Source organism: Condylostylus longicornis, unplaced genomic scaffold, assembly GCF_029603195.1.
Source record: "Condylostylus longicornis isolate FDR11 unplaced genomic scaffold, ASM2960319v2 ptg000004l, whole genome shotgun sequence".
Lineage (NCBI taxonomy): Eukaryota > Metazoa > Arthropoda > Insecta > Diptera > Dolichopodidae > Condylostylus > Condylostylus longicornis.
In genome coordinates this window covers 2,984,576-3,272,692 of record NW_026577973.1, presented here as the reverse complement: position 1 = coordinate 3,272,692, position 288,117 = coordinate 2,984,576, and the positions used below count along the sequence as shown (strand labels likewise).

Sequence of the window (288,117 nt, the reverse complement as noted above, 5' to 3'; positions counted from 1 at the left end):
TTCTATCCTCCACATAAATTTCTTTGTTTCTTTTTATTAAAAATTTTTCTTTTATTTTTTTTTCATTTTTGTGTATATACATACATATATATAAACATACAATTTATATCTATTTTCATTTTTGTTGTTTTTATTTCTCTTTCATTATAATATTATTATTATTACTATATTTTTTTGTTGTTGTTTATTGTTGCTATTTTATTCATTATTTTAAATATTTAGGCCCAGAAAGAAGGCTAAATAAAATAACACATACATTCATATAAATACATATAAATACATATATACTTTCTTATATACCCAATATGTATGTATGAATCTATAAACGTAACTTTTTCCAATAAAAGGAAAAAAAAAATTATATTTTTTCTTTACTTTTTCCACTATAAAGAAGAAGAAAACGAAAATTTCATTTTCTTTCACAAAATTTTCGCTATACATTATAATTGTTATTATTATTTCCATGTGTACATTTTGTATATAAGTTTAAAAATTTGTTAATATTATAATAGTGTGTAGAATGTATATATAACAATATAAAGTATATAACACAAATTATATGTGTACGTGTACATTTGAACTTTAATATTATATACATTTGAATTTATGTATTATGTATGTACATATGTACAAAATATTTATATATAATTTAGTTTTTCATTCTTACAGACTATAAAACATGAAATAGGCAGAGACAAGACAAACATAATATAAAAGAAAAACTAAAAATTTAATATTTTTACATACATAAACATATATGTTATATATTTACAATCATATAAAACACATATAAAACTTAAATACGTATAACGTATTCTTATGTATGCTTATAATATAAATTTATTTTAAAAATATCAACAGAAAAAAAAAATTAAAATAAAATATAAGAGCAAAAATAATAAAAACCATATTAGAACTAAAAAAAGCCAACGATTTTTCTTTTCTGCATTGCAGGCTGAGCGCATGCCAAGTTTAAGCGACCTTGACAGTGAACTTGAAAAATTTTTCTATAAGGATTTATTTTCTCTATATGATGACACTTACATTACAAAACAACAACAAGAAAAATAATTTTTTTTTTTATTTCTTTATAAATTTTTTTATGTTTTTGTACTCTTTTATTTTGATTTGTTCTCTCTTTCTCTTTAGTTTTATTGAGATTTTTTTTTTCTGATTGTATATGGATTTTTATTATAAGAGTAAGAGTGTATAATACAATACAATACAATATAAAAATGCCCAGCTATATTGGGATTTTTCCTAATACATGAGACATTATTTTGCTGTTCACTCAATATTATAAATTATAATGCATGAATTTTTTATATACATTTATATACTCTTGATGTATATTTATGGTATGTCAGTGTATGGCCGTGTATTCTACCTATATGTTTTTGTTTTAAATAATATTTTCATATTTGCAATGTTATTTTAGTTTATTGTAAAATATTTTTATTAAAAATTAAATTTAATAATAACAGAAACTTTACCCAAAAATTATTTCATATAATATTTATATACAAGTTTTGTACATGTATGTACATATATTATTTTATTGTTAAGAAAAAAATTAGATACATATATTTAGGTTATCTAAAATTTCCATAGACATACTATTACTATGTATAATGCACATAAATTGCTTATGCAGACTTATATATGTATATAGCATTAAAATTTGAAACAAAATATTTCTCGGTAGGTATCCATAAACTTTGCGTATTTAGGGAAGTAAGTACCTACCTTATAAGTACATATCTAACACAAAATATAACAAACGTATGAAAGCATGTTCAATGTGTGTAGCAGTATTTACCAATAAAATATAAAAAACCTCGAAGAGTATGCTCCTTTTCAATTGGCATTTATTAGGCGTTACATAATTACAGAAACTTAAAAAAACATCTTATATTTCTCCTCAAGATGCAAAAAAATGTAAACTGTGCCTTTGCTAATTCCATATTTTTAAAATCGTGCGATCTCACAGATTCTTCGTCAGTAGATAAAAGTTAAGACTATTATAAAATGAAGTATTGCTTTGAGTCCTTGTCATATTGCGTCCATATTTTGTTCTTGCAACGTTCACTCACTTTTTTTCATTTAAACATTTTTTCATTGGAAATGAATTGCACAATCAATATCGGTATAAAATTATTAAATATTTATGACGGTGGTTTGCTGCGAATGCAGAATATTTTTAAAATAATTGAAAATTGAATAAACGGTTACGTTTTTTCGTGTCCAACGCATTATAGAATTGAATTCATCATCATAATTATGTTGAGTATTTCTTTAAATATACTTTTTTGAATTTCAAAAAATTTTGAACAATTAAGAAGTAAATTATTAAATAATAAATTTTTGGTATACAGTACAGTTTAAAGTTTTTTTTTTTTTTTTTTTTTTTTTTTTTTTTTTTTTTTTTTTTTCCTTTGTTCACTCCTAGAAGGAGCTAGGGCTAGTGCATGATTTCTCATACACTAGTTTCATAGCGTCATAGGGTTTAACTAGGTAGGTGACTAGCCTGCCGTAGTTTTTATTTATATTAATTATTTGAGGTTATTAATATTAACTGTTTATTTTTCTTAGTTTTTTTTTTTAATATCGAATATTAGGAATATTTGAAAATTACTTATATAATATTTTTATTAGTATTGTATATTAAGTTATAATAATATTGAATATAATTTTTATAGTGACCTGACCGGGGTTTGAACCCGAGACCCTTCGGTTAAAGGACCGGTGCCATAACCACTGCACCAATGGTCAGATGTACAGTTTAAAGTATATAGTAATAAATTTTTATATATAGAATCAAAAGTAAGCCAGCAGTAATTGTATGTTTATATAATATTTGATTTGGGCAAAAATTGATACTTAAACATAGAATGCCAAACAAAGAAAATTATAATAAAGAAAGAAATTCATGTTAACTTTTATAATTTAAATTAAATATTTTTTAATATTGTACATGTATGATATTAAGCCTACATAGTAAATAAATAAGTACATAAACATTATTTAAATTCATAAGACTAATGAAATTCTTTTAGTTATATATTGATTATTTTTCTATATATTCCAAAAATACACATTTGCAAACACATTCTTTATACCTTACTAATACCATAATGCCAACCATATAATATTATAAACATAAAATATAAAACGTTTGATGATACCACGTTTGTAAAGCTTGTTTTTTCATTACTTTATTGCTTAAGTGAAATAGTTTAGATCAACATACATAATATAATATAAAATTATAAGTATACATAAGAAAATGCACATATAATATTATATTATATTCATAAGATATTGATAATAATCTTTGTATAGATGGATATATATGCAACCTGTATTTGTACATTTAATTTTAACTTTAAAATATATAATTAAAATTTTATTTTATGTACAATTTTATTCTATGTAGGTATATAAAACACATTAAATGTTAAAAATTATGTTAATGTATTGTTTCTATGTGATTATGTGAGTGTCGAACATAGAGCGCAGTGTATACTTTTAGTAACTTTATGAGCGGAACAAAAACTTTTTATAACTTTTTTGGGATTCTACCTTAACAACACACTGCATGGTTATAATGTTTGTATTTTATATTATAAATATCTTACTTAATATCTACAAAACTTAATATTTACATCGTAAACTATATAGACTTAAATTGCTATAAAGGGAAATGCTTTATTTTATTATAATCCCGCACAGTTTTGCAAAATTCAATTTTTTTCTGTTGCTTTTACCTACAGAATAATTTTCTACAGTTGTTTTTAATAAAAAATTTAGTGAATAAGCTTTTACTAATTTTAAAAAAATTTTTCAAGAATATTAAAGCTCAGAAACATTTTCACTAAAGGTCGATTTTACACCTTTCATTATATCTAAACCTAACCGAATTTAAGTTAAATTAACTAGGAAATATAAAGGGAAGTTGGATAACGGATAAATGAACCTCTATTGAGAACAAAATTTACAATTTTTTTTGACTAACTATTTAAAGATTACTCAAATTTCTTTCTAGAATTTGAAATAAGTGTTCAAACATTTTGATTATGTGCTGATGAACCATGCTTATGTGCTGTTCATGTTAGAATTTTTTTTCTCATTATCTGCATTTAGCACAATAATAACTGTACTTCAATTTCGTATACATCCTGTATAAAAACACAAATGCAAGTACATAACGTATAAAATTCACTTATTCCATATTCAAAATAAAATATTTGTTTATATGTATTTGTAATTACCTCTATTTTTTAAGTGCAAATTCTTATAGGTACCTAAAAACGTGTCCAAGGGATATGGGAAGTAAATGGTATAGAGAAAAATTTTATATATTTATGTATATATAGGGTTTGCGTATACTATATTTGTGTATAACGTATAATGGTGAAATAAACTGTAATGTTATAGGTATATCTACTTATGTAAGCATCGGCTAAAGTAATTGAGTAGAAATTGCAAATGTATACACATTTTATAATGCATTTCTTTTCATGTATTTGTGAATGTAAAATAAGCTCAAATGCAAGCCCATATTTTTGTATGTGTATTTTATCTTTAACTTTATGTATAGTGAACTTGGATTTTTTTATTAATTTGTTTAGATATACCTATAAATATATATTTATATTCGTGATGTATAGAAATATGGATGTTGTAAAAGATATTTTTATTATGTAACATTGACAAATCGATTTAAAACCTAAAATATAGAATTTTTTTTTGTATTTCATACATTGTATTTAAATAAGAAGGAAATCTAAATGCTCTTATGTATTATGTACATATATGCTGTGTAAATACAGATGTAAGTGTGTACAGAAACCCAATATGTTATATTATGATATAGACTACATAAAATAGAACGAGAATTGCTATATGTTGTTCTCGTTTTTTATTCGTTTATGCAAAATTCCCACTCTGTAATTTCAATAATTTCCACAATATACGGCCAAATGTCTTTCGAAGTTGTATGACAGCTACTGCTACAAGTCAAGAAATTTCAACTGATTTATATAAAACTGTATGAACTCTAATACAGTGTTTGCTTGTGCGAAATTTCAATAGAGTATATTCTATAATTTCTGAGATTTAGTCAAATAACTTTTGAAGTTGTGTAGAAACCGACATAAGCGCATGGTATCTCAACAACTTCTATTGAAAATAGTGGCCATGTAACCATATTTGTTTTTACAAAACTTCAGTCCTCCACCTTAAATAGTATCTAAGATATGACCTAACAATTATTGAACTTGTATGGCAGCTGTCGTAAGAATTCAAGAAATTTAAACGAATTTTATTACATAACCATCTCAATAACATATGCGAAATTTCGATAATGTAGCTTCAATTATTTCTAAAATATGTAGCCAAATAATTTTTGAAGTTTTAGAGCACTGCCTCCATCACATCCATTTATAATAGAGTACCAGCATTTAGTATTATAAATGATTTTTGAAAATTAAATGAACTTACCTTAGTTAGTTTTTGAATTATCGTTGAGATGGTAGCACGGACTAACCGACAGACGGACAGACATGGTTGAATCGACTCTGAATTCGACGCTGATTAGAAACATGCGCTTATGTCTATATATCAGACCATTATCTGTTAGCGTTACAAATGGTAGAGTAAATTTATAATATCTTTCGAACATATACGATCGTGTAAGTATAAAAAGAAGGTATTCGTGTATAGTGCAAAAAAGAAAATAGAAAGTCAAGTAATTTTAAATATTTAAAGTGTGACATTATAATAATGTCATCAATTTGTTTTAGAAATGGAAAACAACATATAGAAATGTATGTTTGCCTATAATCTAGTGTAAGTAATACTTTGGTATGCGTATATATATTTCAGCATCACATGTTTTTGTGTTTATATCGTAAATTTTTGAAAACAGTATGTTATTTATGTAGTATGAAGTAAAATAATATTAATTTACATAATATAAATAAAATATAAAATTGTATATACATATATATATATAAAATTGAAATTAAATTATGATAGTAAAATTTTCTATAATTCAAACTGCATTTACGATATTCAAATGTTTCAATCACTGCATTGTAATATTTTGATTACCTGATTCCTTAAATTTGGTTCCAATTAAACACATATAAAATACGTAATATGTTATGTATAACGATGAAACTTTTATGTACGTTTGAATGGTACAGTTTAATTCTAATTGTAGTAGACTTACTCCAATTAACGCTAAAATAAATTTAATATTAAATGTTATGCTATAAACTTCGCGAATATTTTATAAATTTCATTGATTGCTTTATTAATTACACTGCATATTTATTACAAAACGTGTTAAATATGAAAGTGTTTTAGTTAAAGTAATATAAAGAACAAGAGTGTAGACACCCAGTATTGCACATATGTGGGTTTTGGAAAATAAAAATTTCTACGTCCATATACGAATTTGCACATATCATATATGTATACTCAATTTATATACATATATATGTGTATACCCACATACATTAGGAATATATAGGATTAAATAGTACGATTCTGGATATACAAATGAAGACTATATTGCTGTTATGCAATTATATTGCATTTAAAGTCTTTATTATTACACTTTTTATTTTTATTACCGTAATTTGTATTTTATTTTTATACTTTATAATTTAATTTAGCGTTGTTTGTTTTTAAATTGGTTTTAAAAGAATAATCTTTAAAATAATATTAAAAATAATTATAGAAAGATTATTACAATGTCTTAATAAGAATACAATATTAATGTGGAATTAAAAATAGGTAATTTATAGTAAAATTAAGTTTAATCATGTTATATAAGTTTTTATTGCAGAAACATATATTTTCTGTCATTATACCTTTAACCTGATTTTCATTATAATAAATTATTTACTTTATTTTTGAATAGTTTTAATAGATCTAAATAAATTTTAACTGAACAATAATTTTTTTATTAAATTATTACAAAATCGTTATATAATAACTTAATTTTATTTTAGGAACCCGATTCTATATTTAAGTTGAGTAAGTTTCTAAAATCATTCAGTTTATTAGAATTGTAAGGTTTAATAATGACATTCTATTTAATACTCACATATGTATAGTTCCAACATATGTATAGTTAAACAACATTATATCTATTGCATATACAACTTATACATACACAATGCTTTATATAACTGGGATGCATCCAATACCATTCTTTGTAAGAATTAAAGTAATTTATTTTATTACCTAAAAATTTAAAATTAATTTAAATTATTGAATGTGATTTGCCATATAATACAACACACGTTAATTGTACACATGCGTCATATACATATGTAAATATGTATTAAAAAATAATAATATAAGGTACATTATATTTAAATATTCTAAAATTATATACAAAAATAATCATACATTAAAATCATACGATAAAATCAAGATGATTTCATATTTATATTGCAAGGTCAAATTATACGGGAATAAATTGAAAAATTTTTGTGGAAAAAAATAATTTAAAAATAAAATTAATGTTTTAATAAACAATTGGCACATTTCTGATGAATATAAAAAAATTAATAAAATTATTGGAATATCGAGATTGTGACACAAAATGTGCCAATAAATTATTCTTTTGCATATTTTAGAAAAATATTTCGCTAAAATTTACTGAAATTTTTATTATTTAATAAAAACTATATGATACTTTCCGAAGGTAAATAAATAATTTTCAGAATCTAGTTCTGGCTTTAAACATCAATAATAGCAACTTGTATAGAATAAATAGCATAAAATTTTGAATATATTACATAACATTTGTGAATTTATAAATAATTTGCAATATTATATGAAAATTTCATTTTTTGAAAATTTTCGAACTTTACCGAAAATTTCATTTCGATATCTAGGAAATAACTAATTTTTCATTAAGCTTATCGCTTGAATTTTGTCACATTGTTAAATTTATTGACAATATACTATGTAGTTTACCATTTTTAATATACTTCCAAATTTTTAGCGAAATAAATTAACAAACTTAGGAAATGGGCCTGAAGTTTTCATTATTTTTCGAAAATTTTTTAGTCATCCTTCGTACATATGTTTTTCACTTTCAGATATTTTACGAAAAGAAAATTTTTAGAAAATATTAGGAAATTTTTATTTGGAAAAAATAAAATATTTTTATTATTTATTTTACATTGATTGATTGAAATATGAAAATAAACAAGAAATCAATAAAAGATTTTTTTTTTAAAGAAATCAACATTAAATATGACGCTTGAAAGAAAGAATGCAATTTTTAAATGCATTTCGAAAATAAAATATGTATTTGAAATTCGTTGTAAAATTTGAAATGCACCGACTGAGTGTTATTGTATAAGATTTTATGCACATGTGTTTGAAAGAATAATTTATGAAATTTTGTAAAGGCAAGGTCTTACAAAATGAAAGCGAGATAAAAATTAGTATAATTTAATAATGTATTCAAATTGCAAATGCATTTTCATACGACAATATTGGACCAGAATTAAATTGCTATTTATTTATGTTTTAAATTATTTACAATTGATTTATTTAAAATTTTGGGTCTTAGTTCTATTGTTGGTATCTTATTTGCACAAAAAATTACGAATTTCAGATTCAGTCTCCTAGAGCTGATGTAAACAAAAAGTTGATAGATATGCATAAATACATATGCAAAAAATAGATTTAGGTATAAATTTTCTTGAAAATTGGATCAGCTAAACTTAAATTAAAGGAGTGCACCGACTGATGCTGCTTTTGTCCACTAGAGAAATACATTTCCGTCGAACAATTCGGTATGACATGAAATTTGGTGCTATGACATCAATAGAATAAATCACTGTCGAGCATCTAATTCACATAAACAATTCACATTTTAGGAAAATTTTAAGTTGTTTAATTTTTGCAAAAGTTTTTTTTTGTTTAAAAAGATTTTATTTACTTTACTATTGGCTATGATCACAGTTTAAATAATTAAACAAAGAAAATACGTCGCTGAAGTAATAAAAATATCATCAGGCGTACTAAATGGAAGCGCAAACCGTTAATAATGAAATTTTTATTACTTCTTAGGGCTTTCGCAGACATGCAATTTTTAATTTTGCAACTGTTTGATTGCTTATTTATATTTTATAGGTTTATACTCAAACTCGGATACATGCGTGATATGATGCAATTAAGCAATCAAACAGTTTTTGATTTTTTATTTTACAAACTGATTGCAATTTTTATTTTACGCATTCAATTTGATTTGACGCAATATTTTAGTTGATTAGATTTGACAATCAAAAAGTAATTGCAAAACTAAAAATTGCATGTCTTCCTGAGCCCTTAAATTATTGATTTGAATTTTTTATGTTTTTAACATGTGGTATTGTGTATCGAATTGTTCTAAATACATTTTTATAAATTTTATGTTCTATTAATTATTGCGAGAAACATAGTATTTTTGTATCAAAATATAATTTTGAAATTTTTTCAAAAAAATCTCATCTGAAGACAAGCAGTTACTACGCTAGAATATACACTTCTTTCCGGTAAATCTTTTTAAAAAGCATGTTATATTTCCACCAGTCAAATTTACAAAGAAATATTTTAAATTTTTTAAAGGTTAATATTTTATATTAGATTATTAAGAGTTAGATTTATAAAGAATTAACTTTTATTAAGGAAAAGCGTTCAACTGCAAAGTTTCAGTTTTAAGCAAAATTTGGTAAAATTTTTGTGCGAACTTTTTGTAAGTTGTATTTGAAAAGAATTTATGGTAAAACTGCATTTTTTGTTAAGCCTCAGAATTTTTGCTTTGTTAGCAAATACCTAATCAAAGAAAAAATATACATACATAAAAGTACAAGTGTATATGTTCAAAGCATATGTTTAGGGAAAAAATCGATTTTCTTATTCGTTTTATTTTTAACTTTTCAAAATTTTTATAATAAAATGAAAATAAATTGAGAAGAAAAATCAATTCATTGATTTTAATTTTTTCACGGTCATCAAAAAAAAAACATAAGCATGTTAAAATACATACAAAATATTTGATTTTCGTATAAGTTTTTCCAATATTGAGCAAGACTAAAAGAAAAAATTTTAAATTATTTTTGAAGAAAAACTTATCTCACTTTATTTAAATAATAATAAACAGCTATTGTGATTATAATGCATATATAGATTGAAAATAAATAGATTGTGAGAAAAACGTGTGCTTTTACGTATAAAATAAAATTTTAATCAAACTAAAACATAATGTAGAAATATTAAGAGTCTAATTGTCTACTTAATATTGTTTATATGCACATATATGTATATATTCAAAAATACACATATTAAAGAAATGAGAATCGGATGAAAAAAATCATTAAAGAATCGATAAATGCAATCGTGCATAATATTGCAATTGAATGAAGAAATTCAACATCGTTTCAATTTATTTTGTTTCTCTTTTCTCACTTTTAAGTTCAATGTGAAGGTTTTTTCAAATAAAATGGAAAGAAAAAAGGAGAAGAAAATAATAATTTTGTATAAAATCAATATCTTTGAAATAAAAATTCAAAGAACTCAGAGTTTTAATGAAAAATTTTGTATTTTTAGAATGAAAATATGTTTTTAATAGAAAATTTAATAGATTTGCATTTTAGAACAAAATTATTGAAACTTTGAATATTATACTGATTATTCAAATTGTATTTCAAGTTTTCAAATGAAAATTTTCATATGATTAAAACTCATAAATAAAAACTCAATCGTATTAAACTAAGCTATCTACCAGACTAAGTTGTATAGTAGCAAGCCATGCATCCTAAGTTATTTTTAAAGAAAATAAATAATTTAATTTAAAAATTTCCGGTCTAAGTATTAGTTTATCGATAACACATCAAATTCATTTAATTTCAAAAACCTTTCAAACATGTTGTCTTCACAATATACGGCAATAAAACTTTTTTTTTTTTATTTTTTGTGCCAAAAGAAATATATTTTGAAATTTGAGGTAAATAAAACAATTCTTCTATATAAATATACGTACACATTGTCTACTTGCAAAAATTCTCATGCAGTCTCAAAAATGCATTCTATGATTATATTATGATGTTAGTGTCTAAAAAAAATCTAAAGCAATACTTTTCGTTATTCCTTCCAAATATTATCCATTTTGGTAGTTGTTCAACTTCTTCAAAAAATTATTTCAATCTTGTTCGTTATCATACTTAGGTTCATTTTATATTTACATATTTTTCTTTTCAGGGCCGTAATATTGTCGGCGAACATTCCATTTTTCTTACCATAGTTTTAAGACTCGAAATGTATTAACCATATCTTATTAGAGTCCTGGGAGAAATATTTCACGTGTTCACTTTTACGTCGATCTTTGATAGCCAGAATGCTAAAATAAAAATTCGTCAATATTGTTAAATTATTCAAATTTATTTAATATAAACTAATTTAAATATAAATCTTTAAATTTGTATTGTATATTTTAAAACTTTTTAAATATTCAAAACAAAAAAAAAAAGTCAAATTAATGCATGCAATACATGTGCATGAAAACATTATAAAATTACTGGATGACGTAAAAGCATTATTCTCTGGGCAATAAAATAACTAATTAACCCAGTATATATATATATATATATATAAATTACAATGTAGTTATTTACATACTCATACTTTTTTTGTACATACATAAGTGTATTAAGCACTGTTAAAGAATTATTGTCCACGTAAGTACTTATATATATATATATATATATGTATGTATGTTTTAAATCAAACAATTCATTTAAAGTACTGCCATTATATCTGGACATTGATATTTAATTTATTTTTTTATAATATGACAAAGGTGCAAAAAAAATCCACGTTTACTTTTTATTACGTAAGTTTTTGTACGTATATATGTTCGTATATATGTATTTATTTATATGCAATTACTTTTATTTTATAGATTCTCGTTGCATGTTGCTATACGCATTTGAATAAACAAAACATTAAAATTATGTATGCATATATGTATATATGTATGGTATGGCTTTACATTAAAAATTTATTATTTTGCTTTTAATAATGCATTTTTAATAGTGTACAATTATTATGCATGTTATATTGAATTTTTATATTCAATATACACGTGTCTATATTGATTTAAAGAATAAAAATTGTTATATAACATTTTCTTATAAATATAAAAAAATACGTTGTTTTTTTTAATTCATATTAATTTCAGTAAATAAACAATAATAAATAAAATTGCACCTTTTTCATTATGCATTTCTGTATATACATATGTATGTCTATGTGTATGATTATTACGTATAAATGTGTGCGCGCGAAACACATTCATATTATTGCTCGTAATTTTTATGTATGCATTTTATTCCCATTTAAACTTATAAAGTATCTCTTTATCTCTTTCCATTATTTATTCTATTTTCTTCCATAGATCTATGGAATTTCCGCACACATTTACATAAATGTATGTATTTTAATTCTGTATTTTTCATATATGCATGTATTTTTATTTACCACTACATTTTTAAATATAATTAAATATAAAATGTTTAATGCAAGTTTTTTGTACCTATGTACTTACATAAAATATTTTAATGCATAATATTTAAATTGAATGGAGCAAGAATGAATCCATCTATGTATGTATTAAATAAAATCGCTATGTATTTAATTAGAAATAGTTGCTGAGCTGTACTTTTCTCGTTCGCTATTTTTTTCTTTTCTTTTTTAAATGAAAGTTACTGTGCCGCCAACAATACAATTTAGGAAAATTTTATATATTTTTTTTTTCATGTTTTCTTCTATTTATTTTTACAGCTTAGAGGCCAAGGTCACAACTACATTCATATATATGAAAAATTGAAAAATATTATGGGTGAAATTATATTGCATGTAGATACATACATATATGCACACACATGTATATATAATATATAATTGTACATTTTGGAAGAGTGCATAGAGATGAATGTTACTTCAATATTTTGTTATATTTACGTACATATGTATATATATGTAAATATATATATACATACCTTGATTTAATAGAAGATTTAATGAATTTGAGAAAAAAAAGGTTTTTGAAGAAATGAAAAGTAAATAAAAAAGGTTTTTTATATTAAGAGCAGAAAAAAAAAATTGTCATTGGTGAAATTAAAAATCTTCAAGTTAATTCTAGTTACTTTTGGTTTTCTGTTTAAGATTAAAATAATTATTTTTTAATATGGAACAGAAAAAGAAGGAAAAAATTTAATTCAGGCGTATATATGTATACACATGTGTGCGTAATGTAGAACAGAAAACAGGTATTTAAATTATGTATAAGGTTACCAAATGATATCGATTGACATCGATTTCAAATATTACGCGGTTTTTAATTTTTGGAGGTCAAATGTTAAAGAATTACTATTATTATTATCATTCCATTCTATATGAAGGATTATTAATAAAGGTATATAAGTTCTCATATACACAATTCAAAAACAAAAAATTGTTAAGGTTATGGCATAAGAGCGATTTATTTTGATCACAACTTTTAGAAATTCATTCGATTCTTTATTATTCCAGGCTCATATTGTACTTATAAATATTTGCTAAAAAGTTTTGTTAAAAATTCATTAAGAATTTTTAAAATGTTTGGTTGTTTTAAGAATTTTTAATTAAATTTGCATATAAAAATTATTCAAAAAATTTTGTGTTATTTCCAACAAACGGTTGAATTGGCGTTTACAATTCCGAAAAAGATTTGCAATGGCAGCAGGTTTTGTGATTTAATAAAAGCGATGCGTTGTTGTTGGTAGAACTGCTAAAGATCTTCTATCAAATCAACAGCATAAATTTTTATTCTGCTTTTATATCCATAACCTTAAGTAATTTAAAGATTATAGAATAAGATCTTTCCCAGTCAGAACTGCAAATGAGAATTTAACCAACTTTTTAAGTACGAGTATAATTAATTTTATGGCGGAAGAAAATTCAATTCCAATTGCCTACGATCTTAACTTTTGACAATCTGGTAATTTTTGGTACATTTAAATGGACGTTCAGATGATTGTTGTGAATTCATGACCGCTCCAGGCCTCTTTGCATATAATTTTATAATTTTTTCTGATAAATTCAAAGAGAGAATTAAGGAATTTATAAAAGAGAGTAGGAAATTCCCTGAAAGATTTTTTTTAAATTGAATGAACAAAATGAATTAGAAAAGCGTTATTGCCACACGATCTTTAATGATTTGCTTTTTCGTTTTTTTGTTTTTATTCACAATAATATAATATAGAACAAAAATTTTATGTTTGCATTTGTATGAGTTAGTCCAGATAGAAAATATTGTGTATAACAAGTTATTACTGCTTTTATTAAACTTGTGATTTTTATTTTGTTGTTTTTATTTTTATTTTGAAATTTTGAATTTTTGTAGCCTTGAAATTTATTTTGCAAGTATCTACCTACACATCTATATGCATCAATATACGTATATGGAATAGAAGATGCTTTTTTTGTAATAAATTGCATTAATTTTGTTTTATATATGTTTAGTATATTATACTCGTACATGCATGTACACATACGTATACACCTATATTACATATGTATATTTCATACTTATATTATGCATGTGAATGATGTATAAATTTATATATTAATTAGCAGTATGCTTATTGAATGCATATATATATGTATACATGGATATTATACAGAATGTGTTGTAAGATTTCTGGTTGCACATGTTGTTTTATTTGAAATATTTTATTAAATGAATTTTATTTTTATTATAAAATGTGTTGAAATTTAACATGACATTTTAATTGAAATTTTATTAAATATTAAATATGGAAATTAATTATTTTCATTAAATTACAAGTTAATTGTTGTTTCTGATTGCGATACTTTTCACATAAGTACGCACATAGTTGTTATGTATATATTTATGTACGAAAGTATGTGTATGGTACACAATGATATTATAAATTAAAGGTAAATTAAAAATTTTTAATAAATTACAGTTTCAATTATAAACGAAGTTGCATCATCTCTAAGACCTACGCTATCGCTTATGCATGTATACATACATATTAAAAGGTAATCTAGTATAAATTTGTGATCTTTAAAAGGTACTCAAATTAATGCGGTTTTGGGACACATTTTGGAAAAACTCAATATAATCTGAGGAAGAAAACAAAATGCATATTTCAATTTTAAACCGGTTACAAATTCACATCAATTCAAATCTTATGCTTAAATTTGTTACTACTACTACAATTGATACTGCTTAGTTTAAAATTTTGGAGTCATGAATTTTGTATGAGTTTTGTGATTTGATTTTCTATATATGACCACGTACTACTAGACTAAATTGGAATATATGTTATCGTCTTTCTAGAATTCATGAAAGTTGAAATAGAAAATTTCAAGGAAATTCATTAATAATTTTCTTAGATATTTTCAATAATTGTGTAGTTTTCTTTGCCAAAATTTCTCTAAATAGTTTGTTAGTTAATTTCAGTTAAAAATTTTAAACAGTTACCATCACAAACGTAAATAAACTAGTAGAAATCTGCTCTAGTGAACGCCCGACTTTATGAACTTCCCAGTCGAGTGAACACAAAAATTTTAGCATTGACTGCCTTACACTGTGAACAAAAATTTTTATAAGTGCCCAGTATAGTGAACAAATTTTACAAAACTGTTTTTTTTTTTATATTATTTTTTTTATTTTTCTCATTGTAACGGGATTTTTCAAATTGAATTACAAAAGAGAGCATTATTTTGTTTATTTAACATATAAGTCATACATTGTGTTAGGTAATGGCATTCAATTAAAGTGTAATTTCGATAAAATAAAAGTGTTCAAGTTTTTTCTAAAATGCCGAAAACAAATATTAAAAGAAAACATTTGAATTTAAATGAAAAAATTAAAATTATAAAATCTTTAGAGTCAAGAGTAAGTGTTACAACATTATCTAAGAAATTTGGTATAGCTAAATCAACCGTGTGCGCGATTAATAGCAGAAAACTGAAGTTAAAGAGCCAAATTCGGTTACTAATTTAACTGAAAATGTGATAGAAACAGTTGAAGCAAAAATTTCTGATTATGAAGCCCTTGAAGCGCTAAATAAGACTATACAATGGGCTGCAGGCAACGATATCTTGTTAACCGACCAAGTCACACTTAGAAATATAAGAGAAAATATTGTTTAAAAAATTTCAAATAAAAAAAAAATTCAAAAAAAAGTAACTGAATACTTTTCGAAACAATAAAGCTTTAAAAACTACTTTTTAGTTTAATTTATTTGACATTTAATACAGTGAACAGGTTCAATAGAACGAACAGCCTGTGTTTTTATTATGTTCACTCGAGCAGATTTCTACTGTATTTTTAATAATAGCTTAGTCTGTCTCTCAATTAATTGATTTAAATATCTATGTATACATATGTGTGCAATCGTGTATCTTAATTTCGACTGATCCCATTTTGAGAAAAATCTATATCTGCGAGTCTACTTTAGTCATATTGATTAACTTTTGAAATACATTATAAATGTATAATGAATAAATTGACTTTTTAATTTCGCTCGAAAAACTTTTTGATTTCGCTTTCATTATAGACGCTGATATCATATATGAAGAGCAGGTTAACGGAATTTCTTAAGCTAAATATTTAGAGTTTCTTCGTCAATGGAAGTAACTGATTATAGCTTATCATAGAAATCGGAAGGTATACATCCATCCTCTATTAAGAACCAAATTTACATTTTTCTATTTTCCTTAATATTTAAGAGATGTAGTTTAATATCTTGCGCAAAACTTGTCAAAATAACATATAATTATATTATTTCATTTCATATGCCATAAAAAAAATTGCTATAGTTCGCAATAATTTTTAAATTTGAAAATTTTAAATATATTAATATTAATATTAAAAACGAATCTTTAATGTTATAAATTTTAATTGAAAATTAATTTCCATGATCATTATTCTAAGAATATGTAAAAATAATTTAAAATTAAGAGTAAAATCATTTCAAAAGAGTTTTATTAAATTTTGATATAAAAGAAAAAATATATTTTATATATGTATGTATTTGATGAAAAGATTTCTAAGAAAACAACAGGAAAATCTAATAAAAAAAATATAATACTCTATAGTGTTACTAATTTTTGCTTTTTTTTTTTTATTTTGCAATAAATTAATGTCCTTCCATTCAATTTTCATTTAAAATAAAATTAAAAAAAAAAAGCAAAAATTTGAAAAAAAATTCTTGTTTACTTTTCTCTATATAAATATCATTGTATATGTAAATTGTTTATTTTAACATCCCTTGTCCTATTATGTACAGTAATTTTATTTATATTTGTATTTGTAATTTAATTTATTTAGCATTCAATAAAAAAAAAGCGTCCATTACAAAATTACATAACACCATTTTATATATAAATTTTATTCATACTTACATACCTACCTATATATATCCATAAATATATTTTAGGTGTAATTAATTCTCCTGTATAGTAATAGGAGATTATTAAATTGGTACCTTAACATAATCAATTCTATAGAAATGATGATTGTATAAAGTTATTCAATGCATTATAATGTCAACATATTTTCGTTATTCAAAAATAACCTTAATTCAAAATATTACTTGTTTACAATATTTATATAGTTGAGTATCCTTGATATCGAGAATATTTACAAAATATCGAAAAATATACGAGAAAATTTATCTTTCGATTTGATGTCCTTTCAGAAGGAACGATGCTATTTCTTTGCGCATTTTTATTTTTGTTTTTTTTTTCCTTTAAAATTAAATTAGTTGTAAATGGCATTCGAGGTTATGTCCTGTTTATTTCTTTATTCTACCTTGAATAAAGAATCGAGTTTAATTATTTTGCTTTTTAATTTTTTTTTCGTTTTATTTACCATTTTTTATTTTTTGTTGCAGTTGATGTTGGGATTTTATAGTTTTTATTTTTTTTATGCCTTAGAAACTTCAAAAGTAAATAAAGTGAAAAAATAAATGCATTACATGAAATATTTTTTATTTTTATATTGTATCTTCATATCATCAGTATGCTAGAAATGTGATCACATCATGTATATATATTTGAGTTCATATTTACGGAAATGCAAGAATTTTTTTTATAGAAATGGGAGATCTTGTATACATCTAGTGAATTTTTGCAATTATGGTAGTACATTTTGTTTTTTACATTATGGTAGTAGAATGTATAAATTCTTCAAAATAAATCGCAATATATATTTTATATTAAAAGGGTAGAAAGAAGGTCTAAACAAATAAAATAAATATTTTTCAAAACTAGGAACAATTTCATTTTTTTTTTATCTTTTAGACTTTATTAGAAATATCTACAATTTTGAGAAATTTTTATATTTAGAAATAGGTGAGATTATATATATTTACCAATAAATCACCTCGAAATGTTCCCAAATACACATGAATTTACTGTCAGTCAGGATATCCTGTAATAATATTTAAATATAGCTACCGATATAAATATTGTATATAACTATATGTGATGCATATAAAGGATTATCACTTACAATATTATTTTTTTTACATAATGTAACAATAATCTTATATACTAAAATGTGTACATAAAATAAGAAAAAAAAAGAAGGTTTGATGCAGAATTAAATAAAAGCAAATATATACGAAGGTTAAATTTTCTTTATATATAAAGTCAAACAATTATCTTATATATAATACTGTTGTATATAATATAATATGAATGTATATAAAAAAACTATATAAAAACACAATATAAAATATAGTGCAATATTTAAGTGGTTTTTTTGTATTTATAGTTTATAGGTGTATTTTTATACCCTGCACTTCGTGAAGGGTATATTAACTTTGGTATGGAGTTTGTAACTACTTGAAGGAGTCATCTGCGGTATGGACATATATATATATTCTTGCTCAGCGTAAAATTCTGCGTTGATTTAGACATGTCCGTCCGTCCGTCCGTCCGTCCGTCCGTCCGTCCGTCCGTCCGTCCGTCCGTCCGTCCGTCCGTCCGTCCGTCCGTCCGTCCGTCCGTCCGTCCGTCCGATCGCACGATAACTCAAAAACGAATAATGCAATCGACACCAAACTTTCACAAGTTGCTTCTTTTGTGCCAAGGACGAACCCTATTGTTATTGGACCAATTCGGACAACGGGTTCGGGTAGCTGCCATACAACTCAAAGAGTTTATTTTAATTATTTCAAAAACTAATAAAGGTACAAATATAAAATTTTGTATACATGTGTCCAATCATATTCTACATATGCTCTAAAAATTTTAATGAGATAGCTGCACCGGTTCGGGTGGCTGCCATACAACTCCAAAAGCAAATTTTTTATATTCGGCAAAATAATAAAGTCAGATTCATGAAACTTGGCAGTCGTGTGTCCAATTATAGGGCAAAGATATTTCTGAAGTTTTGGTGGAATTGCTTGACAGGTTCGAGTGGCTCCCATACAACTCCAAAAGCTTATTTTAAGTATTTGGAAAAATAATAAAGTTAGATTCATGAAACTTGGCAGTTGTGTGTCCAATTATAGATCAGATATACCTGCGAAGTTTTAGTGGAATTGCTTGACAGGTTCGGGTACCTGCCATACAACTCCAAAAGCTAATTTTAAATATTTGGAAAAATAATAAAGTCAAATTCATGAAACTTGGCAGTTGTTTGTCCAATTATAGATCAGATATATTTGCGAAGTTTTAGTGGAATTGCTTGACAGGTTCGGGTAGCTGCCATACAACTCCAAAAGCTAATTTTAAATATTTGGAAAAATAATAAAGACAGATTCATTAAACTTGGCAGTTGTGTGTCCAATTATAGGTCAAAGATATTTCTGAAGTTTTTGTGGAATTGCTTGACAGGTTCGAGTGGCTCCCATACAAGTCCAAAAGCTTATTTTAAATATTTGGAAAAGTAAAAAAGTTAGATCCATGAAACTTGGCAGTTGTCTGTCCAATTATAGATCAGATATATTAGCGAAGTTTTAGTGAAATTGCTTGGCAGGTTCAGGTACCTGCCATACAACTCCAAAAGCTAATTTTAAATATTTGGAAAAATAATAAAGTCAAATTCACGAAACTTGGTAGTTGTGTGTTCAGTTATAGATCAGACATATCCGCGAAGTTTCTATAAAATGGTTTCACAGGTTTGAGTAATTGCTATACAACAATGAAAGGTGCAGGGTATAATTCAATCGGTTCATACCGACTGAAACGTTTTTACTTGTTAATTAATTAGGACGGCTTAGAAATCAATCAGTGTAAGTCACATTCCCAATAAAAATTAGTTATTGAACGCAAATGATGCTTTATTTCAAGGCATTTCGGTTTACAAAACTGTTACGTTCAAATTTCTTTTATTATCGCTAGAATTATGACCAATTGAACGTTATTCATGTTCATATAATTTTTTTTTGTCTGTTTAATTTCATTTATTTCAAAACTAATATTTAGTGACTTACACTAGTTGAATTCTGAATCTTTTCAATAATATTATATGTGATAACAAACCGTTACTTAAATTAAATTTTAGTTATTATATATTGGAGAATTTTATATTTATATATTTTTGTTTTTTGAAAATCGATATTGTAAAAATTTTAACCTCAGGTGATTTTTATTATATTAATTTAGTGTAATTACAATTATATACACATACTATATACAACTACACCGGTATACATATTATGTACAATTTGGAATGTATATATGTATATCTAAATCATATCTAAAATTTACTTTAAATATCAAATTAGTTTTTGTATATTGTGTTACAATTTGAAGGATATACATGAAGTAAGGTATGTGTGTGTGTACTTGAAATAATTTTATATATTGTGTACATAATATACTGATGCTGAATTGTATTTTGTACCAAAACAAAAACCTTGTTATAAATATAATATTTGATGTTATGTTGTGTATCTGCAGTTACTAGGTACATGCACAACATGTAAAAATTTTAAAAATATATTTAACTTCAAAGTAAATTTTTGTTTATGTGTTTTGAAATATATTAAGTTTTTATTTTTCAGTTGAAAAATGATAATATTAAAATTTATTTGGTATTTTATTTATAGTTATTCAAGGTTAATAGGCTTCGAATCTGAATTGATTTTGGAAAAAATGGTCACAAAAGTATATTAAAAATGAAATAAATTTTAATAAAAGAGGTGTAGCTTTATCTATCATTACGCTACATTATTCGAAGGTTATATAGCCTTCAATACTAAAATTGTTAAACGCATTTAAAATTGGATTGCATTCTGAATCTATACTTGCAAATAAGGTTTCTGATTGTAGGCGAATATTGTTCTGAGTAAACGGCAATTCATAACTAATATATTGATTCTGAAAGATATATAACAACATTATATCATTAGTCAGAGGATTGAAAATGGATCAAACTTTTATTCTGGACTGAGTGTCAAATTTCAAGGGTTTCCGAGTTCCAAGGACTTTAACGAATTTTCATGAAATTTTTACTTATCCAATTTTTTTTTATTATAATTTTCGTTCCGAAAAAGATAGGAACTTTAAGCAAACAGTTTTTAAAAGACCTAGTAAAGGGCTTAAAATGGTCATGCTGTTTGATTTGGTATTTTATGAACCTTCGGAATACCAAGCATTCAAACTTTATGAAAAATCAAATTTTTCATTTGTTTTATGTTTCAGTTTTTTAACCAGATAAATTCGTAAAAAATTGGTACCATTAACCAATGGTATATGTTGTTCTATACCTTTTTGAATCACCCTGTATATGGCAATATAGTATATAATAGTCAAAATAGCATCGAATATTTACTAAATATAATTAAAGCCTATGTGAAAATACACGTTTATCAATGTTATAACTTGATTCTAATAGGTTTTTAATTTCTTTTATAAGCATTACAGGTAACTATAATATTTTTATGAACATTTTCGATGTCCATTACGAATGAAAATAGCAATCCATATGGAAATAGCTATTCTTAAAATATTTCAATCGAATTTTGAAAAGACTGAACTAGTCCACAGACGAAAAATTCGAGATATTTATTTTACGAAAATGTATGAATTTGCGAAAACCAAATCGAAAAGAAAGGAAATGTCAAGCATATGGTCCATTTTGTGAAGCAAAATTATTATATAAAAACTTGGTTCTCATATTATAATTATTTTAACGTCGAACATGATATAACTAGAGTTAATGTCATAATTGGATGAACAAGTTTTTTGTAAATAGCTGTAATAGATTTGGTACCTTCAAAGAAATTCATATTGTACTTTATTCCCTTTCAATTAACGTTTTTTTTTTTTTTCAAAAAACAATATTTTAAAAACGGTTAATTACACTAACAACTTTAACTGCTTTATTTTATAAACTTTTTTACTTTATAAGCTTTAAACGCAAACTTTAAGTATTTTTCAATTTATAGACATGATTATATGAAAAAGTTTTATTGGTTGCTGACATTGCTTAAAATTTTTTTCCATAAAATTAAATTTTAGTTAAGAAACACACCATTAATCATGTGGTTACAATAAAATGTTTTGTATACGATGAATCAAATAATGTTTATAAACTTTGTTGATACAAAACATGAGACAAGACAAGAGCAATATCGAACATGAGATGATTATTTCGTAAATTTTAAATACGTGTTTGGTTTGTGGAGAATAACGGTAACAAATTAATTTATTTCAATATTAATACTGTAGATGTTCTTTTCTGTCTAAAGTTATACCCACCAAAAAATTATTTAATTTGAAGAGAATATATGTGACAACGAGAAATTTTTACAACATTTAATTTCAATTGCTATGTACACAGGCCTTATGGAACAGCTTAATCAAAATATAGGTTCCAACATTTTCGTATTCTTGTGACTTAAAAACAATTTATGCACCTTTTATGCAAATTAATTTCATATTTCTTATTAAAATGAATAAAATTTAATAAGTTGTTATACACAGTTATTTTATCAATTAAAAGACCTATGACAAAAGGTCAAACATGTTAATCCTCAAATTAATTATTTTCAGTTGACAAAATTAATTATTTTCAGCTGACAAAATAAATTATTTTCATAATATTACAAATAAAATTTTCTCGCATATTACAGTTGTTACATAAGTATTTTTTTTATTAGAAGAAACACAAAATCCTTTAGATTTTAGCTTTTAATTAAAATTAATTGAACTTCCTTTGTGTAGCACTTTTTGGATCTGTTTGGATCGTTTATGTACTCGTATATGCAATAATCCTAATGGTACAAAATAAATTCGTTTACATAAAAAATTCTATTTGAAAGTTCATTCGATATTAAACTATGTTAAAATATAAAATTAAATGACTCAATTTCCTCCCACATCATTAGAAATTCATTTTAATTATAATTTGCCTGTAGATTTAAAATTGTTGTGATTGTAATATAGAAAAACATTGTAGAAAATTTCACAATATTATTTTCGAATTATGTTAATAAAATATATAAAAAAATCTGATATGGTCAGCACATAACCGACCGCAAAGTGTATTGTCTAGTTTAGCGAAAGTGTCGCAAAAGATTATGGTAATACCTTTTAAACACTTGCTTTACAATTTTAACGGCGTTGATAAGTTTTTTAGTTAATATACCTAGAAAAATGTTAATTTGGCTTTAGCAGAGTTTCGCTTGTGCAATCCGGGTTTCCCGAAAAGTTTAGCAGTTATTTTCGATAACAACCAAAACTCAAATATCAAATTTTAATAAATTCCGTCAATTAGTTATGTAGATATGGTAAAAAACGTTAAATCGGCTCTTCTTCAGTTTCCGAACTCCGATCTTTCCAAAGTGTTAATAGATTCATTGTTTTCAGACCTAAATTAAATATTAAATTTCAAGAAAATTGGTTGATTATTTCTCTCTATATGCGCAAAAGTGTAAAATCGGCCGGTGAAAACGTGCAGTTCCCGATGCCTGTTCAAATCTTCTTACTCTCAAAGTAAACTCATATATATAAAATTTCATCGAAATCGATCAGTCGGATTTGAGATACTGATCTGCACAGACAGACTGCTTCACATGTGAAATTTTATGCCATCACATAAACCCACTCATTGTATGCAATAGGTCAGTAAAAATCTAAAGTACATTATTACTCGTATGATAGCGAAAGACGCTAGATAATTTGTTTAAAAAAAATTATTTCTTAATTAATGGATATAAAACCGCAATTTAAAAATGTTGGAGAAACAAAATGTTTTAGCGCGTTTGTAATATATTATGTATAAACTAAATCTTATAATACAATTATTATTCGATTAAATATTACTGTGCTTTGGAATTAAGGGTATTTATAAAATGCTCAATTCCAAATTTAAAAAATGCTTCAGAATTTGTTTGACAAGTAACATTAGTGTGTTTATGGCACTAAGAATATTGTAAATACAATTTTCTATTGTAATCGAACTGATTCGGACAACGGGTTCGGGTAGCTCTCATACAACTTAAAGAGCATTTTTTCAATATTTCAAAAACTAATAAAGACATTAATAACAAATTTTGTAATCGTGCCATACCACTCTAAAATGCCGCCATATGTCCTATAGTATAGGTCAGACATAGCCTTGAAGTTTTCATGGAATGGTTTGACAGATTCGGGTAACTACCACACAACCATGAAAGTTAATTCTGAATATTTCAAAAATGGGGCTTTATGTCTAAATTGTCAAGGTGCAGAGTATAATTCAGTGCGTTTAGGTTGACTAAAACGTGTTTACTTGCTCTTATTATTAATAGGTAGGATCGTTTAAATATTTTAGACTCAGAAAGAAAACTATGTTGTAAATGCACAACTAGACTTTAATTTTTTAATAAAAAGTGCTCTTTTATAAAACAGACCTATGGTTATTGACAATATTTTTTGTAATATACATAAAAAAAATATACAATTTTTTATTTGTCTATTATTACATTTTTACCACGACGGTGTAAATTTATGTGTGTATTTATGTACCTTTATATAAAAATGTAACCAATAATTGTTTCGTTTTTAGTGAATAATTAATAGAATAAAAGTGCGTAGTTTTTTTTTGCAAGGATCTCTACTTGTTCACATTTTATATTTATTAGTTATAGTAATTAATAACTTCTAATACCACTGCATATGTACGTACATGCATACTGAACTTTATGAAATTGAGATATTTATTTCTAATTTCTTTATATGTATAAAACATACAATTAGTGTAATTACAGTTTTATTATTTATTAAAAATTTATAATGCTTTAACGTCATCATTTTAGCGCAATATTTCAATCAAAATAAACAGTAAAACAGAATAAATAATTATGTGTGTATGTATAGAAAAATAAAAGGAGTGAAATTTAAAAATTTCAGTTTAGAAAACAAACGCACAATTTGTAAAATTTCACATACGAATTCCAAAATAAAACAAAAATCTGATGTGGTCAGCAAATACCCGACCGCAATGGTTATTGTTTCGTTAAGTACTTTACAGAACATTATGAAAACTCATTTTAAACACTTCTTTACAATTTTAAAGGCGTTAGTAAAATTCTAGTTAAAATTTCTCGAAAAATGTAAATTTGACTCTTTGTAGAGTTTTATTTTGTGTATTCGAAATCCTTAAAAACTTTGCCAGCTAATTTCGGTAACAATTAGAACTTAAATATTAAATTTCAAGAACTTCCATCTATTAGTTACGTAGAAATGATAAAAAAATAGGTCCCTAATTTGGTTTCCAGAAATTAATTTCTCTTTATATGAACAAAAATGTAAAGTTGCCCCGCAAAAAGATCCAGTTCCCGAAGACTGATAAGACACACAAACAGACAGGTCGACATCTTTCTAAAAATGGTAATTTGATGCCCCTTTATTGTATGTTATGCGTTCGGTAAAAAGGTGAAAAAAAATATAAAATTTAAATATCAATGTGTATAGATAATGTTATAATATAAAAAGTTTTTGAAATCAATATCCTGTCAGCAGTAATAATTCTATTTGTAGTTATTTCAAAGCAAAATTTTCACAAAACCGAGTATCTACCTTTAGCATAAAAGTTTCAACAAGTGTCATAGATTATTTCTTTGTACCTTGTAACTATAAAATTTTTAGTTTTAATGAATTATTGACATTATGAACTTTTTTATGCATTGTTTTAAATTTATATTATAAAACAAAATTGTAAGATTCAAAGGTAATCAAATTGCCATTTCAAATGAAAATACAAACATAATTTTGTAAAATTACTTGAAAAGGTGCTAAATTTGTGTAACTGAATGTTTCTTCAACTATACATACCAAATGTGTATTTCGTAAATCGAAAAAAAACTAGAGCTATAGGATGAACCCAGATTTATCCTAATATTGTTAGAATAAATCTTCAAGTATCTTAATATTTTTACAGCTAGCTAATTAAAACTAAAGATAAAAATATTAAATACTGTTAAAATATTTTTAACAGTAAATTTTGAAAAACCACACTTAATTTATAAGGCGATCTTTTGCGTACCGTAAATTTTAATACAAAATTTCCATACATTATCATAAACGTTAAGGAAATTCTAGACTTCGTTTAGAAATCTTTAATCGCGTATTAAAACGAAAAACATTTTTGTTTTAAATTCCAATTAATTTTTATTTTTTGCATAGTTTTTTTTTTAGACAATCATAAATTTTTGATTTCCGGTCAATTTGAATTTGTAAAATAGGAAAGAATTTGACAACTAATATTGTTATTGGAATGGTATGTAACTTGTTTTAACATTGACTACGTCCTTGGATCCTTAATGATATTGTTTTAATTTTTTTATGATTTTAAAAGTTAAGCTGGATGTCATATACAGGTTAAAAGTTAAATTGTCCTCGTCAATCGTTTTGTTTGCAAAAGTGCGAGTACTTGTGATTATGTATATATTGTATGTATATGTGCAGGAGAAATATTTTTAATGTTTGTTTTATGGCGTATGACCAACGGAAATGAAAAAATAAAAAAAGTTGGGCATTAGATGTTCTAAAAATACATTTTGTAAGGAATATTTAAATACATTATGTAAGGAATATTTAGTTAGCTGGGCAAATTGAAATTCGTCATAGTTTTTTATTAAGAAATAAAAGAGAAGAAAATTTTAAATTTTAATCAAGAGCAAATTTTTAGTAACTCAAGTATCTAATTGAAAGTGGCTAGAATTATGTGGGAAAATAAAGAAAGTATTCCCTAATGTAGAAGTTGCAAAAGCTTCTTTCTGAATGCTTCTTGTTATATAATATAAATTACATGTATTATTGTCATTCTTATTATTACACAAACACACGACTTATATGTATATTAAACAAGGAGTCTCTCATAAAATGAAAAATAAGGTATCACATTTTTCCTGCGTATAAATAAATGTTTATAACTGCGGAACCATGCCACATGGAGTAATCATTGACTTGTTTTACAGATAATTGATTCCATCTTCCTCCTCCTTTTTAAAATCTATGTGGTATAATTACAAGGTACTGAACCAGATTTCTTTTTTAACTATAGGACGCAATTTTAGAGTCGTTTTGAAAGATATACTTAAGAATGCAAAAAAAAATATTCGAAATTTATTTTATGCGAATTTTTTACAGTCTATAAAGAGAGCGCTGCTATAAAGATTTTCTCTATATCAAAATGTTATAAGGATATACGCAATCTCGAATATATTGTTGATCTCGAAAATATAGTTCTCGAATTCGTTGTTGAGTAATGTATAAGTGATAAACGTAATTTTATGACATATTATTGGTTTCTTGAAATATTTGTAAATATGGTTCTTTAAGTAATTATTAAGATGCTGGTTATGAGTATATGTTGGAATTGTGAAAATTAAAATATGATTACACAGTAAAAAATATTTAGTTCAATATTTTAATTTTTAGTCTGAAACTTGAAACTGTAACCCCAGTTTAACTATAGAAAAACTTCGGTTTTGAGTTCAAATAAAAAGAAATTATTTTAGTTCCAGATTTAATTTTTTCTTAAATTTAAATTATTATAAATTTTTCAATTAAGCAGGCGTTGATCGTTTCTTAATTAAAAAATTTAAAATTTTTACGTTTCAGTGTGAAATTTTTAAAATGAAAAATTGTTTTATACATGATGGGCTCGATTAGAATGAAAAGTACTAATAGGCTTTTATGGTACGCGTATGTGCATTTATAAAAATAATTCAGAGCCTTGGTTTTCTTTTATTTTAGGACAGGTTTAGATCTTTCGTTGGACGTGATTTATTTAGCAACGGCGAAGTCTTCTTCAAAGAAAATTTAAGACTTGAATATAAATCTTATGAAAAACTGAGCTCAAAAAATACAGGTTTAAAAAAAGAAGAATCGCATCTTAGAAAAACGATTCCATTGATAAACGGGTTGCGAGAGCATTATGTGCTCTCATTTCTTCGGCACAGTATAAAACCATAGCCAACATTTTCGGCATGTGTCAACAGTTCGCAGATTGGTCCCAGATTTTGTTTTGAAGTTAGGGAGAAGTTGAAACTCAAGTACCTTAACTCATACCCATTGATCGATTAAAAAGCAAACATTTCAGGATTTAAATAGCTATGTATGTTTTCAACAGTGGCTGTATTGGCGCTGTTGGTAAATTGGAGTATTTAGATTTTTTTCTTCGTTCCATATTTCTATAAACATTTTTATTTTGTCGTTATGGCAAATACATTATCAATTTTTTAATTAATATATTCCGGTCAACTGTTTCAAATCCTTCCTCAAATCAACAAAGACTGCAAGTATTACCTTTTTGTCATCTGCATCAAATTTCCTATTATCCCGTTTTCTTTTTTTCAACCATGGGTGTTGTAACAATAATTAATATGGAAATAATTTTATAATTTATTGAAGTTATGAATATTATGTATATTTAAATAAATAAACGTCAATTTGAGTATTCTCAAGTTTCTTTAAAAATTTCCTTTGTTTTGGTTTTGAGCAAAAAGTCCTTAAAACAAATAATTTATAATAGGAAAATAAATTTTTTATATATGAAATTTTTTAAATGTTTATTTAAATATTAAGCTTGGGAAGGGAAGCCTTTAGCATTCGCAATGACATCGAACACAAAGTATGCGACAGAACAAATTCAAAATGTTTTGTACGAAAAAGATGTATTCTTATTATACCCTGCACTTCGTGAAGGGTATATTAACTTTGGTATGGAGTTTGTAACTACTTGAAGGAGTCATCTGCGGTATGGACATATATATATATTCTTGCTCAGCGTAAAATTCTGCGTTGATTTAGACATGTCCGTCCGTCCGTCCGTCCGTCCGTCCGTCCGTCCGTCCGTCCGTCCGTCCGTCCGTCCGTCCGTCCGATCGCACGATAACTCAAAAACGAATAATGCAATCGACACCAAACTTTCACAAGTTGCTTCTTTTGTGCCAAGGACGAACCCTATTGTTATTGGACCAATTCGGACAACGGGTTCGGGTAGCTGCCATACAACTCAAAGAGTTTATTTTAATTATTTCAAAAACTAATAAAGGTACAAATATAAAATTTTGTATACATGTGTCCAATCATATTCTACATATGCTCTAAAAATTTTAATGAGATAGCTGCACCGGTTCGGGTGGCTGCCATACAACTCCAAAAGCAAATTTTTTATATTCGGCAAAATAATAAAGTCAGATTCATGAAACTTGGCAGTCGTGTGTCCAATTATAGGGCAAAGATATTTCTGAAGTTTTGGTGGAATTGCTTGACAGGTTCGAGTGGCTCCCATACAACTCCAAAAGCTTATTTTAAGTATTTGGAAAAATAATAAAGTTAGATTCATGAAACTTGGCAGTTGTGTGTCCAATTATAGATCAGATATACCTGCGAAGTTTTAGTGGAATTGCTTGACAGGTTCGGGTACCTGCCATACAACTCCAAAAGCTAATTTTAAATATTTGGAAAAATAATAAAGTCAAATTCATGAAACTTGGCAGTTGTTTGTCCAATTATAGATCAGATATATTTGCGAAGTTTTAGTGGAATTGCTTGACAGGTTCGGGTAGCTGCCATACAACTCCAAAAGCTAATTTTAAATATTTGGAAAAATAATAAAGACAGGTTCATTAAACTTGGCAGTTGTGTGTCCAATTATAGGTCAAAGATATTTCTGAAGTTTTTGTGGAATTGCTTGACAGGTTCGAGTGGCTCCCATACAAGTCCAAAAGCTTATTTTAAATATTTGGAAAAGTAAAAAAGTTAGATCCATGAAACTTGGCAGTTGTCTGTCCAATTATAGATCAGATATATTAGCGAAGTTTTAGTGAAATTGCTTGGCAGGTTCAGGTACCTGCCATACAACTCCAAAAGCTAATTTTAAATATTTGGAAAAATAATAAAGTCAAATTCACGAAACTTGGTAGTTGTGTGTTCAGTTATAGATCAGACATATCCGCGAAGTTTCTATAAAATGGTTTCACAGGTTTGAGTAATTGCTATACAACAATGAAAGGTGCAGGGTATAATTCAATCGGTTCATACCGACTGAAACGTTTTTACTTGTTTTTTTCATAATTTATTATTATCTTTATTTAACAAACAAATGTGATTAATAATACATGCAATTTAATTAAATAATTTTAAATATATAACATAATTTTTCTATAAATTAAAAAATTTTGATAACTCATGGCACGCATCTCATTTTTAAAAGACAATATTATATTGATATAATTTTATCTATACTTTACCAATTTTCTGTTACGTTTATAGGAGTCGAAGAAGCATCACTAATTGCTGAAGCAATATTCACTATTGGAGGAATAGCTTGTGTTGTTGTTGTTGTTGTACATGCAGATGTATTTGAGTTAAAGGCAATTCTAGGGACAGGTCGTATAATTTTTTGTCATTTAACTGTAGTCATTTGAGCCGGATGCGTTAAAGGTAATAAATTATTTGATTGGTGACTTCTGAAACCATGTTGTTGAACATATTGAAAAGCTGATCTGTCTAAATGTTGTTGTAGGTAAAAATCATTAAATGGTTGTAAACATCTTTGATCAAAGTTTTGAAATAATGGAGGAAAACGTAATGTAGAAGCTGCAGGATTATTTATGTAGAAACGGTTGTGATTTGAAGTATTTAAAACATTTCCAGTTCCAGTGGCTGGCGGATGATTATGTAGATTTGTGTTCTGCTGATAAAATGGAAAATTATTGATTTGAGTTGTAACAGATTGTAATCGAAATCTTTCTAAAGATTTAAGATCTTCCAGCATTTTATGTGAAGTTAAGTGTTTTTTTAGATAAGCTTGACTGAAAAGAGAAGAAATTTTGAATATAAGTTTTTGACAAAAAAAAATAGGGAATTTTAAATGTCTTACCGTCTGAAGCTTTTTCCACACTCAGTACAAGCAAATACCCCATCCCCACTACTTGATTCATCAGGTTCTGTCTTTTCATTAGTCAAATCTGTTACTGATAATATTTTTGTTTGCTTTTCAGAATTTGATGATTGCTTTTTATTTTGAGAAGCTAAGACCTCCGATTTTGGTTTATGCCAACGACGATGTGAAGCCAAATTTGCAGGACAATTAAACACCTGAAAGTAGAAATAAAAATTTTCTTGAAATTTAAAACTTTGACAATAAAATTAACACAATTTTAACAGCGTAAACAAGTAAAAATTTAAGCAATTAGATTAACTGTAGCTTTTTAGAACATTTTAATCAATGGCTGTTTAATACATCACCAGTAATAGCTAATATTAGTATTATTTTTACTATTTTGAAACTCGAAAATGACAAAAACAAAAATCATAAAAATTAATGTAAGCATACCTTATCACATTCTGAACATCGGTATTCTATATGAACTATTCTTGAACATCGATGTTGAGCTAGCTGGAATGCGTCATCGTATAAAGTTCGACATAATTGACAAATATATGAACCAATTTTGTTATCAATACTAGCCAGTATAGCCTTAGCTTCATCTGTTATTTCTACAACATTAAAAGCAGGATCAATGTCACCTTTACGTACAACAAGTTCTTCGTCTTCTCTCAATTTTCTTATAATAGTTCCAGATACCGGACTGCTATTATCCTCATCAATATGTTGCTTTCTCATTTTTAAACGCCTCTTTTCAAATTTACTTTTAATTATTTGTCTGAACATTTTATTATCATTGGAATTTAATTCTTGGGGTGATTGATAGAAAGGAATATTACTTTTTATTTCTTGGGGATTATTTATGTTTTTATCAACATCATTTTCGTTGTTGTTATTCATTGGTGATGGCATGAAAGTTTTCTCGAAAAGTTTTGCAAATCCTTCAATAGCTTTATTATGTAATTCGACATCTTCATAAACAACTTTATTGCCAGTCAATGCTCTATCATAGTTGTGGTTTTGTTCATTTTCATTTTTATATTGGTCTACATCAAATAATTTATTTGCGGAAATATTTGGGGAAATATAATTTGTTGAAATTACATCATCATCATTTCCTATAATATCTACGAATTCCTCTTCATCGTCATCATCATCATCAACATTATCATCTTCATCATCATCAATAATATGTTCAAGAATCTCTTGAACATTATGATGTTTATCGCAATCACCCTCATCTTCAGTCAAAATAATTGATTCATCTGGATCTTCAATCACTATCTTTGCATTCGAAGTTAAATCATTTGGAATTTCTTTCGGCATTATTGTTGTTGTTGTTTTTGGAATTACCGATGTTATTTTTGAGGGGGAACTACTTTCACTGTCTTCAACGATAATCGTTTTATTTTCATTTTCACTTTTTTCTAAAAATTTCTTTTGCTGATTTAGTGGTAATGTTGTAACTATTGAATTTACAGGTTGTGTAGAATTGTTATTAACTGTTGCTGTCAACGATGCTGTTGATATTGTTGTTGATATGGTTTTATTCCAGGGAATTAAAAGTGAATTGTCAAAATAACCGAAAGAATGTGGACGCCATAAATTGTTAATGTCCTCATTAGGATTTCGTAACCGTTTACGTGGTGGCGAAGGAGTTGATGGTGGTGTTATTGGAATTGATGTTTGCCTCAATGATAAGTCTAATGGCGATAAAATTGAAATTGGACGATTGAATTGTGTGAATGTTGTTATTGCAGGTAAGCGATTATATTCCATGATTCCTTCCATTTGAATAACTTCTTTTATATATTAAAGATGTCCAAACGAATCTGTAAAATTTTGCAATAAAAAGAAGAAAAATGTTTTTGGAACTTTAAATTTTTTTATAATAGAATCAGATCATGATACTTGAATGAAAAATAAGAGAATTGAAATTAAGAATTATAATTTACGCAGGTATTTAAAAATTTAGATCTAATAATCTAATCTAAATTATCGAATCGCAAGTTTAATTTCCAAAATATATTTAATATATATTATTGTCTTTATTCCGATTATAGGTGCAGTGATTATATTTCATAATACGGGACTTTATTTTATTTATTTTTTTGTCTAAAATAACTTTTTGTACTACAGTTTTGTTTAAAATTCCTTTGTTTTTCAAAGCTGATATATAATAGAATAATTAAAAAAATTATAATAGAATGATAATAACTCACAGTGCCTGCAAAAATAAAAAATTTGATATGGTAAGCACATAACCGACCGCAACGTATATATATTGCTTAGCTTAGTGAAAGTGTTACAGAAGATTGTGAAAATGCATTTTGAACAATTCCTTTCAGTTTTAAAGGAGTTAGCTAACATACCTAAAAAATCTGATGCGGTCAGCAAATAACCGACCGCAATGTGTATTGTCTAGTTAAGTCAAATTGTTACAGAATATTATAAAAATGTCTGTTAAATACTCCTTTCCAATTCTTAGGACATTAGTAAGCTTATAGTTAACATACGTACAAAAATGTAAATTTTGCTCTTAGTAGAGTTTCGCTTTGTGCTACCCGAATTCCCTGAAATGCTCGCTAATTAGTTTTTGTAACAACCAGAACACAAATATCAAATTTCAAGAAATTCCATCAATTCGTTTCGTGGATATGGTTAAAAATGTAAAATCGGCCCGCAGATCAGTTTTCGAGCCCTGATCTTTCCAAAAAATTTGTATGTTCATTGCTTTAATACGAGGAATTTAAATATTAAATTTCAATGAAATCGGTTGATTATTTCTCTTTATATACGCAAAAATGTATATTTGACCCGTCATCAGCAAAGAGACGGTTGCTGATGACGGGTCAAATATACATTTTCTTCCAGAAGTTAGGAGCTTTCGCGGACGGCTTATATATGAAATTTCAAGCAAATCGGTTGAATATTTTCTTCAAAATTGTCAAAAATGTAAAACAGGCCCGCTTAAAAGTTCAGTTCCCGAGGCCTGATATATCCCAAAAGTTGATCAAACCGTGCCATGGTGGAAATAAACTTATATATAAGATTTCATCAAAATCGGTTCAGCCGAACTTGAGATACACGCGTGCACACACCGACCAACAGACCGACGGACCGACAGACCGGCAGGTTGCTAAAAATAGTTTATTTACATTTCCCTACTATGGAAAAGTGTATTCCCTCGAAAACTCGAGATGCGAAATTTGTTGCCTTCACATAACCTACGTATTGTATACTTTAGATATGTTACTGAATTACGATTGATTAACTTCTGGGATATGTGAACCTACGAGAACTGAAGTTTTTTACGGGCCGAGTTTATATTTTTAATGATTTTAAAGAAAATGTTCCAATAGGTTCACTTCAAATTTTTTAAATAAGTTTTCTCTGGCAGTACGGGAAACCATGTAACTTTTGGAAGAAATTTTGTGTTAGTAGTTGGGCTTTTGCTACGGCTAAAATTCACATTTTTTAAAATAAAACAATAATCTTATAAATTTTTTGACAGTATCGGAGCTCGGAGACATAGTTAGGGGTGAATTTTACATTTTTTATCATATTTAAGAAATAATTGACGGAACTTCATTAAATTTAATATTTTAGCTCCGTTTGCTATCGGAACTAATTGCTGAACTTTTATGGAATTCGGATAGCATAAAGTTAACCTCTACTGATTTTTCTAGGTATGATAATTAAAATGTAGCTAGCGTCCTACAATTTGTAAGAAATATTTAAAATAAGTGTTTGTAATCTTCTCCAAGAGCTTCCTTAAAATGTACAAAACACGTTGCATTCGGTCATATGCTAACAATTTTTTATTTGTTTTTGTTACTGCAAATGTAACATAATTATTAATTTTTGAAAAATATACTTCATTATAGAAGACTTATGTTAAGTTGAAATTATTCATGCTAAGTTGAAACTATTTATGTTAAGTTGAATTCATTATTTAGTTAGTGTTAAGCGGAAAATCATGTCGACTAAGTTTTGAAGGTTGTTAGGTTCGTGTGAAATAAACTGAGAGATTTTCAGATTAATATTTTATTAAAGTTATCTTTTTGAAAGACATAAAAATTACATTTCTTGATTTAATTATTAATTAATTGATAAAAATAAAGCGAATGTTATTCAAATTTTTTATAAAGAGCACATCAACTCGTTTCGAAGCGGAGGAACCAATGAATTTAACTTTAAAGTTTAAAAAATGTGAGTTCAAAAATCATTTTTACGTTCATAAAGTTTTTTTTTTGAAATTTTAGGTTTTAAATTAAATTCTTTTAGGGCTGGGACTAGCTATATGAAATTTTTCTTGTACTTTGCTAACTGAATATTACTGTACTTATATAAGCTATAAATGAAGTAAATGTTTGAAATAATGCTTGGAAACTTGCATACTCTAAACCAAAATGGATAACTGACTTTAGCACTGATTTGTAATACATTATCAATTTGTACGTTATAATTTTATCAACTATGCATAAATGTTTGAAGTATATTTATTTCAGATTAATCGAAAAATTGTTTGTTTAGCAGCCATAAAAAAGGTACAATCTGCACTGCTGTAACTTGGTGCAAACCAATTTGGCAATAGGATCGAAAACTTCATCGAAATTGTGCAGTTTTATATTCCGCAATTTTTATATCACAAAATTTAATTTAATCATATCGTTATAATTATTTAGATGGTACGAACTGTTTGAATTATTTTAAAAAGTTGAGACGGTATGAATTTTTATGATAGTTTTTTCAGCAATTCCTTCACAGTCATACATTTCTATTAATATCACAGGATCGTGTTGTCATTAAACATTTTATTTATATTATTGCTAGAAAAGTAAAATATTGTAATCATAATATTGTTTAACTACCTAAACTTTCAAAGTTGTTTATATACATAAGGTCACAACCCCATTTACTTTTGAGCTGATCTCAAAAATTAAACTATTTCAAATTTAACGAGAACGACAAATTATTTGAAAAACAAAGTGTGACGTGAGCACCATACAACAAAATGTTTTGTTTATTACTGCAATTATATTTAGGTTTTATCAAAACTTTAAATGCACTTGTATTAGTAAGGAACTTGAACGGAAGGGTTAAATTATTTTCGAAAGCTTATTATAAATAATAAGGATAAGTAGATTGTTGTTAAACTATATCGGAATTGGAATCCAGAAATTTTAGATAGGTAAACCGATAAACCGACAGACCCCCATCTCCTGAAAAATAGTTTTTTTTTGGTTTTTATAATATAGATAAACGACAAATTGTTTCAATGACCAATGCTTTATGTGCAATGTTGTCGATATAACCTAAGCCGAAATGATGTGAATGTAAATCTAACCTTACGCATCTTTGTTTCAATTTAAAAAATTTGAAAATTTAAAAACATTGCAATTATTATAAGGAGTTAATTATTATAAGGATTATTTTTCTCAGATATTATTTATGAGAAAAAGTACAAAATCTCATTTTGTAATTTTTACATTCGAAAATGCCTGAATTGTGTAATTATTCATATTAAAATATGAGCAATGTTTCCTACAAAAAAATTATTTGAAAAAAAAAACGTGGTTCTAAATAAGTCATAGGTATTTCAAATAAAAGTTGATCTTTCAAATTGGTTTGTAGTTCTATTGCTTAATGGTGTGAATCATTCAAACTTTGAATCCAAGAAACATTTGGTTTCAGTTTGAAACTTTCCCTATTTTCGCATATTTGTTTTCGTTCATATTAAATTTTGAATTTTATAGAAGCGCTGAATATTTTTCAAATATTTCTTTTTTTAATATTTTAAGATACTCACTTTTATTTGGCCATTTAGATTAATTTTATTTTGATTTTTTATTTTAAATTTTAATCTTTATTCATTTTTAATTTTAATTTTCTTCACTATATTTGAAATTTATTTATTTTTTAAATCTAATATTTTTTTCTCATTAATTTAATAAATCACATTTTATGCTAATTTTTTTTTTATTGATTGGCATTTCAATAATTCAATTTGCATTCCCGTATATAATTTAAATTTTAATTTTTAATATTACTAGAAATATAACGGTATTGATAAAATTCCGTTATTTCTAATATTTGTTCAGATCACCTGCCGTAAACATACTGATACAACCTGTCGGATTTTCTTTTTATTTCAAGTTATTCCCCTTTTTTTTTTACTTTTTTTTTCCTTAAAGCAGAACTATGTACATAATTCCGTTATGGTCTATGTCTAAACTAAAACTTGGAAAATTTTTCCGATAGGTTTTTGTCAGGTAAAAATATTTACTTGTATTCACCCTTACATATATGAATATAAAACTTTTCCATTTTCTATATTGAAAGTACAAAAAAAATGAATATAACAATTTTAAAGAAATAAAAAAAATGAATGAAAAAACTAGAAATTTTAACAAAGAAAGGACTTCACGAAAGGATATAAAAAGCAAAAAACAGAAAGGATAAAAAAAAATTAAAATAAAATTTTCTAAAAGAATTTTTCACATAGTATATTGGCACTCAATAATCCCTCAAATATATATTTTTATAAACACAAATACATTTATACATAAATAAAAACACACATAAATTTATACGACCGTGCGCAAGTAAATAGTCATGTATGTATGTATTTCACATAATAACGGTATATAATAAAATTAAAAATGTATAAAAGTTCTGAAAGAGTCATCTAATACAATTATGTAATAGTTGACGTAGGTTGATATCGCACATTTTAACAGTAAATAGTAGGAGAGCAACTAAAAAATAACACAAAGTAACGGTAAAATATTATAGAATATAGAAATTATGAAAAACTTTACAGTTATTAATGCAATGTACGTATATGTGTGTATATAACAAGTTTTTCAATATGCATAACTTCATAACCATTAATTTTCTTGTTTTATTTTTTTTTTGTTTTATATTTTGTAGGTACTTATAAAATTCTTGGTAGGTACCTAAAAATATTTTTGCATATGGTTGTAAAAGTATTTTGACAGTGGAATTGATTATCCTCCTTTTTTTTATTATTATATTTTTAGTTGATTTTATTTGTAAATAAAATACAAATAAAAGAAAATTTATTATCAGAGTAATGCGCAGTATCGTTACCGCCTACAAAGATTTCCTATTGGAATTTCATTTTATATTTTTTCTTCTCTTATTTCTAAGGAAATTTCTATGTGTTTATTTGGGCATTAACCGAAAATTTTCTTATATTATTTATATAAGATTTTTTCAAATTTTAAGTTGCATATGCGTATACAAATTACATTTTGTATGCATAATGAATATGATTGTGTAATAAATAAATGTCACTGGCAAGCTTGTTGGGTTATATAAATTTATGAGCATTTATATGATATTCCTTTCAAAGTAATTTCTATATTTTGATATTTAAGTTTTTAATTCCGAAAATGTTTTCAATGAATGTGTATGCAAGTGCAATCATTAAAGCTACAAGTTTTTCAGTTTCTCTATTATAAAAGTTTTTCCAAATTACTTTGTCATTAAGATTTCTACGAACTATCGTAAAAACTAACCTTCTTTAAACGAATAAGTTTTTAGTAAAGTTCGATGTGCAAAAAACATTTCACCTTTCATATATTAAAGAGTGTAAAAGTTTTATAAACAGACATACGGGAAAACCTAACGGACAAACGGACAGATAGAGTGAAATTATAATAATAAATTTTTTTTGAAAAGTACGAAAAAATCAAATAGAATTTATTTAATTGAAAATGGAAATCTTGTAAAATATTTTAAATTCAGAGATTGAAATTTTATTTTCTCAAAAAAATTGACTCATATTCTAAAATTTATTTACCTTTCCGTTACGTTTAGCCACTTTTTTTAATGTATTATTACTATTATTATTGTAGTGGAAACATTATTTGCTAGTTGAATCAAATTAAAGTTAAAAATATTCTGTTCCAATCCAAGGTGTGTCACTTTCACAATGATCAATTCACTTTCGAATGATCCAAATCGTACCAAATTTCTTAAAAAATGCGTTGTTTTTTCTGTTAGATTTTTCAAAGGAATCCTATATACCATTTAGAATACAATAAACCAGATTCGATAGCACGACAGCATTTTCAGAAATACCTATAAGTATTTCTGAAAATGCTATCGTGCTACATAATGGCAAAAACGCAATTCAATCATGTATCCTTTGAAAAATTCATTGAAAAATGTGCAACAAGTGAATTTCGTTCTTTTCCGATATAATTTTTCTTCATGTATACGTATATATTTATGTAAAGACTTTATTATAAATACATAATGTACCTATATTTTATACATACATAATGTTAAAGGATATATTTATGCATGTATAACACAATTGCGATGACAAATGAAAATACCCTTAGAAACGCCTTTTTTCTACATTTTTTTTGTATTAAAATTTTTTTATTTCAAGTTAGGTGGAAAATTTTAAGGAAAAAGTTTGTTTAGATAAAATAAAAGGTGAACCAAAAAAAAAGGAATGAATGAATGTACCTGTATAATTCGAAATAGTTTTGCTGGGAAAAATAATTTCTATATAAAAAATGTATATACATACATATGTGCATATATTCGTACATACATAGTTATGTAAAAATTTTAGCAGGAGTAAAAGCAAAGACTATATTGGGTGGAACTCAAAAGCAATAAAATGTACATAAAAATGAAAATAACTCCATGTTTGATTTAGGTTCTTTTATACATATTTTTGGAATATTAAATACATTTCTACATATGTTTTATTAAAATATATTCAGGTTCAAATTAAATTATATACTCAAGTTATATAATTTTTGTAACAATCGTATACATTGAAATTTTTTATGGAAAAATTATAATAAATAAAATATCTTTTCTTTTGTAATTTATTATGTAACTTTTCCTATTAGATTCAAAAGAAAATGTTAATGCAATTTTTAGATTAAAATCTAATTTTATTTCTGTTTTATAATTTTATTAGATTACCAGTTGAGGGTTACTGCGGCTACTTCTAGCTTCTAGTGGTTTATCAAATTTCTCGAACGCATTAAAATTTGTATTTCTTTGGAGCGAACTGGATTTTCAAATTTTTTTTAGAAACTATCACGGGGTTTTTCACAACTGTCCAAAGTTTCATGGTGATGGGATCGATAAAGTATTATTTTATAAAAATCATACACACAAATTCATTTAATATGTACAGGCATACCCCGTTTTGAACAAGCCCTATGTAACATTTTTCGAATTAAACAATTATGTTTTTGTATGGTTTGCCGCAGTTTAAAGTAATATTTTGTCCAAAATTAAACCAGCTGGCGTTAGGAATTTGAACCGATTTTTAAAGGGCTCGAACAGGTTCAGATGAGGAGCGGGAAGGAAGAGATCCGGCGGTACTAGAACGGGCCTAGTTGGCCTACGTGTACCCTTCGGGGAGCCGCGACAACCTAACCTAACCTAACCTAAATTAGCTGTACTTTTTTTTACTAGTTTTTTTTAGTAAAGTTAACAGACGAATTAAAAAATTGTTGTTCTTAAAAATAACAAAATTTCTTTTTGCTTCAGTTTTATTGTTAACGACATTTTTTTTGTTCATGAACACAATACTGAAAATTCATAATAGCAAAAGTTTTTATACAACTGTTAAAAATATATTGCGTATGTATCACATTATTGTTTTGCAGTATTGTGTTTATGAAAATGCCTAATACTTTCTAATGCATAACGAAATATTTTATTAAAACAGAATATTATCTAGAATTCTAGACAGTTCACTTTAGGTTCTTAATACGTGTATGGCCAATTATATATCATTATTAGACAGTTTTGGTAAATATGTTCCAATAAGTTGATATGTAAATTTTTAATTTGAATCTCCTTATAAGCAATTCCGATTTTCAGTTTTTCGCAAAAACTTATAACGGGGAATTCCCATTTTTAATAAGATTCCGGGGAAACTTATAACGGAAAGTTATCGCAGTCATCAGGATAGGTCAAAGTATTAAAACGCCGGTTACGTTGACAAGTGGAACTAAAATATTAACTTTCCGTTAATTAAGTCTAAGGATGTAGTAAAGAACCAAAAAAAGGTTTTTAGCGAAAATTTTCAAATACTAATTTCCAACATTTTCAAAGTAAACGCAACATAAATTTCTTATTATATAAATTTTTAGTCTCATAAAAAATTCTTTAATATCAATATTTTTTAAACGAGCTGGGGAATCATATTTTTATATCTATTGTGTAGCATAAATTTGTAGTTTCTTTATAAAATTATAGGAATATAATATACTGAAGTATCACATGTGTCTTCATATAAACAAATACTATATGTGTTATGCATTCTACCATTTTTTCAGACGGTAATATTTTTGGTTTTCTTACATGTAAACATACACTCGTATTACATATAAAATTTTAGTCCTCTTATACTCCATGGGACAAATAAATGCGGCATACATGTAGATAAAATTTTCAATTTTTCATAGTTCATCAAAGTTCATACTGATAATCCGATAGAGTAATCCGTATTAGAATTTTTTTTCGATAATAAATATTATTTTCCTTTTAACATCTAAATTTATAAAAGAAAAATGAAAAATTTTTATTTTTTTCAATGGAAAAATTTAATCTGAAAATAAAGGAAAAAATTTCCTTTGTGTTTAAAAGTGATTATAAATGACAAAAGTAAATATTTTTACAAAATAACTTAAAAGAAAAAAATTAAATATTTTGTATACTTATATGTATGTATTTGATATAATGCGGTTGGGGGTCTTTAAATGCGTTTATTTGAACTATAGTTAACTACTGTAATCAGCTGTAATGTAAAATGTATTCCTTCTAGAAGCGTTCTTCTTCCTATCTGAAGTTTTTTTATAATTTATTAAAATTATCGAAATATGACATACTCAAAATTATTTGGCTTGTCATAGTTGGATCTTGTAATTAGAACACTGTTTAGTAAGAAAATTTTGTTCAAATATAAGAACAAAAACCTACATTAAAATATGTTAATGTACCGTAGGTTAGCTTTGTGATACCCGTAAGAATGTTTTTTCAAAAGCTATTTTACACTTTACAAAGAAATTCAATACCAACATTTCAAAATGATTCTATACTGATCTTGGTAGTTCTTGATTTGCATACATTATTGTAATTTATATAGGTTATATGGACACTGTTTTTGAATTTGTATCACAGCTATTATAAGAATTTACACAACAAAATACAAAACAAATTTTAATGCAATAGGCCCAGTTACACTATTCATTTATTTGCAATTTTGATATTTTTAAAATACATAGTGGTTTTTATAATTTCAATTTAAATTGTGATTTGCGTTATTAGTTTAGAATTCCTTTAATCTTTTTTTAAACTGAATTAAATATTTTTGTGACAAAATTAAAAATTGCAGACACTTGCAAGTATATCTTTGTTGTACTTAATTTTCATAAGTAGTTAAAGACAACTAAAAACGTTTCAATCGGTATAAGCCCATTGAATTATATCCTGCACCTTTCACTGTTGTATAGCAATTACACGAACCTGTGAAACCATACTATAGAAATTTCACGGATATGTCTGACCTATAATTGGACGCATGACAACTTTTGGAGTTGTAACGCGAACCGGTGCAGCCATCGCATTAAAATTTTTAGAGCATATGCAGAAGGTAAAATAAACTCTTTGAGTTGTATGGCAGCTACCCGAACCCGTTGTTCGAATTGATCCAATTACAATAGGGTTCGTCCTTGGCACAAAAGAAGCAACTTGTGAAAGTTTGGTGTCAATTACATTATTCGCTTTCGAGTTATCGGACAAAAGGACATGTCTAAATCAATTCAGAATTTTACGCTGAGCAAGAATATATATATGTATATGTACGTTCATACCGCAGATGACTCTTTCAAGTGGCTATAAACTCCATACCAAAGTTAATACTTCACGAAAGTGCTTATAACAACATGAAATTTTTTTGAAAATCTTGCAAAAAATGTGGAACGCTTCACGATTTTGCGTGTCATCCTTGCGCAGGGGCCATGCTAATCTTCTCTGTATCGTTCCAATTTTAGTATATGTTCTGCCGAAGCAAGAACAAAAGTAATATAAAAAAAATTTCTTATATAGTTATTCGCACGAAAAATTTATATCTGTGAGTTATAAATTTAAACAAAAAATATTTAACCTGAAAAATTAAAAATTTATTTCAGGTTACTTAAAAAGATTTCAACTTTTGTGTTGTTCTAAGTATGCAAAGGTAAAATCGAAAACAAATTGTAAAATCTTTGATAAAACATTAAATATGGTACCTATACCGACTTATTCCTCAAATGCAATACTTATATTCACGTACCTAGTTCATATTAATGATTGTAATTTAAATTGGCATATTGTATTTTTTCAGGTAGCCAACTTAAAAACTAGATTCTGCATACAAACAATTTCATATTATGTGCATTCAACTGCTTTTCAACTTCTTATAAAGAATTATTGTTAAATGGGAATTTTTGAGTTTGTAAATAAATTTTTTTAACATAAATTTTAAACAAAATTTTCAGAACGCGACTGTAATTATTTTCAAAAAATTTGGTATTTAATTTACTATGTATTAGAAAGATTTTAAGAATATAAAACAAAATTAATTTGGCAATATAATTGAAATTAATTTTTTTAAATACATATATACATATATATGTACATACATATATTTAAATTATATTAGTGAGCTCGGTAATAATGAAGAAGCACATAAAATTTTTCTTAGTATCTATAGGCGATGTGAATTCTTGGAAATATGTACATATGTACTACATCAAAATGCATATTGAATAGAATCACAAAACATTCAGGAAAATTTTAATCCAAAGTGAGAGATTCGATCAAATTCTACTTAAGCTGCTAGGAATTAAAACATTATTTGTCATGTGTTTGAATCTAACTCAACTAAATTTTTACATTATAGAAATTTCCACTTAGATAAGTTGATTTGAATTTTGTAATATAAATTTTATTAATTTGTTTATTAGTAATTACCTAGATTTACTGACCACATTGCATACAAAAGAGGTTATTTGATGGCACCAAATATCGCATGTCGAGTTTTCGGTGGGACCGCGCTTTTCCGTAGTAGGGAATCGTAAATAAATAATTTTTGGAGAGACTTCAGTTTATCGGTCTGGTCTGTCGGTCTGTGTGTGCAGGAGTGTATCTCAAGTTCGGCGGAGCCGATTTTGATGAGATTTTATTTGTGGGTTTATTTTGGATATAGAAAGAATTGATTAACTTTTGGGATATATCAGACCTCGGGAACTAGACTTTTTTGAGGGAGCCAATTTCCTTGAAATTTAACCTTTAAATTTGGGGTTTTATATCAATGAAGCTATAAGTTTTTGGAAAAACCAGGGCTCAAAAACCGATCTGTGGACGATTTTACATTTTTTACCATATCCACGGAATGAATTGATCGAATTTCTTGAAATTTGATATTTGAGTTCTGATTGTTACCTAAACTGACTGGTGAACTTTTAGAGAATTCGAACGACACAAAGCGAAACTCTAGTATTAGATTTTTTAAGGCATTGAAAAAAGATATTTCAAAGAACATTTGCAAAGCGTGCTTTTTGTCTTTTTTTTTTAAGTTATGTGAATACATTTAAGAATAGGAATAAATATTGTTGGATTAGTTTTAACGCTTTAGTTCAAAAAGCAAATGCTAGCTCTAGCAACTTTCAAATATAAAATTAGTACAATAAGATTATTATGCCACCAATTCACAAACATACAAGGCATACTCATATGTATAATGTAATAATTTATAAACATAATACTCGTATATATGTAAATATATTTTTTCGTCAAAGTATTAAATATTCTCCCAAGACTCTTTACCCATTTCGTAAAATTCTTGTTCTTTTCTAAAAACTTTTATGCTCATAAAATTATAAAAAATTTTCAATGTTTCAAGTTCGAAAACCGTGTAAATAATATTATTGACACAGAAAATTAGTTCATCATATATCTAAGAATCTATACATATACATAAATGCTCATATTATGTATTTACATGTAACAAAATATCTATGTTAAATTCAAGTTTTATGATTTTCCCCTTCAAAATCTTTAAATCTTATGCTCAAAAACTACAATATCATATGGTTACATTACGGATTTTGATGTATTTCCATTAGGTATTATAAGTGTATGTGAGTGTTCGTTCAATATACTATGAAATATGTGTATTTGAAGTGTAAAATATCGTAAGAAATTTGAAGGGTTGTGAAAAAATTATTTTAAAATAGCGTATATTATTTTTACACGATTTTAAATAGCTATTATTTTCCGGTGTTTGCATGTTATAAGGACTTGTGTATATATTGATGAATTCCATTCTATTATAGGGCTAATTTATATGCATAGCCAATCTGTTGAAGTTTTATAAAATTTTATATAGTACTTGACTTTTTTTTTTAAGTTAAATTGTTTTATGAGAATTTTTTAAGTGAGAAAAAAAAAATTTTTTTTATTATAAATATTTTTCTTTTTTTGTTTTTAAAAGTATCCTTTGTATTGAAATTTATGTTGTTTAGACAATATATCCGGTATATAGATAAAATTTAAGGTAAGTGTGTATATATGCATATATTAAGCTTTAATATTAATTTTTGAATAAAACAAAGTCATTATTACTGGGTGATTGTAAAAATTATACGAGAAAGGAATACGAATTTAATCTACAACACATGAAAAATAAAAAATTAAATTTTAGCAAACTTGTGCAGGTTTTTCTATTAAGAGAACTTCTTTTAAGACGTCTATGCAGTTTTTATGAAATGAGAGTGTTAAAAATTTTGTTTTTAAAACTATTTTGTACAAGATATTGAGTGCCGTCGGTATATCGTAACAGCAATGCTGGAGCAAACAAAAAATAAAATTTTGGGCTGTGATCTAAATAAATCATATTTTTTTTACTTTTTTAAAATATTTGAAGTCTGGTTACAATATGATCATGATAATACTGAATATAATTCACTATGATTAAAAATTAATTCGAAAAAATTGGGAAATATTGATATCTGAATTCAGCGTACCTGTTTCAATATTATTCAAGGTTAAATTATCCATATATGTGAATAATAGGATTTTTATAAAATTACATAACCCCTAATTGTTGAAAATTTTTATTCGTAAATGCTCTCAGCGTAATGACATCAAAAATTTTTGTACTCATTTTTGTTTGAAAATTAAACAAATAAAAAACATTCTCTCCAATGTTTTTCCCATAATTGCAGTTTTTAAATCATTCAGTGAATGCAATTTAACAATGCATTTTTAATGTGCTATCAACATTTCGTGGCATCGTAGAAAATTTGATTCAATACGGATTTTAAGTGTATATATTATTTAAACTTTGACATTTATTTTAGAATTATATATTAATTTTTAAATAATTCAGCACTTTATTCTAACTAATTTCAATTACTCAAGTGAATCAACAATTAAAACTAAAATGAGTCTTGCCCTATTCAATTCTTGAAATTTTAATATCATAAAAAATACAGATTTTCTTGAAACCACACTGTAAAATTTTCATGAAATCTTTTATTTATATTTTTAGAATAAATTTCAATTTATTTACAAAATAAAGTGAAATTTTCGAGTGCTAAGTGATTTCTAATAATAATTTATTTTTGTAATATTTTTTGTTAAATCGTCTTGTACACAGAGACTTCAATATGAAACATAATTTTTATATTACTTTATATGTAAATTAGCTTTACAATTATTCACTTGATTTTATTCAAGTGGAGATTTTCCTTTTTTTTTTTTTAAAAATATACCCCTAATAAAGATATTATGATCCCTTGCAACGATAGAATTTTAAAACAAATTTTTGTTCAATTACTTGTAAGCAATTATCATAATAAATTAAATAATAATAGTAGTTATTCAATTTAAATTTACATAATATTATATAAATAAATAACATTTTTTTTTTCAAATTCAAGGGTAACAATAATTTTATTGGAATGAAAGTATAAAGTGTGTAGACTCAAAAATTTTCTATATTCAAAAATATAGGTTGATCCTTGAAATGTACTTATGCAAATTTAAAGAGCTCAAAACATAAGAATATCTTGTTTATTGAATTTTAAATTTTGTTTAACTTTTATAGGTATGAGATAATTTAAGTGATTTAGAAGATATATGTACATATAAACAAATAATTTTGAAGATGTTGTAAAATTACTTTCTTAGAAATACCAGTCAGCTAGTTTGCAAAAAATGTGGAACGCTTCACGATTTTGCGTGTCATCCTTGCGCAGGGGCCATGCTAATCTTCTCTGTATCGTTCCAATTTTAGTATATGTTCTGCCGAAGCAAGAACAAGAGTATAATGAAAAAATTTCGTTATATACTCAGTGACACAAAATTTTTTATCTGTGAGTTATAAAATGAAATAAAAATATTCAAATAATGTGAAACAAAAATTACATGCATACATACATACATTTATTAGGGTTGGTGAGAACATAATGGGCATAAAAACGAATAATTTGTTTTATTTTTTCTACCTCTCATAAAATTTTAAAATTTTTAAATTGATATTCGAAGGTTGGGTTGTAATACTCATATAAAATAGATTTTACTGGTTTGACTGGTTACATTTTGCGTATATGTAGGAGATCTGAGATGGTATAATAGCTTTTCGAGACGGCAAAAGACGTGGAAACATTTTTTTATAATATTGTATGGATTGTAAATAAACAATTTTTCGAAACAAATTCTTTTGTTTGTATGCTGCTTAACATTATTTTCATTATTAGAGTAATATTGCAATATAAAATTATTAATAAGAAAATTTTAAATTTTAAAATAGTCTTAACAATAATGTGAATACTTTGTTTACACTACCATACTATATGTGAAAATGGAAATAAGTATTTTAGGTTCCAAAAACAAGACATGATTTATTTAAACGATAAAATTTTTTTAGTGTCTAAATTCGACCGCTTTGATTCAGAAACATTCTTAAAAGTTATGTTACCAGGACTTACAAAAAAAAAATTTTCGAACAATCATAAAAAGAAATTCTCTTTCAATTCTGTGCCTATTTGTAAATATTAATAAGATTTAAACAGCAAAAAAGAATCAGAAATCAAAAAGAAGAGAAAAAGAAAGGTTTTTCTCAACAAGTTAAGAAAATTACTTTCATCCCCATAGATAATTCTGTAATACCTTTAGTGTTAAATGGACATTTAAACAAATTTTCTATATAATTTTATTTCTGTTGTGATGACTTCTTGAAATTGTCCTTGAGAGTTTAACACATTATTATATAACCGCACTTGATCCTCAGATTTTTATGTTGAATGACCTCTATTATCCTCTTATAAAATGAAATAATAATAATAAAAAAAAAATATATCAAAATATAAAAATGAAATCTAATTTTCTTAAAGTAACTTTAGATTTTTTTCTCAATTTTTCTACAAGAGAAAATTAGATTTTCCGAATACTTTGGTATTTTTATTTTTTTTTAATTTTTTTTTCGAATTTTTCAAACAATAAAAAGAAAAATATAAAATTTTCTTAAGTGTATGTATGTATGTAATTTATAACACAAATCTTTTTTCGTGTAGTGTTAGATTTATTAAATTTATATACATGTAAAAATGTGTAATAAGATAACTGTGAAAAATCTTTGAATCTTGGGCATATTTCATGTGAATGACATTTTTCTAAGATTAGAAGTGTGAAACTACCAGTAGCAATTTTATTTTTATAAACTTTGGTTTTCCTTAATATAAGAAACTGACAAAGTTTTAGTGCGCATTAATAGTTGAATTTCAGGAATATTTAATAGTGAACTTATTAAAAATAGGATTAAGTAAGAGAATTTTAATAATAATTAAAGAATGATAAACAAGTTTATTTCTTCTAAGATCAGAGGTACGAACTTTGGAAAATGAAATGTAAGTTTTAGTGCGGTTTCATGAATCCGCAAAGTATTTAGATAATGTTTTTGATGGACTAATATAGATTCTATATAGATTCTTTACAATTAAAATACCTTACAATATTATCACACTCCACCTTACAATATCCTTCTTAATATAGTGGTTTTGATTTTTTAAATTGGTGCCTTCTATGACTAATATTGTATTAGTATTACCGTATAACGTATAAAAATACTATATTAGTTTGCGAAAAGTTTCAGTCTTGCAGTTTCATTGTTTTTATAAAATGTGGCCAAATAGCTTTTGAAGTTGTATGATGACTATCCAAAGCTTCGGTAATACCCAATTTAAGTTGAACTCTAAGATTTTCTATAATAAAACTAATGTAAAAATTTGGTGAACCCTGTATAGTTCGAACTGAACGGATGGGCGAGCAGAAACAAAGGTTAAAATATCCACTCAGAATACGAAACTGAGTAAAATTATATTTATATGCCAATATTTCAGAAGGTTTTTTCCTAGCATTGCAAACAAAATGACAACTTGATAATACTAAAAATACCCCTGGAACATACGTTTACGGGAGTGTAAATACATGCGTTTTACTAAACGCACCTACAACAGCTAAATGGCATTTTACATTTTTATTTGCATATTTTATTTTATATTATTTTTGTTTACGTTTAAATTTTCATTTCCTCCCTTTTTTGTTCTTATAACAATTTTATATCTCATATCAAAAAAGTATAATAAGTATTGTTATGCATGTGTGAGTTTTCTTTAACCGAGTATTAGTGAGCTACTTTGAAATTTGAGTTGAAATTGAATCAAATCAAAATAGATTTTTAACTTTCATATCAGTAAATTGGATTTTGATTCCATTTTTTTCAAATATTTTTTTCCTTGCAATAGAATAGACATAAAATTTTTATGTACATACAAACATACATTATGTTTATTCAAATATTTCATTGATAAGATTATTATACCATAAAAGTGCGAAAATGTAAAAGAAATTAAATTTAAAATATTTTTAAAAAAATTTATCGCCTATATTTATGCACTTTTAGTATAGACAAGGTTATGTATAGTAATGAAGAAAAAGGATAAATTTATTTCATTTTCAATTTATCACAATTTCTTTGAAATTCAAAGAAAAAATTCAAGGAGTTGAATATTTTAAAAAATCTCTAGTACATATTGAATTTTGTACTTAAGTCTAAAACTTCTGTACCCATAACAATAGATTAAGAGCCTATGTCTTTTTTATATAGAATTTCATGAAGTCAGTGCTTTTTTTTAATAAACTGCAGCCACATTAAAGTAAAAGTACCAATAAGAAAGCATTAACTGAATTCATATTTATCGATTGCATTGCATACAATGAAGGAGGTAATGTGATGACACCAAATTTCGGATATTGAGTTTTCGGTGGGAACGAACTTTGCCATTGTAGGGAAGCGTAAATAAACTTTTTTTTTTTAGAGAAATGTCGGTCTGTCTGGTTTAACTGGTGAACTTTTTAGGAATCTCGGGTAACACAAAGTGAAATTTATCCTTTTCTAAGTACGTTACCTAAAAGCTTGCTTACATTCTTAAAATTGAAAGGAAGTATTCCAAAGGCATTTTCATCGTCTTTTGTAACGCTTTCACTAAACTAGATGTCGTTTAGAATTTTTTTTAAATTTCAAACTTGTTTCCGAGATGATTCTTACTCCCCTATTATTTCGACCATTATTTATATCGATTTTAATTTTTCCATTACCATTTATTAAGTGCATATATGCATATATTAATTATTCATATAGAAATAATGATCAGCACTACCAGACGTTAAAATATTCATTAACATAGAATTATGAATTTTCCAAGTGCTTACACTTAATTACAAATTTTTTTAATTTTGTATCTGTATTTGTTGCTGAAAATAATTATAATCACTTCATTAAAATGCAAAAATACTTTCTAGTTCCCTTTATAATTTACGAGTAATGTCTTAGATCATCTTCCTAATTCGCATTTTCTTTATAGAGAAACTTTTTAAATACAGTCTTTTAATTGGACTTTTCTGTCATGTTCACGCAATGTTAATGCTTTATACTTTTATAAAGAAAATTAAAAAAAAATATTTATAAATATTGAATTATTTTTGTTTATTTTTTGTTTATGCTTAAAAATAATTTTTTTTGCATATTTTTTTGGTTTTCTATTAAATTTTAACTTTTGTTCCCTTTTTAAATACTTTTCACCTTTTTTGCTTTACGTTCCATTTACAAGGATAACAAAAAAAAATAAGAAAATATAAATAAAGGTGGGTGTATACGTTTTGTTCGCTAAGGTATACAAAAGTGTATAGCATTTTTCACAGCATGACCGCAACTAATAATTACTAATTAGGAGTTTGTTACTTGATACGAAAATAATAGTTAGCGATTGATTTTTGCTCTGTTTGTTTTTTTAATTTTTTTAAAGTCAGAAAGTTTTAATAAAGTTTATAAGAATTTTTAGATAAGCGAAGGTGCCTATTAATTTTTTACTGAAATTTTGATTGAAATTTTGATTAATTTTTATTGATAGAATAAAGTTATTAAGATTATTTAAAATGCAGTTTGTTCAGAAAGCTCGAGAATTTTATGGTCGCCACTGTGAATCCAAATTTCACTTGTTTCAAATCACAATTAATAAATTGCACCAAAAAATGAACTAAAAATCGATATTAATTCAAAATTTCAAAAAAAATTTTTTTTTATAAATAAGGTCGGCAATTGCAATAGAAAATAAAATATTTTCAAATTTTTGACCTAAAAAATTGAATTGGTAGTTTCTTCCTTTAGCTTCGTCTAGTGATTCGTTAATCAACGAATTTGCTAAATAATTCATTTATATAGAGAAGAGCTATATTTGTGTAATCTTATGTTTGTAAGACTTTGTGCAAAGGTGTGTAATTTTTTATGCAGAAATTTATATTTTATCTTTAAAATCTATATGTGTAGTTATGATATAGGGTATACATGACATGTTTATGTCTTTCATATTTCTTAAGAAGTTTATTGTTTCGCATAATTTAGCCTAAAATATCTAAATCTTCCTCAATAGCACAAATTACTTTTCAAAATAACTTAATTAAATGATGCGGAAAATTATTTAATAGTTTCGTTTTATATTTTCATACAGGGTAATTCATATTTTTTATTTGCATAGAGAGTAATTCGTCAACTAAAAAAGTTAATAAATAAAGTTTTGAAGAAAAAATTTATTAAACTTTATAAAATAAATTTAAATTAAAATTAATAAAATAATAAAAATTAATAAAATATAAAATTCATTTGCTGGGAAAAAAAAAAATTGTGAAAGGGCTGAATTATTTATTGAATATTATAATTCAAATAATGAGCTAAAAGAATGGACAATTGTGATAAAAGTTTCATCTTAATTTAATCTTTAAAAAGTTTTATGTTAATAAGAATCTCAAAATTTAGAAATCCAAATTTTTTTTTTTATCCAACTTCCTGAAACATAAAAGATATTGTTATATTTAATAAATACACTTGAATTTAAATAAACAAAGAAAAAATTCATAAATCAAAATTTTAAACTTTTGAACAAAATTCTCATAAAATTGTAGGGATAAAAAATATTCATTATATTAAAACGTATGCAAAAAAAAAATTAATAAATTTTTTGAAATTTGTAGCGTTAGCCATTTTGAAAATTTAGTAAAAAGGCAGAACATATAGTAATGTCTCGGTTTTGAGACCAAAATATCTTTTATTTTAAACTCCAATTTTCCTTGGAATAAGGGTTATAGTTATACAAGTGTGAACAAAATCCTTATATTCTATTACGCACACCTGGTTCAAAACAAAAATTTTACATATTTTCAATGCCCAAATTGTAGATATTGCAAAATTCTGATTAATGAATTACCCTGTATAAAATGTTTATATACTGAGAATAGGTAAATAATAATAAATTATAAAATCAACTAATATTTTCTTAATTTGTTTAATTCTTTATAAAATTTACTCTGTCATAAATGAAAATATTGTTCTTAAATTCTTTGTGTATTCACATAAAGTTGCTTATTCCTGTTAATGTTTTATCATATTGTAAAGCAAATATAATAATAGTTTTAAATATCTATATATACCAGTTATGTAACTCTTACCATGCATACTAAGAATGTTTGTAATTATTTATAAATGTATGTATACGTACGTAGAAAACGTGTAATGTACACTAATAGTACGCAATACAATTCTATATAATAAATATAATAAATGTTTTGAAGATGCATAAATTCATTTACTTATACAATCTTATAGCAAGGAGGCAAGCATATTTCTAACAAATTTTTTCTGCAAATCTTGAATAATCCAAAAAAATAAATACCATATTATTAGAAGTAAATCCCGTTTGTTTATGGGGACTAAAAACAACATTTTATTATAGGAAGTTGTTTAATATTGAAAAAATAATGTGATTTTTTGATTGTATAATTAACTTTTAGAGTAAAAGTATACATATTATTACAGTGAAACCTATACCTTTATTTGAACCGTATTTTAATTATCTTTATTAATTACCCTTATTTGATGTATTTTAATTAATTTAAAGATTTCAATTAAAAATCGCGTTGAATTTAATTTTTTAATAAATTTGTAATAAATTTAAAAAATTAAGTAATAAATAACTTAATTTCTTTTCAAAGAAGAACCTAATTGTTTGACAAAAAAAATATACATTTTTAATAACATTATAAGGACAATATTTTAAATAAATTAATTTAATTGTTAATATTCAAGTTTCGGTTAAATAAAAAAAACTGATGTGATCAGCACATAACTGACCAGTTCTGTTATCGAGACCTGATATATTCCAGAAGGTGAACAAATCGTCTCATAGCCAAAGTAAACGCACTTATAAAATTTCACCAAAATCTCTTCAGCGAACTTTTGATCCACGCGTACAGACAAACAACAAATTCGACATACCTCTAAAAATAGTTTATTTACGCTGCCCTACCATGGAGAAGTGCGTTCCCAACGAAAACTCGAAATCTGAAATTTGGTGCCATCATATAACCTCCCTTATTGTATTCAATAGGGTTTCTGATAATAGAATCGTTTACTATAAAATTTGTTAGCACTTTTCCAAAAATTTTTTGAAAAAAAGTGCTTATTAGTTTCACTCTGTCCGTCCGTCCATCCGTCCGTCCGTCCGTCCGTCCGTCCGTCCGTCCGTCCGTCCGTCCGTCCGTCCGTCCGTCTGTCCGTCCGTTCGTCCGTCTGTCCGTGTGTCTGTTTACAAAACTTCTACACCCTTGAAGATAGAAAGCTGAAATTTTGTATGTACATAGATCTTTACTAGAAACTTATTTTCGTAGAACAAAATTTTTATCTATCTCCTCTAGAAGTTATACCCCCCCGAAACCCTAAAAATGCCATTTTTTAACTATTTAGTGCAATGAAACCATAAGCATTTTTCAAATTTTGCAAACGCAGAAAGGCAGTGGCTTGCTTCCCCTAGCGGGGTATACTAAAGGTTAACTTTAGAAAAACAAAATGGCCGCTCAAATTTACCGTTATCTAAAGTCCGTTTTTTCCAAATCTTTGATGTCGTTTATTTTCTAGATCCCAGCCTCTAGAAGCCTGAAATTTTAAGGGCTTTTAGACACTAATAAATGCTTCATTTCGTTACAAGAAATTTTTTTTCCCATCTCCATCCCCTTTCAAGTTATCGCCTCTTGAAATTTGTAAAATTTGAATTTTTGACACCTTATATTTCCGAAACCGCAAGCTTTTTCAAATTCATAAACACAAAAAGCTAACGGTAAATTCCATGACATTAAAAAATATAATTTTTCTTAACTCACACAATTAACCCTTAAAATCGAGCATTATGTTAAACCCACTTTTTATTAATTTTTGCTTTATTTCAAAGACTGCATAAATCGTTCATCCTAAATATATGCAATCCTAGAAATAGTTTTGTATATGAATGAAAATAATTTTTATAGTTTGATAGGTATACATAGACTGTATTTTAAAAGCAGAATTTTCACTTGTTGAAGGAAAAAGTGCTACAATACAAACCATTGGATTGACCCAACTATATTTTGATTCAAACTTTTATACCCGTACGAATGTATGTTCGAAGGGTATACTAAATTTGTCTTACCGTTTGTAACGCTAAGAAATGATGGTCAGAGATATAGACTCAAGTGTATGTTTTTGATCAGCGTCGAATTCTGAGTCGATTTAGCTCTGTCTGTTCGTCCCTCCGTACGTACGTCCCAGCGATAACATGATCTTCACCAAATTTTACAAATTATTTATTGTTGTAAGTGGCAGAACCCTATTTAAATTGGACATGATCTGGGTATTGGTTCGGGTAGCTGCCATACAACTTCAAAATTTATTTGGGTATATCTCAGAAACTATAAAAGCTGTGGTATTAAAATTTCGCATAAAAGAATATATTAGTAGGGTCAATAATAATTTATAATTTATATTAATGTTTGATAAATGTCGTTGAAATTGCTTATCTCTTTCTGGTAGCTGCCATATAATTCCCAAAGTTATTTGCCATTATCTCAGAAATTGGAATTATAATATAGAAATCTCGTGAAAACAAGGGTATTACTAGGTTGTTATGTGTGCTAAAAATCATTGAAATTTCTTGACTCGTTTCACATAGAAAATATTGAAAACACAGTACTGAAATTTTGTATAAATTAATATGATAATATGGTATAGTCTCTCCCATAGTCAGGTATGGCATATTTATTTGCACATGGGATAACAAATTCGTACGGGTATCACAGAGTTGACACGGTCAACTCTATTTTTTCTCGTTAACAAATAAATTTAGTATCTTCAATTTGATAATTTCAATACTACACACACACATGTTTATATGTGGTACACAGTTCTGAGGCACGTCTGCGAAGCCGAATAATGTATACTAATAAATTCAGGGCCGAGACTAATTCTTTTGCAGGTCCAAGAACCAAGCCATGAAAGCGAGTTTCAAACCTTATACACCACATTTTAAAGTGCAACTCTAAAAAATATATGATTTTCTTTATTGTGAAAACTTTTGTATCCAAGGTCAATTACTCTCACCTGGAAAAAAATTTGGCTTTAAAGGTGCTTAAATATAAAAGTATATTAAAAGTAAATTATTGTCACAATTTTCAAATTCGAATGTTTTAAATTTTTTACTTAAATTTTTAGTTTAAACAAACTTGGCACGTATGTACGTCCAAACACATTCGAGCAAAAAAACACATATATGTATATAATTTTTTTTAATATTGTTAGTTTTTGCAAACTTACAGGTCAATTTATTTACAAAAATTCATAGTTATTGTTAAAATATAAAACAATTCAATATTCAACGGACCGCAACATTTTTGTTAACCATATTGTCCTTCGAAATTGTATTAAAAAAATACATATAATGATAATTATATATGTTACTTATAACTACTCGTCTTCATGAAAAATATTAAAAATAAAAAGAACTAAAAACCCTACATATTTACAGAAAAAAAGAAAATCTTAAAAGAAAAACCGCATTATTAAAAAATTACAGTTGAATGAAAAACACCTGCATTTTGAAGGGTTATTGTGTGTATTATTGTGTATGTGATACATATACATATGTACGGTTATATGTCCATTTTTTATAGTGATTATTTTGTCCGTTTATGAGTAATATTGAACTTCTTAAAGTTGCATTAAAATTTGTAAGAAATTTATAACTTAGTTTGTTGTTTGTCCATTCAATGGAAGGTACGTATTTAATTCAACTGCTTTTCAAGAAGGAGTTTCTGTATTTCACTAACTTCAATTTTTATTTCAGTTCGACACCTGAACCCTGTTCGAATCTTTGGAATTTAAGCGATATAATTTATTTCTTGTTCCAAAAATATTGTACAAATAAGATTAAAGAACCAAAATAAATCAAGAAAATGGAGATAGCACGAATGACTTCAGCTGGAACAAGCTGTTAGTGTTAGCGTGATAATGTTTTGATAAGGAAAAATTTATAATATAATTTTCAAAAAAATGTCGTTTCTACCTTTCAACTTTACGCAGTTTTTGGTTTTCATGTGCGTCTATTGTATTTTATTTTTAAAATTTTTCCAATATAATTATTTTTATCGACATTAATCATAAAGGTTACATCAATTATATTTGAAAGTTTCAAAATAAAAATCCATAATTTTTAGTAATTAATTTTAATTCGAACATTTTCATGGTTGCGCATGTAAATTTTAATTATAATTAACGCATAACATGTAAATTTTAATTTGTAGTGTATGCAGGTCAGTGTTAAAGTATTTAAATTCAAATATAAATATTGAATGCCGTCATTTAAAAGGAAAACAATCTTGAAATCCCAGTGAAATCAAGAGTAACAATATTTTTTACCATCATTTAATTTTGTGCGTTCAAAATATAATTAATTTTTTTTTTATGAAGAATTGGATTAATGCATGCGTTTTAAGATTTAGAAACACGTCATATTATAAAGTTCACGATAAATTTATTTTACAAACAAATTGGAAGTAATGTTATTTTAGCTTAGTACTGGCTATAAATCTGTCAAAGGAAAAGTATGTTGAATCAAAGAAAACAATTATGCAAAGTTAAAATTTTGTAAATTTCAGTAACGTTAAGAGCTTTGGATAAAATGAGCTTTCAAGTAGTCTCGCTTGTTGCGATTAGCCGAAGATTTTATCGCTGAGAAATGTTTAGAGGAAAAAAACATAAAATTTGTTATGTCCAAGAATACATACCGTTAATGTCCAATAATTTCAACTTTCGAAACTTGAATTGCCTAATAAACGTTATAATGATTTTGATAATATTCTTAGACGGATATGGCTAAATCAAAAACCTAAAATGAAAAATTCGTTTTATTTCAAATTTTTATTTATTTTATAAAATTTCACAATAATGAATTCCACTATTTATTTATTTACTAAACCCGAAAGGGAAACTGTAAATTTGAAGCTGTATATCGTACTATTTTGTACTATTTTATTCAAAAATATGTTTCGGAAAAGTCATATTTAATAAATTAAAAATATTTTAATTCCTTTATAAGGTAAAAAATTCGAAAATGTGTAAGTAATTCCTACTAATTCATTTACATATAAACAGAAATAATTGCTCGGTTGTTTTACACTTAATCCAATAATTATAACGACATGGATTATAACGCTTAAGGCTAACAAATCTAAAATGGTATTCAACAATATTATGTGCTGCTATTCTAAGAGAAAAAACAACACTAATTGATATTGTTTAAGAATAATAATGAATTTCGGACTGTATGAATAAAACATGACTTATGCGATTTCAATTATTTTATGTACATTTGAATTAATAACAAGTTGCTTATACTGAGACTAATTATTTAATATGAAAATGTTAATATCCTTTATTAAATATATTATATGTAGGTAAAAAAATGGGAATATTTTAATTTCAATAGAAACAATGAATAATGTAAGAAATTTATAAAGAAATCGCTTTACTGTGTATAGATTTCGTGCAGTGAAAATTTGTCAAAGTGTAATTTAAAATTTTATTTTAAATTGTATAAGGTTTATGGGCACATATAAATTAATTATATGGTGCATTATATGAATGAATGCCAGAGGTCATTTTAAGTTATAGAATGTAAAGTTCATGGGAATATAAATTGTAGCGTTGTCATAATTTACCTGCCATATACTTTTTATAAATCAATGCTGAATTATCATTGTTCGTTGTTTTCAAGAACTTTAATATGCAGAATAAGAGACCGAAGAAATTCTTCAATATTTTTATATAAGCAGGTTATCATTTTAAAATTTTATTGAAATTTAGAAAATTCAAAAACGATACATACGTTTTACAACATTAACAAAACTATTGCAACACTTTTTTCTTTAACCTAATTATATTAATGGACTCGAAAGTTCATGTCCTCATGTACTTGAAAATTTTTATGAAGATAAAAAAAAATTTAATTTAAAATATATTTTTTTTTGAATTTAATATGAAAAAAAAATTAATTTTCTCTCTGTTTCTCATTATACGAGTAGAAAAGCATAGGAAAAAATTTATTTTATACTGAAGGATGGACAAATTTTGAATAAAATGAGAAAATTCTTTGTTGAAGAAAATATTTTTTCATTATTAAACAAAAATAGCTTAATTGACGTTTAAAATTGCATTCTTTGGGCATCCTTTATTCCTTTATTTATAACAAAATTTTTCCTTTTGCAAAAAATGCTTCCGTGTTAGAAATGAGGAAATATTATTAAAAATGCTTATAAAATTTTTCATTTGGAAATTGAGTCCAAATAATTTTAAATAAGAGATTAAATTCAAATTACGATTAGTATGTTTAATTCTACATTCCAATTGTGGTTTTCGTTGACTTGGAAACTGTTCTTTAATATTAGAAATTCAAATAGCTATTTCGAATGGTTTGATATAAAAGTTTGTTTTAAACAGAAACTGTATAATTTTAACTATAATTTTTAAAGAAATTAATAAAAATTTGGTTTAAACGAAGTTAGTAATTTGATTACAAAATCTTATGTAGGAACTCATTAAGTTATCAAGTTAATAGACCACTATTTAAGTGAAGTAGAGGTTAAATTATGTGAAAGCTGAAAATATTTAGTGTTGGATGAGATTTTATAAAATTTTACAAGTTTCGGAGACACACAATTCTTTTCAATTGCATATCAGAAAAGTTTCTATTTAATATTAAAAATCTCTCAGTTACAAAAGGCTCAATCGCACATTGCAAAATATAATTTTTTTACGATTTTAATTGGCTAAGAAGGTTGTAATTTTTTATAGAACTTTTAATCTTAGCGAAATTTAATATTAGTTAATTTGACAAAAATATCTTTCCCTTTTTAAAACTTTAATAACTACCAATTTAAAAAGCATGTTATGGATTATGCTATGGTCTGCTTTTGAGCTCCTCATAATTTTGTTTGTTTGAAATCAAGTTACATTTAAAAAGTTAAATTTGTCGTACTTTTATTTTGTACTTGTTGAATATTTCACCAGACCATATTATAATTTTTATATTTTATACATACATATATATTAACGTTTGTGTATGTATAAGTTATTCATTAATAAATTTAATGTTTTACATTCATGTATTGCACAACATATTCATTATAATTTATACATGTACATCTATATTTGTAATATTATAGGTATATGCCAATTAGTATATAGTATATTTATAAACAAATTTTACTTTTACGCATCTATATGTTTTGTTTTCTATATAAAAAATATTTATCAACAGTTTGTTATTGATAAACTGTAGAGTTATTAAGTTTCTTTACTGTATTTTTAATTTAATTAGTCACATAACTGAATGCCAGTCAGTCAAGATTTAATTAACATGAATGCCATTTGGTATATGGTTGGCTTTATAAGGATATTTTATTTTTATCTCTATACATCTTTAAAATCGTTTTTTATCTACCATATTGCATACAATAAGAAGAGTATTGTTCTTATACCGGATTTCATGCACAGAATTTTTAGTAAAAATGTTTCGGTGCAGTTGGAAAAATATTTTTTGCGAGATATCTGTTTTTCTGTGGGTCTGATCGTTTGATGTATCTTTGGGCTTTAGCGAATCGAAAAGCTTCAATAAGAAATCAGGTTCTGGCAACTGAACCTTAATTATAGACTAATTTTTTTCCATTTTTGATAATTAGAATTATAAACATTTCTTGAAATTTTATCTTTGTTAAATTTTTTAGTTAAAAAACTGACATTGTTTTTAGGGAAATTGGAGTCCAAAATGTGAACCTTTACTGGGTATGAAATTTATATTTTATAGAGCATAATTATGTATGGGGTTACTATTATTCTTAATACTTCAAATAATAGTGAAAAAATATACAATAGTTTCATATTAAAATATTTGTAAATATAATACAGAAATTAGATGATGCGACCGATTGTATGCTGTTCACATCACGCAAACTTTATACTTGATTTTACAGTTGCGTAATTGGAAAATATTAAGAGTAAAAATGAGAAATGGAAAAATTTTTAATTTACCAGTAAAATATGTAGATGTAAAATAAAATTGTATGCTACAATGAGAGGGAGTTTAAATATTTGCTTTTTATATACAAAACAAAGAAAAATACAAAATATTAAATTTGTATAACGTTTAATCAGAGTCCATTCAATATTCATTACGACATAAATAATTGAGGGCACGTGGTTAACCTATTTTGAAAAGGAAAAAGAAGCTAGAATTTTTGCCTTTTTTTTTACAATTAAATTTTCAAATAAATTTTTATGTTTAAAATTTATTTTACTTTTAATTATGATGCTACATTTTAAATTTAAAAAGTTCTAATTTAAAGTTATTGAAAATAATTGTCTACTTCGTAATTTTGCATGAGATATCAGTTACAGTGCTTTATGTTTTAAATTTCAAAGGAATTTTCCAGCTAGATTGGGTTTTCATTTGTTTTCATTTAAAAATAATTTATTATAAAAAAATTAATCGGAATGGATTTGATTTGATGGATCTGTTGAAAGAAAAACAATAATTAAGACAATCCTTTGGTGATTAATTTAATATTATTGTAATTATTATAAAATTTTTAGGACAAATAACTATATTGATTTGCCAACGCAAAGAAGCTTTCAAAATTAAATCCTTATGGATCCATGTTTTTGTCTAAATGAACACATAAAAATTTTGTATGAAATCTCATCACTTTGAGGGTGTTAATTTTTTGGGTTTTGCAAAAAAAATATGCTTTCTTGTTATAAATTAAATAACATATATATTTTTGGACCTGTTAAAATACCAAATTTTCATTCTTATAAACGTACGAACGTATGTTCGAATGGTTTTATAAATTTGTCTTACCGTTTGTAATACTAAGAAATATTGACCTGAAATATAAACTCAAGTATATGTTTTTAATCAGGGTCGAATTTTGAGTCGATTTAAGCATGTCTGCCCTTCCATCCCAACAATAATATAAAAACCAATTAAACTAAGTTTTCTAAATTTTCACAAATGATTTATTATAGTAAATGTCAGATTTCTATTTAAATTGAATATGATCACAGTACTGGTTCGGGTAGCTGACATACAACTTCAAAATTTATTTACCTATGTATATCTCAGAAATTATAGAAGCTATGGTATTTTAATTTCGCAGAAGTCGTTATTAAATTTCTCGAATGCTATAATTTGCCATACAATTTCATAAGCTGTTTGTTCATAGCCCAGAAACTATTAGGGCTACAAAGATGAAGTGTTGAAAAAAGGAATTTGATGACGTGGCCATTATTTTCAGTAAAACTCTTTTATGATCATTAAAATTATTTTTTTCGTACGAGCATTACAAAGTTGACAAGGTCAACTATATCTATTCTCGCTTTTTACTAAATCACAACTAATTTTTAATTTAATATTTTTGCAACGTTTTTACAATATAAGTCTTTTATTATGCATATACAAATGAATTTTCACTTTTATGTTTAATAGAAAAAAATTATAATGCGAAGATTTGTTTTGTCATTAGAAAACTAAATGTACAATTTCTTATGAGTTCCATTATGTTTTTGAATATGGTACCTTTCGATAAAAGTATGATAAAAAAAAGAAGAGAAAAAAGAAAAAAAAAACATTCTCATACGCGAAAAAAAAACTAAAAACCTCACAGCTTAGAATATGGCCTGATCCTTTTTGGTGAGTTGAAGGAAAAAGAAACCAATACTAAAAATGGAAAAATAAAAAAATCTTTTAAAAATCTCTTAAGATTTTTGCAACAAAAAAAATCTTAAATTTTTTTTTGCTGGAATGAGTAATTTGTTCAATTTTTTTGCAATCTTCCCTTTGATGATTCATTCACATTTTCTAAATCCTTGGATGTCACATTGAGTGAAAAAAGATTACAAAAAAATTCCATTTAGATTTTTCCTATACGTATAAGTTTTTTTTTTCTCTTTTATAAATAAATTTTTAATATGTACATATACATATGTAGGTTTGAATACGTGTGCACAGGTGAGTACATCCATACTTTCATATAAAATAATTCGTGTAGTTTATACATACATATGTATATATGAATGTCTTTATGTGTAAGTAATACGTAAATAGCAATGTTCTAAATAGAATACATAAAATTTAATTTTTTTTACCTCACAAAAGAACTTATTGGGAAATTTAATATTTTCGGTTTTTGTTCGGTTATTTTTTACGCTAAGAATAGAAATTTTTAAAGAGCAAAAATCGTTCTGCATATAAAATTGTTTACTATGTTATACATACACCTAATAAGATGGATCAGTTGTATCCTAACACGTTTACTTGTTACTTTTACAATAACAAATAAATTAACTTACATTGTGAATTACCTAGTAAAGGATAATAAATTTCTTTTAAATGTAAAATAATTATGTGTATATAGTCAATTTACAATATTACTTTGAAAATACTGTTTTCTCAAATTAGCTACATATTCAGCCTTATTGTAATAGATGTGTCAGATTTTTTTTGTTACAATTTAAAATTGCTGCCGATTGTTTACTTTTGCACTGGACTCAATAAAATCGCTCAATATTGCTGTTAAAATGTTTAATTATACTTATCTCTTCTTCATTTTCCTTGAGTACTATTTTTCAGCAAATTTCTATAACTCTGATGACAAAATATACGCTACTAAATGTGATAAAAAATTGTGACAATTTTCAAAAATGCGTCTAGTTGAATAAAATTTTGAATGGTTTTTGTGACGAATAGTGAGATGCGTGTCTAGTAGAATAGCAAATCTGTCACCTCACACAATTTTATATGCAACGGTTCTAGCATAATAAGGATGATTACTCGTATATTATTTTTCTTTATAATTTTATATGTATAGTAATTTTCCAAACCTATATTTTAAAAATCGGAATAAAAAGGTACATGTAGCTTTGATTATATTTGTAAAACGTCCATTAATAATGCAGAAGTTTATAAACACAATAATTGCAATGCTTATATATACGAAATTATGCACGCTTTAATTAAAAATTTTGCAATATTTTAATTTAATTTACTGCAAAACAGAATTATGTGTATAGTTTTTCTGACAATAAGAATTTAGCATATTTTTAATCTACAATATTATAAATGCTTCTTAACGTGTTTGTTTAATGAAATTTTTAATAACTTTGAATAAAGAATGATGTTATTGTTTTTCCCAATAAAAAAACAATTGTAAACGAATAAAAAGTTTTTGAATAACAGAATTTAGTTTTAGATTTCCTTTATAATAAAATATTTTGAAAGTATTTTCTTTTTTTTTTTTGTGTCCTTGCTTTTAAATAATTTATATCTTGTACAAGTTTAAATCTAAATTTTTGAGTATTGATTTTGATTTATAATATTACAGACTACAGTCATTGTTATTTCTTCATTCTTACTTTGTATTTATATAATATACAAGTATGTATGTATTTTTTATTGGAAATTTTTATTTCAATGAAAAATGGAATCAAAGATAGTATTGTGTTGTCTTATATACTCGCATCATGTAATGTAGAATAACATAAACCAATGTGTTATGCAAAGTATTAATACTTTTTCGAATGTTTGTATTGATGTTGAAATTCATGTACTTAGTTGAAAATTTTTATATGAATTTATTCACCTTTCTTCCTTTTCTTATTATGCGGTTAATTGAAAAAAATCTTTACCAATTTGTCATAGGATATTTTTTCAGGATTCATTTAAATCAATTTGGTTACTGTATTTTTACTTCTATACATACATTAATTTAATACAAATGTAAATTTACGAGTATGTAAAGAGTGTATTGAAATAATATATGAATATTACTTTAACAGAATTTATTGTCAAAATGTGTGAATGTGTTTGTTATATTAATATTATATTGTAAAATTAAAATCCTATTAAATTTTCTTCTTTTCATTTCTCATATACGTATATCGTATTCTTATTTTCTTTTAAAAAAATATTTCAGTATAAAAATCTTAAATTTATTTTTGATAAAAATAATATTTTATATATGGAGAGAATATAACAATAACAGGCTGACTGATATTTTTATTATTTTCTCACCCCTCAACTAATATAAATTTTATGCTTTAAAGATACTGAAAGATGTTGTACAAAAGAAAATTAACGTGAAAACGGAAAAACTGTTGAATGCTTATACACATACAGTTACCACATTAATGTGTACATTTTACATTACATGCATACCTAAGTGTTTCAAGTGTTTTATTTTTACAATAGAGTTATGTTAAAAAAATATTTTTTTACCAATTTGCACAATTCCATAAACCGTTTGTTCATAGTCCAGAAACTACTAAGGTTAATAGTTTCTGAGCTATGACCAAAATATTAATGCTAAACCCACAAGGGTTAAGATGTAATTAAGAATTGGCGTTATTACAAATTTTGAACATTATTAAAAACACATTAGAATTTTTTTTACATTAAATATTCTGAACAGTCTAAATCACACAACTAGCCAAATTCAGAATTACTGAAAAACAAACAATTTTCTTTTATACTTATTATTAGTAAAGGCCCGTGGAGGTGGTGTCACAAGAAAGTCACTCAAAAAATCATTTAAAAAAGGAACTCAAAAAAATTGCTCAAAAAAAATTACTCAAAAAAATCACACAAACCTTCCCAACGAAGAGTTGTGTTTTAAGGTGCAGACTTCAGCTTTTTAAAAATGTCATCGACCGACAAACTAACTAACATACAACATTGGGCTATTATTAAAATAGATGTACACAAGAGATTTGGTTTTTTTTAGAATTCAAATTATTTGAATTATTAGACGATTGCAGAGATCAAGTATTTATTTTCATGCCATATCATTTATTGGTAGTAAGTAAACTATCATTGGAAAAATAATGTGCGATTAATACTCAGAATGAGATCATATTTCGTTTAAATTTTCTTTCTCCTTTTTTCATTCCCAATGGGGAAACAGGGTTTCAACAAATCCTCTGAATCACAATCTTTTTTGATATAAGCACTTTATTTCTGACTAGCATTTTCCCTTTGATCCGCTCTCTTTAAGTGTGGTTCGTCACCACGTGTTACGGGTTCTTCTCTTTCCTTGTGGCTTCCAATCAAGTATCTGTCTGGCTATCGTATTATTCTCTAGCATAAATCGAATTCGAGTAGCATAAAACGATATTGTACTAAGAGCCAAATTTACGTTTTTCAAGGTAGGTTAACTATAAGCTTACCAATGCCCTAAAAATTGGAAAGGAGTATTCTGTAACACTTTCACTTAATTAGACAATACACATTGCGGTGGGTTATGAGTTGATCACATCAGATTTTTACCGACCGTATTGTGTAAACAATAGGTAGGTTAGGTGATGGCAACAAATTTTGCATATCGAGTTTTCGGTGGGGACGTACTTCTCCATAGTAGCGAAGTGTAAATAAACTATTTTTAGCAACCTGTCGGTCTGTCGGTCTGTGTGTGCACGCGTGTATCATAAGTTCGGCGGAACCGATTTTGATGAAATTTTATATGTAAGTTTATTTCCACCATGGCATGGATTGATCAACTTTTGGTATCTATCACGCCTCGGGAACTGCACTTTGAAGCGGGCCTGTTTTACATTTTTGAACATTTTGAAGTAAATATTCAACCGATTTTTTTGAAATTCCACATATATGCTTTGCTTAACCGTCCGCAAAAATTCCTAACTTTTTGAAGAAATCAGGCATCGGCAACTGGACGTTTACTACGGGCCAAATATACATTCTTGTGTATATAAAGAGAAATAATCAACCGATTTCATTGAAATTTAATATATGAATTCCCCGTATTAAAACAATGAACATGTAAATTTTTTGGAAAGATCAGGCATCGGCAACTAGACGTTTACTACGGGCCCAACATACACTTTTGTGTATATAAAGAGAAATAATCAACCGATTCCATTGAAATTTAATACACTTTTGTGTATATAAAGAGAAATAATCAACCGATTTCATTGAAATTTAATATATGAATTCCTCATATTGAAGCAATGAACATATAAATTTTTTGGAAAGATCAGGGCTCGAAAACTCATTTGCGGACCGATTTTACATTTTTCACCATATCTACGGAACGAATTGATGGAATTTCTCGAAATTTGATATTTGAGTTCTGGTTGTTACCGAAATTAACTGGCGAGCATTTCAGGGAATTCGGGTAGCACAAAGCGAAACTTTACTAAGAGCCAAATTTACATTTTTCTAGGTATGTTAATTATAAGCTTACTAATGTCCTAAAAATTGGAAAGAAGTATTTAACAGACATTTTTATAATATTCTGTAACACTTTCATTTAACTAGACAATACACAATGCGGTCGGTTATGTGCTGACCACATTAGATTTTTTTTCTTTCTAATCACATATAAAAATAAAAAAATGTTTGTAGATGGCTTTTGAAAATATGCTTAATAAAATGAGAATAATGAGAAGTTGTACTAAAATACACATATCGAAATTTTTCGGAACATAAAACATTAAGCATTGTTATTACATTTACATTTACATATAACTTCGGAACTCTTCGGAAAATAATTTTAGCTTGATTACTTTTCCTGATTAGATATACGTGTGTACATGTGAATATGGTAATAAATTTTTTATTTGAAATAAAATGACGAAATTTATTAAATCTTTTGAGTACACATATGTACATACATATTTTTAATAGGGTTCTAAAAATATCATTACCATGTCTATAGTTAAAAATGTAAGTAAATAGGATTGGTATTTGTTTTAATACTAAAAATAAAATTCATAGTCGCAATTTATTACCTAGGATTCGCGTTTATCCTCGACTCATGTAAAGTTGTTTTCGAAATATTTAATTGTTTGGAAAACTGCCGGATGGACAGTTTCGTGTCATATTCTTCATTCTTAAATAATGAAAGGTAAAGGTAATGATTGACCATTGGTGCAGTGGTTATGGCACCGGCCCTTTAAACGAAGGGTTTCGGGTTCAAACCCCGGTCAGGTCACTATAAAAAAAAATTATATTCAATATTATATAACTTAATATGCAATACTAATAAATATTATACAAGTAATTTTCAAATATTCATACTATTCGATACTAAAGACTAAGAAAAAATAAACAGTAAAATATTAATAAAACTGAAATATTTAATATATAAATAAAAACTACGGTAGGCTAGTCACCTATCTAGCTAACTCTCTATGACTATAGAAACTAGGGCATGATAGATATCATGCACTAGCCCTATACTCCTCCTAATGAAAAAAAAAGGTAATGATATTATTTAAACATAATTAAAGTTTACGTTCATTAAATTTAAATTAATTATAGATTTTCTTTTACCAAATTAGTAAATGAGCTTCTTTTATCTATTATATACGTTAGGTATTTCATTAGAATAAATTAGGAAAATCGTTTTAAAAAAATTAATTAAATTAATTCAATTTTGAAATTTGTGTGCAATTGGCAATATCTAATATATTTTATGGTTTCTTAAAGCGTATGTGTTTATTCAACGTCGCAGAAAGAAGTCCCATGAGTGTTTAAAATTGATTAGAAGAGATTACCTTGGGCAGACAAGCAAAAAAACAACCAAAATGATAAAAGAAAATGGTAATTGTTTTTCTTTTTTACCGCATTTAAGGTATTTGTCTTTAAGTATAAGAAAGCAAACAATATTTTAGACTAGAGTTATCAAGTCGAACTATGAGTATTCTTCTGAATAATACTCACGAATATGTTTTACTGAATATGAAAAGACAAATAAATATCGATATATGCAATATTTTTCCTCAAACGTAAGAATAATTTACATTCTTCATATTATAGAAATATTTGATAGAATATTGAATGTGTTAAGAATTATTGCACATTTTCTCATAGAAAAAATAAATTTTTATTAGCAATTGGTTATTACTTTAAAAGATCAATGATATAAATTGTTGAACGATTAATTGTTTAACTTAAAATATTGAAAATTACAAAATCATATTATTAGTGTTTTATTAGAAAAATTAAATTTAATTGTGACTTGCGAATTCAAATTTACTTGCGCGAAAATTCATGTAATTTATTGCACATAATAGATGGAATGCAATTTCGTTATACGTGATTGGGTGAACGTAAATTTTGTAATAATATGTTCAGATACAAAATAAACTCAGTAAGTTTTATTGTTATTATAGATAATCGTTCGATGACCATAACATATTATGACAAACTAAATCTATTATTTGTTCTTACCGAAATCTATCGGGAATCGCTTATATACCAGATAATTTCTTTTCTCTTCCATATTTTTCATATTTAATTTTTATTGTAGATTATATTTTCATAGTCAATTATTACGAATTATTTTTATTTTTTACATGTTTTACCCAAATTATTTATATGTGGTGAATCTAATCATTTTAAGGATTCCCATATGTTATTTAAGAAAATCAAACAAAGTAGAGGAATAACAATAATGATGTATATACATATTTTATATTTGTACAATGTAAACTAAATTAAATGCTATACAATGAAAGTTAAGCACACGGAAATTTTATATCAAAGCTCATTAGGTTTGTCGCAAGAATTGAGATTCCATTAGTATATTTCATATTATGACATTGTCGTATAACTTTGAAATTATTAAATTATATTTTAGAAAATTAGTTATAGTTTAAAAACGAACTACGTTAACGATCATTTACCATTTTTTGGAAACAATAGATGATATAAATCAGTTTAAAAGCAACTCCTAGAGTCATTCATTCGGGCATCGTTAATACGCTCGCATATACTATACGTAATATTTTTATATTTATTTTATTTTTAAATTTATTAAATATCCTTGATTATTTTGTAAAAAAAATTTTTAATGTTATGCAAGTACAAGTGTGCATATATTGTGTCAGTACATAATACTCACACTCCGTACATGAATATTGAATTTATTAAAAATTGAATGAATTTCAAAGTATGTGCGTAAAAATTGTGCATGTATTTATGATTTTATAGGTAAAACGTCAAGATATTTATTTATTATTATTTTTTTTTTTCTTTAATTTTTAATACTATGCTTATGTCCTTTAAGTCTTTTTAATTCCCAAAACCTTTTTTAATATTTAATGAGAAAATAAAAGCATATTTTTAAAAGTTTTGTTAAAGTATTTTTATATTTTCATATATGTATTTTAAATATTTGAATTATTTTGAAAAATGCATGAATATTTTGAATATATGGGAAATGCTTTTAACAGATAGGAAATTTGTTTGTAGTTTTTTTTAGATTGAATTTAAGAAGGAAGTGAGAACTTAAATTAAATTATTTTCTAGTTCAAAATATTGAACAATATTTATAATTTCATTGTAACCATAACATACCATAACAAATTTGAATTTTTTTTGAATTGCAAATAAAAATTATGAGTAAATTCTAAAACACATCAAGTTATTTATATGCCAAATAGAGCATCATAGTAGCATAGTTGTAAATGTATGTATCTAATAAACCTTTAATAAAACCATTAGAAACTTTGTTTACAAGTATATTTTTTTAAAAATTTGATACCTCATTTGATCTGTTATACTTGGAATATATTATGATATTAATATAATGTTGCAACCTAATTTAAGTTATTTTATAAATTTAGTACAACTTGTATTTCTATGTTTAAATTTTTTATAATTTACAATTAAATTATGTTTGTGCTTTCAATATAAAATAGCATAAAGTAAGGCAAAATATAATCTTAATCTCTAAGAAATATACATACATATACTGGGTGTCTCGTAACAAAGTGCATTGCTATATACCATTGTATAGGAATTCATGAGTAGTTAAAATTTTTCTGAGAAATCTGAAAGGATTATAACTAATGTAAATACTCATAAGAAAGCCCTTACTCTGAGATTTCCAAATCATATTTTATTAATGTGCCTGTCTTACACATTCGATTATTTATACCTGAAATTTCAATAATCAAAAAAAATCAGTCGAAATTGACTTTAAGCCCCTAAGGTGTAAACAGTATCTCCATACAAAAGTGTTGTCTACTCATGAGGGCCTATACAATGGTATATAGCAGTGCACTTTGTCACGATGCACCCTGTATACTAACATAGATAATATATGTATGTATTTATGTATTTTTAAGCCCAATTAGACAATACTGTTATTTCCGGAAGAAAATTAAATAAAATACAAATTTTTTCTTATCAAATTCGAGAGTTTTATCTCGAATTTTCGAAATAAAGTACTTGGTTTTAAAAAATAGTAAATTATTTTATTGCAAAAATTTTAAATAATATACACTTGAGATATAATTTATAAAAATTTGCTTTCCATTTCAAAATTAAATTTTATTGTGTTATAGACCGAAGACAAATATCGGCACATACATATATTTATCAGGCCATAATCTAAAATTAATTTGGGAAGTATTCCAAAGTAAGAAAATTTATAGCAACAATGCTTAATATTCCGAAGCATTTCGATTGAAATATTTTTGCTCAATTTTTGAACATTCTCATTTTTTTTTGATTATTTTCAAAAACTCCTAAATTATTAAAAAAAAAATTATTGAAGTTGCTTGGCTTTGTATCTTTTTTTTAAATTTTGAAATTAAAAATTTTTATCTTTAAACAGTAATCGTTATATTGGATCAGTAACAGTTCACTTGGAAGATTTCAAAACTTGGAAATTTTTGATTTACTCTCTGAGCATCAGAGATACAACATGTACATAATGTCTAATAGAATTTTGAATGCTGAAAAAAGTAGATTTGTTTGTACTTCGGTGCAAGATAGTCTGTAAATGACATGAGTGACAAAAATCTCATTTTTGTCGATCTTATAATCTCACTATGTGTCCTTGGCATAATTCCGTAAGTATAGAAAATTATTGTTACAAATGTTATAAATCAATAGTTTTATTATAAAATTAAATAAGTTTAAATTAATTAAATTAAACGTTAATTCATTTTTGGCAATTCTGCTACTCGATCTATTTTAAATTTAGAATACACATTTATTTTAAAATTTGAAAATGAATTGTACAAAGGAAAAATACCGACAGACCTAGGTAATTATTTTGATAATAGATTGATAAACGATAGAAACCATTTCGATTTTTTATGATTAATGCCTTATTAACCGGTTCATTTGATAACACTTCTATTGAAATTAAATAGGTATAATGTACAAATAAATTTCCTAAATATTTTCGTTGATCTTTTGTACTTTAACTGATAAGAGTAAATTTTTGCCTTTGAAATTTGTTGTTTGAATGCTACAAAGTATGTTTGCATAAATACTTTGCATAAAAATGAATTTCAAAGTTTAAATTTATCTAGACAGTTATAGAAACAGAAGATATCTGTACAATATTGTTCTATGTGATTAAAGGTTATTAGCTTTTGTATTACCGATTATGACATTATTATTACAGTCTGTATATTTACATATACATGTAATAAAATATTTTATGGTGATAATATAAAAATTCCAAGTAGAATTTTGTTAGTACTTAGGCTGTTTCGGGACTTCACATTTAAATCTAGTTTATTGCATAATTTTCTTTCCGAAAACTTCGAATAATATTTAGTGTGTCCAAACCTCATCGCACTTCATACTAGATTATCAGTCAAAAAATTAGTGTTGTTTAGTGTTGTTAATCCGTTAAAATTTAGTTATTGGTAATCCGTCAATAGTGTTGGTTTTGTTATTAGTATGGGACTAGAAGATCGCATTTCGAACTAAATTTCAACTAAATAAGCAATTTGAATTAAATAAAGAAGTTAAAGAAATGTTTTTAGAAAAAGGTTAAGCGAGGAAATGACCTATAATATTAAGTTCTAATTAAAACGAACACGTCAGGACGTAAGCACCAATTGCAAAAAAGTAGACAATAGTTAAAAGAGTAGCTCTTTAAGTTTTGAATTGTCATTTTGCCTACATTTATATGCATGCTGATTTCTTGTAGTTTGAGATTGAATTATTTAAGAAACAAGATGCACTATTTCGATTTCATTCATTGTGAAAAGTATTTTACGACACCAAACGTATAATATAATATAATGTAATGTGATTGTAATACCTGACAATAAAGTTTCCTTAATTTGATAAAAAAAAAATGTTGACAATTTTAATTAATATAATTATTTTGTAGGGAAAATTTGCGAAAACTTAATAATTCTTCTGCACAGATTTTAACACACAAAACTTGCAACCTAGAAGCTATTCCTAAATTACCCCAAACAGTATACACACTTCAACATTCTGGTAACTTTTAAAAAAGGAAATGCATTTGATATTACAACTTACTTTTTCGATAAGTTTGTACGAGTTATTTCATTTTTTTAGATATAAGGGAACAAAAATATGAAGCAATCATATAATTTAATAAAAATGTAATTTGGTAATTATTTTAATCACGGTTCCTAAATCTTATTAGGTAATTTATTTTTTTATATCGCATTTATTTGTTTCGGTATTTAAAAATAAATAATGCCGTAACGACATTGTTTTTTCCGGCAAAATTTTTTGTATAAGTAGCTATCTATTTCATATGATTTTTTTGGTTTTAAATTATTGTGCAAACCTTGTACAGCTGACAAAATAATGCAGAAGTTATGATTTGGCTATAAAGGCTAAGAAGAAAATAACCTCATAGTTTCGAATAATTATTTTATTTATGCGAACAATATATAGAACCAAATCTTTATAAATAATATGTGTTAAAATTTTGGAGGTAGTTGAGAAGAGATTTCATAGTAGTGTTTTTACTGTACAGTTTTACACAACCTGCATTAGTGTACAACCTCCTTTACTTTCAATTTTACTAGGATCGCAACATTAATTCGTAATTGTTAAAGTAAAAACAAAATTTAATTCCAATTCATAATTTTATTATTCTTATTTAAATCATAATTTAAAAAATCACATTGTTTTGTCCTATTACATTATTATTAAACTATTAAATTTTTAAGAGCTTTTTACTTTAATATCAGCAATAAAGCAAGAAACGGATTGATCATTTTGATTTTTGATATCAACTTCAACGGCAACACCAATTTCTGGATATTTACCAATTGGTAAACTGAATAAATAAGTTGCACCTTCACCGGCATCAAGCGGACATTCTTGATCATTATCTAAATGTAAACAAACATTTCCGATATCACCTGGTAATTTGTATGGGACGGTTACACCGAATGCAGTTGCTCTAACTTTAGTTTGGAGTTTGCTTGCATCGTTATCTATTAATTAAAATTTGAAATTTATGTAAGTTAATTTTCGAAATTTTATTTTATAAGGAAAATTCGAAATTTTATTTTCCACCTACCACCAACGGTAAAATCTATTTCCATGCTGACTGTTGTTCCACTAACGACATTGCAGGGTAAACTATCACATCCTTCAACACGAACTGCAATTGGTGATGGTCCTGATTTACAAGCTTTAAATTCAGTGGCAACAGCGGCACCGATTAAGAAAGCAAATAAAACTAAACGAATCATTTTCTTTAAATTTTAGTTTTATTTTAATTAAATTTAATTTCAAAAAAGTTCGAAATTGTATCGAAGCTGATAAATTATGAATTGTGATTTTCTAACTCGTTATTAGTCTTTATATACACTAGAGGTGTTTAATGAATTTTCTCTAAATCTTCTTAATCAAGTGGCAAAAATATACACAGATAAGATTTATATGGTTACCAGGTGTGTGATAAGAGAGCAAGAAATTGATTTTTTATTCGATTTGATAAGACAGGCCAATATTGAGCTTTTGTTTTTTTTACTCTATTGGATTAAGCGATAAACGCTCAAACGTAAAGAATGACTTAGAGAAACATAAATGGAAACAGATTTATTATTATAAAATTCTATTAATAATTTAGTTCTATTAATGTATATATGTATATGTATATAAAAATAATAAATCAATGAAATTGCTATACAATGTTGATAAGTGCATTTAAGGGGCTTTTGAATAATTTGAATTGCACTTATGTATTAGAGAGAGTGTTATTATTTAACTGAATTAATTTTTCAGAAAAGCGTTTAATTAAGAGAACTCTAAATTAAAATTTTTTCCTGTTTTTGAATAGTTAATATTGTGGTAGAATAAAGTATAAAAGCTAAAATTTTTAACGAAAAGTTCGTCTCTAACATTTGTAGAAGTTTGTCTGTGAACCAGCTTTAATTACAATAATATCGGATTATTTAAACAATTTCTAAAATATCTTAGGTTTGAGAAAATTAATTTTTACTGCGAACTGATTTTACATTTTTGATCAATTTCATATAAGGAAATATTTAACGAAATTTTAAACTAGAAATTACATCTTTAATAAGAACCATCTTTAATTAAACTAAGTAGAAATTTACTAGTTTTCTTAAAACTTGGAATGAGAGTTAAAAAGATACTTTCAGAAAATAAAATTCACATACAGTTGCCGGATTGTGTTCCCCCGGCAAACATACTATTTATGACATATAACATATTATTTATGAAAATTAAATAAAAAGAAAATAATATCGTAAAATTTTTATAAATTAATAAAATATTGCAATTTTTTTTGTTTCTTTTTTTTTATTTTAGGTGACTAAAGTGTTATAATAAACAATATAACTGTCTCAATATCAAAGATTACAATAAATGTGCAGCTGCGTACATTGTTGACCGGTCTTACTGGTTTTCTGAACACCTGAAGTTATAATATAAGTATTTGAATATTTCTTATCGAAAAAGTAATTCTTATATTTGAAGCAGCTGGTTTTACAGGTGCTAAAAGATAAGAAAATGGCTAGAAGAGTCTTTGATTATTGATATTGTACGATAAAAATTTATTTATTTATTTTTTTAATGAACTTCCGAATACAATAAAAAAATTATTTTTTGATTTTTCCAAGGTAATAAATAATGTTTTCTTAAAAAAATATATGTATGTAAATTTTATTTTTTATTTGATATTAAAAAGAAAATAATGGAGCAATGAACTTAGTGTTCGTTGTTGACATTTATAAAACTGATATCTGAATAATTCAAATATGAATGAGGTGTTATATATGTATGTATATCCATCATGCCACTAGGATAAAATTATTCCGAAGTATACCGAAGTAAGAAAACTTACAATAACAATGTTTAATTTTTTATATTTCAAAGTGTGACATTATGTGAATTAATTATACATGATAATACACAATTAGAAACATTTGGACAGAAAAAAAACAGGAATTGCCTAGTATTATTGAATTGCTAATCAAAATTGTTGATGTTCTTGTAAATAAATTAGGAACAGTTCATTAATATACTGTGGTGAAGAGTAAGAACAAAAATGTTTCAAAACATTTGCATTTCATGTTCATATATACTTGAAAAGAAGATAATATGAATTTTCAATCTTGGAATATCGGGATGTTTTCAACATATTTAACAATATATATGTATGCCATTAAAACAAATAACGTCTTGGATAAACATTTAGTAGTTTAATAAACCTTTCTCTAAAGATAATTTTGTTGAGTACTAATTCAATTAACGGGTCTTAGTTTGTATTACATACCCTCTAAATTACGAAGTTAAATTCACAAAATTCTTAAGCAACTTTTAAGTTTTTCTGTTTCTGCATTTAATTTTATTTAAGTAAAGCACATTAGATCATTATTCATCAACCTTGAATTATTAACAATATTATTTTTAAAATAAGGTATTAGTACAGAACTTTAAGTCTAAATTAAGTTATTACAAAAATATAGAAAGATTTCAGTAGTCACATATAACAGGAATTATTAATCAAAAAATAATTTTCTTATACAATAAAACTTACAAATCAATGAAAATTTAAACTCGCGTGCTTAGCAATCATTAAAAGAAAATAATATGTAATTGAAGCCGCAAAGTGTAACCTTTTGAAATCAATAATCTTAAATTAAAAGTTTGAACAGCTGTCTAAATATGTCATAAATAAAATAATAATGTTTAAAATTTAAAGACAAAAATTGCTTTATTATTGAAAGAATTGCTTACCTTGATAAAAAAGTATGACAACATTATGAATAGTATGGTATTTATTATTAAAATTAATTAATAAAATTAAGAAGATTTTTAAGAAAATTTTAAGTCTTATATATAGAAAATGCTTAACAATAATGTCCCATTATATATGGTACGGTTTGCGACGTACCTTGCATCGTAAAAGTCTTCATATCTTGAACTATATTTGAATATTTTTTTTTCTTGCAAGAGTAAGAATTTTCTAAAAAGAAAATCTCATAAAATTTTATTTATAATTCATAAAGCCATAAATAAAATCAAGTTAATTTAATGGATAATATAGAAAAATTACTATTTCGTGACAGAAAAACCTCTATATGAATGATGAAAATTATTTTTATGATTATTTGTTACTTTATATAAAGTAGAGTATGTACATTTGTCTAGACCTAAGAAAAAATATTTTGTTTTATTGAATAAACATCTTAGAAATATCCAATTTTATGATACGATATAATTATATCCAGAACTACAATCTGATCTTCTATTTGTGGCATTTAATATTTCAAATTGGTAATTAAACATTGTACAGTGTTGGACAAATTATCAATTCCGCATTCAATACATATGTTTGTTTTGACACACATTTATTTCTTATATATATATATACATGTGTAGCATTATTTCTTACTCATGTATATTAAACCACCAACATTAATAGTTAATAGAATTCATAAAAATTTGTATAATAATTTTAAATGTAATGAAATATTGTAAATTTTGCAGGTAAAAAAATATCATTTTCTGTAACTATTTTCAACCCTAATAATTTTCATTACAAAATATTTTAAACTTTTGTTTTTTTAACAAACCACAACACATCAAATATTTTAAGGATTTTATCAGAAGAAAAAGCAATACAAAATAAGTAAACATTTTTTTAGGAAAATTACATATAAATTTTTTTTCTGTTTTCGTTCTTCTTATCCTATAGAAAAGCGAATCCATTATCGTATTAAATTTCACTGCGTAAATACGCTTTTAATTAAAAGAAAAAAATTATTAAAAATTTCATTTATTAATTGGCATATATTTGGTAAATTTAATGAAAAATCATAAAATTAAGAAGATTTTAAAGGTAAAAATATTAAAGGATAATTATTATTATTATTTTTTTTTTTTGAATTTAATATTAAGTTTAAATTCTATAGAGAAGTTTTGGAAATGTAACTTAAAAAGTTATAAATATAATAGAAGAGAAATAGAAAGGACGTTTGCATAACAATACTCAATGGTATGTATTATATACTAACGGTATGTCTTAGACCGTATATCTAATCAAAGAAGCAAAACAAAAATTTATAGAATAAATAAAAGGGGAAAACGTCAAAATTATGCAACTATATATATATATGAATAGAAATTCATCAAAAGATTTTATAATTCACGTTATGAATTTCAAACATATTGTAAATTTTCAATTATAAACCCTATAATAATGTACTCAGTTTATGCGAGAATTCCACGCGTTCTCATAAAATTTTTATTCTTAATAAATTTTTGACTAAAGTTCGTTTCAGCAAAGAATTTCTGTATCAAAGTATGTTTACATTTGAATTTATTAACAAAGTATATTTAAGTGTTAATATTTTTATTAATAGGATTGTCCCAATAAAAATATGTCATGCCGAATTTCATGTAAATATTCGTGTGTGCATTCTTCTTGTCTCTCTGTATGTCATGTATCCTTTTTCTCTCTGTAGCTTTTTGATATTACATCCTTCCAATGCTAATATGAATAGCAAGCTTTCATGTTTATTGAATGAAATAATAGGAAAAGTTTTCAGTAAAGACACAAACCTGTGAAAATAGCAAAATTTTCAGATGATAGGTAATGATTAAAAATTTAGGAATAAGTCTTAGTTGTTAAGAAGTTAATTTATAAAAATTTTAACTTGAAATGATTTATTAGTAATATTTTAAAGTACTATAAATTGTAAGTCTTCATAATTCTGTTTAATTAAAATAATTATGTTGTTTTAAATTGATTTTGTTTTTTTTTAAAGCGTATCTATTACACTCTAAATGAATAACATCGCAAGTGAATAACACTCAAAACTTCGCCAGCTAATTGCAATTCTAATTTTATTAGAATTTATTTCGGTTTTTATTTATTAATAAATTGTTAACCTTTATTTTTACTTGAAAAAAAAAAACAAAGATATCGTTAGATTAGATTGGATTATATGAGGTGACAATTCACCCCAACTCAATAAGTGGACCTCTTCATGTGACCCTTACCTAAGTCGACCGTATCTCGTCTGAAGGCCAGTGTGAATTCTCACCTTTTCCATTATTTTAATATACCGATATTTTACTACCAATAGACTTCTGATCATAATCGCCCATATGCTCCTACTGCAGCCTGAAATTATTGATAGCATTTGAATCCAAGAAGGAACCTACTCTATTAAGTTTTCATAATTAATACTTAATTATAAATAATGGGTATATTTTGTGAAATTCAAATTGAATTAGTAAAAATTTAACATTGAAAAGTTTTAAAATCCAAATATTGTAAACTGTAAAAATTTTTACAACGTCAATATTGATCTAAAATGTTTAATAAAGGGTAATTAAAATCAAGAAAATCAAAGCAAGAAAAGCAAAGCGTGTATCTAAAAATTAAAGTAATATAATATACTGTCAAAACTTTAGTATGAATTTATTGACAATTTCAATCGAACAGCCAATAATTTTCAAATGTAATTTTTTTAATGAAAATATTTTTTTGAATTTCCGAATTTATATAGAACCCTTTCGTATTAATAACTGTACTTTTCCATTTTTGCATAATAGAACTTTATAATTTTTGGCAAGCGTATGTATTTCCGTAATATATTTAAATTTAAAAAATTTTACTATTTCTTTTACCGAAAAACATTTAAGTTATTTAACACATTTTCTTAAGAGTACAACTTCTTCTGTACCATTGATTAAAATTAATTTATTTTTTATAAATTATTGTACGAGTATATGTTTCCAACCGGATCAAATTAAATTTTTTTTTTAATATACATTTTTGTTTACTTCACCCCGGAAAGGAGTATAGGACTGGTTTATGATATTAAGATAACCATGTCCCAGTTTCTTGCGTTATTGGGTTTTTAACTAAGTTGGTGACGAGTCCGTAGGTAATTATAGAAAATTATGAATATAGAAAACCGTATAAAACTCCTCCTTGTATTAAATGAGGGCGGTAAATACTTTTACAATTATTGCTGGGATCTAGATATAAAAAAATAAGTTCTTTTTAAAGATTTTTTAAATGAATATTGTCCTTTCTCTCCTCTTAATAAAACGCATTGTTATTTTTTTTTTTTGTTTTATTACCATGTTTTTTTTTATCACAAAGGAATAAGAAGCTTTTTTTATTTAATATTTATATATTTATATATATATATACATATACATATATTTTTTCTTTTTTTCTTATTTGATTTTTTAATTACTTTTTTTAATTTTTTTTAATTTATTTTACATTAAAACATTTTTGTTTTTTTTTTTTTTTGTTTTTATACCTAATTTTATAGCGTCCTTTTTTTGGTTTTTTTTATTTAATTATTTATAACTTATTTTTGAATTTCGTCTTTTATTTTCCTTATATATTGTATACGTATATAATATGTTATTTGATATCTATATATATTTCTTAAAATTAATATAATTTCTTTAATATGTATATATATATATGTGTATATCTACATGTAAATTTAATTTATAACGATTATTCTATTATTTATTTTTAATAATTATTATTTCTTTGTTTTTTTTTCACCTTATCGAATAATATTTACAAAGTTTGAATGGTCTAAATAAACATGCAGAAATTAAAATGAAGGAATAAAAGTATTACATACATATTTATTTAATTAAATAAATTGATTTTAAATGAAGACATCAGTCGTTAATTAATTGCTTTGATTAAAATATATTTAATAGCATTACAAAATTAATTTAAAAATATTTTTAAAAATATATTAAATTTTTAATATCAAGGTTTTTAATAAATTATTTCTAATGAATTTTAAATTAATTTGATACATTTTGTGTTTACTTAATACGAAGTCGAAAAATGCACATTATTCGACTGATAGAGAGTTGGAATTGTCGGGACATTAAAGATGATATGTTTGAATAAAAATTTTTATTGATATTTAATTCATAATTAACAAAATTTTTAAAATTGATATGTATAAGTATGTGATAAGCAAGTTTTGTTCAAAAAAAAAAAAATTATAATAAATCTGTTAATTTCAATAATGTTATTTTAAAATATTATTAAAAATATGAGTCAATGCTACTTATTTTATGATTTCTTGTAGTTAGTTCGGCTATAGTTTGACGTATGACAATAAAACGTAAAAATATTCATGCTTTGTATAGAAAAACAATGTTTCGAATTATATTTTGAATTATGTTTTGGACTAAGATTCACTTTATTTAATATTACTAATATTTTTTAAAAGAATTATGATTTTCCTTGCAATCAATCAATAAAGTGTAAATTTATTATTATAAAAATATAAAATAATATATTAATTAGGTTTAACAGGCTAAATTCATTTTATTAATTCATTATTAAGTACAATCGAACCAAGTTTCATATTATATAGTCAGGACAACCAAGTTTTTATTAAATAGAAAATTATCAATTTAAAATTTTAAAATTTCGAATATTGAAAGCAATAAGAAAATGGTTTAAAAACGCATATAATCCCATTAGTATCTTCATACTTTGTAAATTTTTTAAATATACTAATATAAATGATGCATAATAATTTAAATGAGTACCGACTCACAGTAAATAATAAAATAGTTTATAAAAAAAATTTATTTCTTCTTTTAAAAAGGAAATTTTTTTATAAAAATTTTATGATATTGAGTGGATTTTAATTTTGGATTTTTAAAAATGTAAAATTCAAAGTATGTAGTTGGCAGTCTTTGAAGGCAGTTTTGATTTTATTTTTAATAATTTTTAAATTAAATTGCAAGTATAAAAATTATTTACAATTGATTGATTGCTTCGATGTAATATTAATACATATATAATTATTAGTAGTTGCAATTAATATTAGAAAGATAGTTAGCATTGTGATATGTAATTCAATTAGTTCTTTATATGTAAATCGATATAAATAAATAATTTTGTGGTTTAAATAGAATATAGAGTGACTTTTCTTCCCGTTTTTAAACAGCTCACCATTTCTTATGAAAAGCTTTTCTTCCTCATTTTCAAGAAAATAAAGATTAATGATTTCTTCGTAATACAGAGAATACCAAACGATTTTAAATGGATATAATTTTGTAAGGATCACTCCTAAAATATTATTTTCCCTTGGTTTTACTCCTCTAATGATTATTAACGCCTCTAGAGAAAATTGTTTTAAGTTGTTTGTTTGTTGGCGAATTTATTTTTATGATAAAATTGTAAACTTATAATGATTAATCAACTTGTTAATACTCATGTGACCTTACCATATTTAACTAATATTTTTCCATTTCCTTTAAATTCATAGGACACCTTTTTTTTTTTGAACAAAACTATAAAATTATTTGTAAACGCTACTTCACTATTACAACTTAATTAGTTCTTTCTTTTTTGTATTTTGCTTGCTTTTTATACACGTATTTATTGTCATATTATGATAATTGTAATTAAATTGAATAAAAATACTGCAATTAATTTTGAATAAAAATTTTTAAAAATTCTGAAAATATGAAATAGTTATACAAATTAATTCCATTCTGTTATACAATTTATGATATTTTTTTTTCAATAAAAACAAAAATGTGATATCGGGGTTTTTTAATTTTCTTATTTTGTATATATATATATACGATATTTACATTTTTATATATATAAAATTTTTAATTACACAATAATAATATTTAGAGTTAATTAAATAACAATATTGGAAAATATTTAGGATATGTTTCAAGATTTATATCTATTATTTTAAAATTTTTTGTTATATAACATTATTTTCAATTATATATGTAAGTAAATCATTTATATGAACGCAAAGAACCAAAAAATATGTTTACAAAATTTTAATTTAAAATTTGTTTCTCTTCAAATTTTCTATTTTAACATTTTTTTTATAACAGAAAACAGCAATATACACATGCATAAATTATATTCAATTTATTTGATTCGTTATACAAGTAATTTGTAATGTTTATAATTATTTTTCGAAAATTAAAATATGTTTTTATTGTAGGCCTTTGAAAATTCTTTATGAACCAGAACGTTGAATTTAATTATACCAGAAATTTTTTATATCTATTATTACTGTTATAATATAAATTACGAGTAGTAAAGATTTACCATTAAAAATACAAACTGAAATTTTTGATTAAAAATAATAATGTTCTCATATTAGAATAATATTTGTTTTACTGCAAGTAGCTAGAATGAAATGAATTATTTTATACAAAAATTGTTAATAGTAATAGGTTTGTGTTTTGAGTAAACATTTACTCAAATGAAAAATTAATTTTCAAAAATGAAATTTTTGAATGGAATAAATATATTAAATACACAAACCTTACAGGGTATCTTTTCAAATACATGAACCAATAGAAATTTTTTATTAAAAATAAATCAGAACAATATAAATATTTATTTAACTCAAAAAAATTAAGTCATTTATGTGAGTAAATAATATTTTATTATAATTTTGTTGTTTTTTCAATATTCAGAGTGTTATTTTAACATAACTTATTATAAAAAGGATATTTCGGTTTGGGAACAGGATTAAAAAGATATTTATAAATTTTCTCTTTATGTAATTTTTGTTTTTCTATCAATAAATTTGTTTTATTTTTGCTCTGTCTTATATGTACTAAAACTAAAAATATTCTGTTTTCCTAAAATTATTTAAATTTTTTTGTAATTACTTTTGGTTTTTTTTTTCAATTTCATATTTCTTATATAATGAAGAATATTTTATAGCTAAAATTAGTTAAATTAATTTTAATATTTATCTAAATATTTTCACGTATATTTTTTTAATTTGCATTTTTGTGGTTTTGCAATTAATAATAATAAATTTAATAATATGGTTTCGTAGTTTAATGTTTTGTGTTTTTTTTAGACATGTTTTCAGTAGGTTCATTTAATTTCCTATAATTAATTTTTTATTTTATTTATATTAAATAACAGATTCCATTTACATTATTATTAATTTTATTATTTTTTCTTTTATATATTGTTTTCGTTTTATTGAAGTGGACCAGTCTTTAGTTACAACTTTTTCTCTTTTCTATTTCGAAGTACGATAATAGTTTTTTATGTTTTAAAACAAAAATTACAAATTTCATACTAATTTTTTGCTTCTTATATATTTTAATTTATCAAATGATTGTTAAAGTTTTTAAAATATTAAAATTATATGTAATTCTAATTTTTTTTTTTCATTTAACAAATTTCATTATTAAATATATGCAATTTTTATATTGTTCCAAAATAACATTTTTTCTTTTGGAATTTATAAAAAAATGTTTGGAGGTTTTAAATTTTTTTATTTAAAAATTTCTTTTTTATGAATTGAAATTTAAATTTTCATGCTACATCGAAATTTGTTTAAAATATGACCCTACTTCCTTGTTCTTTGTAATTTACATAGCTATGATGTATGCATAGAGGAAATTCTTGTTAAAGCGTGAACTATGTTAGGTACTCTGACATTACAATTGTAATAATATAGTAATATAGAGAAATCGATGATAGAAACATTCTGAATTTTTCTGTATGAAATTCCGCTGATCTATACATTGTTGTTAAGACTTATTATCATAATAATATGAATGCATGTACATATTATTATTATTATTATATTATTGTAAAAATCTGTTTTTGAGACTCAAACTTGAAAATGTTTTAAAATTATTGCATTTAATTAAGATATTTGTTAAAATTTTTTTTATTATTGTTATTATTAAGAACAAAATTTTGATTTAATTAGAATATAGTACAATAAGAAGGTCTTATAATATCATTTTCCTGGAATTCTACTTTAAAAATAAAATATTTTATAGAAAAAACTTTAACAACCATTATTAATATTAAATGTTTTATAGTAATTGAAAATAAAGAATAAAAATAATTTATTTTTACATTATTGTTTTTCTTTTTATATTATTAATCCTTGTTTTTTTTCATAGAGATCTGTAAAATCACCTTCAAATCTTCCTTTAATTTTTATATGATATGAGCTCACCAATAACCGTTATCAAAACGATTATAATAGGCTTTACAGTTTTTCTCATAATTAAAAACAAAAAAAAACAAAGAAGTGAAAATATCTACATTATTCCAGATATTATGTAATACTACCACATATTAATACAATATATATGTACAAGGATATAAAATAAAAATAAATTCTCTTTATGGGTTACAATACATTATATATGAAAAATTAATATTAAAAAATCGTTTTATATGTACATTTTATTGTGTACTTATATATATAAAAAATTTAAATTAAAATAAATGTATATGTATATATATATTATTTTATAAAGTTACTATAAATTAAACACAACTCTCTGGTCCAGGTAAAGTATCTGTTATTATATGATTTCTACTACTAGTTGTGGAATTATTTGTTGTATTTTGTATTGTTGTTGTCGTTTGTCCACTCGATATATTTTTACTAGTTATTGAATTCATTGATGAATTATTTATTCTTGGCAATGTTGTTATATTATTTGCATGTAAATGAGTTTGTTGCTGTTGATGTCCAACAATTGAATTATTACCTAAACTAAAATCAATACTAGATGCTAAATAATCATTTATTGATGATGATAATTCACTACCACTACCACTATTATTCATACCATTAATAATATTCATTCCATCAACAATAATACCAGGATTAATATTATTACCAATATTACCATTAGTATTACTATTAGCACTAGTAATATTATTACTACTATTATATAATTGTTGCTGTTGCTGATGTAATAATTGTTTATGTTGTGCTAAATTGATATTATTTTGTTGTAAATCATTTACATTTTGATTATTACAACTATTACTATTAAAATTTCCTATCGGTAATGTGTCATATCTATTATTTGTAATTGCTGTTGTTGTAGTTGTTGATCCAGTTGGTACTATTGAAGAATTTGAATTTATATTACAATTACTACTGTTAATATCATGACGTGATCCTCTTAATGGAATCATTGAAGTTGGTATCATCATATCAGATGATATTTGTGAATGATGATGTGGTTGTTGGTGCGGTTGTATTGAAGTTGATGTTGTACCAATTGTTGGCAAAATAGGTTGTTTTATACCAAATTGAGGTAATGCGTCATAGAGCATATTTTGTGGATTATGATAAGCATTTCGATTATCTAAAGAATTTGTTTGTTGATGTTGTAATAATATTTGTTGTTGTTGTTGCTGCTGTGGTTGCTGCTGTTGAGGTTGTTGTAAGGTCGATGATGGTGAAGTGCAATTTGCTTGAATTTCGTTTTCATTACTGTATTGTAACGATGGAGGTGAGTCCTAAAAATTAAATAATAATAATTTTTAATGCAAAAACTTTTATTTTTTTAAATGTTAAAAATATTTATTATTTTTTATTGTAAGTCATTTCCAAGAAACAGAATTTCATATTCATTCAAATTTTAAATTAAATAAAAATTTTTTTTTTTTTAAATTTTATGAAAAGCATATTGTGCATAGCTATTTTCAAGGTTTGTTTGTTTTGATATTAAATGTAACCGGGTGGGGTAAAATATTTTTAAAGAATTTATATTTTGGTGATGTTGTCAATCATCGAAAAAAAGATGCATGTAAAAGCATTTTTATTTAAAGTATTTATAAAAAAATATTTTTATGAAAAACAAGAATTCGAAGTTTGAAATTTGGAAAAGGGAGAATGGTTTGAAAGGTAGAAAATTATTGGATTACAGTTTAATTAAAAATTTTTTTAACTTTTAAATTAAACATTTTTGAGAAAATTCCTATTCGTTGCGAAAATGTTAATATATTTTTAAAAAAATGAACCAGTAACAATATACCGTTAGTTTTGAGCAGCGCTCCCATTAGAATATAAAAACATTCTGAAAGTTATTAAGTTTGTTAAAGGATTAATTTTGGCTTTCTGTTTCTAAGAGTATACATGTGATAATTTACGATTTAAGTAACCAAATTAAATACTAAATAATGTTTTCAAATCTGACACGTTTATTTAGCAATATATTCATTAAAATTATTTATATTTACATTAAATTGAGCGGAACTTCGCTGCCGGAAATTCAATTACACCGGTTTTAAAAAATTTATTTTTCATAGAAATTTTATAAGAAATTAAGTTATCATGTAACAGTTATACAGAATACCGTTTAAAATTATGAGCTTCCTTTTATACTTGTACCAACGTAATGTTAATGGAGTACTTCGGTTAGCTGCATTACAACTTCAGAAGTTATCTGGCTATGTGTCAGAAATTATTGAAGTTGTTTTAGTGAAATTTTTCAAAAGTCAATATTTTATTAGAGCTCTTATATTTGATAAAGCTAATTGAGATTTCTTGGGCCACAAACCAACTTGATAGCTGTCATACAACTTCGAAAGCCATTTATTAATTATTGAAATTATAGTTTTGGAATATATTATGTACTTTTATTAAAAAATAAAGAATAATAATTTTAAATATAGCATATATACATATAAAATCTCTTTGAAGCTTTTCAAAAGGTAATAAATTCAAAAATAGATAATTAATTTTTCAAAATTCATAAATTTTAAGTAATGTTGTAGAAGTGCACTACAAATCTATTTATTTAAATATTTACATACAATATTAAATTCCTTTTGATAGTCCATGTGATGAATTTTTTACTATGACTACACCCAATAGGTGTATGAAAATTTTTCATTAGCTTTTTTCAATCATTTAATTTCACATAAATTTTCGGAATTATTTGAAAATTTTGAATTTAATAATGAATATTCTAGATATATGATTTTCCCTCTTGATACTACTCTATATAAATTTAGAATATTTTTGAGAGCTCATATAATTATAATAAAATTTCGTTTGTAATTTATATGGGAAACTGTCGTTTTATACAATATTCAATTATACATATTAGTTTTTAACACAAATGAAGCTCGCTAAGTAAAATGTCAGGTAAAATGTTTGTTGTTCATTCAAAAATTCATTTAAATTGGTTTTGTGATTTTTTGTAATTTTTTTACTCAACCTGTTTAACCTATTATTTGAATATATAGGGACATCAGCAAAACTATAATTTAACTTATATTCCAATGAATTGTGTGTCTTGGAGTAGTTTAAAATACAGAATTTAATAATTATATACATAATTAAGGGATCTAATGTTTTTTTACGTATACAAATAGAAATTAAGGAGATGTAGTTTTCTAGATTTGTAAAATAACTACTCATTTTTCAAAATTTTAATGGCACCTTTACATGTTGAAATCGTTGATCAGCCAAAACATTCTATTTTACCTAATTTTCATTTTAATATGTTTTTAAAGAAAATCATTGATAATTTATTGAAATTTTTATTAATATTTATTTATTCCTATGTATACACAATGTAGATTATGTAAGTGTGTATATTCTTCAAAGCTGATTTAATATAGAAATTTTGATTTAGGATAATTTAGAGAGTGTATAATATTAAAAAAAATATCCTTTAATATTAATATTAGTATTGTTGTTGTTATATACTTACATAATTATTTGATGTTGTAAAATTTTTATTTCCAATAAAAAGAGCATTAGGCCGACTATTTAATGGTGAAGATGAATTATGGCGTCCAAGTGAAGTATCTGAACCTAAAAAATAAATAAAATTTATAATATTTTTATAAATAAAATTATATTTTAATATTCTTTATGTATGTATGCGTATGTTTGTGTAACCATAATAATATATTATGTGTATGATGTTTCTAAACGATAGAGTCTATGTTTATAGAGTAGGTTATAAAATGACTTTGTAAGTATTAATATGGGTTCATAATTTTGAATTTATTTTACATTGTTTAAATATCACGCATATTATGAATTTATAGATAATTAATTACCTTTCTGTGCATTTAATATATCAGGTTGTTTTTCAATTCCTTGTTTTAGTGTATAGGCAACAACTAATCTTTGATGGCCAGCTCCAGTTTCAAGTGGTGCTGTTAATGTTACATCCATTCCTAAAATTATAATACGAATTTAATATATTCAATTATAATTTTAAATTTCATGTTATTAATAATTTTATTACGAAATTAAGAGAAAAATACAATAAAATTTTGTGTAGTTAAAATTTGTAATAAAATTTTATAAAGTATTTTAATTTTGTTATGACTAACTGTGTATGTATGTAAGCATGTACATATATCTATGAACAGGATAAATGCCAATTGAAAATTTAATATATGAATATGTATGTAAGTACATAAAATTTTTGAAATATAATTTTGTAATTATTTAAATGTTAATTATTATTTAAATAAATGAAATAGGAAAAAATAAATTAACAAAAATCGGATTAAAAATTATAAAATTGAATTTTTTTTTGTGTTATTTAAATTATTACAATTATTATGTAAATTATTTCAATTTTTTTACAGTTGTGTTATAACACAATAATTGAAACAATGTGAACTTTAGCTTGTTGCTATGTAGTATTTTATTTACATTGATTATTGTTGTGATGAGATTTATTTATTACTTGAATTTTTAATTTACGTGCTAATATGAAAGAAATTTATTTATCAAATATGGAGATATAACCCATGACTTTTTAAGGAAATTTTTGGAGTTAAACAATTTTACTGTTTAAAATTTATTGCTGACTTAAAAAAATTTCAGTAAAATTAGTTGGTTTATATGGTTATAGCTTGTGATTATCAAACCTGTTTAATTTATAAAATAAATTTAACGTTCCTCACGCAGACTACGTATTATAATTGTTCTACCACAATTTTCTACCCACGACTAAATTTAGTTCTAGAAAATATTCTCTAATCTAAATATTTCAAGACAAATTAATTAAAACGTGTACTTCTAGTTTCGCATATGCTAAACCTACTTGTAATTTAAAAAATTTTGATTTTTCTTTAAAAAAAATAAAGATATTCTAATTTTTTAGCACTTTTCCAAAAAATTTTTGAAAGAAAGTGCTTATTAGTTTCCCTCTGTTCGTCCGTGTGTCTGTTTACAAAACTTCTACACCCTTGAAGATGGAAAGCTGAAATTTTGTACGTACACAGATCTTTACTAGAAACTTATTTTTGTAAAACAAAATTTTTACCTATCTCCCCCCTCTAGAAGTTATACCCTCCAAAACCCTAAAAATGGCCTTTTTTAACTATTTGTTGCAATGAAACTATAAGCATTTTTGACATTTTTTTAACGCAGAAAGGCAGTGCGTTACTTCCTCTAGCGCGGTATACTATAGCTAAACTTTAGAAAATCAAAATGGCCGTTCAAATTTACCGTTACTCGTATCTAAAGTCTTTTTTTTCCACATTTTTGATTTCGTTTTTCTTCTAAACCCCAGCTTGCAGAAGTTTGAAATTTTAGGGGCTTTTAGACATTAACAAATAGTTAATTTCGTTAGAAAAAAATTTTTTTCCATCTCTACCCCTTCTCAAGTTATCGCCTCTTGAAATTTGTAAAATTTGAATTTTTGACACCTTATATTTCCGAAACCGTAAGCTTTTTCAAATTTCTATAAACGCAAAAAGCTAACGGTAAATTCCATGACATTAAAAAATATAATTATTTTTTTTAACTCATACAATTAACCCTTAAAATTGAGCATTATGTTAACTCCACTTTACATTAATTTTTGCTTTATTTCAAAGACTGCATATACACATCATCCTAAATATATGCAATCCTAGAAATAGTTGTGTATATGAATGAAAATAATTTGAATAGTGTGATAGGTATACATAGACTGTATTTAAAAGCAGAATTTTAACTTGTTGAAGGGAAAAGTGCTACAATACAAACCATAGGTTTGACCCAACTTTATTTATAAATCCAATGCTGTTAAAATTATGCTAGAAATAGCTAATATTATGTAGTATTACTAATTGTACTATATTTATGTATATGATATGGTAAATGTGTAATTGTAATAGGACTGGGTTAATAATTGTTTCTAATTCAAAAGAAATTTGTGAAAGATGTGCAGTGTATAATTCAGGATAATCGTGCAAAAACCGATTTTTGACATCAAAACTTTACTGAACTCCTTCATTTATTAACTCTTTTAATAATAAATCACAGAATTTTTGTATTTTGTTGAGAAAGATAAATTAATTTAAAATATTTTATTATAATTTACACTATTCGTTTTTAATTGCTTATGATAGAATTTTAAGTTGAAGAAGTGTGTACATACTGTAAATATGTATATACATAATATAGATACTTATGTATATATATTATAAATTTTCTGAAATTGTTTATTTCATTTTTATTACCGATGTTTTTTAAAAATGAAGATATTGTAAAAATACACATGCTTTTGTCATATACACAGACCCAGTTATGAACATTTACCATTATATACCATTAATAATTTTAGATGCTCATTCTACATGAATAATTTTAGAAATATTTTTTTTCATATGGCCATTGGCTATTTTATTGTATAGAAAATTGTAAATAATAAATTTGTTTTCGATGGTCTATGAATAATCAGTTGAAAGATCAAAAAAAAAAATTAATTAAGCAGCTTTATAATGAAAAATTAAGGTATATCAAAGTATGTTGCAAGTGATTTAAAAGATATTAATTTTTATGACTATAAATAAGTCAATAATAATTTGAAATTGACGTAGGACTAAAATTTGGAAAAAATAAACAAGTTATACAAGGTGATTCAATATAGAATACAATATTGTTGTATCATTGTTTAAAGTATCAAAAATGGGTAAAATTTTTGTTTGGAACTAATTGGCAAATATCAACGGTTCCCGAAATATAAGGGTTTTAACGAATTTTCACGAAATTCTTCTTGTCTAAGCTTTTTTGTTTATAACTTCCCTTCCGAAAAATATAAGAGGTACGTACAAACAATTCTTGAAAGAGTTAGAAAAGTGCTTGAAAGTAAGACTGAAAGCAATACCAAACATTCGAACTTTAGAAAAGGTAAATTTTTTTCCTTTTTTTATTTTTTTTACTTTTCTCTAAGGCGATAACTTCGTACGAATTTTTTTTTACAAAAATTTAGCTAGCTGCTTAAGTTTAGGTCATTAACTTTTAAAAGTCCATTAAATAAAAACAAAAACCATTCTGAAATTCAGAACCCTGACATAGATTTTAAAAGCTCTAGTAAAATGTAGAAAAATTGTCACAATTTGTAAGGTTTATTAATTTAAACTGGTGTTATAAAAGTCATTTTCGACATTTTAAGAACTTGGTCAAGTAGAAATTTTGCAACAATTCGTTAAAATCGGCAATCGTTGAGATTTCATAGCTATTTCCAAGCAAAAATTTTACTCATTTTTGATGCCCTAAATATGATATGTAATATTGTACTCTTTACTCAATCATCCTGTATATATATTTGAAATAATGGTCTTCTTGTTATATTAACTGAACTATGATAATTGCATAGTATCCATATTTTTGAATTGATTAATTTTTATTTTTTTTTATAAAAGATATCAGAATTCTTGAATTCAATTAAAATAATATAAAAATTTTGTGCTGGTGTAAGCTATTGCAAATTTGGTCGTTTAGGTATTCTTTTGACCTATAAATGGACCATAAAGGATTAATTAAGCAATATTTGTTACTTAAGCCAAATTTAAAATTTTGAAATTTTTTTATATACATGTAAGCAGATGTTATAAGTAAAAATTATGCAATTATTACAAAACATTTAACATTTATTACATTTTTGAAAATTGCAAATCTTATGTATTTAATAAATAAATAAAATTAATAATATTTCAATCATAGTTGCTGGTCATTGAATATTTTTATATTTCTAATATCAAAAGTGAAGATTAGGTTTTGAAATTATTGATTGTAGCCATTTCATACATATATTAAGTTTGTATTTAAATTTTTAGAAGTTTTCAACTATTAAAAATATTTGAGAAAAATTTTTTGTAATAATATTGGTACGTATAAATTTTCCAAAGTTGATTTTCCTATATACTTATAAATAAATAAATAAATAAAATAATAATGATACGTGATTCGCATTGTAATTTAATAATCATTTCACATATACATAAAATATTCATAAAAAATTCATGGAAAAATTGTGAATTAAATCAAGTAGATCATATCGTAGTTTTTTGTTTGTGAAAAATTTAAAAGTGTTTTTTCAGTAGGTTTGTGTATATGATTTATATATATGTATGTATACAAATATTAATTCCATAATTTAAATATGATTATAATTATTATTGAATCTATTGAAAGTTGAAACTAACAAAAATATTAAACAGTTGTGTTCAAATTAAAGACTTTCTATTTGCTAAGTCGAAGGAATATTATGCTTTGAGAAAATCAAGTTGTGGAATATCATTAATAAAGACGAAATTGTGTATATTCGCAAAAATCAATCCTCCTCATTTCGCTAAATGAAGGGTACTGATAAAATTTTGAGGGCCAATGATAAAATTTAAAAAAGTTTTAAAAATTTTAAATTTAATTGTAATTCAAAAAAAACTTCAGTTTATAAAATAATTTTTTTAAAATTCGTGTTAAACAATAAAATTTGTAATATTTTATATTTTTGTCCGTTTTTTAAATTCGGAAAAAAATGCAAGTGTGGTCCTAGCAAAATTTCCAAAATGGAATTATTGAATATTTTGGGAAATTCTCACTTTTGTTTCTTTAAACAAAATAATTTTAATTTTTTATTTTATTTTAATATTTACAATTTACAGTAGAAAAATAACATTTAGCATAAATATTTGAACTTATTTGAACGGAATGCGATAATTGTGAAGCTAGCGCTGTTAAAATATTTTGGGTCTGATAAAAATAAGGTTTGTGTAGAGAATAATATTAGATATCTGCTTAGTTTTCGGTAAAACAAAAAAATACATACATACGAAATTTTACATAAATGTAGAAAGAATTATAACTTAATTATATAACACACATGTATACAAAAATAATGTAAAAATACATATTATACGTTATATATAAACAAGAGTAAATTCTTGAATTTATTTGTTTTTTGAACTTTATTTTAATCCAAAAGATATAAATTAATATCGAACATGATGTCGACTACAATTTTTTTACTTAATTCATTTTAAAAGTATTTATTTAAATACATTTATGTATGGCTACATATTTATGTTATATACGTATAATTATAATCACCTTTTACTACATAAAAATGCTTAATTCTTTTATTTTTTTATAATATTATGTATGATTTATGTGTAGGTATAAATATATTACAAGACCATATAGTGTACATTCGGAAATACTTAAAAAAAAATTTATAAAAAATTACAAGAAACAAACAACAAAAAATAGTAATGTATCATAATTTTCCATTTTTATTTTCCACATAATGCACAAATATATATGTATGTATGTGTAGATATGATTTTTGTTCATTGTGTTTTAAATTTTTTTTTTTTATTTTATAACTTACCAAGATGTTTATCCTTATCATCACACATATTTCTACCATTCTGTTCACGTCGTTTCCGTATTGCAATAACAACAACTAAAAGTATTCCAATTCCAACAGTAAAAAGTGTTCCAGTTAATAGAGCTGCAAGTGGTAGTATTGAAATACCAATTGCACCATCTGCTGATTTTAAATTGGAGCAATGATATTTTTATAAATAATAAAAGAGGAAGAATGAAAATAAGAGAAGAAAAAAAATTGGATAAAATTTTTAATAAAATTATTTTATTATATACATATATATATAAATTTATATAAGTAAATAAATATATAGAAATAAATGGAATGATTTTATACGCGATCAAAAGCATAGTACGATTTTTTTTGTAAATATATGTATAATATTATTTATAAGAGCGTATATATTGAAAACTATTTTATATACCTGAATACACACATTATGTTACGTAAATATGTACGTGTGAATATCATGTACAAGTATGTATATTATAATGTATAAATTTTTGTATTGCAAGTGTAGGTGTATGAAAATGCATTTATAAACAGTGACGAGTAAAAATTTTGTAATACCTTCAATTTCAGATACGAGCTGTATTTTTTGTAATATCTCGAGATTCGGAATTTAATTTTTAAAATGAAAATGAAAACAAAATTTCTGCTGACACTATTTAATTTCAGTTGAAAAGTAGCTTTTACTCTACAATATTTGTCTGTATGTCGGAATTAATAATTGTCTATTATAATACATACAATTAGTTTAGTTTTACCATTGTCCTATAATTAGTATAATATTGGAATTTAAATGTAGTATTTGAATTTAATGCAAATTTAAAATTCGAAATTTTTTGACTATCTTTAAATAGATTCTGCGATTTTTTTTGCATAGTATGTGTAATACTGTGTCTTCCAATTTTACCACTGTTGGATCAGCTTTAAAAGCTATTTCAAGTAAATTTTAACATTCATAGCAATTTGGTTTTTAAAGAAAAACAAAAATAATATACGAAGTGTAGTAAAAATATATTGATTTTTATTTCAAGACGGTAATTTTTATTGATTAGTTAAATAACGCAATTATTCTATTAGAAATACACTATTATTTATTCCACTGTAAGCTAACATATTAAAAGTAATTTATTCGACTCTATATATTGTGTTGTAATTTTTTTTGCCGATGATTTAACCTGTTTTTTGTGTAAGGTATTAGTTTGATTTACATATCAAAAAAATATTGCTTTGTTCAATTTAGTTGAAGGTCTAAAATTGTTCACCTATTTTCACCCTAATAAATATTAAGTGTTATCATTAAATAATAGTTTTTGTTGAAGTTTCTATAGAACCTTCAAGATACAGAATGGAAACGGTAAAAAAACAGAATTATATTTTTAATAGAAAAACATTTCTTTTTTTAACAGTGTAACGACTGAGAATAGTTCTACTGAAAATTGTATACATTGTTGAAAAAGCTCGTCACTGTGTGTGCGAAAAATAAATACGAAAAATTAATGCGTTTATGTGCATATATATATGTACAAGTTGATGCATTAATAATTTAATTTTTTGCTAAATATGGAAATAGCAATAAACTTTATAAATGAAATGAAACAAAAAAAAAAAAACAAAAAATTATTATATTTTTTATTTTTAAATAAAAAATTGTTTTCAACTATGCTGTTTTTTTGAGTACTTCAAAATAACAAAAAAAAAAAATGATAATCTAAATTTATTTTAAAAATTTTCCCTGGTAAAATGGAAATTCATTCGATGAGATATTAATAAAGAGATTAATAATAACCGAGAAATGAATTAAACGCGCTTAAATTGGGACGCATTATGAAAAATTTTTAATTTTTTGTGTAGTCCCAGGTAAAATAAATCGATTTAAGTGAAAAATAATTGATATTTCAATTAATGGAAATTCAAAAAAAATCCAAAGAGATTAATTTTTTTTATTTTAAGAAAATATGTATAGTTTGTATTCGAATTAACTTTAATTTAAAATATAAATTTCCGTTTTGTTTAACAACGCTAACAAGTTTCCTGAATCTAAAGATCAAACTCTATGCTCTTGCTTACCTAAGCTATAAGTTTAAATATATAAGGATTTGTAACGATTTAGTTATGTAAAATATATCATAAACTCTTAAAGCAACTCTAACTTTTATAGTTTTAGAGTTTTTATAGAAGAGTTTGTATATGGAGAGATTTTATTTATGATTTGAAACAAAATATTATTTCAAATTAGGTCACCAATTTTATATAATAATATTATAAAGTAATTAAGCTAAATGTATTTTCATTAGACAAATAATTGTGAATATTAAAATGATTTTCCATTTATTTTAATATTCACGAATATTATATCCTCTTGAGTATTGAATTAAGGGTACATAAATATGAGGTAAAAAAATAAATTAAGTAAAATGTTTTTAGAAAATTATAAATTCATTTTCCGGTTTGTTTTAAAATTTTGAACACTTTGAATAGTATGAGGCAAATTTTGTAAGGTAACTGCTTTTATTAAAAGTTTATTAAGCTTAAAAAAATATTTTTAACTATTTATATTGTTAAGCATTAAAGTAACATTTTAAAAAATATGTTCGATACAGAAAACTGATAGAATCAATAGAAACGAAATTTAAAAATTACAAAAAAATTCTACTTAAATAATTTTCAATTTGGTGTTTCAATGCACAGGCGTTTAAAAAATAAAAGCATTGTTTTAACTGGAATTCAATTTTTTTCCACTACATAAAATTTTAACCGTTTTCTTAGTATTTATTTTGATTTTTTTACCGTATTTTAATAAATATAGTACAATAAATCTTAAATCCTCATAATAAATCTTGAACTCTTAAAAATAACAATTCTTAAGTCTTAAATAATCAATCTTAAGTAAAAACAAAATAAGGGTTCTTAATATACAATCAATATTTTAGATTTTAAATTCCTATACAATAAAAAAAATTAGAGAAGACGGGCACGAAAATTTTACATCTACCCGTATATACAGGATATTTGAATTATTGATTGGCTAAAAATATTTGTACAAAATTCAGAGGAAATTATTATTAAAGTTTAAAAATGTAAATTTATCTTTAAAAAAAAAAAAAGAAAATCGATTTAATTCTCAGCTCATCTTTTTATCTTGGAAAAATTTTAATATTTTATGCAAACATTTTGTTGGATAGCGGTAATTCTCAATCCTCATTTTTTTCTTGTTACAATAAAAATCAATTGTGAACTGAAAATATTAATTCAGAAGAAAATTTTATTAACCTTTATTTCCTTTTACAGTGAAATTTAGGCAAATTTTCTTGTTGAATTCGCATCACTTGAAATATGATAATTTTCAAAATTAATTTGTTTAAAATATAAAAAATTGCATACCGTAAGGGGTTGCGCATGAATTCAATTCATTTGTAATTAGCTATTCTGTTTTTTTTGTAAATTATTATATTTGGGAAAGTTCAATTTCCGTAAAATAATTTTGTAGTACGGTATTTGCGAAATATACATGCATTTTGTATGACCATAATTGGAACTTAGAATTATAAAAGAATTGTGTAGGATAATTATGAACATCAACTTGATTAAATCATTTAAATATAGAATTCAAGCTATTTTACAAATTTTCATATTTATGTAGGTAGTACTTATTAGTATGTAGTGTACTCAACTGGTTTATATAAAATATAATATCTACATTATTCCAATTTGAAAAAACCTCAGGTACGAATTTAAAAATTTCTAAAATAAGTCTCCAAAAATTTCCGATTCAGTTAATCTCAAATATATTCGGAATCCATTTCTATATTATTTAACTATTCTTTACAGTGTTATCAAAATAAATATAATAAATTAAAAAGATAAATAAAATCCAACAAGCAAACATTTTTCAGTATGTATGTTGCAATATAACAAATACAACTACGTGAATATAGTCGCAGAATTTTATAAGTTTAAGTGGTTTAAATTTAAATTTTTTTTTCTCTTTAAAAACGATTTTTTTTTTTTGTTTATTAATTTTTTCTTCAATAACTTGTGAAGATAGGTGAACCGCATTTACTGAGGTTACAGGAATTTCATCAGAATTTTTTAGATTGATTATAGATTCAAGAGGTGTTCTCTTTTTTTATTATTAAAATTTTTCTCAGCCAATATTTGGAAATTTTGAATATTTTACAGATGGTAGAATAATATTTACGGTAAAAATTAATGTTTTTATTACCGTAAATATCAAATTTCAAAATATTTTTTTTAAAAGTACACAGCGTGTTCGAGATTTAGGCTGTTTCTGAGCTTGTCGCAAAAATCTAATTTATCACACTATTTTTTTCCGAAAATCCCGAAGAGACACAGAATTTTTTTCATAACACTTCCCACTAGATTATATGTCAAAAATTTAGTGTTGTTAAACCCTCACTAGATGATCGCATTTCTCACTTCTCAAGAAAACCAATAAGTTGAAAAAAAATAAAAGTATGAAATATGGCGCTATTAACTCAATATTGCCAAAAACTTCACAAATTTAACCGAATAATGCTAAAATGGAAGGTTTTTTTTCGACACTGTCACAATGATTTTAAAATAAAAAGAATGTCAAAATAATTCTATATTCTGAAAGATTTATTGACTGCTCCAAGTTCTTAGTCAGGGAAATACTAAAATGCGATTAATTGTGCACGGAAATGTTTATTGAGAAATAATACGGAATATTTTTCGCCTTTTCTCCTTCTAATCCATTTTAAGTTTCTGGATTTTAAATATTGAACTATTTTATATTCAGGATTATAAATATTCCTGAAAAGTGCATCTTGCAGGTAAAAAATAATTAAGAAAACAAATAATGATGAAATAAAATGAAATAATAATGAAAAAAAGAGAAAAATGGCTAGTAAAAGTCAAGTTTTTGAGATTTTCGATCAAATAGGTTTGTCTTTGTAAGAGTTGTTTATTTACGTTTCCGAAGAAAGGAGGAATGTATTTAAGTTAAAAATTCGATATGAGAAATTTTGTGTTATCACAATACTGTTTACATGGCAGTCGATAGTAGATTTATATACAAGGTTACGTAGACATCCTTCTTTGTTGTTCGTAACTAAAGCCATTGTTGAAATGAATGACATTTTTTTCAATTTTCTATAGAAGATATTAAAAATTTTTTAATATAAACTTTCAATGCGAAAATATAGACAACAATTTCAAAAATTTTAATTTTTTAAGAATCTCAATACGACAAAATTGGATCTCAGCATGATGTGTAAAACAAAAAAAAAGAAACTTAAATGGAGTTTTTATGTAAAGTAGATTTTGTCATTTTCGAAAAATTGATAATTACATTATTATGGAGTAATGAATTTGTTATTATGTTTTTTTTCTATTTTTTGTGTTTTATTGAATTCCGATCCAAATATTTGTAAATTTGATAAGTTTTTCCATTTTCAGTTTTTGTATTTTTTTTTCTGTCTATTGTGAACTCAATTTGTTTTAAAAACAGAAATTATTCAGTTGTAAATGAATTTTCAGTGTTTTCAATAAAATGAATTCAATGCTCGGATGCTATTTCGTTAATATAACTATATTTTGTGGTATATTGGTGATAAAAATTTCACTATATTGAAATGCAAACGATATTGAAAAATAACATTTCAATAAAATGAATTTTTGTGATTTACTTTCGAATTTAATAAACATGTACAATTTTCTATTTCCATTTTCAATTTTTTTATAATATATTACTTAAAAAATTAGGTAGGTAGAAATGAACATAAAATTATGCTCAGAATAATATTAAAAGTTTTCTTCTCTACCAACAGTTTACAATTTTTCTTAATTTTCCTTGTAGAGAAAGAGAAATTGAATTGGAAAAAAAAAAGTTAAAGTCAGAACTTGAGAAAAAGGCAATTGAATATTAATTTTAAGAAATGTGAAATTTTCGAATGGAAATCAATTTAAAATTCTTGAAAACAATTTTAATTTCATAGCGTCATAGGGTTTAACTAGTAGGTGACTAGCCTGCCGTAGTTTTTATTTATATATTAATTATTTGAGGTTATTAATATTTACTATTTATTTTTCTTAGTTTTTTTTTTTTTTTTTTTAATATCGAATATTAGGAATACGAGTATTTGAAAATTACTTGTATAATATTTTTATTAGTATTGTATATTAAGTTATAATAATATTGAATATAATTTTTATAGTGACCTGACCGGGGTTTGAACCCGAGACCCTTCGGTTAAAGGACCGGTGCCATAACCACTGCACCAATGGTCAGATGAAATATAAATTTTAAAAAATATAGATATGAGAATTAAATTTAAGAACTTTTTTAAATTAATAAAAAATTCCTACATAAATGTGATACTCGTATTTCTGAAATCATTAGTTTGCTAATAGGGCCTCCAAATGCAAGAGGAATGTAGTTTTAGAGAGCAGAAAAATTTTTCTCACTTAATTAGTTATTGAATTTTGGAAACTTTTAATAAATCATATTCAATATTTGGTAATTCTAACCCGTTGTGGTAATCAAAACAGATTTAATTTAAAAATGAACTTGATTTCATTAAACACATTTCTATTTTGTGTGTGATTTGTTTGCGTTATATGTACTGAGAATCCGTTATAATTAAAATATAAAAGTCCCAATGTGAATTATTTTTGTCAAAATTTAGATATGTACATATTTTCGAAATACGTCACTATTAAATTTTATACAATTATGTTTTCGGACAGTGATAATTGATTATTGGATTTTCCATATGTAGGTACTTTGCAATCGTAATTCTTTTAATGCACGAGTAATCACAAGTTTTTCCTCATTCTAATTCTATATTTTGTGGTAATAATAAATGACTTGATTAAAACTTTCTTTAATAATACACTAATTCCTATTATAGTAGAAATCTAGAAATTTTTAGAAAAATACACAAATTATTCTAAAAGTCCTAGAATGAATCTTCACTTATAGTGCGTGCATCATGTTTCATGAATGAGTATAATATTATAAGTACGTAGAATACAAGAAATGGTGATGACAATTCGTAATAAAACATGTCTTTTTTTTTGCTAAAATATTAGAGAAAAAAATTTTTTTCGAAATTTATTTCAGAGAAATAGAAAGTTTTTCTTAATAAATGGACAAAAATATTTTAAAAATTATTGGATTTGAATATCTTTAAATATCTACGTGTATTTTGTGCTTTCTGTGAGTTTTAAAGGTCATATAGAAGTAGATTTAAAAGCGTTTCCATGTTTTAGCAGTCATATATAAGAGTAACTTTGATTTTTCTGCTTTTAATTTTATATAACAGTAGTATTTTTTATCAAATTGAATATGAGTGCTGCTATTATATAATGTGTATAATATTTCAGAAAACAAATTACATATCCTAGTAGTCAGAAAAGTATTTTTATTTTTTCAATTACTCACGTAAGAACTAAACCCACTGCTTTGCATTATCAACCAATTTATCATGATAGAAATTTAGTTTCCTCAATACACATATTGTAAAACTACAATTTCCTATTTAATATTAGAAGATAATAGTGGTAGGAAATAATGAATGAATTGACAATATTTTTAAGAAATATGAGATTTATACCACTTCGAATAGATTTCTTTTAACTAAAATGCCTATATATCTGCTTGACAATCATTAAGGTTTCTTTTAATTTAGTTGCAAATTTAAATTTTTTTTTATTCTACTTTCAAAAATTTTAGTTTTGAAAATTGGAAGTTTTTTGATTGCATACTAAAAAATAATATTTTTCATGAAATTTTTCTATTATAACTTTTAATTAAACATTTTAAAAAGAACACGGAAGTTATTGTGATCAACCAAATTAAATTGACTTATCGAATTTTCAACGCAAACACTTTTATTCATATAAAAAGCTTTTCGAAAAAATTTAATTTCGAAAAATAGTACTTCTTCCGTTTTACAAAATTTCTAGTAAATATCTGGACAAGTTGAATTACAGCAACATTTGCATTTCTTCGACAAATTTTTAACAGGCTAGTAAAGCTCGTTGCAAAAGTAAATTTGAGAAATTTATAATACGCGATCCCCTGTTGTGCACTGTGCTGCTTCCGCTTTTTTTTTTAATTTTTCGAAATTATAACAAAATATTCAAAATCCATTTTCAATTCATAAAATTATGAAACTATCTTTTGTTTTATTTTTGTATATTTGTTTTTATATGTTGTTTTATATAATGCGTTATGTACTCAAGTATGTTTATAAGAATTATTATTATGTTTATACCCGTACGAACGTATGTTCGAAGGGTATACTAAATTTGCCTTACCGTTTGTAACGCTAAGAAATAAAGGTGTTAGATATAGACTCAAGTGTATGTTTTTGATCAGCGTCAAATTCTGAGTTGATTTAGCTTTGTCTGTCCGTCCGTCCGTCCGTCCGTCCGCCCGTCCGAACGATAACTCAAAAACTAATTGAGCTAAGTTCACCAAATTTTCACAAATGATTTATTGTAGTAAGAGCCAGAACCCTATTTAAATTGGACATGATCGGGGTACCGGTTCGGGTAGCTGCCATACAACTTCAAAATTTATTTGGCTATATTTCAGAAACTATTAAAGCTGTGATATTGAGATTTCACACAAGTGAATATATTAGTAGGGCCAATGTGTCTGATAAAAATCGTTGAAATTACTTGGCTCCTTCTGGTACCTGCCATACAACTTCAAAAGTTATTTGACTATATCTCAGAAACTATAAAAGCTGTGATATTGAGATTTCACACAAGTGAATATATCAGTAGGGCCAATGTGTCTGATAAAAATCGTTGAAATTACTTGGCTCCTTCTGGTACCTGCCATACAACTTCAAAAGTTATTTGACTATATCTCAGAAACTATAAAAGCTGTGATATTGAGATTTCACACAAGTGAATATATTAGTAGGGCCGATGTGCTTGATAAAATTCGCTAAAATTTCTTGGCTCTTTCTGGTAGCTGCCATACAACATCAATAGTAGTTTGGCACAACCAGTATTTTGAATAACACATAGTACTGAAATTTTGCATAAATTAATATGGTAATACGGCAACTTAAAGTCATAGTCTGCCCCATAGTTAGTTATGGCACATTAGTTATTCGCACATAGGATAACAAATTCGTACGGGTATCACAGAGTTGATAAGGTCAACTCTATTTTTTTTCTCGTTTCATTATAAAATTGAACAAAATGTTAAAATATTTTAATAGAAAATTGAGGACGAACAAAGAAAATTCAATTTTAGATTTAAGTATACCAAGAAGAATTTTATCTTTAATGATGACATGATTTTATAACATTCCATCCTTTTTCTTTCATCTTAAGTTCGAACATATTTTTATAGGAACACATTTTTTATTATAATAATTTTTTCCACATACAAGAAATAGTTGATCTAAGTATTGAACTTCACATATCTATCTATAAAGTTATAACAATTTAGATACACAAGAGTGTAGGAAGATGAACATATTCATAGTGTGGAACAATGCATTAAAAGCGGCATCCTTAATTCTTCAATTTATATTTTTTATTTTGCCTTATAAGTATATTAAAAATACCTATACATTCATTCTAAATCTATATTATATAATATGTACAATATTTTTTTTATATTTTTCATAATATATTATGAAAAGTAAGTGTCCTTTAGAAAATGAAAGTGTGAATAAAATATTAAGGACGTGATTTATACATTAAAAAAGAAAAAAATAAAAACTGACAAAATAAAACTAAAGAGAAAATAAAATAATATTTTCTTTTTTTTGTTTTTGAAGTGCAAAGCTTTCAATGTCATGGAGTTTTTTAAGAGTTATTTTTTTATGAGAGCAATAAATTCCATGTAACCATATATAACAGAATAAAATATAAGGAGTTGGTTACAGTGTTCTTCAAAGCTTTCAAGGCTTATGCTTTATATTCAGCTATTATGAAATTGTATAAATTTTTAAAGTGAAAGATGTGAAAAAATGCAAAAATTGATAAGAATTTTTGAAGAGTTTGATGCAATCTGCTACTGCTTTCAAAGAAAATGTTCTTTCTTATCTATTACTTATGATTTTTATTTTTTCCTTTTTTTTTGCAATATTTCTATTCCAGAGCATTGACTTTGAAATATCTTTTTAGAAAAGAAGCATGAAGAAAATTACACATAAAAATTGTAGTATTAAATAATAATTTTCAAGAGAAAATTACGATAAAAGAAAAAATATAGATATGAAAAATATGTTTTTCTTCAGAAAATATTTTAATCATTTTATTGAAAATATTGGAAATTCCTTTTTATAGATTTAATAGAATTTTTATAAATAACAGTTTGCAGTTTTTGTTGAAATTGAATTTTTTATACCCTTATCCTTTCAGAAAATTGCTTTCTTGAATTCTTGATTTACTTGTTTCTTTACTCAAATAATTGATTTATACTGTTCAAAAATTTATAAAATTTTATTTTTTTTTTAAATTTCTTGAATTAGAATCCCTTTAAATTTTCTTTGCATTTATCATATTATACAATTATTTTAATTAAAATTATTGAATATTTTTCTTGAAGTAGAGACGATTTGCCAACCAATTTTTTAATGGAAATCTGCAATATACCAATATAATCTAATTTTTTTTTAGCCCATGTAGTACATATTTACTTTCTTCTGTTAAAAGAAAATATTTCACTGACTTGCTGCAGTCGTCGTAAAATGTTCAAATAATTCTTCTAATTCAAAATAAAGCATTGAGCTATTTTTCAAGTAAATAAGAATTTAAATAAAAAATTTACACACTCTGTCACGTCAATAGCAAACTATTATTGCTAATTCAAAAATTAAACATCAAATACAAACAGGCTAAACGAAGATAGTTGTTGCAACAAGGCTTAAGGAACATGTAAAGGAGGAGGAACATAAAAGTAGGTAATGGTAGTAGGAATTAACAGTAATTCGATTCAATGATTGCGAAACATATTTACGAAACAGATCAAAAAATTACGGAATACAACTCGAATGTAATAAAAGAAGTAAAAAGAAAAGACAGGAAAGTGAAGTTTATGAGAGCATGCAAATAGAAAAATCCTGCAAGAGATTCTGAACACGGTCGACGGTAACGCGGCTACATGGCCCTTTAAATTAATAATATTTCTGATTTAAATAGAATTTATTTTTATTGTCTTAGAAGAAAATTAGCGTTGATAAAGTGCGTATTATTTATTTTTTGTTCGTATTGGAAATGCTTTTTAATTCGAACCCAATTGATTTGCAAGCAACAGAGATTGCAATTAAATGTTTAAAACTAATTTGTTTTAATGAAAGTTGAAAAGACACTTGTGGTACAAATTTTGATGTAGTCACAGTTTTATAAAGTAAAAATTGCTCACCTTTAAACTTATTAGAAAAACAAAATTTTGGAATTCGAAAAGGCTTCATCAAAATAAAATTTAATATCTGGTCAAAGTCAAAACACGTCTGATATCTTTAAGAATGATAACAAGTTTAACAAAATTTCATGAAAATTTGGTAATGTCTTAACCTACGAAACGAAAAAAAATATTGAACAATAAATGAAATCAAAAGCTGTTCAATTAATGTTGAAATAAAAATGAAAACCTTTATTTAATCCCCTAACAAATTTACAAAATAATGACGAAAAAGCAAAACGACAGAAAGAAAACACAAAATAGATTCTATTGTTTTCTTACAATTCCTTAAATTAGGTTTCCTGTTAATAAGGGTGACCATACCATTAAACGAACAATTTTCTTCAATTAATTCGTTTTTTTTTTTATTTTTTGTTTTCTTTTGGTTGATAGAAATGAATAGGAAACAATTAGAGCACACGCCTTACACAATTTCATTACGATTTGATTTGATTTTGTTTTTTTTTTGTGTTTTTTAAACTATTTTTATTCAAGGACATTTTGTAGGTCTGAGTACAATTATGAGCGATGTATGAATAAAAGTTAATTTTTTTTTTTGCTTTTCTATTGATTTGTTGTTGGTGAGTACAATAAAATGTTGATTCTTGCCAACTTTTTTTTGTAGATAATCTCTTTTTGTTAAATTTTTTTTGCTTTTTTGTTTAATTTCAAAAGATTTTTAACCTGAGGCTTTTTTTCAGTTTTGTGTATTACAAAAACCATTCATCAATATAGTTGATGGTGGTTATTTTTGTGTCAATATTTTGTTTTACAGATGAAATGATGATGAAAACATACTTTGATGAAAATGTTGAATTAGATCTTTTTAGTCAAATTTGTTGTGGTTGCTTTTAGGAATTTCGTTCATCTTTTCGATTAAATTGAAAAATTTTCTGTGTTAAACGCGAAAATTGAATTTTATATGGGTAGAGGTTAGTTTATGTACAAGTTAATATTGTTCTCTAAACGTTAAACTGGGCTTTTGTAGACATAAATTTTTGTTTGTGTACTCAAATACATAAGTGTAACTATATGGAAATGTTTAACATAAATGTTTGCTTATCATAGAAAACAAATTTTGGATTTAAAGTAATTAAAAATTTTATTGAGTAATGAGTTGAAAACAAGGTTATTAAACATTCTAAACGTAAGTGTTCCCATTTTTTTCGATACGGTAAGCAATGAAAATTTCTTTTGTAATTATTATTGGTAAATTTCAATGTACCTAATTTAATATTTTATAAAATTCGGACAAAATATTTAAAAATAAGAAAAAATATAGTTGATCACGTGGTGCTTTTAAAGCTCTTGTAGTTCTAGCCTTAAGAACTGCATTTTCAGAAATACTCTTTATTGCAATATTTTGTGAACATTGTCTCTTATTCCGTACTAGAAACTTAATACAGTTTTAAGAACAATTTATAATTATATGATATTTCTTAGTTTTTTTTTAATTGTTTCCCAAATAAATAAATTGAATATTATATTTTTAAATCATTATGTATTTGTGAGATTTATAGAAAGTTGCACACATATTTAGTAAAAGCTTAAAATATTTTTCTACATATTACGCACATATTTTGCTTTCTTGGAATATAAATTCCCATACATACACATTATCTGTATTAGATTTGTATTGGTTTAAGTTATCACATTATAAATTAAATAAAATGGTTTGGAAGAATTGTTTTGTTTACCCCTGATAAATAAGATATCATTATAGCTTAATAAACGAGCAGTTTTGTAAGTACCATAAGTGGTTCTTCTGGATCATGTAAGATTTTTTTCAAGTCACACCTAAATATAATAATAAAATAAGGCCAATTCTGGTTTCCTTTTATGCTTTATAGCATGATAGCATAATCTACACAATCCGTTAATATAAAAACTATTGCAATGTAAAGCTTTGCAATAGTTTACGATATCTAACGGCATATAGACGTCTTATTAGTGTTGTTACTCGTTATGAATAATTTCGGTTAAATGATTTCTCTTGAAAACCAAATTCTGCAAATATAAATTCTCCCCGATGTTTTTGCTTTTATTTTCTCAAGGTTTCGCATTTATAGGAATACTAAATTTTTAAGGTATTTCTGTACTATTCAAAACTACTTAATCCAAGAGGTTGTTGTATTTTTTTAAAACTATAAAAAATATGTACAGTTTATTAAAGTTTTTATTTAGGAAATAATTTTTTTGATTTTAGACTTTTGAATATCCATGTTGGAAAATATGAAACTGAATATTAATAAAACAGGCGAATTTAATTTATGAAATGGCAAGAACATAGATCTATTAAGGTATATAGATCTTTTATGTAATAAATAATGTTGCTTTAGAAAAATTAATTTTTTCGATCAAAGCGAATTAAGTCAAAGGAATGGAAAGGAAAAAGTTATTGGTCTTTATGTATGAATTCGGATTCAATCCATAATTTTCCTTTTGTCCTGACAACATCGAAGGATTTAAAAATTATATATATACGTATTTATTTATTTTTGTTTTTATTTTGGTTTCTTTATAAATTTTGTTACTTATATTTTGTATTTACAATTTTTTTTTTACAATAAATTTCTATTGTTGGAAAACATGCGAGAAAAATCCAATTTCTCCGCATATTTTTTATTTTCATTTTTCCTTTGCCAGAATATTTTTTTTTTTCATCTTTTAATATTATTTTTGTTTCTTATATTTTTTCGTTTATTTGCTGCTTTGTTCAACCTCAATTGCCTTGTCTTGGCGTTAATCTAAAGCTGTTGAAAAAATTTATTGGATCTTGATAAGGTTCTTATGTTGAGGTTTATTTTCTATTTTTTACATTTTTGTTTGTTTTTGTTCGATTTCCTTAATTTTTTTTTTGGATCCTTGTTGTTTAAATATTTCTTTACTATTATTTAGTTGTTTTGTTGTTAAAAAGTGTATCAAAAGCTTTAGATTATTTTTGTGTGCAAGCAAGGACCTGACTGTATATATGTGAACATGTGAGAATGTAAATCAGTGGCCTCAAGCACAAACGACTTAAGTCTGTTTTAGTGATTTCGAGATAAATGCATTTTAAACTTTAAATTAAATTTTGAAAAAAGTTATGAAGTTTTTTGAACCAATTTTTTTTTTGATTGAAAGATAATTAAAAAAGGAAGCAATTAACTCATAATCTGAAGTAAAACAACTAATAGTATTCTCATAATTATGAAAAAAGTGAGATAGGCGGTTATACAAAATTTATAAAAAGCACTTTGCAAAGCATAACTCGACTTAGGCGATTTGTGAAAAATTACTTTTGTATTTTCGTCAAACTTAAGTCGACTTAAGCTGTTGTTGCAAAACTGAAGATATGGTTTTAGGTGACTTAAGTTATACTAAAAAGGGAAGAAATATATATATTATTTTTACGTTATTTGATTTTTCACTCTTTTTTCAAATCATTGTCATTAAAAACATAAATTGAGGTAAAAAATGAATAAACTTCAAGTAAAAATTATTTCTAAAAGTTTAAAAATAATTTTTTCATTAAACTTAAGAAAGGTGACAGTATCTTTTATTCTCTCTCGGATTCTCCAACTAAATATGGATGAGTATCTGCTAAATCTCCACTCTTAGTCTTTTTGTAAGATTTGTGAACCAAAGGATCAATAAATTGCATCAAGTACTCTAAGTTTTTCTTTTTTTGCGACTAATTTTCTCTTCTTCTTCAATTTGGAGCATGTCTTGAAAATCTAACTAGTTAACACCTCGTCTTAAAATATAAAAAATCTTTGTATAAACTGTTCTTGTAAAATATTTTTGGAAGTCAATTTTTTGAAATTTGTGGTGCGACTCTTTCCACTTAAGAGAATTTTAAAAAGTAATTCAATTACAAAAAGGCTTCATTGTGCAACGGATCTGACAAAGTTGTTACATTATTGTAAAAATGAGCACATAAAGTAATCTCTAAAATGAGTTTATGAGTTTGGTGTTTGTTATTTTATTCATGTACTATAGTCCATATGACTTTCTTACTTGTTCATAATGATACTAAATGCGAATTAATTAACATTTTTAAATCAAAAACAAAATGAAATCGAGTGTGAGTCATTACAACTACTGTAATGAAAAGTCAAATTTGATAGTGAACTCGAACTCGTATAGAAAATAATAATTCGATACTTGTGAAAATTAAATCTTGGAGACGTATTATTAATTACATATAGAGAATGGTTTGTTCGTCAGTTTTTCTCTAAGTTCTGCCGTAAAAAGTATATAGATCTCCGTAAAAAGTTGTGGCAAAGTAAATTGGTTCGGAATTTGCTCTGCTATCGTAGAGTATATAAGTATTTTATTTTCAAATAAACAAAGAATATTGTAAGTTTGCTCGACATTTTTATTTTAGCTGTCAGCATTTACTTCTCAATTAAGACTCCATACAAATTGACCACGAGTCAGTTTCGAGCGTTCATGTACTTGAGTGCATTCAGGAAGCCCGGTCGCGAAAGATTAAGCGAATTTTTCTAACCGTTCGGCAAATTGTAAAAGGATTTTTCTTAAAAGAATAAAATTAGAAAGCCTTTCATATTTTTTTATCTCTACAGATATGTTCACATGCCCAATAGGACCCGAAAACTTGCTTTTGAATGTTGTCAATTTTAAAATCAGGATCATTAATACAGTCACCACGACCAAAGTCAATTTCGGTTTTCAAAACTATATTAACTTCGGTTTTCAAAGTAAGATCTGTTGATACTTGTTTATTTACTATAGAACCAGTTTCGCTAATTTCTATGCTTTAAAACACTTTGAATCCGTTATGTTAGTTTCAAATATATTGCAATACCTCTAACATCCGCCACAATCATCTCAGCTCTCCTGGCACATTCCAAAATTTTTAACGTACATTTATTAAGCGTGAATAAAGTTTATATTGGATAATTTTTGCAATATTTAACAATTTCCAACATCAGCACATTTAAAAACAATAATAAATTACTGTCTTTGTAAAAAATACTTTCTTCGAAATAACAAAAATATCATAAATATTTGAAAATCGAAGAAATTTAATCTCACGGAAATGAGTAATAAAAAGTATAACAAAATATTGTTATTCCCAGATGCATCAATTTTATTTATTGAAAACCCTTGCAAATTATAAAAATTTGAATTTCCTAACAAAATGTGTTTTAGTAGTTTATAATAAAAATATTGCTTTGTAATACAATAATTAGAATAAGAATTCTTGTTAAACACAAAAATTTCATCTTCCTAATAACATGTGTTTTACAAGGGCGTAATAAAACAACACTTTGTTTAATAATACAATTAGACCACAAAGGCAAAACAATCTACCATCAGGTAGCTAGCCACGTGTCATTTTAACATGAGAACTCCGTCAATTGAAAAAACCATTTGTCGCAGGTAAATCACGAAATGACCTACAAGATTATTTGTAAAATAAAAAAATTCAAATCTTAAACATGGGATATTTGGGTAATTAGAGCACTAATAATGCAGGTAACTTCTGCAGATGTTTTATATTTTGTGTTAAAAAATACAATTATTTTCTTGTGGCTGAATGTAAGATTTAATTTTAACTATAGTGAATAAGTTTTAAACCATGGACATAAAGTACCTACACTATATATCACATTAAATTATATTTTAAGCGTTATAAAATATTTTTTATTATAAAAAACTAAAAAATATTCTATACTGATCATGTATTATTTCGAACACTAAACGCTTAACTTCGATGTATTGTTCTTATTTGCACGCGTTATAAAAACCTAACTCGACATAAGAAGCCTTTTGGAATATAATTGCATTTGCAATAATCGCCTAACTCGAGATGAGTTTAAACAACCAACAATTATTATTTTACACAAATCGCTTATGTCGAGTTAGTATTTAAAAAAATTCAAAATTAATTTTGCAACAAAAGCTTAACTCGAGATAAGCGGTTGTAAAAATTCATACAAATAAAAAAAAATGTCACTAATTTCGATTTGCAACAATAGCCTATCTCGAAATAAGTGGTTTGTCAAAAACATAAAAAAGATGTTTTCTGCTCTTAACTCGATTTAGGCGATTAGTGCAAGTGCACATAGTTGCCATTTCGAGTTAGGTCATGTGTGAATTCGACAATAACTCCGGCTGCAACAGTCGTAGAACCACCAAATTTTGTGAGCATATGAAACTCAAAACGGAGAATTCGCTGGTAAACATATCTCATTTTTGTCTTAACTCGAGTTAGGCGGTTTGTGTTTGAGGCCACTGAAATATGTTAGTTTCTTTTAAATATATTTATATTTATTTTCCTAAACTCAAACATGTAAGAATATATAAGAAAAAATGTTTGTATAAGTATATCGGTTAGATAAAGGAAGAAAAACGAAATTAAATAATGGAAGGACAACTTAAGGTATTCGTATTAATACTTCAGGGCAAATAAAAAAAGAAGAAAAAATTTTAGTTTTTGATTATTTTATTTTTTTGAATTTGAGTTGCCAAACTTGATAAAATTAAAATTTACACAATTTCAATAGTATGATGGTAATTGTAAAAATTTTTGTTTCAATAATTAATTTATAATAATTTAGAATTTTTGTTATATTTTAATAAAAGTTTCGAAAAAATTGGTTTTGTTTCCTTGTTTTGGTTGAAATTTATTGTCAAAACGAGTGTCTTCAAATGGATTCTGAGATGGAATTAGAATGATTCTTCTGCAAAACTTTCTAAAAGTGGATTCAAGATCATATTTTTCAATTTTCAAATAATTAAGAACTTCGAAATTTCGTCGAAAATGGGATTTTTATGGATTGTAACCGAGAAGTAAACTTATTTTTTATTGAGATGCAATTTTTGTTTTATCATATTTGACATTGTAAAAAGTTTGATGCTCTTCTTACGATTTTATTCAATGAAATTTTGTAAACTTAATAATAAGTTTTCCATAAGTATTTTGCAAAATTAATAAAGTTGGAAACTCTAAATTATTTTACTGCTATACTAACATTTTATGATACTCTTTTATTCAATCTTATGAACAAACAAAAAAAAAATTTTATATAAAAATAGGGTTTAGGAAAAAAATAAGAAAGAATAAGAATAATTTGGGACGGTGTACTATATAGATTTTGTATTTTGTTTAGTAATTTTTTTTTTTTATTCAAGAACAGGACAAACCAATCAAGAAGAAAAATTAAACAATATTGTTCGAATTTTAAGGCTATTAAGGATTGTGTATATTTTCTTTTCCCATTATTTTATTGAATATATACTTGTATGAGGAAAAATTTGGTTTTTTTTTTTTGGGGCGATCAATTCAGTAGATTATTCTATATTTACAAGTTTGTCTGTGTTTTTTTTTTCGTCATATTTATATAATCAAATTTTTTGGAACTGAAATTAATTGAATATTTAATATCTACGAAGATTGATCTTGTTCGATTTTAAATTTTATTATTCCAATTAGTTTTTGGAGTTAATTAGGGTTGACAAGACTAACTAGAACATGAATTGGAAACATTTGCAATTTAAATAAATTGAAGTGAACTTTTTATGTAAATGGGTTTGAATTTCAAAACTACTATAACAATTACACAGGTCTTAAATCTAGGGTTAGATTTAAATTATTTAAATAGTAAGAAATTTGAACAGCTCATTTTTGATTTTTTTTAAGCTTTTATTTTTATAATATTTCGATTTAAAATTGGTTCAGAAATAAAGTAGTTTTATCGGGTAAATTAATTTTTTTTATAAATTTATCAAAGACACAAACCAATATATACCATATTTATTCAAAGGAAGTATATATTTGCAACGCAAAATAACGGGGTTTTATTTAAGAATACTTTGGGATTAAAAATGAACTCGTACAGTGTAACGTAATTACGCACATTTTAAAATTTTAATGTTATTGTAAAAAAAAATTACCAAATGACAAATTCTTGTTAATTTTTTTTCTTTTTTGTTATTGAAATGTCTTTTGGATACTCCATGATTGCCTCTAGTTGGTGACGAAAAAAATTACTTTCCATTGTTATTTTTTCTAATTTCATGTAGATATGTATATGTGTAGGTACCGTGTATTATATTTTTATTTTGTTAATGAATATGTATGTATGTATACACCTTATATAAAAGTTATTCGCAGTTTAACAATGAGGATGATTCTCTTTGCAAATAATTTAATTTTCCTCTGAATGTACACAGTTTATTTTATTCTCCTTCTTGGTATTTCTCATATAACAATTTTTTTTGTTATACGTACATATACTTTGTTTCTTGTGTATATTAAAACGAATTCCTTCTTTATATTTATTATATTAGTAATTTACTTATAAAAAAGAAAAATAAAATAATAGAATAGATCTATGTATATACGTATGTATAAAAATATATGAGGATATTTAAGTTTAACAATTTGTATAAAAAAGTAGCTATAGAAAATTTAGACTGGAAATTTTCATCATAAGCGTATCACACAACTGAATGATTTGTTTTTTTTTTTTTATTATGATTTTCTTCTTTTCATTTTGGACATAATCATATCTTGTTTTGAGGTGGAATGTAGGTATATGAAGACATTACTGTGGTAGTATGTTTTACTTTTCAATTTTCTTATAAATATTTTAATAATGAATGGTTATAAATAAATCTTTAATAATAGAATACGTATGTAAAATATATATATATGGCTATAAAAGTATTTATTTATATATATGAATTTTTATTATTGGTTACTATTGTATATGAAAAGTTTAAAGGGTGGTAAGGTAAAACCTATTGAAAATAACAATGAAAATATTTGAAAATTTTCTATTAATTCAATAATATTCTGGTATTAAACATTCTTGCTATCTATGTATATACAAAATTATAATGTTTTATAATTTAATATAAAATAAACACATAAAAGGATAAAAATAAATACATGTAATCTTTAAGAAAAACCAAATAAAATTAATAATATTATTAATGGAATAATTAAATTACATTTTAATCATTTAATATTCATTTTGAAAATTACAAAATACTTTGAAAATAACTTTCCAAATACTTTCATTATGATGAATTAATGTTCTTATTTTCTCTGGAAGATTTCGAAGTTAAAGATAATGTTAAGAAGAATGAAGGAAATAAATTTTGTGTTGTTTAATAAATTAAATTAAAGTTTGATTTAAGTATTTTAGAGGCATTTAGTTTTTGTATTCAAATATAAAATGGTAGTAATACATAAAAACTGAAATCATTTGTAAAATATTTTTAATATTAAAAGTTAACTTTTAAATTAGTTGCAATTTTTAATTAAATATGAAAATTATTAATGCCATATTGATATTATAATAATCTGTTTTTATTTTAATTATAATATCTTTAAAATTAGGAGTACTCAAATAAAGCAATTTAGCTGGCTACTTTCATCAAAATGGTAGTTTTATTAGTCAAATAGCTCATTATGATACCGAATCTAAAACATGTTTTGTTCATGAATTGCATTGTACTCCAATCACTAACCAATATTGTGAATAAATTTTCATCAATCTTTCAAAGAAAACTGTGTAAATTAGAAGAGTTAGAATTTTAAATCGTGTTCAACCAAACTAAATATTGACGTCATTGTGTGAAAATTAGAACGATGAAATAACGTTAACAATTTCCTAATTTTTATTATCAATTTGAATCTTTTGTAGGATGCAATAAAAATCTGTAACCTGTCATTGCTTTTGATAATTCCCATTTTGATAAAAGGGGTCATATTAAAATTATGATTTTGGTTTATATATACTTTCCAGTTACTTTAATTCTTTTATTTTATTTTGCAACCCAAAATCGATTTTATTTTCGTAAAATATTCATTTTTTATACAGCAGAGTTCCGCTGACCTTTATCGGGTAAATTGATTCATAAATTAAAACACGATTTTCGAATATTGAAAATATTTTTCTAAATAAATAAATTGTTATATTCGATTACGTAAAATCCTACTCAATTCATATCAATTAAAAAATTAAAAATTTGCGATAATATCAATTTTAATTAAACCTTTTTAAATTAAATTTATTAAATAATAAATTATGAATGTATCGCTAATATTTTCATATACGCTTTGTGCAACTATAAAATTAAATTCAATAATTTCAGAATTCAATTGGAAAAAAAGTCTACATTTATTTTACTGGGAATCGTTTATACTATGGACTATAGTTACTTATAACTGTGAACCATAAATTAAATTACATTTTACTGAATGCATTTAAAAATTCGTATTTTTATGAAATGACATTTAGTAAAGAGTTCAAATTGTATAATTGCATTATAATTTTATTTAGTTAGAACTTTGAAGTAAAATGGAAACTGTTTTTACTATTGATATACATATACTTATATGCGCATGGAGAAACTATAAAAGCGTGTCAATTATTCAGTATGATGCTTTTCCATTATATAAATTGTAATTTTTGACCGGTATAGATAAACGAATCTAAAACTTATTCAATCAAAATCAACTACGAAGGTTAACAATTTTATTGAATTAATATTTAAAAAACTTTTAACTATTCTATTTTATGAAAATTTCGATATTTTTTTTTAAATATTTTCATAATGGTTGAGGTTAGATAACATTGTTGTTATTCAAATAAAACTATTGACCCAGCTTCGTCGATATGTTCAATGAAATGTCAATTTTAAAAAAGTGTCTTTTATACATTTTCTTTGCAATATCAAAATAATGCTTGTAAAATTATGTGTCGGAGTACTGGAATATTCGTTTTGCGTATATCCTCTTTGAACTATAAGACTTTTTTAAAATTATATAGAAATTCTTAATTTTGAAATGTAAAAATAATAAATTATTAGATTGAATAAATGAAAATTATAATATATCTATATAGAGGGTGTTTCACATAAGGTTGCAGATAAATTCAGAGATAATTATTTGGTAAATTTTCAGGAAAAAATTTTACGGATGGGGAGTGCAAATTTACTTATTTTCGTACTACAGCCTATTGAAATAAAGGTACCAGATTTTTCCTGCATATAAATAAGTCTCCAAAATTTTTTGCTAAAAATTGATCAAATAATCATCCCCAAAAGTTTTTGCAACTTTATACGAAAAACCCTGCATAATTAATTATTAATGAATTAAATTTACCCTGCGTTGCCTCACCATGCACTTCGTATTATAAGTAATAAACCAAATTTAAAAAAATTTCAAAATTTTATTTAAAATAATTTGTGAAATAAATCAAAATATGTAGTGTTAGTGTCTGACATAATAATTAATATTTGTATTTTATTGTAACTATTTTATTGTAGCTATAAGATTGTAAACAACGTAAGACATTGTAAATTGAGGAAGAAGTTTTGATAAATCAAATTCAATTTTTAAATTTTATGTTATTTATTTCCTTAAATTATACACTTATGAAAAATATTTAATAATATAATTATTTTAATAAAATTTTCAGATAATATAAGTTTTGTATATGTATGCGTTTTAATGAATTTAAATTGATATTATGTTTACAAAATTTAAAATTCTCGTAGAATGTAATTGAAATCCTTAATATTTTGATGATTAATAATTATTAAATATTCATATTTCAAATAGAATTTTTTATATCCAGATCCTAATACATTTGCAAAATACATACATACATATCTACATTTTAGTATACATCGGTACACTCAAAAAAATTTAATATGTATTTGTAAGTTTGGAATTTAAAATTTAAAAATTAATGTGGAATATCTTTGATAAAAATATTAAGTTAAATAATTTAAATATAAGATTCACTTGGGTAGTCGGGCCTATATAAAATTTAATATAATTTTATGTGTTTTGTATATATCTACATATTTGTTTGTAAACAGGTCTTACCTCATACTATAAATTCATTTTTATAATGCTTTGATATTTATACCTCATTTATACATTTTTATGCTAAAATTAACAAACTGAATTAATGTAAATAAAATTAATAAAAAAAAATCTTTCGTATAGTATTTAAAATTCCTACTTGAATACATTGTACATACAATTATATTGTGCATATAAGTATAAAAAGTTAAGATGTTTTAATGACTTTTACAGGTTGTAAACTAATATTTACATGAATTCATTTGTATACAGCATCCAATTTCTTTAATTTGAAAAATAAACATTCGAAATCAATTTGAAAGAGAGACGCTTTGACTATATGAAAAAAGTAAACAAATTTCGAATAATGTTAAAACGAAAACAAATTTCAGTTTTAAAGTGATAATCATTGGATAGTTTGAATATGATAAGATACTTTGGGTTTAAGTGATATTTAAATGTTGCTAAAAAAAATATTAAGACGTATGACAAAATTAAGAAGATTTTGATTAATTATGAAAAAGATAATGTCATAATTATTTTCTAAAAAATTGTTTATAAGAACAATTGAAAAACTTGGTTCCCCCCATTATTATCTAACTCTTGCCCTCTTGCTCTTTTAAAGAAGCCAAATTATTTTTGGATAAGCACGAAAAATAACTATTTTTCGGGGAAAACGGGAAATAACTACTTTGGGCCTAGAATCAGTACATTAAAAAAAATCCGTACATTTGAAGTCCTAGTTTGTTTCTTAATTCTATACTTTTTAGATAATTTATAGACTATTGAAAAGTCTTTGAGCACAGGAAAAATTATTCGCTGCATGGTGTGTACGGTAATTAAAATTACATTTAAACGTACTAAATTATTGTTCTATACTCGTATGTACTAAAATTATTGTTCAGGAAATGAGTTTTCTGTTAAATTAAGAACAACAGCGGTTTACATAAATTTTAAAGATTTTCATGTTTAAATTTTCTTGATTCTTTAAAATAATTTATGATGTTAAAACTATAAACCTATTTATAAAACATAATGAAGCTTTTAAGTGACAAGAAGTTTTTCAGCAGTTTCAAAATTTTTTCTAAATTACATAGTGTTAGGCGTAAGGATAACTTTGTCTAAATCTTTAAAAAATACTTGTTTTTATATATGCATGTATTCAATATTAATTTAATTTTTCAAAATATTTCAACCTTTTATGATCATCTATTAAGTACTCTGTAATATATTTGAAAATTTGTACAATGTTGAAAAATATTTGTATTTTTGTATATTATTGAATACTTAAGAATTAAAAATATACATACTCATGTAAGGATATTTTAATTTGAATAAATTTTCTCTAATAATCCTGAATACGATTTTTATCTTATTTGAAATTTTGTTATTTAAGAAGAAATAATATATTATGTAATGTTATTAATATGGCATAATCAAAGGAAATAATATAATATATTTTACATAATATATTTAATTCAATAGAATATTGAATGATAAAACTATTAATTTCAGTTCTATAAATACCTAAAATGATTTTGTAATGTAATTCATGTAGACGATTAGTGATGCATTTAATTTTGATTACGATATTTATTTAACCAAAATATTGTATTATGGGTATGTGTATTTAATTAAGTTTATATATTATATATATATATATATATATATAAATAAATTTTTAATTATAATATTAAGATTATGTATTTAATATTAAATTTTATTTTAATTATACACATATTTTATTTGATTAGAAAAATGGTTTTAGATGTTATCATATAAAGTAAGAATTTTTAATTTAATTGTAAATAAATTTTCGTTTTTATTTACTCGGCCTAAATTTAGTATAATTAATCTAGGCCTACATAATTAATTAAACATAATAAAGATTTGTGAAAGTGTTTTAAAAATACATACATATGGCTAAGTTTATAAATTGTAAAAGAGAAGTAAAGATTTCTTTATGGTTACTCTTAAGGGATTGTTTTTATCAACAGGCTGCAGCACGAAAACGAGTATATCTCATACAATTTTTTGTTGGAAATTGATCAAGGTATCATCCGTGAAATTATTTGCCATCTTATGGGAAACCCATTGTACAGTTTTTGCTTTAAGTGTATAGGAAAACGGTCTTTATTTTTATTAATATGATTCCTAAAATAATCCTCAATGATCCAATGTTTTGCGCTTTAAGTGATATATAACAAAATTATTAATAAGTTTACTAAAATAATACTGTTTAAAAAATTTTAATCCTAATTTTTGTTTTTATTCAATTTCAAATTAATTCAATAATTTTTAAAAATTTTAGTTTGCTTCCTGATAACTTGAACAATTTTATTTAACATAATTTGTAATAAAATATTATGTTATACAGGGTGTTTCACATAAATAATTTCAGGTATGATTCTTTGATACATTTCCAGCAAATATAACTTCGAAACTTTTTGACGTAGAGTAACCATCGTAGAGTAATTGCTCTTTATTTTTGGCCTTCCAAGATTGGAGCCATAGTTTTCATGCGTGAAATTGTTACCTTATACGATGCACCCTGTATACATAAGTGCATGAAAATTTATATTTATTTTCTGAATATTTAAAAATGTAAACTTTTAAAATGAATGCTTGCCTTATTATTACATACATAAATGAAAGACAGTGAGAAGTAAAATAAAAATGAAAGCAAAAAAATAAACAAACGAAAAAGAGGAAATTTACATAAAAATTATTTTAGTTTTGTATTCTTTTCTTATTTGGACTCCATATTCATTTAGATCCCTTAGGTTAAAACGTTTAAAAAATATAAAAACTTGAAAAAATAAGAAAATCAAAAGAAATAAATAAAAAAAAACAAGAAACAAGTAAGATTTTTTTTTATTTACTTCATATAATTTTCCAATGTTTGCACAAAATTTAAGAAAATCACCAAAAATAAAAGTTGTAAAAACAGAATAAATAAAGTACACAAATGTAGATATTACCGTTATCCAAAGATCAGTATATTAAGTTTAGAAAATAACACAGAAAGGGATGAAAAGAAAACCCAAATCGAAATGAAAAAAAAAAAAATTCTTTTTAAAAGCAAAAATATAAGCGAGGTTGAATTGCGAAGAAAGAGAGAGTACATTGGTGAACAATCCTAATTTCACATTTCATATAGCTTCAGATAAACATAATTTTTCCAGATAATGAAAATTCAGCATCATGCTAATTGTTCTGCTCTTATAAATTTTTATTCGAAAATACATTTTCGAGTGAGTCGTTAGAGAATGAGAAATCATTGTTTATTTGTTATAACTTAGTGTGTGTAAGAATTTATTTTCATAATAGTTAATTATGTATGTATGTCTACTATTCTACCAAAAACAATGCGTTAATGTTTAATAAGATTATCTAGAAGCATTAATTTCTTATCCTGTAAATCTTCTATTTCTTTTGGAGCTCAATGTGATGATTTTATTTTAAAAAAAATCGATAAGTAAAGATTATTACTAATTATACTTGTGACGAAATGACACAGTGCAATTCTATTTCTCATGATAATCAACAGTATTTCGAGGAAATTTTAACTGAATACTGAAACATTTAATTGTTGAAACTTAAACAAAATTTTTCACAATACAGTTACACTCGTTGTTGTAATGGATTACACAATTTGATTTTAAAATTTATGTACATATTCATTTTACTCAACAGCAATACTTAAAGCAAAAAATGGACTATTCTCACATCTATATACATAAATTTTTTTATTCTACTTTATTTACGAATGATTAAAAATATAAGAAGCAATGAAAATTTTTCCTTTTACTTTGTCTGTTATCGTTAAAAAAGAAAAGAAAATAATGAAAACCGTTAAATTGAGAAAACTTAAGGATATAGAATAAGTGAGGTTAAGGAAAATAAAAGTACGTTATTTCACACTGGTAGATGATTTTTTCTCAACTTTCCTTTTCATAATATTGGGGTTTTTCATTTTTATATTCTCCTTTTTCACCAAAATAAGAAAAAAAGAAGGAAAAAAATTCGACAATTTACAATTTTAGAATATAGAAATGAAATAAATGTGAGGAAAATATTTTGAAATTGTTGACTTCTCTAGTGGTTTTTTTTTCAGAATTGAATAATTTTCTTTAAATTTTCTGAATTGTATTGGAAATGATTTTTTTTTTCTTTCTTTATTTTTTTTTTTGTTCATCTTATGAAACAATTCCAAACATATCCTTTTATATTTATTTTATTTTTGTTATTATTTCAGTTTTGGGTGTACTTAACCTTTTTTAGATGGTACTTAAAGGAGGGAGAATTTATAAATTATTTTGAGAGTTTAAGAAAAAAAAAAAATAAAATAAAAATTTCTTTGTTCAAATTATCACATTGGGGTTATTATGATATTTTTTTTTCTTTAATATTTTCGTTTTCTTTTTCAAAAAATTTAAAATTCAGCGTTAACAATAAAAGACATTCAAGGATTTTATCGGATGATTTGATATAAAAGTAAATAAAATAAATTATTTTTGCTTTATTTTTGACTTAAATTCATAATATAAGAATAATATGTTAAAGTACTTAAAATAAGTTTGAATATATGTATATGACATGAAGTTTTGTAAACAAAATGAGTAATAATGGTATACACGAGTATAGTGCTATAAGGTCCAACAAAAAGAAATAAATTTTATTATATAGGAAAATAGCATGTTATAAATTTGAGACATAGAATTTATGCAAACTTTGCAAAAATTCGATTTTAAATAATTAAGTACATCCTTCAATTTTCGAGAAAAGTAAAAATATTGCAACGAATTTTGTTTTTGAAAGCTAGACACATTAAGCATCTTATACAATCTAATAATACATACATACATGTATTTTGAAAAATACAAAAATGTAGAAAAACTCATTATGAACTTATATGTATATTAAAAAATATTTAATAAATTATATATAAAGATAATACAGCCATTTTAATATGACCAAGGAAAAATTTTAAATACAATGGACAGGAATTTTAAATCAAATTTGAATAATTTTAGATATTTTTTATATGAAAAGGTATAACTATTCAAATTTTCAATTAAATAACTAAAAAAACCATAGTTTTTTCTAAATAAAATTAAATGTAAATATTGTTCTATATTCAGAACAAATTTTTTTTGTGCTCCCCTGCGCTTCCCATTTTTTGCCACCCGGAAATAACGAAATTTCAATTTTCGATATTTTATTTCCTCGTAACTACATTTTATGATGGCAAAAAATAGAATATTTTTTAAAATATTGCACATCATCTATAAAATTATAAATAATATCAAAATTTTATATAATATTAAAATAAAAGAGATAGTTATTAATAAAACCTTATATTAATCAAATTGGAAGATTCTAGAAAACAGAAATTCTATATATGATAGTTTTTCTTAAAAATTAATTAAATGAAGACAGCATCTTTGAAACCATAAAATATTAGGGAAAATATAAAAATTGTTTCACAACTTTTTATACATATGTAGGTATATAACAAATAACTAAAATGTAACATACACAATGAAAAGTTCCAGAAAAAAGGCAAAAAAATAGTGAATATAAATTAATTGAAAATAAATTTTATATTTCTAGAGAATTCTTTTCAATATTCTCGTACTAATTTTTTAAACTAAATAAAATGCAGTAAGCCGATGTATATACAATAACATACAGATTAATACAGTAACATACATACACTTTTTAAATTTATCGAGATTTAAAATATTTTTTATTAAGAAAGTAATAATAAGAAGTTATTTAAAAAGGATTAAGGATATTCTAAAAAATATTTTTTATATATATGTATATACATTTAATGTATGTTTGATAATTTTGTAAATATCTACATTTTCTGCAATATAGAACTTAAAGAACACAAAAAATATGTATATACGAGTAAATATAAATTTATGTTTTGAGCAGTTCTTACAATTTAAATTTAATAAAATTAATATTCTTAGTAATAATGTAAATATCTACATGAATACCGCCTAAAACCTATTTTTAATTTTCTAATTTTAGTTTTTGATTAATTCTTTTTAAAAATTTTTTTATTAGGAATTAATCAAAAAGTACTCACTTGCAAAGCGCAGTTGATTCCAATAACAATTACCTCACAAATAAACAAGTGATTGATAATATTTTCATATTTATTTTTAAATCCAGTTTTAATGAAAATTATTGCTAACGAAATTTTGTATAACTTTTATTAATATTTTTTATATTATTTAAAAAATTTATATGTACGCATTAAGAGAAGTTTATACATAAATTAAAATAAAAAATTGAAAACTTTTTTTTATACAAGTTATTTTTTCCCTTTACAATATTTTTGTGTTATTTTTTTTATTACTGCAATATTTATTATGGGTAATTTAAAAATTAATATAACAGACATGTAAAATATTGTAATTTGTATACATTTAAAAAGTAAATAAGAAAATAAAAAAGAGAAAAATATTTTCTTAATTATCTTTAATTTCTCATTTTTCTCTCTTAAGTATTATTAAATATATGTGACATTTTTTACTTACATACGTTATTATTATGTATCTATGTGCGTTAATATGAGTAAATTTTCAAATAAATAGGTGTACATTTATTTACTGTATTTATTTAAAAAGTTCATGTATTTAAAAATGAAGGAAAAAAAGAGATAAAAGAGAAAAATAAAAAAGTTAAAAAACAATTTTTTATAATAAATTTTATTTCTTCGTGTATAAAAATTTTTTGACATATTATCTAATAAACTTCCTTTTTATTCATACATGTATAACATATGTATATACCTACATAATGTAAGGTATACTTTTTATTAAGAGAGGTAATATTAAGCATGTTAAACTTTATTATTATTTAAATTTACTTTTATATTTACCGACTGGATTGCATACAATAAGAAAGATTATGACATCAAATTTCACATGTCGAGTTTCCGTCGGAAATGTAGTACTCTATATATCATATGGAAAAATAAATACTCTATTTTAAGGAAGATGTCGGCCTGTCGAACTGTAAGTCTATATATGCAAGTTCAAATCTCAGATTCAGCTGAACCGATTTTGACGAAAATTTATATAAAAGTTTACTTTGGCGTTACTAAGTCAGGGATTGGTCATCTTTACTACGGTCTGATTTTAAATTTTTGATCAATTTTAAAAATATATTACAACACGTTAATTTGAGATTTTATGCGTACACTTCATATAATAAGTCATCTAACTTTTTGAGAAAATCAAGTGTATTTTTATTAAACCTGGATAATTGGGTAATCTATTTAAAAAATTTATTAACATTTAAAATTTAAATTAAGGTTGTGGAAACAATGATCTTGTTTATTTTATGTTAAATTTATGGGATTTTACATTTTTTTACTATATTCAATTGGTATAACTAATTTAGAGAAAATTTTTGAAATTTTGATATTTGAGTTCTGCCTGCTATCGGAAATAACTGACGATGTTTTCTAGGGTTCGAGTATAGTCGAAAATAAACCTCTAATAAGAGCCACATTAACTTTCTTCTACATACATACATTAACTAACATTTAGGTATCATTCTTAAAATTTAAAAGAAGTATTTAAATTTCATTTTCATAATCTTATGTAACAATTTCGCTAAATTAGACATTTAGCTGTTGCGGTTAGTTATGTGCTGACCCACATCAGACTTTTGTTGTCTTTTTTTCTAAACATACATACATATATACATATAAACATACTGTAAATATATAAATAAATTATAAATTTTATTTGTGTGTAAGTTAAACGTGCATATACCTGCATATTAAATGATAATTTCTTAATAAATCATTATAAAAGTTTTCCTTTCTGTAAAAAAAAAATTAAAATAAATGAAAAACAAATAAAAATAACAAAAAATGTACATATATTTTCTTCAATTCAATTACTTAAGAAATTTATTCTAAATACATTTTCCATTCATTTCAATGTGGAAAATATAGAAGTTAACAAACAAGTCTTATATAGTCACTTTCAATCCAGATAAGTTCAAAATTTTTATTATACTTTGAACAAATTTTTTATCTTATTTTATTCTTTATAAAATATTAAAGAAACAGGATAACATAACAAATTGCAGCACAGATACAATAACGTATATTATATAATATGCCAAAATATTATTATTTAGCCTTTGAAATCTAAGAATCAAAAAGAAAAATATGGTACTTTGTGGGAGGAAGAAAAACTTAAAATGGGAATTTTTCGCAGAAGAATTGGTGATTGATCAACAATTTACTTAATAATTTGCAACCGAATTTTTTACACTATGTTTCGTAATTTAAATAAAATAAAATTTCAAATTATTTAATTTAATTTAGTTATGAATTTTCAATTTTCTTTTATGTGATTTTGTAATAAACGTAATATTAGCCCCGTCAGTCTTATTTAACTTATTGTTAAATTAGACTGACAGCGTTATGTATATCATGGCTTATCATTTCATATAATATGCACTTTATTTTGTTATGTCAACTACAGTCATGAATAGATTGTAGATGTATAAATAACAACTGCATTTCTATGTATTTTCTCCTGATTTAGCCCAAAGTGCTGTGACAGCACTTCTCTTTCTGATGTCAGCTAGACAGTTTGACTAGTTTTGGGATTTTATGACCATCTAGGCCTTTTCTAAAATATAGAATTTCTAAAATGTAGAAATTGGTTTAAATTACCGCACTATTGATAAGTTTGACGACAGTTTCTTTCGATGATTTTCATCTGTATTATATAAAAAAAATATCTATGTATTTCATTACAAAAAGAAAACTATGTGAAATAATTCGCTTAGAGCAACTTTATTTATTAACAGAGTAAAATTTATCACTCGCAAATTTTTAGATTTCAAAATAACTAAATATTTTTTAGTATTATGATGCTTTTATAGTAAAATATTTTCAAATATGTATTTAATTTTTTAAAACTTTTTTTTGGAAAATTGAATCAATTTAATATACAGATTTTGATTATTTTACATTCTGAAGCAGACTCAAGCTTTTAAGAAAATTAATTTACTGATAAAAAAAATAGTCAGTTTAACTAAATATTATGCCAACATTTATTAAAAGTAACAAAAAATCTTTTGTACAGCGATCGATTGTTTGGCAAGCATTTGTTTGTACAAATAAAGTTTTATAGAATATTAAGAACAATATTTATTCATTTCCGAATATTTTGAATCTGGCAGTGCCGGAATTAGTTTTTGTAGCTCTGATCTAAAATGTTGTACTTGAAACAATGGAAAAAAATTTATTTTAAACAAAGTATATAGCAAAATATTTTCGGATTAGCAAATAATTGTCACAAAATCGATTAATTAATTTACAGAGAAATATGTGAATACTTCGGTTCCTTGCGATGTACCCGTAAATTCTTTAAAAGGAAACTAATTTGAATAATAATTATTTATTTAATTGTTAAAATACGTTGAGATTTTAGTAACCATATTATATCAAAAGATTATATTTGAAAATTTTAAGTATTTGAAAATTAGTCTTTCGCTTGTTCCAATTCAAAAACTCCATCGTATATTGGTTAATTCTAATTAAATCACGGAAATTATATTTAAACACAAATGAAGATTCTAATTTTTCGAAATTCAATTGAAATCTTAAATTTCTTGGTTGAAATTTAGGTATAATAAATTTAACAACCTCTGCAATATTTGAACCCACTAAAAAATTTTCAAAAATTTCAGTTCAACAACGAGCACACAAATTATTATTAGAAAAGTCATAAAAATGCCAATAAATCACGAAAAAAAAGAGTATAGAAATTTTGATATTTTTTTTTATCTCTTTGTCAAAATTAAAAAGGTTTTTTCCTTGTTTTTGATTTATTGGTAAAGAATTACAAAAAAAAAGAAAAACATCAATATTTTTTCTGAACAATGGAATTAAATTATAAAATTATAATTTAGAAAATGAAATAAAAAGTACCTATCTATAGCAAATATTCAATAGACTTTAAGTGAAAAATTTACTTAATTTGTGACGGTAATTTGGCAAATTGAAATGGAAAAAAACCAGATGTTTAAAATATTTTTAAAATTATTCAGAAAAGAACAAGCATTTTGAAATATTTTTACAAGTTTCATTCAACTTTATGAATGCAAGAAATTATTTTTTGTTCAAAGCAATTTGATATTTGAGGCATTTCATGGCATATGCGTTGGCTTTTCATTATTTTTTTTACAATTTGTGCTCTTTTTATTTCAAATTTAAATACATTTTGCTGTTTTAGGATTTTTAATAAAGGAAACCTATTAAAATATGTACCTATGTATGTATCTCTCATAGAAATAACTTATAGCTATTCTTTCAATAATTGAAATGCCAAAGAAATAATTTGAAAATGGATTGAGGAATTTATTCTAAAATATTTTGATTAGGTTTATTTTAAACTTGATGCTTTTACTTGTTTTTGAATGAACAGAAATTTTGCCGTGAAATCGACATTATTTTATAAACAAACTTAAATTTTATAAGACACTTACTAGTTATATAAAAGCATAGTAACGATTAAAAACATACTCTCACATATATTTTCGAGATTTCTATATTTTCGAGAATTAAGAGTTGCCATTCTGTAATTTTTACGATATTTTGTATTATGTGTTGTTATTCCATACAATTTAGGATTTCTATATTATTAAAATTTCTTAATTACCTTTCATTTACTATTAAATAGTTACACTAAAAAATTAGTGTTTAAAATCAATAAATTTGTATAGTCAAATAGAGCATGTTAAAATGATTCAAAGTTATAAAATTTTTTTTAATATCAAATATTTCAAAATAAAATATAGCGAAAACTTTATCTGTTCTGCAAATAATTATTATTAAGTATACACATAGCACAAATTTTGAATAAAAACTTTAAAATTTCTGCACTGCAGTCGTAAATTTATCAACAAAAATAAGTGACACTTTAATCTTTTTGTTCTGACTTTATGCATGGTTTTTTCATTTTGTAACTTATTCGCATTTTGTGAATTTTCATATTTATGCGATTATTTTAATAACTAGATATTTTTTTTGTTAGTTCTATATAAAAAGTTATGCAGCATACGGGAAAAGAAAAAAAAAATTTTTTTTTTGTTGATATCAAACATTTGATTTTGAAAACACTGGGGACCTGCAAGTATTATAGTTGGTTATAATGTCAATTTTATTTATTATGAAAATAAAAAAAAAATTTATTATTAATTTTTCTTTTGGAACTGCTTCTTTTACAATATTTATATTCCACCTGCATTCCTGAAAAGAGCGGGGGTTTTCGCGTTTTAATATTTTGATCTACGTTTGAATTCATAAATTTAAATCAATTTGTTTTCAAACACAAAATGTAGGCATTTAGTAGCATAATTTGTGAGATTAATCTTAAATAACTTGTATTATTCATAAATAATTTAAGCAATTTTGGAAGAGAAATTAAAGTTTTTCAGAGATAAGAATGTGTCTACATATTATTGTTCTTTTTGTTACAATTTCAGCTTTAACTGCAAAAATTTTCAATTCTATAACAATGGTGTTGTGGAAGATTCTATTAAGAGATGTGTGTGTTTTTTTTTATAATTTTAATTATCAAAATTTTTTACTAATATCATAATATGGTCAGATATTTAAGAAACCCGATCTGAAACTTTTTTTCTTTTTCTAATCGTTACCAGTTAATGACCAATCGTCTATCAAAACCTAAAAGAAGAATCAACAAAATCAAAAAAGGAAAGGGAAAAAAATTATGAAACACTGCAGAAGAACTATTTATCTAGCGCAGATAAAATTATTTATGAGTGTAGTCTTGATAGTTTTTGTTTTTTTACATACATGCATACATACATACTTGCATATTATATATTTTTTAAAAATTATCCCTAGAGAATTCGAATGTAACATTTTTCTATCTGAAATATTAAAAAAAAGGTTAAAAATATGTATGTATGTGCTGTTTGTAACTATAAGATGTTTCAAGATGTTTAACTATGTAATGCCACTAGAGATTTAAAGAATCTAATGTATTGCTATAGCACACACATAGTCTGCTTTTTATATTTTACTTACCTACTCGTATATACATAAGTTTTTTGTTATGATTTAAATCATAACAAATAAATTTTGAAATATTAAATTTTGAGGCATTCTTTACTTAGAAAAACAAAAAATAAAGTCGAATTGAGTCAAAAGATTTTGTTGTGGAACTTAAAAATGGTATGTTCTAGCATGAAAATATGAAATTGGTTATGAGATTGTTTCACAAAATTTTGTGTTAACCTACTTGTAATTGTGCTTTAAAGCCATGATTTTCTGAAATTTCTGTAATATTACTCAGAAAAATCGCTGGAACACACATATTGTAAATCATTAAATTTTATTGCAGAATGCTATTTTTTAATATATTTTGCATACTCTTGTACTTAATATACTTCGTTTTTATTATCATACTTTTAATAAATGCTAATGCCATATATCTATGTGTATATATGAAGCTACCAAGCTCTGAGAGTAAATAAAAAACAGTTTCCAAATGTATATTAAGATCACAACGGATGATGGAAATTATATGTGTGTAAAGTAAATCGGCTAATGTATTTAAAAAAAATTAATTCTAAAGTTTAACGCATCCGATCTTTTCTATCTCCGAAATTTTCGATCGGTACTGAATTGCAGGGAAAAAATTTTTAAAATTATATAATACCAAAACAATTTTTTTTGCTTTTAAAAAATGGAGAATAAACCCTAAACGCAAATATTAAATTTAAAGAATAGAAAAATACGGAATAAACCCCGAAAATTTTGAATATTACATGTATGTATATTGAATGGATTAAATTGTTAGCAAATAAATAGAAATTTAGATTTTTTTTCATAAAATGTTAAAATGTTTCTGAGCGGCTTAAAAGTATATTGAAAATTTTGTGTTATTCAAATACAAAACTATTGTTATAACTACTTAACGATTTTCTTAATTGTTTAACGATTGTTAAAATGTTTATATCTAGCGAAGATATGGTTAGATATCGTTGAAATAATAATAACTTAGCACAAAAGTTGAAAATATGACAAGAACCAACAAGATTTTAAAAATTAAAATTTTACTACACACCGCAAAATTGACTTCCTGCACATATAATAATTAACTAATTAGCGAAATTTATTGAAATTCTATACGTCATGCTTTAATAATTGGACTATGATGGTAAGCTTTCGTTAAACTACGAATTTTTCTCTGTGGAACTCCGCTTGTAACCAAATTTACAAATTTTCGAAATAAGGCTCATTAAGTTAATAGCTATCTAACAATAAATTTATTCGCTACTAAAGTATACCATTGCATATTCTTTTGTATTTTAGCCGAAAAGTATGCAACGTTATTTTTTGGAAATAAAGCCAAGAAACTTTCAATTTTTACAACTATATATTATATGACACTATAATAAACCTGCAGTCAATTTTTTACTTTTCTGATATAATATGTATAAATAACGTATATACATAATGCATACGAGTATAAATATAAAATAATAAATACGTAAATCGACTACATCACATGAATTTAGGAAAAAATCAAATATTGTTTTCGATATAAGTTGCAATTTTTCATAATAATGACTTCAAAAATACCTTAAGGATCTAAGACTCACTATAATAATATTAAAGTACACTGTGTGCTCAAATATAATAGATATACATAAAAAATATTAAATTTATATAGTATATAGAATGGACATTGTGATATAAATGAAAATTATATTGATTAAAATTAGGTTTGTTTTCAATAAAGTTGGGTCAAACCAATGGTTTGTATTGTAGCACTTTTCCCTTCAGCAAGTGAAAATTCTGCTTTTAAATACAGTCTATGTATACCTATCAAACTATTAAAATTATTTTCATTCATATACAAAACTATTTCTAGAATTGCATATATTTAGGATGACGCATATATGCAGTGTTTGAAATAAAGCAAAAATTAATATAAAAAGGGGTTAACATAATGCTCGATTTTAAGGTTTAATTATGTGAGTTAAGAAAAATAATTATATTTTTTAATTTCATGGAATTTACCGTTAGCTTTTTATGTTTATAGAAATTTGAAAAAGCTTGCGGTTTCGGAAATATAAGGTGTCAAAAATTCAAATTTTACAAATTTCAAGAGGCCATAACTTGAGAGGGGAAGGAGATGGAAAAAAAATTTCTTCTAACGAAATGAACTATTTGTTAATGTCTAAAAGCCCATAAAATTTCAAGCTTCTACAGGCTGGGGTCTAGAAAATAAACGACATCAAAAATTTGGAAAAAACGGACTTTAGATAACGGTAAATTTGAGCGGCCATTTTGTTTTTCCAAAGTTTAACTATAGTATACCCCGCTAGGGGAAGTAAGCCACTGCCTTTCTGCGTTTGCAAAATTTGAAAAATCCTTATGGTTTCATTGCACTAAATAGTTAAAGAATGGCATTTTTAGGGTTTTGGGGGGGTATAACTTCTAAAGGGGGGGAGATAGGTAAAAATTTTGTTCCACGAAAATAAGTTTCTAGTAAAAATCTATGTACGTACAAAATTTCAGCTTTCTATCTTCAAGGGTGTAGAAGTTTTGTAAACAGACACACGGACGGACGGACGGACGGACGGACGGACGGACAGAGTGAAACTAATAAGCACTTTTTTTTCAAAAATTTTTTGGAAAAGTGCTAAAAAGTAAAACCACAAAAGAATAATAAAAACGACCATGATATTATTGCAATAAATAGAAAGCGAAAGCTTAAAATAAAAAATAAAAATCTGATAATGTCATAATCAGTCAACCGATTCCCTTTGGATATAATAGCTATCCAATAGAAAGCTACTAAAGTCATAAATGCTCAAATAAAAATGTGTATAATTTATAATATATTTTTATCTATATGAGCATATATATACATAAACTGTTAGTATATATGTATATACATACATAGTGTGTAGTTTTAAATTTATATATTGGAAAAATATTTTATCAAGAGATATTTTCTCCCATTCACTATGTTCTACAATGTTGTGTGCTGATATTGTCCTGTATTATATATTATTATGTTTATATAATATGTTGTGTGTGTGTGTATTGTGATTTTTGTTAGTTATACATATATGTATGTCGATAATAACTACTTCCTTTTTTTATTTTTTTTATACATTTTCATTTTGTTTTCTTATTTAATATTATTATTTTTCGGTTGAATTCTCTATTCAATTTCATACCATTTACCAAAAATCCTTTACCTGTTCTCCATTTATGTTTTATACTATCAACATGCTATATAATATTTTTTTAAACTCATATACAAGTATGTTAATATAATAGTAAAGCTGTGCGGTTTATCATGAGTATGATATGATAAAGAAATAGTTAATGGTACTACACCCAATATTAAAAAATAAAAGCTAGAGAGAAAAAAGAACGCCATAATAATAATTATAGTAGTGGTAGTAGTAATAATATGATACACTGAAAAAAAAAATGAAAGAAAACCATCATGAAGAAGTGAGAACAATAAAGTGGAATGAAGAGAATCATTATAATCGATTATCAATTTTTATTGTACATAATAAATAACTATAATATATAAATCTTATGTATACATGATAATATATTTTTATTATTTTTTATTACCCATGTTTTGCAGCAAACTCTATACAAAATGAACTTTGTCACATTATTTCACATTTATCAGTTGGAAATTTTATTGTTATTCAATTTTTAATACAAAATTAGTTTTCTAAATACTAGATCTTGGTACTATTTGTTTTATAAATTATCTAAATAGTGTTGAATTATGATAAAACAAATTCACAATTTTTCCAAGTAAAAATTTTTATCATAAACACAATAACTGTATATTTATGTATGTATATTCAACTTTGATTAAATACCATAGCATATATAACGGTAGTAGGTTAATTGACAGAAAAAAATTTAAAGAATTCAATGAATTCTTATTATTTAAATAAGCTTAAAAAAAATTGTAAGATATAGTTCCAAAGATATTCCTAGAAACAATAACGTTGGAAATGATGTAAACCTATAACAATGTTCTGGTCAATAAAATATTTTAGAGGGGAATCAATGCCTCATTTTTCGAGTGTTTACCAACTATTATTTTTCTATTATATTATTGAAATTTTTGACTTAAATGTTTAGTTAATAAAATATTAAGAGTTCACACTAGAATTGTATTGACTGTAAATTCTTATTTTCTGTATAAGACATCAATGTTAAATTTTTTATATCTTCATAAGCTATAATATTATAACAAACAGTTATAAATTATAACAGATCATATATGTATATAGATAAATGTTTATATTATTATTCATATCTATATATAATATCACATAATGTTTTCGTTTTTGTTACAGGTTATTTATAAAAATAGTTTTATTGCAAGAAGTGTAAGTATATGTACAGTTACTCAGGCATTGTGAGTTAAATATGAGTTAATTAAAACTTTTTGCAAAGATTCCTTTGAATGGCGAAATTATTATTATATTATTAAACGCTACTAAACCAGTAAAATTTTTTTCAAAAATTATTCAAATATAATCCTGTTACTTCACAGTTATTTTACTCAAATATAACTGTATGCCGATGAAAAAAATCGAATTGACTGGTCTGCCTTTTAGAGTTTCAATTTAGTATGCTTTCTATTGAATTTTTTGCTATATTTTAAATCTCACAACAGGTAGTAATTAATTTTTTATTGTGGTTATAAGATTCATTAATGTTTACAGTAATATCATTTAGATTCTGCTCTTATGCACATATATCCACATACATACACATCAAAATTTATTACATTTATGAGTAATTATTAATAATTAAAAAATAAAACAAAAACATATCAAAAAAATCTTACTTAAGGAAAAGTTGATGAAAAAAAAAGGATACCGAATGAAACAAAGAAGTAAATGAATAAAGCACTAACAGTAATTGTTTTATTCAATAATCTTTTCCAATGTAGTTTTTTTTATTATAACATCATTATTAAATTTAATTTTTCATATATACATATATGTACATCGATATACAATATATTTTGATAATGTTTTATACATAGAGTACAACATTAGTCTTTTATATATATATGTATTTATGAATATACATTCATACACCTAATCGGTGTTGTATTTAATCACTGATTGTTTATCGTAAAAAAATAAAAGGGTTAAGTGTAATAATATAATAAGTTGTAAATGTATTTTATGAGAATTATTTTATAATGCAAACTAAAAAAGGAAAAACACAATAAAAATCTGAAACACAAGAGATTAGGGAGTATATTTTTAATTTTATTAAGAGTTACATTACAACTTCATTAAAATTAAGGATCAACAATTTTTTTACCGCGCCAAAATCCTCCCTTTCAATAGATATCAGATTTTTTATGCGACGCAATGCTTTTTTACTGCGGCACTGCTCTATATTCTTGCATATTTTATTTTCATATATTTTTATTATATTAAAATTTTATATACGCTTAATTGAATTGAAAATTTTCGACATTTTGATAAAAAAATCAGTTAATGCTTAAATAATTAAATAAGAGAAAATTTTAAAAACGTCTAGTTTTTGGCAGTTATTGGGATTTTTTAATTCAGAATATTTTCACTCAATACAGATTACTTGAAAATGTGTAATGTGTCAGCATCCTGTTTTACTTTTAATTTTTTAATAATTGAATAAGTTAAGTTAGGTTCGGTTGACGCAACTACCCAAAGAAAATTTTCCCGAGTCTCTCATCTCAGTCAGAGCTCGAGTTTTTCAAAAAGTGGCCAAGGCCCCTAGCATTTAGACTCGCTAAGTCCGTAGCCCGCTGAAAAAAGTAGGATCCAAGAAATTTTTGCATGGAATTCGCCATCGCCAGACCTGAGCATATAGGAGGTGGGTCATTATCTCCTCCTTCCCCTTATAAGTTAGAATTCCTATCAGCGCGTCAATATCCTTTCGTCAAAGAGATAACAGATTCTTTGGGCGATGCAATTCTAGTTTTGGCTACAACTTCCTTGTCACACTACATGTTGTTCCATTTGCCAATCTGAGGTTGGTGTGCTCCGGTGCTGCTTTGCGTAGCAACAATGTGTGGATGCTTAAAGGCCCAGGTTCTCCTTTAAAGGTAAAATACCCAGACTTTCCATTTCTTGAAAATTTGTTCGCCTTACAGTTCCCAGGAATTTTACTGCGTCCAAGGACTTAGTAATTAAATATGTTTAATTAACTTTTAAGAAGTTCGAATATTTTGTTCATTTTTAACCACAATTTTCCTCAAAGTTGACGTTTTAAATTGCTTTGCGTAATCGAAACAGAAGTTATATTTTTTATATGTTCGCATCCGATTACTAGCATTTCGAATATTTTGTTCTGCAACTTGTATATTATTACGTTCTATATTATAATATAAAGAAACTTTCAAATTAATAGAAACCATTTTTCTTTAATATTTTTCAATTATAAATAGTAAAACTTTACTTCAACAATGAAAAATATTACGAGATGGCAGTAAAGTATTATATGAATGTGCCTCATTCATAAAAATTGAAATTGCTGTATACAGTAATATTGTATATGATATTTTATATGCACATAATATTATGTAAATCAACATACTTACGTTCAAATTGCTATCAATTATCACAAAATATTTGAAATTTTCGCAAAAAAAAATATATATCCTTTTTTTTTCATTAAATAATTTTCACGGAAAAAACCGTTTTTAATTAAAGAATAATAATATGGCAAAAGTATAATGCTAATATAAAACAAACAAACAAACTGATGTTAAAAAAACGCACTTCTATTTTTAGAATGTATTAATTAAACCTCTTCATAAAATTGTTATGTTTTTGACAGCTTTTGCAGTAACGCAAAGCATATAAAACGTAAATGAATACAAAAAGAAAATAAAAACAAAAAAGGAGCAGTAAAAAAATAAAAAATTTAATTTGCTTTTTAATATGATAAAGGTAAAGCGTTATATAGTTTATATTAAGTTCTTACACTCGGTAGCACTTTTTTCACACGAAAACACACACAACTTTCGCAATATAATATGTGTATGTATGTGTATTTGTACATGTTTTATATAGAACAATGTATTTATAGTGAAAATGAAAATTATTTTCTTTTAAAATAAAAATGCAATAAAAATTAGAAGTTATGATCTTAATGAAATGCAAGTTAATAATTTCGCAATATAGTTTTTCCCTTCGGTGTTCTTTTCTTTTTTATTCTATTTTTATACCGTTATGGCTTTTTAGAATTTTTACTAAAATTTTAATTGGCATTACAATTATACTTTCTCTTTTATAACACTTAAACTTTATCTGCAATTTTTGTAGTTTTGAAATACCCGCTTGACTTAAGTATACGATCTGTAAGTTTAGAGAATTTGTGTATTATGTGAGTTGGCACTATTATGTTGCATCTAATTGTTGTGCGAATCAACTTTCTTCAACTAATAAAAGTTTTACAGAATATAATAAATATGAATTTATATGAGATCAAAGTTACTAAAACTTATAAATCGTAAAATCCTAGGACTTTTGAAAATGTTAAGGTTTATCAATATATTAATGCGTCGATATTTTATTTGTCAGAAATATAATTTTAATTTTTGCTTACATATATTCAATTTTAAATTCTTTTAAATTCGATATTATAAAAGTAAAAAAAATTTCTACAAGATTCCTGCAAAAAATTTAAAGTCAATAGTGCGTAATACATAATCCAAAGTTATAAAGAGACAAACATGAATTAAACATAAAATTTTGAAAGGTATCAGCTACAATTAGAAAATTTATGTTACCAACTCATTTTCGTATAAATTTAATAGAATTGCAAAAATGAGAATTTGAATTTTTCTAGCACAAATAATAGAATTCATTTAAATAAGTTATCCTATAATGTACAGTCATCAACTTAATTTTATTTCCTTTTATTTTATTATTCTTAATAAACCTAAAATAAATTCCTATACCACCAATAATAAAGTCATCATCAATTTTGGTGATAGTCAAGAAGTAGAAGGCATTTTTCTTGTATCGAAAATTTCCATCACATATACATGAGTACATAATATACGTACATACATGCATACAATTCAAACATATATATGTATATATTTATATTCTGTTTATTCTATTGTTAGTCTTTCTCTTTTTCTGTCGTTTTTTTCGTTTCGTTTCGTTTCAATTTACTGCTTTTATTTACTTTATATTACAGTTATACGATTTTCGTTACTATCTATCTATGAATAAAATAGAAAAACAAAAAGAAAAAAAGAGCATTTTGTCGGAAATTTCATTTTTATTTTGTGGCCTTGCAGGGTTGAATAATTTTAAATGAAAGTCGTCAAAGTAAGTAAATATGTAATAATAATAATATAATAACAGTTATTAAATAAACAAAACTATAGGATATCTATGGTATATTTTTAGATTATCATGTCAATAAATCCACGACATAAAATATATTATATTCGCCTGTAAAATGTAAAATATGAAGGTAAATTATATTTTTTAGCTATGCAAATTGTGAAATATTTTTGCATCAAAATGGGAGAATTTCATAACCCTTTTTGCATTATTTTACACATACATACATATCTAATATTTATCTAATATATGAAATTGAAAATAATTATGATTTAGACTAAAATTAGTTCTTTGATTAATTTATTTTAAAGACGTAAATTAAAATTCAAATCAATCTTACTAAATTGATTAATTCGACTTCAAATATCTAGGACATGTACTAGAAAATTTAAATTGTCGAACCTTATTTTATATTATACAATGCTGGTATTGCAAATTTTGAAATGTTAATAAGAAAGTTTCAATTTTAATTGTATTTTATATATAAAAATTTAAACTATTTTTTATCTATTTTATTTGAGTCCTTAAATGAGGTCTTTTCACATAAACGATTTTGTTCCAAACTAGCCTAACGATTCAGCAATCAATAAACATCGAGCTATTCTTGGATCCTTTAAACTTGATTCAGTTCAATTTAAATTTTAATTTTCCCTATAATTGTTACGCACAAATTTATTTAAGGCAAAATGGAAAAAATAAACGGAGATTCTCTTAAAAATTCTAAACTGATCATGAAATATTTAACCAAGTTTCTAATACAAAAATATCATGTACATATGTGCTTGAAAGAATGAAATAAAATATAAACATTTTCTTGGTTATTTTCCCTTTTATTTTTTTTTTCTGCCGGGGTAAAATAATCTCTTCAATCTTTACAACATAACAATAATCGATTTTAACAAATCAGTATTAAAAGTAGTAAAAACCGAAAGAACTGAAATAATATAGTCATATAAAAAAAAGAACAAAAACAAAAAAAACAAAAAGAAGTCACTTCCTCGAAAATTACAGGAAAATAAACCCCAGGAAGGAAGATAAATAATAAAAGAATAAAAATAAAAGGATATACAAAAAAAAAAGAAAGAAAGAAAATTTATAATAAAGGAGAAAAGACTGTCATAATATAAGAGTAAAGGGCACATAATATAAACTAAAAATATTTTTACACATACGTTTATATTATCGTAATGAAAATTATACGATTTTTTATATATTTTTAGGTTAACAAAATCTCATTCCCTCTCTTCCTCTTCATAATATAAAGTCAGTCACTTTATAGCAATTGTGAGGATATAAAGTAAATTTATAAAAAGATTTTAGTGCCAGCTTCCTAATAATAAGTGAATGAAAGTAACAAAATATAAGAGAAATACAAAGCTAACAAAGAAAGAAATATGAAAAAGAAAAAGAAGAGTTCAATAACATGAAATGAACAGAGCAGAAAAATCAAAATTCTGTTTAATCTTAAGCCTGATATGATAAGCGTTATAATGTAATATTTTACATTCTATAGAATGCTTGATTACTTTAAGCTATGGATAATTTACGCAAGGTATAAATATATATGCACATAGCTGTACCACGAGAATAATGAACTAAATTCAAAATAACTTTTCATTGTTATTTCAATTAGAAATTTTTGATTGACATTGCAAAGGAAATATTATTCTTTATTTAAAATGTTGTAAAATATTGTACAATACACGAGTTATTGTGGCATTGACTTGTAAATGAAGTTTTAACTATATGTAATTTTGTAAGTGTTAAATAAATGTAAACACAAATGTTATAATTAAAATACATATAATTTTTTTTTAATATTCCATTAAAGTAAAGATGCCATAATTTGGAAATGTAGGTAAATTGTAGCTGATTGTAGCATTTAAATTATAATTCGTAGCACAAAAATATAAAAGCATTTGATTCAGTATTGTTAATTATTAGAAGGTTATTGTACACAAATTAGGTGCAAAATTAAAAACCAGTTTTTACCGTTAACTTTGACATTTTATTACGTTACTAAATTACTTTAACATTATATTGCTTAAGTGTAGATAAACTGCAATAATAACATAATTGATTAATATTAAGTTTTCGACCTGATCATTGTTTAGACCTCTAACTGTTATTAACCTCCGTAGATTATTTACTTTGTAGGAAAGTAAAATTTGATTGTTTATGCTCAATGTTTTGTAATGCAATATTTCAATATCTTTCGACTAAAATGTACGAGAAGATGATTCAAACTTAGGGATGGTTGCGGTTATCACTGGTATAGAATTATTTTTAAAAGGTGAATGTTTTCCTTTAAATTAAAAACCAAGAGGCTAAAAAATTAGGCTTTATTAGTATAATTGTTAACAATTGCAATTATGGGGGTTTTCCTTTTGAAAACTTATGTCAAGTTTTTGGAAGTATGTAATTCGTAAATATCTATAATGTTTTTTTCGCCCTTGAATGGGTCGCCGCAAGTATGTCATAATGATTCCAAATAATATGTTGTATACAATACACATATTTATATATTTATGTGATACATTTATATAATGTATATAAATAGCTACATAATATTCAAGTATATGTATAATATTACACACATAAAAAAAATTATATCTTTTTAATCGACACTAAAATTGGCTAAACTTGTGAAGATCATAAACAAAATATATAAATACGAGTATAAAATATTATATTAAAATATTCTTATTTTTCATTTGGGAAATATTAGTTTTAAATTTTTTTAATAATCGAGAAATATACAATAATAGGGCTTGAAGAAAGTAGACGTCGATTTTTCTCTTTAAGATAAAACTTTAATGTCAAACTTCAATAGTGATATTATTTTCAATTTGTATTTCCGCATTTTCTTTTACCTTTTAGAATTTCTTTTATATAATCCTATTTACTTTTCTTCAGAATACTTTACTTATTCTGGATATTCTTTTATTTGTTGAAGCATCAAAGGAAGCAATAGTCAAATTGATAGTTTAAAGGATTGAAAATTATTTTCTTCTATGAACGCATGGATGTATGTGTCTATGCTTATTACTTTCCTTTTTCTACAATTTTTATTATCCCTTTTTTATATTTTCCATAATTTTTATATTTCATTCATTGAATTTTATTACTCTCTTTCATCGTATTTTGTTTCAACTTAATGGAAAATAATAAAAATATGCACTCATAATATGTAAACGTATATGTGTTGTGAATAATATTGTGTAAATGTAATTCAGAAAGTAAGTGTATAATATCATAAAATAACATTAAGATGATTGCCATTACTAAAGGATATTTTTATTTCACAATTTCTTAAAATAATACTTTAAAATTTCGAAATTATGTATATTCTAAAAGACTCAACATAGTGTTACCAATATTATGAAACAAAAATGTTATAAAATTAAAAAACATAGCAACTTTATAAAAACAAGGTGACTTACGAAAACATAAACTAATAGAATAAATATATTGGTACAACCTTGGATTAAAACTGTTAATGAATATGCTATATTTAACTTTTAATAAAGATTTTCAAAAAAAAAATACATATACTCTTATGTATATTCTTTTTAAATGAGTTAATGTGAAAAGTATTGAAAAGCATACTTCTTTGTAAGCCAAATATGAATTGTTTTCTTGTGATTTAATGTTTTATTTTTAATTCGATGAGTTTTAAATTTAATTAAAAATTTCCACGATGTTTCATAAACGATCAAAAATTCATAATTCATACAAACATAAGCTTCCTTCATGCCGTATAAGCTAAACGACCTTAGAATTGTGTTTTAAAAAGAAATTGTGTTGATCCCTTACTCTTTGTTTATTTTGAAATTCTTTAAGAAAAATGAATGTCACCCGTTTTATAACATAATATCATCTTTAAAATTAAAAAATGTTTAAAAACAACAACTCTGATTTATTTAATTTGGATGGGATTAACTGAATAGTATGTTTGTAGGTCGTCATTTAAATTTAATGAATGGAAAGCAGAACTATGTATGTCGGATTCAACATTCTTAATTAATTACTTCCAAAAAAAAAAAATTCTATCAAATATAGATTCAATATTTGGTATGTCTACTTATTTACTTATTTTGAGGAACAATTTATTAAAGCTGCGCATAAGGAAAAGCGGTTAAATTTAATTTTTATTCTCACTGTGATTTCATTTACGCTGTCAATTACTGTAGCAATTTCTAAAGGACAATAGCGCGTTCTCCAATATCCATTTACTTACTAGACATATTAGTTCACACTATTAAAATGAAGGAACCGACACTACAAAGAATTCGTTTAACGCTATATTTTAAAGTTTCTCATTTCTTTAAATTTTAAAACAAAAAACTTCATAAAATTTTACAGATATTTAACATGTGATCTGTAATGTTATTACAAATGAATTTAAAAATTTATCATACCACTTAGTAAGTATAAAATAACTTGGGGGGGGGGGGGGGGGGGGTTCGGAAAATATACGAGAAAAAAATAGTGCTTTTGCATTAAAAAAGTGACGGTAAATATAACGGGTATGGTAGTAGATATGCTAAGTATTACGTTTATCTTGACATTTTACATTTGTTATCCTTTTTAAACGGTTCATATTTTACTTTAAAAAAGATTTTTTTTTTTTGAAGATTTACAGAACTCTCTTTAAATGTTTTATAATATAAGCACATGTAATTTGAAAAGTTACTTGCAGCATTTTATCTGTACAAGTATTTTGTTTGTAGAATACTTAAAAGATAATGCAATTGACAAGGAAAAATTACTGTTGACAGTAGGAATAAAAGGAGGAAAACAAAAAACAAAAATAAATTCAATGGTGCATTCAATCTATCACTTTATGAGAAATTGCAAAACTTGTGACAAATAAATAAAAGAAATATGTTTGTAAATTGTATATACTACTAAGCTATTTAGATATAAAAGTGAAATAATATTAAATTTTTTTTTCAGAGATAAAAAAAAGAAGAAAAGCAAAATAATATATTTACGGTTCTGTTTCTTCCCATAAAAATTAAATTCACTAATTAAGATTAAAGTGCATAAGTTCATAAACAGTTTTTGGTGGAGAAATGCAATTAAATTAGCTGTTAGTTTCATTTTCAATGACTTCTTGAATTTTATTATTTTATATAATATATAAATATGTACATACTTAAATTTTAAAAGGGAAAAAGAGTTAACATATTACACTTGTTCATTTAAGAATTGCAATGTTGTTATAAAATATTTAAAAGGTTGAATAACTTTCAAGAGTAATTTTATAATTAAAGAATGATTTTGTGTTTATAGAGAATATTCTTAAAGAAGTAAAATGTAAATTTTATTTTATTGCTCTTCCTATATCATAGAGCATTTTTTTACTATTGTAACAATTGATTTTTTATTTAACCATTTATTTCTATCACATATAAAAATAATTCCATTTAATCAATAAAAAAATTAAAGGGAAATTTTAAATAAAAGATAAAGGAAAAAAATTTACTTACCAGCACGTTTATCAGCTTCATTGATGGGAATATTCTCGATAACAATAGGTTCTGAGCGTCCTTTTTGATTTACACTGTATGCGACAAGATGTAATGCTGGATTTGAATCAGGATAATAATCCATTGGAAGAAGATCTGTATGAAAAGAAAAATAAATTTTCAGTGCTAGATTTTTAAAGTGATTTTGTCGCCGGGGTTTTGAAATTGATTGTTGTAATAATCATCCTTTACATATTTGTAATTTTTCAATTTTTTATTTTATTTATTTATAAAAATAACCCTTAATATAAAAAAGTTTTGTTTCTTTAACAAAACATGGTAACAATTAACACGGACCAAATATTAAATTAAAGCAAATATTTTATATAATAGGCAATTTAATTCAAGAATATTTTATTTTTATTAAAAGTAGGGTTTAAAGAACAGGGATGAAGTATAAGGAAAAATTTTTATCATTTTCTGCTATAAAAATAAATTTCTATTAAAGATCTGTTGGCATATAAAACTTTTTGGATAGGAAGGGTGTTGAAATTTTTAATTGAGACACACGACCGGAAAAATTGAAAATAAGAAGCTTTTCTTTCCCAACTTTGTTGGACAAAAGCTAAAAATTAAGCAAAACCTAAATTATTATTAAAATACTTAAATGTAAAAGTTAATCAAACAACTTCTTTTTACGAATTAAGTACATTTATCTCATTTTGTCATAATTTTAGATTACCGGTTTTCCGTGGCATTGCACTTATTTCAATTTAAGAATAAATAACATGTTATGCTTGGTTTGCAATCTAAGAAATAACCGTAAAGAACGTATTTAAACATTCTTTAAAAAGATTAATCTACGACCATTAAATTTTTGTATTTTGCAAATAATAAAACCGCAAACAATTATTTATAATCTTTAATTGAAATGGATGAATGACTTTACAAAAAAATTTTTTTTCCATAATTAATTTTAAAATGGCTCATTTTTTTTGCAAGCTTTACACAAATTTAAACCACTAAGAATTGAAAATTTTTCTCCTTCCTAAAATAAAGAATGACATAAAAATTATAATATTTGAAAAATGTCCTTGGAATACGAGTAATATACATTATAATACTTTTATTGTGTACACCAGAATTCATTTTGTTTTATTGTATATACATAGTATTGTGTATGTGTATTACATGCGATTTAAATATTTACCTGATAAATCAATCCGAAAAATTGGATAATCAGCATATGTGCTAGTCATATTTAATCTTAATTTTTTGGTTTTAGCATCATATGCTTCTAACATAAAATGTTGTGGTAAGCCACCATCATAACCAGCAAAACATTCCAATTCCATTGTTGAATAAATAATATTATCATAATTTTCAAAATGATTTCCACTATTTCCACCATTACTAATACCATTATTAGAACCATAATTATAACTACTTGAATAAAATGATGCTGATGCTGATGATGATATTGATGGTATATTAGAATAACTGCTACTACCACTTCTACTATAATCAATTTTCGGACCACTAATACCTGATGAACTACCACCTCTATTACTACTACCACTATAAGAAGTTAATGATGATTGCCAATCATATTTAAGATATGCAAAATTTGGCACATTTTTTTCTTCAATATCATTACCAGCATTATTATTTTTATCTAAATTTATATTACCGGTATTTTGAATATTGTTACCACCTTCAATACCATCAATAATATTATTTTGATTATCTATTATATCGCTTGAGATATCATCATTTAAATCTATAGTGTCTTCAAATTTATTTTTAATATTATGATGGTCATTATAATGACGACTATTCATATTATTGGAAGACATAAAATTTGTAGATAGAGATGATGATGGTGATAATAGTAATGATGATACTGATGGTAACGATATAGAAGACGATGATGATGATGATTTTGACAACGATGACATTGCAGATGACGATAATAAAGAAAGTGATGTTGGAGAAGATGAAGATTTTGATGAAGACAATAATATAGAAGAAGATGATGCTTCTAATGATCCTGATGAAGATTTGTTATTGGATTTTTTTTGTTTTTCATCTTTTGTTAAAGAATTTCCATTTTTAAGCATCGCCATTTTTGTAATATGACTATCATTAGTAGTTTTTTCTATATCTAATTTATCATCATCTGAAATATTGTCTTGTATATCATGAACATTTTTATGATATTGTATCTCTAGGCTATTTAATTTTTTATTTCGATTATTCACATTAGTTTTATATAATTCATTATTCATAGATGATGTTTTTCTATCAAAATTATCATCACTATCATCATTATTTTCATTTAAAGAGGCAACTGAAGAACTTATTATAACATTTGAAATACCAGTAGATTCAACAATAATACTAGAATCACCCATACTACCAGCATCTAAAGTTGAAAATGATATTAAACCACTATCTTCATTACTAGAAACACCACTACTGCCAGTGGGTATAATATAATGTCCATTTAAATCTTTTTGTAAATTATTTGTTGTTGGTCTTGGATATTCTCCAGAAACTGAAGAAGACGAAGATAATGATGATGATGACGAAGATGCTAATGATGAATAAAATGATGTTGGTATTGATGATACTGATAAAATTGAAGATGATGGCGAAGGATATGATAAATCTAATAACTGGGAGGAAGATGAAGAAGACGACAATGATGATGACGATGAATCGACAAGAATATCTGAAGAAAGTTCTAACTGTGATGTTGTTATTTGCCTCTTTGACATATGTGTCATGTAGTTTTTTTGTACAATTTTATTATTTAATTCATTATTGTTATTTGTTAATAAATTTGATTTATTTTTTGTACGTAACCTCTTCAGTGGTTTAAATGATTGCTCCTTATTATTTAAATTATGTTGTTGTAATTTGTGTTGTAATTGTAATTCTTGAAAAATATTCCTATTTTTTATTGCGTCCTGTAATAAAATTTAAGTAGAATAAAGAAATAAAATTAATGTATTTCCCTGTAAGGGATATTTTATCCTAAATTCTATTGAAATCAACTTGATTTATGTTTGGTATTATTAGGAGTGTCATCATATTATTTTATATGAGTATTTTTGTTATATTGTTATAACACTAATATTTACAATGCAAATACTTATATGTAGGAGTATGAATGTATATATGCTTGTAAGCAAAAGTTTGAAGGTCAATGTTGTAATTTTGTTTTTAATTTTGAACACACAGAGATTCGTTTTTGATTGACTATTTTTCTAAGAAAAACACGATGAGCTTACTAAGATAGTTTTCTTTTTTTCTGCAAAGTTATGAAAAATATTGTGTGTTATTTAAAAGTTGCCATTAAGCTTATTTTCAATAAAAATTTTCAATTTTTATTTCAAAGATAAAAATAGTCAAGTTGTATAATATACACACATATACATATTCTGTATATGTTTGTAATACGATTCTCTCATTTTCTTTTTGCAGTTATGTGCTTGTAATGAAAGTTTTGGTTTTCACTGTAAGATTATTGGGTTTTATGTATATTTAGTTAGTATTTAAGTTAAGATTTTCCAAAGATGCAACGAATTAAATTTCAGAAAGTAAAAAAGAAAGCATGGAAAATAATAAAGAAATAAAAATTGCTTTTCCCAACATAATTTTCACATAATCCTTATTTGCTTAAAAGCTTCCAATGCTTTTATAAATATTATATGCAAGCCCCTAAAATTCTAGGAACAACCATTTTGAATAGAGCGAAATGTAAGTTCTAATTGTAAATAGAAAAGATTTTATTTAACCTTTGGAAAAAACTCTAACCAAACAATATAAAAAAGAAAATTTCGAAAAAATTTTTATTAAAAATAAAATATGTTTAATAAAGAACCGAAACACCAACTCATATTTACTTACCTTTCCTAAATTTTGAGTTCTTTTCAATGCTTTAGAAATATTTTTTAAATTTATAGATTTATTACTATTGCTGTTAATGTCTTTTAAATTGAATTTCTCAATTTTTGTATCATTGTCATTTCTTTGATGATGATTATGAATTCTCATTGTTAAATTATTTTTTAATATTATTTCCATTGAATCAGATGATCCTTCAATTTGTTCAGATGATGATTTTGATTTTTGTAAATTTTTTCGTAAATTTATATCACGTTTTCGACGTTCAATATTTTCATCATCATCAATAATATCCTCTGAATCAATTGAATCATAAATATGTGAATCATCATCATGGTCGATATTATTATTATTATTATTGTTAATATCTTGTGGATGATTTAATTTAGAATTTCTTTGAAAAAAATTATTTTCGGGATTTATAGTTGATTTTGAATTGATTTCTAATTTTTTTTGGTGGGTCATATCACGTAAATATTCAAGTTGAACTTGATTTTGTTTACCATGATAAATAGGTTTATCTAATGATAAATCTGATGAATCAGTTTTTTTATTATTATGTTTATGAAATTGCTGCTGATGTTGCTGTTGGTTATAATGTTGTTTAGGATTCTGCTGCTGCTGCTGTTGTTGTGGATTATTATGATGTTGTCTTAAAGCCATATGATTAGGATGTATTGTGGTTTGATTTGAAGAATTTAATGAAGCCGATGTTACCACATATGGTCTTAAGGTACAATTCTTTAATGCTGCTGGTTTTGCTATATTGAAAATTAAAAAGAAAATAATAATGTTAAGGTATTATCAATTTTGTAATTAATTTAAACAAGATGAAAATAGATTTTTAAAAGAATATCAAATAGAATATTTATTATATGAAAAGTGTGAAAAATTCATATTTTTTCGGATATTTTGCAATTGATTCGTTAATTAGATGATCAATTAAGTCTGTTTATTTCAATTGCAAATTAATGAATCATATTAATTTATTTATTAATCACGAAAACTTAGGGAGAATTTTAAAATCAAATAACTTAAGAATGACAGAAATGTGATGTGAAAAATTTTAAATTTAAAAATAAGAAAAAAAATTTAAAAAAACTTCAATAATTTTTTTTCAAATTAGAAATATTATAATCTAGATAGCTTTTGAAAACATACTCAAAAAATGAGAATACTCGAAAATTAAACAAAACTATTTCAATCCGAATTCGTTTTCCAACGAAATTTCCTTAAAAATATGTTAAAGTTTTTGCATAATTTTTAAATAATGCTGCTCTTTCGTTATTTCATGTAATTTTAAGAAAGTTTTGAGAAAATTTGGCTTAAATCTGTCAACTATTTTTTTTTTTTAAAAATAATCATAAATTACCTGCTGGCACCACTTGAAATAAACATGGATCTGTTTGCCTTCCAATTGTATTTTTAGCATAACATGCTAGAGTGCCATAATCTCGTTCGCTTTTCGGTGTGTAAATCAATTCACTGATGGTTTCTACTGAAACGAAAAGTATTTTTAATATTATTGCAACTTACAAAAATAATAAGAATTAAATCAAATCTATACAATATAAAATTTTTTTGATATTAACATTATTACTTAAAACATCCTTAACGCGTGCAATACGTTTTTTTTAGTTTATCTATTGTTTATGATTACATAATTCGACTACGCATTTCATATTAAGGAATATGGAGGCTATAATTCTCGAAATAAATGTTTCAAGAATTTTTCATAATTGATTTAAACAGATGATACCTTAATTTATGCACCCTTTTTTTCATTAAATTAAAATTGCATTTCAAAAAGATTTAATATTTATGTAATTGAAGTTAAATGACTTAAAAATAAGGGTGAATAATTTTGCAATCAATTTGATTTGGAAAAAGTGGAAAAATTGCTAATTTTATTTAAAATTTTTTCTTTTTTTTTATTTTTGTTAGCAAGACTCTAAGAATAAAATAAATTGTGTGTATACAATTGTGTGTTAAATGTTTGTTCAATACATAGAAAATAATATTCTTATTGTTCAAGTAAGTAAAGGTTGTTGTGAACTAAAAAAGGATTTCGCCCTTTTTTCGCCAAAAATTAAATTATGTATATGTAATTTAACAATATGTAAAAATATATAGAGCGTGAACTAAAAACTGAAGCTTGACAAGGGTAAATATTAAGTTACAGAGCTTAACAAAGTAACATAGATGCAAAGTAAGAATTTGCAATGACCGCCTATTTTGTGGCGCCATTGAAAATTCAAAAAGGAGTAAATATAAAAATTTCATTACAAGTCTTCCAAAAAAAATTTCTTTTTATGCACAGCGAAATTAATTTGATGACATGTAACAATATATGAACATTGAAGAGTTCAAAGGGTTCAATTTTATGACTAATCTTGCATTCAGCGTGATAATTGCATATTGTTCATCGACCCGAAATCATTGGCAATCTGCAATACTTAAAAAAATCTCGATTGTTTTAAATTCTTGATACATACAGTTTTGGAATGGTATATGGAAACTTTAGTATGACACTAAAATATATTTAATGAAATATGTACGAAAACAAAGTTAGATTTGGTTTTGTGTTGCATCAGAAGTTTAATATTTGTATCTGCAAAACAAAAAAAAAAAAACAATTCTTTTATTTTTAAATTTCAACTGACCATATGTTTCAATATGTGTTTCATTCGATTCAATTATAGTACGATGAGAAGTTCCACCATTATTTGCATTAGAACTACTACTACTAAATGCATTATTATTGTTGACACCAATTCCACTGCTACCACCATTAGCACCTCCACCAGCATTATTATTCGTTGTTGCTTCTTGTATTGTTGCATAATGTCCAGATGGTACCTCAAAATGTTCTCCACTACTAGAAAATGTCCATTCAAATTCAATTTCCGGTGGATCAGAATTAACTCGACATGGTATTGGAACAGATTCTTCAAGTGATGCACCTACTATTGTTACCTGATTTGTACTACAAACTGGAGCATCTAGAATATATAGAAAAAAAAAACAGTATGCATGAGAAAATAAAATATTATTGAAAATGATAATGATAATCATCACATATATCGAACAATAAATTTTTCTTTTCCATAATATTTTATTATTTTATTTTGTATTTCTCTATAATGCATCATGTATTCATAATAATATCTTCATCCAGAAAATATAAGTATAAAAATATCAATGGTACATCAAACTAATGGTATACATTTTCCCTTTTTTTGTTTTTACAATAATAAGATGATGGATGAGCACATTTTCATTATACACATACATATATAATGATGATCCTTACTTTCAATTTTATATATGATAAAAATTGAGAAGGACCCAAATGATATATATTTTGTACATATGTACATACATGTGTGGATTTAAATGTACATGGATAGAAGAGTATTATAAGAATAAAGGAAAGTGCAATTCAGACAAAAAGAAGAAAACTGGTTCGGAAGAATAAAACAAAAATAAAAGATGCATTTAATAAAGTTGGATCGAACCAATGGTTTGTGTTGTAGCACTTTTCCCTTCAGCAATTGAAAATACTGCTTTTAAAAACAATTTATGTATACCTAACACACTTTGAAAATTATTTTCATTGATATACGAAACTATTTCTAGGATTGCATATATTTAGGATGAACGATTTATGCAGTCGTTTAAATAAAGCAAAAGTTAATTTAAAGTATTTTTAGAAATAGGTAAATGGGGGAAATAATTAAATCGGTAAATAGGTAAATGGAGGAATGGAAACTAATTGATATCCAGATCTATTATTGATTCTCATCACAAAGAGGAAGTCATCGTATTAATTCCATCGTGTTATTCAAGATTATTCACAATAAATTATTAGTCGAGTCGCAACTTATACCATATTTCTGTAATATTATTGTTTGCAGATTGAATATTTTATGTTTCTTCCACTTCTAGACAAATTAATGAAACATTCATATAAACGAACGTTATTTTTATTTATGTATTAAATAGATGTATGTACCTACTTAAATTATCATGTATGTAGGTACATACACCTATTTGTTTCGGCATTGAATTTAAATACGAATTATAATTGCACTACAATTTTAAAATTCTATTATTTAGTGAAATTGAATATGCCAATTTAACATAGCAACTGTTATAGAAAAGATCCTACGAAATTTCTATTAATTGAAACTTATTTAATTTTTCAATACAAAATTTGAATATAAAATAATATGTATATATACATATAAACATAATGGGAGCCGCAAAAGCATCTTTTTACAACCTTGAATATTTTGTGACAAACGCAAAATTTTAAATTTCTTTTATTCCATATACAATTTTTTTTGTTCTCTCCTTATGTATTTTATTTTTATAATATATTTGTAGGACTTATTTGATATCTTATTTAAAATTCTATGCATTCATAAAATTTAAAATTGCTCTAACTATTCTGGAAAATTTTTCAAAGAATAAAAATTTACCATGAATTGAAAAAAGGAGAGAAAAATAAAGAAAAAAATCAATTTATTTGGAACACATTATTTGGTAAATTGATATTGAAAAATGGTGCAATTCAATTTCCATTCATCATCAGATGTCCTTTTTTTTTGTTTAGTTTCTTTCTTATTTTGTTGTTCTTGTCCAATTTTATATTTCTACTCTGTTAAATAACAAATGTCCTTTTATTTTAAGAAAAGCTCATCATACATTCTATATACGATACCAAATATGTATACATTCATTTTAGAAGAATTTTTGCAAACAAACGTGTATTTGTATTTTGATATATTTAACATGTAGTTTTGGTATAACAAATGATGGTGATGATTTTTCTTAAATATTCCTGTAAAATATTATGAAATATTCATGGAATAAAATAATAATGAACTTAAGAATTTATATCGACCCATTCTCTTTGAACATTTCATTTAATTTACTCGAATAAAATCATAAATTACACATATATTTGAATATACACATGCTTTTGAAAAGAAATTAATTAAAAAAAAATCCTTAAAACTGTAATTAAATAGCAGCTTCCCAAATTTGTGTTATGTGTCAATTTGTGTTTTCTCTAAAATCTCTAAGTTATTTATGAAATACTTGTACTTAAAACAAAAACCACTCTGAATTAAATGTTTAGTCTGAACTTGAAATATATCGTGAGAATTATTTACATACATACATATGTACATATGTACATATGCAAGCAATAGGAATATTGATCTAACACGACTCAAATTTCAAAAAAATTTCAAATGAACTTTATTTGATTAAAACAAATCAACCAAATTTAATTGAAAAAAAGGTCTTTTAAGTCTATATGAGAAATTGGAAAATAATTGAAGAAAATGTAATTTTAGTTTTGTAGCCCTACCCTATTGATATCATTTTGTCAATTATTCAGATAAGTAGAGAATAAAATTGAAAAATGTAGGTCAAATATATAGAGATGGCACAAAAATAAATTAAGTATGAAAAATGCTGATACCAAATGATAATTAATGTGCGTGTAAGAATTTCAAATCGAAAAGAAAAATTATAATTTAATTTGAAGAGCACTAAAACAAACTATAACAATTTGTACAAAATTGAAATAGAGTTATCAGTTAATAAATAATTACGATTTAATAATTTAATAATTACGATTAAATCATAATTATGGTTGTTTTTAAACGAACATTTTGGAATTCTGCAAAGGTGTGCGCAAAATTTGAAAATTCAATATTTTTCAGTTTTGAAATATTCAAGTATATACAAAATGTTTAAAAGTACTATTTATTCCTCGTATTTTTGTATGTTCATTTAGTCTAGAAAGTGGTATATTGACACTCATTACTGTATAGGACTTTATAATAGTGACAATTTAAGAGATTTTAAAAATGCGCTTGATATTATTATGTAAGTAGAAATATCAGGGTTGTATAGGATAGTTAATATGTGAGGGGATCACTTTAAATATTCCTCTCTCTCTCTCTCTCCCGAATCTTAAGCTTTAATTTCTCATTAGTGTTAACTGTATTAACTTTATAAATTTCTCTAAATAATTAAGGAAAATTTTTCTTTTTTTTAAAAATATGTATAAATGGTTGCTGAATTTTGGTCGTTAATCGTTTTTTATAAAAAATTTTCTTTTATTTCATAAAATTTTCTAACATTTTACAAACATTGCAAATTTTGTGTAAACATGTATTATAATATCGTAATTACAGCTTTGGCGTTATTCTCAATTGTATGAAAATTTGAGCCGTTAATATAAGAGCATTAAATATGCCATAATTATATGAACTTGATATTAAATTTTTGAGAAACCTTTAAATAGATTCATAACAGCAGAAAAACACGTTATTTAAAAATATTAAAGAGATCAACTCAATTTAATTTCCCATCACTGTTTTAATTTTTTTTCCTCTTCCATTTTTTTTTTTCTTAAAATATCTTTTTCTTTATTTTACATTAAATTGTAAATTTTTCATTTTTATCTCAATATTTTTTATTTTATGTTGGTAAAATTGTTATGTTTGCTCTCATCCCGTTATTTATAGCTCTTATTGTTTTTTCTTTTTGTTTCTTTTTAGATATTCCTACCATCTGTCATAACCAAATAATATGAATATTGTGTATCTAGAGTGTGTATTTGAGAATGGAAAATGTATAAAAGCACAAAAAAAAAAAACTTCAGAATGAGAATTAAAATATCCTGTTTTCTTGGAATTAACAAAACAAAAAAAAAAAAAAAACGATATAACTTTTGTAAACAACCAATTTTTGATAGAATGCTTCAGAATTCATATGCTTTGTTTAGAGGCACAAAAATTGAGATATTGCAGATCAATAAAATATATGAAAACAAAAATAAAAATATATAAAAGTAAGGAAAATATTCAGGAAAATATTAAATCAATAATAAATTTCCTTATTTTGAAGACGGTAAACTTTGATGGGTTTTTGGACTTGGTTTGCTTCTAATAAATCAAACAAAAAGTTAAATATGAAAGAGAAAAAAAAACACAAGAGAGAAGATACAAATACAATAAATAAAACAAGAAAAATATTAAGATATGAGTTATGAGAAATTATTAGAAAAAAAAAGAAGAAAATAACAAAAAAAAAATGAAAAACTTTCTTTTTCCAAGATTTATTTTTTTTTGCTTTCTATTCTTCTTATGTGTGACGTCCGTCCTCTTTCTTTCAATACTTTTAGTTTTAGGGTTCAGCAAAATATTTTGTTATTTTTTCTTCTTTTTTATTATTTTATTATTGGTTCGGGGAAAAAACGTAATAGATTTTGTTAAAAGTTTTTCTTTTTATAAAACGCTTTGTTGTGGCTTTTAAAAGAAGCAAGAAGAAGAAAGAGTTTTACATTATAATTTTAAAATAAAGAAGATGATTTGTTTTTTATAACAAAAATATTAAATTGATTATGAACGTTATATATGTGTCTTTATTATTATATTCATAACTAAGAATGTATCCTAGTTATATGCTATTTGTAATGCATATGGGCATTTATGTTTTACATCATCTATTGAAGAGTTATAAAGTTTTTTGCCTAAAAAAAATTCTACTCTAACTATAATTTTATTATTACCATGTAGATATATACAAAGATTATTAATCTTGTTAAAAGTATAGATTCAACCACAAATATATTTTATCGGATTATACTAGAATGAAATATTTAAATGCATTGAAAATATTTTCAATGTGTATCGAATAGTATGAAGAAATTTTGTGGTTTCTTTTCTGTTCAATTTAGAAATTTTTAAAATGTCTATTTATGAAAATGTTTTGAAAAGATGAAACCAACTAAGAATTCTTGGAATTATACCTGAAAGTTATGTATGTAATCTGGCTTATGAAAATATTGTGTAGAATTTTACTATCATATAACATAGCTATTAGCATTACTATATTTTTCAAACTTATATTGAATATAGAATCATTAATATATATGCAAATCAATTCTTTTTTAGAAATTCAAGTAATTTAATTGAAAAAATACTTCGTTTCTTAAATTTAATATAAAAAGGAAATTTTTTTTTTTGAAAAACCTTTCAATTATTAATTATAAAAGTGTAATACGATACGTTTCATTGGAAAATTATTTCAAAACCCTTAAAACTCTGATTTTATAAATAGCCAGTATGACTACTTTTTAAGATTAAAATTTTTTGATTGATACGAGTAGTAAGAATTAGAATATCATTCTTAATTTATCAATAAGTTTCGAAAACAATAATTAACAATATAGGCTTTCAGTAGATTTCTCTATCACGATGCAACTCGCAAAAAACCAGATTTTTTTAACTTTTTCTCCCGTGAAATTCTGTGTACGTTCTTAGTAATGTCATATTTGAAATCCTGCTCCAATTCTTAGTAATATTTTAAAAAAATTTTTTAGACGAATTTGTAAATTATTTTATAAGTTCATATTTTTATTTTTTTTGGCTTTTCCTTGTAATAAAATTTTGAAAAAAATTTATAAATAGAACAAAACAAAAATATTTCTTTGAAATTTAAATGAGATGAGTTTTTTTTCTAATTTTTATATGTAATTCAAATTAATTTAGGTGGAAATTTTAACCGCAAATTGAAAACTCAATGTTAAGAAAATTACAATGACTTTAACAGTGTTAGAGAATTTTGTGTCTGTATGCTTTATTCAAATTTTCAGAATTCTTTTTAAAATACTTTACTAATTATTTCTGTATAAAATGAATGGTATGGATGGGTACCTATATTCTTCTATGGAAAAGAAAACTTTTTGATGTACGTACGTAGGTAGATTCATTGATCTCTTATTCTTTAAATAGAAAGTAAACAATATGATTTGATGTCAAGAATAATTTGCAATATTAATCAAATTGTTCTTAAAGTGCTTCCAATTAATATTCTTAGAGAAAATTATTAATTTTACTGTATTAATCAATTCAAAAATTAATACATACACATAAGATATAAGAGACGAGATATACTTTAAATCATACGAGACAAAATAAGGCTCTTAATTTTCAAATATAAATATTTTAATAAATGTATGTATGTGTTATATGTATAAATTAAATTCCCATACGTTTGCATATCGAAAATATTATGGTAATTATAATAATTATTATTATTATATAATATACCCCTATCTAACAAGATACGAATATATAAAATCTATATAAGACACTCGTGTTGAAACAAAATTAATTCAAAATGTTATAGAACAAAAAGAAGATTAATGCATAATATTTTGTTCGAAATTATGAAGTCTGAACTCTTGTCCACAAGCCATAGAATGTGATGCAATGAATAAAAAAGTTTAAAATAACAGTAAAAGTTCCTGTTAGAGTAATTTGAAAAATTGAAATGCTCTTTTATGTCAAAATTAATATTATTTCGATTTCCTGCTAAAGCAATTGTGTACTAGACTTAAAAGAATATGAAGTTTTATAATAACCTTAAGTTTGCTAATCATTCCCTTCAGCACCATTTCATTTTTAGGCCACAATATTAGAAAGTAATAATAAAATATTGGACAATAAAGCTGAGAGTTTAAAATTTCATGTGCATATAACATGTCTATTATTTTTCGAAGTATTCCGAAGTAACAAATTTAATACTTAATAAAAACAATACTTAATGTTTTATATTCCGAAGTTTTCCGATTGACAAATTTTTGTATAATTTTTGAGTACTCTTATTTTATTTGATGGTTTAATTATTTTTTAAGTTTTTCTCTGCAATTTACTTATATTTTAGTACCTTCCATTTGGAAGATAGAAAAGGTCTAAAGTCAATTTGCTTCATACAGATAATTTCGTCCAATCCTTGCGATTTCCATACAAATTTGTAAATTATTTGTGATTTGCTTTCTCAGCTTGATGGTCTAGTAGGTATGCAATATTAATCAAATTTTATAAAATAATCAATAATTTTCGAAAAAGTTTTTAGTACAAAAAAATACTTCTGAATATAAGAGTCTTTTTGTGAGGATACAGTTTAGTGCTATAATAAATATCTTATTAAATTTCAAAGGCAACGATAAATAAAATTAATTAATTCCATATTAAACCATAAGAAATCCCAAATATAATCTCAGATATCTTTGACTTATACATACCTACACGTAATGCTACTGTATATTAAATATCTTATTACGTTTATTATTGTGTCATTAATAAGGTGATACATGAATTTCTTTTGAACATAATATTATTTCACGTTCCATATTTTGGTGTGTATGTACATATTATATGTAATATATGTATCTAAGGACACTTCTCTCAGTTAAAGAAACAAAAATTTACATTTTGAATGACTATGTTAATTGAAGTTACAATTAACAATATTCTTCCTTTTAAAATGGTATTTCCGTATATTATACCAATATAATTGTGTTATATCTATGTAATAGTAGGTACATAAAGTCTACAGTAGCTTACAAATTAAGTGTCTTTCCTGAATGCAATCTTTAATATTACACAATATTTTGTCTATACAAAATAATGTTACACAAATATACGTAAACTAATAAAGGCAATAAATAGGAAAGAAATATTTTGTTTTTTTTTGTAATATCGAGCTTCAACAATATTAACTGAAAAGTGTACAAATTCAAGATAAAAATCTATATAGAATATAAACCATAGAACAATATTTCATTAATTTTTTATGCATTATATATGCAGGGTTTTTCCAACTTTCAGAAAAATCTGCATTAATTCCTCTAACATGGTAATTTCTAAATCATTATCCTATCCTTTTTAAATTAATCATAAAGGGCGAACGCTTGATAATTCCCTAACTTAACGAACGTTTACTGCAAAATAAATTACAATAGATTTTTGATTTGCTTCATAGAAAGTGTTAAATTGTTTGAGTTTTGTATTTGAAATTTCATAGAACTTTTTAATACTTTCTACAAATTATACTTCTTATTAAATGGATAAAAAGCTAAAATTGAGTAAAGAAAAAGCACAATAAATAAAAAGTTGGGTCAAACCAATGGTTTGTATTGTAGCACTTTTCCCTTAAACAAGTGAAAATACTGCTTTTAAAAACAGTCTATGTATATCCACCACACTATTAAAATTATTTTCATTTATAAACGAAACTATTTCTAGGATTGCATATATTTAGGATGAACCATTTATGCAGTCTTTGAAATAAAGCAAAATTTAATATAAACAGGGGTTAACATAATGCTCGATTTTAAGGGTTAATTGTGTGAGTTAAGAAAAATAATTATATTTTTTAATTTCATGGAATTTACTGTTAACTTTTTGCGTTTATAGAAATTTGAAAAAACTTGCGGTTTCAGAAATATAAGGTGTCAAAAATGCATATTTCACAAATTTCAAGAGGCCATAACTTGAGAGGGGGTGGAGATGGAAAAAAATTTTCTTCTAACGAAATGAACTACTTGTTAATGTCTAAAAGCTCCTAAAATTTCAAGCTTCTACAGGCTGGGGTCTAGAAGAAAAACGACATGAAAAATTTGAAAAAAAAGGACTTTAGATAACGGTAAAATTGAACGGCCATTTTGTTTTTCTAAAGTTTAACTATAGTATACCGCGGTAGGGGAAGCAAGTCACTGCCTTTCTGCGTTTGCAAAATTTCAAAAATGCTTATGGTTTCATTGCAACAAATAGTTAAAATAGGCCATTTTTAGTGCTTTGGGGGGGTATAACTTCTAGAGGGGAGGAGATAGGTAAAAATTTTGTTCTACCAAAATAAGTTTCTAGTAAAGATCTATGTACGTATTAAATTTCAGCTTTCTATCTTTAAGAATGTAGAAGTTTTGTAAACAGACACACGGACAGACGGACGGACGGACGGACGGACGGACGGACGGACGGACGGACGGACGGACGGACGGACGGACGGACGGACGGACGGACGGACGGACGGACGGACGGACGGACGGACGGACAGAGTGAAACTAATAAGCACTTTTTTTCAAAAAAATTTTGGAAAAGTGCTAAAAAGCTAAAATCGAGTTGTTATGATTTTTTTAACAGTTCTTTAAGAATTCTGCAATCTTAGTAATAAACATTTATTTGTTGCCGTCAGAAAGATCACGTTGACGAACTGCAGTAAAGTAACCGTAGTTTGGACACTTCTGCCTTAATGCTAAAAATTAATAAAATCATTAGAAGAACATCAAAAAAACGACATTATAAAATGTATGAAATCACAGTAAAATATTTTGCTTTTGGGAAATTCTTTATCAATTTGTACAATACATGGTGTATAAGTATGTAAAATTTTAATTAATTAATGTGCTTTTGCTTAAAATCTTATTGAATAGCTAAACAGTAATAATAAAAAGAAAAAATTTTGAAATATTAAAATGGTCAATCAAGTTTATTTTGATTAGATAATTGAGAGAAAATCTATTTGAAAATTCTAAAACAAGAGTTCAATATGAGGCATTAAAATACCTTAATATAAATTTTTTCCTTCAGATAAAAAGTGGCCTATATTGGCAAGCATCTGGTCAGATGGTTAGATGAAGAAAGTAAATTGAGAGTTATAGTAACTTAAAATAAGAGCTGGATGTCATTAAGAGTTTTTTTTTCTTATTTTATTTGCTGCAAACTTTTTGATTGTTTTTTAAATTTATTTAAAATTGTAAAATTTTTAACTGATTTCTGTTGTTTACTACTCGATTATTTTTGAGCTAATTATAACTTATAACGTTTAAAACGCCCCCAAAAACATCAGAAGAAGACTTCATTAACAACCAATACTGTACAGTGGTAAAACAGTAGCATTTAGTGAGGCTACGGCCTTAGTAGTCACTTTATTTTACACAATTTTTAGAATCTTATCTTTATTATGCAAAATAATCATTATCTTTTAAAATTTTTGTGATAATGTGAAAACTATTCCGATATCTAGACAATTAATAATTAATATTATTAATTTTTCCCCCTAGTATGGATCGATAAAAGTTTTGTACTAATTCTCAATGCGTATTACAAATTTATAAGAGGAGATTCGCATCGATGAAGTTGACATAATATAAGGATGGACACAGCAGTTGTATATAGTACGTATATTAATATTATGCATAATCATGTTCGTAGCCATTACTAAAATATTATATAATGTTTTCATGTTTCTAAAGGCAATAAAATGTCAATTTAAAATTGACTTTAAAAAGAGTAAGTTGCATATATTTTTATCTATAGAATACATTCAGTTATCTATAGAATCTATAGAATACATTTTTGGATTGCAAAAGTTTTATTCTAGTTATAGATTTGCTATTTTTAATGTATTTGATTATTTTTAGCATTTTCCCGAAAAAAAAAAATTGAGAAAAAAATTGCTTATAAGTTTCACTCTATCCATTTGTCTTATTACAAAACTTGTACACTTTAAAATAGAAAGCTAAATCTGTTAATACCTAAACAGATATTTACTAGAAACTTATTTCTGTAGAAAAAAATTTCACCTATCTCTATCACTCTTAAACTTATAACCGAAAGGTGGCGACATTCTTCTTCTACCGCGCATTTGACATTTAAATTTTGCTCATCCTAATTAAATGCAATAGCTTTATAAATTCTGGTATATCAATGAAATATCTAATTTAAATACAATGAGAAATTACTTTTAAAGGATGTATTTTCACATGTTTAAGGGAAAGTGCTATTTTACAAGCCATTGCTTTAATTCAACTTTATTTAATTATTTTTCAACAGAAAAATTTATTTGAGTTACAACTCAAAATTTTCATTCAATTGTGAGTGAAATCCATGTGAGTTCACTTATGTATGTAGCTATATAAAAAAGGAACATTTTGAAATTTTCAAATTAAACATGCAGAAATTCCATTAAAATTCTTCTTGATTGATTTCTTAAATTGATTTTGACATAATCTACATGTAAAGACTCTTTGCATGTAGTAAATGTCAAAAATATTTTTAGGATTTTTAAAGTGCCAGAACAATATATTATATTGACTGTTGCTGAAATCAAAGAGATTTAGAGAACATGCAGTTGTAGAACTTTATTTGAAATGTGATCCGATTTCAGTTTTGATATTTCTAAGAGAATAATTTGTGATTTTTATGTCATGGTTGAAAATGGTTCATATTGATAAAATTTTGAAACAGAAAACTTTTATTGTTAAAAAATAATTAAATTTTATTAGAAACATTTCATTAAAGGTCTTCTTTAAGAATTTATAAAGTTCTGTGTCTAATATATTGAAACATTAAAAAAAATAAATCTCATTTTATTTTTGTTTAAGGTTTCATTTTACATTTCTTTGTTATTATTACGGCTAAATTAAGCTTTATTTAACATATAATTTAATATTTATAAATTCTACAGCTATAAAATTAGTTTAAGATTTCACATTGTATCTTGAAATGATTATAGAAGTCAATATAGAATTGTAGTCGAAAATATAGCTGATTAATTTAAATAAATCAATACTTTTTAAATTTTTTGAATTTAGTAGCCTAGTACTCTAAAGCTCAATTACTTTATTTTAAAGTGAAATTTAAATATGTATTAAATTTTTTCATATTCAAATTTTATTCCTATAAAAGGAGGTATAGTCAAATTACGTATTAGAACAATATCTAATTAAATATTTGCAGAGACACTTCTAGGGTATCACATTTATATATTATTAAGCTATTCTCCGTGTTTCATTTCATATTCATATGATCTTTTCAAAATATCAACAAGAGTTTTAAGGTACATATGTACATATATATGTATATGTTTAGAATTTTTTATTTTTATTGAAATGAATTTAATTTAGTAAAATAATATTTGAATATACATATGTATGTATGTATGTATAAATGAAATTAATTTTATTACAAAGAAAAAAACAATGAAATTAAAAATTTCTTATTTTCAAATTTCTTTTCTTTAACAATTATTGTGAAAATTAAAATAATAAAGGCAAATTTTTTTAATAAAATGCTAATAACAAAAATGCAATTTAATATTCTATTTTCTTTATTAAATTTATGAATTTTCTTAGTTTTTTTTTCAAAAATTTAAAAATTAATCCTTAAAATTGAAAATCTTTTATTTTTAATTTATTTTTTAATTTTTTTTCAGTTCAAATTGCAATATATGCATTGATAGTATTCAATAATTTTGAAAATATCTTGGAAAATTAATCCTGAACCTTTCCTTGCAAAATTTTTAATATCATTCAGTGATGCAATATTAATAAACTTCTGATTTGATATTAAAATTTTTAAATAACGTGATGCTGAAAACATAAGAGATTAATTTTTCGACTCATTTAAATATTTAGCTTCAAAAAACTTTGCCGAAAGTACTATAATTCAATAAAAATGGCCAACATTTTTATATTGAATTTTCTATAATCATTTGGAGCCAAGAAGGTAATATGTGTTTTAAAAACAGTTGTGAAGTAACTAGCTAAAGTTTCTATTATGAACTCTTTGTTATTTTATTTTAATTGTGGTTCTTCACATTTGAATAATTTTTCCTATATTCAAACTTTTTTTGAAGTTTTAGACTTACAAAATTGCACTATACGAACTAACGAATCAAATTTAAATTGTATGTTATTTGGCGACTATAGCATGAATAGAAGGTCTTTTAATTAAAATTAGTGCAAAAAATAGTGTAAATTATTTGGCAGTATTTATACTATGGTAGCAAAATCATAAATTATTATGTGGTGTTCTAGTGATTCATTATGCTCACATAAATGTTATGTTAAATATTTTTGATATAATTTCGAAATTATAAATTTTCTATTGAAAATTTCTCTAGAAATTTATTAAGATAATTAAGACTTAAATCAAATATAGCAAATTTCCTTTAGGGTGGAATTTATGTAATTGAAATTCATTTGATATCTGTATACACATACATACATATTATGTTTTTGAATGAAATTTTATTTTTTTATTTTCCTTTCTTAAGATTCATAAAAGCATAATAAATGTACAAATATGTTCAAATAAATAATATTGTGCTTTTTTTTTAAATTGGATAAAATTCTGATTTATCAACCTATATAATATACTTTGTGTTGCTATTTATCCTATTATACATTTTTGCAAGAATATTGAAAATGTAGAAAATTTTGAATTTAAATTTAAATTCTTTTTTTTTGAAATTTTCAATATTCTTTTATTGAAAGGATTATAATAATGTGTATAGGTACGTATTTGAAAAATTTTAGTGCAAATTGTTTTTTGTTTGTTTAGTACAACTTTGTATATTTATATATGTATATACATATTATTTTATAAAGCAAAAGGTGCACACATTGGAAAGTATATATAAAGAAAGAATATCTAAATACATATTTTTGTTATATGTCCATTATGTAGGAGTATACATTTAATATAAGTAAGAACGTATAGAAAAAATTTAGTTGTATTGTTTTAGTAAAAATATGTTCAGAAATTTATATAAGAACGAATTGCATATAAAAATTGAGAGATGTATCTATGTATATTATGTGTACATACATAGAATTATTTGAATGCGCACATATTTGTAATATTGTGTCATAACCTCACATTTGGTTCATGTGGTTTCAGATCTGATGGATATATAGTTTTATCAAAATGAGTATATACATACCTAGCTATATATTTTAAAAATATATGCACACCTACGTATATGTGTGGCCACCCCTCTTGAACGTATTGATATTTATTGAATTATTTCACATTTTTGAAATTAATTTTCAAAATTTTCAAAAGGTATTTCTTTTATAACACACACTAACACACATGATAATTTTATGTATTTTCACTTAAAAAAATATATATAAATTTTATTTCCTATTTTTTTTTTTGTTTTTTTTTTTTTAACACAAATCCATTTTAGAAGATTTGAAAAATTTGAAGACTAAACTCCAAAATAATTGAGTAAACAAATTACACATGTGCATATACTTATGTACATATAAATCTAAATTTGAATTTTTAAAATTTTATAAATTTTTAAAGGATTCTTACTGTTGTGCAAGTGCCTTCCATTGTTACAAATGAAAGATGCAGTTGAATCAATTTATAAAAAACTTTTAAAATTATTTTATTATTTGAATATCTTAAAGAGCTTTATTAATTGGTTTGTGTAGATTTGTAATGAGTTGGAGAATTAAAAAATGATGAGATTTTGAAAAAACTTTAATGGATTTACAAAATACGAGTATTTTAATGAAAATTAATTTTATTTGTTTATTTGTGTATAGTTAAAATAATATTTAAAATATGAAGTCGATTGGATAAACCCAAGCAAACAATACTAGAAGAAAAGAAATTTGTACCATATTACAAAATTTAATAAACATGCAATCGACACTTTTATTTTAATCTAGTTTTCAGGAATTCACATTATTAAAGACATTTTAGATCAGATGTACTTTAAGAAAGTGTAAGAAAAGAACAGCATTATTTTTTCTGTTATACTCCTTTGCTCACAAGATTTTACTCCCAATACTATTTCAATATATCAACCGGCTTTCGACTGTTATTTGTGTAAATAATTTATTTTCAAATAAACTTTAGACAAAAACTTTTGCTTTAAAATCCCATATTGGTATATTTAGAATAATAAAAAAGAAATTAAAATAATTGTAAAGTAAAAATAGTAAAAATTCCATTTAGTTAAAAGGTTTAAAAAGATTTTTAAGAGAAAATTTGTTTTTTGAATTCATTTCAAAAATTTTCTATTTATTTATTAAGACTGGAAAAAAATTGGCCCAGATTTTAAAAAAAAAAATTCAATATCCATTTTAATTTTGTATATTTTCAAATAATTTCAAATCAAATAAAAATAAATTGAACGATTTGAAATTTTAGGAATAAATCATATAAGAATAATATTTTTAAAAACCATTAATCAAATCAATTAAAAATTTTGAAAATCACAATCTGGATATTGTATTTGAACATCATAGCAATTTATGTACTTACATCTTATCCTTAAGTTAACTAAGGCACTTTGAGTTTCACCTCTATCATTAGCAGCAGCACATGCATAATGACCAGCATGTACTCTTGTAATTTTTTGTAATACCAATGATCTTGTAGAGATTATAACACCCCATGATACATTTTGTGTTACGGGAACACCCTATAAAAAAGAAAGCGTTTTTGTGATAAAAATTTATTTAATGAAAATTGAGTAATATATATAGGAACAATCATACATTCATTCATAATCATAATAATTTAGGGGCTATTTCAGTTGCCAGTACATAAGTGACAGCAAGGTGTTATTTTTAGTTTAGAGAAAGTGTTGGGTACAAGACTATGAAAAAATCCTTTAAAAATTCCTTTCAATATTGGAGGGTGGTGGTTATTAATTTCAGTACCGAATTGTGTGAATATATACGGTATAGCGGCAGCATTATATGTTAAGTTTGACTAAAATCTAAGTAAGGGACTGTAATATGAGTTGCATTTATTCACATTGCACAGAAATTTCTAATTTTCTAACTCTTTACTGTTTTTTTTTTTTAAATTTTATAATGTTGTGACTTTGTAGATTTTTGTTAAACTTTGCAGTATTTCCATATATTATCTGCATAGTTGAATTCAGCGGTTCTTGGCTCAATTGTAAACTACAGCTACTAATATAATAACCATTAAAAAACTTCGTACTAATTCGGAAATACTTCGTTTACAATAATTTAATCTTTAAAAGACAATTGTAAAACGAAATAATATATTTTTTCTTTTTTTACCCTATGACCAACATAAAAAAATATCTAATATAGGTTACCATATACTTCATCAAAGAATTAAAGAGGGATTTAAACTTTAAAGATATTTAGTTAAAACTCTATATATATGGCAGTATCATATTTTAAAGAGGTTCATTTAAAACTTTTTAAGAAATAGTTTATATGAAGCAATACAAAGAATGTCCATAAAACCCGATGACATACTGGTTTAATTATTGCAAATATTTTCATTTACCCAAGGGAATTAGCATATACTTTGCAATTTAAAAAGGGATCGAAACAGAAATTATTTGAAAAATTTCAAACACTTTGTATTTTAAGAATATTTTCGAGTAATTAAAAAACTACAACTATACTCATAAATGTTATACGAGTGTAGTACCATATTCTATTGACCGATTTCTTGAGTATTATTTGGACTGATTTTTATTTTTTAGAAATATTTTATAATTTTTTTTTTTTATTATGTATATCTAAGATATATACTTATAAAATATTAAAATTTTTCAAAAAATTATTATTTTTTTTTTATTCATCATAGAAAATTATGTTTTCTTTTTCATTAGAACTTTAAAAAACAAAATTATAAAAAATAAAAAAAATCTCTTAAAGGCAAATAACGAAATCATTTAAAGTGTTTTATATTAAATTTTCTATTTAAAATTATGATAAATTATAATTTTTGCTTCTTACACTACAGCTGGAAGCCAACATTTTTTTTTTAGTTTTGATTTCATTTTAAGAATAGAAAAAATATAGTTTTTTTTTCGTTTTTGGAGGATTTCAAACTTAGATGAAAATGTTATGCACATACATACATTTATAAAAAAAATCCATTTTATATTTTATTACGACGTACATTCATTAAAAATGAGAATTTGCTCTAATTTTTATTTTTTTTTTTTTGCTTTCTCTAAAGGATCTTAAACAAAAAAAAAAGAAAATTGTAACAGTAACTGTGTCATCCATCCATCATGTTACACTAATATATATACATATATATGTATATATACATTAATAATTTACATGAATTGTATTTTCTGTTTTTTTTTGGTTTTCTATTTTTTATAACCTTGTTCAGTTGACTTACTTCTATTTTATATAACGAAACTAAAGAAAATGGCAAAAAAAAACAACGAGAATAAAAAACGAAAAGCATGAATGCCTTTTCCTTTTTCTAAATTTCAAGATAGTTATAGAAACCGGAGGAGAAAAACTGTACACATTTATAGTGATTTTTATTTTATATATATATATAAATACAGTTGTTTTTTCTCATATCTCAACACATTTTCTAATGTACGAGTATATTATAGTAGAGAAAATGAGACCAAAACCCCAAACTACACTGGTTTTTCCTCTTTAGTGTTACAATAATTTTTTACCTTTTCTTTTAAATTTTATCCTTATTTTTAATAATACAATTTTTAATGTATTACAGTAAAAATTATTTCTTCGTGGTGGTTTAACTTTTTCTTGTCTACGAGATATAATTATACAAGAGCATTGAAAAATATTTTTTATATTGGTAAGAGAAAGAAAAATGTAAGTATATAACGACAATGGCAGCCTTGACAATAAGAAAATTTTATCCGGTTTTCAATTTTTCATTTTTATTTTCTTGTTTCTTTCGTAATTATTATATTATTATATAAGAAAGAAAAATTCTGCAGTGCAACATAATAAAATAAATAAAAATAAGAAAATGCAACGCATATGAAATTTAAAGATCGTATGTAGTGTGCTGTACAATCTTTAAAATACACTTTAAAATTGCATTGTTAACAGCATGTATGTGTGTATGTATGTATGCACATTGTGGCACAGTTTTACAATTTTATATGAATAAGAATATTTGATTGTTTTTATATAACAGATAGATATATGTACATATGTTATATTTGAACATATTATGTACATTTATGTACGGGTATTGTTCTTGAGTAACAATCCATTGTAATAGCAATAAAATTAGAACAACTTAGTGTATTTTTTTTTTTTTTACAAAAAATAAAATTAATGTGATTGGTTAAGAGATAAGATTCCTTTTTAGAATATATTATACAACTAACTATGAAATGAGATTTCATCATATTTGAAGTTCTAATTTATTCTATTTAAAAATTAATTCAATAACCATTTTGAATGGCACGTGCATAATATAATAAAATTTAATTAGAATTTTTGGGATACATTTATATTTTCGTAGACTTGTTAAATTATAATTAATAAATTTTATAAAAAGATGGCAAAATATTAATAATTTTAATAATTATAAATTTATGAAATAAATTTTGAAATTATGTATATTTACAAATAATTATACTTAAATTAAGAATTAATTTATTTTACATTATTAATTATCTCTTATTGATTTTCGGTTTATATTCATTACTTTGAGCTATAATTGGTTTTTCACCTTAACTTGACTACCTCAAAATAGATTGAATTGAATTAAATTTTATATATTTGAATACAGTAAAATTCAATTCTAAAGGATCTTGATATTGTGTTAAAAGTTAATTAACTCAATTGTATATTTCTGCCTTTATTATAAAAATTTTTAAAAATTTTTTTAGTAAATTAAAAAAATTATTATTGTAAAATTAAATTGCGTATATAATATAAATTCTTATTGTTTCTTTGTCTAATTTTCCATGGAAATATATTTATATGTACATATATACATTTTCCATAAATTTATTACCAAAATATAATATTATATAAAGCAAATATTAAAGTAAATTGCTAAGTTTAAAATTGAAAATTCATTACAATATTCAAGAATAAAATCAATATTCAAAGCATACACATTATAAATTTGAATATGACACGTTCTCTTTTCAGTATATACGAGTACAACAATGTCATGTAATATAGTGTTGAATAGCAGAGCCTTTACTTTTTATTAAAATATCTGTTAAAGCCCACATTGAATAATAATGAAAGTAACTAATCATATAGATTCTTATATTATTCGTAAAAAGTATTTTTTTTTACAGAAATTTCTATGTACAAAAAATATTTTCACAAAAAATATCACGAAAAAAATAATAAGAAGGGAAAATAAACTTTTTCAATATTCCACAAAAAAAAAAAAAAAAAATTGTAAATTTATCTTTTTCATAAATATGTTGACATTTTTATTATGTTACAATAATGAAAAATACATACATAAAAATTTATTACACCTTTACAAATTGTAAGATATTCTGAAAGAGTAAACTACACATGATATGGTTTCTTGTGTGTACATTTTATTGGTATGACAATATTGGTTGCTGGTATGTGTAATATCAGTTACAGGTATCTTTTTGTTCAAAATTTGTTTTACGAGACGTGTATTTGTAAATAAAATCACAATTATATGCACCATAGCATAAATATTTTTTCCTTTAACTTTCAATATATAAGTTAACAGTAACAATACAGAATACATAAGGCAAATTCCAAAAGCCTGTATGGGGGAGGCATTCGTTGATTAAAGTTTTTCAAGATCATAATATAATGTTATGCTTGCGCTTATATAATTGCATTTGGATTCCTTTTAATACAAAATTTGATTTAATAATGTTTTGTTACATAAACTCTGAGTCAATTTTATTAAATAAATAACGTTAAATGAACGAAACTGAACGAAACATTTGTTTTTTTAAATTTAATTAAATTTACATGATTTTTACAGTACAGGAATTTAGCTGAATTGATTGAATTATAATTATAAATTATTATAATAATTCATAATAAATTATATTAATAAATTAAGTTTAAATTAAAAAAAATATCAACTAAATAACAATATTTAATTTAATGAAATTCAAAGATAAAAATTCTGTGTAATTAAAAAAAATTAACCAGCCTTATCATTAATTTCGTTCGTAGCCCCGAAATTCGGAATATTATGCATATCATTTTGCCAATTTCGAATTATTAAAAAACTGCTACATTCGTAGTAAAAATGTATGTCAAAAGTCTAGGAAAGAAATGATCACACGTAACAAGCAATTTAAAGGGTACGGTTGTTTTAAATTTTTCTCTAAAGTTAAAAATAATTGCTGAATTTTTATTTTCCATTTTTCAAAAATATTTAAACACTAAAAAAGCAGTAGAACTTTCATACAATAGGATATTTTAAAAAATATACTTTTGTATGAAAGTTGTATACTTAAATAATAACAACAAAAAAATATAAATAAATATTTGACAGTGGAAATACTGATTTTGACATTCCGAAAAATGGTACTACATTGCTGATTCATAATCTTTACGAAAGCAATTTGTGACCATTTAAAAGTCTACGTTTTAGTTCAGTTTGCAATTCATAGGATTATGCGAATGGAATTCGTGATAGGGTTGAATATATTGTGTCTGTTTCTATTCCATTTTATTACCATTATATGAACTGCGATATACTAAATATCATCGACAAGATCAACAAAAAAATAATATAGGACATGTTAACTCCCTTGCAAATTTCAAGAAATTTACAATAAAAGAGTAAGTCAACATTGATTTGGTAATATTTTGATCTAAAAGCTAAGAGTAGGTGCCAAATTTAAAATTAATTTGTAACGAGTAAAATTTTATAGAATTCAGTAAAATTACATTAGACTTCACATTTGGCCCAAAAAGTTAACTTTTCACTAAAATTCTTAAGATAAAAGTTTATAACAATTTTCTGAGAAAACTGAAAAATGGAGTATTATATAAAATTTGAGTATTAATTTATTATAAATGGAGTATTAATTTATTTAATTAAGAATGGGAGAGAAAACTTGTAATTAAATTTTGAATGTCTACTATAATACATTCATTTTACAACGAAATACGACACATGGCTGACATTTTTCCAAATTTATGAAATCTGAACTACATTACGAGTATAAATGTCGGTAAATACATTTTACAGATCATGTTCTTTTTATACGCATTTCAGAATTGCAGGGAGACTACAATTTTCAATTCTCTTGTAATGGCAAGTTTTTCTATAAAAAAAACATACTTTTTTCAAAAAAATTCAAATAGTTTTCTTTCTTAATTATAGGGTAGATAAAAATTTTATCAGACACACGGGTCTTTACGATATACGCAACATTTTCTACATTTTAATTTTTATTGTTTATAAGTATATGCGTGTGTATTTATAAATATAGTAAACGTTCATATAATCACGAATTAAAATAGGTAAAAATTTTTTCCTTTGATTATATTTGTTTAACTTTTATATAAATTCTTTGTTGGTTTTAATATTTTTGTAATTGAAACCACCAAAAATTTTCCTTTGTGCATACTTAAAAAAAAAATTATATTATGTGTGTTTTTACCGTTTATTTTCTTAACAACAGTTATAATGTTTACTTTATGTTTAATTTAATGTTGGATTACTTTAAAAAATTTTTTTTTTTTTTGTATTTGTAAAAAATATTTCACAGAAGGAAAATTAAAGAAAAGTTATGTGTTTTTTTTTTCCAAGAATATAAAAATTAAGGCGCATTCAACAGTGATGGATTGTTTATATTTGCTTATATACATTAATGTAAATGAATGTGTAACCCTTAAATATAAAAATGGTTTTATAGTCATGTTTTTTTTATTCTTTTCACCTGTACATGCACATTGAACATGATTGTGTGTTTTTTTTAAGTCAGGTGAATATAAATTGGCTTTTATATGTATGTATGCATAAACACGTACATCTTTAATAAAGTAAATAAAAAAAAGAAGAACAAGAAATCATCAAAAGATTAAAAATGAAACTTCAGGTGCAAAATCTTTCCTCTTTTTTTATATACATAAGTACATATTAGCACACATACACACCCATTAATATTTGGTTCGTTTAATTTGCTTGCTATTTTGCTATTTTTGTTTTGTTATAATTTATATTAACTGTCAAGGTTTTATATAATGCACGTGTTGAAATATAAATATAAAATTAACATTAAGGAAGGCTTGCTTGTTTTATACAATAATTGTATTTTGTGTACATATTATGTAATTTCATATATTTGTATTTTTTGAGGTTGAGTTTTTATTGTGAACCAAAATCTTATTATTAGTGAGAAACCTCAAATGAAATTTATTAAATTCAATTTACATTTCATCAGTTTTTTTAACAAGAAAAGCATTATACTGCAGTAGGTAACATATTCGCAGCTATTCTATTTTATTTTAAATAGAATAATTTAGATTAGATTAGATTCTTATTTTTATGATAATTTGATTTAATAATTTCAAGCCATTTCGTAAATTTTAAAATTATTTTAAAAAAATTTCCGATTATCAAACGAAGTTAAAGCAAAATTTCCGATTTCTGCGTATTATTTTAATTTATTCTTATGTAATTAATTTATGAGTACACCTACACATACATGACATATTACTCATAAATATTATTTCTTATATTTACATATGTGTTAAATAATATTTTTAATATAATTCATTTTATATGCGGTGGAAAATAAAAATAAAAACAAAAAGAGGAGTATGAAATGTTACCATTTAAATCATGTAAATATTTACTGAAAATACAAAATGTATAGAAAATTTATTTGAATTTATAACAACCACATTGCCTACTTGTATAAATGTGTGCAAAATATACACATACCTACTGAAAGTGTGTAACGTAAATGTATGTATTATAAATAATTTTCACATAGTGTAGGATAAGTGCTTTTTTTATGAAAAGACCATATTAACATTTTTTGTTGTGCACATGGTTGTTACATTTTATTTTCAATTTAATTGCTTATTTTTATACTTTTTTAATAATTTAATTAAAAAATTATTAAAAGTGAATTTTATATTATATAATATTACGCAAAAAAGGAAAAACAAGATTGGGATGCGGAGTTTTTATTTATAAAATAATTAAAAAGTAAATTGAAATTTTTTGATGTATGACATTTTTTTTTTTCAGTTAATTCTTCTGTTGTTGTTATTATTTGTACGTACGTACCTTATTTATACATGTATAGAAATTTTGCAAAGATGTAAATATTTTTTTGCTATTATAGAATATTTTATGATTGGAATATTTAATAATTGCGTAATGAAAATTTCATTTACAGTAAAAACGAGAAAAAAAGTAGAGTTGACTTTGTCAACTCTGTGATACCCGTACGAATTTGTTGTCCTATGTGCGAATAACTAATGTGCCATAACTAACTATGGGGCAGACTATGACTTTAAGTTGCCGTATTACCATATTAATTTATGCAAAATTTCAGTACTATGTGTTTTTCAAAATACTGGTTGTGCTAAACTACTATTGAAGTTGTATGGCAGCTACCAGAAAGAGCCAAGAAATTTCAGCGAATTTCATCAAGCACATCGGCCCTACTAATATATTCACTTGTGTGAAATCTCAATATCACAGCTTTTATAGTTTCTGAGATATAGCCAAATAACTTTTGAAGTTGTATGGCAGGTACCAGAAGGAGCCAAGTAATTTTAACGACTTTTATGAGACACATTGGCCCTACTAATATATTCGTTCGTGTGAAATTTCAATACCACAACTTTTATAGTTTCTGAGATATAGCCAAATAAATTTTGAAGTTGTATGGCAGCTACCCGAACCGGCACCCCGATCACGTCCAATTTAAATAGGGTTCTGGCACTTACTACAATAAATCATTTGTGAAAATTTGGTGAACTTAGCTCAATTAGTTTTTGAGTTATCGTTCGGACGGACGGACGGACAGACAAAGCTAAATCAACTCAGAATTTGACGCTGATCAAAAACATACACTTGAGTCTATATCTAACACCGTTATTTCTTAGCGTTACAAACGGTAAGGCAAATTTAGTATACCCTTCGAACATACGTTCGTACGGGTATAAAGAAAAAAATATGAGAAAACAAAAGAAAAGGCGTTAACAATGTTGATTAATTTTCTTCTTCGAAATATTTGAATATTCTGGGTTAATAATTGATTAAGATGCGTTTGACATTATTTGGTTCTTAATTTTTTTAGTTAATAAATAATGATTGCTTCCTTTTATGAAGATATATTTACCCACAATTAAATAAATTGAAATTAATTTTAAATTCAATAGAAAATTGTGTAAATTATTTGAATAATTTTTATAAATTTTCATAACTTTATTGGCACAACTTTATTAAAAAAAAATTTTAGATGAAAATTTGTTAAGACTTGTGATATTTGACAGTATGAACTGTGTCACGATTTTAAAGGTTCCACCAGAAATTTTAAAAAATAAAAAAATAATACTTGAGTTAGTGTAATTAAAATATTTTTCCGATTAAAATATTTTTGTTTAATTTTTGTGTAATCACATTTTGTTTTCAAAAATCTTTTTAAAACATTTTAATTATTTTTTTTTTGTTTATTTTTTCTAATTACAAAAGGAAAACATAGTTGAGGTTGCTTGTACCCACATGCTTGAATTTAAAATATTTTAACTAAAAAACATTATGTATTTCAATCATTCATTCAAACAGAATTTTAAACTAGAAAATAAAATAAATTTTGTAAGAGTTTATAGAAAGTGATAATGTTCAAATTTTTCTTATCGGACTCTGATTTTCGTGTTAAAGGAATTTCTACTTCTATTTATATTTGTACATTTTATTGTTACATACATTCAACTATCTTACCATCTTTTTAAATTAATTTATTTTCAATTTAAAGAATTTTTCATTCTATTTAAAACAATAAAATCATCTTCAACATCAATAAATATCTTCATTAATGTCAAAAATAATGCTTGTTTTTAAAGTGTAAAAGATTTTTTTTAAAGAATCCATTTATGGACTCGCAATCTCATTATAAAGAATAAGGGCGAAAATAATATATAAAAAACAAAAAAAAAAAATTGTACAAGAAAGTACACAAAAACCCCAAGACCAAAAACCCTTTTTTCGCAAAATCAAATAAGAAAGAGACAAAAACATTAAAAAACTTTATTAACTTTGACAAGATCTCAAAAAAAGTTTTGAACTTTATTTTTTCTCTTTTTCATTTCTCTCTTCGTTTTTTTTTTCTTTTTTGTTTTGGTTATTTATTTATTATATTTTTATTTATTTGTTTATTTTTTCTTTAACTTTTTAAATTAAGACACTAACTGAAGAATATTTTCAAGATCTAATAGAGAAGAACCAAAAAATACCGAAATTGATGAAAAATTTCCATTTAACTAAATTACCAGCATCTTTACGAGAATTTCAGTTTCATGTCATTTTCGTATTGGTTTGTAACTTGGATGGAATTTAATTTATAGGCGATTTTGTTTTTAAGGTTTTAAGCAGAAAAACTTAACGTTATTTTCTGTTTTGTTTGTTCGCCATTTTATTTTTTTTTTGGGTTTTTTTTTTTGACTTTTTCTGCATTTTATTTTTTTCTTTCAATTTTAATATTTTTATTAAGTAAAATTATCCTAATGGGATTTTCTTTGTTTATTCTGCGTTTTTTTCAAATTTTTGTGCTTTGCTTGTATTTTCTTCCCTGAAATTATGAATAATGTATATTTTTTGGTGTATTAAATCCAATTTATGGAATAAAAATATAAAGAAAAAAATTAAAAATAAAGGGAATTTTGGATTTTTTTCTCTCAATTTTTAAAAAAGAATTTTGTAGAAAACAGAACAGAAAATATGAAAAAAAATTATGAAAAAATAATGCGCTCATTTAAAACGGAATACGAAAAAAAAAGAGAATTTTTTACTGCTCATTCTCATTTGCATTCATAAATTTGATGTCATATTAAATTTGTATTGGTATTATAAATGAGTTCTCTGTTTATTAATGGTAAGAAATTAAGTTTTAGGTTAAATATGGTCCTTTCTATATTGGTGTTAATATTTTATTAGTTTAAGTTCTAAATGCTTAATGCGAATAAAGTCTTCGCATACTATCTTAAATATAATTCTGAAGAAAGTTTTATAACAAGGTTTTTCTTAATAAATCATATTTAAATATACTGTGCATGTATATATAGACTAATTCAATATTATCAACATAATACATTTATATACGAGTAAAATTTAATACTATTGTACTTTTCTTATTTTTGATTGGTTTTGCTGTTAAATATAAATTTAATGATTTCCTTGTTCTAAAAACTGAAATATTATTGAATGGAGTTTTGTAATACTACATGATAACATTAGAAATTTGAATTCTCCTTGCCATAATCTGCGGTTTACCGATTCCAAAGTTATTAATAAGAAAAAATACAAAACGATCATTTTAAATTAAATCTAATTTTTGAACTGGACTCAATTAAAGTATGTTTTTCCGACTTAAATTAAATTTTTTTAGTCACAGATTTTAATAGACAATTTAAGTACGTACATGTAATTTATAGTGATATTTTGCACTCTTCAGTTTCATCGAAGATCCTATATCTTCAGTCTATTCTAGTATATTCCAAATATTTTAAGTTCTTATGATGTAATTGAAATTTAATTAGCCACAATTATTTCTTTTTTCAAATTTCGGAACAGAACTAAATAGTGGAACTTTTACGTAAGTGATACTTTAAAAGAAGTTTAGATTAAAACGTGAGTTTTTGATTGCGATCTAATTTATTGAAAATATTTTTTTCCATAAGATATTAGAGAAAAATTTTTTAATACAATTCCTAGATACATATAAAAATTTTCATATTAAGAAAGTTGTTCACATGAAAAAATATTAAACGTAAAAGTGCTTGCAATAATAATAAAAATGAGTAAAATAAAACCTTTGTGAATTTAAAACTTAAACTGGCGAAAAATGTTAAGAACAATGACATTTGTGACTGTTTAGAAAGAAAATCACTCTATGCACAAGTATGCATACGTATATGTAAATACATATGTATAACATTATTATAATAAAAAAAGTGCACAGCGAATTTTCTGTAATTCTTTTAATTTAACTGTACTTAAAGTTTTATTTATTTTTATTTTCAAATTTTACAGTTTTTATTTTTGAAACTTTAATTAAAACTTTTAGTTAAAAGCAAAATTACAGATTTGCACTTTTTTTTTCTGTGCAAATAAAATGGCCTCTTATAGTTAGCATAATCTATAAAAAAATACTTTTTGGGTTACTTTTGGTTTTTATTTTTTTTTACAAAATTTTATTTAATTTTTTTTGTATAAATTTTTTTTGCCAATGCATGTACATATATATTTTAATCCTTGATGACGTTGTCGGACCATATAATGATGTTTTCCGGAATCAGTTAAAAATCCAACGATATAAAATGAGAAAAATGAAAATGTTGTAAAAATTGGAACAAGCGATTTAAATGATGATGTGTTGCGCTTATATGAAATATACACAAACAAACGTATGTATATTTACATAGAGTATATTAAATTATGTATGGTTGTATGTATTTATATAATTGCATAGTGTATTTTTAGATAAAAAGGGAAAAAAATCATTTTGTATAATGCAATAATTTATCGTATTCAAAAGTTTGAAAAGCTGGAGACAAATTTTTTCTTTTATTTGGTTTGTTTTTTGCTTCACCCTAGTTAAAAAAATATGTATGCAAAAAAAAAAAAAAACAAAAATGGGAAAAAAAATTGTAAAACTTTGGAAAGTAATAAGAAGAAAAAAAAAGAAAGAAACAAAACGGAAAAGTTAAAATCTCATAATGAATTTCTGGAATATATTTTCCCTGTTTTTTTCACCAAGAGTAGCAGTCAGTGTATTATATGCAAGTAAAGCGACAAAGTGAGAAAGAGATGGAAAAAAGAATGAAGGAAATTATTGAGAAAAAAAGTGTCACGCGTATCAGTTTTCCATAAAAAAAAACCCGATTGTATTGAAATTCCTAGAGTTTCAATGCAATAAATACCTTAATCAAAAAATACATTTGAATGGCTGCTAAAGTGATATATTCAATACATGAACACATTCCTATTTTTTTAAAATTTGACTTTTAATCAAGACTCGATTGCTTTTAAATGTTTAAATATTATGTTGAAAGTGTTTTTGTTTTATAGATAATCATTCATATCATGAATTTCGTTCGTAGCTCTGAAATTCGAAAAATTGCGAATATCATGTTGTCAATTACGAATTACTAAAATTCTTCTCCGAATATTCGTAATGGAGTAATCATACATAAATTACGTTCAGTCTAGTAAAAACAGCCCTCAAAAGTTTAAGAAAAAAATAATTACACCCAACAAGCAATTTAAATTTTCAAGTTTTTTTGTTTGAGTTTGAGTTACTTTAACATAGCTAGCGTGAAGTGAAATGAATCAATATTTGCTTTAAAGTATTCTTTTGGATGAAAGTTATTTACTGAGGTAGCAACAAAAAATATAAATAAACATTTGACAGTTGAAATAAAATATTGATTTTGATACTCCGAAAAATGGTGCTGGTATTGACGGTTCATAATCTTTTCGAAAGGAATTTGTCATCATTGATTAGGTTTAATAGAAATTATATGAAGGTAAAGTTAAAAAGAAAAAAGGGAATATTATCTTCTCAAAATTAAGAAATTGCCTTCTAAAACAAGAGCTTAATAAAATATTTAATTTATGAAAAACAAAAAATTTAAATATCAAATTTAAAAAATTTGTCAAAAAAGAGGGGATTTATAAGCTACTGTTCAAAGCACTTAGATCTAAACGTTTTGTCTTTAATTTGATTGATTCAAATCATCCCAGTTACTTATAAAACTTATTTTAATTTCTCTAAAATTATCCAAGTTCATAATAATATAACCTTTTCAGGAAACTAAAATATATACGCATATACATACACATTTATACATATATTTAATAATAAAAGTAATAAACCTTAACCGTTATTATTGGGTTTCTTTCCTGGTGTTTTATTACTACTTGTGCATTTAATATTCGTTTTTTTTGTTTGTTTCCCTTTTCTTTTTATTCATATAATAAAAAACTACTCCTTTTTTTTAGATGTCCTTTTGTCAAACGATCTACTTTCATCATATATAACAGAGTTTTTCTTTCTCTTTAATAATAATTTTTTTTTATGTTAAAAAACAAAAAAAAAACAATGTAATCAGTAAATAAATGCACAAAAATAAAGAAACAAGTGGATATAAAACGATAAAGTCTGGGCACGCTGTGTTAACATCCGTGTACAAACAAGAAACAGAATGAAAAGAAAAACAACAGAAAACAAAGTGGAATTTTCAATACACACTACATTATATTATACGAAAAAATTTTCCTCTTGCACACACACAAAAACTTTTCATCTAAATATGTGTGTGTGAGTTGGTAATGTATTATACTTCGTTTTGAATATTTTCCCCAAAACGTTCATTTTATTTCATTAAATACCCAGACCCAATGATGGCAACTTAAATTTTGATTTATATGCAGCTTGTTGGTTATTTTTTCCTTGTGTTTTTTTTTATTTAATAATAATTTTTGTATTTCTTATGTTATTCCTCTTGTTTTACTATTAATAACATACACATTCATATACATATGAAAAATACAATCTGTTTCTATTTTATTTACGTATACATATTATTATATTTGTATAAAAAACGGAAAATGAGAAAATAATTGAAGTTTACTTACATTATGAGACCATGTGATACGATGTTCTTTGGGGTTAGCTTTGATATGACATTCAAAATAGACATCATCACCCTCCTTGATATCATCCGCTTTTAATGTTGAGCCCAGTGATAACGTCACCGTCGGTGGATCTATATGTATACATTTTTTTTTATTTTTTGGTGTAATAATGTTTTAATCAAAAACGATGCCATTAAGTTATGATGGATGGATTGTAGAAGCGCAAAAGGAAAACAGAATGAAAAAAAAAAAATTTGTTTCATTAAATTTATATTTTTATTAAAAAACTATTTTAAATCTATAAATTCATTTCAAATATAACACAATAATGTATGTAATGTAGATATATGTATATATGTATATATTAATTTGTATTTTATTCAAATTTATTGTTATTCAAAATTTTATTGTTTTTCTGTTCGGTTGCTTTTTTTACATTTTAACCATAAAAGCGTGCCATCATCAAATTAGTGTTTTTTTTCCTATTTTATTGAATAAGTGAAAAAATAACAGGGTGGTGATTATAATATAGATTCAAGCATAAGATATACTTTTGTAAAAAGAAATAAAGGATTTCCTGTACAATTTATATTACTTTTTAGTTTAATAACTTAATAATAATTTTTATTAATTTAAATATATTTTGTGAAGAAAAACTCTACCACAGTACGTGCTATAAAAATTCAAAATATTTTAGTATTGAAATATTAATTAGAAAAGTGGAAGCAAGATGAATTTTCAAAAAAGAAAAAAGTAGTTATGCATATATATTTTAAATGAAACCACTTAGTACGGGGCTATTAAATTTCAATTAGGAAAAAATACTTAAATTGGAAACTTCGGAGATCGAGACAAAGTATAGGAAAAATAAAAATAAAATAAGGTGTCGATATATAGGTAAGCTTTGTATAAGATTTGTAAAGCTATGAAATCTTTATAAATAAAGCAGTTTTTTGGAAGACTACATCATTATATTTTCTAACTGTTATTATATTACTAGTAAAACTTTTTCTGATGTCAGATTAATTAAATAAATTAATTCTAGCATACATTTGGGCGTAGTGGAAACAAGAATTTTTCGAAATAGCTAATATTAAAAATATTTTCAAAAAACATTTTCAAATATTTTAATAAATAAAAAAAAAAACTTCCTATTTAACAGGTAGTTGACTAAATAGATAGGAAATTTTCTTATAAAAACCATAAAACTGTACACGTTGATGATATTAATTCAGCTGGAAAAAATTTTCAGCTGGAAAAAATTTATCAAACCGTCTCATCTACAAAATTTTGAGGATGAGACGGTTTGATCAACTTTTGGGTTATGTTCGATTACTATTACTGGATCTTTACAACGTGCTGACTTTGCGTTTAAGACTATGTTTAAGGAAATAATCAGCGGATATTCCAGAAATCAAATCTATAAGCTTCGTCTGATAAATTAACTTTTCGAGAAAATCAGGTGTCAATATCTGTACTATCCACAATCAAGCAAAAGGTTAACAACGGAAATCGTTAACTAGGTTAACAAAGTTGTGGTTCCCCGCTTTGGTTCTACTTTTAAAAATATTTTTGCGCTCAATTTTGTTAGCAAAATTAACTAAGAAACTTACAGGAAAATCGAATCACGGGACATAAATCTCTGCTAAAAGTCAAAATTACATTTTTCTATGTACATTAAAGTTTAATTTTTGTCTTTCATAGAATTTTAAATAAAAATTATAAATATATTTTTTTTAAATTTTTACAATTATATGCAACACTTTAAGAATGCGTTCGGTTATGTACTGAAAACATCAAATTTTTTTTATTTGTCATTATATAGGTAGGTATGTAGGAAATTCTCCGTTATCAAAGAAATTCTGATATCTAGGGATCTATCGATTTGAACCGACTTTCTGAACTTTCCTCAATATTTAAATTTTTCATAATTTGATTTATTATAAACAATTCTAAAATGACTAATGAAAAAGCATATATTTTGATCTGATAAATCATAAATTTTGGTATGATTGATCAGTGGCTCACTGAATATAAATAGATCGCTTACAGTAGCATGCATCACTAATTTGCTGCAAAAGTACTAAAATTTTACCGATACTTCTGCTTAAATTAAGATTTGAAGTTTTGCTTGACACTCTTATCAAAATATGTTGTGTAAATAAATTGTACATGTATTGAAATGTTTACGCTTTAACGATTTTAAGTATACATTTCATATGTATGCATGCTCTTTAAGGTAACATTTACCAGCAACGTGTAATTACTTTGATCAATGAACAGAAAAAAAAAATAGATTTTTAATTGTTAAGACCTTAAGTTTACACAATAATAATGAAGTTTTTTTTTTAATAACAAATATAAAAAACACGCAAAATTTTTTAATTTCGTGTTAAATTAATTGGTGTAGCAATTAAAAATATTTTCCATTTCTTATACAAAATAAAAATGTGTGTAATAAAAAAAAATAAAAATTTAATTGCGTTTTCTTTATTATTTTCCGTTTTAATAATAGTTTCCTTAATTATAATTATAAATTTTAATAATATTGCGTTACTCTTATTACCTGTTTTTGAAAATTATTTAATACAAACTTTTAAATACGCATTAAAAGTGTATTTTACATTGTGTGCTTAGTAATAATTTTTAACATGATGGTTGTACCTTTAATTTTCGAAAGTACATTTAAACGCGTAAGATTTTAAACATTTCTTTCTTTTACGTACTTTAATTTAATCTTCAATTTACTTTCGAAATTAAATTTTACTTGAATGTATGACTTCTGGGTATTTGAGAAAATATCGGAGCTAATTAAACTAAGTATGTAATATGTACTAAATTTTGGCAAAACGTACAAACACAAAATATGTAGAGAAAACTGGAATTTAGAACAAAATTAAGAAGCGCCAAGCTCATCGGATTTAAATTTTTAAAAATTGGATTAAAATAATGTTATCATTTTTTTATTAATATTGTAACAAAATAATATTTGTCACAAAATATATTGTCGCTTATTATATTACATAAGAATGTATGCGCCGTTAAAATGGTTTCCCAAATCTATTTTCTTTAAGAATTTTTTCGAAAATCAGTCAGGGTAACTGTTTGTGATAAAATTTCTTAACATATGCAAATTGAAAAGTTCTTTATATTTTCTTTTTACATTTTTTAATTAAATTTATATTTTCTGTTGCATGGCATAAATGATTAGCTTCTGTATTTATAGAAATTTTAAATTCGAAAATTTGCAGTGGTATGTTACTTATGTCGTCAAAAAATGCCATTTTGAGGTCTTTGAGGGTCTATAACTTTTAGATGGGGGGAGATAGGTAAAAAATTTCTTATCCGGAAATAAGTCTCTAGTATAGGTCTATGAACATATTTGTAAATTTACGTTAAATTCAGGTTTCTATCTTCAGGGTTGTAGAAGAAAATGATCCTACGCACGGACGGGCGGTTAGAGTAATGCTAATAAATAAAATTAATTTTACATACATAGTTAATTAGTTAATTCACCTCAAATTGATTATTTTTTTAAAATATTTAAAACTAACCAAAAAAAAAAGCAGGAACATTAAAATTAAAACTCAAAATACTATCAGTCATACAAGCATAATTAAAATTACTGGGGCATAAAAAAAGTTTTTTTAGAAATCAATATGCAATTAGTAGAAGAAAATTTTTTATAATTTAATTAAATAATAATTATAAATAATAATAAAAATAATTGATTATTAAATGAAAATTCATTATGTGTATGAATTATTCATTAGATTAAATGCACATAATATTAAAATCAATAAATTATTAATGAATTAGCATGTTAAATAAATTATTATTTTTGTTTTTCATAATAATTTTTTTGTTATTATTGTCTGTTCGAACTTAAATTAACTTTAAAATAAATTGTTTTTGCGTTAGAAATTTGATATACACTAAACCTAAAGCACCTTACATACATTACATTTTTTTAATTTTATTATACTGAAATATTAATTTACATTTAGATATTTTAATTTTAATTTTAAAGTTGATTAAATTGAAATTTTGACATAATTAGCTTCGTTGTTTAAATTTTACATTTTTTCAAAAATTATTTAGCATTTAAAATCATCAAGATTTCAATCAACTCAATTTTTTTGCAATCGAAAATTAAACCTATTAAAAATGTGCAATACAAAAGAGAAATATTACATAGACACATTCTACTTTAACTTGTTTGGAAAGACTATTACAAGTTGGAATTCATAAATTGTTATAAATGACGCCCTATTTTATAATATTGGAATACTGCATTCACATTATATTTAAAACTATTTTCCATTTTAGCAAATGTAATTGTGGTAGTTGGGAGTTTAATTATTATTATATTTTCATATATTTTATGTACATACTTATGAACATTATAAAATTATGATGAAGTTATAATTTAATTTTAATAATATTTTTTATACATTTATATTTTGCTGACAGCGTTTTATATTTAACGAATTCATTTATCTGGAAAAATCAATCAAATCATTTCTTATCAGTATAATGTCTGTTGCAACAATGATTGCGTAAAAGCAACATGATTTTTAATACCATATTTAACGTAAAAAATAAATTTAATATATGACAGAAAAAATAAATTAAAGGTGTTTTAAAAAAATGTTTAATGTCTAGCTTTTAAATTTGTGGTATTGACGAGTTAATCTTATAATTTAATACATAGTAGGTATTAAATTATAAGATTAACTCGTTATCAAAAAAATTAAAAATTTTCGAAGGGATATTCAAACAATATTTGGCAAGAAATTACTTTTATAGTTAGACGTTGTGTTTGAGAGACAATTTCAGATTTTGAGATTTAATAATTTCATCTCGTATACTTCTTCAATTTCGTTTAGTTATTTAATATAATCTTTCTTCAAATGAAATTTAAAGATTCAACTTTAATTAACTCGAAAATCATTCTTCTACATACGAGTACTTACATATTTCGAAGTTCAAGGTCTTAAATCAAATATTCTCGAAACACGTTTTGTTTTAAGTCATTAACAATAATTACACATTATACATTTGACTAAAAAACGTGTTATTCCACATAAGAAACATTTGAAGATTTTGAATTCCTCGAAAAAAAATGTTATATAAGCAATATAAAACAAATGTATATGAAAAATATGCTCATAATTCATAAATGATCTGGTTTAACTATTAGACAAATATGATAAAGATCAATACTGTTTTAATTTACTTTGTTAATTGATTTTCTTAAATAACAATTCTTAACTAATTGGAAAATTTTCAAATAATAAAAAAATATTTGATTTTTTTATATTATGGCCCAAAAAGTTTTCGATTTCATATTTTGAGATTTATAATTAGAAATAGAAATTAAAAAATTCTTTTCTTGTAGGACTCATGTCAATACACAATATAATTTCCCAATATTCTTATTTTAATTCCAAAATGCTTATTTGCTAATATGGGATGTTTTTTTTCACCCTCGGTTACAGAGGCCCTTAAGCTCTTCTCACGTCGACCTATAGGATCTATAGTGATTCCCGTACCCATCTAGATTGGCCCTATACCTAGGCCTCTGACAAACCGCATCCCGCATTGCTTACTCTTTTCCAATGGCCTATCGAGGGTCAGTGTCTATACTGAAGGCATCCACCAAGAGCCTCAAATCAATGAACTACGAATTATGGCAAGTTTCTGTCTCTTAAGTCTAAAGGAGGCATACATTTCTTAGAGTGTGGCAGGCCGGGAAAGCTGTTCCGATGTTCAACTCTGGCCCGCTCCTCCCAATCCTATGAAAAGAACCACTGCTTCCCTTCAAGCGATACCATTAGCTCTCTCATTCTTATCTATTCCGTAGTGTTTTGCCACCCGTATTAACGTTAACCTGTTGTGCTTAGCCAGGACATCAAGACTATCAACGCATTCTTTCAGTAGCCTGAATCCTACTACATCAGAGGAAAAGGCTCCAAGACCGGTCCTACTGTCCGACATAGTAAATATCCTGCTCCTTTTGATATTCCTTCTGATCCATTCTAGAGCAAACAGTTCTATGGCATAAGTTTCAACCTAAAATATTGATGGGCGGTGTCCGAGGGCGCTCCCCGTATAGGAGATTATTACGCCGTAAAATATGGGACCTTCGTATGACGACTGTTATTATATTGATCAGGAACAACAATTCTTATATTGGAGTATCTTATTCTTAAAATAAGAAAAATAAAAAATTATTTTTAACACTTTAATACAAAGTATTGAAAATAAAATTCAACTTTATAAGAATTTATTTTTTCAAATATTTTTTTTACGAAATCAAAAATTTATTTATAATTAAATTGGATGCGCTTTTATGTTATACCGCATAAAATTTTTTTATTTTTGTATGTCTTTGTTTTTTATTTTTTAATATTTTATTGAATGTTTTCGTGCGATATTGAAAGAATTTCCTTGCACAACGTGTATTATTTGAAGGATTCAAGGAGAATTTTTCTTTTTCTCAAAGTTTTGTGAAACTTTCTATTTGAGCATGCCCCTGATATTAAATGTGCATGTTTTTGTTTCTTTTGTTTTAATTTCTATAAGTATGTAATTCAATAATTCGAATATTTTTCAATTTAAAAACTTTTTATATTATTGCTTTTAAATTCAATTGGATTTTTCTTTTTTCTTTCTTATACATAAATGAAATCTATACATATATAATATACTTATTTATTTACCATTGCAATAAAATTAAAATAAATAACTGTAAAATACCATAAAAAATAACAGCTTAAAGTATAAAAACAAAATATAAAACTAAAAAAAAATTTGTTCTTATGTTTTTAATACTTACACATAACATTTAATAAAATTGAATCCTCTAAAGCTGAATTAGGAAGACGTGGATTAGATCCTTCACATTTAAGTATAGTGCCATCATCTTCTGGTACTGGTCGAAATGTTAAAATTGATGTTACAATACTACCATTTTGAATGGAATATATCTGAAAGATGATGAAATAAATGATGAGAATTTAAAAGTACAAGAATAAAAAATTTAAAACAAAAAATGTATAACAAAAGCAAAATGAAGTGAAAAGAGAAAATATTGTTTTTTCATGTTCTTTATTTTAAGAAAATGTCAATCTTATGGTGTAATCTCTGTCCTTTAGTATTTTTAATTGTACGTTTTTTAAGTATTTCCAATGTTATTCAGTTTTTAAAATAATTTAATTTAAAAGCATCATTAGAAATTAGTAATGAAAAGACCGACCGGCATTTGCGGTATTTTGCATATTGAATTTTCTATACAGTATTGTTTTTTTTTTCATGAGAAAACGTAAATAAAATAGTTTTAACGATATATCCGACTGCCGGTCTGAAATTCAGTGTACTCCTGTTTCTTAATTTTAAAAGATCCAAAACCAATTTTGGTAGAGATATTAAATATTAGAGTTTACTTTAAAGAAAATAATGAATTAACGAATTTTTGAAATAGCAATTAGGCCTTTTCCGACAATCGAATTTCCATATGTCTCTAACGATGAAACAATTTTCTCTAACGATGAAACAATTTGCTGAAATGCTACAAATACTTTGCTCGAGTATTTCGTATATGGTGAAAAGGCAGGTGATAGTTTAGACATTTGTGTTCATAGGATAATTTAATAAACCGACAATTTTTTCATGTATATTGAATTTCGAGAGCTGAACCAAATTTACATCTTTTGAATTACGAGTATTATTTACTACATTATATCTTGCAATTAAGAAAAATCTTCTAATTATATATTTAATTATAATTTTCCTAAAATTTGAAATATGCGTGTAAATTACATTTTGAAAACTTATTGAATTACCTATAGAATTCTATTCTATAGGTAGAATTGTGTTAAAAAACAATTTTTAACACAATATTGTCCTTAAAAAAATTAATTATTTTTTTACTTTTACCTTATTTCAAATTGCATTCAGCAGAGTACAATAATTCGTATATCGAACTCAAACCTAATACATATGTATAATGGTAAGTAAGACCAAAGTAATTGAAGAGCATAACTTATACTGATATAATAATATTCATTGACTTGGAAAGTATAATCGGTCTGAAAAATATTTAAAACGCGACAGAGCAGAAATAAGAAATTTTTTTTAAAATTTGCAAATAAATTACAAAATATATTTACAATGTATCGGAGCAAGTAGATTGCAAATTTTTTTTGCTAATTTGTGGGAGCGTTACTTCTAAATGTAGTTTTTACTTGACTAGTATTATATTTTCAAATTTTATAGCTATAATTTTCCATTTTCAAATTTGTTTTATGTTATACTAAAATGAAGATAACCCTCTTGAGGAAAATATGTAGCGGTTTTTACTTTTTTTATATGAGAATATAATTTTTTTTCTTTTTCTTTCTGTTTTCTAAGTGATTTGAGGGAATAAAGGTATTTGTTCAACGAATCATTGTAATTGAAATAAAAATACTACAAAATGCTTCAGATTATTTTCACGATTGTTTACAACCATTTTTCGTTTTTTTTTTTGTTACATTTTGTTCATGATATTTTTTTCATTTTCTTTACTTATACAATGTAATTTTTTTTTTCTTATTGTTGACTCATTTTTCGATTATAAGGACTAAAGGAGAGTTAAATATTTTATTTCTTATTATTATTTTATTTTTGTTTTTTTTTTTTATATATTTTGTGTGTTTTGGTATATATGGGTTTAACTTTCTTTCTTTTTTGTTTTTATATACTTGTTTCATATTGTTACCCCTGAGAAGTACAATATTGTCTAATTTGATATTGTTATATTTTATATTATAAGACATAATATAATATACTTTTAAGATATAAAAGATTGTGTTTCCTTACACATAAGTATTGTCTTAATATGTAGGTACATTACATTATATATATACATTGAAATATATAAAATATATGAAAATAATGCGAAGAAAAATATAAAATAAGAAGCTAAAAAGAAAAATTAGGAGATTGATAAATAAAATAATGAAAGGGATTTAAAGTCAAATAAAGTGAAAGCACGTTCATTTTTACATTTCCACAAGAATATAAAAACCAAAATTACGAGGAAAGATATTAAGAGATCCAAGGAAATCATATCTTTGTATTAAAGGATAATAAGAAATGAAATAAAAAAAAAAAACAACAAAGAACAAAAGAAACAAAAAATTAAATAATTTTTTAACAATTTAATTTTAGTGAAGAGAAATTTTTTTGGTTGTGCTTCTTTTTTTTTATATCATTTCAAAATGGAGATTCAAAAATCATTTAATATTATTAAAAATGAAATTTAATAACTTTATGGAAGTGGAGGCGAATGTTGGGACTAATTAATTATTTTAAAATTAATTTGAAAATATAAATTATATTAAGAGTCGATTTTTCATAATAAAAATTTTAATTAAATTTAATTATACCGAATGGAATTCAATTCAAAAGAAAATTTAAAATTTAAGTTCAGTAATAAATTTCTGGATGAATGAAATTGGAAATTTCATATTTTTTTTATGAAATATGTATGTATATTGAAATTTTGTATATGAATTTTAATTGACTATAGCGGAAAACATTGATTTAAAAAGTGAAAATTGTCCAAAATTGAATATTAAGTTTTGTATTTTTGAGATTGTTCTTTAATAATACTGAATGCTTGTGTAATAATTTTGGTTTGTGATAAATAATATTTTATGAATTATAGTACACCAAATTAACACCAATTTTAACATCAATTTCTTGCCACGTTCTACTTTAAACACATTTGTAAAACAGTGTAATTTTAGCAAATTAAAATAAAATTTCATTAAATAAATTTTCAGTTTACTCAGCTTACTTCAACATAGTTGAAAATGTAAACAATTATATTACATAATTATTTTTTGTTCTATATAAGTATGTGTATGTATTGAAGTATGTGGTCTATAATTTAAAATAGAATGCAGTTTATATATATAAATTAAACTTAATTGCTATTTGTTTATTAATTTTAAATAATAAGTTTTTGTGTGGCAATAGGCATCTAATTTCAAGGGCATGTAATGTAACAAGTTTATTTGTAAGGCGATAGTTTTATGAGAAATTATTGTGTGCATGTGTGTATGTTTTAAAAGGCTCATAATAACAATATTATAAAAATATGCAATACTTTACCTTCCCCCTTTTAAATGGCCGATTATTTTGAGTCCATTTAATGTCTGTTTCTGGAACTGAACCACCAACGTAACATGTCAAATTATATTCAACTTCCGATATTAAAACTTTAGGCTTTTCAGATATATTTACATGTAAAGGTTTCACTATAAAATTTAAACAAAAATTAAAAATTTTTGTTAAAATTTTAAAAAATTCAAAATTGATGTTCTTAATTTTTAAAATAATCTAACATTTTGTATTTTAACTTACATAACATTTCAATTCGAATATTTTTCTCTGCTGGCGGAACTAATTTTGTATTTGATGCTTGACATTTATATGTTGAATTTAATGCATTTCGACTAATATGATTGACTTCTAAACGATTAACAGTCACATGTCTACCCATTGATACACCATTACCACCTGACATTATCATCTGTGATCCATTAAACCACGTAACAGCTGGTTCAGGTCGCCCTGTAAAAAGTTTATATAAAAACAAAATTTTATTTTTAATTTTATCTCATTTTAAGCTGCTTTAATTTTGTGGGGATTTTTTTTTTATTTTTATATTATAGAAATATTGAAAATCTTTGAAAGTAAATTTTTATAATCTGCAAAGTAATAGTTAAGTTTTGCTAAGTAATTGAATATTTTCTTATAAAATAAGGAAAAAAAAATATCCATGAAACGAAAAGAAAAGTTTTTACTCGCAAAGATAAGAACTGTTTAAGAATATTAAGAAAATTTTTAAAAGATATTAAGAAAAATTCTTTTATATAGCAAATAGCACTAATACACATGAACTATGTGCTTGTAAATACTTATAATATATACATAATATATTAATTATTTTACAGGGAGCATTTAAGTTTAAAAAGTTTTAAGGTAAGCAGTTAATTGATTTGACGTGAGCTAAAATAAAATTGTTGAAGTAGATTGAAATTGAATGATTTTTTTTTGTATATGTGGTAATTTGTATTATTAAATTATGCTTGTGTAAATACATTTTAGGAATTTTTCCAATAGATTTTTATTTATTTCAATAGTATAAATTATATCAATAATAATCACCAGTAGATTAAAACGCACGTGACTTAACATTTTTTCAAATACAAATGTATTTTTTAAACATTCACGGCAATTTTTTAAACATTCACGGCAACTAGTCCAAATTTTAAGACTTCAAACTTTTATTGAATTAACTTTGTTACTGAATAATTTAGTCAGAACATGACGAGTGTATTTTTGATTAAGAGGACGATTATCGTAACATTTTTTTTTTTTGTAAAAATTCGATAAACCTTAAGTAATATTGGAGATATAGGGGAAATAAAATTAATATTACTTGTGAAATTTTGAAATAAAATAAAATTATTAACGATATTCATAAACTGTTAAAATTTAAAACTGATTCCAAATTATAAGACAAAAATAGCTTTAAAACCTAACGAGAAACTGAATTCAGCGAAAAAAAGGAAAACAGAATTGCTTAAAATTTTTCGAATTTTTGTGATTTTATTTTGAATAAAAATTTTCAAATAATCATTAAAGTCAAATAACCATATTTGCTAGATATTGTGATATTTATACATTAATTTTTAAGATTGTGAAAATTTGTTAACCAATTACCTAAATTAATCCAAAAAATTGAACACATAGATCGAAAACATTATAATCTATTAAAATCACATTAGTTTCAGAAAAAAATCATTCACGAATTTGAACTACTTTTTATATTATTATAAGAACTTTTAAATTCCCAATTTAATTTAAATTTCTTTGATTTATTAATTATTAATTATGAAAAATAAAAATTTCTCATACCTACATAGTCCCAATATTCAAATAAAATTTATTTTCAATTGAAATTCAACATTAATGTAAAATATTCAATAAATAATTCACAAATTTCATTTTAATTTAATTTTTTTTAATATTTCTAATATTAGAATACGAAACAATTTAAAAGCAATAATATAAAAATGCTTAAAAAATTCTAGTAATCTATGTAGAAAAAAAAATTAATTTTTCTTTTTTATATAAATTTCAAATAATACAAAAGTTATTCAGCGTAATATTGTAACAGACAGCAAATTTGTTCACCCATTTAAACCCACCGACTCATGACTAATTTATCCTCATAAATTTATCTATAAATGTATGTGTACATTCATTTACATTATACGCAAATTTGTATGTGTATGCATACATATATGTACATTTATTAAAATAGTTGTGTTGATGATCCGTTTTCATTTTATATATACAATATGTAATATTAAAAAAAACGGAAATCGTAAAGGAATATAAAATATATATACGTCCGTATGTATCCACTAGTACGAGATAACCTGAGTAACATTTTAAGAATAGTAAAATAATAACCACTATTCCTTACACAGTAAGAATTCAAATCTATATTCATGAATGTACACGTACTAAAGGTTCATCCACCGTACCTATGTACATACATATATTATGTATGAATGAATTTTTATTATAAAAGCAAATATTTTAAATATAATGTACTTTACATTCATTCATATATGCATACATTTGTTTATATATAAATTTTTGTCTCAATACTATACATACATTATGTATAACATTAAAGTGTTTCTGTAAATATTGTAGTTTGCCCTAGAATACAATCAGGAAACAAATTTAGCATAAATACCTAACATCATTCGTGCCATTTATATTTGTATATCCTAGAGAAAATTTGCATAGATCTTTGTTTTTTTTTCTGTTTATTTTTTTTTTGTATTTTAGTAAAAATTTGTTCACTCAACATTATTTTACCAAAGATTTTATATTCATATAATAAAATGGCGTTAAAAAAAAATCATTTTGGTATTTTCTGTAATGCGTTTTAAGCTTACCATATTTATAAATAAAATGAAAAATAAATGAAGCTTTTTATGTAACTATATGGTTTTAGGGATTGATTGAATATTTTTTGAATTTAATAAAAAATAATTTAATATTAATTTATCCTAAAGTTGAGTAATATAATATAGAGAAAGCCGCAATTTCAAAACATGTGTTGGAACCCGAAATTATTTTCATATTTTATGAATTGAACACAAACAGTTTTGACGAACTACCTACACATACTTTTTCATGTGGAGCTTAGCAATTAAGGTAGAATGTTCAATATAAGGATCTGAAAATAGAGACGATATTCCACTAAAATTTTGAAGTACATTTTGAAAATTAGGATTAAAGAGTTATTAAATGTCTTCTTTACTGTTATATTTTACTTATCAATTCAATTTTTGAAATATTTTCAATGGATTGAATTAAAAACAATATTTTTACATGCTTTATTCAAAAGAAATCATTTAAATTTGATCAAGTCATCATTATTTTGCTTTTTAATCATTAGAATTTTAACAATATTTTAGATTTGAAAAAATAGCGTTCTTATATGAATCATTTGAAATTTTCTTATTTTTCAATTCATTTCGATCAGCAGTTATGAATTCTGGTAACAATGTTGTACAACTAATATTAAATTGCATAAGATGTAACTGACACACAAGAAGAAAATAAAATTTCTGTGAAATACATAAATATTTATACATACATATGTATACAATATCGTGTATAAACATATTATAATGTATTATTACAAGAAGATGCGGCATGGCAGAAAAAAATGTGAAAAATAAATTTTTTTAAAAAGTTTTAAAAATTGTAAGACAGAAGTAAAATGAAGACACGTTCGTTTTCTGATTCGTAGTCTTCATTTTCTTAGAAGTTCCGTTTTTTTTATTCATTTTACTTTTTAGAAATTTATTTTAAATTTTTTTCTATAGCATGTATTCATTTTTTTGCACATACATACGTATATACCAATATAATTCATTATTTTGTTTTCCTTTATTTCTTTCCAAAGTATTATTTGATATCTTATCCCTAAACTGAATTTCTAACGTTGACAGAGAAATATTGGATTTTGTGCAACTACCGTTTTGTATTTTTTTAATACATCAGCGCAATTCAAATCTTTTCCGCTTTCTTTTAAATTTGGTATACCTAAGTATACTTAAAATATGCACACATTTTATGCACGTATTCCATACATTCTATTTTATTCAAGCAGTTTAATAAAAAAAGTAAAGAGAGTGAACAGCTTAAAAGAAGAGAAGCCGAAAAAATAAAAGAAAAGTAGAAAGATGTATTACCAAAAATGACAAAAAAAAATAAAATTACTAAAAATCTTAAATAAGAAAAAATGAAACTAAAATATGGAAGGTAAAAAACAAAAGCAAAATACTACAAATAAAGACAAAAACGAAAATAGAGGACAAAGAAAAAACCGGATTTCAAATGTTTATCCAAATGTCATCCATTTTTTATACCAAACAATTTACCATTGTATTTTTGACAAAATACACTAGTGGTCGAAAAATTTGAAAACCTTGCATATTATCAGGCGTTGCATAAGGTAAAATTTTATTAAAAATCTATATCTATAAAGTATATTTCAGTATGTAAGTCTATACTTTCAAACAATGAGAATAGCAATTTGGCATCTTCAAATATATACTTCATGTTTATACAGTTATACTTACATAATGTATAACAGTTTTGTAAAAGATCATACAATACATGTGCAGACTGTTATTTAGACTGTAAAATCTATCGGTTGTTGACGGCTAGGCGAATCGAGGCAGCAACATTGTTATTATAAGAACTTTATGAAAAATATATAATAATTTTTTGAAAATTAGAAACTTCAATTTTTGCAAGCTTCTATTTAAAGTTTATGCATTAAATTATGGAAAACATGGATGTACATTTTTAATTTGAATAATTATGCGGATAGCAAATTGTTACTCGAATAATAATTATTTATTGACAGTTATTGAATTTCTGCATAAGAAACCGTATAAAGTAAACTATTATCGTATTATTACATTCGTTTTCTAAATATTGTACTTTAGATAGATATCGAACTTCTACATGAACAGGTTTGTCAAACTGAACCAGAAAAACTTTATGCAGTAATAATTCGTGTACATAACATTGTATTAAAAATATTTCACCATATTTGTATAAGATGTAAGTACGTACCCATGTACATAAAACGTTACCGTACGTTGTTGTAAACTAACAAAACAAAAGACAATGCAGTTGACTATGTAATTTTTTTCATGTACAATCAAAATTTAAACGTATTTATTACAGTGTAGGTAAAGAAAAATGCATGGGATTACAAAACATAAAAGAAAAACAAATACAGTTAGTAACACACAAAAAAAACCCATTTATTTTTTTTAACATTTTCGGTTTCAATGTTTTTTTTTTAATAAAATCTGAAATAATATGCCCTAAATTGCAAAATGTACTGCAATCACCTGATATATGCATGTTATAATATCACAGTAACGACGACTAAACCAAATATAAAAGACAATAATAATAAAAAAAATACATATATAAAAATACAATATATATAAGGATAAAAAAGCAAAAAAGGATAATTTTAATTCTAGAAAGAAATAAACAACAACAACAATACAATAACAACAACAATTACATGACAAGAGAAAATTTTAATATACGATTTGTCTAATATATGACTACGGTAAAAAAGATCTTTGGAGCGTATAAATTATAAAGTAATAAAATTTTGTTTAAAATACGATTGCAAAATAAAGTTAACGTTCTTCTATGTATATCAGTTAAAAATATCAGGGAATTATTTGAAATTGATATACGTGTATATATTTTATTACTTTAGCATTAATATCAGATTTTAAATCGTGTTAAAATTACTGTAACAACTATGCAATTCTTTCGTAAACTATTTCCTCTAAATGCATGAAATATACCTGAATTTAAAGGTGAAAATATTATGCAAAACACAGTACATTAAGCATGTTTTTATTTTTATTTAGACATTTTAGCTTTATTATTTTTATTTTAAAACTTAAGCCTATTTTAATATTTTTGTTTACTCAAAACAAAATCATAAATTTTATTCAGTTATAATCTATTGTATTTTAGGTCAATCAACATGCTTTAAATAAGCGAAGACATTGACTAAATAGGGATTAATATTGAAAATTTACAAATTAACCGTAAGAAATTTGAATATTAAAATTATGAAATATTACTTTTTGGAAACTAGTCAAATTAATATACACATTTGAATTCACACAGACCTGCTGTTTTGAAAATTTTTTAAAAATTATTGAACAATACAGATGCTAGATGTATATAGATGACAATGTTCTAGATATATATTATATCGTTTCTAGATATATATTATATTGTCGTTTACAATTCGAATAATTTTCAGAAAATAAAGAGTAATGTTTAAGAGCAAATTTTGTATGAAAGCTCTATCAATACCCAATCATTAAGGCACATATGATTGCCTTTGCTTATTATTTACATATAACATTAAAGAAACATGCGAATGAAAAGCTTTAAATGAAGTGGAAATTTTGAGATCTTTACCACAAAAAAATTAAATTTAAATCATTATCTACTCGTTTCCAATCCACATTTTCATTAATTGGCTTTGTCATTAGTAAAACCAAAAATTAATGTCATTAATAACCAAAAAAATATATTTTTTGGTTATAGAGTTAAACTGAAGAAAATAAACTAATATTAAATTTATTCTCTTTATTTTAACTCACTGATATGAAGAATTACAATGAAGTAAGTCTCATATAAAATATATTTTCAAAAATTTATTTTTTTTTGTTCCAAAACAATAAACAAATTTTTACGTAGTAAATAATCAAACTTTCTATATAGAATCTTGAAAATTTCCTTAAATTAAATCTGTTAATATTGTTTAAACTTTACTAATGCTTTGCAATTTTTTCATTGATTACCGCAAGTAAAATGTTCTAAAAATGTTCGATTTAAGAAATTTGGAAATTGAAATGATTTGAATTTATTTTTAATTTCATATGAAATTCTCAAAATGTAAAATATAAGCATTACGAGTATATTGTACATTAATAACACTGAAAGCAGGCTTTAAGCAAGATACTTTCAATACATAATAATATTAGAAATATTTATAGGTATGTAGGTTTACAAAAATGTTCAAAATTTCTGTTTACATATGTATATGGGTATATCAAATATAATTTAGAAAATTTCAACAAAATTTCGCGAAAAAAATGTAATTTTAAAGTTTAAATTGATTGATTCAAAAAATATAAGGGAAAACAAAACAATTTTTTTTTCGTTGACACTAATTAATTTCCATTAAATTTATAATAATCAACTCTTAAATAAACTCCTTAATATTCTAAAAAAAAATAAAAAAATACAAAAACAAAATAAAAAATATTTAAGAGTTTCTAAAACTGGTTAATTTATAAAAATATTTTGATTAACTCTGAACGTATAAGAATGAAGGAAATTTCAAAAAATTGTTTTCCTTCCGTTTATCATTTTGAAAGAAAAATGATTTATTCAAAAAATTCAGGTGAATAATTACTTCGGTAAATAAAAGTTTTTCTAATAAAAACCGGGTACCTGTATACAGAAAAGGTATGATGAAAATCTTTACAATATAAGAGAAATGAAAAATGAGATAAAGTTATTGATTAATTGCCCATGAATTTACTTTTTTCCTGTTCTTCAGATTTTACGTTTTTTAGTCTGTTTGTATACTTTTCGCTAAATTTGATTTAATTTGCAAGGAAAACAATAAAGAGAATAAATAAAAAGAACGAAAAAGAAGAGAGCAACGACAGAGAATGGAAAATATTCTTAAAGGAAATTTTTGTTTTATTTTTATTTTTGAGAAACAACAAGCATTTTATTTCTTGTTTGTTTATTTATTTTCCTTAATGAGTTGTGGTTTTGTAGCATACCATAAGTACTTAACAAGTTGTTTAAAAAATAAAATGTTTGTATAATAGAGTATTTTCTCTAATAATCTCTTATTTTTGAATCATATAAAATATAAAATTTCTTGCATTATTTTGTGTAAATAGCAGTATATTACTAAATTTTTGAAAATTGTTATAATAAAGTCTAGTAAGCAATTATTTATACAACATAATTATTACGTACTGTTAGGTATTATGAAAGCTTTTGCAGTAAGACTACTAATGTTTTTTTTTCAAATCTAAGTTGTTCAAATCACCCTCCTTTTATTCTCAACATACTCTTTATAGCGGTAGAATTCAAACTTTAATTCAAATTTGAATACATATTTCAGATATGTCGTTCTTCTGAGAAAGTAAAAACTTTCAATTAAGTTGTATTAATAATTTAATTTTTTGATTTTTAATAATTTGGATACTATTTCTCTTAGCTTGAAACCGTTTACGTTAACATTGTAATATCTTATTTTGAATTAAACTAAACAAGTACATATATGCATTTGCCTTGCAATAAAGTGAATAAAAAATATTTTCGAAAATGGAGTTTACGTTATAATTAAAATAAAATTTAAGCAAATATAGTTAAATTATTCGGAGTGGAAATTAAAAGAGTTAATTCATAATAAGACTAAATATTGCATATATTATTCACATGTAGTAACCAAAATCAGTCGCGATCAATTTAATTATTAATCAAAAGACAGTCAATTTCTAAAAATAAAGGTTATTTTGATTATACTGGCCATATATTTGTTATGTTCCGTTAATGAAATCGAATAAAACTACAATTGAATTTCTTTGAATTTGATATCACTTAACCTTAAATAAATTGCTTGTCATTCAATTGTAATTATAATATTGAAGTACTTTAATTATTCTGATATTTTAATTGTATGTTAATTTTATCGGGTAGATTTCTTGCATTAGTCCTTATATTGTCATTTTGATCATTTTGAAAATTTAATGGCATTTTCAAGTATTCAACCTAATTTATTTAATTTTTAAACCAATATCCAATTATATTTTCGACAGTCGACATAATCATAATACAACAAGATGAACGGCACCATAACTGTAAACAAATGTACATACATTATGTTTGTAAGTACGCATGTAGCACAAATAAATTCCAATTTCACTCAATTTAATGTATCAACTATCATTTATACAGAATATACGAGTATTTTTATTGTACGTATATGTATTTATTTATAGATGAACAAAAATAAAATTAAGGATGATAAAAATTATACTGTTTTCATAAAATTTTAAGTACCTACCAGTTATACGATGAGTAGACACGGACATAATTGCATAGTTACGTTCTGAGTTTTTCTTTTGATAATTTTATCTTTTTTATGTTTTTTAATTACATTTTAAAGATATCAATACTTAAGTATATGTGATTGACAAAATGTCACCTATTGAAAGCATGCAAACATTGAAATTAATTCAAATTACATAGTACACGAAATACCAATAAAAAGACGAGTGAATATCAAAAAGACTTTTATGTTATTGTATTTTTTTTTTGCTGTTAAATGTAATTACTTCTTTGTCAAGTGCATTTTCAAGAAATTTAAAAAAATTTTAATTTAATTTATTTTTACTCAATTCGCCTTCTTTCCTTGCATGTTGGAAATTAAAGATTAAAATATTGAAGAATAGAAAATTGTAGAAAAAGGAAAAAGCGAAAATTTCCAAAGGAAAAAAGACTATTTAAAAAAAGTACTTTTTTTTCAGGCTTTGGCCATTAACGGCAACAAAAAACAGTCTTGGTATAATTTATTTCTCATCGAAGAGAGTAGAAATATTTTTTAAAATTTGGAACAATTTGAATACTAATCAATTTTGTCTTAAATGCTTAAAAACTTATTTTTAAATTTACAAATTGCATTTGTGTTCTACTAGATTGTTTTCATATGACAACTTTCTTTAATAAAAACTGTTGAAAATTTTATTTCAGACTCTTAACTTCTTTGTTCTTTTGCTTAAAAATTTAGATTTTGATTTAGATATAAAAAAAGCGGTGCGTTGATAAGCTCGTGGTGAGAAAATATGAAAATTCGGAAACTTATGTTGAATGATTTTACTTTCAGAAAATTGATCCACAACTCGAAACCAATACCTTGTTGATGTAGAATTTAATTGTTGATGTAGAATTGAATTTATATCGATTAAGTATTTAATAAGACTATTGATTTACTATGAATAATGTGCTTCTTTATTTAACCATATTAATTTGTTTAACGGTTTTTTAATTATACATCCGTTTTCTCCATATAATTAACTCGCAACTTAATACTTTGCAATTTCAGTTTTTGCTTTTTTTAATTTCTGTTGTTTTCGTGTTAATTTCAAATGAGAATATTGTGAATAAGTAATATACAAACATTTTAACATTTTTTTCTGTTTCACGTTTTTAATTTATGTAGTTATTCAATCTATAAGTGGAAAATGTCATATTTGTAAATGAAGATGTAAATTAAATAGATACATAATATTGTTCAGCTACATCAAGGGTTGCTTAAATTTTAAGAATTATGTTATCGTGTTCACGATAAAGTACATTTTAATGTCGGAAATAAACAATATAAGAATTATAATGTGTATATGAAGTACGAATACATAAAAGTTTGCTTGCGTAAGACTTTAAAATCAATGTTTGAATAAAAATGTAAGCTATTTGAATTTAAATTTCTAAGAGAGTGATAAAGACTTTTTTTATAGTGTAGGTAACATTTGATACCGACACACTTAACAGCCAGTTATTTTTATTTAAATCTTTTGCAATTTTAATTAGAAGTTAAGAAAATATGAAAACATTTTTGATATTTTGGCATGTTTTTTTAAGGGATTGGTAGTAGTTATTGTCAATAATTGTCAATAATGTTTTAAAAATTTTTATTTTTTAATATGAAAATTAAAATTTTTATAAAATAGTATTCACTTTATTGCCGTTAATAATATGTATCTATATTAGTAAAATTGAATTTCTATTACATACATGTATGTGCAAGGTATATATTATGTAGATAGAAATTACAATAATTATTTTCAATTTTTTTTTATGGTAACGAGATAAAAAATAAAACACAATATCCTTGTTATAAATTTAAGATAAATTTTTAGAATTTTATATTTGTACATAAAATTTTTATATTGTTACAATAGAAACTTTTTGCAATTATTAATGCCCCAAATACCAATTAATACTTGTGTATAACTCAATATTATTTATTTATTCCAATATAGTATATACAGTGACGATCAAAAAATTATAAAAATTTATTACTTATTCTATAAGAAAAATAATTTTTTTCTGAGACGGAAAACCATTATTAAAATAGAAGAAATTGAGTAAAATTTTATTCTCTAAAAATTTTTGAATGAAAATTCAAAAATTTTAGAAAATATAAATATAATTTTAGTTGATACAAAGCTTCCTGCAGCCATAAAAGTTCAGATTTACTCTTAATTTTTTTTGGTGCATATACATGAGGTGCACGAATCGTCATAGATCAGTAGTGTAGAAGATTATGTTCAGCCTACTTGATAGTATAATCTACTTGTTCATAATAAATTTCAATTTATAAAAGCACGAAGAATGGTTGAGATTTTGACTTCCGACTTACTGCAACCCAAGTACACACCGCTTCTTTTTTAGGGAGTACAAGCAATGAACATCTTCGTTTGTTTGAAGAAAAATCTTATGAACTTTAAAATTTATTAAATTTTTAAATTTTCTATAGCTATATACAATTTTTCTCAATTCATTTTCCCATTTTTGATCAATAGCATCATAATCACTTTCACATCAATATTTTTACATACAAAATGTTACCAAAAAATTTTGTTCCCAACTACAATTACTCATTTGTATATCATAATGGTGTTTTGTATATGTTTTCTCTAGGTGTATAAAAAATATTTTGATAAAAATGAATTAAATTAAAAAAATAAATATCTATAAGCGTACATACAAACCTACATTTATTTTCTATTGAAAATAAATAAAAAAAAAAATGCAATTTTTTTTATTTTCTTATTTCAAGGATTAAATTGTAAATTAAAATGACATATTCATTTATATAAAAAATAAAAACAAAAACAACAGTAAACAATAAGTAATTCACAATACAAATAAAAAATAAAGAAAAAAAAAATAAAATAAATTTTATATCATGCCCTTATACATTCATGTATGTGTAGGGTATAAGGGAGAATGCATTTTATTGTTATGATGCACATACTAACAAAATATTATATGCGTGTCGAATAGTGAATTGCATAAACTTTATAAGTATTTTTTCTACTTTGTTTTTTATTATTATTATTTATTTTATTGTGTATTCAACGATTTGAGTTTGGTACATGTGTTTCCCGGCGTGTGTATGTTTATGTATGCAAATATACATTTTTATATTGATTGCATTTTTATTACAATAAAATGAATAAACAAAATGATAAGAGAAGAACAAAAAAAAAACAAAAATCCAAATAAATTCACTTGATTTTTAAAAAATTCTCATACAATCAATCGTAACTTCAATTTGTAAAGATATTCGCGGCGTTGTAGTTTACGAGTATTATAATTGTTGTTCTATTATTACTGTGTAGTTTTGTTTTTTTGTTTTATTTATTTTGCATTTAATATAGTGTAATTGTTCTACTTTTTTATTTTATTTTTACTCTTATAATTTTATTAAAAAAAAAGATATTTTTTTTTTTTATATTTTTTTTTTTGCATTAAATTTTTATTTCAAAATTCAATTTCCTGGATTTTCACCATAAAGTAGATATTTGGCTTCAGTGGACAAAAATAAATTGGATTTCCAATTACAAATTTATATTCAAAATATTAAAAAAAAAAAAAGAGATGAAAATGTATTTTAATTTTTATTTTTAATAATTTTACATATTGGTTTTTTTTTTCTACATTTATTTTTGTTATCAGAAATCATTATATAATTTGCTTATTTGAATAATTTGTACATATAGACTGTATTATGCAAGTATATTATTATGCACATTATATAATGTTGGTTTATATAAAAATGTATTTTTTTCTACTTTAAAATATCAAAATAGGTATTTAAAGCTAAAGATCAAAACTACAGCAAAAAAAAGGACGAAAGCGTGAAAAATGAAATATTTTATGGTATTAGCTATTTTGTGGGCAAGTAATGGTATTTACGATTGCCAAAAAGTTGAACCACGTAGAGATGATGAGGTACGTAAATATTATTACTCTATTTTTTGCATATTTTAATTTGAACTCTAATGTATTGAATTTAGATAGCTAAAAAACTTTTTAATTTTTTTCTACATAGGACACTTGAAAATTAAGTTGAAAACATTGTTAAATTTTTGAACAAGTTTCAAACGGATCTTTGAATTTGTACGATTTTCCAATATAATCGGTTTTTTAAATTTAGTTCTGTTTCTTAACAAAATTATTTGGCGCTAACTAAAAACTGTATTATTCAACTTTTGTTGTTCTCTGGTAGTTTAATCCGTATTCAGTCAATGATTTTTTTAATGTTATAAATTTTTCATTATTTTTACACTTCTACTAGAAATTGTGTTTGAATAAATGTAAAAATTGTTAACTTTATTCATATTTAAGCAAAATTTATCAGTTGTGCTTGGATATTTATTGAAATGTAAGATATTTATAGTTTTATCGAGATCCTGCTAAATGGTTATCAATGCTAGTTATTCAGTTTCAAAAAAGTTAATAAAAAATACTTGAATTTTTAAGTTAAATGATTATTTCTTACCTACCGACATTAATTGATAATTGATAATCATAAATATTTCTATATATATGAGAATTTTTAATTAAGACATTAATTTTAATTAGATAGCCTTAAAAAACGATTAAAATAATTTTAAAAGTGTTTAAATACTTTTCTATTTCTAGAATTTTAGAATTTTAATAAAAAATTAAAGTTGTAATAAAAATACTCCTGTTCAAAAACTTGACTATTCGAAAAAAAAGAATGCTTAAATAAAAAGAAATTCTGATTTAATTATTTACATACATACATACATATATGTACATTTGATTTCGAAGAACACATTCTTTTGATTTCTTTTGATTTCGATGAACACATTCTTTAAAAGTAGGTACTATTATAAAACTTAAAATTTTTTTGAACTCCAATAGTTCTAAAATATGTATGTAGCATTGCAATACAAATCCATTGAATGCTTATAATTAAAGAATTTTACAAAATATTGAAAGTCCAATTTTCAAAATTAACATAGTGCTTCCATTATAATTTTCGATAATTATGGGTATATATGAATTCAAAACGGAAAAGAAACAAAGAATTTCTATTTTCTAAAATCTAAACTAAAGTTTAATTTTAAAATTTTCAAATTACAGTGACGAGGAAAATTTTTATTTTTGTGGCAAACCAAAAAATAAAAATGAATCAATCACACGAATACGAAGACTTTGAATATAATATGTGTACTTTACTTTAGTATTGTTTTTTTTTTGTTAGTGGTAAAATATAGGTGTACGGCATGTACAAAACTGTGCAAAATATGTCACAAATAAAAATGCATTAATATTGATAATTAAATAAATTGGATCTGATGAAATATGACCAAATCAATAGTTTGTAAAATATTGCATATTTTTAGGATGACCAAAACAAAAAAATTGAACGACGTTTTTTTGCTTTTATAGAAATTTGGAAAAATTTCACGAATTTCGAGAGGTGATAACTTGGAAGGACGGAATGGTAAAAAAATTTTTTCTTTGAAAGAAATAACCTCTTTTTAGCACTTTTCCAAAAAATTTTTTGAAAAAAGTGCTTATTAGTTTCACTCTGTCCGTCCGTCCGTCCGTCCGTCCGTCCGTCCGTCCGTCCGTCCGTCCGTCCGTCTGTCCGTCCGTCCGTCCGTCCGTCCGTCCGTGGACACTTTTTTTGTTTACAAAACTTCTACAGCCTTTAAGATAGAAAGCTGAAATTTCATACGTACATAGATCTTCACTAGAAACTTATTTCCGTAGAACAAAATTTTTACCTATCTCCCCCCCTCTAGAAGTTATACCCCCCCAAAACCCTAGAAATGGCCTTTTTTAAATATTTGTTGCAATGAAACCATAAGCATTTTTGAAATTTTGCAAACGCAGAAAGGCAGTAGCTTGCTTCCCCTAGCGCGATATGCTATAGTTAAACTTTAGAAAAACAAAATGGCCGTTCAAATTTACCGTTATCTAAAGTCCTTTTTTTCCTAATTTTTGATGTCATTTTTCTTCTAGACCCCAGCCTGTAGAAGCTTGAAATTTTAGGAGCTTTTAGACATTAACAAATAGTTCATTTCGTTAGAAGAAAATTTTTTTCCATCTCCACCCCCTCTCAAGTTATCACCTCTTGAAATTCGTAAAATTTGAATTTTTGACACCTTATATTTCCGAAACCGCAAGCTTTTCCAAATTTTTATAAACGCAAAAAGCTAACGGTAAATTCCATGAAATTAAAAAATATAATTATTTTTCTTAACTCACACAATTAACCCTTAAAATCGAGCATTATGTTAACCCCACTTTTTATTAATTTTTGCTTTATTTCAAACATTTCATATATGCGTCATCCTAAATATATGCAATTCTAGAAATAGTTTTGTATATGAATGAAAATAATTTTAATAGTGTGATAGGTATACATAGACTGTATTTAAAAGCAGAATTTTCACTTGTTGAAGGGAAAAGTGCTACAATACAAACCATTGGTTTGACCCAACTTTATTTTATGATAGTTATTGAAATGTTAAGCTTCTAAAACTTAGTGTCTAGTAGAAAAACGATGTAAAATTAAAAAAAAAAGAGTCGGTTTGGTCAACGAATCAAAAAGTGGAGTTTTTAGGATTAGGGGTTGTAACTTTTAAAGGATAGGTAAAAATTTTCTTCTATCTCAAGAAAATTACAGGTTTCCATCTTAAATAATCTAGAAGTTATATAAACAGATTTACGCACAAATAGATTAGAACTTAAAGAATATAGAAGTTTTGAAAATGGACCTTCACGCACAGATAACGACAGAGAGATAGTCCGTTCACAGAGTTAAACAATTAACAAATTTTCTTGATTTTTTTTACAAAAATACTAAAAATTTTTAAAATTTAATATCAAATGTTAAAAATTTCTCACATTTTTTCTCTTAAATGAAATTTGTAAATAGAAAATTATTTTTCCACCTCTGTTCATCTTATAATTTACGATTATGGAGCAAAATTTCATTTGAAAATTATATTTCCAAATAAAATGTATGAAAGAAATGTTGCCTTCTTGTTGATTTTGAATTAAGTTTTTATGATGGCTAAAAAAAAATAAAATTTCATTTTGTAATGAAAATTCAATTTCATAGTGTCCTAATCAAGTTTAGTTTCTGGTGGAAATTTAAAAATTTTGCTCATGGCAGATTCGATAAAATTCAATAAAAATGAATAAAATTTTTAAAATCCTCTTTATTATAAATTGAAATCAGATTTACTGTAAGAAAATCTGGTTTAATTGACATGTTTATGATGTTCAATTTTTTTTCATGATAGCTATTACCTATAAGGAAACAATATTTATAACCTACAAAACGTACAACAGTGTTATTATGAACAAAAGAATATAATATCAAATTTTGAATTTTGATTGGTGTCACTTGCCACTGCAAAAAATTTTTATTCTCTTTTTAAAACATTAAAAGAAAAAATTGAAATTCCTTTAATTTTTTTTTGTTTCTCTTTTCTGTTGTTATAATGTTCAATTTCTCTTTAAAATGTTGAAATTTCGTAATTAAAATGTATAACAAAGTAGTTACATGAATGTTTGTTAAAAAATTTTAAAAAGAAAATAATGGTAATATTCAACATACCTTCAAAATACTATAAACATACACACATACATATTTAGAATAGGATACACATACATACATACATATATTATGAACATAACTGATATATGCAAGTCATCATAGAACTGTAAAAGAAATAAAAGATATGCAAAGAAAGAAGTCAGTTGCAGGTTGCAACATTTAATTTACGATTTTTTGCTTCATAAAAGCACAGTAGACGACAGAGTAGACAAAGGGGGTAAAAAAATTTTGGAAAGATTTTTCTTTTATCATTTTTAAGTCAAAAAATTTTGTTTTACTTTGCTATTTTTGCATCCAATTTAAGTAATTTGTTTGTTATTTGAAAAAAAAAAATTTACTTTTTATTTTATACCTATTCGAATTTTTTTTAAACATATAATTTTTGTAATAAATACATACATATCCATTGCTATACACATACATATATTTGTATAAAACACATAAACAAGTTATTTTTTTTGGAAAATTAAAATTGAAATTGAACAATTTTCATGCTAATTTAGAATATTCTGATAAAAACTAATAATTTAAAAAAAGGAAGAAATTTTTTATTTTCGTATTTATTTGTAATACTCGTAAAAGAACAAAAATTTAAATGAAATAAATTTCTGAAATTTAATCAATTTAAAGATTTGAACTTTATTGCCTTTAATTATGTTGCCCAATTACCATAATTTTCTAATTAAGTTTTTACAATATAAAATATTAAAGATATATGGATTAGAGAGGAAAAGATATAATTATAACTTTTAAATTGGAACTGAATTTGTAAAATGCTACTCAATCAGTGAAGAATTACCAGTATAATGAAAAATGAAAGAATTTGATTTGACTAACAACTAAATCTTGAGCAAAATTATAAACCATTAATATTTGAATGAAAATGAAAATCATGTGTTCTAATTTCGAAATTAAAAAAATTTTCTAAAAGTAAAAATATAATAATTTATTTTTAATTTTTCAAAAGTCAGAAAAAATCGATCCAATATTAAGTTCTAATTTATATAGTAAAAAAATTCAGAATTTTTATTTTGTCACTAATATCATTCAAATAAAAAATTACTAACAAATTGAAAAAAAAAAAGAATTTTAACAAAATTAACTTGGAATCTATTTTTTCAGTATCCTCCACCAGAACTAATAAAAATTTTAAGACCTGTGCATGATTCATGCATTCAAAAAACTGGAGCAACAGAAGGTAAGTTAAACTTGTCATTAATTTAATATTTAAGTTCGAATATTTCAATATTATTAAATAATTGAAAAGTAATTTGAACATTTGAATATTTCAGAAAATAAGTGAAAAATAAATGAATGACTATACTCTATACTTTTAAATTAATCTGTTTTTCTTATTTCATGTCTTCGTTCAAAAACTTTTCAAATTTAGAGGCAATTAAACAGTTTAGTGATGGTGAAATTCATGATGATCCAAAACTAAAATGTTATATGTATTGTGTATTTGAGGAAACTGATGTTCTACATGATGATGGTGAGGTACATTTAGAAAAATTACTTGATTCTTTACCAGAGTCAATGCATATGATAGCAGTACAAATGGGAAAGAAATGCCTTTATCCTAAAGGTGAAAATTCATGCGAAAGAGCTTATTGGTTACATAAATGTTGGAAGACAGCGGATCCTAAAGTAAGTAACAAAATTTCACATAAAAATTTGTTTTAAATTTTAGTAGCTTAAGATTTTATAACAATTTTAATTTTGCCCTCTCTTTTATTTTTTACAGCATTATTTCTTGATTTAGAAATTAAACTGAATTTTCATTCTATGGATTATTTCGCTTGTATTGTTTTTTTTAAATTATTTTAAGTGCACATTAAATTGTTATTAAATTCATTGAAATAAACTCAGATGCTCATGGTAAAATAACAGACTTTTATAGTTTAGAAATCAACGTATGAACCGTTCGAAATAAATTTTTAGATTTTTTTCCTGTTCAAAGAAAGCCTTTGCATTATAGATAATAATATGCACATTATTTGGAAGTGTCTCTCTCAGTGGTTCGAACTCTCTAATATACAAAATATGTAGGTATAGTTTAATTGGAATTTTTGTTACTTTTGTTCCATTGTTCTAGTAGCTATTTACAAATTAGAAAATCTATCAAATTTTGCAGAATTATCTAAAAAAAATTATTTTTGTTTTCGTCTTTTATAATTGTCGTCAATAAAATAAATACCATAAGCGTCCATAAAACTGAGTAAAGTTAAAATCTATCAATATTTGATTCAAACCAGTTTAACATAAAAGTAAGAAGAAAAGGAAATTAAAAGGAGGAAAATATATTTTCAAGTGGGATCTAGATAAAATGAATATTATTGATTCTCTTCTGTTCCATTTTTCAACCATATTTTTAACCATATCAGTTTTATAATTCTTCTATTCATCTAACTCTTATGGTCATTGTTTTTCTCTCTTAATTTAATCCCCTCCTTTACTTATTTTACTGTCACACAAAAATTAATGCTCATCATTTCGATTTAAGTTTTTTTTTAACATCTAAAGTATTCAAAACAACAGTTAATGTTTGAATAATGTTTACACTGTTAGATGGCACTCTCTAACGAAGAGTTATCCTCTCAAGAGTAAATGAAACGTTTTAATTACATTCATTTGTCCTTCTGAATAAAGTAGTAGAGAAAATGGAAAAGGAAAAACGGAAAATTATGAGGCAAACTCAGAAAAGAAGATGTTTAAGCTAATAATACAGATATAAGAACAGGGTGTTTTATGTTATATGTCATTTGATAAATACAGTTTGTTAAAGTTATTTTATTTCTTTGGTTGGCTATTGGTTTGTTATAATTCGAAATTTTATTTGCAACCAAATTATTTGTAATCATTTGCTGCCAATATGTTTACTGCACTTTACAATTTCACATGTTAGTGTAGGTTGCAACTCCAGTTGCCAAAATAAAAGTCTTCAAATATAAAAATGGTGCCTACTTAACACTGATACTTAAACTTTTTTTGTCAATGAAACCATTGATGTTATTTACGTTTTAAGTTTTAGCAAATTACTAAAACTTTCTCAATGAGCAATCAAATGACAACAATAGTTTTCGTTTCTCATACAGCAACCTTTAGTATCGTTTTTATATCTCAAAGATTATAGGGAAGACGCGCATAACGTGTTGGCAAGTGGTCATACAAATTTTATAATCATGAATCTAGGTCTGAAGTATGTATATTGTTTTTCTGTAAATTAATTTTTAATTTTTTTGATGTACTTTTAATACTGTGATCAATAAAAAATAATTAATATTAAAATAATTCAAAAAATAAATTATTTTTTATAAGAAAATTTATTAAATAAGTTGTAAAACTTATAGCGGCCATTACAAGCAAGAAGGAACCATCGACACACAACCAATTATTAAGAGAAACACCTTATATTTTTATTTCAGAAAAAATGGATGAGAAAAGGAAGAAGAGTGAAAAGAATAATTAAACGGATTTACTGCTTAAGAGAGGGGAAATAAAAAAAAATTGTATTAAAAGAAGTGTGATCTATTCATCGATTTATTTCTCTGTGACAAAAAAAAAATAAAATTTAAAGACATATTGAGGTCAGGGTTTTTTTCCTAGTCTTTTTTTTTCTTAATTGCAATAACATAGATTAAAAAATATAATTTCAAAATTACTTTTTAAAACAAGTATTATCTCGGAAGCTTTAATAATTTTCAAAGGAAACTGCAATTATCTTATTTCTTTCTATTGAATTTGACTTGAATTCGAAACATTTATTTGAAGTATGGCAAGTAAATTTGATACTCTATCAATTATATGACCACATAATTCGTAATTGCGTTTTCCAGGATCTCTTTGCTTTGCTTTTCCTTAAAATATTTTTCCTTTCGATTTTTCTCTTAAAAGTTGTATATATATATACAATATATATGTACCTTTATTATTATTGTTTGGGTCTTATGTTGATTTTCTATGCTGATTTATTCCCATAAATAAAGTATTTTTCTTGCTTCCTAGTATACTTTGTTTTCGTTTAGACACCCTTAAAGCATCAATTTAATTAATATCCTCATAAATATTTTCCCTATTGTTTTCAGCATTTTTAATAAATGGTTAAACAATTTTGATATATTATTTTTATTACAATGGTGGTATATAAGATATAATAAGAAATATATTAGCATATGTTTATGGTTTAATATAATAATAAAGTCGGAATTATGATTGTAAAGGGTAGGTCAAAGCTATACAGTGGGATATTTTGAAAATAGCAGTTTTAAGAAACTTTAATAAATATTCAGTTCGTTAATTTTCTTTGAAGAATTTTCAAATCTAAAATGAGCAGGTTCCAAATTATTGTAAATAGGGCATTATTTTAGATTGGTGGTTGACAAATATTCGTGGTTAAGTAATATTAATATAATAGAATTGCCTTAATGAACGGTAATATTAAGTAAGTTCTAAAATTTAAAGAGATAAATATTAGAAAACAAGCTTTTACTTTATTAACTGGACATTTCATATTGACTGTTAGTATGACTTGTCGATATTCAATTTTATTTTAAAAATATCTTTCAGACTTATTTTATTTTAGACAAAATGGAAATAGAAATTTTATAAAAACTTTATTTAAAATCACTAAAGAGCTTAGAATATGAAATTAGATTTTTAGATTTTTTTTCGAATTGCTATTATTGCGTGAAAAGTACATGAATTATTTTCAATACAGGAAAAATACAATATGTGTAACTTCAATATAATGGCAGACGAAAATTAGAATTGAAACAAAAATTGTTCCATTCCTACTGGATTTCGACTTTCTATTTTCATTCTATTACTATTTTCTAATTGCACTTTATATTTACGGATCGACAAGCTGTATTTTATATTGTGTTAATTCTTCTTGAATATAATAATCAATTACTGTCACCATCTATTATTATTGTGAATTATTTATGGTGGTTTTGTTTCTTTTACTTGCCTACGTGATTAATTCAAAGTTCACCACGCATATAAGTGATCTCTATCGATTGCAACTTATAAAAATATAATTAGGTAAAGTGTGAGTCACAAAATAATTAAAGGATTTTTAGATTTAGAGTGTATTACAAAATATTATGGTAGCAAATATAAAAAAAAGCCCTTTGCCTGATTTAAAATATAAAATATCCTTTTTCTTATTTAATTAAATGACATAAATTAGAATATAATTAAAAATATTGAAGTCCCGTGCTATGCTTAAGATTTTTTCTAAAGAATGAAATGCCATAAATTAAATAAATTTTTCAATTATTTTAAAATTAGTTTAAAAACTTCTTGTGTAAATTATTTTTTCATTCAAATTAATTTTGTTACAATTTATGAATAATAATATAAAAAATTGGTTAGTCTCGACTTATTCTTATTTTAAGCACCTACCTATAAAAAATGTTAAATGTTTATGTTCTTTGTATGGGATATTTTTTCTTTTTGCATTAATTTTTAAAGTTTTCATCAAAAAATTCTATTAAAAACAATTTAATAAAAAAAAAAAAACACTTTTAACCCACAGCATAAGAAATAATTTTTTTGTTCTTCACATTTTCTATAAATTTTTTTCATCTATTGTACATGAAGAAAGTTGTTGACATACATTAATATAGTTTTAAATAGAACTAATTACAGAAAATACTCGTTATAAAAACTCCTAGAAGGTGAACTGAAACCTTTTTTCTTATTAAAACTATTTTAGTTTGGAAATAGATCAAGTGAATGATATTATGTAAATATTCCACTAGGTACATATGTCTAAGATTTCGAAGGGCTACTCTAAATTCTTTCTAATAAATTTGAATCCTTGCAGAGAAATATTCTTTTCCATTCTTGCTGCAAACTTTTTTCAGTTACATACCTTAAAATGAAGAAATTTTCATAGTTCTTTCGAAAAAGTTTTAAGAATCATAAAAATTAACTAAAAATTAGGTTTAATTTTTGTAGTATTAAAATTAAAGGGCTTCATATGTTTTGAAACTTATCTCGTTCCTAATATTATAAGCAATTTTCAGTATTCATTTTCTTTTCTTTCTCGCTTATAAATTTGTACGGCTTTTTCCATTCCAGTAGATTCCTGTTATTTGTATTCAGATTGATTATTTTAATTTTCCTTTTTAGTGAACGAATAAAATAGAATTTTATTGAGAACGACCTGTATTAAAATTTAAAAACTAAGTGCCAACCAAAAATGAGAAAAAAAAAATGAGAATTGAATGGTGGTTGCTTGTGTTCAAGATATGCCAAAAAAAGGCCAAAGAACAATAAATTATTTTAGAAAAATAATGCAAAACACAATCCAACACACAGCGATAATTTTACAAAAGAAAAGAAAAAAAAACTCTTTTATGTGACTAAACTTTATTTTATCGTCATATTATAAAAAAATAAGCTTCAAAAAAAAAGAGAGATAGGAAGATTAAAAACAAAAAAAAAAAAGAAAAACAACAAATTAAAATTATTACAGAGCAACGCTTTTTTTCTTTTTTAAAGGAATAGATTTCATTTTTTTTTTCGTAATTCAACGTTAACTACAGACAACACCGAAAGAGGCGAATAAAAAAAAAGTATTCATAAAACAAAGCCTAGACTATAAAATCAGTATCCTTCGAATACTTTTAAGACAAACATTTACAAAAAAAAATTGAGAAAAAAAAAGAAAACAACCAGAAGAAAAATGTGCAGAAACGGACAAAAAAATATATAAAATATTCCTTAGACCCTTTTATCTGCTGTTACTCATAAGATCTTCTGGTTCTGTCTTTCTTCTTTATTATATAAGGCTTCTTTTTCTTTTTGCCTTTTTTCATCGGTTAAGGCGAATATAAAGAAGCCATTTAAGCTAAAAATAAGAAAATGTTGGTAAAAAAAGAAAACGTGGAAAAGGGATATACAAAAAATTGTTTTTGTTCCTTTATACCACTTTTTTATGAAATTTTTTTTGTATAATGTAGGAGTTAGCAAAAAAAAATTGCTGTCATAATTTTCTTAAAGAAAAAAAAATATATAAACGGTTTAAGAAAATATTATGAGGTTATCCTTTACTCAGTGGCGTATTTTAAAAAAAATAATTCTCTAACATATTAAAATTAGTTCGTATGACTATGTTCTTCTATAAACTAATTGAGGTATTCATAATTCTTAGAAAATTGATTCTAGATTTCCATATAGGTCTGAATTAAACTTGAATAAAATGAATCTACTTGAGAAGAAAATTGTGCAAATATATTTTTGTCCAAGGGAAATTTATATTGATCAAGTCTAACAAATTTTAAGAGTTTTTAAATTGAGAAAAGTTTTATTAAAATAAGAGCAATATTTTTTTGAATTTTGTAATTGAATTATTTAGTTATTTATGTTATCTATTCTTTTGCAATATATTCAATTGAACAATTAGATCCGTATGTAAGTGCTACTAAGAAGTTAATTTTTATCGTACAATAAAGCGTTAGTATAGTGCAATATGTCTCTGGTATTAAAGTTTAGCTTTAAAGTTAAAATATAGTTTGTTTTATCAGTTATCATATCATAGAACAAATATCAGTTGTCATTATCAAAAAACAAATTAATTGTTAATATAATAGTGGAATTTTCTCTAAATAAAATGTATAAATACGTCTCTGGAATAAAATATCTTACACAATAATAATCAATTCATGCATCTATACCACACAATATAATATAAATTTACATACGTATACACCTAAAAATAATAATATATTCATATAACATATACATGTTTATATGATGATACAGATAATATTATGTTTTATAGAAAATCATAATTCAAAATAACATAAAGCAAAAATTTTATGATACCTTAAGAGATAAAAGTTAAACATAAAAAACATATGCTATTGAATGCCTAAAATGAAACCATAGTATGAAATAACATAAATTATAAGACAACACAAAAAAAAAAAATCAGGAATATTTTTGTAAATGTACAGATACACATGTGCATATACATATATATACATACATTATAAACACGTATCTTTTAACTTTTGCTTGTCTTGTAAAAAAATATGTTTTTTTTTTTTGTGCTCCTATATATCATATATAAAGTTTTACTATCATGATATATTTATAATATAAAATACTGAAAATGAATTTGTTTATACATTTTTTATTGTTTTTCTTTGTTTTCTGTTTCTTTTTCCACTTTTATCTGATTGTTTCAAAAATGTGAGCCATTATCAATATTTTGAAATTTTCACAATAACAGTTTAGAGATACCATACCTCCTTCTTTAATTTTGAGCTACCTGTTTACATAGTTGTTGGTAAGAAAATATTTTTTTTTGAGTCGTTGAACAAATAATAACCAAATTCATTAAATTTTAGTTTTACATTGGAAACTCCTTATAGCTGTTTTTAATATTTGAATGTTTTTATTCGCTTATAAATAATGCCATTTTGATTTCCCTAAAATTGATAAATGCAAATTGAAGCTCAAACATCAAATCTTTTTAAAAATTAAATTTATTTTGAATTTTAATTTTTATTTTAAACCCAACATTTAAATTTATTTGTATCAAAATTAATAAATGACATCAATGTTGAAAATTTTTCAAATGTATATATGATTGCTGTAATTTCAAATCTTGTCAGCATTTAAATGTATAGAAATTATTTTTTTCTAAAAATATTAAGAGTCCAAAAGGTACGAAGGCTTGGAACGAAATTTAACAAAATATTACAATAGTTTTTATTACTGTCACAATATCAAAATTTTAGTTTTTCTTTTTATATTAAAAAAGTATTAATATTTATTTTCAAATTGCAATCTCAATTTATGCAATCAGTCTTATTTTAATTTATTTCCACAAACATTTTTTACAATTCCTTCAAAAATAGGCTTAAAATTTTTTTCTAAATTTATAAAGATTCGACGGAAATATAAGTGAAACTGAAATTTAAAGTAAAAGTCCTCGATATCTAAATTGAGGTGTATAATTAACACAGTCTATTGTGTACATAAATTCAATCAGTAAAAATGAAAATCCTTGAACTAAATTTCATATTCAATTCATCAAAAAGTTTTGCTTTAATTTATATTGATCTGCGAGAATTTTCAATTTAGACTTTTTCAATAACAGCTTGGTCAGAATGTAATATTACCATTCCAACATTATAGTACAAAACTTAATTTTAATTTATGAGGAATTCAATTTGATTCTTCTCAATATCTGAATTTTAATCATGACAACCAATTCCTATTGCAGACTGTTAGTTTTACCGAATTTTAAAAAATTATATTTTATTATAAATATTTAAAATTCGAAAAGCGTTTGAACTCAATTGAATTTTTTAAGAAAAAATTAAATTTAAAACATTAATTTCGAATTCATATGGATTAGACTTTCAATTTGCTAGGAGAAAATTCTTCCCTTTGTAACTTAAGTTTATTAAATGTTATGGTAACTTTCGTTTTCAAGGAATTTACAGTTCACTATATTTCAATAAAATTCTATACATAAACACAAAAATTATACACTCACACACATACACACTAAATATAAAATATTCATATAAGATTTACATAGTCTTTTTGACGCATTGTTTTAACACAATTTTTGCATAAAAAAGATTTTTATTTTTTAATATTATTAACAAGGAAAAATAAGAAAGAAATATCAAAGTGAAAGTATAAAAGACTCAAAAAAAAAAAATCCACTTAAAAGTTTCACCATCTTAAAATATTCATTCGTTTATTTCATACTTAAAAAAAATCAAGCAATACCATAAATTAAGATGATTTTTTGGTGAGTGGAGAGTGGAGAGTCAGTACCTTCAGAGATATTTTAAAAGGAAGAACTAAAACAGAATGAAAACAAAAAAAAAATTTGTTGAAATAAAGTGAAGAACATCACTGAGAAAGGAAAACTTTTTCACTGTATTAAAAGGGAAAATTTCGTTTCTTTATGATTTTTTTTTTAGTAAGAATTAAGACGAAATTAATATGATGACGATAAGAAAGAAAAACGATAAAAATGAAAAACACTGACAATTTATTTTTATTTTTTATTTTTCCTTTACTTTTGCAATGAAAACAATTAGGTACCCTTATAATAATGAAAACTGATTACAATGGTTTTAGAGAGCGAAGAGCACCAAAATAAACAAAAACCAAAAAGAAAAGAAAAAGGTCAGAAAATTAATAAAAAATTTATCGTTCTAGCTATAAGAAAAATATTGTTTTTTTTTGAGTACATATTTCATTGCTTTATGTCTGCGCATTGTTTAACTACAATATAAACTGTTATGCTAATAAAAAGTAAAGGAAAAAAAACTTACCACCACGAACTTCGCATGTTAGAACAATATTGTCGCCTTCTAATAATGGACCAACAGCTCCAGCAACATCACGTCCTGAAGCATCATAAACTAATATTTGATGTGGAGGAACTGAAAATAAAAAAAAAGAGAAGAATAAATTGGTTAAAGGATTTAAAATAAGTATTCTTTTCAGCAATTTAATGTACAATAAAAATCTAAAAGTCCTTGGGTTAAAGTTATTTATTATATTATTTTTCAGAATAGTAAAGTCAAGTACTAGCATGTATTTTTGGGAATAACATTTGATAAGATTATATTATTTTCTTACACAAGCTGTAAAATTTCCTTACATTTAATATTACATAATTTACATAATTTTAATATCACATAATTTTATTCAAATTCAGTCATACCGTAAGTAAGGTTATTTTATGATTTTTGGTAATTTTAATTTAATAATTAATATTTTTTTTCACTTAAAATGTTTGGATTATTTTATATTCAGGCATCAATGGTTAATTCTGTCTGGTCGTCCATTTGCCCTTACGTCTGTTTATTATAACGAATTTTTTTTTTTCAAATAGCGACACGCTTTTCGGCTTGAGCTCGAGTTAAAAGAAAATGTTGAAATTTTTACTATTACTCACATTTCTACTTTTAAGTGCGTAAACATTTAAAATGAATGAATGTTGATTTCTTTTATATTCGATGTTAATTTTCATCATTTTGAAAATTCTGAAATAATTTCCCACTTAACATTAATATTGTGAAAAATAATATGCCTTACATTTATTTCTAATACTGCTTTTCATATAGTTAATATTGCATATTTTTAGGGGAACAGGTATATTATGTACTTCAATTCTTAAAACTAACTTTAATTTCATTTGTAAGAAAAAACTTGTTGTAAATGCTATTATATTGGTTGGTTGGTTGGTTAGAGTGGCCGGTGCGACCCGACTGGCCAACACCCCAATTAGCACTGACGTGCCGTTTTGCTACCACCGCCTCGTGAAACCCGGTTGTCAAAGTACGTTGGTCCAGGGCCAGCGATCAGAGCCACCCCGTTCTTTTAAGGAACTTATTTACGTCCCCGATACTTTTACTAGAAATGTTCCCCAGTTCCATTATGTCCGTTTCCCCAAATGACAACAACCTGGCCCTTTGAAGAGCCGGACACTCGCAGAGATAGTGAAAAAGCGTCTCTTTTTTGTCTTCCCGACAACTGCGGCATGACGTATTAAAGGGAATTCCCAGCCTAGCTGCATGATCCCCCACAGGCCAATGCCTCGTGTACACAGCCACTAACTTAGCTATGTCCGGTCGAGGCATCGCCAGGAGGCTCATTGATTTCTTATGGTCGTATTTCGGCCACGTCTTCCTAGCCGTTGCACATGTGCTCAGGCCCCTCCACCTGCGGTCCGCACATGCCACTTGGAAGCGGTATATATCAGTTTTGATGGTGTTTATAGGGACAAGAACTCGCTCGGCCCTGGAGCCGTCCAATGCCGACCCACATCTGGCCAGCTCGTCAGCCCGCTCGTTTCCTGGTATGTTCCTATGTCCCGGAACCCAGAGTAAGGCGATACTATGATGACTGCACAATCTCGTCAGCTCATCGTAACAAAGTCCTACCAACTTTGAGAATATCCTTGGCGAATTTAGAGCCAGAATCGCAGCCTGACTATCCGTCACAATTGCGACCTCCCGGGCCACAACCAAATCCCTTCCCAGGATTTCGCATGCCTTCCATATGGCGAATACTTCCGCCTGGAACACGCTTGATCTGTCGGGAAGGCGATATGACTCCGATATGTTCTGAGTTTCTGAAAATACTCCAGCACCGACCCCATTCCTATCCTTGGAACCGTCAGTGAAGAGAGCAACATCAAAGCCTTGCAGTGGAAGATTTCTTTTCCACTGCCCTCGAGACGGAAGCTCAACCCGAAACTTCTTGTCAAGCTCAAGTCTAGGGATGCAATAGTCTGTAGCATCCGCAACCACTCCGTCCGGTAGTGACTGAAGGACATTGCCGTGGCCATACGGCCTTTCGTGCCAGCACTCAGCTTCTCTGAGTCTAACGGCGCTTGCCGCGGCCAGATTCTTAATATGGATGTCTGGTGGAAGCAAATGGAGGAGTACATCCATAGCGTCCGTGGGCGTCGATCTCAATGCCCCCGTAATGCTTATGCATGCAGCCCTCTGTACCCTACCGATCTTGGTACAGTTGTAAGCTTTCCCCAACGCCGGCCACCACACGAGTGAACCGTAAGTTAATATAGGTCGTACAATGGCCGTGTATAACCATAAAACCATTCTAGGTTTCAGCCCCCACCTCCTGCCGACCATCTTTTTGCAGGTGTAAAGTGCCGTACAGGCCCTGTTCACCCTCTCTTGCACGTTAAGCTTCCAGTTAAGTTTAGAGTCGAGTATGACTCCCAAATACTTAACAACAAGCCACAAAAGTGGCGAAATCACCCCACCTTGGGGCGTTCCCCTACTAATGTACCTTGCGACATATAATGCTATTATATAATAAATATATATAGAATAATATATATATATATATATATATATATATATATAAAATGCACATAAAGTTCCATACTTCGCAACCGTAATCACTTTTTCCATAAGTTTTTTTTTATTTTTAATTTATTTTCATTACTATCCAAGCAATTATAAAAAGCAAGTAATAAAACTGAGAACTCAATTATTTTACATTCAATTACAAAGTTATTACAAATATGTTAAACTTTTAAAGTGTTTTAAACCAACAACAATTTCTTTTTTTTTTTACCTTTACGTACACTTATAACAATTTAAAAAGTTAATCACGTAATTTCTTGAAAATTTAATTTTTAATTGGACATGAAAATATTTTGTTTTTTAATTTTGTGTGTGTGAGTGTGTGTAGGGAAGACATTATTTTGTATAAAAAAAGTTATAAAATTTGAAAAGGAAAAAAAAAATGGTTACAAGTGCAAAAATATTTCATGAAATTTTTTTACACATTTGTATGTGTAGGAAAATCGATATGGAATTTAGATTATCAATAAATTACTTAACAATATGGGAAGAAATTCAACTTGATTAAAAGAATTTAAAAAAAAATTCTTTTCTTCAATAATTAAGCTTTAAGCTTATTTTTTAAACTTAGTTTAATCTACTCACAAAATATACCTTGGTAAAAATTTTTGTTCGAAGGAGGCAACAGAAAAATAAGTACCTTAAAATTTTGGCATTAATAGTGCGTTCTATGATTTTAAAATCATTATGCTTTTGCAGTCGCAAGGAGTTTCCTGAATATTTAAAATTGTTTGCATAATAATAATAAACAATGATGATTCAACTATAATTTTCCGTAGCGTCCAACTTTTACTACTCGTATAACTGTATTTATAAAACGAAATTATTCTAGAAATTGAGATGCAATAAGAAAGAAAATTTCATTTCTCCGTACCATTTAAATATTTAAAATAGTATTGAACCGTAAAATCGATCGGAAGTTCAAACAGAAGGAAAAACTTTAGTTCAAAGAGGAAACTAATTAAGTTTTTCTTTTATGATGTGGTTTTTTTTATTTTCTCTCTTTCTCTCTTTATTTTTAATAGTTTTGATTTGTAATTAAGTTCGTGAATTTTCTTTGAAAGACACTTTAGAAAATTGCATAAGTTTTTATAAGTAAAATTGTTATAAAAACAGTTAGAAATCGTTGAATTGCAAATCGAAATGGAAATGAAATACTTTACGTTTTTTTCTTTTATTTTTTTTTTTATTTTAGATTATTTTCTTGTTTTTGGTTTGGCATAATTTGCATTTGTGAATTCCATTTTCTCGAATTTTCATTTGGATTAAATTCAATAATGACCGACTTAAGTTTATATAAGAGCGCTGAGGTTAAAAAAAGAACAAAAAAAAAAGATTTAATTTTACAAGCATTTTGTTTTCCGCATAATTTATTAAAAACCTTTAAAAAATTTTAATGGCACCATTTGTACTTAAAAAATAAAAATTAACAAAAAATGCTTTAGGTTTAAAAGTATAAAGCAAATTAATTTATTTTAATTTCAATCAGATTGTGAGAGAGGAGTTAAGTAAGTTTTTCTAATATGACATATGAATAATTTTCTAATAGAACAGATTAAATTTAGAAAATATTGCAAGTGTAGATACTTTTGAAAAATTTTGATCATATTTTTGTAATTTAATTGTATTGATTTTAAAATACGCGGTTGTTGTAAAAGTAAAAATTGGTCTTTTTAATTATTTTATATTGAACAATTTTAAATTCGGAAAAACATAAAATGCTATAATTTTTTTATCCGGGAATATTTGAAATTTTCAAACAAGAGAATATTGTTCTAGGGTGAATTGCATATTATAGGTCTATTTTAAAATTTAGTAAATGCACAAATGTACGGGAGTATTGATTTAATCTTTTTTTGAATAATGAATGAGCGAAGTGTTATCATATATATATTTAATAACTATAAAGTTTTTAATTAAATATTAATTTTTTATATAATAAAATACAATTGAATAATAAAAAATTTAAAATAATAATTATGAAAACATTTGCACAAACAAATTATTATTAATATTAACATAGGTGTTTTTATTAAAATTCATTTCTACAAAATTCCGAAAATATTCTATTTTGTTTAAGGTATAAGGTTCTATATCGGGTTTATAAAAAAATGTAAATATGTTCCAACAAAAAACAATTCAAAATTCAATTTTACATATTAATTTTAGAAAATTTCCATTACGAGTAAACGAAAAAAAAATATTGTTCTATGCCGTTTTTCCTCAAATTTTTCCGGGAAAAATCAAAAACTTATTGATTTCATTAGATTTAGATTTGTTTTTGTTTTTGTGTTTTGCTATCCTACAACCTTATAAAATTAAACAGCATTTTGAAATACCAAATTTTTAAATCTAAAAATTTTATTTTTCGAGAATGAGGAAGAAAAATTGTAAATCTTATTAAAAATATTTAATTAAATATTTTCTTTAAGCATTATAAAGAACAATGTATGCCTAACATAGAATTATAAAAAAAAATTAATTTCATTTTGTTTTTGTGAAAAGTTCTACGTTAAATTTTATTTTTGTTATTACAGCTAAATTACAGTTATTACAGCCACCTGCAAAAATATCTCGAAACCTATAATTCTCAACCTACTCGAATTTAATTTTTCAAAAATTAAGAATTAATCATTTTACAATAAAAATATTTTCAAAATTATCATTTATATACTCTTAAATTCATGGAACTCTCATGTTTGTATCATTTCCCGCATTTTTAATTTTACAATTCAATTATGTGTACTGAATGAAATAATTTTCTTTTGTATTCAACATTTTAAAAATAAAAATGCTGTCTTACAAAATAATCCCAAATTTCATAAAATTATTGTTATATATATGTATGAGCTTATATACGTTCTGTAATATCACGTGGATATACATGTTTTTTTGTTAAAATGATAGCTTTTATGTCAAAAAATTCACATATGAATAAATTGAGTAGCTGTAAGAGTAGTTAATTTATTGAAATGTTCTGCTTCCCATTCTTTTTTTTTTATTTTTTAATGTAAATTCCTGTTAACAATTGTAATGATGTTACTATTATTATGTTAGTCATATAAAGTACATTTATATAATTTACATGACATGCTGTAATATACATGTGTACATTTACATAGGCAATTGTTAGTAAAGCTCTTCATTAGCATATTTTTATTTTGAATATTATTGTTGAAATAAAAAAAAAAATTTTGTGTGTAATGAAAAAGTTTTAATTTTTTTTTTGTATGAATGTCTAATTTTTCATTTTTAACATACAATCAGATTATGAATTATAATATTACAACATGTAACATTTACTGTCATTTAACATATAATTCTCCGTTTTTCTCTTGCGATTTTTGTGAATATTTTTTAGTTAACAATTTTGAAAGGAATTTGAATATTTTGTTTGTAGTACCACAAAGATATTGAAATTTGATTGAAAATAGGTACATACATTTGGTTCAACAACTCTGCCCTACTTCTTTAGGGATTTATTTTAAAAGAATACAAATTATTTGATTACCAGTTTAAAATTTAATTTTAAATTTTAAATTGGAAATCAAATAATATTTCTAATTATTAAGTGAAAAGGCGAACGTATTATGTAATATTCATATTATGGAAAAAGTTTTAATTTCACATTCTACAAGATTTTTTATGTTCTAAAAGAATTTTTAATATAAGCCTTGTTTGTACAAAAAACTCTTTGGGTTTTAAATAATGTGACAAAAAGTAATGAAAATGCCAAGAGTAAATGAGGAAATTTTCGTAGAACTCTTTATACTGTCGTAATAACAATATAAAAATTTACACTAGTTTTAGAAAAATCCTTATATTAGGACTGAATTAAAAAATTTACCTGAAATCAAATGATATACATATTTTATGTATATTGATTTCTTTTTTAGTATTTGCATTTTAACAGCCCAATCGCGTATCTTACTTTTTTATATCACTTTTTATTCATTTTCAAATGAGAATGAAGATTTGTCACTTTCAAAAACAAAGTGAATAAATTTTGTATACATTTTAGAAGAAAACATGGCACGCAATACGGAATAAGTCTTCTCACTCGAAAATTGCATTATGCAAATAAAGTGATATTAGTCACTTTCTCCACACTTGGCGAAAAAAATAGCGATATAGACAATCAGGCCCTAAAATTAAAACATAAGATACATAAATGTGAATAATTTTTTTATTTTCAGCTAATTTGTAAGATAAATCAAAACTTCTTAGTTTCTTATTAAAGGAAAGAAAATTTAATTGGAAATATTCAAACTCAATTATTATGTTTAAAATTATTAATAACTACATAATATGTGCGTATAAATAATTTTTATTAGTTTAAATTTTTAAAGATTTATAAAATTCAGTGGACAATATAAAAGTGGCCCACATAAATTATTTTTAAAATATTAATGAAAAATTCTTCGAATGACATGCTTTAATAAAGGCAACTCGTATTTCTAAAATAAATTAATTGAAAAAGCATCATTACATATACAATAAAAATTTAATATAAAAGGTAATTTTGTTATCCTTTTGTATTTCACATAATTTATGCGAAATAACTTTTATATAGAAAATGATGTTACTATACATTAACGATAATCGCGTTTATAAATAATTTTTTATGAATAAAATTACATGAATCCTGAGAATAATAAATTCCCGATAAATTTTTATAAATATTAATAAATATATTTTATTATTTATTATATTAATAGAGTTATATACATAAAAATATCCAATATATACAAAAAAAAAATTAAAACGATTGAGATGCTCATTTTAAATCATAAAAAGGATAGAGTCTAGAACCTTTAAACAAGACATTAAATTTTATAATATCTTTTGTATGTGAAACCAAGCATTAAAAATAAATTAAAGAAAAATTATATTTTATTTAATTTTTAATAATTCATTTATAGTAGACCCAAGAATGAAAAGAATTTCAAATTAATTTTTGTTCACTTTTATTAATAATGTTTTAAATTTCTTGTTCCATTTGTTATAATGAATAAATTAATGAAGAAAAATCGCAATTCAATTTTATAAGGAAAATTACACAGAGAGAATAAAATTTAGCTTTTTATTAATGCAATTTACAATTTCAAAACTTTTGGTGATAAAATAGTGATGCAGAAAAATTTATTGTTAAATCAAAATAGAATTTAATTCTTAATAGAAAAACTAAATTGCTGTAATTAAACTTTTTTGCACTTTCTCCTGAAATATTATACAGACGGCAGTTCATTTTCGAAAAACTTTAAACAAGAGATCAAAAGAAATTATTTTTTTGCCTCAACGGTTATCCATCCAGACGGAGTTAAAAAAAAATGAGTAACATGCGTTATATATATTTGTTCTTGAAGACTTGATTTTTCAATTTCATTAGCCAATTTTGAGATATGGACGTAAGAAATCTGGTTTTTTAGTGAAATGTTTTGTTCCTATTAGTTTAGAAAGGAGGCCAATCTACGGGCCCATAAAAATTTATGAGTTTTTAAATTCATATTATAACATACAAAGTAAAAAGGCAAATGAATGCAATTTTTTTCCTTACCAAGTTCAATTTCTTACAACTATTCTAAAACATCAAAGTTGAAATTATAGTTCTATAATTGAACCCAATATTTGTAATTATGTATGTATATTAATATGTTAATTAATTTCTGTTACTTATATATTGTTAAATTCGTCTGAGTTCAAATAAATAGTTTTAAAAGATACAATTGAGAAGATGTAAAGCGTTAAATTTATGGAAAAAGCTGACACAAGGATGAGTTTTTTTCTGACAAATTTTATACCTCAACATTTTTGCTTTTATAACGAATAAAAATTGCTCACACACCTAAGTATGTATGTCCGATAGTTCATGAATTTGCTTGTTCGAAATGCAACTCGATTTTAATTTGTTTTGCTTATTAATGATTTGATTGAAACATGTTTCAATATCGAAAACTTTGCTTTTTAGTATTATCATTGGTAGTAAAATCGCACATTTATATATAAAATAGTAAAGTATTTCAAAAATTATATACTTCATAAATTGTACTTACCTATAACCGTTAAATTAATTCTGTGATTTCTCGTTGGTGAATTTTGAAAATCTACACGACATCTGTAAACCTATAAAATTTATACATAGAAAATAGATTAAAAATTTATAAAAAATTGTATAATGAAAAAATGTGAAATAAAAAATTAAAAGATAAAATAATTTTTTTACGTTCTTTATTTTTTATCATAATACTCGTACTGTATTTGTGTGTAATTCTTATATCCCAAATGGTATAATGAAGCTTAACATGAACACTGCCTTTTTTTCAATTTTTTGTTTAACAATTTAATTAAATATTAATTTTGTGGTTGGTGTCATTTATAAATTATGATAATTATGTTAATGTCAGTTAAATTCAAGTAGGACATTATGATATAAATTACTGATAGAAATATTGATATAGTATTATAATATCAGTGCAAAAATTCAGCTGTGGTCAGCATACAATCGACTGCATTGTTTGTTTTCCGCAAAAAAATGTAAATTAAAACAATTTGTTTGTATTAATGGAAAACTTCTAAAGCATAACTAAACTTGATACTTTAAAAACATAAAATTAACTTAGTGCAATTTCATCTTCTGTAATTAAATTTTTCGTTGACAAAACAGAGCTCAAATTTTAAATTTCAAGAAATGGCCATCATTCTATAAGAAAATTCTCTAAAATCTGTAATGTGTTCTGAAAAATAATAGCAATAGTATGTTCGTCAGCCTAAATTGAATCAGCCCTAATTGTAGTTGTTGATTCGTTTTATTTTCGAATATAAATTTTCATACATTCAATCAAAATTGAAATAAAAGTAATGCACAGACACATAGACATGTTGCTAAAAATAAATTACTTAAATAAATGTTAAAAACCCGCAAAATATGAAAAAATTAATCAGTATTTTTTATTATTATTTATTAAACCAGATTATCGTTAAATAATAATGACTATAATATTTTTGAATTTCGTTCGCGACATTATTCATAGAATTTAAAATAAATTCGGTATTGCAGACAAACTTTTTGTAGTATACAATTCAACCTTCGTTTTTATAATGGTAAATAGAAAATTCAAATTAACATCAATTAAATTATCAAATTGTAAAATATGTTAGAATAAAATTTTTGATGAGCGATTGGTTAGTATCGACAATTTTCAAGTTAAATAAATTGTAAAATTTTGGCAAAATACAGTTATAAAATTCATATACTCACTCCTTCATCGTCTAGTTGTACATTATCTACTGCTAAAGTTGCTGGTACAGCATTTGTGTGAAAAAATGCTCTTGGACCAAAAGCATTTACGTCCGACCAATATAAAGCTTTTTCAAATGGTCTACCTCTGACATCAAAACTGAAAGAAAAAAAAACAAAAAATAAAAATTTGATTCGATAAAATTGGAAATTAAGCAGGTTTATTCTAATTATATTATTTTTAATAAATTTTTTTAGTTTTGTAAATTTACTTTCAGATATTAAAAAATTATAAAATTTTAATTAAAATTTTAATTACAATTATTTCCAGCTCGCAAAATTGAATCCTGTAATCCAGGATTTAAATATAGGCAGCTACTCCATGCCGGATCAACTCTTAAATTTAAAAATATTTTGTATTTATCGTTATCTTAAACCATTCTTTCTATTTTCGCGTAATTTATTCTCTAGTTTCTCATATGCTGTAACAAATAGTGTCGCTTTGTAGATACGAATTAATATTAAAATAAAAACTAAATAACATTTTGTGTGCTTGATAAAATATGGTAAATAAATCTCTGTTTCACCACCTTTTCAAATGATTTCAAGATGGAACAAAAATTTTCATTTTTATCGAACAAAGAACTTTATTTTGTTTATTTATCATGATTTTGACAAAAAAGGGCTCATATTACTTTTGAACATTTGGTAACTCAGTTTATTGGAAGAAACTTTTATAGAAATATGTAACACATTGTACTAAGACAACATTTTTTAAAAAACATCAATTAAGTATTTTTTGTTTTCTTGTATCACAAAAAATATTATTCAAATTATATAAATTAAAATGTGATATTTTAAAAACCCACGGCAAAGTCATAGCCGATGGTAAATTTCGAATGCATTGCTGGAATTTTAGTAATCAACAGTTTGATATAAATAGCTAGTTTCAGATATTCAGTACATATGAATGTAATATTAATGTGACGTTTTTTATATATTTTTATTAGTTTAATAAAAATGCATATATTTATACAAAATATATATGTACATACATATAATACATTTGTATTAAAAATTAATAAAACACGATATAATATTTACTTCGGTAATTTTTGTTTTAATGTGACGTTCAAAAGTTGATATATAGCAGCATAATAATATTATATAAAAATTATTTATAATGACATTGTAAAAAATATTCTATATAAAAAACAAGAATGGAAAACAAACAAAACGGAATCATAAAAATGTATAACCAAAGTAGTAAATTTAGCGTTCCAAATTATTTTACCAACGTATTTTGTTTACCTTTTTTCAATAATAAAACAATTTTTTCTATTTTTACTCCAATTTTGCTATCATGAAAATCGTATTATACCATAACTTTTCTTACGAAATTATACGTGATATAAAATATTATTCACTATAATATAAATAAAATATAAATGAGTGTAGGTACCCCAACAAAATTTCTGCTATGTGATTAAAATATCCGACCTTAGACTATAATATTTATAAATGGAAAATTATATAGTTGAATTGGTTATATTTACCATGAAAATTGGTAGTTTTCCAGAAATTTAGATTAGGAAAACAACAAAATATAGAAAAAAATTTATTGATTTTTTAAAAATATATATGTACGTATGTATATAGAATTCTATAAACGAGCCTCCAAATCCACGTCTCCTTTCTGATGGTTATAAAAAAAAATCCGGACTAAAAATCACAATAGTAACTTATCTAAACATATATATTTATGAATAAAATACAAAAGGTAAAATATAAATAGTAAAATGTACGTATGAATATGTATAGCGATCATAAAATTAAAAATAGTAAAAATTTACAATACAAAAAAAAAAAACCTAAATCAAGTGAAATTTCAATCCTCCGGAAAAAAGAAGAAAATATCAAAACTAGGTGAAAATAATACAGAAAAAAAAGGAACAAAATGCAAATAACAAAAATGAAGGTAAAAACAAAAAGCTCAAAAGAAAAAAGGAAATGGAAATGTGAGGAGCCTGGCAGAGAAAGGCGGAGAGGCAGAGTGAGGATAAAGTAACAATAAAAATCAATACAAATTTTTTTTTTTCGGTTTTTAGGTTTTTTATTCCTATATTTTCCTTTTTTCGCATGTTATCCGGTTTAATCCTTTTTTTAAGGCTATTGCCACAGATCACGCCATATCAGGACCAGAAACTTAATTTTTTTTTTGTATTTTTTTTCTTAAATCTAAATACAAATATACAAAAGCGTAATAGAGTAGAAAAATCCGGTTATATATTTAAATATTACCGTTTCACCAGAAACTATATGCTTATGAATGTATGTTTTATATGTATATATAATATGAGTATATATGAATGTGTGTATTTTAAGTTTCTTTTAAAATAATAGTGATTTTATAATATACTTTTATTTGCAAATCTCAACATTTGAATTTTTGAATAACAAATGTTAATATAAATAACTTTTTAAGAATAGAGGTAACGAGCCAAATTGCAAAACAATGTTAGTACAACTTCAAATAACCAATATTACCAGTATTTGCGAAAGACAATAAATAAAAAACTCAAAAATTATTAAAAACTGACTTTCAAAATTCAAAAGAAATACTTATTATTAGACCATTGTAGGTTTATTTGGATCCTAAAATACATTTAACGTTTTGTCTAAAATTTTACTAGTTATTGTAAGTTTGTAAAAATTGTAATATTTTACTGGTTTAAATTAAACAACAACTCATTAATAAGAAGTATACTTTAATTTTAATAAAAAAAAGTCTGGTGTGGTCATCACATTACCGACCAAAAAATGTATTGTTTAGTTCAGGGAAAGTATAGCAGAAGATTATGAAAATGCCTATTAAGAACTTCTTTCTAATTTTAAGAAAGTTATTATTCTTTTAGTTAATATACCTAGAAAAATGTAAATTTGGCTCTTAGTACAGTTCGTCAGTTAGTTTTGGTGACAACCACAACTCACATATTAAATTTAAAGAAATTCCATTTATTAGTTCCGTAGATATGATAAAGAAAGTAAAATCGGCCCATAGTTCGGTTTTCGAGCCTTAATATTTCCAAAAAAAATTATTATCCCTGATATATCCAAAAACTGTTTAAGTGCATGTTTTAAAGCCCCAAGTATACATAATAAATTTCAAGTAAATTGGCTCCTTATAAGCCTCTTTTCTATTACCAAAAATTTAAAAAATGTTTTCCTCTTTTAAAAGGGTCCAGTTCCCGAGGTCTGATGTATCACAAAAAGTTAATTGATAGTGCCAAAATGAACTCACATATACAATTTCATCAAAATCAGATCAGAAGAACTTGAGATCGCTCGTGTACACTTCCCTATTAAGAAGCGCGTTTCCACCGAAATCGATTTATAAAATTTAGCGCTGTTACATTACCTCGCCTATTGTATGTAATACGATCCGTAGTAATGTAGGTTAGCACATGGATATATGTATGTGTATTGTGGTATTGAGTAAAAATTAAAAAATAAGATTAAATTATAAAATTTTAGTAGAAGTATTTCAATTTTTTTTTCATTTATTTATTTCTATAGAATGTTACTGTATGCCTTATATACATTTTTTTAACAATGAATGCAAAAAATATTCTCTAAACATACTACAGACCTGTGTAGGATACGAGTATAATATGTACTCATATGTATGTATAAATATGATTTCACTTCAATCTATTCTTCTCTAATACAACATATTTCACTTAACAATTCTACTGAAGTCTATGTACTTTACGTACATATATTATAGTAGTATAAACACATCTGAATATACATGTCTACATATTATAATACAAAATATAGCATATAAATATTTCTATAGAAGTCTTTATTTCCGAAAGGAATAAAATTGAAAAGGTTTAACCATACGAGAATTAAATAACAAAAATAGAAACAGAAAACAAATTTTCTTCTTTTTTTATTGAAGCAAAAAAAAAACACAACACATCTAAAAATTAACGTTCAACAAAAGTTAGACCTAAATAAACGCGTACAAAAGTACAATAGTTTGCGTTTTTAATCCTTTGAAATTCAATTGTGAATATTTAGTTCACTATTTAAAAGTGTGCCGAGCAAAATATAACAAAAACAAAAAAACTATAAAAGTTAACAATAACCGAGTAAAATATACTGTTAGGTCATTAAAATATTGTAAGAATGAAGAAGGACTAAAACTCTTTATTTATACAAAAAATTCTTACGTGTTTGTATATTGTGGGGTAAAGTTAGAAAATTGTTAAAGGAAATTGTGTTAAAAATAAATTTTTCATTTTTACAATATATTTCTATAGAGATAGTATGTATGTTAACTCAACATATACACAATGTGTATATAAGTATGTTAATGTTTATGTCTTACCTTCATATTTACACAAGAATATGCGAGAAACTTTAAATGTTAATAGAAATTTTAGAAAGAATAATTAGAAATTAGAAAGTTTTTAAATTTTTTTATAATATTTTATAAAAAGAAACGTAAATGTATGTGAAGTGTAATTTTAAATTCACTATTTTCCTGTTTTTTATTATAGCTACTTATATGCCTTAATTTTATATAAAAAAATTTATTAGTCTTTCTTATTAAATTATATTTTGCAAATTAATAAAAAATTATGTATTCAATAAAATAAAATATATAGATATTTTCTTAAATTATTCTGAATTCCGTGATAATAAATAAAGATGACCATGAATTACTCACATAATTTTATTTTAAAATAAAAATCAATGTTTATGTGAGTATAAATTAATAATTATTACAAATACATAAGCATTTGTATGTATATATTATAATGCTCTACTCACTATTGATTTTAAAAATAAATATCTAATATTTTTATAAATTTTGTTGTGCGGACTAATATAGAGTAAATATAAGATTAACTTGTAAATTGGATGATCTCGAATTTAATATTTTTCATTTAATTTAAAAGCAAAAGTAACCTTAACTTAATGAAAATTTCCTCATACAACTGCAGAAGAGATGGATGACGTAATCAATGGAACGAGTTAAAGGCAGCAAAATTAAAAAATTTTTCTTCTCGCACTGGACTCGAACCAATGACCTACCACTTTCTAGGTAGACGCTCTATCAACTGAGCTACAGAGGTATGAAGAAATTGCCCACAAAATGTTCTCCACTTTGTTTTAAAGTGTAATCCACATGATTACTAAGTTTTTATTGACATTAAGTTGCTACATGCAATCTACTATTTGAAACACACAATCACAAAAACATATAATATTAATAGGTATTGTGCTTATTACACTGATATATTTACTATAATAGTTACTATGAATTCACTAATAGTACTAGATTATTAGTGTAATAAGCACATTACTTGTTAATTTAACAACTACATGTTGTATTAGTAAATTCATAAACAAAAGTAACCTTCAGAACCTACCAAAATATATTGGCTAGAATAGTATGTGACAGTAAGTTACCAAATTTTGAGCTATGTTTTAAAATATTGGGAATGAATTTAAAGTGAAGTAATAGTTAACACAATATGTGATAGTCTTAATAGTTTGTATATCAAATATGTAAAGCAATAATAACAAAAATTTGTTAATAACAATGTTAAAAGGAAAATATCTATTGTTGTTATTCCTTACTACAATACTTTGTTTCATACGTATAAGAGATTTATTAGAGAAATATCATTTAAAAAAAATCATAATGTTTTCTTAGAAAACTATTCTATTATTAGAGGATAGAAAAAATGTTTATTAAAAGAAATTTTTTTTAATAAAGTTTTGTAAATAAACTTTTAAAATTTAAAATTCCACTAATTTGCCATGTTTAGAAAAAAATTTTAATTAAAAATTTAATTAAAACTTTTCCTAAAATAATAATTAGCTTAAAAACTTATTTTGGCATGTGGATATCAATGTCCTGTTTAGTATAAAGTCGCTACATTAGTTCTAAAGTTAACACTAATTTATTAAAAATAAGAAGTTTTCCATAAATCTTTGTAATAAAAATAAAATATGCTTAAGGTTTTGTGAATTGACCATATAGAAATTTTTCAAGATTGGTGTATTTTAAATTTTTTTTTCGTAATTTAACTCAGTACCCTTTTAAATGGCAATGAGGAAGGTCTGTATCGATTGATTTTCTATAAATTTTAGGAAATATAAATTTTTAATAAAATTTATTTTGAATACAAACTTCGTTCTTTTGACAACTTGTTTTTGCAAGCACCAAAATTAAGTTACAAAATTTATTTATACAAAAATTTTTTAAGTTATTAAATGCAAATGATTCAAAACATAAAAAGACGATTACAAATTTTTTTCTTCATACAAACTCTATACATTTTTTAAAAACCACAAAACAAAAATGAGAGTTGCTCCCCCTATGCAGTGGCCTTATACTAACTAAGGTTGTGTTTAATATATTAAATGAGTACGATTTATTTTAATTTCATAGAATTAACAATTCATTCATTTCAAAATTTATAATTATTCATTTAAAAACAGAAAGATTTGATTTAAGTAAGAGTTTACGTAAAACCTATGTAGAAAAGATTGATGTAGAATATATGTGGTTTACACATTATAATATAAGCTAAAATCAATTAAAATTATTGTTTTTATTATCGTTAAAAGTACAAAATAAAATGAAAAATAAATTTAAAAATAATAATTTAAAAAAATTTTCTGTAATCATATAAAATTTATGTTAAAACTTTGAATTTCAAAATAAAATTTTTTTGTTAAAACAACAACATAAATCTTGTATTTTTGCCTTATTTTAATCTACATCCTTATATCTTATATATATACATATATTTAATATCATAACCATATTATATACTTGTATATAGTACAAGATCATTCAAGGTCTTAAAATTAAAAAAAAAAACGTAAAAATGTCTGAGTTATAAATTTTTTTTTCCTTTTCAAATAAAATATATTAAAGATATTAAGGAAATTTGAAGAAATTATGTGATTCCTTCTATCCTTCTTCTTTTCGGTGCAGCATTTTGTACATAATATTTTCTTTTTCAAAAGAACTTAGTAAAATATTCTCTTCTTATACAAATAATATAAAAGCATCTTGTAAAGGTGAATGAAGGTCATTATTTTTATATATTTAAGAATATCACAATTTATATTATTTGTTTTTCTTTTTTTCCTTAAAAAAAATTAATGCACCATTTTGAAATATTATCTTTTTCTTTAAGTAAAGAATTTTATTTTTACCTTGATATCTGGTTGTGTAAAGAGTAAAAATTAAAGATGGTTATGCAAAATAGTAAAAACAAAAAAGAGAGAAAATAAAATATTTTCCTTTCAAAATTGTATAGTAGTTAACTAGTGTTCATTTATTTTGGAAAAAAGCAAAAAATAAAAGAAATGAAATGAAACAAAAAAAAAAAGTTATACTTTAATTAAGTTTTTCAAGGTATAAAATGTCACAATGTTGACCTTCTTTAATGACAGACACCATGTATTTTAATTACTTGAATCATTTCAGTTTTTCTTCGTGTTTTCCATTTGTATTATATCAAACATTAAGGAAGACAAGAAACTTATTCTTTTTATCTGAAAATTAGCAAGGACAAAGTACTTATAATTTTTTTTTTCTTTCATTTTTCTCAATTAATTTGTTTTTATCATAAAATATCTACCTACAATACTAACGCAAGACAAGTATGATGAAAATATTTTAAAAATGAAATTGGTAAGAATATACAGAAGTCATTTTGTTTTTTAAGCATAATTATGCTGTCAACTGTTGTATACAATTGCAAATATTTTACTTTTTTGCGGTACAAAAGTATAAGTGCCAAATAAAAATATAGAAAATATAAATACATAAAAAAAGAGAAAAAAAAATATTTGAATTATTTTTTGTTTGATTTTTTTTTGTTTTTTGTTTCATTAAAGCGAAATGCATTGTAAAAGAAAATAAAAAAAATGTTGTTCATATTTTACGAAAATATCACAGAGTACTGATAATGCAGGAAGGGTTACAATTTGATCAATATTATGGCGATTAAGCTGAAATCTTAAAAGCATAACCATTACCGTTATTTGATAAAATTTCGAAATCTTCATAATTCGCTACATTTAGTGACTATTTATACATTCGCAAATACTTTCTGGCTTTAGTCAGTTTCCAACTCTTTTGCTTCATTTTCTCATGTAAGTACGTAATAATTTTTCAGTTTTTTTAATTTTATTAAAGTTCAATATTGTAAAAATTTTTATTAGATTCAAAATATCAACATGATTGAAATTAATTCACAGGTTATGGCAGCCCATTGTAACGTCTCACATTATGCATTCCATTTAGATGAAATGAGTATTCACGGCTAGTTTGAACTTAGAATGCATTTCTAGTGTATAAGAATTCTGTTATTCAAGAATGTAAAAATAAATTCTATGAGATTTGTTATTTGATTTTAAATATTAAAGGCATCTGTTGCGGTTATACGTAATTTATAAATTTGTAAGTGATATAAAATAATATTCAAATGTAAAATAATATTGTTATATAAATTGTGTTTTTGTTCAAACGCTGGTAACCTTTTATTAACAGTTTCTACGACGAGTAAATACTTTCTAAGTAACTGTATATAAACATACGTGCGATTATTACATAACATCGTTACACAAGTTCTTATATTTTACATACACACATATATAAATATTTTTTTTTTTTTTTGTTATAGCATAAAATTGCAAAGAATGAGTAAGATAACGTTGCTTTAATTGTGTTGAAAAGGTAAGGTATTGTGTTGTATTGTACTTTAGAATGATTAGATTAAGAATGATAGCAAAAATATTGTACTACTGTGCCGCATCGCTGTGGCAATAAAGAGAAAAGATAAATGTTTTTCTTTTAAAGTGCCTCAACATTGTTATTTTTTGTTGTTTTTTTTTTAATTTTTTTTTTTTTGTTTTTGTTTGTCAACAATTTTTTAACATTTTTTTTTCTGTTATCTTTTCTTTTACTCATAGCATTGTTTTCTTGTTTTTTTTTTTTTTTACTTGGAAGACAATATAAAGCGATGAGCGGGAGCGTGATATAGAAAAAACAAAAAATAAACTTTTGTTTTAAATGAGAAAAGTTGTTATTTTCTTTGCCTTATCTTTCCTTTTATTTTCGTTGAATTTTAAGATAATATTCTTTTTCTTATTTTCTTTCCGTTCCCTTCCTTTCTATTTCCATTTTTTTTTTTTTACAATTTTCCTACAGCAAGCGTGTCTTATAATTCGGTATTTTGTTTTTTATTATAGTTATGCTACGTGCTCTGCTATGCGAGTATGAGATTTTAATAGACACTATCTAAGAAAGCCTTTCCTTTTGTTTTTTATTTGTTCTTTTTCTTCATTACAAAATAGAGAAGATTTAGAGGCACTATTCAAATTTTTTTTTCTTCGTTTCTTGGTTTCTTAACTTACTATTTTTTGACTTTCATGGATAAAAGACTATATATAAAAGTAATTATAATGCAAGATTGAAGGTGTATTTTTTTCTTAACAAGGTGTTTTACTATAGATATTATTTGTTATAATATTGTTATAGTATTTCTACGTGTTTTCTTTTTGTATCTAAAATAATACCAGGTATGTGTGTTAAAAAATGTACATGTAATTGTAAATTTTGTTTTTCTTATGTACAAATATCATCCACACACTATACAGCAGATATATACTTTGCTTCAAAATGGTTCTGGTATAACACTTTCTAATTTAAAGGTTATGTATTGTACGAGTGTATGAGATTCCGTGGTATATCGTAATAATTATATTCAAAGGATAAAATTTATAAAGCGAAAATATTGTGTAATAGATAAAATGTTAAGAAAAAGAAAATTTTTTAAAGAATATTTAAAGAAAATGAAAATTATTTTCGATATAAAAATGTATAAGAAAAACTTTTTTCCAAAATAATAAAGTTTTTTTTTAAACCTTTCGTTTAATTTTATTTAATAAAAACCATAAACCTGAAGTTTTTGAAGGTTATTTTGTTTTTATATGTAAGTAAATAAAATTGTTCTTAACTTTTTATCTAAAATTTTGTAATTTTTACTTTAAAAGATCAAATTATTTTCATATACATGTGCATATTATATAATTTTGCTTCTTCAATTTGGGAGTTCGTTGTCAAAATGAAGGCCAACAAAAAAAGTATAGAAATATATGAAGAAGCGAAGGACGAACCAACTTTTAGGGTTAATCTTTTTTCTCTTTTGTTATTTCTTCCGTATTTCAACATTAAATTTATTCCTTTTAACCATAAGAAAATAATTTTCTTTTTTTTTTTGGAAAATTTTTTTTTATTAAAATTTTGACACAGTATAGATTTGTTTTTTTAATGTTAATAAATAAAATTTTTATAATAAATATAAATTTGTAATTTAATATTAAATTTTTGTTCTATTGTTTGGGTAATTTACATAAATATTAATTTTTATTCGGCAATAAGTTGAATTTTTTTTGCAGATTAAGTTTTACAAAATTGGAGTAAAATAAAAATTCTATAATTTTCCTTATAAGGAGTAAGTTCTTATTTTACAATAATGCTCCTTTTTTTAAATTTCATGTCATATAACAAAATGTAAAACACTATTTACACATAGTTTCATAATTAAAGTGTTTAATCGCGTATAACCTTAGAAGTAATTTTTCAGAAAGCTAATCATATTATTTAAAAATATAACAAAATCTTCAATATACACAGGGTTACTTTATGCTTAAGATTCATATTAAAAAAAGGCTTTTTTTCAAATTGTATCAGCTGTTTACCGAAAGCTATTGCAATATGCATTTACAGAATTTAATTGTTAATTTAATAATTAACGCTTAGGGATCAAGAAGATAGCATTTATTAGATTCTTAATATAAATTTATTTTCAATAGAAAATTTATGGGTTAAATGAAAAATTGAATGGGGTGAAAATTTTTTCAGACTGTGATGATTCTATGTATACATACTCGTAAAATTTTAATTTACAACAAAAAATTTTAATTTTTGGCGTATTAGACCACGGCGACATCATATGGCGCCTCTCATTGATACAGTATTGTAAGCCAGTTTTGACTTTGAGGATGATCTTTTGTTAAGCGAATTTTTTCAATTGCCGCATGGATAAAACTCAGGGCTTGGAGGTGGGAAGGATCGAAGTCGATCTTTCTTGCTCACTATTCGACAAAAATGACTTACAGGAGGGTATGAATGGGAAGCGCTGCATGGTATTCTCCGGAGCATTAATTTTTGCAAATATGAAAGAAGCTCGGTTGTTAAGTTGAAGATTCGCATAATATAAAAGAGATACCATTTTGAACGATTGTTGTGGATTTTTTTAAGTTATTTCAGCAAAAAAGATTATATCTATATTAAACAGATTTATGAATTGCAAGTGCAACTGTAATTTTAATAACTTTGTAAATTTAAAAAATATAAAATAGATGGCACAAGAAATGAAAACATTATTCCACTTAATTAAATGATAAAAGGGATAAAACAATAGCTTTTAAACAATTACAATAATTTTGATTGTTTTTCTAAAAAACAAATTCTGTGTTTTTTAGTTCTACTTCCATCATATAACTCACCAGCATCCTGTGAAAGTATAATAATGACGACTGTTTTCGTAAATAAAAAAATTTAGTTTTTACTTTGTGGATGTGCATACACAGACATATTTAAATAGGTAATAAAAATGTCCTACTTATTTTCCCTTTTAATATAATAGTTATGCTATGGCGTTATTTTTTTTTTCTGTAATGTGAAATAATCTTTTGAATAATTTTGTGGTTCATGATGATTTTATATTCATAATAAAAAAAAAACTAAAAAAAAATCCATTTTTACAAATTTTATTAAATGGAAAAGGAGAAAAAGTGTTATACAAAGACCGTAAAAAATATGTGAATGTGAATTGAATTTCAAAAGAATAACTTTATAGTTTTGGCTTACAAACTTCATTATACTGTGTATGTATAATATAGGTATATACCTTAAAATTGTTTTTGAGTCATCTAAATCATAATGTATATGAAAAGTATTTAAAATACTCGGTATTCCCGCATACAATTAAATTTGAGTAACTATATTTTTTATATATAAGAAAAATTAGCACTATAGACGTTTCAAAAACCTAAATTCCTTTTTCCAAATTCTCAAAAAAAGAGGAAAAACTATTTAAGTGCCATCTAAATTATGAATGCTTATTTGAAAAAAATTTTATAAAGAGAAAAAAAGCATAACAGGAAAAGTTTACGATGACCTCAATAAAAGTTAAGGATACTATAGCGTTAACTAAGATACTTACATGTAGATAAAATGAAAATTCATAATAAATGTGAGTAAATTTATATTTGACTTCCTAGAGAAGAGAAGCATTTGCTAATGAGAAAATAATAGAAGTAATTTTCTAAAAATAAAAATTATAATTTTTCTTCCTTGACTTCATTTAAAATGCATTTTTTTCCTTCTTGTCTTTTTTTATTGTTATTTTAAACTTATTGTTTTGTTAATATGGAAGAATTATAAAATTATATTAATTTTTTTTAAATATCAAGTTAATGAAAGGAAAGTTTACACAAATAAAATGTGAAAAATTATATGAAATGCATTGCATATCTTTAGGTGCACAATATCAGGTTAAAGGAGCAAATAGAATTTTTTTTTTATTTCGCCAACATTTGTTTCAATTTAGTTTTAAAAATTGTTCGAATAAACCTTAACCTCATTTCATGACAATTTATTTTTGTCTTCAATTAATGTAATTTTTAAATGTTCATGGTTTAATAATAAGTGCTTATATAATAGTTATACCCGTACACACGTATGTTCGAAGGGTATGCCAAATTTGTCTTACCGTTTGTAACGCTAAGAAATAATGGTTTGCGATATAGACTCAAGTGTATGTCTTTTATTAGCGTCGCATTATGGGTCGATTTATCTTTGTCGATTTTGATCAGCGTCGAATTCTGAGTCCGGCCGGACGGACAGATTTTGGACCCTGTCTCAAAAATAACTCAAAAACTAATTGAAATAAGTTCACTAAATTTTCAAAAGTGCAAAAATTTTGTACTGGTTCGGGTAGTTGACATACAGCTTCCACATTTATTTTGCTATATCTCAGAAACTATAAAAGTTGTGGCATTGAAATTTCACACAAACGAATGTATTAGTCGTTGAATCGAAGTCGTTGAAATTGCTTGGCTCCCTCTGGTAGTATTATAGAGCTGACACGGTCCACTCTCTTTTTTTTCGTTTTGTATGTGTGTTATTTTTAAACACATTTTATATTTTTGTATTCTAATAAATTTTGCGCGTTTTTTTAAAATTTATAAAGAATTGCAAAGAAAAAGAAATTTTTGTACAAATTTTGGTAATTGCTCAGTAAATTACGGAAGACTAGATATCCAAAAAGAACTTTGTATTAAGACAGTTTGAGTCCGAAATATGTTGCTTTTTTCAATAAATTTCAAATTTGAAAAATTCATTACTGTGAACTTTTAAAATTAAATTACTCCGAAAATGTTTAATTAAATTTAGTTTAATAAATTCGAAATTTAAATAATTAAGGATTTCAAATATTTCTTTTTAGACACTATAAATTTTTGTTAATTAATAAATTTTAAAGTCAATTTTCATTTTCATTTCAATTAGATTTTCATTGATATTGATGACAAAGAGCTTTAACAGATTCATAGAAAATAATTTTCAATTATTTAAATTGTCATTTTATATTAAAATGGCTAACATGTCACTTACAAAAAGTTTTATTATTCAGGAAAATTAATTATAAAATCAGAAAAACGGTAAATTTAATTGAAAAAAATTACTCAAAGATTTTATGTGTTCACTAAATGAATGTTTTTTGCAATAAACTTTATAAAGTTTAAGTGAATTACATTTGTTTGTAACTTCACTTCAGGTACAACACTTACATACACATACACATATGAAATATTTAATGATAAGATTTTTCGTACTTAAACACGTTTTTTAAAGCACTATAAAACTATTCAATAAATTTCTTGTTTTTTGTATTTTAAAAGAAAAAAAAAAGTATAGTCAATTACTTTTTACACTACAGAATATTTTTTATTGGTGATAAATTCGCCTAATTTTTCAGTTATTACCAACCTTATTGATCACTTAATTAATTTAAGTTTGAATTTTAGTTTGAAGTTTGGGTTATACAATGACAAAATTTAGCCTCGAGCCGCATTTGCTCTTAATAATAATTAAAATAATTATACAAATTAAATAAATAACCGAAAAATATTGAAAAACTAAAGTGAAATAAATTTCAATCTTGACAATATTTCAGTGGCCTCAAACACAAACCGCCTAACTCGAGTTAAGACAAAAATGAGATATGTTTACCAGCGAATTCTCCGTTTTGAGTTTCATATGCTCACAAAATTTGGTGGTTCTACGACTGTTGTAGCCGGAGTTATTGTCGAATTCACACATGACCTAACTCGAAATGGCAACAATGTGCACTTGCACTAATCGCCTAAATCGAGTTAAGATCAGAAAACATCTTTTTTATGTTTTTGACAAACCACTTATTTCGAGATAGGCTGTTGTTGCAAATCAAAATTAGTGACATTTTTTTTTATTTGTATGAATTTTTACAACCGCTTATCTCAAGTTAGGCTTTTGTTGCAAAATTAATTTTGAATTTTTTTAAATACTAACTCGACATAAGCGATTTGTGTAAAATAATAATTGGTGGTTTTTTAAACTCATCTCGAGTTAGGCGATTATTGCAAATGCAATTATATTCCAAAAGGCTTCTTATGTCGAGTTAGGTTTTTATAACGCGTGCAAATAAGAACAATACATCGAAGTTAAGCGTTTAGTGTTCGAAATAATACATGATCAGTATAGAATATTTTTTAGTTTTTTATAATAAAAAATATTTTATAACGCTTAACATATTATTTTATGTGATATATAGTGTAGGTACTTTATGTCCATGGTTTAAAACTTGTTCACTATAGTTAAAATTAAATCTTACATTCAGCGACAAGTAAGATAGTTGTATTTTTTAACCCAAAATATAAAACATCTGCACAAGTTACCTGCATTATTAATGCTCTAATTACCCAAATATCCCATGTTTAAGATTTGAATTTTTTTATTTAACAAATAATCTTGTAGGTCATTTCGTGATTTACCTGCGACAAATGTTTTTTTCAATTGACGGAGTTCCCATGTTAAAATGACACGTGGCTAGCTACCTGATGGTAGATTGTTTTGCCTTTGTGGTCTAATTGTATTATTAAACAAAGTGTTGTTTTATTATGCCCTTGTAAAACAAATGTTATTAGGAAGAACAAATTTTTGTGTTTGACAAGAGATTTTATTCCAATTATTGTATTACAAAGCAACACTTTTATTATACACTAGTAAAACACATTTTGTTAGGAAATTCAAATTATTATAATTTGCAAGGGTTTTTTTTCAATAAATAAAACTGGTACATCTGGGAATAACAATATTTTGTTATACTTTTTATTACTCATTTCCGTGAGTTCAAATTTCTTCGATTTTCAAATATTTATGATATTTTTGTTATTTCGAAGGAAGTATTTTTTACAAAGACAGTTATTTATTATTGTTTTTAAATGTGCTTATGTTGGAAATTGTTAAATAATATAAAAATTATCCAATATAAACTTTATCCACGCTTAATCAATGTACGTTAAAAATTTTGGAACTTGCTAGGCGAGCTGAAATGATTGTGGTGGATATTAGATGTATTGCAATATATTTGAAATTAACATAACGGATTCAAAGTGTTTTTAAGCATAGAAATTAGCGAAACTGGTTCTATAGTAAATAAACAAGTATCAACAGATCTTACTTTGAAAACCGAAGTTAATACAGTTTTGAAAACCGCAATTGACTTTGATCGTGGTGACTGTATTAATGATCCTGATTTTAAAATTGACAACATTCAAAAGCAAGTTTTCGAGTCCTATTGGGCATGTGAACATATCTGTAGAGATAAAAAAATATGAAAGGCTTTCTACTTTTATTCTTTTAAGAAAAATCCTTTTACAATTTGCCGAACGGTTAGAAAAATTCGCTTAATTTTTCGCGACCGGGCTTCCTCAATGCACTCAAGTACATGAACGCTCGAAACTGACTCGTGGTCAATTTGTATGGAGTCTTAATTGAAAAGTAAATGCTGACAGCTAAAATAAAAATGTCGTGCAAACTTACAACATTTTTTGTTTATTTGATAATCAAATACTTATATACTCTATGAAAGGAGAGCAAATTTTGAACCAATTTACTTTGCCACAACTTTTTACGGGGATCTATATACTTTTTACGGCAGAACTTGGAGAAAAACTGACGAACAAACCATTTTCTATACGTAATTAATAATACGTCTCCAAGATTTAATTTTGACAAAAATTTTGTAAGCGTTCATCAGTAAATTATTTACTTGCCATTTTAGGAGTGTTTAAAATATTTAACGATGCGCACCATTTTTATGGTTTCCTAATATCTAATTGCAATGTACAATAATTAATTGGGTTATCAAAATAAATATTTGTAGTTAATAATATCAAACACTTTAAATAATCGAAAAACTAAGAGTTATCCCAACACTTTATTTTTTAAACTTTTATAATTCTTTACAATTATTTTCCTATTCCTTAAAAATTTTAAATTTCTCCGGTACTTATAGTGGGACAGTTATACATACTCGTATATCTAGTACATATACAAAAGACTGTCCTTCGGTACTTAATTACCATTCTAGTTATAATATATTCAAAAGAGGAAGAGAAGTGAAATATTTTTTGGAGAAAATGAGGACATTTTAAGTAGATATTTCAATTCCTTAAAACAACATTATAACGCATAAATTTTTAATTATTCCATTTAAAGAAAAGTTATATATCTAACTATGTTGTGGGAACTTTTCTGTTGAACAGTGTACAGCATTCATAAAAGGCAATTTATTTTAACATACTTTATTCATCCTTTAATTTTTGTTCAACAGTTTGGTAATTGTCTTTTAAAGATTTTTACCAATTTTTATTACAACTTTCATATTTAGTAGTGTCAATTATTTTCCAACATCATTCATTGTAGAGAAAATTTAATGTTTAATGAAAAAATTTCAGTATAACTTAACTACACTGAAAGAAATTTTGCTAAAATTATAATTAAGAAAACAGATTTTATTTAAAATTTGTTAATGTATTGGTTACTGTATAAAAATAAGAATTTTATATAAATTTTCTTCCAGAGAAGAATCAAATTCGAAACTGATTGAGAGAAACACTGTTAGTTAAACACATATTTCCAGCTGAATGTCTGTTTGAAAGCCCCGAAAAATTTAAAATTTCAATATAGATATTATGTTTTTAATATTTACACGTTTTATATAGCTTTTCGATTTCGTTAATAAAGGTCGCTAAAGTAATTCGGTTAGACATTGAACAATAACTTATTTTTTAAAGTGTATGTTCTAACTGAAAATAAGTTTTATAAAATACATTTTAAAAACACGTATATTTCTCTAAAGTACATTTTCATCTTCTATGTATCTATAGATCTTAATTATAATCAAACACGTAGATATACACACATATTATATATATTACTTGTGTATTAAACACCTGGTAAGTTTATAAATTATTATTTGTATCATTATTTTTGTTCTATACCTTTTCAGTGTTATTAATAATAATTTTCTTTCAAATTGTAACATGCGAATCATTAGGACAGAGGATACCAAAGTATATTTGGTATAGAATTGTATATTGTAACGAATTTTGTATTACAGTTATAGGATGCAAATATTAGAAGAAAAATTTGTTTGTGGCACAAAAATGATTTGTTAATATTGTAATAAGGCTCCGATTATTAAAAAATATATTTTGATGAAACTTGAACTGCTACTCATTATAATTCTACTTCCGTTTCATCTATTTTTCTTCAAAAAATTTTAATTCTCGCACCTTTTGAGCAACGCGGAATATATTTGCCACAATTTTAAGTATTTCGCGTTATACTGTGGCAGATCGCTTAATATGGTAATTGATTTAGATTTGAATTTGGATATTTAATATGAACATAGATTTCATGAAAGGGTGGTTAGACTATAAGGATTCATAAATAAGTTCAAAATATAGTCATAATCACAAAATTATGAGGTAAGATAAATTTTATTAACAACAAAATTATAAAAAGCATTTTAAACGCAATATTAAAAATGCAATGCACCTTTAATTTGATAGAAAATTTTCATAGTTTTTAATAACGGAAGAATTACAAAATAATATGAGTCTCAGGTTTTCCATCAACCGCATATTTTCTTTATATTTAGTTTGCTTTTTTTACCTATTTTTATATATGTACATAGTATTTTGATACTCTCTTTAACAACAAATCATCCCTTAAGGACATTAGAGTGAATTGGTTGTTTTTCATGTTAGAGAATTTTTTTTTTGCTTTTTATTTTTGAAATTTTTTCGTTTTATGTTTTTCTCTTCATTATATAGGAACTTTTATTTATCGTTGTATTTTTGTACTTTAAACCACTACGGAATACGGAATGGGTTCCTTTTTCCCATCATAATTTTTACAACATTTCTCTGTATACATATTTCATCCTTCTTCAATTTTGTTTTTTCTTTATTTTCATATAGTTACTTCCTTGTTGTCTAAATAATAATAATAATCTCACCTGAGTGTTTTAGAAACTTCAAACTAATAATAATAACAACAAAAATAATACAAAGTGTATGTTTATAAAGACTTTTTGAGGTTTTAAGAGGGAACAAAGCAAAACAAACAAAAAAAAAAACAGGGATTCCAGAACTTATTGTGAAATTGGAAGGGCTTGTCATATTTTGTAATAAGCGAAATACCAATTTAGAAGCTCTACAGAGGAAGTGCAAGCGGGGTACACAATCTTTTTTTTATTGTCTAAATTTAAAATTTCATATGTGTTTTGCTTCTTTTTTTATTTTCGTAAACATCAAAAAATAAAAATATCGGATCAACATTGTTTTTATTATTATATTATGAAAATGTCAAATTTAAATGTTTTGGTATTCTTAACAAGGGGTTTAATTTCGCATAACAATAAATAAATCTCTTAAAAATCAAAAAAAAAAAAAAACAGGAACCCCAAATTCATAAATTGTACTTATTTTATTTTAGATTTTTTTTTGTACCGCAGAATGTGACTTTTAAAGCAACTTATCGTATGTTTATATATGTATGTAGTTCAGTGAAATTACTTTTACTCTATTTAAGCAGGAAACATACTTCCGAGGTAAATATAAAATTTACTTTAATATTAAAAATTATTAAAATGATTATTAGTTTCATAGAATGCAGATTGTTGGCATAGAGATTAATATTTGAGAAATTCGTTTTAAACTTGGATTTCATAAAAGATCAATTTATAATGAACGTGGAAAGAATGATAGAAAAAACAACACATTTTCTCATAATTGGTAACATTTGGCCTAGCAGATCTGTATATATATTTAAGTAGAGGTAGATATTTCAGAATTCGAAACAGTGTACAGTAAAGAACCAGGTGTAATTGGATTTTTTGTTAATACATAATTATAACGATATTCAATGATCTTTTTGAGCAGAAACGCGTTATCGAAATAAGTCCGTAGAGTTTAGAAGAAATTTAATTATAAGAGTCGCAATAATTCGAATAATGAAAATAAGGACTCTGTTTGAAAGGTGATATTTTTTAAGTACAAGATGCTTAATTTAAAAATTTTTTAATCACAATTTTAAAAGTTCGAATAGATCTATAGAAATACTTTATTTCTGACATGACTTTGAGATAGGGAAAAGAATTTCAATTCAATTTTTATAAAACGAAAATAATTTCTCTCATATTTGTGTAACACAATCGTGTTACTTTAACAGGACACCTAATATTCATTTATATATATACTTCTTAAATAAAATTTTATCCTTTTTGTATTTTATATTTGTGTGAATGTATGATGCTTTCATATTTCATAAACATTCAACTTATCATCCTAAAAGCATCAACTGTTTACTTATTTCATTCTCTTTTTCTGTTTTTTTTTTTTGCCTTCTACTATAAATTTTGTTTTTGCTTTTAATTTCTGTTTTTTTTTTCGTAATTTTCATTTAGTAAGGATAACAACGGTTTATTCTGTTCGCGAAAAATATCAAACCCAAAAACATATAAATTAGTTTTATGAGGAAGTTCCTTTATGATTTTACTTAGTATAATTCTTTTTTAAATTCGATGTCATGGTGATGTTTGTGTGTGTTTGGCGGTTTGCTATATTGTATAATGAGAAAAGAAACAAACACAAAAAAACACAAAAAAAAATATAGATCCTTGTGTTTTACTTTTTATTTCTTCTTCTCGTTACTCTTCATTTTTTAATATTTAAAGTTTACTTATATATTACGCAAATGACAAAAGCAAACAATAATAAGCATAACAATTACAATAACAACAAAAAATGTACAGTATATAATAATTATAGCAACAGAAAGAACAACAAAAATTGCGACAATGTTATGGGGAACCTGAAAATGGGAAAGGGAAGGATTTTGGTACATATATATGAAATATAATAACGGTAAAATTTTAATTGTAATTATTTTTACTAGAGGGCATAATGTTGTTTTATCATTTTAAATTGTTTCATTTTATATCTATAGAAGTTGCAATTGTATTTTATATTATATTAGGATCTATATTCGTATAGATATTAAAAAAAGTATATAATAATGACAATATCCTTCTGGGAAATCTATAACATTTTGTTTTCTTTGTTTTCTTTTGTTGTTATTTTCGTTTTGCTATAGCTAATACACATCCTTTTCACTTTTATTATATTACGTCGTTATGAAGATAAGTCACCTGTATTATATGTATATAATCTGTATATATGTAATATAAGTATGTAAAGGTTAAAATTATTTCAATAATAATATTATTTATACATAATAAAGAATATATGGCGTGAATAGAGAGCGTAGATATCAGTAAATTATGTAAGTATGTATAAATATTGACTGATGCACTTATTTTTTACACTAAATATTAATTGTGCTTTATAAATCTTGTGTTTCATATGTGTTTTATGTATATTATAGAATTAATACTTGAAAAACTAAAATTTAATATATTTTCGTAATAGAATTTCAATTAAACTGGTAGATTATAGAAATTGTATAAAATATATAAAAAACTAATATTAATATTAAATGGTGGATTAATTGTACTTAATTATTAAAATTCTATATACAAATTATAGTTATTATTATAAATTAAATAATTTATTATTTAAAACGAATTTAAATGCAAATGACCGGGAAGTGCAAGCTTAAATATATAACAGTTCGAAGTGTTGTATTTGCAGATTTAAAATTTTGTATATGAAGGATTTATGGCAAAAGTTCTCCATCCAAATTAATAAATATATTTTGCATTTTATGGAAAAAGGCTATACCAAATAATATTACTAGGAATTTTCACTAGAATTTTTTGGAAAATGAAGTATGTATGAGTCTTTTAATTTATAATTTATGCATTTGCAAATTAAAATTAGTCAGTTGATAATAATTATTATCTATTGCATACAATATTGAATTCAAATAAGAATTTACTCATCTGATTAAAATATTAAATAATTAAAAGAAAAAATTCAATGTAATTAAAATTTTTTTAAAATATAAGTTCAATACTATTTTTGAATTGAAATTTTGAAAAATTTGCAATATTTAACTAATAAATTTTGTTGTTTCTTTAATCAAAAGGCGTTATAGTCTTAATAATTTTATCCAGCACAGTTGTGATTTGTCAAACTGTTTGTCAAAGTTTTTATGATTGTTTCTTTTCATAAAAAAGTTTTTTAAATTTGTAATTTAGTTGTTTGGACTTTTAAAATTGATATACCTATATGCGGCACTTACTAAAACTTCGGTATGGATTAAAATATCGAATGTTTGAGATTTGAGAAAGTCGGATACTAAAAAATTATACTTGGATATCTGAAAAACCACAGGATTTCTTTGATTTTCTAAGTTTCTAAATATTTTTTTTTAAGTTTTCATGTTTATTTGACGTGAAATTTTTTGTTTTTGAAATCTTTAATTTAGTGAAAAAATATAATATTCAGTGTTTGAGTAATATTTTTAATTTTACTTTAACTTGTAATTACTAATATTTAATATTAGTATTTTTTTATTATTATAAATTTAAATGGAGTCTTTCATATTGTTTTCAAATGAGTTTGCTTTGTACAAAATAGTTTGGACAAATTCAAAATTATTTCAATTGAAAATTTTTTTTTTAAATTTAATTACTTTGTTTGTATACGAATGCACAGATTGAAATTATTGTTTAAATATACAAACACATTGTGTATATTTTGAGTATACATAATAAACATATTATATGTACATATGAATGTATAGATATTTTTAGTATCACAAAAATTAATATAAACTTTTCACTTAATTTATCAACAATTTGTTCAAAATTTTTCCAATTTAATTTACTTTGTTTCTTCTCTCCAAATACTTTCATATTCACCTTACATTTGTATAGAAATTGAGGTAAATGAATTTCATATTAACTCCCTTAGAAACTACACACAATTAAACATTTCAACAATATATATAAAAAAAATTTGGAAATTTCAATTAAAAAATTTATTGCAAAATTTACCACCATATGTTGGTAACTTTTAACTTTTGTGTAAAAAACATAGTAGAACTAAAAACTGTCAATTACATATGAAATTTTCATTTTAGCATATTTTTGAATATTTGGACGAAAAAATATTTTCTATTTACTTATTTTCAGTTTGTCGTTACTTGATCGTTTAATTTTTTTGTTATTTAATCTATAGGTAAGTTTTAAAATTGTCTTGATTTTTTAGTGATATCGGATCATTTACACAAGATTTGAAATTTCTAAAGAAGCCCTCATAGCAAAATAATTAAAGCTATCTTTAATTCCAAATGAAATCTAAACAAATATTTAGGTCACAGTATAGGTTTTCAAATTGAAGATCATCTTTTGAGACTTGTCAATACCCCTAACTGATTTGAATGCAAAACAAAAAATAACACTAGTATTCGAATAATTTTATGAAAAGGAATAGGGCTTTCTTGAAAAAAATCGTTAATTTTAGTTCTATATAGAATAGCTGCAACAAAAAATTTAATATGTAGTAAATAAAAGTTAAGGTGAATATCCTTTTTTATGTTTGTTACTTTGTTTTCTGGTTTTCGTTTAAAGAAGTTGGGTAAAAAGTACTTAAAATGTTGCCTAAATATTTGTAAGAATATTTTATATATGTACGTACATGTGTTTATATTCAATAGTATGTATTTGTTCTATATTTTTGTAAAAAAGAAAAGAAAAGTAACAATCAAAATATTACGGATAAAAGGAAATTTTTTGAAATAAAACAACAAAAGGTAACAAAAAAAGGTAAACAAAACTAAAGAAAAAAACAAAAATATTTTTATTTCTTAAACTGGAAACACTGAATTTTTTTTTTGTTTTGGGAAACAATTTAGCACTTTTACATTTTCTCTTACTCTATTTTTTTGTTCTTACAGCTAGTAAATATTTGGTTTTTCTCCCTTCTCTTATTATTTTCTGCACAAATTTTAAAATTTCCAGTTCTAGAAAAGTAAATAAATATACATACTTATTTGAAAGTTTTTTTTTTGTTCTGACTCCCAGAAAAGTTTATTTGATCTTAAAAGAAAGTTTTACTTTTAAAAAATGATTATAGAAAATTTAATAAATTCCTATAAATAAAATAAAAGGTTAATAGTTCAAGATGGCACAAGTGTGTTTGTTTTATTTTTTCCTTATTTATTATAAAAATGGTCATTTTAATAATGCTTTAAGAAACGTTTTTAACAGCACTTTAAAAATTTAGATATTTTACAGATTTTAAAACCAGTTTCGTTCTTATTATGTTTTGGGAAGAATCAAATATCGGACAAGCAAATATCTCTAGAATATAGAAAGCAAGGCAAACAAGTTTCTTTAAACAATTTCTTTTATAGATATTAACTTATAAAGAAAGATTACAATATACACAGTGAGTGACATAATATTATATACCATCATGTAGGGTAACAAAAACGAGTAAAATTTTTATTTAGAACTAAATGTCAAATCTCAACGGTTTTCGAAGAACAGAGATTTTAAAGAATTTTCACGTAATTTGTACTTGCCCAAACTTTTTTGCTCATTACTTCCTTTCCGAAAATAAACGAAATAGATAGATAAATTAGGTTTTTTCTAAAGTTCGAATGTTTGGTATTCCGAAAGTACATAAAATACAAAATTATGTAATATGTTACTTCCAAACCCTGTACAAGCACTTTCAAAAATTGTGAAAAACTTTTACTCATTTTTGATGCCTTAATAATGGTATATATTATGTCACTGATTACTGAAACACCCGTATATCGAAAACTATGTTTCGAAAAATGAATGCTTTTTATAATTTTGTCCGAAATTTCGTTGGAATATAATTTAAGCTACACACAGCGATGAATTCGAATATCTATAATGAAATTAAATCTGAACAATTGGAAAATCCAACTCGTTGGACGTTGTTTTTATTCCCTAAAAACTAGAAAAGACTGTGTGATTTATATTGTAAATAAATTTCAATAAATCAAATATATTTCAAGGATTAAGGATAAAATTATTGAATGAAATATTTAACTTAAAAATAAATCATTTATTTTTGAATAAATTTTAAGAAAATTTCTATAAAATTTATGATAAGTTATAGGAAATAACTTTAACAGGGCAAGATAATGAATAAGAATAAATTGACTCTGTCTTAGAAGGACAAATAAAGAATACAATAAAGTCGAACTAAATATAATTAAGTAATTCAATATTAAGTGGACTAATTATGAGAGTTTCGGAAAACTACATTTAAAAATTATTTATGGCAATAATTAAAAATATAAAAATAATTTTAAAATTTCAGTTAAACGAACTGGAGTAAAAAAAAATTAATTAACAATTTCGAAATTTTTATGATTCTCAATTTCTTTTAGTACTTTATTACACCAATATCTTTAAGTGACAGAAAAAGAAAAAAAAATTTAATTACACGTACATAAAAACCAATTTATTTAGCACATATTATGTTTATTTTGATCCTTGAGAACCTGCATTACATAAATTTCATATTTTGGTAGAAATTTTTGCAAAAGTCATAAAAAATAAAGTGAAAAGTTAAAAAAAAATTTAACAGAAAAGTCAAACATTTTCTTTTAACTATTTTGTCACTTACCTTTTCTGTTAAAAAAAAAAGGAAACAACATAATATTAAAATGTCAGAAGCACAATGGAAATGGTGTCAAAATTCAATTTTCTGGAACAAAAGATTGTAAAATATACAGTACGCTTAAAAAAAAATAATAATCTTTTCATAAAAGAAAACAAGAGTGGTGAAAATTCAGAGAAAGTCAGATTTTTTTTTTCTTCATTTTTATTTGAACATTTTGAATTATATTTTACTTAAAAGTAAAAGGTCAGCATGAAATTAAATTTAATAGCTTGGAAAAGTTAAGAAAAAATAATTGATAATTTAATGTTTTGTATAGAAGAGAACATGTTTTTCTTTCTTGTGTTGTTAACGGCAATGTAAGATCCAAAAAGCTTCAGTATTTTTTCTTTAACCACTAAAAAATTATGTATAATATAATATTTCTTGTGTTGTTAACGGCAATGTAAGATCCAAAAAGCTTCAGTATTTTTTCTTTAACCACTAAAAAATTATGTATAATATTTTATTTTGCAATATCAAAAATTTTAGGTGTTGATATCGAACAATATAGTTAGCGCTATAAGCTACATAGAGATTAAAGTTAATTTGGTAAGAGCATTCAATTCTGAAAATTCAATAAGTTAAATATGAAAATCTAGCTGTAATTAAAAAAATAAATAGTACCTATTTCAATTATCCTTTCAATATTGTGGGATGAAGTCCATAATCAGAATATAGAGCTTTGAATGTCAAAATATAGTTCGAAAAACATAGTTAGAATATTGTTAAATCAATATTTTCCCATAAAATAACAAATTTCAATAACAAGCCACTTTATTCTATTTATAAAGATGCTGAAAATAGGTCGAAATTTAAAGTTTAAGTTAATGTTTTAAATATTGGAATTTAAATTTAAGGTATGGCTTTCAAAGTCAAATAATTGTAATCCATGATTAAAATAACAGCAAAAAAAAAATACACAATGGTGTAAAATATGCTGCGATTCACTTTTCTTCCATTTTAATACTAGGAAAAAAATATTTCTATTTAAGAGAGAGAATTGACAAAATATGAGAGTTTCGTCCAAATGCTTTTTTAAATTGCAATTGATTTGTGAAAATATTTTTTTTTGTCGTAAATTTTAAGCTTTGATGAAAATAAGTAATGAATTTGGTATTTTAATATGAGCTGGTTATTTCCTTCATTTGAAAAATATTAAATTCAGAAAAAATTACAAAATTTTTTCCAATTTAAATTCGGAAAACTTTTTTGAAAAAATAGAAAAAAGAGAAAGGAAAACTTTCTTTATTAAATTAAATTCTTTAAATTTAAATTTAAAATTCCCTAAACATAAAGAGAAAAACTATTAAACAAAGTAAAATTAAAAAAAAAACGTACCAAAATATTTTTTAACAATTCACCTGGAATTTTAAATAGAAAATGTTTATATGTATGTATGTTACGTGTAAATTTTTTCAGACGTATCTTACATTTTTCTTCATTAATTTCTTTTATCGATTAATTTCTATAAATTTTTATAACATTATATACAATATACAATTATTATGAACAAATAATCAACACTTTTTATTTTTTGAAGAACACTTTCCCAAATATTGTTAAAACAATTCACAACCTTAATAATTATAAATTCACCACCAGCAAACAATGACTATAATAATATGTCCTTGGGACTCCTTAATTGAATTCAATGTTGAATATTAAATTTCCAACAAATTGAATTAAGTTCTTGTTTTTTTCTCGTCTTCTCTTTTATTTTCAAATGAAAAGGATTTTTTCTTATTTTTTCATTATTGTAACTTTTTTCAACCTACGTGAATTTTCTGTGTTTACCTTGAGTAATTAATTATTTATTAATGAATTATGCTGTTATTTTAATTAATTTAATCACTTTGTTTATTCAACGATTTTTTAAACTGGCTTTTGTATTAAATTTTCTCTTTCTTGCTCTTTATATTATTTTGAAAGAAAAAGAAATAAAAGCTAGATCTATCATCTACACAACTTTTATAATAATAAATTTTCATTAGGATTATTTTTGTCCTTTTGCACTTTACAGTATACGCGAGTATTTTATACAATATAAAATTTTTTATTCAAATTCAAATGTTGATCCACGTTATACTGTCAACATTGCTGACAAAAAAGGATTTAAAATTAAGCATAAAATGAAGAAAGAATTAAATTAAATTATTCTATGACCAAAAGTATCGTATAAAGAAATAACAAAAAAAATTATAATAACAATAAAAAAATAAGAAAGAAGAAACGGAACTCAAATCCTCTTTTTCAAATCAAGGCAATTGAAAATTTAAATAAAGAAAAATGAAAAAATTAAAATAAATACAAGGAGGGAAAAAACAAAAAGTAGAATGAGAGTCAAATAAACATAGCTTAATGGATTTAATTTCGTTTTTAAATTAAAATTCGTTTAAATTATGTTTATTGTGTCCTTATTTTATAAGTTCTTATGGAAACGAACCAAGAAAAATTAGAAAAGCAAAGAAAAAAATCTTGAAAACGCCTGAAGGTCAATAAAGGACCAATTAATGTAATAATGTTATGTAAATTTTGTTAAAGAAAATTTAAAAATTTATTTCAGATTTGAAAATTTTTCTTGCAATTTGTTTTAAATATTTATAATATTGCCAAGGACAAAAATAAAGGAAAATTTCCATCTAATAATTAAAATATTTTAAAATTTTGAAATTTTTCAGTTTTTATTTGTTTTTCGTTTATTTAATATTTTTTTGTAAATAAATTGTGTTTTGCAAAATATCACTGCAGTATGATATTAATTTTCCTAGAGAAATTTAAACAAAATTAATAAGACAAGAACAGAATATGGTTTAAAATACGGTACTTCTCCCTAGGAAGGAAGGTCAATTGAGGTGTTTATTCGATTTATTTAAAATTTGTATGAAGGATCAAGAAGAAATATATAAAATTATATGAAAATGATAACGTTTTCAATAATTTTTCTTATAAACACATATAAATTTTATGCCATGAAAATGTTTTATGCATATTTACTAAATGGAATAAATTTGGAAGAAATAATAAACTTGTAATAAAAATGCCGCGAAAGACTCTTGAACAAGTTCTAAAATACTTTCTAAATTTATTATAAGACATACCAATAATTTGTGTAAGAGATTATTGCTATAACTTTGAAGGACTAACTGAATCTGACTGTGTAATATTCCTCGAACAAGAAAAAATGAGAAACGATATGAGGTAATTTTTAAGGTTATTCTGAAATTTGGTCTTAATCATTAGAGTTTCCAGTTGTTGACGGAATATTCTAAGCTCAACAAAATGGTGTGATTTTTGTTGGATCATAGTTCGAAATTATTTATATCAGAAAATAATGGAAATTATGATCGATATCTTGTTGTCAAAATAAAAAAATTTACAATAATTTAATTTTCTGTTTTACGGTGTTTAAAAACAAATAAATTTGTAGATTTGTACAACAATACACCACGACTATGCTTAAAGATCTATTGTGTACTCTTCTTCGCCCTCGCCCTTTATTCCGTAATAATACCAATCGTAAAAATTTGGAATAGTTATGAGGTTTTTTGGTATAGCAATGAGAATAATTTAAATTAAGATGATTGTTTAGCACTTTTCCAAAAATTTTTTGAAAAAAAGTGATTATTAGTTTCACTCTGTCCGTCCGTCCGTCTGTCCGTGTGTCTGTTTACAAAACTTTTACACCTTTGAAGATTGAAAGCTGAAATTTAATACGTACATAGATCTTTACTTAAAACTTATTTCCGTAGAACAAAATTTTTACCTACCTCCCCACCTGTAGAAGTTACACCCCACCAAAACCCAAAAACTGGCCTTTTTTAACTATTTGTTTATGAAACCATAAGCACTTTTGAAATTTTGCAAAAGCAGAAAGGCAGTGGCTTGCTTGCCCTAGCGCGGTATACTACAGATAAACTTTAGAAAAACAAAATGGCCGCTCAAATTTACCGTTATCTAAAGTCATTTTTTTTCAAATTTTTGATTTCGTTTTTCTTCTAGACCCCAGCCAGTAGGAGCTTGAAATTTTAGAGGCTTTTAGACATTAACAAATTGTCCATTTTGCTAGAAGAAGATTTTTTTCCATCTCTACCCCCTCTCAAGTTATCGCCTCTTGAAATTTGTAAAATTTGAATTTTTGACACCTTATATTTCTGAAACCGCAAGCTTTTTTAAATTTCTATAAGCGCAAAAAGCTAACGGTAAATTCCATGACATTAAGAAGTATAATTATTTTTCTTAACTCACAAAATTAACCCTTAAAATTGAGCATTATGTTAACCCCACTTTATATTAATTTTTGCTTTATTTCAAAGACTGCATAAATCGTTCATCCTAAATATATGCAAACCTAGAAATAGTTTTGTATATGAATGAAAATAAATTTTAATAGTGTGGTAGGTATACATAGACTGAACTTAAAAGCAGAATTTTCACTTATTGAAAGGAAAAGTGCTACAATACAAACCATTGGTTTGACCCAACTTTATTTTTTAGAAAAAGTTTGTTCACTTGTTCAAGGACTGCTTTATAATCAAATTTATTATTTGGTTAGATCCAAATTTATTAATTCTAAACAAACAAATACACCTGAATTCGCCATTTTTTAATTTTTTACATAATTTTCAATAATAATGAATAAGGAACGTTACTGAATATTACACATCGATTTTTAGGTGAAAACGCACTTCTCCATGGTAGGAAAACATAAATAAACTTTTTTTAGAAAAATGTCGGTCTGTCGGTCTTTCGACATGTCAGGATTTTTTTGATAATTTTCAATGCACCTAAATTTCAAAAAGAAGTTAGGTGCCAGAAACTAAACTTTTACTACGAACCAAATTTACATCTTTGCGCATATAAAGAATAAATTATAATTAATCAATTTAACAGTTTAATTCAGTTAAAGAGGTTTACAAGTTAAATTCAGAGTGTTAAAACAATGAACTACAGAAACTAGCTGGTTAACCCTTCTGAAAATTGAGATAAAGTGAGCCTCTACTAAGAGCCATATTTAAATTTTTCTAGGTACATTAACTTAAAGCTTATTAACCCCCTCAAAATTTGAAAGAAGTGTTTCAAAGGCATTTTTATAGTTTTGTTCAACACTTTTCCTTAATTAGGCAGTTGCCGTCGGTTACGTGTTGATCATATCAAATTTTATTTATTTTCTTATTAATTTATCAAAATTTCACCAAAATTATTTAATATTCAAAAAATAATATGAATATAATGAAGGAGACGAGAAAAATTGTGAGTTTAAAATATGATTTGCAATAAGCTTAAATTATCTTCTATCTAGCGTTTAAAAAATCTGAACTTAAATGATCTGATTAGAGATTTAGGATGATTTTTTTTTCTGAATTTAATATTTAAGATTCTTATTATCTTACAAATATGGCCGTTCAGTTCTCGGTTTTCAATTTTTAAAAACACAAATTTATTTAAGAGATTTTAAGTTGATAGATTGAAACGTACATCCGCTAACCTGAAAGAGTTTTATAATTTTTCTTTAAAATTAAGGATTGCATTTTGAATTCAATTTTAATATGCTACAAAATTAACACTTCCCTTATTATACGCACTGCAATCCATAAATTGATTATTGGTTATACGAAATTTCATTTTGACTTAAATTGGTGTACCATACAACTGAAAGAACAATGACAATTTGCTCAAGAAAATTGCGATAATAAAACAGTGGTATTTTTTTCTCATTTGAAAATTGTAATTGAATTTTTGTTTAGGAACCATGTTCAAAAATGTGTTTAAAAATTTATATTTTTTTCTTCTAATTGTCAAATTTTCAATTATACTTGTTTATACCAATTGTTTTGGCTTCAAATTTTTAGTGCAATTTGTTTGATTAAAAAGATAAAATACTTCGTGCCCTTAAGTTATAAAAATTGTGTTGCGGAATAGAAAGATTCGAAAATTTGCTATATTACACATGATACAGATGCCTTCCCTTTCTTAGCGGGTTCCTTTAAGTGGAACTCATATTTCTTGTAAAAAGAACATTTCGCATTAAGTATTCATTCTGAAAACACTGTATTTATATATGTAACTATATTAACTTGCTTTACTTATTAATAATTAATCTGTATAGACTCAATTGTGAAATCTTAATAAATTACAGATTTATTTTAAGATGAAAAATTAAACCAAATGTGAAAATAAATAAAATGTTTACGATATTTCCACTTAAGTTAACCTTTAAATATGATTTTCTTTATTCTATTCATCTCAATAATTTCTTTTGTAACTCTTAATTTTCACTTGCTGTTATTATTATAAATTTCAACTACACATATAGAATACAATAGAATTAAAATACTTGACGCGTTATGACAAAAATTCAACATGTTAGCTTTTTTAAGTATTATACATATGAATATAAAAGATATAATATGAATTTTGTTTTAAGATGAATATACATCTACAATATTACAATACTTATCTACATAATATGTGTATAAGTAAGCTTTTAAATTCTAATCGTAGTTTATTGTCTCTAAACAATTGAATAACAAAAGCCAGAAAAAATATCAAAATATTCTACATTGTCTTAACATCCATATCAATTCAAGCAGCTTATAAGCAAACAATAAGATTTATCGTTCCTAACATAAAATTTTCTTTAAGAAACATTTTAGATTTGTTATTTTTAATCATACACATTCACATATCACTGTACAAGGTTGGTGTTAATAACTACATATATGTATATATATATATATATATACAGAAATAAAGAATCATATCTGATGCATATATTTTTATAAAGATTTTAATAGCGCTTCAGGAACATTTGAAGATGATTTAGAAAACGTTAAAGATGGAATAAAATACGTTTATCTTATATAAATATTGTTTTGCTGCTTTTGTTCTAAGAATATACAACTATAAGTACATATAAGAAATATTTAATCTATTATGAACAAATTGGATTAAATTTAAGAGGTACACGAAGGATTTTTTTGTTTTTTAATTATTGAAAAGAAAAGTAGGGTGTTTTTTAGTTTCTTTAAATTCTTGTGTACAAAATAATTTATGCATCAAGGGCAGCATAGTCTTAAAGAGTTAAGGTGATTTAAATTATTGAATAAATGCTTAAAAGTAAAATATGGAAGCCAACAATATCATTGGGCTTAACTAAAAAATTATTAAAATTTTGTTAAGTGTAATTTTTTAGATACAAATGTAAAGTGAATATAAGCCGCAAAAAAGTATTGACTTGGATTTTTTCAAAATTTAGTAAGAATTGCTTCCATGTTTACTTTAACATAAACATTATTATAAAATTGGTTGGGATCTCTTTTCAAAAACGGCATGACCATACTTGAATTTCGGTCTATTTAACAAAACTTTGTCAAATTCGAGGTTGGTTTTTTGATAGAACTACTTTCTAAAATTTCTAGATTTTCTTATATACAAAATCCATATCTGTCTGAAATAACAGTAATTAAAGCAGAGTTGCTTACTAACGAAGACGTTTTTTATAAGGTTTCGAACGACAATGTTGGCCAACAAAAGGGCTTTGTAGCATCTTTTTTTTCAATTCTCCAGCTTGAAATTTTTCTAATTTATTCTCAAACGTGATCAAATTTATTTTTACATTTTTATAAAATACTTCAAGTGACAACATTGTACGTTTTATTTATACCTTTCACTCTTTTTTAGCAACTGGATAAATTTTCTTTCAATCTTTTGATGTATGTGTTCCATAAATTATTTATACTATAATAAAGATGAAATTTTATTAAGAAAACAAAAGATTTTTCTTTTTAATTTTTTTAAATTCATTAGTTAAAGTTTTGATTAATATGAAAATACTTTTTTTGGTTTGGTTCCTTTTTCTGAAGGCTTTAGAAATTGAAAGTATTTTCTTTAAAACAAAAGGAAATTTCACTTAAATCTTAATATTAACATTTTTCATAGTTAATGGCAAAGAGAAACAAACTAAAAGAAAAACAAAATGGGGGGGAAAAACAAAAGAAAAAATCAAATCAATAAAATAAATGACAAATAATTTACAAAATTAATAACCGTAATTTCTTGGTCACCACCTCCATATTATTATAATTTTATTCTGTTCAATTTCAAAAATGAAATGGCTGTAGGCTTGCGAGTGAAGAAGCTGACACAAAAATAAACAAAAACAAAAAATGCCCTTTCATATCATTCACTATAACATTCTATGTCAAATCATCTTTTCATCATAACATTAAGAAAATTACTTTTTACCACAATTATTATTATTGTATCAATTATATTGTTTTTTTTTTTTTTTTTTGCCCCGTTCTTTGTATCACAAATTTTTCTAAATTACATTTGGAAGGATCTTCATATTATTCATTTGTTGTGTTTTCTTTTTAATTTTTATTCCATTATTTTTACATTATGTATATTGTCTTAAATATACAATGTACAACAAATTAAATCAGGAAAAGAAAAATGAAAAAAGAAAAAGAAAATAAAATTAACCTAAAATTATGTATAACTGGGAAAAGTAAGGATGAAAATAAGGAAAAACAATTGATAAAGGAGCAACATTACATTTTTATCTCATCTTAGATAATATAAAAAAAATCAAGTATGAAAGAGACAAAACAAAGAATTGTGACAATACACAAGAAAAATATAAAAATTAAAAGGATCAAATACACAGAATAATGAAACAAGCACTCACAAAAAAAAAAGGACACAAATTCGTCCTTCAAAGAAAATCGTTCCGATATATTTATTGTTTTCTTTTTATTTATTTTTTGCCCTTTTCTGTTTCTTTTTCATATTAATTTTTTTTTGTTGTTCTACATGAATGTACCCAAAAGAAATGATTGTTTAAGTTTAAATTTCAGTTTCTTAATGGCACCACTTCATATTCTCCAACGTATTTTCTTGTTATTTTCGTTGTTCTTAAAAAATTTTGTTGCCATGTTACAATTTTTTATGAATTTCTTCTGTTTTTTTTTATGTATTTTTATTTGATTTTTTCTTTTGGTATCAAAATTCAAAAAATTATTTTTTATCCTTTTTCTTTCCTTATTTTAATTGTTTGTATTCTTATTTGTTTACTTTTTTTTCGGTGACAATATTCCTATGTAGATTCTGAGTTTCAAATTAAAACTATAAAATGGTAGAAGTTCAATAGATGAGAAATAATAAAGTGGAAAGCTAAAACGAAAAAAAAGAAAAATTAAGAATAAAAACAAGAACAACAAAAATGCTGAAAAAGTCCTACTTTTGTCCTTTTTGATTTTTCTTTTTGTTTATGTCCTCATTCACAATTTCATTTTATTAAATATTTATTTTAATTATATTGAGAGGCGTATATTTTTGTTTTTTTTTTCACATTTTTTTCTGTAATTTACTTCGAAATAATCACCATTGAATTAACAAATAAATAGATACTGCATGAATTAGTCCAATGCTCTATACAGATCTATATAACTCTAAAATTGTACTGGTACATATTTGACATTGGTATAGAATTTGTTTTGTGCGGATAAGTAAAATAAAAATCAATATAACATTAGAATGAGCAGTTTAAATGAGTTTTTGATTCATTATAGAAAATTTCAATACTTTATTTATAAATGAATGGCAGGTCGCTCCTGTTAATTCAGTTGTCTCATATAGATGTATCTTGAATGAATAACAAGATTGAATATTAAGTATTAATTTTAAATTTATTGATATTTAAGTTTTACGCGTATTCTTCAATGGCAAACTAAGGCAGATCATGTTAACAACGGCCGTACTCTATATGGGTCTTTATAAAACTTTTATATACTTTTAGCTTTACTAAATAATATTATGATGCAACGTTCTAGTGTATCTGATTTTTTTAAACGCAAAAAAACATTTCAAAGTCTCACGATTTTTTCTGAACTATTTGAAGCTAAAATCAAGAGATGTAATTCAAATAAGAGTTAACAGGAAAATCGTTAACGAAATTGGCAAATAAATGAATTCTAAAAACTTATTTTGTTGTTTTATTTTTTTACTCAAAATTTTCAGAATTGAAATTCTTAATTATTTTATTAAGAATTTAAATTCTTATTAAAGATACTATTATAAATTGACCGTAAATTTTTCAAAAATTAAAAAATATTTTTATTTAGTAGATCACAATTTCTTGATAAATTTCGTGGAAAATTCACTATTTTACAATTTTATATTAGATATTTAATTGATCTCTGGTCTAAAATATCAAATTGACAGATTTTTTGTAATACTCGTATATCTCATAATAGATTGATCAATTTCTATTGTCATGAGAAAGTCAAAATTATAAATTGGAATATGTGATTGAATTTACATAAGTTCCATCTTTTACAGAACCAATACTATTCCTACGATTTCAATAATACAAAACTTACTTTGATTTCTTAATAGTATTAATAATAATAAACTAAAATAAAAATGTTAATTTACTCCTTTTTATACGAGTAGTAAAAATGAAAAATTTTATTCCAACTCCAAAAAAAAAATTACAAATCTTTTTTTTTTGTTGTGCATTAAAACGATGTAAATTTAAAATAGAAAAACCACCCGACATAATTTAGTTCAGTAAATTTTTTGACAGCAGTCTGCTGGTCCTTTTTAAATGTAGTGGAAAATTAATATTGCTATTATTTATCTTTGTAATGGTAAATTTAATTTTTGTTCAAAAAAAAAAAAAACAAAAAAAAGAAAAAAATACGGAAAGGCTTAAATTATGTAAATATTTTGTGTGTTTGTATATAAATATGTTTATACGTTCTATAGTATATAGAAAATATCTTTTGATGTATACATGGGTGTGTATTTTTTTTGAAAAAAAAATAAATTTACACAATTTTTCCTTTGGGTCATTTAAAGTTGTTTTTTTTCTCCTTTTCATAGTTAGAATTTCCGTTTTTATTATAATTTTTTCTTTTTGTAATAATACAACGTCACTGCAGAGATTATAACGGGGAAAAATAACATAAGCGAAGAAAAAGAAATTTAAAAAAAGAATTGGCTTTGTTTTATTTGTAATTGAGAATAACCAAATAATATAGTATGCAGGATAAAAGGGACTATGGAATAAAAGGACTCACAAAAGCAATTTAATTTTTTCGGGTTTTTAGGTTTTTTTTTTCGTTTATGTAATTTGAGCTTAGCTGAAAGTTTCTAGCAATAGAAAGATGAGACTGTGTTTATAAGATGCCCAAATGGTTGAAATTTTAATTTGAAAATACTGTTGAACTTTTGATAGAAAATATTATCAAGTTTCACAAAAAAGTTATTGAAGTTTAAAAAAATATACTAAAAGTGCTACTGCTTTATAACTATAATTACGTTTGGCAATACTAATTTCGAAATAACACAAATTCAGTTACAAACCCATCAAATATTAATATTTAAACTCATTATTTGAATTATTTTTAATATGACAAAACTCAATATCTCTATTTATAGAAAAATTTGAACTATATAAGAGTAAAATCATTTGTATGAGCATATTGTATTCTAACATTCTATTCCAGCCTAGTAATTGTAATATATAAGAAAGAATCTTGATTAATTTACAGAAAATTCAAATAAATTTAACTTTAGCTTTTTATTAAAATTTCTTAGTAGAACAATGTGTGGGTACATCTCTTAAAATAAGCATAATAAATGTTAAAAATTTTAAATGATGTTTTATTTTCACCACATAAAATTTAATTTCTAATTAATTTAAATTATTTTGTAGACGATATTTAAGCCTAATAAAAAGAAAAATAAAAAACTTTTCTTTTGTTCAAAATTCAGTTTTAAATATAGGAGTAAATCTGTTTTTTTTTTCTTTTGCGTTTGAAGTGTCGCAAGATTTAAAAATTTTTTATAAAAAGCTTATAAATAAAATTTTTGAAAATACAAGACAGCAAAACATACAAAAGCAAAAAAAAAAATTAAGTAGGTTTTTTCTTTAATAAACTAATTAAAAGGTTTGAATTTTATTCAAAGAAAATTTTTATTTAAATATCAAAGGACTATCGAAAAGGCTATACTAGAGCTATGTATACGATATAGAGAGGGAAAATTATATTAATTTTTAAAAAACTTTTAAAATGTTAATGAGAAAAAGCGTATAATAATAAAAAACTTTATAATGACAGTTGAATGTTGTAAAATAAAATGGATGAGAACCGAAAGGCAACGATAAGATAAAGAAAACTGAGACGAAAAAAAAATTATAATTTTTTCTTTTGAAATTTTGTACCTTTTTCTTACAATAATTTATATTATTAAATATTTAAAAATTTCTGATATTTTAAAAATATTTTTCTAAAATTATAAAAGTTTTAAAATTATTTCGGCATAATTTTTTAATAAAAACAATTTTACAGGAAAAATTTCTAGTATAAAATTAATAATTGATTTTAAAATATTTTCTGGAATCAAGTACGAATTTTCATTGATCATCTATTTACTGTAAAAATAATGTTAAATAGACAGTAAAGTAAATTGGATTTAAAGTCCTAAATCAAAGGAAACTATTTTAATTTAAATTGTTAAAGTTTAAAGGCAAAGCGTGTTATTAAATATGGACTCAATAATGGAATATTCCTAAAATCCCGATTGTTACTTATTGAGAAAATATTTTTAGCAAATGAGTGTGTTTCAGAATCATCTAAATCGCCAATTCGGCATAATCAAAATCTCCAACAAATTTAAGATTTCTTTCATAATATAATATGGGAATTATTACAATAAACAAAATTGTAGTTTACAAACTAAACTGGAAATCTGAAATGACTGTATCTACATTTCTCTTGGATATTGCGATTATGAAGGAAATCAAAACTTAAAAGAAAACAAAAACTAATTATAAAGTTTGTTTCCTTATTTTGTACACAATACACACAAATATAAACGAATAAAGCTGCTGAAGTTGAAATTAACTTAATAAGGAACTTCAATGAAATCGTAAATGAATATCTTGAACTGGAATGGTTTGTAATAATTTTTAGAATTTAAATTCTGCATTCGTTTTATTACAATTATGGAGAATTTTTTTTATGCATGCAGAAAAAATTACTTAAAAAGCGTTATTTGCCTAGGTTTTTGTATAAAAATGTTATTCATTTTTTGTTCAGTCGGTATTGAACCAAATGTGATGCACGAATAGTAACTGCGCCTATATAAAAAAAATGACTCGTTAACTTATTTCTATTTGAAGAATTTTAAAGCAGTTTTGTATTTTAATGGAATTTAAACAATTTTACCAATATAGACTTTAAATAACACTAGATTTTGAAATTTTGAAACTCCAAAACCATTATAACTTTTAATTGAAAATTGAAATAGTAAAGTTGAGTCAAACCAATGGCTTGTATTGTAGCACTTTTCCCTTCAACAAGTGAAAATTCTGATTTTAAATACAGTCTATGTATACCTATCACACTATTAAAATTATTTTCATTCATATACAAAGCTATTTCTAGGATTGCATATATTTAGGATGAACGATTTATGCAGTCTTTGAAATAAAGCAAAAATTATTATAAAGTGGGGCTAACATAATGCTCGATTTTAAGGGTTAATTGCATGAGTTAAGAAAAATAATTATATTCTTTAATGTCACAGTATTTACCGTTAACTTTTTGTGTTTATAGAAATTTGAAAAAGCTTGCGGTTTCGGAAATATAAGGTGTCAAAAATTCAAATTTTACACATTTCACGAGGCGATAACTTGAGACGGGGTGGAGATGGAAAAAAATTTTCTTCTAACGAAATGAACTATTTATTAATGTCTAGAAGCCCCTAAAATTCTAAGCTTCTACAGACTGGGGTCTAGAAGAAAAAACAAATCAAAAATTTGAAAAAAAAAGACTTTAGATAACGGTAAATTTGAACGGCTAAAAGTATAATTATAGTATACCGCGCTAGGGAAAGTAAGCCGCTGCCTTTCTGCATTTACAAAATTTCAAAAATGCTTATGGTTTCATTGCAACAAATAGTTAAAAAAGGCCATTTTTAGGGTTTTGGCGGGGTATAACTTCTAGAGGGGGAGATATGTAAAAATTTTGTTCTACGGAAATAAGTTTCTAGTAAAGATCTATGTACGTACAAAATTACAGCTTTCTATCTTCAAGGGTGTAGAAGTTTTGTAAACGGACACACGAACAGGCGGACGGATGGACGGACGGACGGACGGCAGAGTGAAACTAATAAGCATTTTTTTTCAAAAATTTTTTGGAAAAGTGCTAAAAACAATTACAATCCAATTAAAATTGTTAATTTATATTTTTCGCTAATATATTTAGTTCAAAATTTTTCCAAGTAATTAGTCACATTGTTTTAAATGCGAAACAGGAAATGCAATTCTATTCATAAAATAAATTCAGCATTCAACTTAAAATTTTTGCAAGAGAATATCTACTATAAAACACTGCTCTCGTCTTTTAGTTAGTTTATGAGGATTTTAAGGTTACTAGCAGTACAAATAAATATTTTAATTAAATTTTTATAAAGTTATTAGCAAAATTCCTAACAATGAAAAATTTTTCTTTGGTTTTTTTTGCAAAACATTAAACATTTTTTAAAAAATTAATACATTAAAACTTTATTTAAATAACTTTGGTAAGTGCAGCATAAATTACAATTAATATTTTTCTTCATATTCTTAATATCAATGGAAATTTTTATTAAATTTTTTCCTAAAATAAATTTTTCACATGGAATTAAAGTCTATTTAATGATCAATATTCTTTTTTATGAACGGTATCCTTATACATAGATAATTTGCAAATAATAACGTACACAATGTATAGGTATTCAGTCAAATGGTGTATTCCTTCTGTGATGTTAACTTTTTTTATTACATTTTTTTCTATTTAAGAGAATATCCTGTTATATTTATTTCTTATATTTATTTCCAACATAAATGCATATATGTATTGTAGACCTATATACATCTACAAACACACTATTTATATTGCGAATTATATTAGTAGAAATGTGAACATACTGTGTGTCAAAACTTCCTCATTTTTCAATAAATGCTTCAAAATTTCATATTATTAAATTTTAATACAAAGTTCGATAAAAAAAATTGCAATTATTGTATCACAAAAAATTTATAAAAATTTCTATATTTAATATTTACGTCTTGTAAAATTGCATATCATTTGGCGTTACAGATGATTTAAAGATTTGATATTGAATATATTTTTTTAAATTGAGATTATTTCTAGTTTTACGCAAATTTTGTTTGCCAACTTTATCTTACCTAACATTTCGTCGACAGGTGATTTGTATGTATTTGATTTTTACATTTACGTTGCTAATAGTTTTATATATTAAAGTTATAGACCCATCAATATAACAATTGTTTTGTTATTTTTTTAACAGTTCAGTTCTTTGTTCGAATGTAATTTATAAAAAGATTATTTTGTAACATTAATGAAAGTTGAAAAATTTTTTTATTGTAAGCATAGCATTCAACCAGTTAGAAACAAGAGTTCAGCAGTTCAAGAAAGGACAAGACAAAATTGTTTTGAAATTATTTTTGATTTAATTATCACATTTGCCAAAAAATATTATAAAGAATTCATATATAAAATATGTTACCCACAAATAGCAGATATTCCGAAAAAAGTTTTTAAGACATAAAAACTTGAGATTTTTTACACGTCTTAATCTAATCCGCAGACTTCATTTGAAAAAGAAAACCAAATATACTTCTTACAAAGACTAAAACATTAAACTGCAAACGAAAGAGTTATCATATTGCATACACGAATATTGTAATTAGAACAATTAAAACTTTTTACACAATCCATACAAATATTTGATTTAATTCATTTGAAATTGTGAATTTAAATTTCATGGTTTTCAAATTTCGATATTCTATAGATTTTTTGACCGACCTCATTATGCGAAATATATTGTATATTGTGTTAAAGTAAGTAATAGTTCCCATATAAGAAGAAAATCGATATATGTATATACAGTAAAAATGCGTAAATATACGAGTACTATTGTATACGTACTCCTTAGAATACATAAAGTTCCAACATAAATTCTAAAGACGAAAAACTTAGATTTTCTTCCTATTATTATATTTTTTTTTAATTTGATTGTTATGTCAAAAATTTCAACAGTGGTTTCATCTTACAAATTTATGTTCCATTAGTAATATACAAAATTGTAATATTAGTAATATACATTAGTAATATACACGTGCTTGTATATAAATCATAATGGAGAGAAGACAAAGAAGAAAAGAAAGTAAAAATTGAAATAATTTCAATGAAAGGAAATGGTTTATCATCTAAAAAATTTTATTCAAATTTGTTGTTATTGTATATTTTATACAAATACACACAATACAAACATATTGTATATATAACTGCTATCTGATATTATATACAAGTTATATTTATATAACGGGTCTGGTATTATCTATTCTAAATTTGTATATATTTATTAATATATACAGAGTGTTGTATATTTGTGTGATGTATGAAAGATGTCCTTCTGTTTGATTAGGGATTTAACTAAATCGTCTTTATTATTTTCTGACACATTTTGTTTTTGGTTATTTTTTTTTTTTTTGCTTCTTATTGTTTTGGTGTTCACAAATTGGTTTTTCTTTTTAAAGTGAAAACAAAAATATATAATAATAAAACAATATATAATAACCTTAATTTATGTCCATCAAAAGTTTTTGACTTTTTTATGGAGTTTGGGGAAACTTTGAAGGATGTCATTAAAGTTGAACAAGGAAAAATGAATATTATTTTTTATTGTTTTTTTTTTTGCTATGAAAAAATTCTTAGAAAAATTTTTCTAAATATTTTTGTGTTTTTTAAACTTTTGATATTTTTATTTTTGATCGTTAAAAGATTATTTTTATTTTGGGATGTCAATTGAGGTGAAAAGTGAGAAAAAAGTATGACGAAAGCTGTTAATATTAAAAAAAACTATTAGGTTAGATTATACTTAAAACCTAATAATCTTATGATCTTTAGTCCTTTTGCCGAATAAAAAATAGTTACTTTCAATATGAATTTTATACATGTGGTTATGAAAAAAATTTGGTTTCTTAACGTATCAGAAATTCGAATAAAAAACTGATTTAAAATTTCACTTAAGCTTATTTAAATTTAAATTAAATTACAACTAATCTAGGAAATTAAAGAAAATTAGAACGGAATTATAAATTGAGAGTACAGTTAAGTATTTAGCTCTCTGTATACAAGTTATATTTTCAAAATATCGCGCTCAAATTTGACATGGCCCATATATTTATCAGTCTTTCAAATTTAAAATAGAAATTAAATAATAAAATTTTTCGGAGGCTAATTTAGTCGATTTCAAAATCGATATTGGGGCAAACAAAAGCGATAAACTGTTATTAAGAAAATTGATATGGTGATATTTGTCGCCATAATATGAACTTTTTTTTTTGAAAGTGGTATGAGTCCATTTCTTTATATATTCAGATATTTATGGGCTTGCGTTTGAATCAATTTAAAAATATTGGTCATAATAACATAATTTGTTTGTTTTATGTCTACACAGAACTCTGTTGAAATTGTGATTATAAATAGTAGAGAGAAGGTGTCTATAACTCACTAAAATTACCATTAACTCAGTCTTTTTAAAAAGTGGACTTATACCACTTTCAAAAAAACCAGCTCAATATTGATGATTGTAGTATGAATACAAAAAAATAAACAAAACTCTTACTCTTTACTCATATTTGAAATTTTCATTCAAAATTTAACAATTTGATTTATTAAACAACATATTGCATAAAAATTATCATAAAATACGATATTAAGTTTAAGAATAAAATTAATTCTAATCGAAAATTAATTAATGAAAATCAAAATCATCTGTTAATTTAACTATTAAATAAAAAGAAGATTTAACTCACCTGTATAATGGTTTACCGGCACTTTCACGAAACCAAAGTACCATATAAACACGATCATCTTTTGCTTCTGGTTCAATATCACAGGGTAAAATTGTTGTACGACCTAAAACAGCTTCAACTGATACCGTCGATACTGAAAATAAAAAAAAATAAGGAAAATGAATAAAATTAATTTTTTTTTTTAAATTCATAATAAATTTATATTTTAATATTAATTTTAAGTAATTAATAGGATTATTTAAATTATTTTGTTAAATTATATTATAATTGTTGCGGAGTGAAACTATAATTTTTAAAAAATTTTAATAAATTTTAACGCATATTGAAAAAAAAAATGTTAAACCACTTTTGTATTTCAACAAAAATAAATTATGGGTTTTTTGCGGAATAATATTTAAACTGAAATATTTTTACGAGCTCCAAACCTGTTAATTATTTATTTTTAAACGAATGTTTTAATTAATATGAAATTTATTAAGAATAAATTTACCACCAATGTCCCATTGCAAAAATAATGTACTTAATTGTATTAAGAGGGTTTTTTTCCAAAACTCACTGAGCTATAATTTTTAAATTACATCTACACATAATTTTATTTCACAAATTGAAATTGCACAAAACTTTTTAGTCAAACTCTTAAAACTACAATTAACAAAAATTTAAGAAATCCCATCGTTTAGTTTTTAAATGAAGTGTTGTTAAACTTCAAACGCGATTTTCTCGATTCGGAAGTCATGGCGTATGGATCAAAATAGCACTCAACCGACGATATTACAATTTAAATGTTTCTACATTCGGCTGTTTTAAAATAAGCATGACATTTTACAATTTCCATTTATTCTTTAAATATTTCTAATTTTAATAAATTCTGAAACAAAATACAAAAAAAAGAAGATTTTGTTATTTTATTTTACACTTTTATTTCCAAAACAATATTATTTACCTTTGTATGGCTTTATAAAGTAACATTTTTCAAAGGTATTAAATAATTACCCACATTTTAAAAATATGTTATAAAAATGTTTGTATGTGTAGAATCAAAAAAAAAATCAAAACAAAAAAGACAAAATGAAATTTATTTTTATTTAATTTTAAAAATTTACCATGAAATTTTTAACAATTTCACTTCTCTTGAACAAAAGCAAAAAAAAACAATAAAGCTAAACGAAAAAAAAGAGTACACAAAATTGACACAATGATGAATCCTACATAATTCCATGTGGTTACCTTTAAATCCTTTTCACATAAATATATTGCAGAAATTCTAAACAAAAAAACTGTTTGTTTTTCCTGTTTCTCTTTTGCATTTTAATTTTTGTTGAGACTAAAAAAAAAATCTAAAAATTTTATCATTTTACTTTTTTCTTTATAGTTTTTGTATGCAAATGTCTTTGAAATTTGTATGTGAATGAACTTTTTTATTAATTTTAATATGAAACAAAAAAAAATACAGGGACAGGTAAAAATGCAAACTCAATTTTCTTTTAAAATATTTTGGAATATGTTTACAAATCTAATTTCTTTGTCTATTAATCTAAACAATAAATTTAGAGTTCTGACTGAGTATTTGGGGATTTTGTAATAAAAATTTAAGGTGGTTGCAATAACAAACGCGCAAGTATCTTTAAATACGATATTATTTGCTAGTAAGAACGGCGGTTCTTCATTCTAATACGATTATGTTTATTTATCGGTCATCTTTCATTTATATTCTGAATTAAGAGGAGAACAAAATCATTTTTTTCTGTTTTACAATCTTCATGGTTGGAAATATTAAATTATGTTTGATTCTTCAGACCATGCTATTGTTTGATGGCTTTTTAAGTTCATTTTTACTTTAAAGTATTCTTAAAGGTTATCTTAAAAAGTACTTTAATACTATCTAATGTGATATTTTTATGCTAATCATATAGAACTTATTAACCGAGTAGCGTTGAGTAAACAATTCGACAGTCTGATTGACCTGATGACAGTCGACAATTATACCCTTGCAAATATCGAAGAAAAAATGAGAGGGGAAATGGTGAATGCAGGAATTTAAAGTATTAAATCAAAGTATTGAATAATTTGAAAATATTTAAATACCATGGATGTTAAAAAGTAATTTTCAGTGGAAGCATATTTCTGATCTCCCTCCGTACTCGTATACATTATAGTATAATATATGGTGATTATTTTTGAAACTAAATGCACCACTACATATATAAATACATGTAATATAACAGGGAAAGAAAAAATTGTATGGCTGACATTACTGAATAATATGAAACAGACAATCTAACGGTTCTTCTTTGTTCTACTTATTCATTCATCTTATTATATATAAGCATATTATTGTATAAATATTATAACGACTGGAGTATATACAAACATTTTTTTTTTAATAGTATAAATTTTTTCTTTCTCATATTTTTTTTTTTTATTAAAACTTCTACGAATTGCTACAAAGTTCTATTAAAACATTAAATGAATCTTTACCTGTTTGAAATTTTATATATGTACACAATATTTAGACGATGAGACTGTATTATAAATAAATATATACGTTCGTATATAATATGCGAATAGTTTTTCAAAAATAATATGAGAAAAACTATTATAGTGTTGCCATTTTGTATTTTAATTAGCACTTTATGTATATTTTGTTAACTAAAGAAAAGTTTTCATCTTAATAGGAGTAAATTGACAATTTGGTAAATCTATTGTTCTGCTCTAATTCAGTTAAATTGAGAATTGAGAAAATAGCGTTTTATATTCCATATAGCAAATAAGTAAGTATTGAGTGATATAGTTGGGAATATAATGGAACTATATTTTGATTCTTTCATCATGAGGTACAAAATTTTTTTCAATAAGCCTTGACATTTTCAAAATATATAATCGGTTTTTCTTGGATTATAAACGACTATGGATTAAATTGAATTGAATTGAAAATAGAATTTGAATAAGAGTTGTTGCTAAATCAAGTAAAAACATATATTCGTTGAATAACACTTAGAAATGCCTAGCCATTCACAACATTCATTTGATTAATATTTAATCAATTCACTGTTTTAATAATTTTTCTTCTACTAAAATATTATATTTGACTAGATCGTAAACCTAATATTTGAATAAGAATTCCGTAAATTTATATTTTTATAGCAATATAAAATATTTTTATTTTAAATCCTTTCCTGGATCAATTTTTCAATTTACATTATTTTAATATACTAAAATAGTAATACTCTTAAAGGAAACATGCATTCTAATGTGACAATGCATTATATTTTCTTTTTCTTCATAAGTAAAGTTTTACACTATAAAATACCTTTTAGTAGGATGATATGATAGTATTCCTCTAATTTATTACTTTTCTTTCTTTCTTTTAATAGTTGATCCTCAAAGATTATCCCTATCATTTAAAATGACACAATTTTTCTAAAGACTTAATTCGAACAAGAAGAAAAATTTGTATATTCTATATGAGTATATATCGTATTATTTATATAAAATGTTAGAATTCTATATGTATGATGTCAGTGCACCTGCAAACCTGCATTTAGTTTATGTATTATTTGTGTACTTACATATTTTTATAATTTATTGCCGTAGGATACAGTCCATATATAGTTTAGGATTTTTTCATACTTATACCATATTCTATAAAACCTCTCTTTCCCTTATATACTAAATAGTCTTTGTTTTTTATCTACGGTATTTGCAATTTACTTTCTATTTTATCATGGTATATCCTTTTTTTTTATTAGAAAATTCCTTTTAGTTTTGTTTTGTTTAATATTTTCGTCCGTCCTTTTATTATAAAATATTATATACAGAGTCTTAGATGTTTAATAAAAAGTTATTATGAAAATAAATATGAAGTAAGTCCTTCAAGCATCTAGATAAAGTTATAAGTACTAATTTTTTAATATATTGATATTTTAGTACTTTTTCATAATATGGGACATTAGAATTTCGTTAAATTAATGAATGAAACTGAATGTAGGTAGTTTGATTATTGTGCTATATAATGAACGAACTTCATCGAAGCAATTTCAGCGAATGATCATTTTCAAAGCATGTTTTATATTATTTAAAAATTGCATCAAAGAATTTAACAAAAAAAGCATTAAGTTTCTAAAGTAGCATACAAAAGTCTACAGTGGAAGTGTGTGTGCTATATATGTTTGACAACTTAAATTTTTGGTTTTATTTCCCTCATCTTATAAACTTGCTCTATCGAATAAAGAATTTTTATTTTATTTTCATTAACAGAGTTTGAAATGTTAATCGTACAAATTATACAAAATTATATTAAAAATTTTTAAAATTTGCATACCGTTCGGCGTTAAGGAAAAGAATAAATAATTGCAACGATTACTGGGAAAACCTAGTAATTTTCAACCTTTTTTACAATTTATTTTTCTATATAAATAGAAACTTAGACCATTTTTAGCATAAAAATTTATTTAAAAATTTTCCACCGGCAAAGATGAAAGAATTATTAAATAAAGAAAATGAAAAACAAAAATCATGTTGATGATAATGGTATTCAACTTTTCTTGTTTAAATTAAACAAGGAAAAAAAAAAGAAAATAAAGAACAAACCTTCTAAAACGGAAAAAATTCATTATGTTGCTTATTTTAGTTGATACAAAACTCTTTTTTAAAGTTTAATTGAAGTTGGGCAACAAAACAAAAAAGAAATAATAGAAGTAAATTAAAAACAGGACGAAAAAGGATTATTACATTTTGTACAAAATAATACTTTTTCAGGATTGAAATTTTATTTTTTTTTTTCCTGATTTTGTTTTCATTTTCTTGTTGTTATGACACGGTTTCGAAATTAAAATAGTCTTACTCCACTTTTTGCTGTTGTGTTATTTTGTTTCTAATTTTACTTTTCAAAATGAATTAAGACCGGAAAATGAAGATTGAATTTCGCTTTTTAACTTACAACGGGTCAAATTTAATGATTGTTAATCTCAGTTGTCATAGTAAAATGAAAAATAAAAAAAATTTGATATCAAAAGAATTTCACTTTAATTCAATTTTTGTGATTTTTTTTTGATACAATTTGGTTGCTTTGTGAGCAATTAAATTGCATTAGGATTCTTTTAATCCAGGCATAAAATTAATGGTTTTATAACTTTATTTATGATTTCCTAAAATTTATAAAGTTTTCTTGAATAAAGTTGTCTTCTATAGAGCAATCTAATTTGTTTCTTTAAACTACATATTTTTGTAAGAATTAACAACATTCTAGGAAAAATTGACAATTTTAATAAAGTTTTGAATTTTCTTTCTTTAGAGTATGAAAGTTTTTAAATATATAATTTTTAAAGTTTAACTTTATCCGCGGTCATACACTATATTTTTAATTTTTTAAAGTCCCATTCAGTTATTTTCATTTTATGGAACTTACATTTTCGTGAAATTTTAAATTAAGATAATGTTGCAGCTCTTAAATTACAAACCCATTTTATTAACTTGAAAATACAATACATTTTTTTTTGTATTTGTTGTTTGAGATAGAGGACACATGATAAAAAGTTTGAAATTTTATTCTATGTGACTCACTATTTGACCTTTATTGAAATATGCAATTTTAACAATGCATTATTAATACATAAAACTTTCTTATAAATACATGACAACTGACAAATCAATAAGTTCATACAAATTCTAAATAAAAATTTTAAAAATTCATAAAAAGCGATATTTCATGCAGGTTAAAATAAATTATATTCTAAAGTTGTTATTATATTTTTATTTTGAATAAATTTAATTCAAATCAAATAGCATTAAAACAATTTCCTTTTCAACAATGTGATAATAAATTATACAACCATTGTTTTAAGGCAAAAAGTATAGACATTTATTTTAAAATATGACCTGTATTCCATCCAATTCATTACAATTACGAAATATTGTAAAATGGTACGTTAATATTATGTAATTTATATAGTACGACTTACGAGTAATACTGTAATAGAAGTTATTTTTTTTTAAATGAAACAATTATTGTAATTCAAGTATTCCGCAAATAATGAATAAAACGACTTTGGCTGTCGCACTGTCGTTGCAATATTATAAGCATCGCATTATCCAATATCAGCTTTCAGTACTGTTCCATTTTGAAGACAGAAAAAGTCGAATATGTTCGAGTTCCCAATTATTTTCTTTAATTTTAAAAATTCAAGAAATATCTGGAATCAGCATATATACATAAAAATACTACTGAATTTCCCTCACACAAATAGTTTGTAACAACCTTATCACCAATCGTGGACTTATGTATGTGGCATGCTATTACTACTCGTATAAACCATATTGCATTTAAATAATATCAATGATAACAAAAATATTGACAAAATTAAATAACGATGACAAATAGAGACAATGTGTTCTTTTAAGAGCTTAAACCCTTATAGAAAAAATCCCTTTCATTCAGTCATAAATAAAATGACTAAAAACCGACTAATTATTTATTAATTATTAGTATCGGAAGAATATAAATTTGAAACCATTATAATATTACTTAAATTTATGAATGCACAGTATTTTTAAATTTAGAACTTAAAATTTTTAGTAAAAAAAAAAAGGTCTAACTACAATATTTAAAAATTTAAAGTTAAAAACATTCTGCCCTTAAAAAAGAAAATGAAAAATGGGATGATAAAGTTTATGCTCCAATTACATAGAAAAAAACAAATTGTCATTTTATTAAAATTGTCATAGTAGCCATTATTATCATCATCGTATATACCAAAATATCCTTAATACATTGTAATTTTTACAAAATAAGTGCGACTACGTTGCAATATCAGGTTAAACTAGCCATTGTCAACTTTTATTAGTTACAATAATCAACAGAAACACAAAAAAAAAATGTGAAATATGCAAATAATAGCAATAGAGGAAATAAAAACATCCGGATGAAAAAAAAACTTATGCTTTCGTAATAGGTTTTTAACAAACTCAGCATCATCACCTAGAATAAAATATGCATGTAGAACACATAAATGTGTGCGTATAGCTATATATATATTATGTGATATTTCCATATAAAATAAATGCTTACACATTCAAACTTACATAATGCATATAACAAAATGGTTAATGTAAAAATTACAATTGCAATGGTAAAGTGCACTAACCTTCATGGATTTAATCGTATAATTTTTTTTTGTTACCATCATCACCAGAAACATATCGAGGTTAGAGGTAAAATCAGCAAAAAAAGCAAAATCAGAAAAATTATATAAGAAAAAATCTGAACAAAAATAAATATTACCTAAGGTGTACCAATATTATGTATGCTGCACGTATCATCATCAATATAATGGTAGAAAACGAACGACGAGAAGAAAAGAAGGAAGTGTACAGGTGTACATTTCTTCTTTTCTTTATTTTTGCTTGTAATTTTTTACTTTTTTTTTGCGTTGTTTTTCATAATCAATGGCATTAAAAAGAAGGAAAAAAGGGGAAAAAATAAAATGGTGAGTTTATTTATACCAAATTCCTGTAACGGTATAACTAATAAAATATTATTTTCTCTTTTTTGTTTTTTACTTTTTGAATACATTGAAATTCGGAAGAAATTTTTCATATCGTTAGCAGAAAATCTATGTAATGGTGGATGTAATGTGTGTAGCAAAATTTCAAAAGTGTTACGGAAGCAATGGTCAATATTAGGATTACCAATTTTTCTTTTTCCAATATATTTATTGAAGAAAAATAAAATAAAATACTCTCATACTTCAGATATTATGGAAAAAATTGTAATTAAAAAAAATATTTGTTTTAATTTTCGTACCTACTTTATAAATATTTACATAGGTTTTTATATAGAATTTTTAAATGTAAGGTTTACTTTATGTATTGTATTGCTATTTTTATTAATTTTTTGCCTTCACGTTATGAAAGTACGTTCCTTCCTGGTGGAAAATAAAATATAAAATATTTCACCGCCAAGAGGAAATTTATGTTTTATTTTTATGTCTTATATAGGGAAGAACATTGGACTATTATGCCAAAAATTGGTTTGAAAACCTTTTTTAAATTATTAATAGATTGAAAAAAAAAATTGCAATCTAATATTTCTTTGAAAGTTATGAGACCTCTAAATGCAGCTGTACCTTTCGAATCAACTTAACACTGACAAATTAAAAATGATAGAAGGTATAAGTACGTGAAAATTAATAGCAGTACCAAAAATTTTTTTAAACTAAATTTTTAAGAATCAAAGCAATATTTCATATGTTACGACGAAAATATATTGTTCTTTTGCTGCTTATAAAATTTAATGTAAAATTTCTTACTTCTTTCAATATCATTTATTTTGTAAGAATTTTCAATAGCTATACATGAATAGTACAGTTCATTTCAATTTTAGCCTATAATCATAAACTTATATTCTCCGTCCAGGATTCAGTTTATTGAATTTATCAGTCTGATTCTGCAACATAGGAATACAATACGTTAAAAGATTTCAATTTTATGAAAAATTTACTTTTGCAAAGTATTGCTACAATATTCATGAATGCTTCCATAAAATTCAGTTTCCGAGTTGCTTGAGTATTATACGCATTATCAGGTGTTCTATAGTTTTTTTTTTGAAATAGCTATACTAAATTTAATCAGTTGGCAACATCTGTAATAAAATAAATATTTTGTACCTGTATGCTTTCAGTAAATGCATGATCCTTTTCAATTTTCATGTTATCACGTCACATAGAAATGTTGAAAACGAGAAAACAAAACAAAAAAGGATGAAAAGAAGGATTTGAATTTTTTTCTTCCTTTTGTTTTACCTCAAATTATTTTTTTGTGTTTTTTTTCTGTTTTACCAATTTTTGCTGATTTAATGGTAAAGTTTAAATCGGATTCTCACAATTTTCTGGCTCTAAAACTCTTTTAGAATGCAGATACCTAGATGTTATATGTGATGACCAAAAAAAAGAAAAACCAATAGAGAAACAAGTGATTACTATAATAATTTAGACACGTTCCAATACATTATTCAAAGAACTTTTAAGCTTTGACATTTGACAAAACCAAAACTGTAAGAAAACAAAAAAATATATCTACATATATTATTTAGGGGCAAAAAAAATTTGTATAGTACTCGTAATATGAGGAGTCAAAAGACATATTAATTTTATTATTTTAGATATTTGTGTGTGCAAAAATGTAAAGTTCATGTACATGTTCTGATTTAAAGAGAAATTTCTTAAATTTACATGGTGTATAAATAAAAAGATTGGCATTTTTTTTTACCTTTTCTTCAAAACTATTCATATAGTCACATTTTTTAGTCTACTTAACATTATTTACAATTTGGATATTGTAACAAACACACAAGTATATATATGGCAATAGATCATTTAGGTAGCTCTTCTTTTCTATATAATCGAAAATTATGTACAAGAACTAACTTTGTCTGCCTTTGTTTCAGTTTCTGTATACATAACGTAAAAGAATACGAGTAGTACAATATTATTTCCGGATTTTTTTTTTTTTTATTATTTTTCTCTATATATATATATATATAATATGTATTTTTGTGTGAGGTGATATCCTGTTGAACTTGTAAGATATAAATAATTTCCGGCAGGTATAGTACATATTTTGATTGATGAAGGTTTACTTGTAGTATTATAAGAATATTTTTGCTTAAATATGAACATATAATATCTTTATATAATATTATGTATTATAATATCTATATAAAAATGAAACAACTAAAATTAGTTAATAAAAGAAAATAGAATTTTTTTTGGTTTTTTACAGGTATATTTATGGAAATATAATGGAAATTTCTTCTGCTTATTGTTCTTAACTTCTATATTGTTTGTTCTCTTTAATTCTACTCTATTAGATTTAATATTATTGGTATTGCTTCAATATAGTACCTATATAATATCAAGAAAAATATAATATTATATAAAAAATACAATACATTCTCATAAATAAATATATATATATAAAAATAGTATAGCAAATGTAGGTACACAAATACAAATTTCTAAATTTATGTAAAAATATTTGAGTATATTAAATATTAAATTATTGTGAATTTCAATAAATTAAGTAAGTCTACGTATAATAGGTTTTCACAAAACATATAGATAACATTTAATTAATATTGTAAATTAAATAATAGCTTGTAATTTTCGTAAAATTTTCGGAAATATCTACAATATGGAAAATTAAATAATAAGTATTGCATGGATGTATAAAATAAAAAATTTATAATACATTTTATATACAATAACGAATAATATAGGAATATGCAAAAATTTTATGGATAAGGGTTTAATATACACATGATAATATTGTGTCCAGGACAAAGGTGAACTAAATTTATTTTAATATTTGTATACAATTTATTTCTTAAAAATTTAATTCTTCGGAATAGATATAATAAAAAAACTTGTACTGTAATAATGTTTAAATGTATAATGGATGGAATTCTATATAGAATTTCATATGGTGTTCATATTAAAAATTCAAAATATTTTATGTACTATCTAGCATAATTCGTGAAAAATTAATTCCATGGATTCCGTCAATTCAATTCAAATTTTATTTTTTTAAAAAATGTTTTTAAGGAAAAATAAAATTATATTTGTTGAAATTCATGCATTAAAATTTTTGTGTTTTCGCCAAATTTCTATTTTTTAACATCAGAAAACATGTTTCTAATTTAACATTAATTTATTACAGATAAGGTACAGATAAGATAAATTATTTTAACATTTTAAATCTAACATAATATTTTGAATTTTTGTAACACTTTGATTGAATACGAGAACCAATATGACAAAAAAATCATTTTTAATTGGCCTACTGTGAAAAATAATTTGAGAAGATCATCAAAAAATAGTGGTAATCCTAATGCATAACATTTTGAGAAAAACCTATAATGTAATTGCTATTGATAACGAAAACATATAGAGATTACATTTATACCGTTGTGTGGGAGGGTGTACATATTCCAAATCAATTTCTTGGAAGATAAATAATTAGAAAATTATTAATTGCTAAGATATTTTAATTTTAAAAAATTTAATAATTGTGTTTCCATTTTTGTTGAATAAAATATAATCCTAATAAATCTTATTAACACATAAAAATAATCTTATTAACACATAAAAAGCCTCATGTGCCATTAACATTTATTTTATTTTGCTTAAATTAAATTGAAAAAATTTTTCCTATAAAAAATATTGCACTTAACCCCAATAATTTATGCATAAATATTGTAATTATTCACATATGACATGGAAGGTACTGCTACGGCAGCAAATTTTATAAGTCGGATTTTTAACGAAAAAGGAATTTTCTATTGATATTGTCAAGTCAAATATATTATTTCCTAAACAAAAATAAAATATTTTTAACAAAATGCTAGCAAATCTGAGAATTAAGATTAGAGCAATTGAATTTTTATTAAATCAGTTCGATTTTAAATTTTATATACATATAGCAAACTTCAGGAACGTAATAATTTAAAATCAAAATTTACAACTTAGTGTAATATATTAAATTAAATAGGTATTTCGAAACAAGTCCCCAAACAAGAAGTCACACGTAGGCTTCAGGAATAATTGAAGATTAAAGTTTAACATCTTTAGCAATGCTTAAAAATTATTCTGGGTTTACATTTTGGAATTCATTTAAAATATTTTAATTTCCTTTATAATTCCGAAATAAATTATACTGGTGTTATAAGTTTATATTATGGTATATTTTATTCGTATATATTTTTCGAAATAAAAAGAGTCTTTAGACATTATTTTTTAAAAATTTTAATAATTTTTTTTTCAAAAGAATTATTTAATTTTAAATTTATTATAATTTTTTTTTGTTCCTGTTTTATTCTCATAAATAAATAATGCATTAAATTATTAAATCCTAGATAATTTATTATGATACCATGCACACATGATGTGATTTATACATACTATATATTTATGTGTTGGTACATGTGTGTAAATCTTCAATGTCATTCTTTATCTTATTTCGTTAAAGGGACTTTAATATTTTCTGTATGTATAAAAAAGGATTTCGTATATTTTATAAATATATTTTTTTTTCTGTTCTTGTGTGCCATCGATAATATATTTAATCTTCTTGAATGAATAAAATTTATGCTTTCAATTTTATTGATTTGTCATATTTTGTTTTCCGCAATATCAGCTTCCATATATGAAATTTTCCTTCTATATACATTAAAGAAAACAACATATTTTCTATTTTTGATATAATTTCGTTTTTTCTTTTTATAAGTAAACTCATTTGAAATTATGATGATGTCCTACTCAATGCTCATATATCAGAGTTCCAAAATGTTATGATATAGAAAAAATTTTTGAAGTAAATGTGTAAAAAAATTGTGTTATTAAATGTGAAAGTTTAAGATGATAAAGCAGGTTTATTAGGAACTTTTATATTTTTAACCTAGCTTTTTGTATATATATGTATATATTTTAATCTCATAGGAAAAATTATGAATGCGATGCTTAAAATAATCAGTTTTGTAACATGAAAATCAATTATTTTACTTCCAAAGGCTGTTTTATCTGTTAATGTTATTTCAATAGCAACTATTCAGATAGCTGTAAAATGAAAATCAGTAACAACATATTTTAATCACTAGATAAATTTAATAATTACTGCAGCAATTTTATTGTTATGCAGCATTATTTCAGGAAAATTCTTTACGATTTTATGAGTCAAACTTTCTAAATCTATATTATGTTTTCCAATTTTGTAAAAAATCATACAAAGATCGCTTACCACTAGTTTATTATGAATAAGGAAACCTCTTTTAAATTGAACCTCTTTAAAATTTTTCAACATACCAATATTATACATTAAAATTTTTTATTAAAAATATTTTTTAATATAATCGGTTGTCATTATTATTATTTTATAAAAGATATGAAATTAAGAAAAGAATTTCTTTCATAAATGGACAGGAAATTAAAAAAAAAATAAAAGACAAGACTTATCGTAACCGGTATAACTTAATCTTTCCTCAGCTTAAGAAAAATTCCATGTAGTTTTTTTTTTATTTTTCGGTAAGCGCAATGTCATTATTTAATCCTTTAAAATATTCTAAACTAAAATAAAAAAATTTTAAAAATAAAAATAAAAAAAAAAAAATAAAAAAAAATCGTTAGATATCCGGTTAAATGGATTATAATAAAAGATAATAAAAGTCTATGTATTGAAAAATACATAATAGGTCCCTACATAAAAAGATATAATATACCTAGGTATATATGTATGTACAAAGAACATTTTGTATGAATACATTGTGTGAGCAAATTCTTAACAAATTTTGTCAGCAGAAAAACACATTTTCCAGAAATTTAAAAAAAAAATTTATAAAACTTAGTTAGAGAAGCAAGTTCCTTGACAAATTTTACATTCATACATACATATATTATTACAATACCATTCTTTAATCTATATGTAAGTTTGTGTTTAATTAAACTCGGCATTCAAGGTTTGGTATTTTGTGTTCTATTTTCTATGTGGATTTGGATTTAGATTAATTATGTAATTTTATTTATAAAACTTTGGATACATTTTGTGCTTAAAACTAGCTACTGCGATTGTCATATAATATTCTATGAAATGTTTTGAATTTAACAATTTATTAATTAAATAATAACTATTTCTGATATTTTCCAAGAAGAATAATATTTGGGAAACTAAATATTTATTAAATAATTCTAGTTTAAGATTTTATTTTATATATAATTGAAAATTAAATATTCTTTACGTAAATAAAAATATAAAACATTTATTAGTTTCCACAGAAAGAATGAAGGAATCCTTTATCAACTTGCAATTTCGGAAACTGTTTTAATTCAACGAAATTATTTTGTGAATGCAATTTAAATGCTAATGATTAAAATAAACATTTTTTTTTTGGGATTTGCAGTGTGAATTGCAGATGAATGCAGTATGAAGGCAAATTTTATTAATTGTACAAGAATTTAATAAACCATGCAAAATCTTATAAAATCATTGTTTTCTTTTGCTTTACATAATATATACATACATATATTATTTTATATGTATATGCAAGTAGATGAAATTTTAAATTTAATTTTGTTAATATTCGCGTTTAGGCTGAATAATATTTTATATAAACATATTTGACATAATAAACTATATTTATATCTGGAAAATCCTATTTGCGTGAGTGAGTATTATATGACAGACTAATTTTTGTGATTTTTTATTATAGTTTTCAAAGAAAGATTTTTACAAACAAATTAACAAATATATCATAAAATTATTCAATCACAAAATTAGGCATTATGTTTTCTATACAATATTCTGTTAATTTGGAAAAGTAGAATATGAACAAGTATTTTTTATAGATCTATATTGATATGTAAAAATCATACACAGCAATACATAGAGCTGTACCGTATTGTAATTATTTCCTGAAATCCATTTTACAAAAATTTTTCTATTCATCAATTATTTATACTTGCAAATGCAAAATAAAATTATACAAGTAAAGCTTGTAATTTGATATAATGTGCAATATATACCATGTTATTATACAAATATTTTTTTTTCAGATATTTCGGTCAATTGAAAGATCACCACCATTTTTCCATTCAAATAATTTTTTCTACCTAACTCATTTTATTCTATTCGTCTCATTCACTTGTTATCTGCAATTTAATATTGCTTATATCAACAATTTTATGCTAAAATGGCAATTTTTACATTTTTTTTTTATTTTTCGTAAATTTTTTTTCTATTTTCTTTTTGCTTTTGACCTTTTTTTATTGTTATTTTCTTCCTTGATCCAATTTTATGAAATATTTATGAGAAACGGAGGAGAAAAACTATACGGAATTGGATTTTGCTGTACAAACGATAAACACTAAAATAAAGAAATGCTGTTCTTTTGATGTTTATATTTTTATTTGCTATTTTTATCCTTATTTTCTCTTAACAGAATTAAAAATAAAAAGAAAAAAAAATAGAAGAAAAAAACAAAGTTGGGTTACGATTTTTTTTTTCGAGGAAAAGTTCAAAAATTCTATATTTATGGGTACCCACTTTAGACAAGGGAAAAACAAGAAGAATAAGGATGAAAAAATTATATATGCACAATATGTATGTAGGTACAAATATAATATACAAAATTTGTTTTTTATTCAAACAATTTCAAAAAGAAAAAACCTAAAACAAAAGAAAAACATACAAAATAAAGAAAAATGAAATAAATTGACATTCAGAGAAGAAAAAAAAAGGCTAAGATAGAGAAAAAACAGGGAAATTCTTAAAACAAATATTGAAAAGAGATGAAAAAAAAATGAAAGAAATAAAATAAGAAAATAAAAATATTTAATGACAAGCAATCGAAGGAATTCACTTCGAAATTTATATTGTCCATCTTTTCGTTTCTAGTATGAAAAAAAAACCATGAAAAAGAAGAGTTGAATAGTGTAGGTAGTTTTGTGGTTGAGTTTATCTATTTTGCTTTCATATCGAGTAATTTTTAAAAATTATGAACGTCTCAAATTCAAAGTGCATAATTGAAACCAGTGAAAATTTTATTAATGACCATAAAATTTAAATGGACAATAAATGGAAAAAAAAAACTGACGTTATTTTACATGAAAAGGACAAGAACGAAAGAGAAATATTCGAGGAAAGAATTTATATACGAGTATAATTGTAATAATTATGAATGGAAGTTTTCGGTCCCCATTTACACATTTATGTAGTCAAGGAAATTATAATAGGTCATATATTGCATTCTTTTCTATTTGCAGATTTCACAATTGCAATAATTTTAAAATTTTACTTCTAATTTATGTTAGTTATTAATTCTTTTTATTAATTTAGTTTATAACATAGAATAATTAGCCAACAACTGAAATTTAGCTGTAAGAATATAATATGACTTAGATACAGAATTTTCATGTATACATTTACATACATGCAAATTAGATGCATTATAAATTTAAAAATTTAGTAAAGATCTGAGACCACTATGAAAAAAGTGTTTTGAAATTGAAAACTGCTGCTTTCAAAAAGTGTTTTGAAATCAGCAGTTTCTTTTAACTTAAAATTTGGGTCCATTTTTATTGCTATATACATATTATAAATAATTTTTTCCCTCTTTTACTGTATACCTCAATTTGTAACAAATTGAACTTGTCCTTTGAAATCCACTTAAGTACCAACTTTTAAATTGGATTTGAATATTTTAAAATGTTAAAAGTTTGTCAAATGTATTTTAAATAATTTTGTTTTATATTATATACATATATGCATACACACATAAATATATACACACAATCAAAATAATACATACTTTTATACCTTTACACAAATACATACATATTATAATGTGTATTTGTATATATGTATTTCATGTACCTCTATTAAAAATGCGTTTAGGAAGACAAATTACATTCCATTAAAATTTACGGCACGGAAGGCAATATTCTCGTGCAAGAAAAGTAAAAAACAGAAATACAGAAAAAACAAAAAAGAGAAAAAATTAAAAAAAAAGATCAACATGTGTTTTTTATACACGTTAACGTAAATTGTATATTTAGAATATTGCTTTAATATTATTGTTTAGTCGAAATTTTGAAAATATGACACCATTAAGAGCATAACATCATTATACTTGGTAGAAAAAGATGGAGAAGAAAATTTTAAAAGTAAGTATGATATATTTGTTTAATGTGTTTAAGTTCAAAAAATTAGAAATAAATTAAATTTATAGTTAAATACCAAATTTGTGTAGAGCGAACTACATTACACATTGAAATTATGGAAAAGATTAAATAGTCGGAAGCTACATTATATACATAGGTAGTCCAATTGTGTACAATAAATTTGTGAATAATTTTTTATGCAAATAATATTGAATTACTTGTTAATGTTGATAATTTAATGCACATATAATATCGTGTTCCTAAAATTTTGTTTTTTGAAATGGACTTAATTAGCATATTAATTGAAAAGATTTAATGAGAATATTTTGTCAGGGAGAAGAAAAAAAATGTATTGATACATTTTTACGAGTAGAAATATGGATTTCATTATAATTAATTTGAAAACTGTCTTGCATTTTGGTCAATAGTAGGTATAAGTTATTTTTTGGACGATAAACTGAGTGTACAAAAAACTAAACTTATAGGTTCATTATAATATTTTGTTTGAAATGTAGAAGGATTACCAGGATAAGAAATATATGCTTTTTCAAAATTTTTATGTCTTTATAATAATTGAA

At 24.4% G+C, this 288,117-nt stretch overlaps 4 protein-coding genes and 2 non-coding genes across 7 annotated transcripts; 1 reads left to right on the top strand and 5 right to left on the bottom strand.

Annotated features, from left to right (window-relative positions):
* Positions 1-30,946: 30,946 nt before the first annotated feature.
* LOC129612527 (uncharacterized) lies at positions 30,947-33,223 on the bottom strand. The gene is made up of 4 exons (XM_055526183.1): positions 32,309-33,223; positions 31,880-32,182; positions 31,424-31,641; positions 30,947-31,355 (listed from the first exon to the last, which is right to left on the bottom strand). Exons 1-4 carry the CDS (start codon positions 33,221-33,223, stop codon positions 30,947-30,949), a joined length of 1,845 nt encoding a protein of 614 aa, XP_055382158.1.
* Positions 33,224-43,414: 10,191 nt separating this feature from the next.
* Positions 43,415-43,521, bottom strand: LOC129614608 (U6 spliceosomal RNA). The gene has a single exon (XR_008697388.1). It is a non-coding gene; the product is annotated as a U6 spliceosomal RNA (small nuclear RNA).
* Positions 43,522-47,703: 4,182 nt separating this feature from the next.
* Positions 47,704-47,810, bottom strand: LOC129614606 (U6 spliceosomal RNA). The gene has a single exon (XR_008697387.1). It is a non-coding gene; the product is annotated as a U6 spliceosomal RNA (small nuclear RNA).
* Positions 47,811-74,344: 26,534 nt separating this feature from the next.
* On the bottom strand, positions 74,345-75,053 carry LOC129611593 (uncharacterized). Its single transcript, XM_055524806.1, has 2 exons — positions 74,798-75,053; positions 74,345-74,711 (listed from the first exon to the last, which is right to left on the bottom strand). The coding sequence occupies exons 1-2, from the start codon at positions 74,970-74,972 to the stop codon at positions 74,437-74,439; spliced, it is 450 nt and encodes a 149-aa protein (XP_055380781.1). The 5' UTR covers positions 74,973-75,053; the 3' UTR covers positions 74,345-74,436.
* A 9,551-nt stretch (positions 75,054-84,604) lies between these two features.
* On the bottom strand, positions 84,605-270,966 carry LOC129612864 (uncharacterized). 2 transcript variants are annotated; one of them, XM_055526660.1, is made up of 18 exons: positions 270,837-270,966; positions 227,567-227,705; positions 226,362-226,431; positions 217,738-217,848; positions 190,927-191,136; positions 190,675-190,820; positions 187,352-187,502; positions 180,511-180,641; positions 166,198-166,357; positions 150,922-151,260; positions 149,631-149,756; positions 148,262-149,019; positions 145,557-147,318; positions 144,368-144,502; positions 95,164-95,322; positions 89,606-89,725; positions 89,251-89,354; positions 84,605-87,046 (listed from the first exon to the last, which is right to left on the bottom strand). In XM_055526660.1, the coding sequence occupies exons 1-18, from the start codon at positions 270,878-270,880 to the stop codon at positions 86,057-86,059; spliced, it is 5,655 nt and encodes a 1,884-aa protein (XP_055382635.1). In that variant the 5' UTR covers positions 270,881-270,966; the 3' UTR covers positions 84,605-86,056. The 2 variants fall into 2 exon arrangements, with proteins under 2 accessions (XP_055382635.1, XP_055382645.1); XM_055526670.1 differs by having other exon boundaries at positions 95,164-95,325; positions 149,631-149,753.
* LOC129612872 (general odorant-binding protein 83a-like) lies at positions 203,075-209,282 on the top strand. The gene is made up of 5 exons (XM_055526682.1): positions 203,075-203,193; positions 203,625-203,766; positions 208,544-208,619; positions 208,812-209,068; positions 209,166-209,282. Exons 2-5 carry the CDS (start codon positions 203,680-203,682, stop codon positions 209,181-209,183), a joined length of 438 nt encoding a protein of 145 aa, XP_055382657.1. The 5' UTR covers positions 203,075-203,193; positions 203,625-203,679; the 3' UTR covers positions 209,184-209,282.
* Positions 270,967-288,117: the final 17,151 nt, after the last annotated feature.

What these genes read in the sequence shown, in the direction of transcription:
- LOC129612527 (XM_055526183.1), bottom strand. Translation starts at nt 33,223, where the DNA reads ATGGAAGGAATCATGGAATATAATCGCTTACCTGCAATAACAACATTC. An exon ending in ATAACAACAACGAAAATGAT is followed by an intron (nt 32,183 to 32,308) that starts GTTGATAAAAAC and finishes AAATTTGAAAAG; the next exon opens with AGGCGTTTAAAAATGAGAAA. An exon ending in GATGTTCAGAATGTGATAAG is followed by an intron (nt 31,642 to 31,879) that starts GTATGCTTACAT and finishes TTCTACTTTCAG; the next exon opens with GTGTTTAATTGTCCTGCAAA.
- LOC129611593 (XM_055524806.1), bottom strand. Translation starts at nt 74,972, where the DNA reads ATGATTCGTTTAGTTTTATTTGCTTTCTTAATCGGTGCCGCTGTTGCC. An exon ending in AATAGATTTTACCGTTGGTG is followed by an intron (nt 74,712 to 74,797) that starts GTAGGTGGAAAA and finishes TTTAATTAATAG; the next exon opens with ATAACGATGCAAGCAAACTC.
- LOC129612872 (XM_055526682.1), top strand. Translation starts at nt 203,680, where the DNA reads ATGAAATATTTTATGGTATTAGCTATTTTGTGGGCAAGTAATGGTATT. An exon ending in AACCACGTAGAGATGATGAG is followed by an intron (nt 203,767 to 208,543) that starts GTACGTAAATAT and finishes CTATTTTTTCAG; the next exon opens with TATCCTCCACCAGAACTAAT. An exon ending in AAAAACTGGAGCAACAGAAG is followed by an intron (nt 208,620 to 208,811) that starts GTAAGTTAAACT and finishes TTTCAAATTTAG; the next exon opens with AGGCAATTAAACAGTTTAGT.
- LOC129612864 (XM_055526660.1), bottom strand. Translation starts at nt 270,880, where the DNA reads ATGGTACTTTGGTTTCGTGAAAGTGCCGGTAAACCATTATACAG. An exon ending in AACACATATTGAAACATATG is followed by an intron (nt 149,757 to 150,921) that starts GTCAGTTGAAAT and finishes TTTTCGTTTCAG; the next exon opens with TAGAAACCATCAGTGAATTG. An exon ending in TGAAGCTGATAAACGTGCTG is followed by an intron (nt 95,323 to 144,367) that starts GTAAGTAAATTT and finishes TAAAATCAGCAG; the next exon opens with ATGGTGCAATTGGTATTTCA.